The 239840-nt window shown below is 51.8% G+C and overlaps 7 protein-coding genes across 19 annotated transcripts; 4 read left to right on the top strand and 3 right to left on the bottom strand.

Moving 5' to 3' along the window:
• The first annotated feature begins 3455 nt into the window (after positions 1–3455).
• Positions 3456–52954, top strand: ACOT11 (acyl-CoA thioesterase 11). Of its 6 annotated transcripts, none has more exons than XM_087445875.1 (17): positions 3456–3733; positions 31567–31777; positions 32717–32786; positions 36959–37019; positions 37607–37705; positions 38179–38314; positions 40188–40344; positions 41536–41655; positions 43035–43179; positions 44464–44519; positions 45342–45408; positions 45741–45824; positions 46495–46628; positions 47358–47480; positions 48948–49079; positions 49769–49895; positions 50788–52954. In XM_087445875.1, the coding sequence occupies exons 2-17, from the start codon at positions 31639–31641 to the stop codon at positions 50941–50943; spliced, it is 1806 nt and encodes a 601-aa protein (XP_087302001.1). In that variant the 5' UTR covers positions 3456–3733; positions 31567–31638; the 3' UTR covers positions 50944–52954. The 6 variants fall into 6 exon arrangements, with proteins under 6 accessions (XP_087302001.1, XP_087301998.1, XP_087302000.1 ...); XM_087445872.1 differs by lacking the exon at positions 3456–3733 and adding an exon at positions 4149–4224; XM_087445871.1 differs by lacking the exon at positions 3456–3733 and adding an exon at positions 9001–9050.
• Positions 51066–64429, bottom strand: FAM151A (family with sequence similarity 151 member A). Its single transcript, XM_004438598.3, has 8 exons — positions 64276–64429; positions 62992–63138; positions 57073–57225; positions 55866–56025; positions 54190–54414; positions 53161–53300; positions 52215–52358; positions 51066–51767 (listed from the first exon to the last, which is right to left on the bottom strand). The coding sequence occupies exons 1-8, from the start codon at positions 64400–64402 to the stop codon at positions 51094–51096; spliced, it is 1770 nt and encodes a 589-aa protein (XP_004438655.1). The 5' UTR covers positions 64403–64429; the 3' UTR covers positions 51066–51093.
• Positions 64430–83649: 19220 nt separating this feature from the next.
• On the top strand, positions 83650–127596 carry MROH7 (maestro heat like repeat family member 7). Of its 3 annotated transcripts, none has more exons than XM_087445776.1 (22): positions 83650–84874; positions 93812–93885; positions 96542–96619; positions 97588–97667; positions 98011–98140; positions 100041–100136; positions 100615–100719; positions 100930–101065; positions 103598–103710; positions 104125–104301; positions 104681–104835; positions 107318–107456; positions 110471–110661; positions 113294–113431; positions 115704–115818; positions 119460–119600; positions 120239–120454; positions 121041–121196; positions 121475–121597; positions 124524–124626; positions 126743–126805; positions 127352–127596. In XM_087445776.1, the coding sequence occupies exons 1-22, from the start codon at positions 83650–83652 to the stop codon at positions 127594–127596; spliced, it is 3999 nt and encodes a 1332-aa protein (XP_087301902.1). The 3 variants fall into 3 exon arrangements, with proteins under 3 accessions (XP_087301902.1, XP_004438657.1, XP_087301903.1); XM_004438600.3 differs by having other exon boundaries at positions 96536–96619; positions 120275–120454; XM_087445777.1 differs by having other exon boundaries at positions 93794–93885; positions 96536–96619; positions 120275–120454.
• Positions 127597–131897: 4301 nt separating this feature from the next.
• On the top strand, positions 131898–154127 carry TTC4 (tetratricopeptide repeat domain 4). 2 transcript variants are annotated; one of them, XM_004438601.3, is made up of 10 exons: positions 131898–132059; positions 132505–132622; positions 133369–133530; positions 136969–137046; positions 138517–138641; positions 144658–144744; positions 146600–146817; positions 147421–147502; positions 150624–150706; positions 152791–154126. In XM_004438601.3, exons 1-10 carry the CDS (start codon positions 131949–131951, stop codon positions 152891–152893), a joined length of 1167 nt encoding a protein of 388 aa, XP_004438658.2. In that variant the 5' UTR covers positions 131898–131948; the 3' UTR covers positions 152894–154126. The 2 variants fall into 2 exon arrangements, with proteins under 2 accessions (XP_004438658.2, XP_087301996.1); XM_087445870.1 differs by lacking the exon at positions 150624–150706 and having other exon boundaries at positions 152791–154127.
• A 6981-nt stretch (positions 154128–161108) lies between these two features.
• PARS2 (prolyl-tRNA synthetase 2, mitochondrial) lies at positions 161109–167880 on the bottom strand. Of its 5 annotated transcripts, none has more exons than XM_087445869.1 (3): positions 167315–167812; positions 163719–164033; positions 161109–163273 (listed from the first exon to the last, which is right to left on the bottom strand). In XM_087445869.1, the coding sequence occupies exon 3, from the start codon at positions 163242–163244 to the stop codon at positions 161826–161828; it is 1419 nt and encodes a 472-aa protein (XP_087301995.1). In that variant the 5' UTR covers positions 163245–163273; positions 163719–164033; positions 167315–167812; the 3' UTR covers positions 161109–161825. The 5 variants fall into 5 exon arrangements, with proteins under 5 accessions (XP_087301995.1, XP_087301993.1, XP_087301994.1 ...); XM_087445867.1 differs by lacking the exon at positions 167315–167812 and adding an exon at positions 164733–164797; XM_087445868.1 differs by lacking the exons at positions 163719–164033; positions 167315–167812 and adding an exon at positions 167847–167880.
• Positions 167881–179020: 11140 nt separating this feature from the next.
• TTC22 (tetratricopeptide repeat domain 22) lies at positions 179021–200258 on the bottom strand. Its single transcript, XM_004438603.3, has 7 exons — positions 199662–200258; positions 186939–186994; positions 186616–186731; positions 185805–185923; positions 184303–184464; positions 181382–181534; positions 179021–180885 (listed from the first exon to the last, which is right to left on the bottom strand). Exons 1-7 carry the CDS (start codon positions 200226–200228, stop codon positions 180355–180357), a joined length of 1704 nt encoding a protein of 567 aa, XP_004438660.1. The 5' UTR covers positions 200229–200258; the 3' UTR covers positions 179021–180354.
• Positions 200259–204862: 4604 nt separating this feature from the next.
• CIMAP2 (ciliary microtubule associated protein 2) lies at positions 204863–232667 on the top strand. Its single transcript, XM_087447075.1, has 10 exons — positions 204863–205011; positions 206076–206163; positions 206661–206825; positions 206994–207116; positions 212152–212289; positions 212439–212582; positions 213727–213888; positions 214948–215073; positions 217238–217371; positions 230695–232667. Exons 1-10 carry the CDS (start codon positions 204863–204865, stop codon positions 230765–230767), a joined length of 1302 nt encoding a protein of 433 aa, XP_087303201.1. The 3' UTR covers positions 230768–232667.
• Positions 232668–239840: the final 7173 nt, after the last annotated feature.

The following is a 239840-nucleotide window of genomic DNA, read 5'->3' as shown; positions in this document are numbered from 1 at the left end:
TTACCTCACACCAAATATAAAAATTAACTTGAAATAGGATCCTGGCCCTGGTGTAGTGATTACGTTCACGCACTCTGCTTCGGTGGCCCGGAGTTCACAGGTTCGGATCCTGGGCGTGGACCTGTGCACTGTTCATCAAGCCATGCTGTGGTGGCGTCCCACATATAAAGTAAAGGAAGATTGGCACAAATGTTAGCTCAGCAACAATCTTCCTCAAGCGAAAAGAAAAGGATTGGCAACAGATGTTAGCTCAGGGCCAATCTTCCTCACTAAAAAAAAAACAACAACAAACGAGATAGATTGTAGTCTAAATGTAAAAGCTAAAACTATAAACTTTCTAGAAGAAAGCACAAAAGAAAATCTTAGTGACCTTGGATTTGGCAAAGATTTCTTAAATAGGACATAAAAAGCCTATGCTATAAAGTAAAAAATTGATAAATTGGACTTTATCATAATTTTAAAAATTTGTTCTTCAAAAGACACTATTATGAAAATAAAAAGATGAGCTACAGACTTGGAGAAAATATTTGCAAAATATATCTGCAACAGAAGACTTGTATTCAGATATGGAAAGAACTCTTTTATTTTTAAAAATTTTGTGATGAAATAACAAAATTTACCATCTTAACCATTTTTAAGTGTACAGTTCAGTAGTAAGTATATTCACATTGTTGTTCAACCAATATCCAGAAATTTTTCTTCTTGCAAAACTTAAACTCTATATCCATTAAACAACTCCTAATTTACCCCTTCCTCCAGCCCCTGGCAACCCCCGTTCTACTTTCTGTTTCTATGAATTTGACTACTCTAGGTAAACCTCATATTGTAAAATTATACAGTATTTGTCCTTCTGTGACTGACTTATTTCACTTCGCATAATGTCTTCAAGGTTCATCCATGTTGTAGCATGTGTTAGATTTTCCTTCCTTTTTAAAGCTGAATAATATTCCACTGTATGGATATACCACATTTTGTTTATTCATTCATCAGTCGATGGATATTTGGGTTGCTTCCACATTTTGCCTATTGTGACTAATGCTGCTATGAACATGGGTGTACAAATGTCTCTTGGAGAGCCTGCTTTCAATTCTTTTTGCCATATAAAGAACTCTTATGACTCAAATAAGAAGACAAACAATCCAATTTAAAAAAAATTGGATTTTTTAAAAATTTGGGAAACTTGGGAAAGATTTGAAGACGTTTTACCAAAGAAGATACACAGATCATAGCAAATAAGTATACAAAAAGATGCTTAATAACATTAATAAACAGGAAAATATAAATCAAACCCACAATGATATACCACTATGAATCCACTAAAAGGACCAAGATTACACTGACTGAGCAGACCAAGCGCTCAGGAACCAGAATTCACACACACTGCTACTGGGAATGTGAAATGACACCGCCACGTTGTAAACATTTTGAGTTTAAAAAATGTTAAATGTAATCTATCATAGGATCTGCCTGTTCCACTTGTAGGTATTTACCTAAGAGAAATGAAAGTGTGTGTCCACACATAGATTTGAACATGAATGTTCATACCAGTTTCATTTGTATAATAGCCAGTGACTAGAAACAACCTAAAGCCCGTCAATAGGTGAATGAATAACCAAATTGTCGTATATCCATATGATGGCATTCTATATAAGTAAATAAAATAATAATAAATAATATAATAATAAATAAAATAAATCAATCAAAAGCAGCAATTATTGATATGTGCAACAATATATATGAATTATGCTGATGTATGATTCTATTTATATAGAATTCTAGAAAATGTTAACTGACCTGGAGTGACAAAAGGCAGATTATTTTTTGCCTGGGGATGTGAGGGAGGGGGCAGTGTGGGACTCAAGGGAGAGATTACATGGGGCCATTAAGGAAACTTTGGGGGTGATGAATAAATTCATTATGTTGACTGTGTGGTGATGTTTTCACAAAGATACACACACACACAGACACACATGTCAAAACTCATCAAATTGTATACTTTAAATATGTGCAATTTATTGTAAGTAATAATATCTCAAAAAAGCTATAAACAAAAAGAAAGAGATCAGTTAAATAAATTTGAGTGGATCCATAAGGAAAAATACTGTGTAGCAATGAAAATTATGAAAAGATATTTATGATAATTGTTGAGAGAAAAAAAGCAGATTGCAAAATAGTATACGGTCACTTTTTTTAGATAACCTGAATATCTCCAGGGTTCACTGTTTGATTACAAATAGTGTCACATTAAAATTAAACCATGGTTTATGCCAGCCCAGAGCCATCCTGTCAGTGTGGGAATTCCCCTTCCCTGCAAAGTCCACCTGTCCCATATGTTTCTGGGTGTCCCCGCACGTGTGTCACCTGCACTCAGAAAGCAGTCTCTGTGTCATTTGCTGTGGCTGACACCTGGGGCTCTGCTGAGCCGAGGCTCCTGCGCCAATGCTGCTGGCTGAGCCAGAGGCAGTCTCCTGTTACTGTCCAGGCTGTGCCAAAGCCCCGTGCAGGGGGTGCCCATCGTTCCCGCCCTGACCTCCCACCCTTAGGGTGCTCTGACAGCATGGCTGAGGCAAAGGGACAAGGGGAAGTGCCCCAGCTTGTTGGCCAGCCAGAGGTCCCCACAGGAGGCTGCTGGCGCCCCAGGTGTGGCCAGCTCAGCAGGGTGTCTCTCTTTGTTCAGACTGCCCTTTCCTCTCCAGAGGGGCTGGGGCAGGATGAGTTCAAGTACCAGCTTCCATGAGGTGCCTGGGCTGACTGACCCCCCAGCCTCCCCATCCTGGTGTGGAATGCACGCCTACTGCCAAACTCCTCCGGCCGTGATACCCTTTCTTTCAGAGACCACCACCATCCTTTGTCAGGTCCCTTCTGAGTTTGCCAGATGAGCCTGTATCCCAAACATGAGCACTGATGGAGAGTTTTCCAGGCGGCTCCTTCATGCCTATGATCATCTCATCTATCATATATTTCACATGCTATCATATTACATAACTTAACCTGTACATACACACAGTGCGGGAGGGGGCCTCTCTCTCTCCCTGTCAGTCTGTTTACGTCTGTCAGCTCTGGTCTAGCTGGAAACTCATACCCCGAATATTAACAACGATTCTCTCCGAGTGAAGAGATCATGGAGTATTCATTCTTTGTTCTTTTCTGACCTGTTCATTGTTATTTTTTTCTATCAATACCCTAAAGGCAAGGACAGTGTGTCCTGGTCAGAACCTCATCCCAGCGCCCAGTTCAGTGTTTGGCACATAGTAGGTGGTCAATAAAGGTGTGAATGAATAGCAAGTATTACTTATTGAGAGGCTGTGAGCGGCTGGTTCCGCAATAACAGGGAGGCGCCCGCCCAGCTCCACGTGGACCCGGCCGGTCCAGCCAGCTGCGTTTCCGCCTCTGCCCGGCGCTGCCTCGCGGGGCAGGGTGTCTGGCACCGGCCCGGGTGCCCTGGCCCTTGTGATCCGCAGGCTCCGCAGCCCCGGCCGCCCCATCCGTGCTGGAGAGGGGAGGGGAGGGGACAGAATCGTCCAGAAACTGGCCGGCCGCTGCCCCTGTGCCTCTGCCCGGCAGCTTCCCGCGCCTCCCTCCAGCCCCCGCAGGCTCCCCCATCAGGCTCCGCCCTGGGACCTCAGGTGCCCGTTACTGAGCCTCTCCCCGCGGATCCGCTTCTCCGACGTCCCCAGCAGGCTCCCTGGCCAGACCCTGCAAGCTGTTGGGTCTAGACTGTCCCACCACTTCGGTAAGACTCCGCCGCCCGCGGCCCCTCCCCCATCTCTCTGTCTCCGAAGGGCCGCGTTCCCTGGATCCGCCTGCGGCTGGCTCCTCCCCGGCCCCATCACCCTCCCTAGGCAGACCCGCCTCCACCCGGGACTGGGCTCCAGACAAGCCAGGTGGTGCCCGGCGCACTCTTGCTCAGGCAGGCTGGGGCCTAAAGCACCCCGGGATTTGAGCTGGGATGGGCGGGCCTCTCCCTAGGAAGGGTTGGCTGTCCCTGGGGAGGGCCTAAGGGCACAAGACTCACAGTCAGAGGGTGCAGCCAACGCTGACTCACTGGGATGTGTGGGGGGCGGGGGAGGGGGGCGGAGAGCGGGGAAGCACCAGACAGTGTTGTGAGCAACTCCCTGGCATGGGCCCAATCAGGGAAGTCAGGCTGGGCCTAGACCCCCAGCAGTTGGGCCAAGGAGGGTGTTCCGGCCTACACAAGAGGAGATGGTGAGAGACGAGGAGATGGTGAGAGACGAGGAGGGGGGCCATGTTTGATCTGCTAGGCAGGGTGGAGTTCAGGGCTGGCTGGACAGGTCCAGTACTCTGCTCGTGCATCCTGAATCTGGCCTCCATGACTCGTTGGGGTTCCCTCCTCTCCATCCCCACCAAGCTGTGTCTTCTTTCCCCTGGACCATTGAACCATCTTCTCACTGGTCTCCTGGCCCAGTTCTCCACAAAGGGCTGCGGTTCTGAGGGGGGCCCGGCCTTGAAGCAACGTTGAGGTCACCTCTACTTCCTCTCTTGCTGGTATCACTACCCCACTTCCTTCTTTGCTCCCTTCTGTCCCCCCTGCCATTTATCCCACAGCTTCCTTTATTCTGCCATCCTAAGGCCAAGGGGCCCCCAGAAGGAACTGGGAGTGTTTAGCTTGGAGAGCAGGGGAGGATGAGGACGTTCTTGCATTCATTCGTTCATCTGATCCTTCGTTTACACGTGTATTCACTTCCATTCTCTCACACGGTCCCCTGTTCTTTCCCATTCAGTCGCTCATTCCTTCATTCTCTGGACGCTTACTGAGCATCTACTCTGTCCAAGGCCCTGGGTGTTTGGTGGGAGGGGGGCAGGATGCTCTGATGAATTGACTCCATCCCTGCTACCAGCTGGTTCAAGGTCAAGAAGGAGAAATTAGCACAAATCAGCCAAATTTAAGAGAAAAGCAGTGTGAGAGAGAGAGATAAAGGTTGTGAAGTGTGTATGTTTCTGTGTCTGTGTGTGGGGGGGACAGAGGTACAGAGGAGGAGGATGTAATTTCCATTTCAGAGAGCTCAGAAGATGTCCTGGAGGTGGTGCCATTTGAACCCAGCCTTGATGCGGGGTGAGAGGGTGGGGCAGGGTTTGGATGGAGAGTTATTGGAGGGCATCAGGGTGGAGTCAACAGCAAGAACAGAGGAAACCCCAGGTGTGTGAGGGAACAGTGGGAAACTCTGGCCAGCTGTCACAGGCCAGGGGAGCAGCCTTGTTCTGGGTGACCCAAAGCCACGGTCAAGACCCTTTAATTGTATAGGCAGCTTAGATGGAGTGAGCTCCTCAATCTTGGAGGTATGTAAGTGGAGGCTGGGATGGTAGGTGTGTATGTGGGGAGGGGAGAGCCATAGGTTCTGGCCCGTGAAGGGGTTCAGCTGGGACAGCGCTGAAAGTAGGAGTTGGAGGGGATGATGTCCAAGGTCCCCTCCTGCCCAGAGAGTCTGTGGTCCTATCTGGGAAGGCTGAAAGACCCAGCAGAGAGAATTCCTGGGAATTTGGTTATTTATTCACTCATTCCTTCCCTCATTTGCCCCTATACCCATTCACTCATTCCTTCCTTCATTCATTCCTGCATCACTTAGTCACTAAACCCTTGCTCTGGGCCGACCCTGTGCTGAGGACTCAGATGACTCAGACGAGGTCCCAGTCTGACAGAGGAGACAGACCCATGCCTGACAGTGACAACCCAGTATCACTGTGGTGTATACATGGAGATTACTTCATCATGTTTTGTCTCCGAGTGGGGAGATAGAGCTGGGACACAGACCTGCAGAATTAACACAGACATTCGTCCTCCAGCCAGGAAGTCCCCGTCAGTGGGGACAGATGAAAGATGTAATGTGGAAAAGAAATGTTTGCAGGAGAAAATACCCTGGGTTCACAGGGCTTGAGAGGCAGGCTTTCTGCAGACGTGGGACTCCCCAGAGGCCCACTCGAGGACCAGGCCTTCGGGCTGAGGGCATCACAAGCTCATCCCACACCTATTGGATTTGAGAACATCTCGAGAATTCCTTGGTCAACATAACCTGTGAGCAGGTTATGTCCGGTGGAGTTAAACTTGTGGGCTCTGGACTTAGATCAGGGTTCAAATCCTGGTGCTAACTCTTATCAACTGCATGATTTTGGACAAATGACTCTTTGCCTCTGCTTTTTTCTCTGTAGGAGAATAATCATCATAGTTCCTTCCTCTTAGGGCGAGGCCCAAGGTGGTAATGCACATACAGTGCTGGGCACATGAGAAGAGCTGCATTGACAGTGACAGTGATGACGATGATGACAGTAATATCCTGTCAAGAGCTGCCTTTAGAATCTCTGGGCCTCATTCTCCCCGGCTTTAAAATGGGAGGCTGGCCTAGCTCGCTGATTCTCAGAGTGTGGTCCCTGGACCAGCAGCATCAGCATCACTGGGGATTTTGTTAGAAATGCAAATTCTTGGGCTCTGCTGGAGATGGGGTCTAGCAATCTATATTTTAACAAGCCCTCTGGGTGATGCTGATGCAGGCTGAAGTTTGAGAACCACTGACCTAGCTGTCACTTAAGACCTCTTCCTGATCCGCCTTTCCAGGACTGTGATTCATCCGGGTGTGTTTCCTGTTTCCTGCATTAGGGCCCTGGTCTGGGGGCTGGCGGGGAGGGGCACAGAGGTGAGTAAGATGTGGTCTCAGCCCTCAGGGGGCTCCCAGGTGAGTTGGAAAGGGGAGGCAGATATCCATGGAAATCTTCATTGGAGTGACAGACCAAAGAGAACTGCTGAAGAGACACAAGAGTCAGTTCTGTAATAAATAGCAGAGAGGAGAGAGAACTTTGTGGGCTGGAAGGGCCCTTGCAGAAAGATCTAGCCCTCTGTTGCTTGTTCCTGATGGTAATATTGATTTAACCTTGCTGGAAGTCCTCTCATAAGTCTAACTGAAGCCTCTTGTATTTTATGCCTTGTTGTGGGGTGGGGTGGACAGGGCTCTAGACTTGAGGTCAGGAGTGGAGATTCCAAACAACTTCCTCACTGTGTGACTTTGGGTGGCTCACTTTTCATTCCTGGGCCTCAGTGTACCCATCCGTAAAATAGGAGACTAGACTGAGGCCAGTGAGTCTGAGACATTACAGGTGTCTGGAGAGAGGGAGGGTTGGGGACCAGAAACTCTTTGGGTTCCCATTCCTTCATCTGCATTGTGAGGACCCTGAAATTCTCCTGGTCGCCTGCCTGGATCCAGTGAGACTGGGGATCCAGCGAAATGAGCTGGCTATTTTCCTGACCAGTCCAGGGAGGTCTCTTGACACCTGTCCTGTTCGTTTCACATGGCTTTTATTACGTCGAGCATATTCTTCATTCTCGGAGCCTTCTTGATGCCTAAGCCCTGTTGCCTGGCATTCGAGGCCTTCCTCAACAGGTTCCCAGCTTTTTTCTGCAAGATGGGGATCCTCACTGCCTATGACTGCATCCTGTTCTGTTCTTGTTAGGCCTGCCACCTCATCCCTCTTCTCAGCCTATCCAAACCCATTCAGTCTTCAGGCCAGCTCTAGCACTACCTCCTCCAGGAAGCCCCCCAGATTGCTCCAACCTTCAGTGCCATCCTTGGACCATCTTGAGTCTTTAAGGTGTGACTTTAATTTCTCCTTTGTAGACACTGAACTGCTGACAGACCATAAACTCTTTGAGGGGAAGGCCTGAGCTCACAGGGATGGACATTAGAGTTCTTCAGTCCTAGATCAGGGAGGCCCAGAGAGAGGATGGAACTTGCCCAAAGTCACACAGCACATTAGTGAAAGAACCAGGCCCAGAACCCAGGGGTCTTACGCCCAAGAGGAGACATTATTAGGTATGTGGTGAGTGAACTAGAGGCAATGAGGGGCAGAGGAAAGGGCAGAGGCCTCAGAATCAGGCTGACCTCTGTGCCAGCACAGCTCTGCACGCAATAGCTGTGCCACCTGGGGCATGTCACCTGCCCTCCCCAAGGGCCCTTCCAGTGGGGTTGGAATGAGGCCCAGCATGAGGCCTGGCACACAGTAGGTGCTCAGTTATTGCGAGGTGCTCGTTATTATTCCTGATGCGCTTGTCTGTCCCAGCTCCCCTGCCTGGGTCTCCCCCTGCCTTCTTCCCTTAACCACCAAGCACTTTATTTTATTGCCCTGTCTTGAGAAATCCAGTGTGAGTGTCAAGGCCTCCTCGCTAAGCCTCTTGCAGAAGAGAGAGGGAGAAGGGATATCCTGGTGATCTCTCAGTCAGTGGTGGCTACAGAGGGGCTGGGGTGGGTGCCCAGGGGGCTGAACCCTGTGGAGCCGATGGGGTGGGATTTGGCAGGTGCCGCTTGTAGAAAAGTTGTGCCGCCTTTTTTAAGGAAGTGTGGGAGTGTGCCCCGTCCTGGCAGCAGCTGCTGGATGTGGTCCTGGCACGGTGAGGCAGGCGGGCAGCGCTCCCAAGGGTGAAGAGTCCTAGCAGGTGGGTCTGCTATTTCTCTGGGATGCTGCCGGCAGCTCCCTGGCCCCCTGCCACCTTCCGGCCTGACCCCTTGTGGACGGATGGAAACCTGGTGCTCCTTTTGCCAGTCTGGCTGGCTGGGGCGGGGAAACTGGAGCCTCCCAGCCCCTGGGAGTGACCCCAGAGCCAAGAGACCCCATGGGGAGGATGTCAGGGGTTGGAAGTGGGGGTGACTAAGTTTGGTTGTGGCTGGAAGTGAAGTGAGTGTCTGGCGAGGTGCCCAGTGGGCAGGTACTGGGCCCCCTGACGTAGCTGTGGCCCAGCTGGCAGCCTCTCTCCCCCCTCTCCACCAGGCGGGCACAGGAGCCTTCCGTGCAGGGGCTCCGGGAGAAGAGGGGCAGAGGGCAGTTTGAGCAGAGTCGGCCTCGGTGATAACAGCTGGGCTCCGGGGCAGGGGCTCAGGAGGAGGAGTGGAGGTGGGGCGGGCTTCATTTGGAGCCGGATCCTGGCTGTTGCTCAGGTGACCAGCGTCTCTCGGAGGGCATTGCCATCGGTGCGGCCAGCTAGCGAGGCCTCTGCAGCGGCAGCAGCAGTGGCAGCGATGATCCAGAATGTCGGAACTCACCTGCGAAGGGTATGGAGGGTGGGCGGGGGGCGGATGAGACGCAAAGGGGAGGGAGCTGGAGGCTGGGATCCCGAGAGAGGACTGAAGTTTCCTTTTTAAGTGAGAAGTTCTACGTCTTCTCTCTCATTTCCCACGGGCCATCTTCTAGCTCTCTTTGGAAGGAGAATTCGAAGAACCCCTGGGCTGGGTTATTATAAGCAACAATCCCCAAACACGCCCCAGGGACCGTTGGCTCCCCCGAGGGCTGGCTGTGTTGAGTGGAATCATTGTCGGCAAGTTCTTTGCGTCTGGAATTCTATTCTGGGATGTGTGTTTCTCCCCACTGAGTTCTGTGCGTGTTTCTGCTGGACGTCTGAGCTCTGTGGCTCCGTGGTGTTTAACTCTCTGAGTTCAGGGCTGGAAGGCCACGGAGCTGACAGAAGTTACAGGGCTGGGGGTGTGCGAGTGAGTGAGTGAGTGTGATGGGGCGAAGCCGGGGTTGCTCGGGGACAGTAACCTCTTTGGAAGGGCAAGTGCAGGACAGAGCGAGGGCTGTTGGGAAAGTGTCCTGCAAGGTGACCTTGCAGAGAACTTTTCCCTGGAACCTCTTAACAGGGACTCTGGAGCAGAGATTAGATGCCGAGGCAGGGACAGACCCAAGTGCTCAGCGGTGCCTGGCGGGGGCTTTTGATCTGGTGGAGGGAGAAGGGTTCAGGACAGACTGGCAGGGGTTGTGCTGGGTGTAGAGTGGGTGTCCTCTGGGGATGTTTTCGGGAAAAGCCTTTTTAAAAGGGGGCCAAGGCAAGTAAAGAAATCTCTTATCCATCGCCTCCGTCCATCTGCATGGCCTCCACTCGGCTCAGGCCTCAGCCCCTCGCTGGGCCCAGGGCGCCTTCTCCTCCCTGCTGCCCTGCCCCAGGTCCACCTGCCTCCAGGCCCCCTTCGCTGGAGGGATGCTTCTCCAAGGTAAATGCGGCTGTTCCTCACCTGCTCAGAGGGCCGCCTTCAGTGTAACCTTCACATTCCTGAGCTGATACAACAGGACCTTGCTAATCTGCTCCTGCCCGCCTCACCCTCCTCATTTTGCACTGAGCTGCCTGCCACCTGCCGCCTCCGTCCTCTGCTCCGTGCTGTCCTACAGACTCTGCTTTCTGCTAGAGTGACCCCCAGCTGGCCCCGCCCCTGCTAACACCCCCTGGAAAGTTCCCTCCCAGCCCTCAGATCCCAGCTCAGCTGCTGCCTCCTCTGGAAAACCTTCCCCGTTTTTTGGGGCATGGCAAGCCTCTGTGTTAGCCCTTCTCACACTGGCTTGGGTGGTGGACTTGCACGTCTGCCTGTCCCACCAGCCATTGAGTTCCCCAAGGCTGCTCTTGGTGTGCCCAGCGCCCCAGGGGTGCCTAATGAATGACTGGGCTGAGGGTGGGATCTGAGCAGAGGACCTCTTGCCCCCGTCCCCTGAGCGCAGGGCAGAGAGCATCTTCCAAGTGGGGCTGTCTGTGTCTTCTCTTGTGCCCTGTCGTCTTTAACCCTTGGTGACTCTTTTCCCATTCACCCTCATCACTAATTAGGGAGAAGGTGGTGGGGGAGTGACATATCATTATCACCCTTTTACAGAGATAACAATAGTGGCAAATCCTTATGTAGTACTGACTGCGCTAGGCACCGTACCAAACGCTTTGCATATAGTAACTCGTTCATTTCTCCTTGAGGTCGGGACAGTTATCGTCCCCATATCCCAGATGAGGAAACTGAGGCTCAGCAAGTTTGAGGACTTGCCCAGGATCACATGGGAGGAAGTGGCTGAGCTGGGATTTGAACTCGGGCAGTCTGGCTCCTGAGTTTGAGCCTTTAGGGTACCTGAGGCTCAGCCCAATGAAAGCCCAGAGTGGCACATTCCGACCCACACATCCCAACCCAGACCCCAGCCAAGATTCTGCTTCCCCACGCTGCCACTCCCCTACCCTGGGTCTGGGAGTGGAGGTGGGTGTGGGGTGTGTAAATTGGGCCCCCGAGGTGACATGGGTGACACTCTGGCCTTGACTGCCACCTTTGGACCATCACCTGCTTGGCGGATCCCCTTGGCCTCCCATTGTTTCCTCCTGAATTCCCTTAGTTCCCTAGGGATACAGGAGGGTTGGGGACCGTTTTCCTGGCTGTTACCGAAGTTGTTTTTAATGGAAAGTAAGCAAACCAAAAAAACTCACCAAACTCTCTTCACTGGGGACAAAAAAGCCAGGTTAAACTGGGAACAGAAGGAGGCCTCAGATAACCCACAAGCCCCACTTCACAGGGCTTGGGGCCCATGTCGATCTCCTGTGGCACTGCAGACAGTGAGCATTTTGGAGCCAGGTGGTTCTGGTTCTTTCCTAGCACTGGGTACCCAGCATGTGCGGGGGCATGAATGAGTGAGTGAGGAGGTGACTCTGCTGCCAGGCCCGGGAGGGCGGGGGCTGCAGGAGCGCTGAGTGCCTGTCCCATGGCGCTGGAAAGGTCTCTCTGTCCTGCCTCAGTCCTTGCCTCTCTCAATGGAGACCCTTCTCCTTCCCCGTCCAAGGCATCCTCTGTACCGGGCCCTGAGTCCCGCACCCCTGGGCTGGCGGGGACTTGCCGGGACACTAGTGGGGCTGGGGCCTGGGGGCGTCTGCTCAGCCTGAGTTCTAGCCCAGTCCAGGGCAGCTCCTGGGGGGCCTGGGAACCTTATTTACTCTGGAAATGGTGCTGGGCTGTTCGTTCCAGTTCCTCTGAGAAGCCCTGCACCCGGGTGGTGCTGCCCACAGGGTGGTGGACGACCAGAAACAGCTGTGAGCGTCCGTGCACGTGTTCACGCACCACAGCCCTGTGTGCTGCTCCTGATCCCAGTGGTGATCCCACTGCTTCCCCTTGAACCTGAGGACGCTGGAGGGGCTCCTCCTCACTCCAGCCCCCACCTCATTAGGGGTCTCGCCCAGAGTGTGGGGAGGTTTAGGGCACAGCGTTGGCCACCCCTGGATTAGAATCTTGTCTCCACCCCATTGCTCACATGTCACCTCGGGCCAGGTGCTCCCCCTCTCTGGGTGCTCCCTGAGGTCCCCGCCAGCCTTGACATCCTGGTGGACTGCATGTTTGTGAAGGGTTTGTGCCCCGCCTTGAGGTTGGTCCTGACGGTAAAAGGCAGGGGCCCGGCTCCCTTGAGACCCCGCTGTGTGGTGGAAGAGGGGAGACCCATAGACGTAAAATGACGTGCCTGTCATATAGTAGGAGTGCAAAAACTACTGAATGAATGAATGACTATGGGAGCTCGGTGCGGGGGCTGAAGTGGTCCCAGAAGGCTTCCTGGAGGAAGAGGTGAGACTCAGACATCTAGCTTCAGCCTGTTCAGGATCTACATGCGAACCCCAGTCTCAGCCATGGGCACACCCTTAGTGTTCTTAGTCTGTCTGGAGGACTCTTCTTCATCCTTCAAAACCTGGCTCAGCCATCAGTTCCCCTTTGAGTGCCCGTCCTATCTGCCCCCAGAAATAATGGCATTTCCTCAGGATGTGGTACAGACTTCAGTTGTTCCCTCTGCAGGGATTAGCGTGTGTCAGGGGCTGAGTACACGGTGATCAGCCCAGGCTGCTGTGTGGGGCTGACAGCTCATGGGGGAGACAAGTGAAAAGGTGGTCAGATAAATACACGATGACAATCTGTGCTAAGTGCTGTGAACAGTAATAATAATAAGAGGCAGTGCCATCTAAGGACTACCGTCAGTTTCCTCAGTGGTCAGTGACGGGGTCGGATGGTCAGATGAGATGGTGGAAGCTAGCTTTTTGTTGAGTACCTACTAAGTGTCAGGCATATTTAAACTTCCCAACAGCTCTGCAAGGTGCTGGAATTCATCCGGCTTTACAGATAAGAAAACCAGGCTCTGCCATTGAGTCCCTTTGAGCTGGTTAGAGAATCCAGTCTTATCTGAGCTCAGGCTGCAGCCGGCAGGGGCTCTGGGGCTGTGGCTCTTCTCCTTGTCCTGGACCGACCTGGCTGAGCCGAGAACCGACACCTCTGCCTTGTGCGTGCGCTGTCCTGTGGCTCAGGAACAGATGGTGCTGCCGGCTGCTCCTCTGCCAGCTCCCTGGCTGTGGGCCCACGTGCTCCTGTCATTCCCCAGGAGCAGCCTCCTTGCGGGTAGGAGGTGGCGTCAGGGCAGTGATGGAAAGGACCAGAGCCCAACACTTTGGGGACACAGGGCTGAGTCAGACTGGACCCGTCCTCAGGTGCCCCCAGGGTGATGGGGAGACAGAATAGGTACAAACCAATGATAACAACACGGTGTGGCTAGGCTGTGACAGAGGGAAGCCCACAGGAGGCCCCTCACCAGCCTATGAAGAGCAGGGCAGGCTCCCTGGAGGAGGTGATGGGTTAGCTGGGCCTTGGCAGCCTCTCCAGGTTAGGAAGCTGGTCCCGGCGGAGGCACCCGTGTGTGAGATGTGGGAAAGAGCCCGTTCCATGAGGAATGGTGAGAGAATTTGACAGTGGCCTCTTGAGGAGTCCCTCGCGGGCCCCCTCGTCCCTGTAATTGTGCATCCTGCCTGGGGCTTCTTCATAGTAATCATTTGCCCTCAGCAAATCAGACGTTAGTAGATTAATGTCGGTAGACATTCAGTGTTGGCATCTCTGTTGGAGAGGAAGCCCAGTGAGTATGAAGAGCTTTGGTGGTGGGAAAAGGAAAGCCCCAGCTCCCCCACTTGTAGCAGAATGCCTCAGGCGCCTCCTCCCGACAGCCTGGGGCTCCGTCCCCCTCTCTGTGCGGGAGGGATAACCGTCGTCACGGGGCTTTGGGGAAGATTCATGATGTTCTGGATACAAAGCTGTTATATAATGTATATAAAGGCCCGGAACATGGTACGTGCTCAAAAAATTATAGTGGGGGGTGGGGGGACAGGGAAGATGCTGGTCAGAGGATACCAACTTTCTGGACTTATTCTGGAGACCTAGTGTACAGCATGGTGACTACAGTTAGTAGCAATGAATTGCATACTTGAAATTTGCTAAGAGAGTAGATCTCAAGTGTTCTCACCCGATCCCCCCAAAGGGTACCTGTAAGGTGATGATGCGTTAACTAGCTTGATTGTGGTAGTCTTTCCACAATGTATACGTGTACCAAAACATCATGTTGTGCAACCTAAATCTATGCAATTTTTATTTGTCAATCATATTTCAGTAAAGCTGGAACAAAATGATAGTGAGACGCTGGGACTCCAGAGACGTGAGACCTGGTCCCCGTCCTCAAGGTGTTTCTTATCCCCGCACGTGTGCACCCACTTCCAGTCTAGGAAGCGCTTGCACCTGCTTGCCCAGGTCTGGTTGTTCAGAAGCCCAGCGAGTCGGCAGGCTGGCTGCAGTGCCTCCGCTGTGGCCCCAAGAGGCCCGTCACTCCAGATGGGCCTCTCCACTCCGCGGCATCCGTCTTATTTGTGACCTCTAGAACAGGCAGTGATCAACCCTGGGGGCGTGTCCTGGCCAGGTGTGCCCCTGCTCCCAGGCCCGGAAACCGGTCAGAGGTCAGGAAGGGGAGTGGCCCTTAGGCTTTCCTAAAGCAGCTTCAGGTTTCCAGCACATGCCAGGGCTGAGCAACCAGGTGGGTCTCAATTTCCATTTGGTTCCTTAGGGCGTGGGAAGACCTAGCTCCTCTCCTTCTTCTCGGGGCTACTGCCCCCGTGAGCTGTGGGAGGGAAAGATGGGTGGTCTGGAGTCAGAAGACTCCGGCTGGTTCTGGGCTAGTGGCTACCCCTTTCCCAGTCTCGGTTTCCTCATCTGTAACATGGGGATGTGGAGATTGTAATGGTCCCTGTCTCTTGAGCCTGCTTTGTGCCAAGCAGGGTAGCACCACACTGGCATTTACACAGAGAAGACAAGTTTTAAGAGATTGAATGGCGTGCCTACAGGCTTGGAGAGCAGTGGCGTGTGGGTGGGAAAGGCAGCTGGAGAGAGGAGGGGGCCCAAGGATTAAATGCCTCTGGGGCAAGGGGTGAGGCAAGCACAGCATGGCTTCCCGGCAGCCTTCCACCCCCACTCCACCCTGAAGGCCTCCTGCGACTCTGAGCTTATCTGGTTCCCACCCACTCTTGCTTTTGAAGAAAAAAGAACCTCGACAGCCTGGCTCAGAGAAGGTGTGTCTTGCTATGCAGACTGGTTCTCAGCCCGGCTGACAGGAGGCTAGGAGGGCCTTCTGGGCCCTGTGGCCGGGCCGCAGTAGGGTGAAGGGGGTGGCTGGGGCCCAGATCACCGCAGCCCAGGTGGCACGGACTTGTTAGAGGCCACCCCCCTTCCAGCTCTTTCTCCATATCAGCTGGAAAGCAGGAGCGGGAGGCAATTGACAGAGGGTCTCCAAAGTGCCAGGCTCTGTCTCAGAAGTCCCGTGGGCTGGGTGACCTGATGTCCCTCCTGGGCTGGCACCCCCCCTGCAGCACCCCTGCCAGGCTCTGGAGTCAGAAGACCCCACGTCCAAGCTCCCCTCTGCCTTTTTTTTTTTTTTTTTAAATTTTTTTTTTTAATTAATTTATTTTTCCCCTAAAGCCCCAAGCGATAGTTGTAAGTCATAGTTGCACATTCTTCTAGTTGTTGTATGTGGGACGCGGCCTCAGCATGGCCGGAGAAGCAGTGCGTCTGTGCGCGCCCGGGATCCGAACCCGGGCAGCCTGCATCGGAGCGCACGCACTTAACCGCTAAGCCACGGGGCCGGCCCTCCCCTCTGCCTTTTACTGGCCCCGTGTCCTCTGGTGGATCTTTCCCTGTTCCCTGTCGGAGTTTCCTTTTCCTCATCTATAAAATGAGGACTCCTGCTTCAGAGTGGAGTTGAGAATCAAAGGACCCCGAAGGACTAGGCCTGGCACACAGTAGGTGGACCATGCATGGCAGCCAAAGATTTCTTTTTTTTTTTTTACTTTTATTTATTTTTTTATTGAGGTAACATTGGTTTATAACATTATATAAATTTCAGGTGTACATCATTATATTTCGATTTCTGTGTAGACTACATCATGTTCATCACCCAAAGACTAATCAATGTATGTTACCATACACATGCGCCCTTTTACTCCTTTGCCCTCCTCCCGTCCCCCCTCACCTCTGGTAACCGCCAATCTAATCTCTCTATCTATGTGTTTGTTGTTGTTGTTGAGCCACAGATTTCTAAAAAGGATCTTCGAGCGTTTTCTTGGGCAGTTCTTGGGCAGTCCTTGTCCTGTAGGCAGCTCTCCAGCTCAGGGGGACCCCTCTCCTACTGGCTCCGTCCCATTAGCTACAGATGAGCTCTAATATCTCCCTGTCTCTAGGCGAACAAACCCCACCCCCCCCCGCCCCCTTCCAACTCTTCTCTGTTTCTTTGCTTCCCTTTCCCACGAAAATCTCTGGAAGAGTTTTCTGTGGTACCTGCTTCCACTTCTTACTTCTCATCCTTTGCCTGATCCCATGTGACTGGACTCCGGCTCCTTATGGCTTCTCTCCCCATCTGCCTTGACCACTCGGCACCCCGGGACCGGCAGGCGCCCCTCCTCCTGGAGATCCACCCCCTCCTGGTGCTCCTCCCACCTTGCCCAGACCTCCTTCTCAGGCTCCTGTGCAGGCTTCTCCTTCCCACCTTGCCTCTAAATAGCTCTGTCTTCGCTCTCTCCTTAGATGAGGTCTGTTCTAGTTACCGTGGCTGAGTGACAAACTACCCCCAAATTTAGTGGCTTAAAACGAGAATCATTTTATTCTATCATGAGATTTTGTGAGTCTGGAACTTGGGCAGGGCTTGGCTGGGTGACTCTTCTGCTCCACGTGGTGTTGATGGAGGTTACTTGGTACCAGCTGGCGGATGGGCTGGACTAGGAAGTCCAAGATGGCTTCACTGGTATCTGGCCCCTTGGCGGGAATGGCTGGAAGGTTGGGCCCAGCTGGGACTGTCATTCTGAGCCTTTTCCATATGACGGTCTCCAGTAGTCAGACTTCCCACCTGGCAGCCGCCTCCACCACAGCAGGCCTTCCGAGAGGCCTGGGTGCAAGCTGCCAGGCTCCTCGTGATCTGGTCTCAGAAGACACCAGTTGAAATGTCACTCTGGCTGACCCGGATTCAAGGAGAGGGGCTTAGCCGTGACCCGTCACAGGGAGGAGTAGAGAAGAGTTGGCAGCCTCTCTGACTGACTGCAAGGTTGCAGGGTCCTGTGGGTCTTAAAATGTCCCCTGGTGCAGCCTCTTCTCCAGTGAGCTCTAAACTTGGACAGTCACTAAAAATGCTTGAGTCCGCCCCTACTCCTTTCTCCTCGGGTCTCCCCCAGCTCGTAAGCATGTAGTTGGTTACCAGCTTGTAGCCAGCACCGCCATCCACCAGCCATTTGTCCACAGCCTGGGTCCTCCCTGCGCCCTCCTTTTCTCTCTTGCTCAGACGTGTAATCCCTCAGCAAGTCGTGCTGGCCCCACCTCCCGAACGCTCCCTGGGTCCATCATCTCTGTGTCTCCATGTTACTAGCACAGCCCAAGCTCCGTTGTCTCTCCTTGGACTGCAGTGGCTCACTGGGGAGTCGCCCTGCTTCTTCCCACCCTGAAATCCACCCCCACGCAACAGCATGGTGATCTTAAAATGCAGGTCAGATCACCTCCCGTTCCACTTATAGCCTCCAGTTCTTCCCATCACACTGGAGTAAAATCCAAACTCCACTGGGACCTACTAGGGCTTTGGGCGACATGGGCCCTGTCTGTTCCCCTGACTGCATTTCCTCCCGTGCCCTGACACTGCTCTGGCCACCCTGGCTGCCCTGCTGTTCCTGTGGCAGCCAAGCTCGTCCCCGTCCCTCCTTGGGATCTTCATACGCTCTGTTCCCTGCCTGGAACCCTGCACCCCCAGAGTCTTGCACAGTTGCTCCTTCTTGTCGTTCATTCAGATCTTGATCACCCAACCTAGATTAGCTCCTCCCCGTCCACCACCTTCTCTATCACCTCTGCCCCTTCTTCCTTCCTTTAGCTCTTTCACTCTCTGAAATCGTCTTGTTCCGTTGTTTATTGTAAGAGAAGAGTCTGTGTCTTATTCAACGCTGGATTCCCAGCACCTTGAAGGAGTGAATGATGTTGATCCCCAGCCGGAACTGGCCTCATTCTAACCTTATCCACTCCGCCTCGTCTTGGTTTTACACCTTAAAAGGACCCTTCGTGTCCTCTGACCCACCCAGCCCTCGGATTTGCAGCCAGAAGCCTGTCACCCAGGCCACATGTAGACTGGCCCGTCATTGTCCCTCCTATGGCATGCTGCCCATCCTGTACCACTCCTTGTCCCCTCTCACAGGGCTGGGCCTCATGCTGCCTGCCATACCCCAGCTGGAGGCTGTCTCCTCCCTGCCACTGAATTGTCCTTGCCCTGAACATGTCCCCACCCGTCCCTACAGCAGAAGCCTTGAGCAGCCACAGGGTGCCCATTTGGTTATAGAGGGATTGTCACTGTTGAGCTTGCGGACTGATGAAATCATGAGGCCGTTTTTGCATCAACAACCCTTAAGCTAGAGCCACCCAGCACGCATACAACTTAAAGCAAAGTGAGGGCCTCAGAAAAACTTAAATGCAGGTGGATACCATGAATCTTGTTTATTTTCATCCGCTTGGCCTTAGTTACAGTGTTTCAGGTGGCCACCTATGACCGCGTGTGTCTTCATTCAGACCGTTTGATCACATGCTGAACAGAGCAGACAAATGTGGTACTCCCCTGGAGACACCTCCCAGGTTCAATTTAACACGAGTTCACTAAACACTTACAATGTTCTGGGTCTATGCAAATGCAAATTATGCAAATTATGCAAAAGATGTCTATTCCTGCCCCAGTGATGTCTTCCCTTGCACCTGGAATGCCTTGTTCCCAGTGAGCCCGAGCTGGTTTCTAGTGACCGCCACCTTCTATTCCAAGAAGCCATTTCCTTTGTGAGAGGTCTTAAGCCTTTCAGGGCCCGGCAGTTGTCGAGTGTGGTTAGACTGTGTGTGGACATCTGTGGGAGCGCTCCGTGGAGCGCCACAGACTCTGTCCTGTTCAACATCTTGATTCATGGCGGAAGTGAAGCCCTGGTGGTAGACAGATGTTATGTCCCAGGTAGTGACTGTCACAGAACAGGGCTAAAACGGGGCCTGTCTGACCCTGCTGTGGCTGGGAGCTTCTCTGCAGCTTGGCATGGGCTCTGGAAAGGCCGCCTGGCCCATCATGGTGGGCATCTCTTACCCCCAGGGACCTGTGCAGGCCCTTCTGGCAAGGACAATTTCCTGTGTTGTTCAACAATGCCTCGCTTTTAACAACATGAAGAGCTGACACTTTTCGAGCACTTTCGACAGGTCAGATCTTGTTCTAAGCACCTTGCACATAGAATCTCATTGCATCCTCTCTATGACATAATTATTCCCATTTTATAGATGTGGAAAGTGAGGTTCAGAGTGGCTTAAGTAAATGGCTTAAGGTTAACCAGGGAGACAGAGGCGGGGCTGGGATTCCAACACCACCTGTGTCTGCTGGGCCTTACGGCCACCTTCCTGCCGGCCCCCTGTGCCTTCCTGTTTGTTTCCTTCTCTCTCTGCCCTGCTCGTCATTTCTTCAACAAACCTTTCTCAAGGTGGACTCGAATTCCTCCGAGGCGGTGTGGGGCACATGGTGGGGAAGGGATGAGGACAGGGCTCTTGCACAGAGAGCGCAAGGCTGAGGGCAGCACCGGCGCGTGGAGAGTGCCCAGTGGAGAACTGCTGGTGCACCTGCTCAGCCCAGCGGCCCCTGCCAGAGACCAGGCCGGGCCCAGCTCTGGGTCTCACCCTTGGCCCTGGAGACTCGAGGCCTTGGAAGCAGCCCCTCGAGGATTGGTGTCCCCTCGCTAGGCCTCGTTCTGAGGCCTGGTCCACTTCACACACAGTGTAAGGGAATGCGTTTCATGGATGGAGTTCTGCTGGCTTGGGAGTGGTTTCTTCAACACTTGGGGGGAGAAAAAGTCAGTGTGCTGTGCGAGGGGAAGCTGGGTGAGGTGGGAAGGAAGACAGCCTGGGTGGGCAGGAGCACTGGGGGGGTCTGGGGCCTCAGGGCGTGCTGGGGACAAGAAGGGAGGTGCTGCCTGAGAATTTTGGGGAAGGGGCCCCACCTGCTGGGGAGGGCAGGACATCATCCTCAGCAGGAGGGGCCTTGAAGGGGCCACCGGGGGGACCAGCTTCCTGGGGCAGGAAGTCCCTGCTGTGGCCAGGATCCTGCAGGGCTGAGTGCAGCTCAGGCCTGAGGAATGTGTGCCGCAGGCTGGAGGCTGGGAGGGGGCCCTTTCCTGCTGAGAGAGAGAGAGAGGGAGAGGGAGAGAAAGAGAGAGAGAGGGAGAGAGAGAGAGAGTCCTCTCTTCTTGCTCTGTTCTACCAGCCTCCATTCTTTGGCCTCATGGTTTTTCTAGTCTCTCTCTCTCTTTTCCCTCCCTCTCTTTCCCTTCTTTCTCTCTGTACCCTCTCGCTCCTGCCCACTTCCGTCTTCTCCTTCTCTCTCCCTTGCCCTCCTAGAGGGGACTGGTGAAGCCTGTAGCTGGCGTCCCCAGCTCCACGGTAAATGGGGTTGCTGGCAGGATGGCTGGGCCTGGCCCGGTGCCTGGCGCCCGTTGCCGTGGTGACCCCCAGGCAGTGTGAGGCAGCAGCCTTGGCTGTCTGGCAGGGAGGGCATGATGAGGAGAGAGGCTGGGCCTGTTCTTCACAATTCCTGAAGGGCCCCCCCCACTGCCAGGAGCTCCAGCATGGGGGTGCTACCTGTGAATGTGGGTTCTGGGCCAGGTGCTATCAGAGGGGCTCCCCTGAGAGGCAAAATAGCGGGGCCAATTGCACTTGGGGTTAGCCTGCCTGCGTTCAGATCCCTCCTGCCTCTTTATGGGGTCTGCGGGAGGTAGGGGGTGGGGGGTGGCAAACAGCCCCAAGGTAGGAGGCCACAGGGAGGCAGCTGTCAGCAGGCGGAGGGGGGGCTCTAAATGGAAGAACTCTGACGGGCAGCCCTGCTCCCCAGTGCAAGGGTCTATCTGAGACGGGAGCGAGCCCCCTGTCTCTGGCAGCGTGCAGGCTCATGCTGGACAGCCACTGGAGGGGGTGTGGTGGCTGAGATTCCTGCACCTGAGAGGGGCATATCTAGCTGACCTTGAGGCTTCTTCACACTCCTGGGAGCTGAGGGTTTACAAAGCGCAATGTTCAGGCCAGAGAGCCTGCAGTTTCCTCGCTGGGGGTGGCCACCTCACCCCCTCACAGGCTGCTGGGCCTTGAGCATCCAGTGGGGCAAGTGCCTTGACCCTGGACTGTGCTGGGAGGAGGTACGGCTACCATCCCTTTCCGGCAGAGGATGTGAGGGCAGACAGGGAGGGGGGCTTCCCTGTGTGGGTCCCGGCCTAGCATGTGTGGGTGAGGGAGGGCCCATGCCTGGCACAGATGCCTGGGATGCAGCTGTGACCGTCTTGCCTGTCAGACCAGAGGGGCAGTTACAGCAAAGTGGCCGAGCAGCCTCAGCCTTTGAGTTAAACAGGCTTGGTTCAGGCTCCAGGTCTGCCCTTCACTGGCTGTGTGATGGGGGGGGTGTGAATGTGCAAGTTACTTACCCTCTCTGAGCCTCTGTTTCCCATCTGTAAAATGGGAGTGATAACAACATCCAACTGTTAGGGCTGTGTGAAGATTGAAAGAAAGAACGCGTGGAAGGTGCTTTGCACAGTGCCTGGCACATGTTAAATCCTTAAGCGAGGGAGAGCCATTGTTCTCAGTTTCCCTGCACACCTGCCCTCTCAATTTTATAAATGAGGAAGCTGGGGCCAGAGAGATTAAAACACTTGCTCTCGTGGCATCGGTCGTTGGTTCTGGGGCATAGGCCGGGACAGCGCCCAAACAGTACAGAGAGGTGGGGGGGTGGTTGTCTGCTGAGGGTAATTTGAGCCCCCGGCCCACACAGCCAGTCCTTCACCTGCAGGTTCCCACGCACTCCCACAGGCCCTGCCTCCTCTTGGTGTAACAGCATCTCCTAAGTAACCCCTTTCTCACGTCTGTCTTCCCACCTAGACCCTGGCGCTGTGGGGGCGGGGACCCACTCAGGCTTGTCCACACAGGCCCTACTCAGACTCTGGAGAGGTGCTGGAATAAAAGGAGGGCAGAACCACTGCAATTTACAAAGCACTTTCTCCCTCCTTTGCTCCTCAGGACCACTCTGCAAAGTACTTATTAATCTCACTTTACAGAGGAGGAATCTGGTCCCTGGGAGGTGCTCTGTTGTTGATGAACATGTGAATAACTGGGTGGGGGAGAAGCAAGTTGCCCGAGTGCTCTTCTGAGGGTAGGTCTGGGATTCACGTGCAGCCCACCTGACTCCAGAACCTACCGTCCCACGCTGCCTCCCTTCTCCACGTTTCCATTTCCTGATAGTGGGAAACCAAGGCTGCTGGAGTCCGTGGTGGTTTAGGAAAGACAAGTCCCGGTCCAGCCAACTGCTCCCTCCTCTCTGGCCTCCTTGAACCGAGGCTCCCTCGCATGTGCACAGCACTTCGCAGTTAGTGGGCACCTTTAGTTTTGGGATCTCCTTTAATCCTCACACTACTTGTGGATGGAGATGGGGTGGGGGTATTTGTCCTCAACTTCTCCGTAACTTACCTGAGGTCTGCCTGACTCCAGGCCCTTTTACTTAAGACCTTGGACAGAGAGCCCCCTGTGCTTCAGTTTCCCCATCCATACAAGCAGGCACTTGTAATCACTGTCACGGTGGAGGAGAGGGCTGTAGTGTAGATGGAGGCGTAGAGATGCAGTGTAGATGGATGTGTTTCAGTCCGGCTCTGTGGTTCAGGCAGGGGGACCTTGGACAGGCCTTGAGACATCTCTGGCCTCAGGTCCCCTGTGTACCTCGCCAATGATAACATCTCAAATGGGCGTGCCCATGGGTCAGATGGGATACAAATGGGAAAGCATTCAGGAAATGCCTCTCCTCCCCCTCTGGCCTGGGCAGGCTCCACAGTGGGGCAGGGGGAGTTCTCACGATGACCCTGCTGAGGGTAAGTGTCAGATTTCAGACAAGGTTATTTTTACCCTTGGGGGTGGAGGCAGGCAGGTGATATTTAGGCTTTTTGTTCTAGAATGGGGTGAGGGGGCAGGAAGGAAATGGGTCCTTTAGAGGGGACTGTCGCCTGACCTCATGGCCTGTGTTCTCCCTGCCTACAGGGGGTGACACTGGTGGGCATTGGGGACCCACTGAATGAACTCATGCATTTGGTCCACAAAGAGCCAGGCCCTGTGCTGGGCCCATGGAGACCAGGAGTAGAGAGAGAGGGCTCCTGCCTGGTGGATCTTCTGGTCTGGTGTCAACCAAATAATCCCTCGATTAAATGAACGTTGTTGTTCATACAGAGGGAAGGGACATGGCGGCAGGAGCACGAGGATGGGCAAGAGAGGCTGGAGCTGAGGGATGAGTAGGCATTGCAGAGGAGAAGAGGAGACGGAAGAGTGCTCTAGCCAGAAGGGATGGCACGAGAAGAGGCCCGGCAGTGGGAGGAAGCCAGTGTGGCTGGGGCACGTGGTGTGAGCAAGACTGGAGGTTGGCGGGGCGTTCTGCTCAGGCCTCGTGGACCTTGTTGAGGAGTTCCTCCCATCAGCCAAACCCTTTCATGGTTGGAAAGAGCCTTGGAGACTATCCAGTTAAATGCCCCATTTGACAGATGAGGAAACTGAGGCCCGGAGAGCTAATAATAAAACCTACTGTTTTTGCGACACGCCAGGTACCATGCTAAACCCTCTGCTTCCAACATTTTTTTAGTGTGGTTGGCATTTTACATTTAATTTAATTTAAATTAGCAGACTTACCTGATATGTGTCTAAAATGTTCTTTCTCAAGGTTAAAAAAGAGGGGCTGGCCCCATGGTGTAGTGGTTAAGTTTGGCACACTCCGCTTCAGCGGCCCAGCTTTGCAGGTTCGGGTCCCAGGAGCAGACCTACACCACTTGTCAGCCATGCTGTGGCGGCAACCCACATACAAAATAGAGAAAGATTGGCAGAGATGTTAGCTCAAGGACAATCTTCCTCAGAAAAAAAATAAAAAATTAAAGATAAAAAAGAAGATTAAAAAAGGTAATTTATCAAGGTGAAATTCATGTAAGATACAATTCACCATTTTAAAGTAAGCAATTCAGTGGCATTTAGTACATTCACAGTGTTGTGCAACCACCACCTCTGTCTACTTGCCAAACATTTCCATCTTCCAAAGTAAAACTCCTCACCTATTGAGCAGTTTCTCCCCATCCCTCCTCTCCCCGGCCCCTGGCCACCACCACTCTGCTTTCTGTCTCTATGGATTTACCTGTTCTGGACAGTTCATGAGTGGAACCATGCAAAATGTGACCATTTGTGTCTGGCTTATTTCACCTGGCATAATGTTTTTGAAGTTCATCCTTGTTTTAGCATGTGTCAATACTTCATTCCTTTTTATGTCTGACTAATATTCCATTATATGGATACACGACAGTCTGTTGATCCATTTATCTGTTGATGGACATTTGGGTTGTTTCCACCTTTTGGCTTTTGTGAATCGTGCTGCTGTGAACATGTATTATATGTACTTGTTTGGGTACCTATTTTCAATTCTCTTGGGTATATACCTAGAATTGGAATTCTGAGTCATATGGTATTTCTATGCTCAACTTTTTGAGGAACCATCAAACTGTTTTTCACAGTGGCTCAATGTACGAGAATTCCTTTTTGTTTTTTTTGTGAGGAAGATCAGCCCTGAGCTAACATCCATGCCAATCCTCCTCTTTTTTTTTTTTTTTGCTGAGGAAGATTGGCCCTGAGCTAACATCCATGCCCATCTTCCTCCACTTTATGTGGGATGCCGCCACAGCATGGCCTGAGGAGAGGTGCGTGGGGATCCGAACCCAGGCCGCCAGCAGTGGAGTGGGTGCACTTAACACGGGGCTGGCCCCAAGAATTCCTTTTTTTTCAAATTCTTATTTTATTTTATTTTTTATTGAGGTATAATTGACATACAACATTATATTAGTTTTAGACGTACAACATAATGATTTGATATGAGAGCTCCTTTTTCTCTACATCCTCGCCAACACTTGTTATTTTCTGTGATTTTGATTATAGCCATCCTGTGGGGTTCATTGTCTTTTATAATCCTTACTATAACCCCAGGTTCTTTCATTATCCCCATTTGACAGATGAGGAAACTGAGGCATAGAGAGGTAAAATAACTTGTCCAAAGTCTCCTGGGGATGATAACAGTTCCATTTATATTCAGCTTTATAGGAAGGCACGGAACTGAAATGCCCCGTAAAGCTCTTCTTCCAAAGGAGAGATGGGGCCGGACTGAAGAACGCTTGTCCTTAGCTCAGAGTTTCAGTCATGTCCCTACCCCACCTCCCTTCCTCACTAGATTTGGGGCGTAGGGCAGGATTAGAAGGTGGGAGGGCCCCCCATCCCTCTCTCTCCATCCTGGGAGAGCACAAGAGCTGGCCGTCAGGAGGGAATGCCCACTGCCTGATCAGCCTGCACCAGGCTGTGGGCTCTGAACTGGGACTCAGGGCCCTGGCCTCTCTTCTCTCCTTGGTCACTGACTGGCTGTGTGACTTGGGGTAGTTTGCTTCCTCTCTCTGAGTCTCAGATGGGAAGAATTTCTTCCATCTTCCCCATCTCCAAGGCCTATGGAAGTGCTGTAGTGGTGTAAACGTGGACTTTGGCTGGTGGGTCTGGGATTGCCTTAAACTCCACCACTTCCCAGGTGCTCAGAAGCGATGTACCGGTTCTCAGCCTTGGTTTGCTCATCAGTAAAATGGGTAGAATAACAATGCCTCACAGGGTAGATATGAGAATTTCTGAGATGATGCACATGAGAGCTCCTAGCATAGAACTTGATATAGAGTAGGTGTTCAATAAATGTTAACCAAATGAATGGCATATAGGAGATGCTTAATAAAAAAATATTGGTTTAATTCTCTACCTTTCCCACTTCAAAATCTTGGAAAATATTAAGTGCCAATACACCCTGTAGCTAGAAGTAAAATGAGGATGTTTGTATAGGGCACTGGGGACCATTATTTATCTTCTAGGATGAGGATATGATTTGATGTTACGTGACAATCGGAAGCCCGTGGAACAGCTCGCTAGTGTCCTCTGTCTCCCAGCCCTCACGCTGGCTTCATGGACGAGTGCTCCCTCTTTTTGCCTAAGAGTTTGGTACCCACTGCTACCCTTTTTTGCCTTGTCTGCTGCGAATCTCAAGGCCAAATGCAGTTCTCTATGGCAGCATCTTTGTGCAACTGGATTCCTAACATAATCCTCTCCTCCCTTATTTGGTTCCTTAGCTCTGTTTGCATTTTGGCTCCCGGTGCGTGTGTGGTCTGTGTGCCTGTGTGCGTGTGCAGGCAGGCTGCCTCCGAGCCTTTTTGGGAGGAAGGTAGGGAATAGGCCTGAGGGCGAGTTTAGGGTGTTGACAGATGCTCTGCCTGGCTGGTGGGGAAACCACCAGAGGCCGTCCTGGTCTCTCTGAGAGGCTGGAGCCACCTTTGTGAGGACAGATCATCCAGTGTAGGCAGCTCCCTCACATACTCAGAGGGGCCTGGCTCAGACAACCGGGCCTTTCCTGGGGCCTGGCCGGCCCTGGGCCGAGGGCTGCTCTCCCTGCCCCCTCGGGGCCTACCTTCCAGTCCCCACCGCCCTGGGGAGAGGTAGGGAGGGAGTGGGGGATAGCGGGCTTTGCATTCTCACGCTGGGCTGGACTCCCTGCTCCACTCTCGCTGGCTTTTTGAATTCTCACAGACCCTCTCCATGGGCTGAGAGTCTGGTCCCTTCCCCGCCAGGTTCTGGCGGACTCATGGTGAGAAAGGACTATGTAAACAGCCTGGTTTGAACTGTGTTTGGGTTTCTCTCAGCTATATTTCTGTAGGAAGCCACACTCAGCTTCATAATGCCAACGGTAAGTGCTCGATAAATGTTGGCCATAAAGTAGGCATGTGCTGGTAGCTTTAAACACTTGATCATGCTTAATTTCATCCCCATGATGACCCTTGTAGGTAGGTATTATAATCCCCCCTCCTTTCTTTTTGTGAGGAAGATTAGCCCTGAGCTAACATCTGTTGCCAATCCTCCTCTTTTTTTTTTTTTTTTTTTTGCTGAGGAAGATTGGCCCTGGGCTAACATCCGTGCCCATCTTCCTCTACTTTATATGGAATGCCACCACAGCATAGCTTGACAAGTGGTGCGTGGGTGTACACCCGGGATCCGAACCTGCAAACCCTGGGCCGCTGAAGTGGAGTGCACGAACTTAACCGCTACGCCACCGGGCCGGCCCTATAATCTCATTTTTACAGAGGAGGAAACTGAGGCCCACAGAGGTTGAGCAGCTTGCCCTGAGGTCACACAAGTTAATTGTGGAACAGCCTTGAACCCAGGCCAGGCCGACCCCAGGGCCTGCGCGCAGCCTGGTCACGGTGGGCTAGTTGAGAGGTCGCCAAAGCCTGCCCCTCCTGCCAGGGCAGGAGGGCCTCGTCTGCTGCAGGCCTTTGGTTCCCCGGGGAGCCTGAAGGCACCGAGATCTCTCTGGGATCCTTGTCTGGCCCATCACTGTAGGCCACGCCCCTCTCCGTGACACTTCCGTGCTTTCTGTGGCCTCCTTGGCGCCTCTCCCTGTCTCCACCTGCACAGGTGCCTACTGCTTACCCACCTGCTTCTCTGCGCCCCCCTGGCTCCATGTCCCCTCTGCACCTCAGACCTTCCTCGTCTTCAGCTCCAAGGCCACCCCTGTCACTAGCCATTTTCTTTCTTTTCATCTCCCGTAGGCGTTTATTCGGCATCTGCTCCGTGGCAGGCCTGAGTCTGTCCCTGTCCTGTGGGAATGCCTGTCTGCTGGAGGAGGTGGCCGTAAAAACAGTGACCACACAGCTTGGGCAGTGCTGTGATGGAGACAGGCGAGGCTGCGGGGGTGGGGAGGCCCTAACCCTCCCTTGGGAAGAGGCGGGATGGGGGGCTTGAGGAGGGAGGAGAGAGGACTCACCTGGCAGGTGGGGCAGATAAAGGGATCCGAGGCAGAAACAGCACCTTGTGACGGAGGAACAGAGGGGGATGAGTGGTGCTCGGAGGAACTGCGTGTGGTCTAGAGCTGGGCGAGCAGCCGCTGGGGGTGGTGGCAGGAGCTACAGAGTAGGGCCTTGATCCTGCGAGTGGACGGAGCCATCGAGGAGTCTTGAGCAGGGGAGGTGTCTGGTCAGGCTCGCTCTTCAGAAAGGTCTGAGTGGCCCTAAGGGACAGACCAGAGTCCCGTGAAGAGAGGAGTTATAGGGACTGGACCTATTATCCCTGAGAGGCAGGACGCAGTAAGTTGTGGTTGTTGAGTTGGTGGATTTGCTTGTTGGAAAGATGCCCCTGCTGCTGCGTGGAGGCTCGAAGGAGGTGGAGAGACTGGAGGCTTGTGGACAGGCTACGGAACCAGTCCAGTGGACTTGCGGTGTGGGGCCTGAGCGCGCAGGGCGGTGGGGTGGACCTGGGGTTTAAAGAGGTTGGATCGCTGGGACCTGGCTGCTTGGGGGAGGGAGGAAATCCAGGTTAAGTCTGTGAATGGGGCTGTTGTCAAATTGCCTAGAAGGAGCCCTGGCCCTGGAGGGCACATCCCGGCTCCCCAGCTGTGTCCCTGGACCAGCCTGTCCTTCTGTGTGCCTCAGTCTCCCTAGCTGTGAAGGGACTGGGCGAAGTGGCCTCTCCTGCTCTGACCCAGCAGGTCCGTGACATGACTCTGGCCCAGGAGGAGGGACATAGAGCCCACAGTGTAGCCAGCTGAGGCCTAGTCTAGGATTATCAGTTCTGGCAGGTTTGCTATGGCCTGGGGCCAGCGCCTGGCATGGCTGCCATCTGAGAGGGCACGTCTCTGACCCCCAGATGCCCTCACCACCTTCATAGCGGGCTCTGCTTTCCCTGTCAGCTGTCTTGGCTCAGCCTGCCTGGCCGCCCCAGGCCCTGGCTCTGTCCAGGGCCTCTGCTTTCCGCGTGACCAGCCCTGGGAGGAGAGGCCTGGCTCTGGGGACCCATTGGCCAAACCTTGCCCGGGCCGCACATGCCCCTGCCACCCGGGCTGGCTGCCTGCCCACCTTGGGACAGGAGGAGGCATGGCCTGGCCTGTCTGGACGTGGGCAGACTGCCTTGGAGCCAAGGAAGGAGTTGGAGTCTGCGAGGCTGTGCCTGGGGCCACCTGTGCTGCTCTGTCCCCTCTCCCTATGCTCCAGCCCAGGGGCTCTGCACCCCTCTCTTTGAGGGGAGTGGGGGGACAGCCACAGTGGGGCTTATCCCTCAGTTTGCCTGGGGGCTGGGGGTTGGAGCACAGCCTTGCTTGGAGGAGCTCAGTGTTTCCTGTCTGACAGGGTGATAGGGCTCCTTAGCTTCCTCATTAGAAACCTCAGCTGGGTGTGCCAGAGCCCTAGAAGGTTAGACCCAGAATCCTGGAGAATCCTGGAGCCAGGGCTGGGGTATCTTGGGGATTGACAGTCTCCCCCTGCCCCCGCCCTGTGAGTGACAGATGAGGCTCAGAAGTGGAGGGGCCTTGCTCAGGATCATGTCGCACCTGAGGAACAGGGCTAGGATTTGAACTCCCGTCTGTCTCTGCTCATCCCTCCACAAACCTTTGATGAGGTCCTACTGTGTGCCAGTCCTTCCAAGCATGAGCACTAGAGTGTGAGCTTCTCAAAGGGATTGGCCCAATTATCTTTGTGTTCTCAGTGTTTGGCCCAGGACAAAGGAGGTGCTTGGTGAATGAATGTATGAGTGAATGAATGAATGAACGAACAAGGCAAAGATCCTGCCTCCAGGCATGTAGTCTCCATTGGGAAGCTGAGACTCCTTTTCACAGAACAGGAAATTGGAGGCTGGTGGGCGTGGGGATTGACTGGGTAAGAAGCAGAGAGAGGGTTAGAACTTAGTGTACTGACTGCCGACTGAGGGCTTTTTCCCTCCTCACTTTCCTCATCTGTAAAATGGGGTCAACAGCCCTCACCCTCTGTCTTCCTTTTGGGGATCCAGTGAGGCGGTGGATGTGAAAATAGCTTGTAAAGCAGGGACACTGTGTGTGGGGCTTCCCTGCGTGTATATCCAGAACTGCCCAGAAACCCCACACGTCTGCTCCCTTTCTTCTGCCTGCTTACCCTCTGTATCTTGCCTCCCCCATTTCCCTAGCTTTCTTCAGCGCTCCTTTGTGGAATGTTCTGTGCAGAGCCACTGGCTGTGGGAGGGGTTTGGGAAGAGTGTGGGTGAACGGAGTCTGCCTGCCTCCTCCCTCTACTGCCTCCCACACCCAGAAAGCCAGCCACCCACACCCACATCCACGCAGACCCCAATGCACACCAGGCGGGAAACGCCTTGGCAGTGGTTACTATGGTGACGGGTCCTGCTGCTTGGACTGCAGCGGCCTGCGAGCTGCCTGCAAGAGCCTGCAAGCGTGGTAGCCTGGCACCCCGCAGGCTTCCACCCAGGCCGAGAGCCCCTGGGGCCGCTGCCTTCCTCTCTCTGCCCTTGGTGCTCACATTGTGCCTGGTACCCAGGGGCTCTTGGGAGTGAGCTGCCTCCCTGGGAACCCACAAGCTGTTCTGGGTCAGACAGGCCTGGTTCAAATCCCAGTTCTACCACTTAGGGGTCAGTGATCTTGAACAAGTCACCTCAGCATGTTTTGAATTTCTTGAATGAGCTATGGGAGTCTCATGGGAGGAATTATCCAAGGAGTACAGACCCCCAGCACGAGAACTGTCGCTGCCCTGAGCCGTCACTGCCCCCATCCTGCAGCTGTGATGGGGTCAGCACTGGGTCATGGCGCTCTTTGCCGCTGAGTCCAGGCCGGGGCCCTGGCTCCTTCTCATCTCGGCCCCAGGAGGCCCTGCAGGCAGTGTAGTGTGGCGGGTAGGACCTCAGACTCTGCAGCCAGAGTCACAGCTGGGCTTTGCCACTTACTTGGGCCTCGGTTTCCTCATCTATAAAATGAGGATAATAATGAACCTACCTCAGGAGTTTGTTGTGCGGATAAAATTGACTTCATACATGTAATGTGCTTAGAAGAGTATTTGGTACTTAGTAAGTACTGGATAAAAGTTAGCAGTGACTGTCATTCGCATAATTGGCACTGGCCGTGAGAGTTGGAACCCATGTGTCTGTCCTTCCTGTTGTTTGTCCCGCAGGTGTGCCTAGCTCTGTTCACAGTCTGATCAGGCAGAGCAGGCCAGAGAGATGGGAGGGCAGGTTGGCTTCCCCACTTGAAAAAGCTGGCCCAGCAGCTGAAGGGAGGAGGACTGACTTCTCTACGGGATTCCTCTCTCCCCTCCCGCCCCTCGAGTCCCAGGGCGTGTTAACATGAAGTCGTTGGCCAAGAGGAGACTGGGCGCAAGTGGCTTCCAGAGAGCCCCTGGGGCTGAGACCTTGGGCTGGAGGGTGGTGGCCGCTCTTGGAGTGGGAGTGTGATGGGAGGTGGCCCTGGGGTGCGGCCCTCAGGTGTCAGGGACCGGCAGACCTGGGAGGTGTCAGGGACAGGCAGACCTGGGAGACCTGCAGTGAGCTGACCTCTGTGTCCCAACCTGTCCCCCAGGGCCTGGCCTCCGTGTTCTCCAGCCGCACATCCCGGAAGTCGGCCTCCCGCGCAGAGAAGGACGGCGGCGTCATGGCGGAGGGTGAGGGGTACCGGAACCCCACGGAGGTGCAGATGAGCCAGCTGGTGCTGCCCTGCCACACCAACCAGCGTGGCGAGCTGAGCGTCGGGCAGCTGCTCAAGTGGATCGACACCACGGCCTGCCTGTCCGGTGAGCTGCGCCCGCATGGCCGACCTCCCCCACAGCCCCACCCTCTGGAGGACAGGCCTCCGTTTCCAGAGACGTCACCGTCCACCAGGGACGCTCCGTGCTGACCCGGCCTTGGCACATGCTGCTTCCCCTGCCCCAGCTGCCCTCTCCGATTTCTCAGCCCTCAGCTTGGGTCCACCCCCTCTCTCAACCCCGCACAGCTGTGAGTGTTGGTCCTGGACCCTCAGGTCCCCGTCATCACAGCACGGCCTTGAACGTGGCTGCTCCGTGGTGGGCTGGAGAGTGAGCACAGCCCCCGCTGTGTGCCCTGGGGCATTCCCTCCACTGAGCGGGCTGAGTTGAGCTCGTTTCAGTGTGCCTGGTGTCCCAGTGTTTTCCAGCCCACAGGGAGCTCGCAGTCTGCTGGGGGCACAGACAGGCGACTGGCTGCCCCTCAGCACTGTTTGCAGGGGGCTGGGAAACGGAGGCAGAAGTGGGGCTGTGGAGAGAACAGACCAGAGGCCCTGACCCTGCCGTGGGGCCGGGGAAAGGATTCCAGAGGGGCTGAGGCACTGGCCAGAGTCCTGGGGGCAGGAATGACTCAGACGAGGAAACAAAGGAGGGGGAAGCTGACTGCGCAGAGTTACGGGCTCCTGAGAAGGCGGGCACGTAGAGTGCCTGGCGTGATCACTCCTTCCTTCAGCAGCTACCTGCTGAGTGTTTACTGTGTGCCAGACTCCGCTGCGGCCCCGGGCACAGCCATGAGCAAGATGGGCAAAAGTCCTTGCCCTCCAGTAACTCGCAGTCCAGCAGAAGGGAGAGACGCTAGACAGACAAAGCCCAGATGTAAAGTGGGGTTGGGCGTGGTGACTGGTGGAGAGAGGTGAAGAAGGGTGGGGTGCAGAGGGCTGCGTGCCGTGAGGAGGCTGCTAACGCACGGCTTTCTTCTCCCGATGCCAGCGGAGAGGCATGCTGGCTGCCCCTGCGTCACGGCCTCCATGGACGATATCTATTTTGAGCACACCATTAGGTAAGTGGACCCTCCTGCCTCTCCGTCCTTCTGGTCTCCCCACCGCGACCTCAGGGCCCCCTCCCCCGCCTCCTGTCTGGTCAACGTGTGTGCTGCCTGGAACCTGACTTGGCTCACCGAGGGCCTTTACAGATGGAGTGGGAGCAATGACCTGTCTGCAGGGTCTCTGAGACAGTGGTGGGCTAGGGGTGGGTTCCCTCGGCCAGGGTGGGGCCAAGGAAGTTGAGTCATGTTTGAGGCAGACATTACTGAGCAACATCATGGGGTGCTGTGTGATTTGGGGGAAGTCAGTCTCTTGCTGTGGGCCTTGGTTTTCTTATCTGCAAAATGGAAAATAAGATAAGGTTTGCAAAATAGTATTCATCAGTGAATGCCTTTCTGAGCTTGGACATTGTCTGTGGGTCATTGGTCACTGGCCTATAGGGAGGTCACTAGACAAGGTGACTTGCCCAAGCCTGAGCCAAAAGCTTGGGCTATTCAGCCTCTGCTCACATACCTCCAGGGATGAGGAGCTCACCACCTCCCAGGTTTTTTGTTTGGTTTGTTTTGTCTAATGTCTGTGCCTTTTAGAAAGCTCTTCATTACACTGCTCAGCTTTATCTCAGCGTAGCTCTGCTGGGACCCGATGAGTGAGCCAAGCCCTCGGCCCAGGACAGGCGGCAGGGGCTGCAGACAGTGCTCTTGCCTCCGGGCCTGCTCCTAAACTTGCTGTCAGTGCCCAGGACATCAAGTGCCAAGGGCTTGTTCAGGATTCCTGGGTGCCCGGTGTGTTATGGTTAAGGAAGAAGTCTGGCCAGTCCCGATATTCATTGATTCAGTCATTCATCCCTGCTTGCACCTTTTCTGGACTAGGGCCCATGCTGGGTGTGGGGTGCACAGAGTCAACTGCAGCGTAGTGCCCAGGAGCTCCCGGGCTGCGGGGACACAGATGTAGAAACATAATTTCAGTTCAGAGGGCTAAGTTCCATGCTAATAATGATCTCTGACACATGGGTGCTTTGTAATACTTTTTCTACGTATCTTTTATTTTAAAATAGTTTTTGATTTACAAAAAAGTTGTAGATAGTGCAGAGAGTTCCCATATACCCCACACCCAGATCCTCTGTTACTAGTGTCTTACATTCGTATGGTACCTTTGTCACAGTTCATGAACCAATACTGATGCACTATTTGTAATGCCTTTTTAATACATTAACTTATTTAACCCTCAGAACAACACTCTGAGGTCCTGGCTGTTAGTGTCCTCATTTTACAGAGGAGGAGACTGAGGCCCAGAGAAGTGAAGGAACTTGCTTAAGGCCGTACAGCTAGTGGGGGACCCAGGATGTACCAGTGGCCAGGCAGTGTGGCCCCAGAGCCCTCGCTCTCGTAGAGGAGGAAGACATATCCTCTACCCACTCTGGGTCCTTCTGGCTGGGCTATGAATTAAAATGACATGAGACAGAATAACAGGAGAAAATCAAACAAAGCTCTATGACATGTATACATGGGAGAGACCCAGGAAAAACTGGCAGAGGCTCTCATCTTAAATACCATCTTCAGCTAAAGACAAAGGAGGGTGTTGGGGGTAGTGGTTTGGGACTTCAGAGGCAATTCGCATGGAGATGGAAAAGCAAATGTGTGGTAAACAGAACTTTGACAAGAACGGACATAGCAAGGACTCTCCCAGTCTATCGATACCCAGAGTTATCTATGGTGATGGCCCGTCCTGGGGACAGACCTTCTATCTGAAATTTCTTTTAGGCACTTAGTGGGGTGGGAGGTCAAAGTTTGTTGCAGAGTCTTTTGTTCTTAAAAATAATCAAGCCACGGCAAAGAGACACGTTTTGGGGTGGCCAATTTTGATTCCCCACACTCTTAACCGATGGGCTGCATTGCTTATATGTCTACAGGTGGGTGTAGTGGCACAGAGGGTAATCAAGGGGGCTTCCTGGAGGAGGTGTTTGAGCTGGCTCCAGTACTGTCAGCACTGTGTGCAGTGACACTTTGAAGGCCAGTGGAGCCATGTCTGGGCCAGGTCGGGGTCTCTGCTGCCGGCACAAGTTCTGGCACTCGGAGGAACTAGGGATAGAGAGGGCTGGGGTGGGGTGTGTGCGTGACGGACCCGCTGCAGACCCAGCAGAGTGAAGATGAGTCTAGGCAGAGGAGGGTGTGGGTGGAAGGGGACGCCAGAGAGGATCCTGGGAAGGAGGGCAAGCTGGGGAAGAAAGGCCTGGCCACACCTGAGGAAAGCTGGGGAAGGTTTTTTGTTTGTTTTTGCTTTTGTCGTTTAAAAATATTTCAAAATGTATCTCTAAAGGGTAAGAACTCTTTTTAAACCTACCCTCACCACCATTACCACACTTAAACAAAATTAGCAATAATTTCTCCCGAACACCAGATATCCTGTCAGTGTTCAGTGGTCCCCACTGTCTCATGAATTTCTTTTTATTTCCTTTTGCTTTACAGTTATTTTTGTTGTTCAAGTCAGGATGCAAATAAGGTTGCAACTGGTTGCTATGTCTTAAGTCTTGTTTTAAATCTGTAGATGCTACACCGCCCCAACATCCTCTCCTCCCACCATCTCTCTCTCTCTTTTGCCTTGAAATTTATTTGTTGAGGAAACCTGGTCGTTTACCCTCTAGAGTTCTCCCTCGTTTGGGTTTTGCTGTCAGCATCACTGTGGTGTCATTTAACATGCTCCTCTGTCCCCTGAGAGTCAACTGGTCCTGAGGAAGAGGTTAACAGGGGCCAGACTTCTTTATGGGAGCTGCCTCTCTGCGATGAGAAGAACACCTGGAGGGATGCTGGGGAGCTAGGGGCTCGAGGGGGCCCCTGGGGAGGCTGGCAGTGACCCTGGGGAAGGAGCCAGTGTTGGCCTGAGCAGTGGGATGAGGACGATCAGGAAGGAAGAGAAGCTCAGGGGTCCCAGTGGATGTCTGCTTGGCGTTTGGGGAAGTTAGAGAGGAGGAGGAGGAGGGGGAGGAGAGGCAGAGGAGGAGTCACAAATTTCTTTCTTTTTTTAGCACCCCAGCTAAAATAGATTTTTATTTTTATTTGGGGGATCATGGAAGTTTTTTTTTCCCTAATTTTTTATCATGATAACTTTCAAAATTATAGAAAAGTTGAATAGTGCGATGATCGCCCCCACTGGGATTTAATAATTAACATTTTGCTAAATTTGCTTTATCTATATACGGATAAGTAAATGCATATACTTTTCTCTCTCTCTCTCTCTTTTTGTGGAACAATTTGAAAGTAAGTTGCAGTTGTCACGTGTCAGTATGTGTCTCCTAAAATGACAGGCCCCTCCAGGACTGTTAGGACTGCTAAAAACATGAATGGAAATGCACAAGTCGGCCCAGGGCAGGCGAGGTGGCTCCCCGAGGGATTCTGATTGTTCATCTGGACGTGGGAATCATTCCAGAGGGACAGACTGCAGCTGGAAAGAGTGGGGCTGTGCAGTCAACAGAATCAAATCTAGAATCCTGACTCTGTCACTTTTTAGCTGGGTGACCTTGGGCAAATGGTTTACCCTCTCTGATGCTCAATCCCCCTTAAACCTACCTGCCAAGCTTGTTTTGAGGCTCAAATGAGATAGTACACAGTGCCTGGCACATAGTAGGCATGCTTTAAATGTTTTCATTTCTCTTCCCACCCTCTGTTCATAGCCCCCTGCACTTAGCAAGCATTCGATAAGTGTGGAATTCATTAATGCAGTAGGCCACTCTTTATGGAGGACCTTCCCTGTGCCACGTGCTAGGCCTTGAAGAGTCAATGGTGAGCAAAACAGACGTGACCTTGCCCCAGTGGGGCTTAAGGATTGTGGGGAGACGGAGGTCAACCTGTTGGAAGAAGTGTTAGGAGAGTGAAACTTACAGGGCCATGAGAGGGCAGAGAGGGGCTGTTGAGTTGAGAGCAAAGAGAAGCTCGAGCATTCATTGGACAAGGGGGAGCAGGGGAAAGGGGGAGATGAGTGAAATCATGCCACTTTTCTCAGCCTTAGCTTTCCCACCTGTAAAATGGGGCCAACACTGTCTTGCTGGCTGGCTTTGAGGACTCGGTGACATCGCAGATGTGAATGTGCTCTGTGAGCCGTGACATTCTCCTGCCACTTCCCCACAAGTATCTGAGGCCCCTGTTCCCTCCCTCTGTCCTCTCTGGAAGGCTCACCTCCTGCTTTCTCTCCTCAGTGTTGGACAAGTGGTGAATATCAAGGCCAAGGTGAACCGGGCCTTCAACTCCAGCATGGAGGTGTGTGGGGCGGGCACGCCGGGGGTGGTGGGGGTGGGTTTTCCTCCTCTCCATTCTCAGCCCCCAGCCCGGGCACACTCACTCACAGAGTTCTGGTTGAGGCAGCAGAGTTCTGAAACAGCTGGCAGGGTTGGGAGGATCCTAAGGATCTAACTGTCCAACACCCATAACACAAAAGGGAGAACTGAGGCCAGGGAGGGGGAGGGACTTGCCCCAGGTCACCAAGATACCAGGTGTCTGTCCTTTTAATTGAGCCAACGCTTTACTTACTTCAAGCCCTTTCATCAACACAGTCTCATTTTAATCGTCTCAATAACCCTGTGAGGGTAGATATGATCATTCCCATTTTACAGATGAGGAAACTGAGGCCCAGAGAAGGGAAGTGACTTGCCCAGAGTTTCCCAGGGAGCCAGGGGCAGCCTCAGAACCTACCCCAGGTCTCTGTCCTCCCAGATGTGGTAGGTGCTACGGAAATACCAGAGGCCAGGCCTGGGGAGGGACCTCCTTGCTTGTCGAGCAGCGGGCTCTCGGGTTGGTGAGCTCTATTTCTTCCCTCCTCACTCCCCCACCTTACTCTTCCCCTTCAGGTGGGCATCCAGGTGGCCTCTGAGGACCTGTGCTTGGAGAAGCAGTGGAGCGTGTGCAAGGCCTTGGCCACTTTTGTGGCTCACCGCGAGCTCTCCAAGGTAGGTGGCTACACCTGGCCACCCGATGTTGCTGGACCCCCTGGGCGCCTGTCATGGCAGACCTGGACCAGGGCAATGATTCTAGGGGTTGGTGGAGGGGTCGAGGTGGGGGCTATGGGAATCCACAGCTCCCAGAGGAAGGCCCACCTCCCACTGCGATGGAACCCCAGGCGCCTTTCCCCCACCTCTCCCCGTGCATCTCACGGGAGGGTTCTTCAGGTCTCACCATTCATTTTCATGTCCTGCAGTGACACCCAACCCTGGTCCACTGTGCCTTTGCCCAAGGAGGGGGACTGGGGGTGTTTGGAGGGTGAATATGATGTGTCAGTCAGCATGGGGACAGGAAGATGGGGTGAAAGAGGGGAGGACTTATAACCGGCAGCCCTGGGCGTGAGGTGGTGGCTGGGGGACAGGCCCTCATGCTATTTCAGGGAGCTTGTCCTGAGCATCCTGCACCCCACACTGGCCCACAGGTCAAGCTGAGGCAGACCACACCACGGACGGAGGAGGAGAAGACCGAGCACAGCGTGGCGGCTGAGCGCCGGCGCATGCGGCTGGTCTACGCGGACACCATCAAGGACCTCCTGACCAACTGCGTCATTCAGGACGGTGAGCGGCCGTGGATGCAGAGGGCAGCTGGTGTCCTGCTTGCCCCCCTCTGCCCTGGGCCCCCCATGGGCAGAGGGGGGAAGGGAGTCTCCTTGGGACGTCCACCCACTGGTGGCCTCAGGCCTGGCCCTCTTGCCTCAAGATCTCCTTCAGGGAAAGGGGAGTATTTGGGCCTCTCGCCCAGTTCCCAGGAGCCGTGAAGACGGAGTTAGGACATAAGGAAACCCTTTGTTGTCCACCAAATGCATTTGAGTCTCTAGGATTCAAGGTACTTGAGAAGGTAGTATTGAGCTTGGCCTTGAAGACTGCAATTTTTTAAAAAGAATATAGATAGGTAGGTAGGTAGACAGATGATAGATAGATAGACAGATAGATAGACAGATAGATAGAGAGAAGGATAGATAGAGAGAAGGATAGAGATAGAGATAGAGATGATAGAATAAAAAGCAAGACTCTCTCCCACCACAGAACCCAGGTTTCCTCCAGAGGCACCGCTGTTCCTCGTTGGGCATCTTTCCAGAAGTACCCCTGCATGTTTAAGCACACTGTGGATTATGTAGCTCCCTCTTTTTCCCAAAAGGGAGCATACACACTGCTCTGTATCTTGCTTTTTTCCGCTTAAAAGTGTATCTTGGAGATTGTCCTGTACCGGCGCACAGGGACCCGCTGTGGCCTGTTGGGACGTGGACAGTGGAGAGAGGAGGAAAGGTCTCCCTGACGGAGGGCACAGGCTGGGTGAAGGTGGGGAGGGGTGGCTTGCGTTTGCACACCGATCTCCACAACGGTGGAATGCGGAGTCTTCCTTGAAACCTAAAGGAGGCAATTTTAGGACAAATCAGAGGTAGTTGGGCTGCCCAGAATGGGAGAGCAGGTGGAAGGAGCTGACCCTGTGAAAGCAGTGAGCTGTGCTCTCAATTCTGGGTCCTGGAGCCGTGGAAGAGCCCAGCTCTTCCCACTGTCGTCGAGGCCCCCTGGAGCCATCCATCCCTCCACAGCCCTCCTGAGTCCCTCCTGTCCTGACAGCCCTGTCCTCAGGGTCAGTCCAAATGCCCTCGCCTGGCTGGCCGCTCAGCCTCCTCTGGTGCTGTCCCTCTCTTGCCCTCAGCTCCGGCTAAGCCAAAGGCCTCGGTGCTCCTGTGACTGTCGCCCATCCTTTCTCCAGACCTTGGCTCTGGCCACCCTCAACCTCCCCTCCCCCTGCTGTGGCATCTCCCAGCAGCCTGCAAACCAAGTGAAATGCTGCCTCTTTGCTGGGCCTCCCTGACGAGGCCTCTGTCCCTGGTTGACGGGAGATGCGTGGCATCCCCTTGGGTTGGGTGGGGCGTGTCAGCATCTGCTCCTCTGACTTCCAAGGCCCTGCCCACTCTCTGGCCTCTCCAACTGAGGATATCCTAATGCCATCACCCCCGAGGGACAGGGCATGTCAGGGCAGGAGAGTGTCTTCTGAGAGTGTCTACTGAGTTGGGCACCAAACTCTCTAGAACCGTGATCGCATTTCACCTTCACAGTCCTAACGGGTCGGGTTTGACATCTGCCCTTTACAGAGGAGGAAATTGAGGTTCAGAGAGGTTACTTGACTTGCCCAACGTCATACAGACTGCGTGGGGTGGAGCTGAGGTTCAGACCCAGCTGTGTCTTGTCTCAAAGCTGGTGTTCTGTCTACTGCCCTGTGACAGCCCCGTCTCCCTCATCCTGTCTGCTCCCATTCCTCATCCAGATCCAGCCCTCACCTCATGCCCATGTGATGCTGGGTAAATGAAAGAATCTAGGTGGGGCACAGTGGTGGTGGGGGTCCAGGCTGCCCATGGGGAGGGTTTGCCCTTGGGAACCTTCTCACCTTCCCACCTTCCTCCCTCTGCGCCTCCCGGGTCAGATCTGGAGAGCAGAGACTGCAGCCACATGGTGCCAGCCGAGAAGACCCGTGTGGAGAGCGTGGAGCTGGTCCTGCCCCCCCACGCCAACCACCAGGGCAACACCTTCGGGGGCCAGATCATGGCCTGGATGGAGAATGTGGCCACCATCGCAGCCAGGTGAGGGCACAGCCCTACCTGCTCTCCTTTCACCCCTCTTTCTCTTGGACAGCTCCCTCTGGGGGGAAATCCCAGCTTGGTGTTGGCGTTCAAGGCTTCGGAAGTTTGGCTGTTCTGTTAGGGTAACCCAGAGAAACAGAGAAGAATGATTTTCTGTGAGCTGGCCATTCCTTCCTCGACTTAAAGAGCCCTCACGGCTCCCATCGCCTGCACAGGAAACGCCAAGCCCCTGGGCCCGCCCCTGCTTGCTCTCTTCTTGAATCTTATGCTCCCTGAAGATCAAGCCATTTGCCCTCCCTTTCCCATCCTCCACGTTCCCAGCCCTGCCCTTGCTCCTGGTCTGACCTCCCGCCACGCCACGCCCACTATTCTTTGTCTGCTAAGATCCTGCCCACTCCTCCACAAAGCCTCTCTGGCTCTTTCCTTCTCCCCAGAGGTGAAAATAATTCCTTCCTTCTCCTATAACTTCTGTGCCTGTCTGGGGCTGGTTCTACCCTAAATATTGGGGTACTTTCTATAGTTATGATAACTGACATTCACTGACTGACATTCTCATACCTTCGTGACTTTGTGCTTGCTGTTGCCCCTGCCAGGAGCGCCCTCCCTCACCATACCCTCCTCTGCCAGGCAACTTCTTCCTCATCCTCTAGAGCCCAGCTCAAACGGCCCCTCTTCTGTGTTTAACCCGTGGGACACAGTGCATAAGCAATGCCATTTTGGGCAGCTCAGGCTGTGAGTGCAAGAAGACCTCAGAGGAGGGTTGGAGCCCGGATAGTCAGGGAAGGCTTCCTGGAGGAGGAGCACTTCTTGGGCCTTGAATGACAAGTAGCTTTGGGTAAGAGGAGGGCTTCCAGGTAGTAGGAACAGCAGGTGCTAAGGTGTAAAGCTTAGAAGGAAAATGGGGAAGGGGTTTACCCCAAGACTTGCCCTATGCTTTCTTCTGTCACCTCAGTCTCAGCTGCTTTCCAGCCATGCACACAGACCTTAGTATTCTAAGCTGTGCGATGGGACTTTAGTTCTGTTCCTCTGGGCAGAACTGTTGCTGGGCTGGGTTGGGGTGAGGGGGCCAGAGGGCGGTGCATGTGGTTTTGGGCTGGGTCTGGGGATGGAGCAGGGGTGGAGGCTGGCCCAAGCCTGTGGCTGAAGCACTGGGGGCATTTGTCCTGTCCCCCTAACCCCGGCCTCCTCCAGCCGGCTGTGCCGTGCCCACCCTACGCTGAAGGCCATTGAGATGTTCCACTTCCGGGGCCCATCCCATGTTGGGGACCGCCTGGTGTTCAAGGCCATCGTGAACAACGCCTTCAAACATAGGTGAGGGGCCGGGATGGGTGGGACCAGGACCCTCGGGGCCGAGGGCTCTTCCTGACCCTAGAAGGGACCCCCTGCAATCCTGCCAGGAACCCTTCGCCCTGCAGACGAGGTCCTAACCCTGCCTGGCTGTTGGGTCTCTTCACTGTCACCAAAATTCAGCTCTGATGTCCCCTCCTCTGGGCTTCCCCTGCCCTGGGCCTCCTGCTGTCTTGGATGGTAGCACATGCTCAGTGTGTCTCATCTGTCTCCCTGGCTCTGCCTCCACGCCTTCCAGATGTGGGTGCTCAGATCACTGGGCTGCCTCCTGCCAGTGCTCTGTCATTTATCAATCCCTTCCCCACCCTTTTCCTAAGACAGTTAGTCCCTAGAGCCCTGAAGGTTGGAATGAATCCTGATACCCCCATGAAAGCTTACTTTAAATATGTGTCTATTTTGGTGATTTCAAAGATTTGGTGATTTTTTTCAAGATAGTGCAGTCATTAGAGTGAGGGATCAGGAGCCAGGCTGCCTGGGTTCAAGTGTGGCTCACTTCTTGCCAGCTGTGTGACTTTGGGCAAGTTACTCACCTGCTCTGAGCCTCAGTTCTTTTTACCACCTGTAAAATGGGGCTCACCACAGCTGCCTCAGAGTTGTGAGGATTCAGTGAGGCGTCACCAGCGGAATCCCAGAGGAAACGTCCAGTGAGGGTCAGCCATTGCTGCTGCTGTTGTTATGATGATTATGACTATTCACAGTCTGACCAGCGCACAGGCGTGAGGCCTGATTTCTAGTCCAGATACTCTTCCTGACTGTCGTGTGACCTGGAGCAGGTACTGCCCTGTGCTAGGTCTCGGTTTCCCCATCTGTTGATGTCCACGTTCCGGGATCATAGACTTTCCTGCGGGGGATGGTGGTGGCTGCTCTGTTCTAGTTAATAAAGACAATCAGAGATGCAGAAGCAGCAGCCCCTGTGCTGTCAGGAGCGCGGCTGTTAGAGCGCTCGAGAGCATGCGTGTAAGGGACCTTGTTTCTAATGAGGCTCTGCACCTCCACCGCCTTGCTCACGTCCCTCCACAGCCCTCTGCAGTTTACCCTGAGAGATTTTATATACATATGCTTGTGGCCCCACCTCCCAGCTGTAGCCCATGAGGGCGTGGACCAGACCTGTTTATTCATTTCTGTGTGCCCTGTGACTAGCACAGGGCCAGGCACACATAGGTCTCTGTAAACATTGATGAAAGGGACAGTTCTGGGTTTCCTTCCTGCCAGTGGGACTCTGATCCGGGCTGTTGGAAGAACTGCAGGAGTGCGTGTGTGTGTGCACGTGTGCGTGTGTGTTGGGGATGGGACGTGGCCTCTGGAAGGTTTGTCCAGATGAGAGCAGCCCTCCCTCCCCTCAGCATGGAGGTGGGCGTGAGTGTGGAGGCCTACCGCCAGGAGGCCGAGGCCCACCGGCGGCACATCAACAGCGCCTTCATGACCTTCGTGGTCCTAGACGCAGAAGACCAGCCTCAGACGCTGCCCTGGATTCGGCCCCAGCCTGGGGTGAGTTGGGGCAGCACTCTGCCCCACTGCCGGCTCCCCTCCCTCCCTGCCCAGGGGTCGGGGGGCCCACCCTGCCCCTCTGCTGGGGCCCAGCCAGCTCTGAATGCCCTGCTGTGACCCCCAGAGATGCCCCTTGGGCAAGGCAGGCACCTGTTCTGCCTGAAAGAGCTTGGACGGTGCGTGTGGGCTGGGCTCGTAGTTGGTGGAACAGGCGTCCCTGAGCCTGCAGAGTTGGAAGGAGGTGGGCTGGAACCCACCTCTGCCACATTCTAGCAGGTGCCCCCTGCCAGCTTTCGTCCCATCTGTCAAGTGGGCGTGTCTGCAGGCCGTGCCTCCTGGGGCTCTGGGGGTCTCTGGGGTACTGACCCTGAGCCTGGCTAAGCCCTGAGGCACTCAGTAAGTGCTGAGTGTCATGACAAGGGCCACAGGGGAGCAAATAGCACAGGGACGAGAGTCGGGGGCCTGGGTTCAAAGGCTGTCTCAGAAAATGCTCCCTTGTGCCTTCTGGGGGCCAGGGAGTGACCTTGGAGAGGTCACCGTCTCTCTGTGGAGGTCCTCACCCTGCGTGCCCGCCTCACAAGGCAGAGCACGGGCTGTGAAAAACCTCTTGCCCTATAGCTGGGCGTCGGGCGGTCAAGAGTGGGTGGTGGGTGGAGAAGCGGGGAGCTGGCAGACGGGGGTACAGTGCACAGTCCACAAGGTGCCTTCAGGCCTTCGCCATTTAATGCTCACGAGTGGGGCGACATTAGAAGTAGTGTTTAAAGAGGGTGGGCTCCAAGTCAGGCCATCCAGGTTCTGTTCCCGGCTCTATTCCTTACCCCTGTGACCTTGGGCAAGCCACTCAACCTCTCTGTGCCTCAGTTTCCTCCTCTGTGAAATGGGGACAGTAGGAGCACCAGCCCAGGAGGGTTGTTGTACGGCTTCGATGAACCTATGCGTGGAAAGCGCTTTAGTGGAGCGCCTGGGGCAGAGCAAGTGCTCGGTGAATGGGGGTCTTATTAGCATCGTAAGTGCCCTTGGGGATCCCCTTTTGCAGAGGAGGAAACTGAGGTCCAGGTGGTGTTCCCGAGCCAGTCTGGGAGGCTGGGGGAAGCTGGGCTGGAGCTCGGTTCCCTGGCACGTTCCTGTCCAGGTTGCCTTCACCCCGGGCCCCCCAGTGAGACCTGAAGTCCACTTTAGGGCTGCAGGGCCTCGTCGGGCCCTTGGGGGGCTGACAGGAATGGTGGCAGGGGGCAAGCTGGTTGTCCCGCCCGCACCGCAGTCTGTCTCTGCTTCTCACCCCAGGACGGCGAGCGGCGGTACCGAGAGGCCAGTGCCAGGAAGAAGATCCGCCTGGACAGGCAAGTGGGGCTGGGTGGTGGGGGGGGACATGGGCTCAGGGCTGTCGCCTGCTCCCCCGGTCCCAGGGACTCGTGTTTCTGCAGTGCTGCCCCTGTGCTGGGCGTTGGGCTGGGCCCTTTGCATCCACGCAGCCGCACTACACAGCGGTCTTACTGGCCCACTGCATAGGCGAGGACAGAGGGCAGGGGGATCGGGTGGGCACGGGCACACAGATAGGAATGGTTGGCGGACTGAGAGTTTGAACCCAGCCGGGTCTGGCCAATTTTAAACCTTGCGTTCCTTCCATTGACTCGGACACTCGTGTGGTAGATGAGGACAGAAAGGCCCCGAGGGGAGATGTGATTGCTTGAGACACAAACCAGGGTGTGAATGAGGCCGCTGCAAAAGCACTTGATCAACTTGAAAATGCTGTCAGCGCACCAGGGGTCACGTCGTTATTAAAAAAAAAGTGTGCATGTGCCGTGTGCCCAGCCCCGTTCTCCTCATGACAGCCCTCTGAGGCGGTGTGACTACCGTCCCATTTTATAGAGGAGGACACTGAGTCCTAAGGGCGAGGCCACCGTAGCTGGAGTTGACTGCTCAGCAGGGGTGTGGGGTGCTGAGCCTTCAGCTGGCCCCTTCCCTCCGGCCCGTCCCCGCCGCTGACTGAGTGTGTGTGTTCTCGCTGCTGTTTTCCGTGTGCCCATCGATCTCCTGCCCAGATAGGAGTCCCCCCACCCGCTGGGTGCAGCACAGGGCCTGGCACACAGCAGCCTGAGTGACGCCTGTCGACAGAGGTGGGCTCCCAAGGGACGACGGTTGTCATCTTCCCTCCCTCCCAGGAAGTACATTGTGTCCTGTAAGCAGACGGAGATGCCCCTCTCTGTCCCCTGGGACCCAAGCAACCAGGTAAGGCCCTCTGCTCCCAGGGGACAGCCCTCGGGCCTCCCCTCCTGTCCGAGTGGGTTTGGAGGGCAGCCTGAAGGGGACAGGACGCTAATGGCACGCCTCTAGACGGGTCCAGTTAGCAGAGGGCCTTCCTGCGTCCGCACGCGGCAGGAGGGCGCTAGGCCCCGAGAGGAGAAGCGACGTGTCCAGGGTCGCACTGCGAGTCTGGCCAGGCCGGGGCCTCCTTCCGCAGCACCCTCCCCTTCGCGGTCCGTGTTCCTCCCCGCCCCGCCGGCCTGGCCTCGCGCAGGGCCCCGAGGAGGGGAGAGTGAGGTTCTGTGTGCCCCGGGCAGGTGTACCTGAGCTACAACAACGTCTCCTCCCTGAAGATGCTTGTGGCCAAGGACAACTGGGCGCTGTCCTCGGAGACCAGCCAGGTAGCCGACCCAGCCGCCCAGCTTCCCTGTCTCCCCTGAGCAGCCAGAGCTGCCCATGGCAAGCGACTCGCTCAAACCGCTCATGTCCATGGGGGGTTTCTTAAAAGGAACTGGATGAGATCACGAAACCAGCCCAGTTAGAGAAACGTCCCTGCCCCCCCGGGCCTGAGTGGAGGACCCCCAAATCCTTCTCCCCACCTGCCCACCTTCTCACTCCAGTGTCTCATCTGCTGCTCTCTGCCCAGCTGCCTCCTCCCCTCCGCCTCTCCTTCAGTGCAGGGGTGGGGCTGGTGGATAAGCACTGCTGAGGGAAGACTGGAGCTCTGCCCCTCCTGCCTGTGCCCGGGGACCAGTCACTTCCCCGCCTGTGACATCAGGGAGTTGAATGGGCGGCTGGCTCTGAGGACCCGTTCCATTGTTGCCTCAGTCTCTGCTTCTTAAGACACCTTCCTGTCCCCTTGTGCTGAATTCTCTCAACAGCCCATTTTCATGGGGATGCGACTGAGGCTCAGAGAGGTTGAGTCACCTGTTCACAGTCACAAAGCAAGTCAGTGGCAGCCCTGAGATTCCTGCTCCAGCCTCCAGCAACTGAGTCAGCCCAGCCCATCCCACCACCCCGCACAGTCTGGGGCAGGGGTGCAGGAACACGGCTGCCCTGTGTCCCATGCAGATCCGCCTGTACACTCTGGAGGAAGACAAGTTCCTCTCCTTCCACTTGGAGATGCTGGTGCATGTGGACGCCACCCAGGCCTTTCTGCTGCTCTCAGACCTGTGTCGGAGGCCCGAGTGGGACAGGCACTGCCGGTGAGGCTGGGGCGCCGGTGGGGCAGGGGCCCATCTCAGGCATGGTGGGGAGGGCAGCCCTCAGCTCTCTCCTCCTGCTGAGCCTTCCCCATCATGCTCAGCCCCTGCTGGGTGTAGGGGGGCTGTAGTTATGGGTTAGGACCATGTCAGAGTCAAGGGTGTTCTGAGCCCTTGGGGAAGGGAAGGGCCTGGGATTGGAGTTGGAGGCCTGTTTCTGGCCCAATTAGCTGTGTGACCTTGGGCAAGTCACTTCCTTTCTGTGCCTCAGTTTCCCTCCTCTTAAACTGGGTGCTTGAGGTGTGGGTCATGGATTTGCACTCAGGGATAGATCAGTGATTTCCAGACTGTGTTCTGTGGGGTTCAATGTTCCCAAAGGGGAGTCGGGGACTGCTGGGGGGGTTAGAAGGCCGACGGGTGGTGGGTCCCCTCCCAGGTTCAGGTTAGCTAATGGAATGGCCAGTTTGCTGAATTTACCAAGTTTGCCAGTTCTTCTTATGGATCTGTACATGAATCTGTTATTTGTAATGTACTGAGTTACTGAATATAAAAATATGTTATTCCTGGAAATCCATTTGTTCCCCAAATTTACTGGTTCTTCATGTGAATATTTTCTTCTTGAATTTAGTCAAGGAAGATAAATATGTTCTTAGGAAAGTAGCCAAAATTTCATTGTTTAATATGGGAATGTTAAAGTTGAAACTGGTATTTTTTCAAATCCTTTCTTTAAAGTTATTTTCTGTTATGCCAACACACTACCTTGGCGGGTTCTGCCATCATTTGTCCAATGGCTTATGAGGAGGAGCCAATATTCCTGAGTATATCCATAAGGAGCGTCTGTGATTTGGAAACTCAGTGAGTGGGTCGTTTGACAAATTGGCCTTCTCCCCCTACCCTCATCTGTCTTCACCAGAGCAGGCCTACTTGTAGCTGTTTCTACACGGGCTTTCTGCTCAAGTTTCTTTGCAAAAAGGGCTGTGTTACTTTATTTATTATTATTTTTTTTTGTGAGGAGATCAGCCCTGTGCTAACATCTGCCAGTTCTCCTCTTTTTTTGCTGAGGAAGAGGCCCTGAGCTAACATCCGTGCCCATCTTCCTCCACTTTATATGGGACGCCGCCACAGCATGGCTTGCCAAGCAGTGCGTCGGTGTGTGCCCGGAATCCGAACTGGCGAACCCCAGGCCGCTGCAGCGGAGCGCGCGCACTTAACCGCTTGAGCCACTGGGCTGGCCCCAGGGCTGTGTTACTTTAAAAAGCCCTGGTCTAGGTGACCCCAGGCCTGCTGGCAGTGCCATTCTAGAAGCCTGAGAGGTGACTTAGTGGTGGATATTGGGGGGAGGGGTGGGCATATGGTAGGAAGGCTTCTTGGAGGAGGCGGGCTGGTGTGGGCCTTGAAGGCCAGATCAGATCTTGATACTTGATGGGATTTGGGGGAGTGTCCTGAGGGGAAAGTGGGTCCCTAGCTGCTTCCCCCGACCCTGCCCACAGCCACCCTGCTCCTGAGGCAGCCCCCGAGGAGGGGCAGGAGAGCGGGGAGAAGCTGGCAGGCTGGACGTGGTCATGCATGTCTCTGTGTGGATGTGCATGTGTGTGCCTGTGTTTTGGTGTAAGCCTGTGTGTGTGTCCCGCCCGGGCCTAGGGGGCAGAGCTCTGGCACCTGACAGCCGGAGCACCTCCCAGCCCTGCTTCCTTATCAGCTCTGGGGCCGTGGGCAGGTTATTTGCTCTCGTCTCACCCCTCATCTATGACATGGGGATACCAAGAGTAGCTCCCGCAGGGGCCGCTGTGGGATTAGTGAGACAGTACACGTAAACACTTAGAACAGCGCCAGACGCTCAGTGGGCGCTCACTAAGTGTCAAGTACAACTACTAAATCGTTACACATCTGTGTGGAGTGTGTGCACTTGCACAGACATGGACAGACACACGTGGATCTGTGTGTGCACCAGTGGGTGTCATTCTGTGTGTCTGTGCCTATGTGTGTATATGCCCACAGGTGTGCATGTGTCTGTGCATGTCTCTCTGTTTCTGTGTCTGCATGTGTGTGTGCATTTGTTTGTGTACGTGTCTGTGTGTGCCCTGGTGTGTGTGTGTGGTGTGCATTTGCCTGTGTACGTGCCTGGGTGTGCTCCTGCACGTGTGTGTCCATCTTGGCCAGGCCTTCCCGCCCTCCTGGGGTCCCTGCGGAGCAGTGTAGGGGTGAAGTGCCCCCAAGCGTCTGCTCAGGGAGGCTGAAGCGTGGGAGGGCCTGGGCCCAACCGGCTCTCGCACAGGAGCCGGTGTGACTCCCTTGGGCGCTGAGCTCTGGGCCTCCCCGCAGGAGCGTGGAGCTGGTGCAGCAGGTGGACGAGGACGATGCTATCTACCACATCATCAGCCCCGCCCTCGGCGGTGACACCAAGCCCCAGGACTTTGTGGTCTTGGCCTCTCGGCGGAAGCCTTGTGACGACGGGTAGGTGCCTGCCTGCTGGGGTGGGCGGGCAGGGCTCATCTCCCTCCCCAGGGAGGGGACATCAGCCTAGAGTCAGGGGTCTGCTTCCTGTTGGCCATGGGTGGAGGGCAGCAGAGGCCCCCTTGGCCTTTCTGGGCTGCTATGGTCTTACCATGGGTAAAATGGGGGACAAGGGGACATACCTCCCTCTGGTCACTCGTGCTATGACGCAGGGTGGTCTCTGCCCCTGAGGTGGCAAGGCTGCCTCGCCCCAGGCTGTGGACAGGCCATTGCTCACGTGGCCACCTCCTTGGCCTCCATCCTCTGAGGGCCCCATGTCGACTGAAGGGTGGCGAGCCTGCCAGCTGTGCCACATGAGGATGCCAGGACAGACGGCATCATTTCCCTCAGAGACAGGCACAGAAGGATGAAGCATGAACATCCCAAAGCATGCCGCTCCTCCCTGAGCGTCTGCAATGGAGGGGCTTTTCCAGAAAATCCGCATGAAGTCACGCTGGCTCCTGGCTAATTCAGCGCTGCTAACCCACAGGCGCCTCCTCTCTCCAGCCTGGCCGGGAGCCAGGTGTTGGTTCTTTAAGAGTTTATGTGTCTTAGACTCTGGTGAGGGTGTCAGGGCCAGGGGGCTCCGGAGCCTGGGACGGGTAGAACAGGCCCTCACTTTTTCCTTCTGTGCCCCCTCCCTGCTCCAGGGACCCCTATGTCATTGCTCTGAGGTCAGTTACGCTGCCCACGCACCGCGAGACTCCGGAGTACAGACGTGGGGAGACCATCTGCTCAGGCTTCTGCTTCTGGCGAGAGGGGGACCAGTTGACCAAGGTGAGGCCTGGCATCTCCTCCCCCTCCTCCACCTGGATCCCCCCGAAAGCCACACATGTGTCCAGAGCTGTCCAGCTGAGACACTTCCAGACCTGGGCCCCCCACCAGCAGGCTCCCTCTTCCAGCTTGGGGGAGCCTACAAGTGTCAGGGGCTGAAAGTGAGCCTTCCTTAAGATCTAATCTGTGCAAAGATAGGTCCGAGGCCACTGTAGTCTTGGAAGAAGCTCTGGACGCTGAGGGCAGAAGGCCTGGTTCTGATCTAAAATTTGTCTCATTATTTATTTATGTATACGCACTTCTTGTCTAGGAAGGCTTATACGGCTCCCAGGGCCCATAAAACTCAGCAGGGCAGTCAGTGTTCACTGAAAACGTGGGGAAGAGGCTGAGAGCGAGCGATGGTGGGGGGACGGCAGCTCCCCCTCCTTGGCTCACAGCTGTTCTCAGGGCCCTGAGATGCCCCCAGGCAGGGACTCGGAGGCTGTTCACTAACTTAATACGCAAACTGACGAGCTTCTCAGGACGATCCCTGGGCTTATTTCTAACTTGTTTCTATGGCTATAGAACCCCGTCATTTACACGGGATTCCGTGCAGGCCCTGGAGACCCAGTCCCTGTCCTCCAGGGCCTCCCGGCTGGCAGGGGAGACACACGATGACAGTACAGTGTGTGGTGACATAGGGAAGCCAGGGTTGTCGGCACCAGAGGAGAGCTCAGGGAACCTGCTGGAGGAGGTCCCGCCTGCCAGACATGCAGTGCTCTAGGCCCCAGGTGCTGGCTCCCGTTTGCTGCCCTCCCAGCAGGCGGGTGAGGCCTGCTCCCCGCCCGCCTCGCGCCCCCTCAGCTCTTACCCTTGCCCCGGCCCAGCCTCCTGAGTGTGGCCTCCTGTGCTACAGGTGTCCTACTACAACCAGGCCACCCCGGGCTTTCTCAACTACGTGACCACCAACGTGGCCGGCCTCTCCTCGGAGTTCTACACCACCTTCAAGGCTTGTGAGCAGTTCCTCTTGGACAACCGGAACGACCTGGCCCCTAGCCTCCAGACCCTCTAGGCATCCTCAGTGGCCGCCTCACTCCCACTCCCGCTCCGTCCTGCCCCCAAGGACACACGTGCAGTGCACTGAGAAAGGCAGAGGCCTTTATTCCCTCCTGCCTTGGGAAGCCTTGACCTGGGGGGCCGCCAACCCAGCACTACGGGGTGGTCAGTTTCTGCCAACATCCGCCAGCAAGTCTTCGCGGTAGCTCTGGGGCAGCCTGTAGTAGACGCGGGTCCTGTCCACGGCCCTGGCTGCCAGCAGCACTGCCCGCACAGATGCATAGTTGCCCCCTGCAGGGCTGTGCGCTACCGTGATGGTGGCCCGGGGGGAGGCTGCCAGCAGCCTGGCCACAGCTCCAGCCCTGCTCTGGCCCAGCGCCCCAGCCTGCAGCTGGAAGGACACAGGTTGCCAGAGGCCCTGGCACAGCTCCAGCATATCTGTGAGCAGCTGTTCTCCGTAGCCACTGCCCAGCACCTCCTTAGGCCAGCCTGGTGCCACTGTCACGTGGGGGAAGACCTCGGCCACAGCTGTAAGCAACTCCCTGCCGGCCATGTGGCCAGGGACCGCGAAACTCCCATGGGAGATTGTGGCTCCAACCCACACAGGCCGAGGCAGCTGGCCAAGGGTGGAGAGGTGGGCCAGCATGGCCAGGGACGGCCTGAGGGCTGTGGGCTCTGCTACGTGCAAGTGGACACCCCAGCGTCCAGGGCGCGTGGCGAGCTGCAGCAGGCAGGACTCCAGCGGCAGGGCAGGGCCACCTGGGACACGCACGATGGGCACGGGGTCCCCAGTCGCAGGCCCCTGGAGGCCAACGGTCAGTAGGATCGTGCCTTCTCTGTCTGGAAGAGGCAGCGGAGGCAACAGTGTCTGGGGGTCGGGTGATCATGGGGGTGTCAGAGGCCCTTGTTAAAGGGGTGGTGGAATGGTAATGGAGCAGCCACGGAGCAGGAGCTGGTGCGTGGTCTGTCTGGGCTCTGTCCACCGGTCTGGGCTCCAGGTGGAAGGGCTGCTGTAAACACATGCCTGGGCTTCATCAGAGTCACATAAGCTGCGAGCTCAGCCCTTGGCATCTGCCTGTGGCTCAGCCCTGGGGCCTGTGCCCCCCTCTCCTGCAGCGCCATGTGGCTGAGGGCTGAAGGGCAGGAGCCCCATGCTCTTGACACCTCTGTACTCCCCTTCCTCAGAGCCTGCGTGTTGCCATGGTAACGGAGACCTCAGGTACCTGCTCCGAGCAAAGGAAATCCCACAGTTTAGCTCGGAGCGCAGGGGCTGCAGGCAGGCCTTACCTGGGAGTCGAACAGTTGCTGTTCTTCCGTTGCCCTGGATGTCAGGAGCCAGCAACTCCACGCTCAGACCGTCACTCCCGGGGAGCTGGAGAAGAGGGACCAGGCTGCCCCCCGTGTAGGAGATTCGCTTCCGTGTGGCATTCACTGTGGGCCCCAGATTGCTAAGGTGAAGCGGCTGCCGTTCACGGAGCGCCCTCTGTGCGCACTGCTCCTCACTCGTTCTCTCTAAGCCACACAGCAACCTGCCAGGCCGCTGTCATTCCTGTGTCGTAGGTGACAAGAAGTGACTTGCCCCAGGTCCTACAGCCAATAAGCAGGGTAGCTGGGACTGGAACCTGATGGAGCCGGGTCCAGCTGGTGTCCCTCCCCCTTGCCTAGATGGCTCCCTGCAGGAACGTTGAGTCTGATGGCTCCCCTTTGAGGTGGCTTATCTGCAGGCTCTCCTAGGTTTGTTGTCAAGGGAACGAGGGGTTTGGGCGAGGAAACAGGTAGCGTCTGGATCATTGAATAGTGGGTACAGTGGAGGGGCCCCTCTGAAACCTTAGAGAAAGCCGCAGAGGAACTGTGCGGCGAGGGGACGTGTGGGGTTTGGAATTGGCTGGGTTCTAATGTGAGCTGTGCCACGTATGAGCTGAATGACTTTGTATAAATTACTTAACTGTTCTGAACCTCAGTTTCCCTATCTGAATATATTCCCTATATAAATATATTCCCTAGATATATATATTCCCTATATAAAATGGATCCTTGCTTCGTGGATGTATGAAGCTTTGTAGCATACCGTACCAGGGTCTGGCACACAATAGGTGCTTAAAGTGATACCGCCCTCCTGTTGCACCCAGGATTTTCCCCTTCTCATGCCCGTCCCCACCAGCTCTACTCGTGTCCACCAAGTGCTGCCCTGTGCGGAATCCAGCCCCACCGCCCTCCCCAGGCCCCTCCCTACCAGCGAGCTGCTTGAACTGCGACAGGACAGGCTCCAAGAGGTCATAGTAGACTTGGTGGGTGGCGCTGTTGTCCCTGACGTAGAGGAGATCGTCCACTGACACAGGGTCCGAGGCACCCTGCCACAGTGTCAGGCTGTACCTGGGGCCCAAAGAGCCGACTCAGCGCCTGCCTGGGCCCAGCAACGCCCTCAGCCCCACTCCCGTGCTCAGAACTGGACCCTGGATGGGCAGAGCGGAGCGTCTGGCTTCCCACCAGCCCCTTACCCTGAGCACTACCCCCTTCCCGGAGGCGGAGGAAGCCGCAGGGGCTTCAGGAAGGATGACAGAAAGCAGAGGCTGAGAAGGAGGGAGGGGATGGCCTCCCGCCTCCTCACTTGGCTTGTCTAATTCAAGATCCTGTCTTAGGAAAGCGACAAGGACAGAAGGGACGGGCATAGGGGATGGGGGTAGAGGTCAGGTGTGGAGAGGGGAAGGGGGCAGCCTCTGGACTCCTGTGGGGAGAGGCTGAGGGAGGTGGTGCTGGGCAGCTGGGAGCAGACTGCAGGGTGGGGATGGGGGTTTCTCAATCCCTGCAGAGCTATCCTGGGCAGAGGCTGCAGGTGCAATCTCTGCAGCCCCGGGGGCACAGCTGGCTCCCATAGGAGGTAGCCATCGGGAGGCAAATTGTGTCTCAGGATAAACACTTGCCAATGGGCAGAGAGTTATCCACCAATGGACGGGCTGCCTCAGGTGGTAGTGAGCCACCCTCCTGTTGCACCCAGAATTTTCCCCTTCTCATGCCCGTCCCCACCAGCTCTACTCGTGTCCACCAAGTGCTGCCAGAGGTATACCAGCAGAAAGCTGGTCACCAGAGGTATACCAGCAGAAAGCAGGGACATTGTAGACGATGTGAGCACTAGAGGGGGTTGGACCTGGTGATCTTTAAGCCCCTTCCAGCCATGACCATCTGAGATCTTCCCAGGGGCATCAGTGCCGGGGGACAGGTTTGGAGGGAGCGGGATCTGTGGCAGGGGCCTGGGAGTTTTCACCTCTCAGATTGGCCGAGCAGCCAGCTGAAGTGGGGCCAGGCAGCCCGCACCATGACAGCCCGCACGGGGAAGGTCACCCTCTGTGGCAGCGCTCCCACCAGCCCCTGCATCTCCTCCACCATGGCTCGGGTGTATGTCCCGTTCGGGAACAGGGGCACGTAGAGGGTGGTCCAGCCCGGAGACAGGGTGGCCTCAGGATACATCTCCTGGACCAAGGCCAGGAACCTGCAGAGAATCAGAGACGCTGGTCTTTTAGAGCCCTGCTGGCCCTTCCTTGTCTCCTGTGTTCCCATCACAGTGCCAGGACATGCAGGCCTGTTGACTGTGATATAAGGGCAGAAGCAGAGTCCTAAAGAGCGGAAGTGTCTTGTTCAAGGCCCCACAGGTAGCACATGGACTTGGAGTCACGGAGGTCTGGGTTCAGGTCCTGGCTGTGTGACCTGGGTAGCTCACTCAACCTCTTTGATTCTCAAAGACAGCATCCCTTCAGGCAGGACCGGGCTTCTTAAACATCCCCACATAGGCAGAGAAGACACAGCCCTGAGCTCCGGGTGTGGAGACTTGCGCTCTGCCAGCTGTGAGAGTCTCTGAAGCTTCAGGTTTTATTTTTAAATTTCATGCAAATTTTAATAGGCAAATAATGCTACCCTCTCCTCCTACCCAAACTATTGAGTAAAATCAGCAGTCCAAGAAGACAAACCATATTTATCTTGGGCCACTGACTACATTTTTCAAACTGCTGCTTTCCAGATGCACCTCGGTTTGAGAATCATGATAAATATTGCTGGCTGGATTGTTGGCTGGCTGGCTGGCTGGCTGGAGAGATGGATGGTAAAGATTATGGGGCCTAGAATCAGAAAGACCTGTCTTGGAATCTTTGCTCTGCCGATTATTAGACTTAGGCAGGTCATTTAACTTTGATGAGATCGTTTCTGTATTCAAAAAATGAAGATAATAGTACCCACCTCATTCTCATTGTAAGAGTTAAATGGTATCTTACAACTGAAGTACGTACGACAATGCCTGGGACTCACAATAAACATTCAGCAGACTGAGCCCCAGTTATTGTCAGTTTTCTCATCTGCAGAATGGGGGCGGGTGCTTCTACCCTGGTGTTGCTGTGTAAGGGCCTGGGCGGATATGTTCTCTCCTTCACGGGGTCCTTTGTAAACTGCTGAGCACCATGCAGCTGTGTCTGCGAGGGCTCTTAGTGGCAGTGCTGGGATTTCAGGGAGGCTGGGGAAGGGGTCAGTGCTTTAGACTTTTCTAGCAGACCAAGCCCTGCCCTGGTCACTGGGGATACAGAGAGGACTGGGCCTGTCTGCCCTCCAGGAGTCCCCAGTGTAGTAGGGGTGACAGACCTGTAATCCGACAATGACAGCCCAGTGAAATCAGGGCTGTGTTAGAAGGAGGTGTGGGTGCTGAGGGCCCCAGAGGAAGTCCCTCAGCAGCCTGGGATGTCAGGGAAGTTTCTGGAGGAGGTAATGACAAGGCAAAAGTTCATCAGGAAATGGGGGAAAGGTGCTTGAGGCAGAGGGAACAGCATGTGCAAAGGCTCAGAGGTGAGACTACATGGTGTGGCTTGAAGCAAACTCAACAAAGGTCCCCTGAGCACTTCCTGTGCCAGATATTGAAAGAGGGCCGGACACAGCTGGGGCAGAGAGGTGAACGCTCACCGTGTGGCATTGACCTCGACTGAGTTGGGCACGTTGGGGCCCCTCAGGATGTCAGCGTTGATCCACACAGGCCTCCGGACTCGCCCGGCCTCTGTCAGCCGCCGCAGCAGGTTCAGGGAGGGGCCCACGGCCTTGAGGCTCTTGAAGTCCAGTTTGATGCCTGTGGGGAAGGGGCGGGGGGCTTGGGAAGCTGGCCCCTCCTGCTCAAAGGAAGAAGGAACTGGAAGACGTGGCTTCCTGGGGCAGAGAGAGTGGGTATGGTGTGTGTGGGGGGAGGTGAAGACAGGGACCAGGTTCCTGCTGGGTGTGAAGAAGCCCTTTCAAACAGGCAGAGCTAACACCAGAGAAAGGACCTCCCCCTGCAAGTGTCAGCTCCCGGCCCAGCCCCGCCCCGAGGAGAGCAAGCAGAGGCCAGTTAAGACCTTGGGACTTGGGGTGGTGCAGGGGTTGTCAAGCATCTGGTGAAAGGGACTGTGATTCTCAGACACCGCGGGCTCAGATGTCCTAGGCCACCCGAGCCTGTAGGGAGGTCACTGGGCCTTGGGGAAGGGGCGTTTGAGCAGAGGAGGGCCATTTGGGGAGAGGGAGGACACAGCCTGAACAGAGGCCCAGCCTATTGAGGTTTGTGAAGGGCTGGGGTGAAGGGCAGGGCAGGAGACAAGGCTGGCGAGTTAGAGAGGGCTGTTGGAAGCCAGGCCAAGGAGATCACGCTCGGTCCTGAGGACAGTGGGGAGCCATGGAGAGTTAAAGCAGGGAAGTGACACGACAATTGCCATGTTGGAGAGCTCGCTCAGGTTGGGCTGAGTTTGGAGGCAGGAAGCCAGTGAGGAAGGAGGTCCAGGAGAGAGACGATGTGGCTGGAACTGGATCGGGGGGTGGATTAGGGGTGAGAATTGGCAGATGCAGCAACTGAGTGGATGTGGGGGATGAGGGAGAGGGGGGCATCAAGGTGATGCCTAGATTCTGACTAACTGGCAAAGGGATGTGGGAGGGGAAGGGTGGAGTTTGGCTTTGAATGTGCTGTATCCAGTCTGTGGATTCGGGCACTCTGCGGTTTCCCTGCACTTCCGCATCCCCCGTCTCACCTGGGCTTCCCTGAGGGACGGTGGGCTGGAAGGCCAAGGCCCTGAGCAACTCGTGGTGGGGCTGGACTCGCCTGCCAGTGAGGACCAGAGGGCTGGGGAGCTGGGAAGAGGGAGGTCCTCACCCTTCTGGGAAGAGGCCAGCACGGCCTCCAGCCACTGCTGCAGGGTGTTGTCGCTGTGGATGACTGGGGGGTGCGCCATGACGGGGACCCCTGTCTCGTTGGCTGTATTGAGCCCTTCCACGGTGACATCCGCCTCCAGGACCATGGCGTTGCCTATGCAAAGGGCAGAACAAGATCAGTTCCTTTCTCTAAAAAACTGTTTTTCTTACCGGCAAAGTATTACCTTTTTTCTTTGTGTGTGTGAGGAAGATCAGCCCTGAGCTAACATCTGTTGCCAATCCTCCTCTTTTTGCTGAGGAAGACTGGCCCTGGGCTAACATCCGTGCCCATCTTCCTCCACTTTATATGGGACGCCGCCACAGCATGGCTTGACAAGCAGTGCATTGGTGCGCGCCTGGGATCCGAACCTGTGAACCCCGGGCCCAGGAAGCGGAGTGCGCGCCCTTAACCGCTACGCCACTGGGCCGGCCCCTACGTGGTTTTTTTTTTTTACCCCCTACATGTTTTTAATAGAACATTTGGAAAATACAGAAAAGCAGGAAGAAGGGAAATAGTCATCCACATTTCCATCATAGTTCACTTTTTGATGTATTTTCTTCTGTTTTTGTCTGTGTATAGTTTTTACACAGTTGAGACCACACTGCATTTATAATTTGTAATCTTTTTCTTTCGATGTTATGACACATTTTCACAATCTTTTCTACATCTCGTTAAAAAAACAAGCTGCCGAAGCCCCAGCTGAGGTTCCCCGTGATCCGGTTACCCACTCCCTAGTCCTGAGACAGTTCAGTAGTTTCTAATTTTTTGCTACTAATGAATAATGATGCATTTTTTTATTCCGACTTTCTGATTATTTCTGATCCTGACGTGTGGAATTGGAGTCAGAACAATGCAGAGTCATTTTTAAAGCCCATATTATCAAATTACTGTCCAGAAAAATTGTTCTGATTCATGCTCCTGCCAGAAGTGCATAAGCTTGCCCATCTCTCTGCACCCTGACAGCGCTGAGCATTGTTATTTTTATCTTTTAAATTCATGCAGTTAACCCGGTCAGGTGGCCGTCATGTCATCCCTGCCCTTGAGGGTCAGTCTAGAAGGGAGGAAGGCCTTGGGAAGCCAATGCTGGGAGACCCTACCAGAAGCGCTCTGTCTGGGGAGTGTCGTGGTGGGCGGGGGGGTCGCTTTCAGCTCTGAGAAGGGGGCCTTTTCTCCCCGTTTACCCTCACAGCCTCCTGACTGTCCTCTCACCTCCCGCCCCTCTCTCCTCGAAGTCCATTCTCTACACAGCCACTGAGTGAGTGTTCTAAACACCTACCTGATCATGCCACTTCTGTTAAAAAGCAAAAACAAGAGGGGCCAGCCAGGCCGGGCGGGACGTGAGACTCCGCGTTTCTAACAAGCTCCCAGGTGTCGCCTCTGCTTCTGGTCCCTGGACCACACTTGGAGTATCGAGGCTCAAATTTGTCTTGTCTTCCCATCTCTGTTACCCTGGCAACACTCTTCCCTCTCCAGCTTTACTGGACCACCTCCTGCTCATCTATTGGTGTTGGCTTAAAGTATCACTTCCTCAGATAAACAAGCAAACGAAAGATAAGGGGAACAGACTGGTGGTTACCAGAGGGGAAGGGGGCGGGGGAGGGCATAAGGGGTAAAGGGGCACGTGTGTGTGGTGAAGGATGGAAACTAGACTTTTGGAGGTGAACACAGTGTAGTCTATACAGAAGCTGATATATAATAATGTACACCTGAAATTTACACACTGTTATAAACCAATGTGACCTCAATAAAATAATTAAATATATATGTATATCACACCCTCAAGGAGGCCATCCCTGCACCCCACGCCCGGTCTAAGGGAGGTTGCCTGCCTCTGTGCTTCTCCTTTGCAGCTCAGCCCCCGTGTAAGGTGCACTCGGCTTTCCTGAGTGTGGGCGCCAGGGAGCAGGCTCTGGGGCTGCCCTGACGGTTGCTTGATTTCCGGTGCCTAGACAGCACCAGGCCTGAGAGAGGAGCCTCAGGCATGGTTGTTGAATGATGAACGACAGAATCAATGAGTGATAGAAAAGTCCAGATCAACCAGCCCAGGTCCAAAAAGGTCAAAGAACTTGCCCAAAGTCGCAGAGAATTTTCGCAGATTTCTCTAAAATCTAGGTGTCTGGATTCCAGGGAGGGGCAGGACGCTGAGTGCCTGCTGCACTGCCCCCAGCACGGAGCCAGGCACGTGCGTCGTCCCATTTCACACCCGTGTTACGCATCCTGCCCAGAGCGTGGGACTCTGGTCTCCTCAAGGGCAGGATGGGGAGGAGCTTCCCGGGCAGTGTCTGCAGGACATGGACATAAAAGCGCCTGGTAAGCCAGGATGTGGTGGCCTTTATTTTTATGGCTTGAACACAGTCCTTTCTTATCTTAACTTTTGGTTACGTGGGAATGCAGAGAGAGGGGTCCAAAGGGTTTGGGCCCCAGTGAGGCCCGAGAAGCCAGGCCGGTGGGGGCAGCTGGGAAAAGAAGAGGGTAGCTCAAGAGAATGGATGCTGAGGGGTCTCCTTCCCCATCTAACAGGGGCCAGTTCAGTCTGGGCGAGGTAGGGGCGCATCGGGAGGGAGCCAGGGCTGGAACCCAGGTCTCTGAGTCCCTGTGACCCTCTGCTGCTGCTGCCTCACTTGATTCGCACTAGCTGCCTCCCTTGAGACACCATGAGCCCCTTGAGGAGAGGGTCACGTCTTACTCATTTCTAAATTCTCCTCCTGAGCTTGTCCCAGAGCGGGGCCCAGCAAACGCTCGGTGAATTGGACAAAGACTGATGGAAAGTGCATTCTGGACCTAACGTGCCACCTGGATCCAGCTTCTTCCTGGAAAAATCTTCTCCCTTGTCATTAAATCTGTTGCTTGACTTCCAGATGCTGAATCTGGGGTCTGACTTTCTTGGATGGGGGTGTGAAGAATGAACAGGATGAGAGAAGGATCAGGTTCCTGTGGCCACAGCAGGGTCCCTGGTCCTCAGGGGTGCAGTCGGCTGGGAGGGAGTGCTGCTCTCCAGAGGGAGCAGACAGGAAGTTACCAGACCTCCCTCCCCCCACCCCCCACATGCCAGGAACTCCACACATCTTATCCAGGCTAGAGAGCACCGTAGCTGAGTGTGCAGACCCTGAAGCCAGACTGCTAGCATCTAGTCCCAGCCCTAAGACTTGCAAGCTGTGTGACCTTGGGCAGGTTACTTGACCTCTCTGTGCCTCCTTTTCCTCATTTACTAGAATTAAATAATAAAATATCCCAGGCTAGTCATTCACTGTTAATTATTATTTACATGGAGTAGCTCACTTAACTAGGATGACCATATGGCCCCATTTGCTTGGGATAGTTTGGTGTATTTCTGTTGTCTCAACATAATTATTATTATTATTATTTATATATATATATATATATTTTGTGTGTGTGTGTGAGGAAGATCAGCCCTGAGCTAACATCCACTCCAATCCTCCTCTTTTTGCTGAGGATGACTGGCCCTGGGCTAACATCTGTGCCTATCTTCCTCTACTTTATATGGGATACCACCACAGCATGGCCTGACAAGCAGTGCATCGGTGCGCACCGGGGAAGCAAACCTGGGCCGCCAGCAGCGGAGCGCGGACAATTAACCGCTATGCCACGGGGCCAGCCCCCTCAGCATAATTATTAATAGTGATCTCTTTAGTAGTCAAAAGTGCCCTGGTTTGGATGATAAACGATGCGGTCATCCTACCAACCAAGGTTTTACAGAGGGGACACCTGAGCTGCAGACAGGTGGAGTCGCGTGTCCCAATCCCTCCTCTGGTAAATGGCCAAGGTGAAACTTGAGCCCAGTTCTGTCTGCCTCCCAGGGCTTCGCTCTGGCCTGTCCTCTCCATGGACATCCAGGCCTGTCCAAGATGACTTCCCAGCCTAACCCACCACTGGCTCCCCCTCAGGGTCCCCACCCCAGGTGTGGCGCCACCCTCCTCCCAGAGACCTGCCCAGGGACCTGGTGGGGCCCTCAGGGAGGAAGCTGGGCCTGGGGGTCTCTCTGGACCCCTGAAGCTGTGCTAGGGGGGGCCTCTCCAGGCTCCGTCTGCTGGGCACCGCCTGGTTGGGGCTCTTGCCTTGCTTCTCGGCCAAGGTCCTGGCGTGGTGGGGCCGGATCCCTTGTCTGCTGCCCCAGGGCTGACCTGGGACGAGCCTGGGGCAGTGGGTCCTCTTTGCCTTCCCTCAGGTCTCGTCTCCAGATAACAGCCCTCCCTCTCTGGCTTGGTCCCCTCTTCAGGGGGAGGGTTCTCCGTCCTCCTTATCACCAAGATCTGGCCGTTAGCGTCCCGTTCGGAGGACATCCTGGAAGCAGCAGCGAACTGGCTCCACCCAACCTGTGATGGCCTCTCCTCAGCTGACCACCAAGCCTGCCTCTTCCAGGAAGTCCTCCCTAAGAACTCGTTTATTCTGTCTTTCAGTAAACCTTTCCCAGGCACTCATCCCAGGCCCTCTGGTGTAGCGACTCTGCAGGAATAAGAGCCAGAGGCCTGGCGGCTAGGTAGATAGACCCTCTCCCACTTTCCTCATCTAAAATTGAAGGATTTTGGCTGAGCGGTGGTTCTCCAAGTGTGGCCCGAGGACCAGGAGCATCAACATCACCTAGGAACTTATTAGAAATGCAAATTTTCAGGCCCCAGAACCACTGGATCAGAAACTCTGGGGGTGGGGCCAGCAATCTGTGTCTGCTGAAGCATGCTCAAATTTGAGGGCCGTTCTTTTCATCTTGTATTTTTGTCATTAGTGCCGTTGAGTCGATTCCGACTCCTAGCACCCGTGTACAGTAGAGCCGAACCCGGCCTGGTCTTTTTGCGCCATCCTCTCACCTGGTGCTATATCAGACAATGCTCCGCTGCTACTCACAGGGTTTTCGTGGCCAACTTTTTTGGAAGTGGGTGGCCAGGTCCTTCTTCCTGGTCTATCTAGTCTGGAAGCTCTGCTGAGACCTGTCCACCATGGGGACCCTGCTGGCATTTGAAATCCTGCTGGCATAGCTTTCAGCATCACAGCAGCACGCAGTCGTCATAGTGTGACAACCACAGATGGGCGGTGTGGCGCTCTGACTGGGAAGCGAACCAGGGCTGCTGCAGTGAGAGCGCCAGCTCTTCACCACTAGACCACCGGCGCTGGCTTTCACCTTGTACAGTTACTGCCTTAGTGTTTCCCATGGTGTTCATGAACACAATCTACGGAGCTTCCCTGCGGTCCTGAAGGAGAGACTGTTGTCTCTGTTGAACGGGGTCGGGCACAATGCTGTGGTTTAGCACGTGGGGCTGACCACTCTGGGTTCCTGTGTTGGCTTAGCCACTTTCAGATAGTGTGACCTTGGGTACATCACCCAACTTTTCTGACCTCTGTTTTTCTTTTGTCACGTGGTACCCATGAAGCAGGTTGCTTGTAGTCCCAGGAAAACCCACCTGGAATGTGTGCATGCCCCCACGGTGAGCAGTCGCTGACTGTTGCCATAATCATTCTGAACTGGGGACTCAGAGGAGTTACACAATTTGCTCAGGTTTTCACAGCTCATTTTTGGTAGCACTGGGCCTGAAACTCGCATTTTCTGGCCTCCTTACGCTTTGAGGGCCAAGGCCTCCTTAGCAGGGGCAGCTGTCACCTGACCCGTCGTGAGAGGGAGGGCAGTACGTGATGACTTTGGAATCAGACATCTGGTTCCAATCCTAGGCTCAGGGCTCATCAGCTGCACAACCTGAGCCCGTCACTTAACCTCTCTGGGCCCCCTACCTCGTGTGGAATATGACAAGCATGTGTCAATAGCCACTGTGAGGCCACCTCATAGGTAGTGTTGTCTTATCCCCCCTCTGCTCGCCTTCCATCTCCTCCACCCCCGCCCTGGCCTGTGCCAGTCCTCGCAGCTGGACTTACTGCTCAGGGCAGCCCCCATCTCCTCCTGGCTGTTGGCAGCGTGGTACCAGGTGACCAGCAGGCCATCCCGTTGGTTGATCTGGCCCTGGCTCAGCAGGTAGTCTAGCATGTCGGCGTCGGGGTGGCAGGCCGAACCCTGCTCACAGCCTGGAATGAAGGCCGAGGGGGCTGTTAGCCTCAGTTCTCGCCCCAGCCCAGGGCTCCCATCCGTTCATCCCACAACCCTCCTTGGGCTCCCAGGTGTGTCCGGCTCGCCATCTGGCAGAGAGCCAGCGGGACCCCAGAGTCATCAGTACTGCGAGACAGGGAAATACGTGGGCTCCTGGGTGCAAGGAGGCCCCAAACCAGCCTGGGGCCATCAGGAGGTTTACAGAGAAGGGATCATTTAAGAGGGGCCTTGACGGATGGTGAGAATTTGACAGAAAAGGGGGACTGGGTTACTCCAGGCAGAGAAAGCAGTATAAGCAAAGGTTGGCCATAGGGGACAGAGTGGTTGCCTAAAGGAATGGCCATTGGCCTGGTACAGATGGAATGCAGAGACACGGAACAGGGCAAGACTGGAAAAGAGGGCTGTGATCAGGTTGAAAATGGCCTTGAACGCCAGCAAAGGAGTTGGACGTGTGCGGAGGGCAGCGAGTCGTGTTTGTTTAGAAAGATCTCTCTGGCTGCAGAGCGAGCATGGGCTGGTGAGAGCAGGCTGGAGACAGAGACTGTGTGGGAGCGGGAAGTCTGTTGCAGGGGTCCAGGAGGAGACTGGAGGCCTGAGAGGGCAAGGCGGGCGGGGATGGAGGGTAGAGGGTCGGAAGGCAGAACCCTCAGGGTGCAGGGACTGAGGATGCAGGCAGGAGGCAGAAGGAGGAGTGGAGGCTGCTCTCAGACCCCCGTGTGAGTGAGAGGCACAGGGACGAGCAAGGGTAGGGGGAGAGGATGAGTTCAGCTCAGTCTGCTGAGTTTGAGATGCCTACGTGACCCCCAAGAAGGAATGTCTATCTGGGGGGCCAGAAAGAGGTCTGGGCCGAAGACAGACTTGGTGGTCTTTAGGCAGCTAAAGCCTGGTGAAGGAGGAATGGAAAGAAAGTTAATGGGACCTTCTGCTGGGGATGAGTCTTGGTGGGGTTGGTGATGGGAGAGGCAAAGGGAGTGGTGGATGGGGGATGAGTCTGGGTGGGGATGCGGGATGGGAGAGGAAGCCATCAGAGCTGTCGATGGGGACAGAGCCTTGGTGGGCACAAGGAGTGAGCGATGGGGGAAGCCAAGCAGATGGCATGACAGGGAGGTCCCTACCTGGCTGGATGCGCTGCTGCAGTGTGAAGCCCAGGACCATCCCAATGGCGAACACCAGAGCCACACTGGCACTGCCAGCAAGGGCCCATTTGGTCTGACTGTCGGAGCACCCCTTCTTGCAGGCCATGATGACCTTCTCAGAGGAATGCCCCCCAACTCCTCACAGCCGGAGTTCCCTGGGGCTCCTGCGGCTGGGATCGGGTGGGAGGCAGGAGCCTCCAGCCAGCACCCAATTCTCCCCCAGGGCAGGCCCGCTCCAGCAGGCCAGGAATGTCCCAGTGTGGAGACAGCTCCCGAAGCCCCTCCTTCCTCCCTGCCCTCCTCCTCTTCCCTCACCCTCCCAGGATCTTAACAGGTCAAGCAGAAAATCCTGCCACCACCTAAATGACCTATGAGCACATGAAGAGGCAGTAGAGGATGTTGGACTGAGCCCCTACCCCATGCCTGTCTGCCCCCCCCCAGGGGGTTGGGAGACCAAGGATCTAGACCCAGCTTGACCTCGCTTTCCTGGAGACCAGGAGCCAGTGTCTTCCCCTCTCTGGGCCTGGCTCTCCCCCTGTGTAAAAGGAGGTAGCTGGATTGTCCTTTTCTCTTTCTGCCCTGCTCCAGGGAGTCACGATGGTCAGACAAGGATTGGTGACTAGGACAGATTAGATCTGCCTGAGGAACAGGAATTTTCCTTCCATCCCAGACTGTGGTTGATAGATTATCTGCCTGAGATTGAAACTAATAGATCTGGCATGCTGGCCTGGGTTACTGCAGGCCACTCCTGGGTCAGTGAGTCCCCAGGGAAGGGGCTGAGTCACCACCTCACGCAGAGGGTGTCCTGGGAGCCCCAGTGCGGGAAGGAAGTTTGAGACTGCCCCTATTTCAGGGACCCTGGAGTTTAAATGAGTCCAAGAATCACCTGTAACATGCACAGGGACTTCAGTTTACAGAGGTCCATAGAGAAATCCAGCAGGGCCCCTGGTGATTGATTTGAGTGTGTGAGTCTGTGTGTGTGTGTGTGTAAAAGCGTCTAGAAGGATGAATGATGCCCAGGTGGGCAGATGGAGGAAATCTGGAAGGTGGGGTGCAGATGCGGGGGCTTGGTTCAGGACTCGTGGTGTCGTGGCAGCTGTGGGTCATCCCTGAGGTGTAGCCCAGGAGGAAACTGGCAACAGAGGTCTGGGGCTCTGGACCAAAGATGAGGGTGTGAGCATCATTTCCTGCCCAAGGCAAAGAGAGAAGAGAGTGGAGGCAGACCTCTGAGGACCACTGATGTTAGGGATGGCGGAGGAAGCGGAATCAGTAGAGAAGAGTGGGACAGAATGCAGAGGGGGGGGGAGGGAGCCCAGGGGCCAATGGGGGCCAGCCCTGTGGCGTAGTGGTTAAGTTTGCGCACTCCGCTTTGGCAGCCCAGGGTCTGCAGGTTCAGATCCCAGGCTCGGACATACGCACTGCTTATCAGGCCGTGCTGTGGCGGCATCCCACATATAAAGGAGAGGTAGATAGGCACAGATGTTAGCCCAGGGCCAATCTTCCTCAGCAAAAAAGAGGAGGATTGTCAGCAGGTGTTAGCTCAGGGCTAATCTTCCTCACCAAAAAAAAAAAAAGAAGAAGAAAGAAGGGGTAGTCAGCTGTGCCTGGAGATGGAGTCCATGAGGACAGCAAGGTGCTGCCGGATTCGACAATAAGAGGAGTGATGGCAATGTCAGCGAGGACAGCGTCCAGGGACTCCTTTGACAATGTGATGGTCACTTTTTTTGGTTACAATATTTAACACCAATGCTGGACAAATCTCTTTTTGAAAGAACATTCCAGAATTTAGCTCTTACAGTTGACAAGGGCTCTCCATGTACAAACAGTCCTGGGTTTAGAATTGTTTGCTTATTTAGTCTTCGTGACACCCTTATGGGGGAGGCATCATCGCCCCCCTTTTCAGATAAGGGAATGGGAGTCGGTCAGCAGCAGAGATGGGGGCTAAGAGCCTGGGTCTTTCCAGCCAGCAGACTGGGTGTTGCCTGTCCCTCTGGGAAAGATGCCAGCAAGCCCTGAGGCTCTGAGCTCCACTGCCTCTCTTGGCCCTCAGGGTTCTGCAGGCTGCGTCTTGGGGGAAGAGGGACTTTATCCAGCTCTGGCTTTTGGCACAAGAAACAGCCCTGGGGTGGACTCCACTGCCTGTGATACTTCTCGTGAGACAGGTGACTGATTAAGTTACTGAACCCCACTCTGTGCCCAGCACTGTGCTAGGCTGTGGTGATCTACGCGCCTACCTCCCATGACATATTGTAGGAGAGAAGAAACCAGGGGTGTCGGGGGCTCCAGCATCTCAGAGATGGAGCAGCCATTCTAGAGCTGGTGCTGCAGGAGCGGGGCTCGCAGCCTGGAAGGATGTCAGACCTGGAAAGTGCCAATGGCAGGGCCCCCCAGGGGGGCCTTAAGGATCAAGGAGACACAAGGGGATTAGGAGCACAGAGGAGGAGCCCCAACCTCCTGGGTGGGCCAGGTGGCTCTCAGAAGAGGCATGGTCTGAGCTGACTGGAGAACCATGAGGGCTGGGGGCTGGGGAAGGAGGTTCCAGACAAACCGAGTAGTGTGTGGGAATGAGCGAATGTGGGAGAAGGGCTTGCTGGGGACAGGAGCAGTACAGTGTGACTAGATCGCCATGTGGGAAGTGGGGGTGCTGGGGAGATGAGGCTGGGGAGGTGAGCAGGGCCGGACACCCTGATAAAGAGCTTGGCTCTGACCTGGAGGAATGGGAAGTCTTCACCAGCGGGACAAGCAGGAGAGAGACACGCTCAGCTTTGCATTTTGGAGGGTGATTCTGGAAGCTGGTATTGAGAGATGGCTGGAGAAGGACGGACTGTCCCTAGCACCTGGACATCCTGTTATAGTGTGCCCCACCCCCACCCCCCGTGGGAGGCAGCACGGCTAAGTGCGCAGGCTGGGCCTGCCTCTACTCCCTTCCAGCCCTGACCTCCACCAGCTGTGTGATCTCGGGTGGGCATTTCACCTTCCTGTGCCTCAGTGTCCTCATCTATAACCATGTAGGGTTGCTGTGAGGGTTAAATGGATTAATCTGTGTCCGTCACTCAGGTCAGCACCTGGTACAAAGCACGTGCTTGATAAAGACGACCTGTTACTATGCATGGACACACAATTTAAAAAATATATGTCTATCCTGCTTTTTTCATGTATATAAAATGAGCATTCCTGGGCCAGCCTGGTGGCGCAAGCGGTTAAGTGCATGCTCTGCTGCGGCGGCCCGGGGTTTGCCAGTTCAGATCCCGGGAGCGCACCAACGCACCGCATGAAGCCATGCTGTGGTGGCGTCCCATATAAAGTGGAGGAAGATGGGCATGGATGTTAGCCCAGGGCCAGTCTTCCTCAGCAAAAACAGGAGGATTGGCAGATGTTAGCTCAGGGCCGATCTTCCTCACGAAAAAAAAAATAAAGAGCATTCCTTATATGATTGTAATTTTCATCTTTAATGGATGCATAAAAATCTCATTAAATGGATATTTCCTGGTTTATAGAACCATCACCTACTGTGTTGGAGACCTGGACTGTTTACAGTCCTTCACTATTATGTAGGGTTGCTGTGCAAATGCTCCAGGGAGCCTCTCTGGCCACGTTCCTGATTATGTTCCTCAGAAGTGGAATTACTGGGTCAAAGGATAAGCACATTTTTCAGCCTTTTGGAATCTTCTGCTAAATTTCATTCCAAGAGATTTGTCTCAACATGGAGCTGCCTGGCAGGGCTGGGTGGGGTTTATCCTGGAGGAGATGGAAGGAAGCAGCGCCATTCCAGGTAAAGGGCAGGATGACCAAAGGCTTGGAGTGAGAGAGTGCAGGACACCTCAGGGGGCCGGGGAGAAGGCCCCTTTGATTGATCACGAGGTCTGGGTGAGCAAATGGTGGGCGATAAGGCTGGAGGGCGGGGCTGGTCCAAGTCACAGGAGAGTCATGTTGGATTAGCCAGTGCTGGGCAGGTTTTGAAGCGAGTTAATGGCCTGCGTAGTCCTGTGCTCCAGGAGGATGAACTGTTGGGGCAGACAGTGAATCAGGGAAATACCGAATGGAAGAGGGAGCCCCGTGAAGAGGCTCTTGCTAGAAGACAGGCAAGAGAGGAGGAGGCCTGAATTAGTTGGGACGGCAGGAATGGAAAGGGGGAACGCAGGTGGGTATTTTCAGCACAGGATCTTTTGGACCTGAAAACTGACACCATGTGGGGGTGGGAGGAGAGGGAGGGAGGAGTCAAGGAGGACTTGGGGAAGTTTTCAGCCTATTCATCTGGGTAATCAGAAACCATTGATAGAAATAAGGAAGTTGGGAGGAGGAATAGGTTTTGTGGAAAGGAGATTTTGTTGAGACCTGCTGAATTGGAGGGGCCTGAGGGCCACCCAGTAGGTGCCCACAAGTGGTAGGGTATGTAGATGGTGAACAAGCTTGGGGCTGGGAGTACAGGTATGGGGCTGTGTTAGACCCGGGCAGGAGTACCCGCTGACACACTCCTGGCTCTCCCCTTGTGCTGCACTATATCTAACCCTGCAGGCTGTGTTTCCCAGCTTCCAGTCACTGTCTTCCTGCTGCCTTCAGCAATGGGTACCACTGGCAGGAGCAGGGAGGTGAGAGAAGGGGAGAGGCGGAGTATTTCCTCATCTCTCCCTCTGCCTCAGGGAGCGTCTCCGGCAGTGGCTGGGTCTCCCCTACAGCTCCAGCTCCTGCCATGTGACCCAGGAACCTGGGCTTTGGTAACCCTGCCTCCTGCCCATTTGGTTTCTCAGCCCTTTGGTCATTGTGTAACCAATCCCCTGGAATAAATTCTCTCTGTTTTAAATACTTAGCGTGGTTTCCTGCTTTCCTGGTTGGACCCTGATGGGTCCAGGAACCATCTGCATTGACGCCATAATTAAAGCAAGAGGTATGGAAGATGTCCCAAGTAACAGAGAAGATACTTGAGGGCATAATCCTGGGGACACAGATGTAGGATGTGGGAGGAGATTGGGGGGACACCAAAAAGGACACAGGAGAAAAAGAATCCAGAGCAGAAAGAGAACCAGCAGAGTGGAGTGCCCTGGAGGCCAAGGAAGGAGAAAGTCTCAAGTCTGGAGCAGTTCACGGGTGCTCCAGAGAAGGCCAAGAATGAAGATGGAGGACAAGCCTTTCAACTGAGGGATCAGGCAGCGATGTCCTCAGAGGCAGAGCCTCAACAGAGGGGAGGTGGCAGAGACTACATTAAGTGTTTAAGTATGGGACAGCGAGTGAGGCAGGGGAGGCCAGAGTAAGAATAAGACTCATTTCTTCTGCAAATACTTATTGAAGGTGTGGGGGATCAAAATTGGCCACCCCAAAATGTGTCTGTTTGCCTTGATAGAACAAAAGACTGAAAGAAACTTTGACTTTCCCCCTAACTGCCTAAAAGAATTTGAGATCAAAGGCCTGTCCCGGGGACGGGCCATCACCATAGATAACTCTGGGTAGACTGTGAGGGTCCTTGCTAAGCCCATTCTTATCTATCAAACATTTGCTTTTCCATTTCCAGGTGAATTGCCTTCCTCCCCTTTGAAGTCCCAAACCATTACTCCCAACATCCTCCTTTGTCTTTAGCTAAAGATGATATTTAAACTGGCAGCTTCAGCCATTTTGGCGAGTTACTCAGTTTTCCTGGGTCTGTCCCATGTATACGTTATAAAGCTTTGTTTTATTTTCTCCTGTTATTCTCGCATATCAATTTAATTTGCAGTCCAGCCAGAAGGACCTAGAGTGGGTAGAGGAAATCTCTTCCTCCCCTACAAAGGTCTTGGGTAACAGGAATGAACGAGGCTTTGGGTACCAGGCATGCAAAGATGAATAGGCTATCATCTGTGTTCTTAAAACATTCTCAGTCTAACGAGGGAAATAAGCAAGCAAACTGAATTTTACAGCACACTGTCATAAGTGTTTTGATCTATGCTGCAAGAACAGAGGAGAAAGTCCTAACCCAGCTGTGGGGAGGGGATCAGGGAGGACATCGTGGAGAAGATACCATTGGGTTTTGACAGATGAGTAGGAGTTATCCAGGTGAAGTGAGAGGAATGAGAGGGAAAGAGCATTCTGAATGCAGAGAACATCATGAGAAAAGGCACAGAGGCAGGAAACATCGCTGTGAGTTTGGGAAACCACTGAGCCGCTGTCTGTGCTGCTCAAGCGGAAGCTGTGTAGGAAGAAAAGGTGGGAGATGAGACTGGGGATTAAATCCAGTGGTGGAAGGAAGTAGAAACATCGAACAAAGCTCCCAATGGAAACAACTTAAATGCTGGGTAAGATAGGATGAGAATAATGTTTTATTTGTTTTTTGTTTTTTGTGAGGAAGATCAGCCCTGAGCTAACATCCGATGCCAATCCTTATCTTTTTGCCGAGGAAGACTGGCCCTGGGCTAACATCCGTGCCCATCTTCCTCTACTTTATGTGGGACGCCGCCAGAGCACGGCTTGACACGCGGTGCGTCAGTGCACACCAGGGATCCGAGCCTGCGAAGCCCGGGCTGCCGAAGCGGAGCGCGTGCACTTAACTGCTACACCACCCGGCTGGCCCCAAAAATAATTTTTTCAAGTATATCTCTAAGCTGCTATCATAGTAAAGAATCCACAAGACTGAAACGACATGAGAGCAGGAGCTCTGAGAAGGAAGCAACTGTCAAGGCTCACTTGTGTCCAGAGGAATTTTGCCAAACCCTGGAGACCCTGAGCCTCCACTCTAGTGGCTGTACAGGTTAAGGCGACAAGAGATAAAGCCCAGGACCCCCTCCAAAGGGGGATTCTAGTAGGAAACACCTTCATAAAATGGTTCTCCAAAGGCTGTGACCTCAGGATGGGTTAAAGAGAAATAATGCACTTGCCTATTTTGATATTAGCACCTAGTGGGAAAAAATTCCTCTGAAAATTAATAACCTCAGGCTGTCCCTCACATACGTATTTGGTTCCAATTTATACTGTCTGGGTGGTCCAAAAACTCTAAATGGTAGAATTTTGTTTACAATAGTCTCCTGTAGGTCGTGCCCCAAGGCGATGAGCAGAAGCGAAAACAAGTCTCAAGAGGAGCATAGCTTTAAACAGGACCTAAAGAATCCCAGGCAAAGTTTCAAGGAAAAAGAGCAGCTCATAGTCAACAATCCCAAAACTCAGAAAAAAATAAGGCACCATGAGTGGAAACTGACAGAAAGGGTGAACAGCAGAATCAGATCCACAAAGTCTTTAGAATTCAGACATAGAATAATGTGTTTAAAGAAATTTTTTAAAAAAATCTTGAAAATATGAACAAACAACTACATAGGATGATCAGATTTGAGAAGGAGCCAAATAGAACTTCTAGAAATGAAAAATATAATTAAAATTAAAAACTCAAGGGGATGGTTTAACCTTAGCTCAGACACAGCCGATTAGAGAATTCGGTAAAGTCTGAAAATGTCATCAGAAATTAGCACGGAGAAACAAGGAGCTGGAAAGTATGAGAGCAGTCGAGAGAGAGATGGTTAGCATTAGAGAGCAAGCCTGACTTGCCTCTAATCACAGCTGCAGGAGAATGGCGAGAGAAAGGGGAAAAGGCAATTATTTTCCAGTATATCTGGAAAATTTTCAAAATTATTGGTGAACACCATTTCCCAGATTTAGGAATCACAATGAATCCCAAGTAGGAAAAAGTAGAAAGGAATCCATAACTATATGTGTCATAGTAAAATTGCAGAACACCAAAGAAAAAGATCTTAGAAGCAGCCGGAAATGATAGCTTGATCACGAAAAAGGTGGCCGACTGACCCCTCGACGGCATGACTGGGAGCCAGAGGCAGTGGACTATTAACTTCGATGTGCTAACCGACACCTGGAATTCTACATGCAGGGAAATTATTTTCAAGAACGAGGATAAAATAAAGATTTTTTTTGGGAAACAAATACTGAAAGGGCTTACCAGTAACAAACTCTTATTAAGGAAATGACAAAGGCTGTTATTCTTCAGGCAGAAGGAAACTGATTCCAGAAAGAAGGTCTGTGATTCAATTTAAAAAATGGTCAGCCAAGACGTTCCTAAGATATTGGTTAAATCTAGACAAACACTGATCCCATGAAACAACAATGCCTAATTGGTAGGGTTTAAAAAACAGAACGGTCCTGAAATAAAGGACAGCGACAGTATATAAGTCGGGAGGTGGCTGATGGGAGTTCAACTCTTCTAAGGTCCTCGTGTGTTTTGGGGTTTTGGTTTTTTTGAAGGAGGATAACAGCATTAATTTTAGACTTTGCTATGTAAAGCATGCGTGTCAAGATGGCTAGAGTAACCCTGAAGAATAGACATATAATATGTAAGTTCCAAACAAATAGAAAAAGGGGGAAAAAGGAGTTGGGGAAAGCAGGCGAATTCAGCAATCCTAAAGAAAGTGAGAAAGGAGAAAACAAGACGACACGAGAGAGGAGAGATTCCACTCTGGTGACGGCAAAGGAGCCCCTATCAGACCAGCCTCCTCCAGATAACAATTGTGAACTCTGGACAGAATAGCAAAACAAAGGTCTGAAGGCTCTGGAAAGAGATCAAAAGCAGGAAGAGACTGGGGGGAGCCGACATTTAGAAAAAGGAACAGGGCTGGCCCTGTGGCTTAGCAGTTAAGTGCGCGTGCTCCGCTGCTGGCAGCCCGGGTTCGGATCCCGGGCGCGCACTGACGCATCGCTTCTCCAGCCATGCTGAGGCCGCATCCCACATACAGCAACTAGAAGGATGTGCAACTATGACATACAAGTATCTACTGGGGCTTTGGGGGAAAAAAAAACAAAAAGGAGGAGGATTGGCAATAGATGTTAGCTCAGAGCCGGTCTTCCTCAGCAAAAAGAGGAGGATTAGCATGGATGTTAGCTCAGGGCTGATCTTCCTCACAAAAAAAAAAAAAAGAAAAGAAAAAGGAACAGCTACCACGTGCAAAAATATGTAAAATCTCACAAACATAATATTGAACCAAAGAAACCAAAAACCAAAGAGTATTGCTGTATAATTCCATTCCCATAAAGTATAAAAACAGGCAAATCCAAAGGATGGTGTTAGAAGCCAGGAGAGCGGTTACCCTTGGTGGGGGATAGTGGCTGGAAGGTTTCTGGGGTCCTGGTAACGTTCCATTTCTGGATCTGGGTGCCGGTTGCATGGGTGTGCTCACGTGGTGAAAATTCACCGAAATTGACATGATGCCTGCAATTTTCTGTATGTATATGATGCTTCGGTACAAATTTAAAAATTGAAAAGGGAGCAGGAAGAAGGCGGACAGGCAGGCAGGGGCAGACCGTGACGGGGCCTCAGTGCCAGACCAAGGAGTGTGGACGTGACTGTGCAGGCAGAGGGAGGTGAATGAGGGAGGTGGCTAGCAGAGGGGAGAGCCTGCCTTGTGGGACCTTGTTGAGAAGACTGGCCAGAACCTGGACCTCTGCTGATGAGGACCTGAGCCAGGACAAAGGGTGTGGGGTTGGAGGGACAGGACAGATTTGGAGGCAAAATTGCAAGGAATTGGTGGTTAATTGGGTGCATGAGGCCAGGGAAGGAGAGGGAGGAGTCAAAAGGGTTCTTGGGACCGGCTCCTCACTGCAGCTGAGGAGCGAGTGAGGGGCTGCGGGGAGAAGCAGCAAGTCTGAATGAAGGATTGGCTAAGAGAGAAAACTCAGCCATGTTGGTAGGCCATGGGGAAGAAGTGAGAGGAGGAAGAACTCAGTGACTCTGGCCCCAGAAGCAGCAGGAGGGAGAGGGATGTACAGGGCTAGATGCAGGCAGGGCAGGAGAGGGGAAGGCAGATCTGAGGTGGACGGGAGGGAATCCACTGTCAAGTGCTGAGGACCCCAGCAGTGGGGACTGCGTCTGATGAGGCCGCTTCCAGGGCCACACAGCTCAGAACATCACGTGACCTACACGGACTATCCTGAGATTCATGAGCTGGGTAAACGGGAATATAGCTTAGCGGACAGTTCCACTATCATTTTGAAGTTTTTCTATCTAGTCACTGGTAATCTTAATTAGCTTAGTTATTGCTCATCGTTAAAAAGCTTTCCTCTAGGGGCCGGCCTGGTGGTGTAGCGGTTTAGTGGGCACACTCCGCTTCGGTGGCCCAGGGTTCACGGGTTCGGATCCCAGGCGCGGACTGCCGCACCACTTGGCAAGCCATGCTGTGGCAGCGTCCCATATAAAGTAGAGGAAGATGGGCACGGATGTTAGCCCAGGGCCAGTCTTCCTCAGCAAAAACAGGAGGATTGGCAACAGATGTTAGTTGAGGGCTAGTCTTCCTCACACACACACAAAAAATGCTTTTCTCAAGAGAGATAGCAGTGTCTTCCTTTCCTTATCACAGAATCTAGGCTCCACATTCCGCATCTCCTGGCCCAGCCCTTGGCTTTCCCTGCTCCACACTGTTACTTGTCCACACTGTTCCCTGTGCCTCTGGCGAGGAGACAGTGTGGAGTAGGAAGAGATGAGGGACACGGGCAGTGTCCTGGCTCATGACCTTGGGCCCCTCTTTTCCCTCCATGGGTCTGTTTCCTCGTCACAGACCGCCTGATTCCCAAGCCCTTTGCTCATGCCACACTACCCTCAGGACTCCATCTCAGGTCTGCTGCACCCCAAACCTGCAGAGTTCCTCAGAACCAGGCTGTCACCCCAAGGTAAGTGCAGGCATGAGGTCATATGGTGAGGGGCTTGAATGCCTGGAAGGGAATTTGGTCTTCATTTGAGTGAGGTCATTTCCAGGCGGGGGTGGAGGGTCTGAAGATAGACCCTTCGCTGAAAGGGCACCTCCCTGCTTCTCCCTACCGTGTAGGCACGCGCAGGGGCCTCATTGGCTGGGAACGCCTGAGTCATGGTGACCTCACAAAGACCATAACACCAACCTGGGCTGGGGGAGCCTAGGTAAGCTGAGGTGGGTGTGGGACAGTACCAGGGGTGGGGACAGCCTCCACTGTCTCCACAAGGCAGTTACCACCTTGACCCCACCCCCCTGGGTAAAAGTCCCCCCGCGCCTGACTGTAATTCCAGTTAGAACTTCATACTTTTGGCTTAAAGCTGAATTTTCTCTTACCATGTGGATGCCCCAGGTGGAGGTAACACACTGAACTTTACATCAGCAGCTCAAGGCTCATGGAGAAAGAGTTTAGGCTATCGAGTTCTGAGAGTGTGGGGGGAAGGTGAGGGGGAGGAGAGTGAGAAGGAGGGAGAGAGTACCATAGACTGGGGGAAAGAGAAGGTAGACAACCTGGATACCAGACTCGGTCTTTTTCTCAAGTCCCCTGACCCTACCCTCGCCCAGGGGGAGGAAGGGATGGTGAGGATGAACATTTATTGAGAGCCTATTTGGGGCCAGATGCTGTGATTGTCACTACATGCATGAACCCATTTTATTCCCTACACTAATCTTGTGGATTGAGTATTAAGATTGACGCTCAGTGTGGTGAGGCTATTGGCTGTGGTGAGGCTACTCACCCCACTGGTGAGAGAAAAAGCAGGTTTCAAATTCAGGTCTAGCTGACCCCAAAGCCCTGGATTTGTGCATTATAGCTGGGCCTCAGGAGAGGTGTGTTGTTGTCACTGGACTTTTCCGCTAGGATAGAGGCCTAAGAGCGTTGGAGTGACCAGGAAATGTGAAATGGCAAGATGTGGCTTCACAGAGTGGTTCACGCCTCAGGGATCTCTGGGGTATTGTAGGGAAAACTGTGAGTTGAGAGGTCCTGGGTTTGAATCCTGCCTCTGCCACTTCTTGGAGGCTTTGCAAAAATCACTTTAGATCCCTGAACAGTCTGAATTAGCATGCCAGTAAATAAGGATAATGATACCCATCTTGAAGAGTTGTTATTCATTCATTCCTTCATTCGTTCCCTTACTCCATGAATGTTTTCTGAACCTTACCTGTGTGCTAGGACTGTGCTGTGTGCTGGGAAAACAGGGGTAACAAGACAGCCAGATGCCCACCAAGCTCATTTTCTAGAGTGGAGACATACAAGTAAACAAAGTGATCCTCCGATACAGAGTGATCACATGAGGAGGGCACCTCACCCATATTTGAGGGTCCCAGGAAGTCTTCCTGGAGGAAGGGACACCTAAGCTGGGGCCTGAAATGTGACTAGCTGTTAGCCAGGGGAAGTGATGGAGGTTTAGGTGGGTAGACTTGGGGAAGTTTACAGGAAGAGAAAAGAGTATTTGCAAAGGCCCAAAGTCAAGAGGGAAGCCAACACATCTGAGACCCTGGGGGAAGTTGAGAATAGTTTGAGTATGGGGTGCAACTTGGTTGACAGTGGCTCAACTATGGGCCTAGGGAAGGGGACGGATGTAGCTGGAGAGGTGGAGGGGCCAGGCCTGTGGGCTGAGGGTCCTGGTATAAGAAACACAGACATCAGACTGCAGGTCAGGATGTCCCCACCAGTGGCCTGTCCACCAACTATGTGATAATCACTTTGAGGAGAGGAGGTAGGAGATGAACTTGATAAAAAGGCAGATTCCTGGGCCCCCTCAGAGCTACAAAGTGGCGTTTCTGAGGGTGAGACCCAGGAACCTGTCTTTTAAAAAACATAAGCTCTACCCACACCCCAGAGTCTGGAAACCCATGAAGTCATAGAGAGGTTCTAAGAGGGGAATGGCGCGGTTGGGTTTGCATGCGTTTTTCCTTTGTCTGAGAATATCTTTATTTCCCCTTCATCCCTGAAGGATAGTCTTGACAGATACAGAATTCACGGTTGACAGTTCTCTTCTCTCAGCACTTGAAAAATGTGTACCATTTCCTTCTGGCCTCCATGGTTTCAGATGAGAAATCTGCTGTCATTCAAATGGATGCTCCCCTATAGGTAATGCTCTCTGGTTCCTTTCAAGATTTTTTTTCATTGTTTTTAGTTTTCAGAAGCTTAATCATGATGTGTTTTGGCATGGATTTCTTTGAGTTTATCCCATTTGGAGTTTTCTAAGCTTCCTGAATCTGTATGTTTATGTCTTTCACTAAGTTTGGGAAGTTTTCAGCCATTACTTCTTTGAATATTTTTTCAGTACTTTTCTCTTCTCCTTCTGGAAGTCTGATGATAAGAATGTAGATATTTTGTTTTGTTCCACAAATTCCTGAGGCTCTGTTCATTTTTTTCAGCCCAGTTTCTCTCTGTTGTAGAAATTAAGTAAATTTTGTTGATCGGTCCTCAAGTTCACTGATTCTATCTTCTGTCATCTCCACTCTACTATTGAGCTTATCCAGCAAGTTAAAAAAAAATTTCAGTTTTGTGCTTTTAAAATAACTTCTATTTTAGTTTCAGTTATTGTATTTTTGATCACTTCTATTTCTTTGTTGAGATTTTCTATTGTTTCATTTGTTTCAAGAGGATTGGTAATTGCCTGTTGAAGCATTTTTATACTGACTGCTTTAAAATCATTATCACAAATTCTGACATCTAATTCATCTCAGTGTTGGCCTCAGTTACCTTTTCTCAAGATGAGATTTTCCTAGTGTTTGGTATCATGAATGATTTTTGACTGTATCCTTGACATTTTGGACATTATGTTAAGAGACTCTTGATCCTACTTAAATCTTCTATTTTAGCAGGCAGTCCACCTGTTAAGGTTTAGAGGGTAGGTTCTGGTGTCTTTTATGGACTGTAGTTTCAATGATAGTTTTCAGAACGTTCGTCTGCTTTGTTCTTCTGGCACTGCTGAGGCTCCTGTTCATTCCTGCTGGTGCTGCCTGCATGAACGGAAGGTATTTCCCTGGGCCTTCTGTTGTCATTGGGTGCCCAGAGGCTGTGGGACCTGGTAAGCTCTCTGCCACTTAGTGGAGGGTCCAGAGATGTATGGTTCTGCTAACATTGTCACTGCAGGTGGACTGGCCTGCCACTGCCCTGGGTATGGAATGGGGATTGGGGCTCCCCACTGGGGCTCCCTCTCTGTTGGGCTTTCCCTTTTCTGGTCCTTTGGCCAAAGAGAGTAAGCTTTTCTTCTTCTTTTTTGCACATGTGTGTATGCTCTTGGCAGACCTGTGTTGCAGGCCTCTCTGGTGCCCAGTCTGGGGTATATGGGAGATAAAAGGAAAAACCTAAGGAACTCGCCACAGTGTCATCCCTCAAGTGTGGAGGTTCCTAGCTAGTCAACTGCCTTCTTTATAGCTTTCAGAGTCCTTTTATGGTTGTCTGTTGAACTATTTCCAGGATATTTAGTTGTATGTAGAAGAGAGGTGCAGGGAAAAGGTAAGTCTATGCCCTCTTGTCTATTACACATATTTAAAAAATTGTGGTACAGTACACATAGCATAAAATTTACTATTAGTAACATTTAGTACCTTCATAATATTGTGCAACCATCACCACTATGTAGTTATAGAACATTTTTGTCACTCCAAAAGGAAACCCTGTATGCAGTAAGCAGTCACTTCCCATCTTCTCCTTTCCCGTGTCCCTGGGCAACCTCATTCTGTATGCCTTAATCTGCTTTTAGTCTCTCTAGGTTTGATTATTCTATATATTTCATATAAATGAAATCATACAATATGTGGCCTTTTGTGTCTAACTTCTTTTGCTTAGCATAATATTTTCAAAGTTTATCCATGTTTAGCATGTATCAGTACTTAATTCTTTTCTATGGCTCAATAATATTCCATTGTATGGCTATACCACATTTTGTTTATTCATTCGCCAGTTAATGGATGTTTGGGTTGTTTCTACCTTTGGCTCTTGTGAATAATGCTCCTATGAACATTTGTGTACAAGTTTTTGTCGGAACACCAATTTTCAATTCTTTTGGGTATATACCTAGGAGTGGAATTCTTAGATCTTATGGCAATTCTGTTTAACTTCTTGAGGAACCACCAAGTTGGTTTTTACAGACGCTACACTTTTTTACATTCCTACCAGCAGTGTTTAAGGGTTCCAATTTCTCTACATCCTTGCCAACATTTGTTATTTTCCATTTTTAAAAATTATGACTGTCCATGGGTGTGAAGTGATATCTCATTGTGGTTTTGATTTGCATTTCCCTAATGACTAATGACATCAGCATATTTTTGGGTGCTTATTAGCTACTTGTATTTCTTCTTTGGAAAAGTGTCCTATTTAAGTTGTTTGTCCATTTTTAAATTGGATTGTTTATCTTTTTGTTGTTGAGTTGCAAGAGTTCTTTATATATTCTGGATACTCAAGTCTTATCAGATATATGATTTACAAATATTTTCTCCCATTCTGTAGGTTGTCTTTTCACTTCTTGATCCTATCTTTTTGTGTGTGTGTGTGTATGAGGAAGATCAGCCCTGAGCTAACATCCGATGCCAATCCTCCTCTTTTTGCTGAGGAAGATTGGGCCTGGGCTAACATCCGTGCCCATATTCTTCCACTTTATATGGGACACTGCCACAGCATGGCTTGACAAGTGGTGCGTCAGTGCACGCCTGGGATCCGAACCTGTGAACCCCAGGCCCCTGAAGCAGAGCACATGCACTTAACTGCTACGCCACAAGGCCAGCCCCTTGATTGTATCTTTTGATGTACAAGTTTTTAATTTTGATAATGTCCAATTTATCTATCTTTTTCCTCTGTTGCTTGTGCTTTTGGTGTCATATCTAAGAAACCGTTGCCAAATCCAAGGTCATAAAGATTTACCTCTATGTTTTCTTCTAAGAGTTTTATAATTTTAGCTCTCATATTTAGGTCTTTAATCCTTTTTGAGTTAATTTTTACATATAGTGTGGAGTAGGGGTCCAATGTCATTCTTTTACATGTTGACATTCAGTTGTCCCACCACCATTTGTTTAAGAGACTATTCTTTCCCCATTGAATGGAGTTGGCACCCTTTTCAAAAATCAATCGACCATAGATGCATGGACTTATTGCTGGGCTCTCAATTCTATTCCATTGGCCTATGTGTCTATCCTTATGTCAGTAACACGCTGCTGAATGCAATTTTAGAGGAAGATCTTTTTGGCTCAATTTGGAAAATGGTTTGTTGAGAGCTGTCCCAAGATACAGGGACCCTGTTGAGAGGGTCTAAGACCCAGGCCCAAGGCAATGGGAGCTGCACTGCAGTCTGGCAGTGGTGATGGTGATATGGGGAGATATTTGGAAGCTTTTCTAGAGCCAGAATTAGCAGAACTTGGCCAAAATTGAATGCAGCAAGCCAGGAAGAGAATAGTCAAGGAGGATACTATTTCTGGCTTGGGTAGTGGTGCCACTTCCTTGCAACAGAAGAGACTAGGAGGGTCTCATTTGGGGGAAAGATGGCAAGTTCTGTTTTGGATTCTCCAGGTCTGAGGTGCCCCAATGCCAGATGTGTGTGTGCACGTGTGTGTGCGCATGCATGCTCACGTGCGTGCCTGACACGTTCCAGGCCCATACATCTGATAAGTGTGTTTTCAATGAGGAACTGGAAGGTCCACCGATAGTTCTACCTCCTGAGAGCTCCAACAACCCTTATCCAGGGCCTGGAAGGGTTCACTCATGTGGAGGAGAGAGGATGGGATTCAGTCAATGATTCTCTCGGTCTTGGACAGGATTAGCTGTTTTATGGTCATCCTCTGCCCTCCCCACTTGGGGCTCCAGGGCTTGGGGGCAAAGGCCAATGGCAGCTTGTGGCTGTTGAGTCAGTAGTGAGCTCCTTTGGTTCCCCTGGGTCCCATCCAAGCCCCCCAGCAACCACCACTCTTCCCAATGCACAGCAGCCCTTTGGTGGGGGGTAAGATGTGGGCTGCCCCGTCACTGTCAGGCAGCTCTGAAGCCTTGCCTGTCTGTTGCAGGATGATGGAGGAGGACTGAGGGAACAGGAGAAAGTGGGGAAGATCTGCTCTTTTCTCACGGAAGAGGGAGGGTCAGCCAGGGTTGAGATCTGCAACTTTCTGCCCAATGACCTGGCACTGTGCATCTACTGTGTCAGAGGGGTAGAGATTATTCTCTTCCACAGCCCCAACCAGTTAGGCCTTCCAAAATCCTACTTGCTGCTTCATAGGCTGTACCTCATCCATATATTTCCAGGTTGAAAATGACTCCCTTTGTGAACTATGGAGTGTGTGTATGTGTGTGTGTATATGTGTGTGTGTGCACGCACAGGAGCATGCACACAGGTGGGAGGGGTGATCAAGGGCAGATCTAGGGTTTTTTGGAGCCTGAACTTTTTAAATAATTTTGAGACTCCTCTTTAAGTAAAAGAAGACAAAATTTTGAACACAAAATTAAGTACAGTCCCTTTCCAAAGGGACTGTGCAAGCAAGGAGCCCTGAAATGCTAAATTTCATTAGCTTCAGGGTAAAATCACCTCTGGTGCTGATGGTAAGTGAACACTTCCTGCTTCTGAGGCAGGATGCAAACCTGTGCATGAACTGCTCGCTTTGAAGGAAGGCAGTCCCCACTGGGCTCTGAGCGCCTTCCTCCTCTCTGCCCACAGGGCCCGGGAGAGAGCCATAGTACACGTGACTATCATTTAGAGAAGGCCTTTCGTGGGCCATGTGCTCTGTGCCAGACACTGGAAACTACAGCCATCCTGGATGGCAGGCTTTATGCTCCCCATATTAGAGATGAGGAGGATGAGGACCAGAGAGGGAAAGCCTCTTGCCCATGTTCACTAACACTGGTAAGAGGATGAGCTGGGATTTGAACCCAGGACTACATGACTCCAAATCTATGGTCTTTCCAAAGTCGAGCTATAAACATGCACAGCAAAACTTGTGGAGTGAATAAATGATTTAGTGAATGAGTTAGTGCATGAATGAATAATAAATGAATAAGTGATGAAATGAGCTAGTGAAAGAATGGATGAGTGAATGCAGAAGAGATTAAAAAGATGAAATGACAAGCTAATTTATGGAAGACTTACTGTGTGCCAGGTGCTATGCTGGACTCATATGGATCTTATTGTCTAGTGGGGAAACCAGATACTGTGTGCCAAGAAAGGGGAAATGGACAAGGTGCCCTGGGAACTTACAAGTGGACCTCACTGGTCTGGGGGACCTGGAAGGCTCTTAACATTTGAGCTGAAATCTGAAAGGGTGAAGTTGTAGGTGTTAGCCGGGGAAGGAGGCTAGAGAAGAGGATGCCTAACCTGTGGAAGGCCCAGACCTAACCCGGGAGCCTGGCTCTTTGGAAACTCAAAGGAGTTGAGGGATGGTGGAATGGAGGGGAGAAGGGAGTAAGAAGGGTGAAAAGCGAGTTGGGGCCAGACAAAGAAGGGCCTTTTGGGTCCTGTTAAGGGTTAGGGATGCTGTCCCGAAGACAACAGGAGGCCATGGAGGGGTTTAGGCAGACAGGTGGTACAAAGGGATGGTCTTGGCTGCCCTGAGGGCCGGTAGGATGGGTGACCTTCCTCTCCTTGACCTCCACTTTCTTAAGTATATAATGGAGCAATAGTATCTAACTTCCAGGACTCTGTGTGCGTGCGTGTGTGTGGGGGGGGGATTTGATTACGAGATGTGCATGCCTGACCTGTAGACTTTTCTCAGTAAGTATTGAAAAAGCTACTCTTTGCCTGACTTGGTCTCCTTTTGCGTCGCAGGGGCCTGCTCTTGCTTAAGAACACCATGCATGCAGGTGAGCTGTCCCCATAGTTCCCACAGGGAGGGCGGCCCAGGTGTGTGTGTGTGTGGGGGGGAGTTCAGCCAGCAGTCAGGTTGCTGGGTTGAGGCAGGCTCTGTTTTTGATGATGGCCCCAGGTTCTCCTCCATGTAGCCTGCCTCACCTGGAACAGGCAAACTGTTAAGGGCAGTGGGCAGCTCTGCCAAGGCTGCTTTGGGAATCTAGTGCCACAGCCATTCGCAGAGTAGTTCTAGCAACTTGGGGATTGGCTGGAAGTAGGATAACCCATAAGGAGCCTCCTCCTTCCCTTTTTCTACCTAAGGTGGGAGAGGCTCCTCATTTGTCTAGTATTTGTGGACTTTCTACTGTGTCCCTGGCACAGTGCTAGGTGCTGGGGATGCTCCAGGGACTAAGATATGCACAGTTCTTGCCAGTGTAGAGTTCATCTCTAGCAGGGGCTAGACCACTAAATGGTCATTGGAACAAAGTGAGATGAATATTTTGCTAGGAGGAGTGGGATTGGCAAAGGACAGTAGGAGGAGGTTCCAAGCCAAGGGAATTGCATTCGTGAAGGGCTGTGAGCTGAGAGGGGCAGGGTGTGCTCAAAGAGGGGAAACGTGGAGGATACAGCCGGAACTGAGAGAGCAAAGGGGAGAGCTGTGTAGGATGGGGCTGCACAGGTGGGCTGGGCGTCGCGGAGGACCTTGTAAGTCACACAAGGGCCTTCATCCTAAGGATAGTGGGGAGCCATGGAATGGTATTAACCAGTGAGGCGTGGCTGAATTTTCCTTTTCTCTCTCTCAGGAGCACTGCAGGGAGCTCGACCGTCGGCTATTGGAGAGAACGGGGCAGTGGCATTGAGAGACCTCCAGACCAGGCATGGCCCTGAGTCCAGGGGCTAGTCTGGTCCTCTGTGAAGACTCAGAGATGACACCCAGTCTCAACTCCACTGGGGCCCCAGGTTTAGGCTCTGGCACCACGTCTGTGCCCAACCCAGATACAGACCTTGTTCCCATCTTGAATCCACCCCTGAGTCCTGGCTCAGCCTTTGTTCCAGACCTTAATCCAACTCTGAGCCTCGTCCCAGAGGAGGCCCCTGGCCTGGTGTTTGATAACACCCCCAGATCTGATGACAGCAGGGCCGTGGCTCCAGCCTCCCTCCAGATCACCACTTCCCACTCTGATGAAGCCCTGGGCCTGGAGTCGAATCACATCTCAAGGCCTAACCCACAGGGGTCCCTATGTCCAGCCTCAAACCTGGTTCTGAGCCTTGGCTCGACTGAGGCCCAGGGTCTGAGCTCAGGGAACCTCTCTGGGTCGAATTCTGAGGAGGTCTTCAACTCCCCCTCAAGCAAGATTTTTGATTTGGGTCAGAGCAACTCCAATCCTTCCAGGCCAGAATCAAACCCGTTTGTAAGGCCCTATTCAAGAGAAGCCCTTGTTCTGGGCCACTGCATCTCCAGGCTGAACTCAAAAGCACTCCTTATGCCAGCCTCCAACTCTTCTCTGGACCCTGACTCCAATCAGCCGCTCAGCATGGGCTCAGCAAACACCTCCAAGCAGGACCTGAAGGAGGCTCCAGGTTCGTGTGGGACCCTAATGCCAGACACCAACGAGACCATCACTTGGGTTTCACATAACATCTCTGGGTCTGTTTCGAAAGGAGCCTTGGGTGCAACCTGGAACACGAGTTCCAGGGAAATCGTCAACGTGGCTTCAAACGGCAACGCCAGGTCTGATTTGAACATGACCGTCACACAGGCCTCGTGCTTCGCCCTGATTCCTGGCTCCAGTGACAGCGTCAGCCTGCACTCCAGCACCCATGGACCCAGCTCCACCCTCTCTCCATCCTCCTGCGTGACCCTGATCCTGGGCTCCAATGAGACCCTGAGCCTGGGCTCCAGCCTCCTCTTCAGCGACACCTCCACCCTGACACTGAGCAGCCAGCAGGATTATTCCGAGGACAGCAGCATCCACACTGTGCCCCTGGATCTGGGGAGCTGGAGCAAGACGGTCGGCGTCGAGGTGGGCCAGTTCCCGCTGGGGTTCTCTGCCTGTGAACCCGCGGACAGGGACACCACGGCCTTCCAAAGTGTCCCTGAGGGTGAGTAAAGCAAGTGTGACAGCCCAGAGAGGACACTGACCTGGAAGAACTCTGCGTTCAGACCTTTAGTGCGGGGAGGGGAGAGGAAGGGAACAGCACGCAATGGATAATATTGCATGAGATCTAGTGCCCAGCCTCTGCTTGCCGTGTGGCTTGGGACAAGCCACTTAACCTCTCTGGGCTTCAACTTCCTAAACTGTAATATCTCCATATAATAATGCTTTAATTATGTCCAAATTACAAGTCAGCTAACTATACCTTCCTTTCAAAATGTATGCCTCTTTCTTTCTTGATAAATTCCAGACCTGGCTTCTCAGGTCGGAGTTTGGCCAGTGGAGCAGGCAGGCTCTAGGCTCAGCCCGCCTCTACTGAGAGTTTGAGGTCCCCACTTGAGTGATGCCCTGAGGTCCCGTCTGGAGCCTGCACCTCACTTCTGATATGCAGGCGTTCTGTAAATTAATCCCCCATCAGTGTTTGATGTTGTAAAGATCTTCTCCCAATTATTTATATCTCCAAATATTTTTGTTTGTTCATGCACCAATACTATATTGTGATTTTTAAAAGATTACCATGGCTTCATAAATATGTATTCATATCTGGTATGGTGAGAAGCCCTCTTTTAAAGTTCTTCTCAAAATTATTCGGAGGACACAACATCCACAGACATGTCTTGGAGGCTATTAGTAGATCCTCATTCTTTTATATACATTTTAGAATATGTTTGTCTAGGTCCTCAAAAAACCTTTCTGGTACTTTTATTGGAATATTATTAATTTATCCATCTATTCAAGTTTTCCTTTATATAGGATATATTGTTTACTAGAATGTTAAAAATTCTCCTTAAGGTCTAGTGCATTTTTTTTTTTTTTTTTTTTTGCTGAGGAAGGTTCACCCTGAGCTAACATCTGTGCCAATCTTCCTCTGTTTTGTATGTGGGTTGTTGCCACAACATGGCCACCAATGAGTGGTGTAGGTCCACGCCCAGGAACTGGGCCCAGGTTGCCAAAATGGAGCATGCCAAACTTAACCACTAAGCCACGGAGCTGGCCCCAGTCCAGTGCATTATTTTTTTTTTTTCCGGTGAGGGAGATTGGCCATGAGCTAACATCTGTGCCCATCTGCCTCTATTTTGTATATGGGATGCCACCAGAGCATGGCTTGACAAGTGGTGCATTGGTCCGCACCAGGGGTCCGAACCTGTGAACCCCAGGCCGCCAAAGCGGAATGTGCAAACTTAACCACTACGCCACTGGGCCAGCCCCCAGGTCTAGTGCGTTTTTTGATAGGTTAAATCCCAGGTACTTTTTATTGATAGTTTTTATTGCTATTGTGAATTATACCTTATTTACTAATACAATTCCTATTTTGTACTGATGATGCTGATGGCGTAGAGGAACTTTGTTTTTACAAGTTGACCTTTTTTTTAAACAGCTTTATTGAGATATAATTTACATACCATAAAATTCACCCTCTTAAAATGTACAATCTAATGGGTTAAAAAATACACAGAGTTGTGCAACCATCACCACAATCAATTTTAGAACATTTTCATCACCGCAAAAAAGAAACCCCAACCCCCTTAGATATTACCCCCAACCCATGCCCCCACCCCCACCCCCAGGCTTAGGCAACAACTAGTCTACTCTCTGTCTCTATAGATTTGCCTATGTTGGACATTTCGTATAAATGGCATCATACACTACGTGGTCCTTTGTGATAGGCTTCTTTTATTTAGCGTAATGTTTTCAGGGTTCACTCATGTTGTAGCATGAATCATGTACTTCATTCCTTTTTATGGATCAATAATATTACACTATATGGATATGCCACATTTTGTTTATTCATTCATCAGTTGATGGAGATTTGGGTTGTTTCTACCTTTTGGCTATTTTGAATAACGCTACTATGCACATTCATGTACAAATTTTTGTATGGATATGTTTTCATTTCTCTTTGGTATATACCCAGGAATAAATTGCTGGGTCGTGTGGTAACTCCATGTTTAACCATTTGAGGAACTACCAGACTGTTTTCCAAAGTGGCTGAACCATTTGACATTCCCACCAGCAGCATATGAGGGCTCCAATCTCTCCACTTCCTCGCCAGCATTTGTTATTGCCTGTCTTTTTGATTCTAGCCATACTAGTGGGTGTGAAGTAATATTTCATTGTGACTTTGATTTGCATTTCCCTGATGGATAATGATGTTGAACATCTTTTCATGTGCTTATGGACCACTTGTATGTTTTTTTTAGAGAAATATCAATTTGAATCCTTTGCTCATTTTTAAAATTGGATTATATGTCTTTTTATTATTGAGTTATAAGAGTTCTTTATGTATTCTAGATATAAATCCCTTAACAGATACGTGATTTGCTACTATATTTTCCTAACCCATGGGTTGTCTGTTTTTTTTTTTTCTGATGGTGTTCTTTGAAACATAAAAGTTTTTCATTTTGTTGATGTCCAATTTATGTTTTTTCTTTCTTTCTTTGTCCTTTTGGTGCCATATTTAAGAAATCATTACCTAATCCAAGATCATGAAGATTTATGCCTGTTTTCTTCTAAGAGTTTTACAACTTTAGTTCTTACATTTAGGTCGTTGATCCATTTTGAGTTAATTTTTGTGTATGGTATGAAATTGGGGTCCAATTTCCTTCTTTTGCATGTGGAAGTCTAGTTATTAGTGTGGTATAATTCACATACAGACAATTCACCCATATAACGTGTACAATTCAGTGGCTTTTGGTATATTACATTATTAATTTTTAAAAAATTTAGTAGGATATATATAACATAAATTTGCCATTTTAACCATTTTAAATCTACAATTCAGTAGCATTGTCACACTCACAATATTGTGCAACCATTACCACTATTTCCAAAATTTTTTCATTACCCCAAACAGAAACTCTAAGCATAAAGCAATATCTCTTCACTCCTCCCCCTGCCAGTCCCTGGTAAGCAATAATCTACTTTCTGTCTCTGTGAATTTGCCTATTCAAGGTACCGCATGTAAGTGGAATTATACAATATTTGTCCTTTTGTCTGATTTATTTCACTTAGCACAATGTTTTCAAGGTTCATCCATGTTGTAGCATGTATCAGTACTTCATTCTTTTTATGGTTGAGTAATATTCCAGTAATATGTATGTATGTACCACATTTTCTTTATCCATTCATCCATGGATGGACTCTTGGATTGGTTTCACATTTTGGCTTTTGGTTAACAATGCTACTATAAACATTGGCATACAGATATCTGTTTGAATCCTTCCTTTCGATTCCTTTAGATATATACCTAGGAGTGGAATTGTTGGATCATGTGGTAATTCTATGTTTAGCTTTTTGAGGAAACATCAAATTGTTTTCCATAGCAGCTGCACCATTTTACATTCCCACCAGCAATGTACAAAGGTTCCAATTTCTCCATGTCCTTGACAATACTTATTTTCTGTTTTAAAAAAATTTTGTAATAGCCATCCTTAAGGGTATGAAGTGGTATCTTATTGTAGTTTTGATTTGCATTTTCCTAATGACTAATGATGTTGAGCATCTTTTCATGAGCTTATTGGCAATTTGTATATCTCCTTTGGATAAATATCTATTCAAATCCTTTGCCCATTTTGAATTTGTTTGTTTGTTTGTTGTCGAGTTGTAGGAGTTCTTTGTATATTTTGGATATTAATCCCTCATCACATATATGATTTGCAAATATTTTCTCCCATTCCATGTGTTGTCTTTTCATTCTCTTGATAGTCTCCTTTTACGCACAAAAGTTTTTAATTTTGAAGAAGTCCAATTGGTCTACTTTTTCTTTTATTATCTGTTCTTTTGGTGTCATATTCAAGAAATTGTTGCCATATCCAATGTAATGAAGATATCCCCCTATGTTTTCTTCTAAGAGTTTTATAGTTTATCTCTTAAGTTTAAGTCTTTGAGTTAGTTTTTGTTATATAGTGTAAGGTAGGGGGTCCAACTTCATTCCTTTGCATGTGGATATCCAGTTTTCCCACACACCATTCATTGAAAAGAATGTCTTTTCCCCATTGAATGGTCTCGGCCCCCTTGTCAAAAATCAATTGACCATATACGTGAGGGTTTGTTTCCGGGCTCTCTATTCTATCCCATTGGTCTATATGTCTGTCCTTATGCCAGTACCACACTGCTTTGATTACTGTAGCTTTGAAGTAAGTTTCAGGAAAATCCACCAACTTTGTTCTTTTTCAAGATTTCTTTGGCTATTTAGGGTCAATCTTTGTTTTTTAATAGGAACGTTTTGTCTCTTTGCATTAAAAAAAACAATGTATTTTCAAATTGTATTAGCTTTTCAAAAACTTTTTCAAATTACAGCACGTATCAGTAAAATATGTAAAGTGACCTACTAATCTCAAGTGTACAGCTTGATGAATGTTTACACACACATACACGCTCATAACACCAACCAGGTCAAGACATAGAGCTTTTCCAGCAGCCCAGAAGTTTCCCTGTGTCGCTTTCCAGTCAATACCCCTTCTCCTGGGCAGGGTTTCTCAACTTTGGCACTATTGACCTTTTGTGTCGGATAACGCTTTGTAGTGTGGGTGTGGGAGGGCTGTCCTGTGCATTGTAAGATGCATCCCTGGACTTTACTAGTAGATGCTAGTAGCAACCCCCACCCCCACCCCAGTCATGACAACCAAAAACGTCTTCAGACTTTGCCAAGTGTTCCATGGGGGGCAAGATTCCCGCAATTGATAACCACTGCTGTGGAGGTAACAATTCTTCTGACTTGCATCACCATAGACTGGGTTTGCCTGTTTTTGAACTTATTATCAATAGGATAATGCTGTATATACTATTTTGACTCTGGCTTCCTTAGTGCAACATTATGTCTGTCAGATTCATCCTTATTTCTGCATGTATCAGCAGTTGATTCTTTTTTATTGTTCTGTAGTGTTCCACCCTATGAACACAACACAATTTGTTTATCCATTCTTCTGCTGAAGGACATTAGGATTGTTTATACTTTTTAGATATTACAAATAAAGTTACTTTGAACATTTTTGTACATGTCTTTGGTACACAGATACACTAATTTATCTAGAAGTGGAATTTGTGGGTCACAGCATAAGCATGGTTAGCTTTAGTAGATATGGCTGAACCATTTTTCAAAGTGGTTGAATGAAGTTACCCTCCCACATTGAAGAGTTTCAATTGCTCTGTATCCTCACCAACATTTGGTGTTGTCAGTTTAAAAAATTTTAGCCATTCTGGTGGGTGTTTAGTGATATTTCATTGTGGTTTTAATTTGCATTTTTTTTCAGGAGAAGATTCGCCCTAAGCTAACATCTGTTGCCAATCTTCCTTTTTCTTTGTTTTTTTTCCGGCCAAAGCTCCAGTACATAGTTGTATATAATGGCAAGTTCTTCTGGTTCTTCTATGTGAGTCACCGCCACAGCATGGCTACTGACAGATGGGTGACGTGGTTCTACGTCTGGGAACTGAACCCAGGCCGCCGAAGCAGAGCGTGCCAAATTTTAACCACTAGGTATCAGGGCTGGCTCATTAATTTGCATTTCTTGATGACTATTGATGTTAAGCATCTTTTTATATGATTACTGGCAATTTTTATATCCTCTTTTGTGAAATGCCTGTTCAAGTCTTTTGCTCATTTTTTAAAAATTGGGTTGTCTTTTTCTTATTGACTTGTGGGAGTTCTTTATATAATCTAGATATGAGTTCTTTTCCAGATATATGTATTGCAACTATCTTCTCCAAGACTGTGGCTTGCTGAAGTCTTTTGAAAAACAGAAGTTCTTAACTTTAAAGAACCCAATTTACCAATTTTTTTGGCGATTGCCTTTCATCTCCTGTTTAAGAAATCTTTACACACCCAAAGGGTGTGAAAGTAGGCTCATATTTTCTTCCAGAAGCTTTATTGTTTTGTCTTTCACATTAATTTGATAATACATCCTGTATTAATTTTGGAAAACAGTGTGAGAGAGGGACTTACTGTTCATTTTCTACCTCTCGCCCACGGACAGCTCATTGCTCCAGGCCACTTATTGAAAAGATCACACTTTCCCCCCTGGAGTGCGGTGTCACCTTTGAGGTCAATCAAGTGACTGTGTGTGTGCAGGTTTGTTTCTAGCCTCTTCCTCTTGCTGAGGCTATTTGTGTATCCTTAACCATTGCCTTAGTTACTGTGGTTAGAGGAAGCTTCGATGTCTGGTAGTGTAAGTCCTCCAACTTTGTTCTTTCTCAAGATTGTCTATTCCAGGTGTTTTACTTTTCCATATAGATTCTAGAAACAGCTTCTCAATTTCCATAAAATAAAATAAAAATCTGTGGAATTTTCATTGGGATTTCATTGAATCTACAGATCAATTTAGGTAGCATTGTCTTCTTTATAATACTGTGTTTTCACATCACAGTCCACTTATATTTAATGCAATTATGGATAATTTGATTATCTATCATCTTACGTTTGTGTTCTCTGTTCTGCTTGTTCTATTTCTTTTTTTCTCCTCTTTTGGTTTTCTGGTTGTTTTCTTTTCTCATTTTTTTCTCCCCTACTTGTGTGGAAGTTATACACTGTTTTAAGTCTTATAGTGATTCTCTAGAAGCTGCAATGTGCATATTTAACTAATCAAAGTCCACATTAATCAATGCAGTTTATGACTCGGGAACACTTTAACCCCGCTTATATGCTGTCCTGGTAATGTATATTAATTCTGTCTTTTCCTTAACCCTATAAACATTATTGTTATTTCATAGAGTTAATGTTCTTGCATTTACCCAGATATCAACCTCTTTCCTTCACGTCACTGCTTACTGCATTTCAGACCTTCCAGCTGGGACTGATTTCCTTTTGCCTGAAGAACATCCGTTAGAATCTCCCTAGTGGATTCTGCTGATGACAAACTCTTCCCATTTTTGTCTGAAAATGCCTCTATTTCTCCTTCATTCTTTTAAAAATTTTAAAACAATGAAAACTTGCAGAAAAGTTGAAAGTACAGTATAAAAATATTTTTTTCTGAATTATTTGAGCATAAGTTGTCAAGTGATGCCCCCATCACCCCTGAATTTTAGTGTGCCTTTCTTACAAAAAAAGCCAAAAATTAATCATCAAAATCAGGAAATTAATATTGAGACACTGCTACCATGTAATTCTCCGACCCTGTTCAAATGTCACCAATTGTCCCAGTAATGTTCTCTATAGGAAAAGGATCCAGCTCAGAATCACTCATTGCACGTTTTGTCTAGTCTGTTTCGTTTCCTCCAGTCCTCAGCTGTTTCTTGACTTTCATGTCCTTGATACCCTTGAAGGTTACAGGCCAGCTACTTTGTAAGATGTGCTTGGGTTTGGGTTTGTCTGATGTTTCCCCACGATCAGATCCATGTCACGCATCTTTGGCAGGAATAGCACAGAAGTGATGCTGGGTTTTCTCCCTGCATCCTGTCTGGTGGTGTATAACTCTGATTTGTTCCATTACTGATGATGTTTACTTCCATCACTTGCGTGACAGTTGCTTCAAGGTTCTCCACTGTAAAGTCACTGTTTACCCCTTTGTAATAAATATTATGTAGGGAGGTACTTTGCAACTATGTAGATAGTGTTTGAAATTGTGTAACTATCCCATTCCTCAGCAAACTTTCAATTTATTCATTTACTTGTTTATATAAGTACGGACTGGTGCTTTCCTAGTTTATTCAATGGGCTGTAATCAGTTGCTAACATTATTTATTGTGGTACTCAAACTTTCCCCAGTTTGACCAGTGGAATCCCCTTTGAGCAAGCTTTTGTGTCCCTTTGACATGTCCCCATCATTCTGTGAGCTCTCTTCCTTGTGTTCTGGTACAAGATGTCTCAGGCTCATCCCGTAATTTCCTTGCCCAAGTCCTAGAATCAGCCATTTCTCCAAAGAGACTAGTTCCTTTTAGTGGAGAATGGTGCTTAGAAGCCAAGATCTTGGTGCTAGCTGTGTTCACTACTTTTGGGGTGTCTCTGCTTCTCCCTATAGACTCCATCCTCCAGCAGCCTCTGGTGGCCAAGATGCCCCTGAAGTTCCAGGCTCTCATAGGCCCCTCGTAATGTCTACTTTGGAAGGAGAGAGACCTGCTCTCCTTGGGGTTCCCCTCAGCCCCCTTAATACAGGGCTCTATTGGCCCTGCTCAGCCAAGGCCCCATCCCTGGCCTATCACTGTGGCTGGGGGCATGGGACTCTCTTATTGGCCAAGCTTGGCTTCCAGGCCTACCCCTACTTGAAGGAGGGGTAACAGGTGGGGCTTGCAGAGTTCAGCTCCACCTAGCTACATGGAATGGGTAGCCTGCAGGGAAGACAAGGGCTCTTTCACCAAGGAAAGATGAGGAAATCTGGGGCTGACAAAACAGCAGATATCTACTATAACCAATAGGTGTTTAATTATAAATTGTGATAACAGCTTAAAGAAGAGAATAAGATGACACGTGAGAGGATCACAATGGGCCCTCCTTTAGCCTGAAGGTCAGGGGAGGCCTCTCTGAGGAGTGGCAGGCAAGCAGAGACCTGAAGGAGGGGAGCCCTAGTTGGGCAAGGGGGTGTGGCAGCAGAGAGGCCCAGGTAGAGGAAACCACCTGTGCAAAGGCCCTGAGGGGGAAGCTTGCCTGGGGCCTGGAAGGAGGGCATTGTGGTCAGTGTAGTTAGTGAGGGGAGAGCAATGGGAGCTAAGGCTAGGGAGGAGGGCAGGGGAGGGTTGACCCCGCAGGGCCTTGAAGGCACTGACAAGGATGCCAGCTTTATGCTCAGTGAAATGGGGTGTCACTGAAGGTTTTAGGGAGAGGAGCTCAGTCTGGCTGCTGGAGGAGTAAGGATTGGAGGGGCCCAGTGAGGGAGGGGAGACGGGACTATGGCACCCGAGGGACACCATATCTTTACCCTCCCTCTTCTCTCCTCATTGAAACTATGCCTTGCAGGAGCCTTCGATGAAGTGGCCTCGTGCCTGGTGAAGGTGCCAGGGAAGAGAAAGGAAGGCAGCAGAATGGCTCTGGTATGCTTCCTGCCCACCCCGACCTGCCTTTCCGGGGATGCCCCGCACCCCACTGCCCAGCCCCAGCATTCCTGGTTTCTCTGCCCGGCTCTTCTTTTCTCCATGGTACTCATCACCGTCTCTCACACGGGAACGTACCCCCCTGAATCAGGGACTCTCGTCTGTCTCGTTCACTGCCGTATCCCCAGCACGTAGAGCAGCGCCTGGCACGCCATGGGTGCTCAATAACGGTGTTTCAAACAACTGAGTGAATTGTGAGAGGGTCTCTAAAGGGGGAAGAAAAGCTGGAAATGGTCTTTTTCAGGACACAGGCCCAACCTAGGTCTTGGCCATGCCGCAGGCCCCAGGAGGCCTGGGAGAGAAAGCCAGCATCTCAGGACTTGGTGAGGGCCAGTGGGGCAGACTGGACAGGCTGGTGGACACGAGTGTGGCACACGGAGTGTGGGCGAGACTGGTTGGTGGACAGAGTCTGGAGGCAGGGGATCCACCCAGGCCAGGATGTGCAGGAGGGGGGACCTGCAATCTCAGTTCCTTCATCAGTAAAATGGGACAATTATACCCACCCGCAAAGGAGGTTATAAGGGTAAAATGAGATAATTACATGTAGATACAGGATCCAACAGAAAGGTACAGAATATCATAGTTTTTCTTAAATTGGGGCTAAATCACAGGACACACACAAGACAGAGCTCTTTAGAGGGCTGGTTTTCCTTGATGAAAGGGACATAGCGTAGTTACAAAACTGGATTGAATGCATGGAATGCACTTGCGTGAATTTTTAAGAACCTTTCAAAGAAAGCTCACGCTTGGTGCGGCCAGCCTTGGGTGAGTCACAGACCCCACCATTATACTTGTTTTCTAGGCCTGTGGGGGTGGGGGATGGGAAGAGGAGGAAGCAGCCCTCCTCAGCTATGGACACCAGGCCAGCAGAGAAGGCTGGGTGGGCCCCTCTCCCTGCAGGGCAGGAGCCTTGCTGCTTGAGGATTCAGGCTGCAGTTCAGCGCAGTGCAATTCAGTGCACTCAGGCTGCTTCAGAGCAAGCTCCGGCCCCGAGAGCGGAGTGCAGAGTGGGGGTGGGGAGAGGGCGAAGGACTAAGAAGAGGCCTTGCACTTTGGGAACATCTGTCCTCATCCCGGGGCATTCCTCCAGTTGTCTACCTTGCTCTTGCCACACTGGCCATTCTCTGTTTCTCAATGTGCCAAACTCATTCCTGCCTCAGGGCCTTTGCACTCGTTTCTTCCACCAGGAGGGTTCTTCTCATCTATAAAATGGGCACATAAAGTTGAAGTGAGGCCTGTGTTAGATAATGTATGCATAACACTGAGCATGGCGCCTGCAACAGAAAGGGTTTATTAATGCAGTCATTCAACAAATTTCATTGAGCCCCTACTATGTGCTAGGCATTGTTGCAGGCACTAGAGATGCAACAGTGAACTGCCACTCCAGTCTGGGGAGACAGGCAGCCCTTCCCCCTGGTTTTTCACATGCTGCCTCTTTCTGGTGATTCAGGACTCAGCCCAAATATCGTCTCCTCTGAGAGGCCTTCCCTGACCATTTAGTCTAAATTAGCCATCCCTCTATACCACTTTTACAGTTTACCAATTGCTGTTTAACAACCTACTCCCAAACTTGGTGGTGTAGAGGTTCATTCTGGCTGCCGAGGGCAGTAAGGATGGGAGGGGCCCAATTTCTCAGGGTTCTGAAATTTGACTGGGCTCCGCGGGGTGGTTCTTCTGCTCTGCGTGGTGCAGACTGAGATTGCTCAGGGCAGGGGGTAGGGAACTGGAACATCCAAGATGACCCTCATCTTCCAGGGTCTCTCTCCTAGTGTCATCATTCCACGGTCCAACATGGGCTCCCTGACAGGATGGTGGCTGGGTCCAGAGGGAATAGTGGAAGCTGTCAGTTCCCTTAAGGGCTAGGCCAGGACTGGCCCAGCATCACTCCCCAGCATTCTGTGGGTCCAAGCAAGTGCTAAGATGGGCCCGGGTTCAAGGGCATCTGTCTTCTTGGTAGGAGGAGTGGGAAGGAACCTGTGACATCTCTAACTCACCACCCTGCCCATCAGTCACTGGTGTTGTTGTCTTAACTGTATGAAGTTATATTATCTATTTCATGTCTTTTTCTTCTTCTGCCTTAAGAGAATAAGAACTAACAGATTAATTGGACGTTGGTGAATGTATTCTCTCTCTCAGATAGCAAAATGCCTTGATCTGAGTAGGATTGCTCCTAAGAAGTGTAAATTCTAGAAGGCCTTTAAGAGGTGTTACTAATGGTGGGACTTCAGCTCGAGGTGTTGGGACCATTTCTGTCCCATCGGCTCTGGCCTCCTCCCCCTTAGTTGACTGGAGAGGGGGGTGCTTTACAGCCCCTGATACCTGGTTCTCCTCCAAATCTGGCCTTACGGACTATCTGCCACCTCCCCCTGCCGCAGCCACCACAACCTCCTCAAATCTCCACCCACCCCCCCGTTCCCCTTGTGGTTTCTCGTGTCTCTGGAGCCGATGCAGGGGCTGGCAGCTGGGCAGGAGCAGGCTGGCTTGCCTGCAGGTGGAACATCCAATGTGGCTAATGCGGGTGTTGGGGCCTCCCCTGAGGGCTGGTTCAGTGTGGCTCTCACCCTGTGGCTTTGCCCTCTGCTGCCCTGAGGCCGAGAATGTCATCACCGTCCAGAAGAGCCAGGATATGCTGGAAGTGGAAGGAGAGAAGAAGAGCATGATGAAGAAGATGATGGTGCGGGAGCCCCACGCGGGTCTGTGGCCTTGGGCGGGGAGAGGGCGAAGTCCTGAGTCCACCTGTGGGTGAGACAGGGGGCGGAGGTGGGACGAGGACAGAGGGGGAGGCAGGGCACTGGGACTTGAGTCTCAGCACCTCCTCTGCTGCCCTCCATGCACCTGAGGGGTCGGGCAGGTCACCTCCCTTCTCTGAGCCTAACTCTTCTCGTCTCGTGAATGACTGTGCTAACACCCGCGTCATTGCTCGTTGGGAGCACACAACACTGTGGTCAGCTCACTGAAGCACCTGGGAGCAGTTACTGCTATTTAACACCAGAAATTCCTCCTGCTGGGAAACTTCAAGAGTTTCCTTATCATTTTGCTAAATACAATCCCTTCTCAGTTCTCCACCAGAATGGGCTGGGCAGGGGTAACCACTGACGTCTCCAAAATTATATTTAGCTTTGGGACCCTTAACGAGAAAAAATCCTTGCCCTTGATACCTTCATTTAACTAATATTAATTGCGCACCTATTGTTTGTAGGTGCTAGATCAAAACCGAGAAGTAGTGAGAAGGACCTTGTAAAGGAATTCAGCGTGACTGCTTTCAAGGGCCACGCATGCTGGTTTTTGCTTTGGGCAAAACCCATGGGCAAAAGTCCATGGTTTAAACAGACCCCCCCCCCCCCACCACCACCATGAGGCTGCTGACACCGTTCTTGCCAAGCCCTATGTGTGGGGTGCAGCCCGTGAGGACGGGGGGTGTTTTTGGCAGCCGTGAACGGAGGGCTCAGGACGGGGTTTGAGCATTGAGCTGCTCCCGCCAAGGAGGCCGGGCAGGAGGCCGGGCAGAGCGTGGAGCAGTGGGGGAGCTCTGCCCGGGCTAAGGGCTGCCCGGCCTGCTCCCTGTGAGGAGGGGCGGCCTCGGCCCTGGTGGGCTGCAGCGGCCTGCTCCCCTCATCGGCCCCTCTGTGGTCCCCTGTCTAGAGGCAGATCCAGGAGGAGCCGCTGGATTCCCTTTCAAGCTCCGTCCGCCAGCAGGCCATGGAGACCCTGACACAGCTGAGGTGTCCACGGCCCCCTCCCCAATCCTAGCCCCTCTCCTCTTCCCATGGGCCCCTCCTGTCTCTTCTGGGGCCTCTTGCTGGGTCCCCATGCACTCCTGTGCCGTTTCCTTTCCCTTTGCCCAGTCCCTGCCAGGGCTGTCTGCCCTCCACACCCTCTTCCCTCCTCCGTCCACCTCATCTTGCTCTTTTGTGGACCTGAATCTCAGGCTGAGTCCCAAGCCCCCAGGAGACCCCAGGAGCCCCCAGTGAGGCGCCCTCATCCCAGCCCTGCAGCCTTAGGGTCCTGCCTCCAGCCGCAGGGCCCTCGCTCACTCCATGCCTTTGCTTTCTGTCTCTTCGCCAGTCACACGCAGCCCGTCCTGGATGTGCAGGAGAGGTCAGAGCTCGTGAACACGTGCGTGAAGAGTGTGTTCTCCCTGCCCTCCGTGCAGGCCATGCAGGAGAAAGACGAGGGCAAGGCTGAGGCCATACAGGTGAGCAGGGCCCTCCCCAGCGGGTCCCCAGGGCTGTCCAGGGTTTTCAGCGTGAGGCCATTCATGGACTCCCAGCCGGGACAGAAAAGGTGTTCCAGAGGTAGATAAGGATCGTCGCCCGCCTACTCAAGTTGTGTGGCCCTCACCATGGGCATTCATCTCACCTCTCTTGGCCTGAGCAGGCACTCGATACGTATTTGGTGAATGAATGAATCTTCGGAATAAAGGATCCTTCATCTGGAGTGCTCTGCCCACTTCTGGGCCCTGCCCTAGGAGGGGGATTTGGACACACGTTGGTGTGGCCAGAGGAGGTAGCCAGGGTTGGGAGGAGGAGGGCTGAGGACTGGGCGAGTCGGGGCTGAGGCCTGGAGAAGACGAACCTCTAGGGGCTCGTGCGAGCATCTCCAAACCTCTGCAGGGCTGTCCCGGGAGAGGCGGGCAGAGGTGACCCCTAGTGTAGGACGTATGGTCGGTGGGGAAGGTTAAGGGAGCGGGGTTTCAGCTCAGAGGGAGGCACATCCATTCCTCCTTCCATCCAGCACATATTAACTGAGAGCCTGCTCCAGAACTGAGGCGCCAGATACAGCGGGGGCGAGGGCAGGGGACAGAGGGACGTTGCCAAAGAATCACACAATTAGTGCAAAATTACCACAAGAAGTACTTGGTGAGGTGAAGAGCCTGGAATCGGGGTACCTGGCCTAGATGGGGGTCAGGGGTCGTGGTGCTAGAGCCGAGAGGTTAAAGAAGAGCTAATTAGATGAAGGTTGGGGATGGCAGAGGAAGAGCATGACAGGCACAGGGAACAGAGGACAGAGAGAACATGGTGACTGCAAGGATCACAAGGAGGCAGCGTGGCTGGAGCCCAGACGGTGAGGCGAGAGTGCTGGGAAGCAAGGCTAGAGAGCAGTGGGGGCCAGACCACACTGGCAGCAGGAGGATCCTGGGTCCTGGAGGTGGTGCCCTGAGAGAAGACCCAAGGAAAGGTGAGGAATCCTTGCTGGGTGGGAGGAGAGAGAAAAAGCAGCCCTCTTGTAGTACCAGGCCCGGCCAGCAGAGGTCAGTGCCACACAGTGATGGGCTGCAGATGGGGGGAAGGAGGAAGTAGTTGGTGAGGGAGGCTTTCTTGGTGGTTGTGGTGTAACCGTGGTGTGCACAGACTCAGGAAGTCTGGACAATGACAACCTGGGAGACAGACGTGGGGAGCTGGCAGGAGGGGAGGCAGAGAGAGGGGTCTTCCCAGAGTTGCTCAAATCCGCTGCAGCCTTGTGTACGTGTAAAGCCTGCACCTTCCTAAGACAATCCCAGGACTATGGTGTGGGTGAGGGAGGAGGGCTCTGGGCAGGGAGAAACGGCCCCCTGAAGGGGCAACGTGGAAAGTCTGTTTGGGTCTAGGAGTAGCAATCAAAAACAGAATCAGAGCACTTCCCCAGAGATGGTAATAATAGTTTATCTGGCTCTTACTGCTCTAGAACATTTTCCCACCCATTCGCTCATTTGTTCCACATGACTTGAAACTTCCTTGCTGTGTGGCTTTGGACAAGTGTCTCTTCATTTGTTAAATGAGAAGAACACTTTGAGGACAAGTGATGTGGTTGTGCAGATCGCCAGGCACTCACCTGGCCTTGGTGGATTCTCATAAATGCTGGCTCTCTGCTTGCTCCCCTGTAAGGTGAGAAGTGCAGGGGTAACGATTACCAGTGTGTCGATAAGGAAACTGTCACCCACGGAGGGGAAGTGACTTGTCCGATATCACATATCAAGTTAGTCTCAGAGGGGGGACCAGAAGGCAGCTCTTCTGAGTCCAAGTGCCCTCTCCTCCCCGGGCCCACACCAGGGGTTGTCTGGGGCTGGAGTCTCCTCCAGAGGACCCCTAGTGGCTTGGTCCTCCTCCCGTCCACAGACACTTTACCGTCAGACCTTGGACGCCCTGCAGACACTGCTCAACGCCCTCTTTGTTGAGGATCCCACCCCTGCTGGGCTGAAAAGCATTTTGGAGGTGTGGGGGCAGGGACAAGGAGAAGGATGGAGGGGAAAGGAGAATTGGCTCAGGAGCTGTGGGGGGGCTGGACCCAGAAGGAGTGATTTGACTTCAGGATGTCATCTTGTGCCAGTGTTCTGCCTCCCTTATAAGCCCTGTCCCAGACTCCTGCCCCTTCACTCTCTCCCTAACCCTCATACTCCTGCATTATAGCTGCCCCTATATCTTTGCTCTCTCCCTGTCTTTCTCTTCTGTCCTCATGATTCTCCATCTTTCTACTCATTGATCTTCATCTTCCTTCTGGTCTTTCAGTCCTATTCTCAGCTTCTGGACCCCATGTCTCCCTACGCTCCAAGAAGAGGAGGAGGGTTATGGCAAGTTGCCTTTATACCCTCCCCAGAAGCTTCTTGCTGACTGGTGTAGGCTGGCCTGCCCACCCCAGCAGCAGAGGCTGGCATCCAGCCTGTGGCTCTGAGTCTTGCCCTTGTCCTCACAGCCCCTGGGGCCCTGGATGAACTCTGGGAAGGCCCATGAGCGAGCACGGGCTGTCAACAGCAATGTCTCTGTGTTGAACCACACGCTTCTGACCCTGCCTTGCTTCGTGAGTGGCCTCTTGGGGGGTGGGGCACTCCTAGGGAAAATCTTCCCAGATCTCAGGGAGCCTGTGCACCTGTCCAGAGATTCCCAGGTGGCCCTTACCATCTCCAGAGGGCTCTGCTATCAGGGCCAGACCATCCAGCTCTGTTCACTATTTACTGTATAGCATTACTGAACCTATAAGACTCAATTCCTAAGATTACAACACAAACAGATGTCCTCGGGGTTCCCGGCACTGGGGCTTCTGCTGGGGAGGCTCGTCCTTCGCATCGGGGATCCTGAAGAGGAGATTGGCCGGGAGGCCCTGGACGGCATCATCATCCTCTACACCATCCTGGAGCTCCAAAAACGTAAGCCCTTTGGAGTGCACCCAAGTGAGATTTCTTGGCAGGTGCTCAGCCTGGGAATTGACTGGAGCCTTGGCAACAAGGCTCTGGTGGGAGATGGAGGACACCAGCATAGGGTCCAATGGGGACTGGCGTGAAGCCTTAGTGCCCCCAGAACCAAGGGACAAAGGCTACAAACAAACCTACTTTGATTTAAGCAATCCTCCTATATAAGCCCCTCCTCATCCTTCCAAGTTTAACTTATGACTTTCATTTTCACATTTCCATGGCACCACGTACACCCAGGCATGATAGCCCTAACGTCTTGTTTCGTGGTCTGTCTTCCTCACCAGACAATAACCCCATTTGAGGGCAGGGCAAGGCTGGGTCCCATTCATCACTGCATTCCCAAGGTCTAGCCTTGGGCCTGACATGTGGTGGGTACTCAGTGAATATTTACGGAATGAATGAACAAAGAACAGGTCCTATCTGAGTGGCTAAACCCTGTAAGTGGGAGAACATCCCTGGATCCAGCTTCAGGGAGCTAGTGATGTGGCACAGGCTGACGCAGGTACCAGTTGGCACTGTACCTAGAGGTGTGTGGTATCAGCTGTTACTCACCTCCTTCCTTTCTCCATAGTCCCAACTCTGCGCCCACCAGGGGACCTTGGCATGTTGTTTAAACTTCCCTGGCTCTGGAGGCAGAGTAACCTGGGTACAAGACCTGGCTCTGTCACTTCCTAGCCGTGTGACCTCAGACAAGCACTTTTCTTGTACAGGCCTAGATTTCCTCATCTGTAAAAAAGGGTACAATAGCATATAACTCACAAGCTTTTTGAAAGATTAAATGAGATCATATATATAAAGAGGGCAGCTTGGTACCACACATTATAGCACTTATCAAATATGGTTTCCTTTTTTCCATCCATACAAGGATTATCTTATTAGTTTCAGCCTTTTGGGATCTGTCTGGTGTCCCTGCTCTTCTTGATCTCTAGTGCTTGGGGCAAAGATTTGGCCCCTAGGAGATTTCTCCCTCTGTCTAAAGAAGGATTCATACCTCCTGAGTGATGGGTGAAGGTGGTATAAGCCATGCTAATGATCAGCCTTATGGGCAGGAATAGTGTAGACCAAATTAGTATTGCCTGATTCAGCAAATAAAAATATAAGACACTCATTTAAATTCAAATTTCAGATAAACAATGAGTAATTTTTGGTATATTTGAGACATACTTTGACTAAACATTACTTGTTTATCTGAAATTCAAATTTAACTGGGTATCTTGTATTTTATCTGGCAACCCTGGGCCAAACGCACACTGTTAGATTTTCGAGGAGTGAAATGGTGGTTCAGTCCCCTGACTGTAGGAAAAAGCGAGGACTTGAACCTGGGTCCGCCTGATTCCAGCTTTCAGCCTCCTTCCCTGTGCAAACAACCCACATACTTGGTCCATATGGTTGCTCTGCCTTGGTGGCCCTTTCTTATGCCCGTAGGCATAAGATCCAGGTAGGACCCAGGCCAGGCCACAGTAAGGGCTCAGGAATTGTGCCTGAAGTCAGTTTCCTTCAACAGAAAATATGGAGCCGCCATGTGCCAGGTACTGTTCTAGGCACTGGGGACATGGTAGTGAAGAAAAGAGACTTATTATTCAATAATCCTCCCTGTTGAGCTGACCTTCCTTTTATAGGGAGACAAGGAACAAAATAGACAAGTAATCTACAGGTAGTAAGTCAGATGATGATAAGTACTAAGGAAAAAAAGCAGAAAAGGGGAATAGGGAATTGTGATTTAAAATGGGTATTGCTACACACACCCCTCCCTCCCCCAGAATGGCAGAAATGAAACAGACAGACACTGCCACATGCTGGTGAGACGTGGAGCCGCTGGCACCGTCACACACAGCTGGTGGGAGCAGAATTGGTCCCCACTGCGGAAACCTGGCCGCATCCCCTGAAGCTGAAACTATTCCTACCTTAGGATGCAGCGATTCCACTCCTGGCCATATAGCTAAAGATGGGTACACATAATCAGCAAAAGGCATGGACCAAACAGACTAGAATGTTTATAGCAGTGCTATGCATAGTAGCTGGAAACAACCCAAATGTCCATCAGAAGGAGAACAGATAAATAAATTGTAGTATATTCACATCATGGAAAATTACACAGCTCTGAGAAAGAAAGAACTAATGCTCGCTGCAACAGTGTGGTTGAATCTCACTCACGTAATACTATGTGAAAGCCAGACACAAAGGGTAACGTACTGCAGGAGTCTATTTATATCAAGTCCAGCTGCAAGGAAATCTAATCAGAGGGTTTAGAAGTCAGAATAGTGGTTACTCCGGTGGCGGAGGAGGCTAGTGGACCAAAAGGGGGCTTCTGGGCTGCAGATCATGTTCTGCTTCATGACCTGGGCGCTGACCACCTGGGTAGGTTCGCTGTGTGGAAATTTATCCAGCTGGTTACTTATGATTTGTGCACTTCCTACATCTAGGTTTAACAAAAAGTTTTAAAAAAGAGGGTGGTTGGGCCCTGCTGAGAAGGCTCACTTCTTGCAGGAGCCAGAGATAAGGAAGAAACTAACAAGAAGGAGCTGTATGAGACCAACAAGCGTTTCCTGGGGCCCTACAACCCTGTCAGCCCGTGCCAGAACATTCTGCGTGTGATCGCGGTGACCGCCTGCTTCCCACCAGCCCTGGGCACCCCCGGGGACTGTGGGTCGAGGAGCAGCATCGGCCAGCCAATGCCTTCTCCCTCTATCTCTCCAGGCCGGCTCAAGTCCCCTTTACAGGCAGCCCTCCCCAACCACATGGGCTGTCTTGATTGTCCCCTCCTCTCTGACCTGTGACACAGTGTGTGGGCCGTGACTTCCTTCTCCTGGAAGCATGTCACCCAGTTCTGGGGGCAGGGGCCATGTGACCCTTTTTTCATAGCTCCTCCCCAAAGGGTTCGACACTCACAGATTGACCGAGTATGCACGGCCCGCCCTGCCGACCTCCGCGTGTGCCTGATGGTGCTTGTGCGTTGTGTATGGCTCCCTCGAGGTCTGTCCATGTGTGTCAGTATTTCTGTGCCTTTGTTTCAGGAATTTGGAGACTTCCTGGGGCCCCAGCAGGTAAAGGATCTGCTGCTAGCAGCCCTGGAAGGGCTGAAAGGCGGCTCGGAGGCGCGGGGGAAGGACACGGGGGAGATGATGCAGCTGGCCTCGGAGGTCACGCTCAGCTCCGTGCTGGAGTGGTACCGCCACAGGGCACTGGAAGTGGTAAGGCCCCCTGGGGCAGGGCTGGGCTGGGAGACCCCACCCGGTCTGCTCATCACTCGGGACCAGGCAGGGTGGGGGTGCTGGAACCCTAAGCACTGGGCAGGGCAGGGGTGGTGGTGGCTGAGAACTCAATTCTCTGGAGAGGGAGTGGGGAGGGCACCGAAGACAGACCGGCTCCCTCCCAGGAAAGGAGCAGGGCTCTGACGGCCCCTCTCTCCCGGTTTCTCTCCGTGCATGCTCCTCTCCCCTCCCTGCCCCCCCCCCGCCCCTGTACTCTGTCCTGTCACCCCTTCCCTTCTCCTCCCGTCTCCCTCTCCCCACATCCCCGCCCCCCGCCTTCTCCCATTGGCCCTCTGATTGCTCACTCCCGTGTGCCCAGATCCCAGAGATCATGCAGGCCATCTACATGCAGCTGAGCCACATCCAGGAGCCACGGGCCCGCGAGGTGGCCCTGCTGCCCATCTCTCTCCTGGCTAGCTCCTTCATGACCGAGGTCATCGTGGCCCTGCTCATGTGCCCCCTCCCACTGGACAGGTACCAAACGAGGGGAGTCCCAGCCACTGCATCTCAGAGGGTTGAAGCAGCGCCCCCGTCCCAGGCTGGGAGCCCCTCCTACTACCCGTAGAAGCCCCTTGCCCTCTCATATGGCCTCTCTTCTGTGATCTGTGGTGCTTATGACCACCAGTGAGCACTTCCTGAGCACTGCTGGGTGTCAGTGCTGAGCAGTAATACGTTCTCTCGGTAGTACAACAACCCCTTCTGCAGGTGAGGAAACTGAGGCTCGCGGGAAGTTTCTTGCCCTAGGCACCAATGAGCAAGCAACAGAACGAGGACCTAACCCCAGACCTGACCAACTCCAAGCCCAGAGCTCTTTAATGGTGCCATAGAAAGGAGGCCTGGGTGTTGATCCTGACTCTGCCTCTAACTGCTGTGTGGCTTGCATAAACTGCTTGCCCTCTCTGGGCTTCGGTCTTCCCCCATAGGCAAAAGGAGGAGATAATCCCTGCATGCCCACCCCAGATGGGTGGTTGTGACAAGTGATGCAGCCAGGTGTGCTCAGTACCCGCCTGGGCCTGGGAGGATGCTCCGTGCTCTCAGCCTCAGGGAGCTCGTGGTCTGATGGGCAGAGGGACTGTAGCCAGATGGTGAGCTCATGGGCAGGAGAGACCAGTTTGACTGCTCCAGCCTCCCAGCCCAGGAAACACTCCCACACTTTCAAATGAATAAAACCAGGCAGTGAGTGTGTGATCCACATCTTAAGATGGTTGTTTGAGAGCGAATGTAAAAGAATTGTGCAGGGGGCCGGCCCCGTGGCGTAGCGGTTAAGTGCACGCTCTCCGCTGCTGGCGGCCCAGGTTCGGATCCTGGGTGCACACTGACGCCCCGCTTGTCAGGCCATGCTGTGGCAGTGTCCCACATAAAGTGGAGGAAGATTGGCACAGATGTTAGCTCAGGGCCAGTCTTCCTCAGCAAAAACAGGGGGATTGGCATGGATGTTAGCTCAGGGCTGATCTTCCTCACGAAAAAAAAAAAAGAACTGTGCAGAGCTGTGAAAATTGGGTGTGCTTCTGGTAAGGACAGTTGGTGTCGTTCATAGAAACCAAGGGGATCAGTAGAGATGGCGAGGGCTGGAGTGACACATCCTGTCCTCCCACCTGGAAAAATCTAACCCTTCTGGCTGCACTGCCCACCAGGAGGTTTTCTCCTTGGAGCCACTAAACATCCAGCCTCACCAGACTGGGGCCACACTGGACATCGGCAGGGTATAGGACAGGGCAGGGTCGGGGCTTTTCTTTGCAGGAGTCCTCACAGCAGCCCAGGCAGCAGGCCCGACAGAGCTGGGACAGAATGCAAGGGGTGCCCACTCTCAGCACCACACCCGCACTAGGGTGAGCCTGAGCGTGACAGCCTCCTGAAGTTTGTGCCCCGGCTGACTCACTTTCCTCACCCTGGTCTTGGCCCTGAGTCCACGAGTTGGGTTCTCGGGCCTCACAGGCAAAATCTCAGGTGAGGGGCTGAGACCCCAGGGTGGGTGGTGCGGCCGCTGCCCTGGCTTAAAGTCTTACAGGAACTAGTATCTCTTACAATAACGATAGATTTTGCTTCCAGGGTCCCCACAGGGACAAACCCAGCCACAAGTGTCACCGCAGCCTGGGAAGCTCAATGCTGCAGCGTCCCCATCGGTTCTTTTAGTTAATTTATGGTTCTTCCCAGCCCAGATGCAATTTACCAATTGGGTCATTTTTACCATAAGCAATGTTGCTTAGCAACATAGTTGACATACTATCTTTATCAGGTTTCCAGAGGAACAGAGCTGGAAAGTTAATGGAAGGTTCAAACCTTATGCAGCAGGGGAAAGGGTTTGGTTAACCCTTAGTGCACTGGCCTGTCAGTGCTGTCAAGTCCCCGCGGCAGGAGCACTCGCAGGCTGTGCTGGCTCACATGCTTTCCCCTGCCTCCTAAGGGACAGGAGCGGGCGCACCCTGATTTTATGTGACAAATGCAAGATCCAGTCCCCAAAGGGCTCCTCGGGATAGAGGAAGGAGCACAGGCCCTGGAGGCATCAGCTCTGGTCGCTTCTGGACTCTGCAGCCCCCTAGCTGTGTGGTCTTGGTCTGGTGATTTTACCTCTCTGATCCTCAACTCTGCATCTGCAAAATGGGAATAACAACCCCCCTGGAGGGTCATTGTGAGAATTCAGTTACCTTGAAGGTCTTGGATATCTTGTTCACGTCTGTATGCCCGGAGACTTGCCTGGTACCTGGCGGACAGCAGATGCTCAGTATTTGCTGATGTAGTAAATTGTGTACAAAGCACCTGTGTGGCACCTGGAAACAGCGTTTTCAATAATTGTTAGCCCCGTGCCTCTTCCGGAGTGTTTTCTGGACCTTTCCTTGCTGGTGTGCCCACGGATGCCACTTCGATGGCGTCTTCCCTTTTCCTTCCCCAAACCACTGGGAGGCAGGGTGGGCCCACTGCCCTGGTCCCCCTAACCGTGCCCATCCTGCCTTCCCAGCAATGGAGCCGAGATGTGGCGGCAGCTGATCCTGCGCAAGCCCAGCTGTGACGTCCGAGACCTGCTGGACCTGCTCCTGAGCAGCCTGAAGGAAAAGCCCGTCACCAAGAAGGGCCGGGCCTCCATCGTGCCCCTCGCGGTGAGGACCCCCCGCCGTCCCGCCTCCCCGCCCCCGCCCCCTCCGGCTGAGCTCAGCGCACCCCGCTTCTCGTGCCCGCTCTGCCACACACAGCTGTGGCCCTGGGCTAGGCTGTCTCTGGGCTCTTAGTGATCCACTGGGCGATAGCAGCAGCGGCCTGGGATAGCGGGAATGGAATGACCCGGGACTCACAGGCCTTAGTCTAAGAACTGGCTTTGCTCCGTCACTGTTTTGTGACCTGAGCATGTCACTTCACCTCTCTGAGGCTCTGGCTCTGCATCTGTAAGTGGAAATAATAATAACTGCTTCAGTTGGTGGTTGTGAAGATTAAATGAGGTAACTCATTCATTCATTTAGCGACACAAGATATTCAAGTGCTTCTGCTGCCAGTCTCAGAGCTCGGCCCTGGGGACACAGAGGGAAGGGCAGCTTGGACTGCAGGGACGTGGCTGGGGAGTGATGGATTTCTCTCTGCCTCTGTCACTGCCACCCTGGTCCCAGCCAGTTGGATAACACCCCTGCCTGTCTCCCTCCTCCCACTCTAGCCCCTCCAACCTGTACTGCAGCCAAGAAGTCTTTGAGAAACGCACATCTACTCTCCTCAACCCCTCAATGGCTTCCCATGGCCCTTGAGAGTAGCACAGTGCTCCTTCCTGTGCCGCAAGGCCCTGCACCCTCGCCGCCGCACCACTCTCCATGGTCCTCTTGCTTGCTTGAGGCCTCCAGCCTCACTGGCCTTTGTCAGAACTTCATACACCAGGGCCTTTGCACATGCTGTACCCTTTGCCTAGACCGCCCTCCACCAATTTAACCTCTACTTATCCCTTAACTCAAGTATTACCTCCTCAGGGGAGCCCTCCTGACCTCCCTGACCAGATCAAATCGGTGCATATTATACTTTGCTTCACACACTTTATCTTGAGAGCATTTACCGCAGTTGTGATTTGACAATAGTAGAGAGTCATTTGATTAATCTGTGAGATGCAGGAATTCAGTGCCTGAGACTGTTTTGCTCACCACGATATCCCCAATGTCTGACACACACCTGGCACATAGTAGACACTCAAAAAGTTTTTGTCCGACTGATTTATTTATTCAACAAATATTTACTGAGCACCTGCCGTGTGCCTGGCACACTCATAAGTTATGGGGAATCAGCAGAGACCAAGACAGTCTGTGGAGGGAAGAAATAAACCAAGATGTGGTAGATGGAGGAGCGGGCAGTGTTATCTCTTTACAGGGGAAGAACCTGCTGCTCAGTCACATTCTATGTCTTCCCGAAGATCACAGAGCTAGTGAGTGGTGGTGCCATGACTCACACTCAGATCTCCTGCCTCTGAAGCCCAGGCTGGATCTGGATCTCTCTGCCTCTCTCCCCCAGCGCTGAGTTCTGTGAATAAGGCACCAGCACCCATTCCTTCCCTGATTTGGGCATTCATCCACTCCTCCTTCCATCAGTGTGTGTTAGTGTATTTTCGAGTCATTTATCCATGCTTCTTGTTCAACAAGCATAATTTGAGCATAGATACAGCCTGGACTAATTTTTACCTTATGGTATTGATAAACCATTTGAGCAAGATTGAGCCAGGAGTAGAGCCCTATGGCACGTCACTAGAGACTTTTCTCTACATAGCAGACTGTGTTCTTTGGATACAGTCATTAGCTTTCAGCTACTGAAAAACATCAAGGCTTGAGTTCAAGAGGCTTGTCTTAGCTCTGCCAGTGCCTCACTACATAACCTTGGTCAATCACTTTCCCCTCTCTAGCCGTGGTATTTAGATCTGTAAGATGGGTAGTACTAACTCCCACTTGATCTATCTCACCTGTTGAGAAGGGTGAGCCAGTGTGTGAGAAAGGGCTTCCTCAGCTATAAAGTACAGATAACTGTCATTGATTGTTCTCATCCAGCCCACATTACGTGACTTATTTCTGTGGGAACAGGCCAGGGTTCTCTCACTTCACAGCTGAGTGCCCTTCCCTCTTGCCAGCTGCGTGGGTCTTGGTGGCACAGCTCCTGACCGCTCTTTGTAAGTGTTCTCACCTCTCCTCTCATTCAGTCTCCACCGCACCTGCGGGGCCGGCTGGATGAGGGCCAGCAACCACACTTACAGAGGATGAAGCTGAGGCCCAAATGGGGCCAGAGAGCGGTGAGGCCAGAATGAGGCCTCAGGTCTTGTGACCCCAGCCCGTCACCTCTCCCCACATTGTCCTCTGGCCAGTTAGAGGGGACTTGGTGGGCCGAGTGTGAGGGGTGGGCCCAGGCCAGGACCAGAGCTGGGCTGGCAGGTGGAGAAGTTGGGGGGTGAGCACACGTCGGGTCCCTGGGAACACCGTGGGCCAAATGCTAACAAAGCCAGAGTCCTCACGTTCCCGGGAATTTGGAGGGCTGGTGTGGGAGCCACGGTCTGGAAGGGGCAGGGCTGCGAGGCCGGTGGGCATGGAGTGACAGAGTCCAGGACTGGTCCCCCACCCAAGGCTGGGGTTTGTTTCTCTTGGCTGCTGGCCACATGGGCAGGCAGTGGGCGGGGGGCAGCCTAGTTGAATGGCCCAAAGTGAAGAGGCAATTGGTGCCCCTCACAGTCTGTGTGCCTGTGTTATGACTGAGGAAGAGGCAGGGCACGAGACAGCCCATATCTGAGAACCCGGGTTCAAGTCACAGCTCTGCCCCCAAGGGGCTGGGTGACCTCTGGCAAGCCGCTTCATCCCTCTGAGCTTGTCTCCTCACCTGCACAATGGGATCAAAACTCTACCTTGATGTGGGAAGGGGTCCCTCCACCATGATTCTTCCAGGGTTGTGTCAATGTCAGAGAGGGGGCTGCTGTTATCCTGGGGCAGGGCTCACCCAGAGAGCCGGGAATCAGGGCACGGTGGTGGTGGGGGATCTGAGCTTTTCCAGGCTCGGCTGAGAAGAGCAAAGACCTGGGTCCAGCCTCCTAGAGGAGCAGTCCAGGCCGCTGCCAGGAGTGCTGGGCCGATGGGCCAGGAAGTCCGAACGGCCTCCCTTCTGCCCCCAGGCAGCCAGCGGCCTGTGCGAGCTCCTGTCCGTCAACAGCTGCGTGGGCCGCGTGAGGCGCATCTACCCCCAGCTGCTCCTGGCCCTGCTCATCCAGGTCCATTACCACATCGGCCTCAACCTGCCTGGCCGCGTGGCTTCCCACAAGGACGCCAGGAAGGACGCACAGCCCTCCGTCTTTGTCCCCGTGCGGTATGCTCCTGCTGTCCCTGGCAGGGGGGAGCCACCTGGCAAGGGCTCTTCCCAAAGTCTCTAGGGCAATCAATCAATGGAAATTAGCTTTAGGACCAGAAAAGAAAACAGAAGCACACTTTTATGCGAGCCAATAATCTGTTCAACAACCATTTGTGAGCACCTGCCGTGTGTGTCGGGGAGGATCAGCCCTCCCCCAGGGAGCTCTCCCTTCCATCTTGCCTCCTCCCTCCCTGGAGATATTATTGTGTTAGGTTTGTACCCAAGGCCCAGCCCCTTTATTATTTTATTTTTTATAAGGAAAGAAAGGCATTCCAGGCAGAAGACAGAACTTGCGAAATGTTGTTAAGTACATGAAACAAACAGGGCATTTTCAAGAAACTTCAGGTTGATTTTTTGTGTGTGTGTGAGGAAGATCAGCCCTGAGCTAACATCCATGCTAATCCTCTTCTTTTTTGCTGAGGAAGACTGGCTCTGAGCTAACATCTATTGCCAATCCTCCTCCTTTTTTTCTTTTTCCCCAAAGCCCCAGTGGATAGTTCTATGTCATAGTTGCACATCCTTCTAGTTGCTGTATGTGGGACGCGGCCTCAGCATGGCCGGAGAAGCGGTGCGTTGGTGCGCACCCGGGATCCGAACCCGGGCCGCCAGTAACGGAGCGTGTGCACTTAACTGCTAAGCCACGGGGCCGGCTCTGCAGCCCCTTTATTTTTAATTGTTAATCGGTATAGGTAATTTATGCACATGGCAAAAATCTCAAAAGACATTGAAAGCGAGTCTTCTTTCCTCTCTTACCCTGGTTATCTGCCCCAAATAAGCGGGTTCTTTCATGCCCTTCCAGAGGTAGTTTACGCAGAGATAAGCACGTGTGTTTACATTCTAGATTTTTACGCTGATGATAGCGTACCTTACATATTTTTCTTTGATCGTATTCTATATCACATAGGGCTGCCTTGTTATTTTTAACAGCCACATAATATTCTTATGTGTAGAATTCCAAGGTACTGGAATTCATTTACCCAGGATCCTCTTGATTTAGGTACTTTGCAGCCCTTTGCAATTACAACACTGCTGCAGCGAGTTTGCTTGTTCCTACGTCTTCAGGCACACAGGTGATTGTATATGTAGGATGAGTTCCTGAGAGTAGAATGGGTGCATCAAAGGGTTTCTGCATTTACATGTTAGGGCGGATCAGGAATACATGTTGGAAAGAGTTCTTGACCTTTGAGTGATGAAAGGGAAAAAGGAAGACCTCCTAAAGCACCCAAGTTGCCAAATCGCCTCCCACAGAGGCCACTGCCAGCAGTAGTGTATGAGTGTTGATTCCCCCACACCTTTGCCAGCACAATGTGTTATAAAACATTTTTATCTTTGCCAATCTGAAAGTTGAAAAGAATGGCATTTTTCTGTAATTTTAGTTTGCATTTCTCTTATTATGAGTGAGGTTGAGGTTTAAATGCTATTTGTGTTTCCTTTTCTACGAGCAACCTGTTCTTCTTTGCCCAATTTTATGTAGGACTGTTGGGAATTTTTCTTATTAATTTGTAAGAACTCTTTATATGTTGAGGAAATTAACTCTTTGTCATTTGTATTCCAGTTTGTCACTTAACCTGCAACTATTTTATGGTCTTTTGCCATTCATAAATTTTAAACTTTTCATGTAGTTGAGGTTATCGGTCTTTTCCTTCTTGGCTTCTATTGTGTGTTACACTCAGAAAGGTGCGCTTTGAGGGGCAGAGGGCAGGCAGTGGAGCAGCCAGGTTTGAAGTGAGAACACACTGGGTCTGAGTCCTGGCTCCATCACTTAGCGCTTTGTACATTGGGTAAACTAACTGAACCTCTTGGTGGCTTGGATTCCTTGCCTGTGAAAGGGGTGAGTGGTCAGGTGTGTCATAAACTCTTTGAGTGTTTAGGTTCCTGGAAAACTTCGTTTAAATGTACACTTTATTCCACACGTTGTTGGTTTTATTTTCATCAAGGTTTATGTGTGTGTCTATCTCACATCTGTGAACACCCAGGCTGTGCCAGGCCCGCAGTAGGATGTGCATACGCGGCCGTGCGCTCCCCTTGCCCCCTCACAGCAGGCCATCTTGAGCTCACCGGGAGCTTCAAAAGCACAGAGGCCCAAGTCCCAGCTGGTCAGTCCACAGGTGGTCAAAGTCCCAGGGGCTTCTGCTGTGCATCCAAGTCTGGAGTCACTCCTTCAGTGTCCCACGGGGGTGAAGGCCTCGGGCCTGGACAGGAGACTGTATCCCAGTGAGCAGAGAGGACTGTCCCGCGGGGCACCTGCCCAGCCGTGGGGATGCCAAGGGCAAGAGGGGGACAGGACCACGAGCTGGGGAGTTCCCTCCGACCTCTCCCTCCAGGAAAGGAGGCTCAGGAGAAAGGGGGTGACAGCCCCATCCCCGAAGGGAGGGGAATGTTGCTTCCGTTGACTCTCTTGTTCTCAAAACTAATAACTATTTTTAAAAAGCCACGCTTTGTGGATACACCGAACACCATTCTCTAACAACACAGCGGAGAGAAGCTTGTCCGGCCAGATGGGAGCTGATGGTGGAGAGGCCCGTGGGGAGGCAGGCCCGGCCTGCAGGGGGCAGGGCGACGGGAGGTCTCAGCCCCCTTGTCTCGGCAGCTGGGTGATCAAAGTGGTGAAAACGCTGCTGCTGAAGATGGGCTGTTCGTACGAGGCCAGTTTTCTGGAGGACCAGGGCGGCTGGGAGCTCATGGCGCAGGCGGAGAGCCACCACCGCGGGGTGTCCCTGCTAGCAAGGTGAGGCGGGGACCGCTGGGGGCAGGTCAGAAGGTGGGGAGGGACCGCAGCATCTTCAGACAGACTTGGCTGTGCATCTCTCTGGGCAGGAGCCTTCCCTCAGTCCGTCTCCTCCTCTCTGCACCCCGGCGGGTAGACAAGACCAGTGTGAGAGACGGCACACGCTCTGCGGAGGCCGACTGTGGTTACACCAGTACCCGGCAACTGCAGAGCGCCGAGACTGTTCACAAAGCGCTTGTCTCCCCACACTGTGGATTTAGTTCCCACTCAGATACAGAAATGGTGGGAGAGCCCAGTAGTTAAGAGTGTGGCTTTGAGAATCCCAGCTCGCCACTTCCCAGCTGTGTGACCCGGGGCAAGTTACTCCCCCTCTCTGTCTCAGTTTTCCCTTCAGTAGTAAGGAAATAATAATAGGACCCACCTCCGAGGTTTGGGGTGAAGATTAAATACAGTACTTCAAACAGCCCCTGGCGTATGGTAAGAGCTCAACACAGGCTGGTTTTCACCATCATCATGATGACACGGGACAGGGATTATTCTCGCAAGTTTTGCAGAGGAGGATGCCAAGATCCAGAGAGAGACAGCTATGTACCAAAGGCCACACAGCCAGGAAGTGGCACAGCTGGGAAACGACCTGCTGACCCAGACCAGGGCTCTTCCCCCAACCACACCCCTCCCCGGGGTCGGGAGGGGCACCTTGGTTCCAACGATGTGACTCCTGCAGGAACACCTAGCTGCTTAGCCCTGCCCCAGAGTGCCCAGGACGGTGTTCTCCCCAGGGCTCTCAGGATACAACCGCATTTACTGAGCACTTACTATGCTCTAGGCACCATGCAAAGAGCTGTATGTATGCAGATTATTCCATCTAATCCTCACCATGACCTATGAAATAGCACTATTATTATCCCAGTGTTTCGCATGAGGAAACTGAGGCCCAGAGAAGTTAAGTGACTTGCCCAAAGTCACACAGCTAGTGGTGGACCAGAATTTGAACCCAGGCTGTCTTATTCTAGACTCTGCACGACTGCCACTCTGTCCTGGATGCACTGATTAATGGAGCATAGTGCAGTGGCCCTCAGACTTGAGCGAGCATCAGAATCATCCACAGGGCTTCTTCAAACACTGATTGCTGGGCCCACCCCCACAGTTTCTGATTCAGTCCATCTGGGATGGGGCCCAAGAATGTGCATTTTCTTTTTTTTTTTGGAGGAAGATTAGCCCTGAGCTAACATCCGTCGCCGCTTCTCCTCTTTTTGCTGAGAAGATTGTCCCTGAGCTAACATCCGTGTGCATCTTCTTCTACTTCATATGGGATGCCACCACAGCATGGCTTGATAAGTGGTGCATAGGTCAGCGCCTGGAATCCGAAACTGCAAACCCCAGGCCGCCTAAGCAGAGTGGCTCACCTAAGCGAGCTTAAGCACTACACCACCAGGCTGGCCCCAAGAATGTGCTTTTTTGTGTGTGTGAGGAAGACTGGCCCTGGGCTAACATCCGTGCCCATCTTCCTCTACTTTATATGGGACGCTGCCACAGCATGGCGTGACAAGCTGTGCGTCGGTGCACGCCCGGGGTGTGAACCTGCGAACCCCGGGCCGCCCCAGTGGAGTGCATGAACTTAATTGCTATGCCACCGGGCCAGCCCCAAGAATGTGCATTTTGAACAAGTTCCCAGGCGATGGTGATGCTGCTGGTCCAGGGCCCACACTGAGAACCACTGGCTTAGCGGAATGAATGAGGCAGCTGGGGTGGGGAGCCCTGGGTTGCGGGTCCAGCTCTGCTGTTTTGCCAGCTCTGTGACCTCAGGCATTTCACACTCTGAGCCTCTGCTTCCTCATCTATGAAAGGGATAATAACAGTAACCTGCCTCAAAGGGCGCTGGTGGGATCAAATGCAACAACGGCTTGAAAGCACATGGCTGCTGCCTGGCACCTAGCGGGTGGTCCTCACATCCTCTCCCTCCTGTCTCTTCTTCCCAAGTGGTCCTGTGCGGTCGGGGGTCTCAAGCCTGTCTCGCTCACTGATTTGCTCTGTGCTTTCAGGCAAGTCGCTTTCCTACTCTGGGCCTCAGTTTCCCCTTCTGTAAAGTGAACATCTAGTTCTGTAAACTAGATGGCCTCTGAGATCCTGTCCAGGTGGGAAATCCTGGGAACGCAGGAAACCAGGTGACCCTGCTTTGCCCGGAGTTTCGAGTGTCACAGCCAGACCCCACCCAGCAGGTCCCCCTTGGGCTGGAGAGACTGAGGGGCCTGCTCTCCCTCTCCCCGCCCAGGGCCATGGTGCATTACTCCTGCCAGGAGCTGTGCCGCATCCTCTACCTGCTCATCCCGCTCCTGGAGCGAGGCGACGAGAAGCACAAGATCACTGCCACTGCCTTCTTCGTGGAGGTACCGACAGGCCCGGGCGCGGGGCTCCTCCCCAGCCTTCCCCTGGTCATTTCTCCTGTGCAAACAGCACTGAACTGTTGACAGCCTTTCCTGAGCTGTCAGATTTCTCTTGAATATGAAGACCTCGTAGGTCTCTCTCCCTCCTCCTTCCTTCTCTCCTCCTCTCTCTACCCCTGCACCCCTTTCCACTCTTCCCAGACTCACCCAGTGCCCCACAACCACCAACCTTTGCTGGGCACTGCTGTGTGCCAGGCACCAGACTGGAGATACGAGGTTGGAGATACAAATATGAATTTGACTCCGCCCTGCCCTCAAGGAATCTTGGTGTGGCAGGGGAGACAGAGGACGCCCAATTATAACATGAGGGGCCATAGGGTGACTGGTGCTATGATGGGGGCAGTCTAGGCTGTGGTGGGAGAAGAGGATACTTGAGGGGGGGACATCAGGGAAGGCTTCCTGGAGGAAGTGACATCTAAGCTGAGTAAGTGTAGGGGGTGACTGGGGGTGGGGTGCTGGGGAGAGAGGAGCCAGGAGAAAGTTGGTGGGGTCAGACCTAGAAGAGAAGACTCACTGATAGTAACACCCAACATCACTATCCTCCAGGTGTGTTCTGAGAGCCTCACATATTGATTCATTTCACCCTCACAATAATCCCACAACATACACACTCCTCCACCCCCAGTTTAGAGGGGGAAACTGAGGCACATACGTAGGTAACTCTCCCAAGGCCACGCAGCTCACAAGCGGCACATCCAGGATTCAAACCCAGATATCTGGACTCTAAAACCCTCTCTCTCCCTCTTTCTTTTTTTAGTTTTTTAAAAAATTGTGATAAAATATATGTAACATAAAAGTTACCATCTTAACCATTTTTAAGTGTGCAGTTCAGTGCCATTAAGTACTTTCACAGTGTTGTGCAACCACCACCACTATCCACGTCCAGAACTCTTTCATCTTCCTTCTGAAACTGAAACTCTGTTTTCATTAAACAAGAACTCCCTATCCCCTCTCCCCCAGGCCCTGGCAACCACGATCCTACTTTCTGTCTCTATGAATTTGCCTATTCTAGTACCTCGTACAAGTGGAATCATACAGTATTTGTTATTTTGTGTTTGGCTTATTTCACTTAGCATAATGACCTCAAGTTTCAGCCATGTTGTATCGTGGGTCAGAATTTCATTCTTTTAAGGCTGAATCATATTCCGTGGTAGGTATATTCCACATTTTGTTTCTCCATTCACCTGTTGATGGATACTTGTAAAACCCGTTCTCTTCACCACACCCTTCCCTGCCTCCTGTGACCTGCTGGTTGTCATGCAGGGGTCCGGGCTATCACCTGGGTCTGTACAGTGGGGCTCAGAGGCAGGAGGCTCACGGTCTGCTTGGACAGTGGAAGGTTAAGGAAGGCTTCCTGGAGGAGGTGCCATTTGAGCTGAGCAGGTGAGTCTGGTTTGCCAGATGGACAGGAGGCAGCACGGCAATCCAGGCACTTGTTGCATCTTTTCTGTGACACCAGCTGGACTGTGAGTCCGGGAGCAGGAGCCATGTCACGTTTGTGTGGCATCCCCACACCAAGCCCTGAGAGGGCCCCGAGGAGTGGGATTGAGTGGACAAGTGAGTGCCTGGATGAACCCCTGGCCTGGCTCTGCAGGCACTGACAGAATGTGTCCCTTCCAGGAGGACAAGCCTGGGTCAGGGTCAGGAGTCCTGGGTTCCAGCTCTGCTGGCTTCTATTCTAATTTCCCCCATGGCCCTGCAGAGGGAAAGGGAAGGTACCATTTCTCGAGGGTCTACTATATGCCAGACACTGTGTTGCCCTTGTTCATGCTACACCACTAATCTGCACAGCACGGCTGCACAGACAGATTCGCGATGCTCATGTGTAGGTGAGGTAAGGGCATTTTTCAAGGTCGCACAGCTCAGGGAGTCCAGAGAGATGCAGACCAGGTCTGCCTACCTGGCCCCTCTTTCCCCGTCAGCCTTGTGGGAGAGGCACTGCTCTCTTAGTCTATTAGTGGCTGCCACAGGGGTTCCTGGGGGAGGAGGTGGAGGTTGGACCATGCCAGACCTCAGGGGATACTCCCGTGTCCACCACAAGGTCAGGGACTCTAGGCTTAACCTTTCCCAGCATTCCCCTGGAGCCCTGAGCAGTGGTTCAGTCCTCTTCCCACTCCCCAGAAGAGATGGCCTGCTCTGGCCAGAGCCAGGCCCACCACATTCACAGTGATGCCTTGATGTAGCTCAGATGACCCTCCCCAGTGCCCCCCAGCCTCCTCTGCTGTGACTGTCTGTGTGGGTGCTTGCTCCTCCCAATGGGGGTGAACGCCTCAAGGGAGCTGCGTGACCGTGGGAGAGTCACTGAACCTGGCTGTGCCTCAGTTTCCTCGCCTGTAATATGGGGATAATAACTTGCCCATGTCCTAGGGCTTTGATGAGGATTAAATGAGTTCATGTAAAGCACTTAGAACAGTGCCTGGCACATAGGAAGTGCTCTCTGTGAGTCAGCTCTATTGTTACGATTATTATCACTACTCTTTTCTGTGTCTCTGGTGCCCAGCCCAGAACCTGGTGCAGAGCAGGACTGAGTATCAGTTGTATGAATGGATAGAGGGCGCCTTTCCTGCCTTCCCGCACCCCCGTCCTGCCCCCTCTCCCTAGCTCTCTCTTCTCATCATGCAGACACATGGTCTCAATAGTCACAGTAGAGGTAGGGCAAGGGAACGGATGGGAGAAGTGTTTATGAGGACCACTAGGCAGGAATTGAAGACCGGCTGACTGCGGTGGGTGGGGAGGGCAGTGAGGGAGAGGAAGGAGATGAGGGTGACACCGGGTTTGGGGCTGGGACAATGGGGGGCTGGTGGTGCTAACCCTGCAGTGGGGGACACAGGAGGAAGGGCAGTTCTAAAGAGGACAGGAACCAAATTTCATGTCATATGCAATAAGTGTTCCCTAAGAACATACTCTACACCAGAGCTTGTCTTCGGTAACAGGGACCCAGGGAGAAACGGCTCAGTTTGTGTCCTCAAGGAAGCCCCCGGTGGGATACAGGCGGCAGATGCAAAAGCAGATGGGGACACGAAGGTTTCCATGTTCAGGGCTCCCAGGGGCCCAGAGGAGGGGGCAGTCAGCCTAGGTAAGGCCTGGGGGCAATGTCAGTCATGGCTGATGGACATCAGGTGGAGGTGTCCAGCGAACAGTTAGTTTTCCAAGTCGGGAGCTCTGGACAGGGCTGGGACTGGCGATGGAGACTTGGGGGTTATTTGCGTAGGGACAGTAGTTAAGATCCTGTGAGTGGGGAGCTCGCCGAGGAGAGTGGGCAGCGGGGCAGAGAAGACAGGGCTCGGGGTCGCCAGCAATGGGGGCTGGGTGGAGACGGAGAAGCCAGGGGCAATTATTAACTAGACCCACGCTGTCCAGTACAATAGCCACTAGCCATAGGGGGCCTGTTCAGCTCTTGATATGTAGCTGTCTGAATCGAAATGTGTTGTGAATATAAAATTCACACCAGGTTTTAGACTTGGTTCAAAAATTTTTTTAAAAGAGGGTAAAATCAATAATTTTTATATTGGTTACACGTTGATTTAAATTTAAAAATTAAAACTGGACCTCGGCCCAGGGAGTCATTACTGTTCCTCCCTCAGCTCCTCCAGTTGGAGCAGGTGCGGCGGATCCCCGAGGAGTACTCTCTGGGGCGGATGGCGGAAGGCCTGAGCCACCGGGACCCCATCATGAAGGCGCTGGCCATCCGAGGCCTGGTCATCCTGGCCCGCAGGACTGAGAAGGTGAGCAGAGGGTGCAAGAGAGCCCGGCGCAGCCAGGCCCCGGGCTGGAGGAAGGATGGCGCTTGGCTGTCAGTGATTCTCAGATGCTGGTGGCTGGGATCGGAGCCCATTTCTGCCTCTGCCTCAGTTGCCCCATCTGTAAAATGGACAGCCTTTAATAATTCCCTATATACTTTATTCTTTTTGAGATAGTTTCTAATCCAGATTTTTCACAATGAGCCTGAAGGCAGCGTGTGTAGGAGGGAGTGGGGACAGCAGTAATTACTCCTATTCTATGGATTAGGAAACTGAGGCCCAGATTGCCGGTGCCTCATTAGCACTGTAAGAAGTGCTCGTTTCTCTCTGTCAGGCACTGTTGCGGCTTACAATGTAGCCAGGATGCAGGGACAGGACGTAGACTTGGAAAGCTAACTAACAATGCAGGGTTTCATCCACCTAGTGCCAAGGAAGGGAGTAGACAGCAGGCCCTCAGGTATGCGGGCAAGGAAGTGGTCAGCGAGGGCTCTGGGGACAGCAGGGGCTTGAGTAGGGGCATCCCAGGCAGGTGGGATGGCACAAGCAAAGGCCTCGAGGCGGACCTTGCTTCACCACATTCGTCTCGGTGAATCAGAGGCCGGGCCTCCCACCCCTTCGCCCAGGTGGGTGCCCCCACCCCAGATGCTCCTGCCCCCCAGGCTGCCAAGGTGCAGGCCCTCCTGCCGTCCATGGTGAAGGGCCTGAAGAGCATGGAGGGGCTGCTGGTGGTGGAGGCGGTCCACAACCTCAAGACCATCTTCAAGGCGCAGGACCGGAAGCTGATGGACAGCTCGGTCCACGTGGAGATGCTGCAGGTCCTGCTGCCGCACTTCAGTGATGTAAGGACTCCCACGGGGGTGGGGGTGGGATGGTGGGGGGGCGGCACATGCAGGGACGTTCTTTACTCCCCTGGGGGCTGCAGTAGCTCCCATGCCCTGCTGGGACCTGGGCGGGGCCCAGTCAGCCGAGGGGAAGGGGCACCTCATTCCAGCTGATCTTTCTGTCGTTGCTTCCCCTAGAGAAAGTTCCTTTTCTAATTGGTTCTCACAGAGGGGCTTTTCTTCTGTAATCAAGGCTCCCCAGGGAAGGTCGCTTCATTTCCATTGGTCCACCTGGAGGGGGCACATTGTTTGGTCCCAGCAAAGGGGGGACATTTTTCCACTTGGCACTAAGGCACCTTATAGGTTAGTGGGGGCCCTGGCTGGGAGGAATGGGCAGGGTTAGGGTCTAGGTTCCAGTAGGGGGGACACTGGCCCCAGAGCAGCCCCACCAGTGTGCCTGGCTGTTCTCTGTCTCTGTGCCTCTTGTGCCTGGAGGGCCCCTCAGAATGAGTGGAAGGAAGGCTCCAGTGCCTCCAGGTGGGGCACAGAGGCCCTGGTACCTCCTTGAGGAGGAAGCACACCTGAGCCTCTGGGTCTGCCCCAGTCACGAGAGGAGGTGCGCTACTCCTGCATCAGCCTGTACGGCAAGGTGGTCCAGAAGTTGCGGTCTCCCTGCACCCCGGCCATGGAGGTGCAGCTGATTGGCACCTTGGTGCCCCTGCTGCTGACCATGCAAGAGGGCAACGCCAAGGTGGGCCAGGTGAGTGTGCGCAGGCGCCGATCCCTCGGGCGCGCCTCCGTTTATGGAAGCCAAGTCAGAATCACTAACAACCATGGTGGGCAGTTCCTTACGTCCAGCCAAGTCTGTTTTCCAAAGGCACCCATGTCAGGACTCCTCCTCAAAACAGCCAACTTCACTTGAACGTTTCAACTAGGAATTGATTTTCCAAAATCCAGTTTCACACAATTTTTTTCTGGAATTTATCCGGCTGTCTTGGAATTCCACAGCTCTGGTGTTCTCTTCCTGTTGGTCCCCAGAAATGTGTGAAGACCCTGTTCCGCTGTTCTTGCTTCATGGCTTGGGAGTTGCCAAAAAGAGCTTACAGCCGGAAGCCCTGGGACAACCAGCCGCAGACAGCGGCCAAAATTTGCAAGTACCTTGTGAGTGCTTCCAAGACTACAGTGGTTCCTTATGAGTATGTCAGGCGTGGCCAATTCTTTCCTTTCTCTTACTTCTTTTCACACAGCATCCTGACTGGTGATTCCACGACCACCTACAAGTGGTTGATTCCTGAATGTTCATCTCTGAACTTCTCCCTTCCTTCTAGGGTTCCCTCTCCAGTGACTTACTGGACATCTCCCCCAGCTGAACCACAGGCACTTCACGTCTCTTCTGACCCTATGGCCTCCCCGTTTCCATTCTGCCCTGTTCCTCTGGGGCCCCAAAGCTGAAACCTAGACTCATCCTAGACATCTTCATTTCCCTCACCGTCTACATTGGATCAATCTTAAATAACCTAAATATCTCTGAATCTGTTTTTCCCTCCCTATCCCCGCTGTCATCGCCAGCAGGTCATGGAAGTCTCTCAGCTGGGCCATGGGCCCAGCCATCCAGTGGGTCTTCCAGTCTTTAATCTCATCCCCTCCAATCCATTCCCCACCCAGGCCACCAGAGTGGTCTTGTTAAACCCGAGTCTGTCTATTATCTCCCTGCTCGAAGGGCGTCATTGGCTCCCTTTTCTACAACAGTGATTCCCAGTGTATATTCTCGGTGACAGCAGTGCTACGAGATCTGCCCCACAGGGGAGACAAGGAGTTCCAAGGCCAACAAGTCTGGGAAATACGGCATCGTCATCTTCCTCCTGGAGCTTTGCAATGCCGTCAGCACGTCAAAGGCTCTGAGACGTTTTGTGCTGAGGAAATGTTCCATGATGGTTTAATTCATGGTTTCCCAAACTTATTTAGCCAGAGCACCCCCTCTCTAGGTAACCCCTGAGAGCATCCTGAGGAGTGAGCCACAAGCACAGTGAAACGCCGCACTGCAGGACAGCCCAGCTGCAGCATTGGGGATGCTTTGCCCGCTAGTCCCATCTGCCCTCCCTGTTGTCACAGCCGGTTCCCCAGGATGCAGACTCTGAGACAGAGATCAATACTCAGGGGTTTATGAGGGAGCGCCCTTGGGGTCAGCACTGTGGCGGGGAGGGGAGCAGGAGTGGCAGAGGAGAGGGCGAGCTGCAGTGTCACTTCAGGGGAGGTCTTAGCCGGGGGTCAGTTCTTTACGCCCTGAATCCATTCGTCATTGGAGGCCAGTCACCCTGCAAAGGGACGTGACCTTGGGCCAGCAGTTCTCTTCAGCTGAGGCAATCCGTGTGGCTGGGGGAATAAATCCTTTACACCCGAAGGGGCACACCAGCATTCCCCCACATCAATCTAATGAAAATACACAGAGTGACAGATTGTTACTAGGATTGAGAACAGGTCTTGACATCGCCATTATCAGTAATACCAAACCTCTGCGATCCAGTGTCTATGTTATTACCATCATTTAACTGATGGAAAAAGAGGCCTGGAGGAAGTGTTTGGCCAGGGCGCTCATTCAAATACCTACAGTAACCAGTGACCGGGCAGATGACGATCATGAATGACGTGGCAATGGTGGGGCCTGTGGCAACCTGGAGGGCTCAGGCCCCGTCGAAAGCATGAGTGGAGTGCTCCAGGTCACCGTGCAGGCCCCTCTTGCCAGGTCCTTTAGTTTCACAAGAAAAGCTAGAAACCCAGACATTTATAAGACATTAATTAGCAACCAATTTAGCTTGTTTAAAACACTGTGCTGGCCACTGCTCTGCCGGCCACTTGTGGTCGTGGGCTGCCAGCTTGTGACCTCTGCGTTAGAGCCCTCTGGAGTCTTCTTTGCTCTCTGGGCATCAACAGCTTTGCTCATATGAAGGTCAACTTCTAGCCTTAGCCTTAAGATGGGCTCGGTGACCTATTCATTCGTTCATTCATTCATTCATCCAACAATTTCTGGGCACCTGTGCCATGCCAGGCTCTGTCCAGGGTGCTGAGGACTCTGAGCTGAGTGAGAGGGGGAGCTCCAGATCCAGTGGAGGAAACAGGTATAAATAATTAGAGCACTATGTCATAGGTGCCATGATAAAGGCTGTGCAACATGCTGCAGAAACATCAAGGGTGGTGGGATCAGCCTACCTGAGGTTGTGGAGGTCTTCAGGGAGGAGGAGCTGAGCCTCAAAGGATGAGAGGAAATTCATCAGGTGAAGAAGAGAGGGAAGGGCACTCCAATCAGGAGCAATCGCTTGTACCAGGCACACATCTGGCGAGAGCTGGGCCACGTCCTGAGACTGGAGCATAGTATGCATGGCAGGTGGGGACAGTGGTGGAAGTTGAGGCTGAGAAGGAACATGAACACGAAGGCTTTGCATGCCAGGCCCAGGTGTTTACTCCTGGACATGCAGGGGTTGTCAACAGGAAAGTGATCAGATCAGACATCTCTTCTTCTCCTTCAACATCCTTTTAGCAGGACACCTGGCCTCTGGTTTCTACTTGATCAAACCCATCCTGAACACCACTGTCAGACTATTTTGCCCAAAACATTGCTTTTCATTGACCTATGGAGAACAAACGCAGGCTTCCTATTTTCTGATGCATAGTAAGGCCTATTCCCATACGGCTTTTAAGACCCTCCTAACTCTCCAGTTTATTCCCACTGCTCTGTAACTTGAATCCTTCACCCTGGTCAGACCTGTTTCCTTACCTCTCAGGTCCCTTTCATGCCATGTCCATTCTCTCCTCTGGCTGGACTTGCATTTTAGAACTTTCCTTCCAGCTGCAGCAGGAGGGTGGACTAGAAGAGGAGACATTCAAGGCAGGAAGACCATTGAAGCTATTGTTGTAATCAGCTAAGAGAAGATGAGGCCTGGCCTCCAGGGTGGCGGGGTGAGGAGGCTTGGGCGGAGGCCAGGATGGGTAGCAGAGATGTTTAGGGGGCAAAGGGCCAGGGCTTGGGAGGGGTGGATGGGTAATTAGCCCCTTTGAGGACCCAGCCTTCCCAGGGTTTCTCTTGTCCCAGGTGAATACCCACCCAGACAGTGCCTTGATGTTCCTCCGCCAGAGCCTGGAGTACGCCAGGAGTCCCCAGGCCTCCCTCCGGAAGTCCTCAGTCATGCTCATAGGTAACCTGCCCTGGCCCAGCAGGCCCTGCGCAGGGGCTCTGCCTGCTCTCCAGTTTGCTTCCTCCCCTTGGAGGGAGCTGCCAGCCCTTCCAGCACTTGGCTGGATGCCTCCCCTTGCGGGCAAGGCTTAGCCAGCAGACAGCCATGGTGCAAATCAGAAAGTCTTCCCTCCTCTAAGATCCTGGCTTGGGAAGTGGGCCACAGGCTGGACTCAGCCTGGAGTCCTTGTGTAGGGCACAACCTTGGCAACTGTATGCAGCAGATCTACGTACCATGGGTCCAGGTCTACAGCACCCCCAGGTCTACGGTGTGGGCCCAGGCCTAGCAGGAACCTGCCGCGACGGTGGCAGGAGGGGCCCAGCGGCACAGTGGAAAGAGCGAAGTGGATTCTCAGCGACATGACCCCCTTCCTGTGTGACCCCAACTGAGTCATTTACTCCTACTGAGCCTCAGTTTCCTCCTCTGTAATATGGGGATCAACGGCTCCAGAGACTGAATGAGAATATTTTTTAGGAGGTGGAGCCCGGCACATCAACGTGCTCAGTCAGTGTCAGTCACGTTCCTTCTTCCACCCCCATGATCCCAACCTCCGCCTTTCTGGGGAGAAACCAAGTAGCACAGCCCCTCACCCAGGTCCCCCCAGGGCCCTTCTGATGGCATGCTGGGTGTGTTTCCTCCCCAAACAACCGTGCCCTTCGCCAAGGACCAGGGGACCCTGGTCCCTGCACAGAGGCCTGGAGGGGAGGGCGTGCCCGGCCCCCACCTTGTGGAGCGGTGTGTCCATTGGTCCCCTTCCCGAGTCACTTGCAGCTTTTCACTCACTCAGGCCTCCATGCATCCATTCACTGGTTTACATAGCAGCCATTGCTTGGTCCTCCTCTCTGTGTCAGCCTCTATGCTCAGTGCAGAGAAACAAAGAACCTTCAGGAGGTACTGAAGGGAGTGGGGGGCAGCTGCTAACATGATCAGTTCTGGGACAGAGGAGGAATGCCCAGGACTGGGGCACCCCAGAGAATGTGGGGACCTGCTCAGAGGCAGCCTCTCACACCGAGTGACATTATTTCCTAGATGCTGATTTCTCTAAATCCTGCTCCAAATTAATCACCTCTAAAAACATTGGTGTTCATCACCCTGGGAGTCCTCTCTGTGCCGGGCCTGTGCTGGGGAAACAAAGCTGAGCAGTGCCCACACCAGCCCTCAGACACACCAGCACGGTCTAACCTCTTCTGGGTTACCGATCTCTTGTGAGGCCCTGAAGAAAGTTATGAACACTTTCTCCAGAAAAATACACGTATGCATGCAATTGTGCAATGTGACGTAAAGATCCTCAGAGGCTGTCCACCCCTCCCCTGTCCCCCGCGGGTCTAAGCTGAAGAAACACCTGGTCTGGTGGCAGATATGCAGACTCACAAGTAAAGTACAACACAGTATATGCAGATAGAGAGAAACTCACAGACACTCTGGGAACCCAGGGAGGCACCTAACCTAGCTGGGGGCAGGGTCAGGAAGGAGATCCTGGAGAATCGACCATGTTAGACTGAATCCTCGAGGATAAAGAGGTGACAAGCCAGGCAAAGCAGTGCAGGAAGGCCTTCCGAGAGGTCGGGCCCATTCAAGCATCTGCAGGTACTTTGGGAGCCAGGCACTCTGGATGGAGGAGAGGAGGGCTAAGCAATGTGGCTGAGGAGCTGGGTCTCAGCCCCTCCAGGGGCTCCACCAACCGCCTGCCTGGCAGGGACACAAGGCACTCAGTGTCCTTCGCGTTACTGCTGCTCAGACTCCCTGGAGAAGGGGGCAGCCGAGACAGCACCTCCCCGAGTCTTAGATGAGAACACTAAGGGCCAGCCTGGGTAAGGGACCACCTACGGCTGCACTGTCAGAGTCGGCTGCAGCCCAGATCCTGCTCCTGTCCTGGGGCCATCCCTGCACGCTTGACCTGCCTCCTCTCCGGGGCTCCTCTTGGGGGATCTACCCCAGGGTCAAAATGAGGTTCTCCTTTTGTGTCCTCATTTGTGGGGCTGGAGGAGGGTGGGGAGAGCTTCCCTGAGGAGGTCTGGTCAGGGGGTGGGGTTGGAGTCAGGAGGGGGATGCACTCACCTTTTGGATTATGCTCAAGGGTCACTGGTCCCCTGCATGGAGAGCCTAATGACGGAAGAGTGTCTGAATGAAGTTAAGGCCGGTATGTCATGTCCCGCGCTGGTGAGGTTCCAGGGGCAGCGAGACAATGAGTAGACTCACAGTGGGGAACAGGAAAGGGGAGGGATGTGGCCCAGGGCAAGGCACTTCAGTTCAGTGTCCAGCTGTGCTGGGCTTCATCCAAGTGAGTTCATGTCAGGTACCGTGAGGTTACCAAGACAGAACACACAGCCCCACCCTGGGGAGCTTATAATCCAGGAAACAGGCTCAGAAAACAAGACCAAAAACCACTTAGTGTAGGGTGAGTAGTTCAGACTCTTAAGGGGGCAGGTTATTTTAGTAACTGGGGAAGCAGATGGGAGCATGAAGGTAGGCTGGGGCAGTCCCAGAAGGCTTCCTGGAGGAGGTAGGTTTTGATTCAGGCTTTGAAAGGTGTGAACAATTGAAGAGCTGGGAGGAGGATGAGATGAGGGGATGCTGAGCACAGGGTGCCCAAGCCAAGGCACGGGAGTGAGAAGAAAGGATGAGGAGTGGGACCCGTGTGTGGACCTCGTCTTAACAAGTGGCCTTTTCCCTCCCCATAACCCAGCTCTGGAAAACCTGAGACATGACCCAGAAGCATCAGTGTGCATCTCTGCAGCCCAGGCCCAGGACCACATCCTGGCCAGCTGCTGGAGGAACTCCTGGCCACTGCCACACAGGGACTCATGGGTGTGCGACCCGGCTACCACGCACCGCTGGAGCCCTAGCTGTGAGAACCTGCCCACTTCCCACCAGCGGCGCTCCTGGATCATGCAGGCACTGGGCTCCTGGAAGATGTCCTTGAAGCAGTGATGTCCCCAAGCCCCCAGCCCTCCTCAGGGGTAGCCACGGTCCCAGCCATGCTCACTATAAATGCCACGTGGCTTACCTCTCCCCGCTGAGTGTTTCCTCATGGGAGATGCCCCGGGGTCTGGGGCAGCCATCGCTCTGTGCGACAGATCTGTGAGATGAGCACGGCTTTCACTGCTGATTCAGCATTTACAGACTCACATAAATTGTTTTGTCCACGTTTTACAAGTGGGGAAGCTGAGGCTCAGAGAGGTGAAGTGACTTGCTCAAGGTCACACAGTAAGTCTGCTGGATGTCTCAGTTTCCCCTCCCCCAGGGGGAGAGTATAAAAACAAAAGGAGATGATGATTTGGGTGGCCTTTAGGGGAGGAAAAGAAGAGACTCCCCCAGCCCATGATATCATGCATATCCAGAACCCCGATCTGAGTCCCACCCTTGGGTCGTCGCCCAGAGATTGTCCGCCACTCATTTGGGCCACATTTATTGAGCACCTAACCTGGGCCAGGCCTGCTCTGGGTGCTGGAGACACAGACACGAACAAGATGCAGCCCCAGGCCCTGGGCAGTTCATGGTCTGATGCAGTGGTTCTCATCTGGGGGTGCCGTTGACCCCCCAGGGAATATCTGGCAACGTCTGGACACATTTTTGGTTGTTACAACTTGGGGAAGGAGATGCTATTGGCATCTAGTGGGTAGAGATGCTGCTAAACATCCTTCAGTGCGCAGGGCAGTCCCCGCAGTGAAGAATTATCCATCCCGAATTGTCAAAACTGCCAGGCTGAGAAACTCTGGTCTGATGGAAGTATTGGGGACATATAAAGACCCCAGCAGGTCAGTGCTGAGATGAAGGGAAGTGTGGGGGCTGTGAAGTCCAGAGGAGGTACATAGACCAGCTGGGAGGTGGGGTGTCAGGGAAGGCTTCCCAGAGATGAGACCCCCTTCCAGGGTTTGGAGGGAGGACCACATGGTGGGAGTGTATGGAGGAGAGCAGAGCACATGGGACCGAGACACAGCTGCACATCCATAGGAGCAACAGAGCCTAGTGGGAGGGGAAGAGGGGGATGGGCTGGGTCTCTATGGCCTTGGAGGCTGTGTTAAGGAGGGAGACTTCATCCAGAGGGCAGCGGAAGGCAGTGGGGTGTTCAGCAGGGGAGAGACGTGGGCAGATGTCTGCTCTAGAAAGCTCCCTCCTTGTGGGGATACAGGAACCCCCAGGCACTGCTGGTGGGAGGGTAGATGGGTGCAGCCATTCTGGGCAGGATCTGTCTCTATTCAGTCATGTTAAGTTGATGCATACCCGTGACCCAGCATTTCCACTCATGGGCACTCAGCTTGGGGAGATCTTCCCAGAGGTCCGTAAAGAGAGATGCATGAGGAAGTCTATCACAGCGTTATTTGTGGTGCCTGGGAGAGGAGGCAGCCTGGGTATCCATCCTCGGGAGCGAATGGGCGCCCGGGAGCCCCACGCAACAGTTAGAGGCAGTGGGGTACATATAGCACCGTGGATGGGACAAAAACCTAGTGTTGAGTGAAAAAGTATATCAAAAAGAATTCACATTTTGCAAGAACACTTACAAACTGAAAACACATTAGAGTGGTGGGAGGGGTAGGGAGGAGGGCTCTGGGGCATAAAAGGGAGTAAATGAAAAAAGAGAGCTGCAGAGAGCTCACTGTGGTGGAGTGAAAGGGCTGGGGGGGTGGGGTGGGGGACGAGCACAGGCAGGGACACATGGCTGGAAGCCTCGGAGAGGAACAGCGGCCTGGGCTGCAGTGCAGGATGGAGAGGGTGACCAGATCTGTGGGAGACTGAGGCAGGAGAGCTTTCAGAACCTGGCGGCGGACAGGATGGAGGAAGAGGAAGGAGAGCGAGAAGTCAAGGAGGACGCCCCGGTTTCTGACGGATTCTGGGTCAATGGTGTTCCCCCAATGGGTGGTCCCTCAGGACCAGGAGCATGTTCAGGGAGGGAAGAGTACAGTCTGGACGTGGTGAGCTTGAGGGGCTGTGCGCCATGCCAGTGGAGACATCCACCAGGTGGCTGGCTGCACAGGGGTGGAGCTCAGCAGAGGGGTCTGAGGTGGAAACAGATCTGGGATTCATCCGTGTACAGGGGTGAGGTGAGATTCTCGGGGCGAATGTGTAGAGTGGGAAGAGACATAAGCCTGAGCAGCACCTACATTCAAGCTCCTGCTGGGGATGAGGAACCCATGAAGTTGACCACACAATCACCCTCCAATAAATGGTAGGCCAAGGCCATCGGGATTCTGGGCCTGAGAGAAAGTGGGAAATGCGAGAGGTCCTTTTGCATAAGCTTTTCCTTTGCCAAGAACGGTCACAAGCATTGCCTCCTTTGAGTCTCACAGTAGCCATACGGAGTTATGGAGAAGGCAGGCCGGCTTCATTGCCCACATTCTGCAGATGAGAATAGGGCTCAAGGATGGGTGAGCCTTGTCAAAGGTCACACCAGAGTCCCAAAGGAATAGGGCTCAAGGATGGGTGAGCCTTGTCAAAGGTCACACCAGAGTCCCAAAGCCCTCCCAACTCCCATGCCAGAGCCCTTTCCACCCAGAGACACTACTGCTTTCATTGGCCAGAACCCAAGCCTGGGGTGGCCTTGACACATGACAACAGAGTTATTGGTCAAGGCCCCTGAGCAGTCTCGAGTTGGAAGGGTCAAAGGGCACTGGGCAAGTCACTTCCCTTCTCTGAGCCTCCCCTGTCATTACCTGTAAAATAGGTTCTCACCTCACAGGGTTTTATAGGAATCAAATGAAAAAATGGTTTGTAAGCTCTACTCAAGAAGTGAAAAGATAACGAAGAGGAGAATAAGATCGGGAGCCGCTAGGGAGTGGGTCAAGGAGGCAGTGTGGAGAGGAGGTCTGGATTTGGAGGGAAGGGAGTGCTCGGACCAGGTTTTCTGCTGGGTGTGGCAAGTTAGAAGGGAAAAGGCAGTCCTGGCTCTGGAGGGCTCACAGCCCCTCATGTGTCACTTTTCGCCCTGCTGTCTCTCTCATCCCCGTATCAAATGACCAAGCCTGCCAGCTCTACTGCTGGGCTTCAGAGCTCGTCTCTCCCCTGGTCTCTCACAGGCTTGTCAATCTCTTAACCGAGACTCCTGCATCAATCCTTCACCTGGCAACCCCACCCTTCCTAAGACAAATTTGCCCTTAGCTCTATCAGCGGCTCACTAGCCTCCACAAGATAAAGGGCTAAGGGGTAGTCAGGCCCTCTGGCCCCCACCCACCTTGCTGGCCTTCCCTCTTAACTCCTGCAGTCCCCAGCACGTGGGGCTGTTGCCCACCTCCACTCCTCTCTGCACACTGGCTCCCACTACCTAAAATGCTTAATGTCCCTCCAGCCCCCATCCATCTGCCTCATCCTTCTCATCTCTGCTGTCAGCTCTGCATCACCACCTCTGTGGACCCTTCCTGAATCCCCCAGGTAGCACCCACTCCTCGGTGCCTCCACTGTGCAGACCTCTGACCAGCCCGGTTTAGATTGGTCTGCTGCCTGTCTTTTCTTCTAGAACAGACTGTGGGCTCCCTGAGGCTGTAACACCCAACACAGGGCCCAAGAGCCACGTGCTGGGTAACCCAGCGGCTGCAGGAGGGCACACCTGGCCTGGAGACCTTGTTTCCATCTCAGCTGTGGAGGGTAGGGGGTCATCCACATCAGAAATAGACATGTCTGATCACATCACCCCTTTCCTCGAGACTCTCCAAAAGGTCCCACACTGCGGAAAACCCAAGTCCTGGGAATCACGGCCCATTATCGATACCTCCCCTCACTTTCTACTGGCCCTCTCTCCTGCTCCAGCCCACCCCAACCCCAGCCCCCTCCCTAGGCTGCGGCCGCCGACACCCCTGGCCACCCCAGTCCTCCTCCTCCGCGTGAACGCCTGTCCACCGGGTTTAAACTTTCCTCCCACAGCTCCTGCTCCCACCTGACACGCTCTTACGTGTTGTTTGTGTATTGTCTGTCTCCCCAGGACCTTGGCACCTCCCAGAGGGCGAGGATGTTACCTGCTCTGCCCACCACTGTGTACCCATGACTACAACTGGCCTGGGACACACAAAGAGCTTAGGAAATACGTGTTAACTGGCTGAACAAATGAAGTGACCGTGGGGCACGTGGGCGCTGAATGTATTCAACCCCCAAGAAAAAGCAAGGGGGCGGGGCTTCGGCAAGCCCGGGGCGGGGCTCGCAGGGGAGGGGTGGAGCCGCGCCCGCTTGGTGCCCAGGCCCGCGGAACTCGAGGCGCGCGGGACGGCGCCGCCCGGAGGATTGAGCGGGCGCCCGCGCCGCCGGAAGTTGCCGCGCGGTTCTCCGGACCGTGGCGGGAGGGCCGAGGGGCCGCCATGGAGCGGCTGGAGCCGGACGCCGCCGCCGACGAGGCCATGGACTCGTTCCTGGAGAAGTTCCGGAGCCAGCCGTACCGCGGCGGCTTCCGCGAGGACCGGTGGGAGGAGGTGGGCGGTCGGGGCGCCGCACGTGCGAGCCCGCGAGAGGCGTTCCCCGGGAGCGCGGGCAGCGGGCCGCAGGGGCCGAGGGTCGTAGGCGGCCGGGACCTTCGAGAGTCGGGTTGTGGAGTGGACAGGCCCTGGTTGCGCCCCTTCCCGCGCTGACCCCGGGGCGCGTACTTGCGGAGCCGTCCCGCGCTTGTCGAGCGGCCCTGACCAGAGCAGGGGCGGGCGGAGACGGGGCGGGGCGGGTCAGTGCGGGAGCGAGGGCGACGGGGCGGGCGGCCTGAAGGGGTCGTCAGAGGGGCCCGTTCTCCTGCGCTCCTGCCGCGGCCGGGAGCCTGAGGCCTGGCTGGACGGAGAGCCAGTCACGACGAGTAAGAAAACTGCTAGACGGGCCTGGGATTGGGTCTGCTGCGGGGAAAGTCCTGTTCAGTTTTCTCTTAATCTCCAGGAATTTGAAAAGATCCCCCTGTTTATGAAGGAAGCGCCGTCAGAAATTGATCCCAAGGAGAATCCTGACCTGGCTTGCCTCCAGTCGATTATTTTTGATGAAGAGCTGTCTCCGGAAGGTATCTTCCGTGACTCTTGACATTTGTTTCGTGTCTCCGTCCAGTTGAGGTAGTGAGTCAGAAAGATTCTGATTGATGATGAGTAGTTAGGCTGAGCTCAGGTCGCGATGTATTCCACCTGTGCCCCTTTGGATACCTGCTAAATGCCAGGCACTGGGCATACGGGCGTGAAGGAGACTGCCTTCGAAGGTCGCGCTTCGGTGGGCAGCCACATTGTCCAAAAGAATCAGGACAAAGGTGTGTGTGATAAGTGCTGACATGGAGCTATACACTGGGTGCCCACACCGAACGGGGGAGGTGGGAGTGCGCTCACAGTAGATCGGAAATTTGAACTGAATCTTAACAATTTTGTAGGTTCTTACTAGGGTGAGGAGGGGAATTTGCATTCTAGGGAATAAAACAACATAAACAAACGCAGAAGTGTAATTTCCCCCCATTTCTTCAGTAATTTAAAAAAACGTTCTTCAAGAGCGAGGATAAATATACTTTTTTCCTTTGTGCTTCTGTTTTTGTGTGTAAGCACTTAATAATCTACCTTGTAAGGTATTTGGAATTGATTATGGCATTAAGTACGCGTGACTTTGTTTCTCCATGTTGATACTCAGTTTTATAGCATTAATTTTTGAGTTTTCTGCCCCTATTGGTTTCTTCTATTTGATTTATCATATGACATTGCATGATTTAGAGGATTTTTAATGAGCCTTTTAAAAAATAGGAATAGTGATTATTTCTTCTCTTCTTTGCAGAACAGGCCAAGACCTATAAAGATGAGGGCAATGATTACTTTAAAGAAAAAGACTATAAAAAAGCTGTGGTTTCATACACTGAAGGATTAAAGAAGAAATGTGCAGACCATGATTTGAATGCTGTTCTTTATACCAACCGGGCAGCAGCACAATACTATCTGGGTAATTTATTCCCTTACTTAGTGCTTTCTAAAGAATTAATTTGTGATAAAAGCCATTATGATGGCTAGTGGAGGGTTTGAGAGTGTCAGAGGAGGAGCTGCTGATCCCAGAACCTAGGATGGTTTACTCTACTTGAACTCTGATCTTCCAGGTAGACTTGGTGAAAAGGGAAACCAGATAGATGGTGTAATTCTTACTATCCAAACCAAATGCGTGACATCAACTACCTTCATACGTGAGTTGGTGTGATCTGGGATTTTTGAGCCCAAATGCTTCTACTCTCTCAAAAAATTTTTTTCTGGCCTTTTTACCCTCTTCTGAAGGATGCTAGAAAAATTTAAGATCTTTGTGTGAGAGAAACTAAATTAATTAAGGGAGAATTTCTCAAAGAGTATTCTATGGGACCCTTGAAGTAAAAAATATTATTTGGACAAGTAAGTTTGGAAAGTGCTGCTGCTTTGTTGGAGGTTTGCAGCACACATTAGTATGTTCAGAACACTGGGATGACCTACAGCAAAGAACTTTACCCTGTGATTCTCAAGTTTTGTAAGCCTCCTTTTCAAGTAACACTTATTAACATGCAGGACTGTTCTGCAGATGTGACTTTGGGAAACACTGGTTATTTGGGTGACATTACTGGTGACTAGTCTTCGTCATGTTAGACCCTTGTTTCTTATCAGAGAGTTTAGAGAGGACCTGGGAATGACCTCAGGCATTTCTGAGGGGCTGGTAGGGAATGAGCCTTGCAGTCTAGCTGGGGTGAGTCTGTTGGGACTTGTCACTATTTGAGCAGAGTTTTTCCTCAACCATAGTCTGCTCCAACTGTTTTCTCCTTTAGCCTGTTTTGTCATAAAATTCTAAAAAGTAAGAGTGGTAAAGGACTTTAGAAATTATTTGGGCCGACCAAGCCCCTCATTTTACGTAAGTCCAGAGAGGGACCCTTTGGTTAGTGCCAGAACCTGGACTAGAAACCCAGCCTTCTGACTTCTGGAGGAATACATTTTCTTCATTCAGCAGACAGACTGAGTTGTTCTGTGCTAGGCACTGGCATCACAGAGATGAGTAAGACCTGACCTTTCCCCAAAGGAGTTTTATTCATTTACTTATTCGGTCAGTAAATATATATAAAGCACTTACGTGTGCTAGGCACTGTACTGTGAACAAAAGCTCCATAGTTCCTTTCCTTGGGGAACTTAAAGAATGTCATGTATAGGGCTAATAAGACCAAAAGCACCTTCCAAGAAAAGCAGTGAGTGTGCAATACCAGAGGAGCAGATGCATCATAATCAGAGCCTTTCCTTAAATAAGTCACTGGTATGGCTTAAAAAGCACTTTCACATTTGTTATTCTTCTTGACCTCGTAGCAACTGTGTAAGGTAAATGAGGTTGACAGCTTTACCCCTAGTCAGCAGAGTAAGAAACTAGTAAAATGTAATAAATGTAGGAAAATGAATTGTCTCATGGTGCACAGTGCTAGGATTAGGATGCAGAGTCGGGTTTGATTCAAAGTGCACTAAATGGGAGACACCTTTCCCCACATTTCCAGAGGTACTTGGTGCTGTCAGTTCCTTAGTCCTGAGTACTCTGTAGGTTCTGCAGTACAGTTCGGTAGCTTTGGGGCTTTCTCTCTGCTGGCTTAGAGTTCAGTTTTCTCAAGCCTGGTTAGTCATTTAACCTTTGTCCTTTTGTTTTCCAGCTTTAAAGTGTTCTGTGTTCTTCTCATTCTTGTCTCTGGGTTTAGGGCTTTTTTGAGGAGGGGAAAGAGGATGGTGGTGGGGTTGAGTTAAATGCATGTGTTCAGTCTTTCGCCTTTAACCAGAAGTCTTTGGATCTCTTTTATATGCAATTTTTTCCATAGTTAAGATCATACCGTTCATCCAGTTTTGTATTCACTTCTTTTCACTTAATTTTATAACATAAATAAATATATAATATTTTATATTATAAATAATTATAAATAATTTCACTTGTCATTAAAATTGTGAATACTATTTTAATAGCTACATAAAGTTGCATCATATGGACATACCAGTGTTTACACTATTTGCTTTAACATTCTGTACATTGTTGGGTATATAGCTGCTTTTAGGTTTTTGTGTGTGTGTGTGTGTGAGGAAGATCAGCCCTGAGCTAACATCTGCCAATCCTCCTCTTTTTGCTGAGGAAGATTGGCCCTGGGCTGACATCTGTGCCCATCTTCCTCCACTTTATATGGGACGCCGCCACAGCGTGTCTTGACAAGCGGTGCCTTGGTGCGTGCCCGGGATCCGAACCCCAGGCTGCCGCAGTGGAGCGCGCGCACTTAACCACTATGCCACTGGGCCGGCCCCTAGGTTTTTTCAAATAATGCAAAAATAAACAAAGTTAGTGACAAAGTTTTTCCAATAATTCTGATTATTCTTAGGCTAATGCAGGATTTGGCAAACTGTGGCTCACAGGCCACATGTGGATCCCTGGCCTCCTCTGAGCTAAAAATTTTCTTTACATTTTTAAAGGATTGTAAAACTAACAAAGAAGAATGTGTAACAGACCATATGTGGCATGTAAATCCTAAAATATTTACTATATGGCCCTTCATAGAAAAATTTTGCTGACCCCTGGGCTAGAGTGTTAGAAGTGAAATTAATAGGTAAATACCAAACTGTTAAGTAATATTTACAGTATAAACTAGAAGGTGAAAGTCTACCTCATGCCCTACTAGTTTGGATAACCGGTATGTATGAATGCATGCCTTTTTAAAATGCACTTGCAAATATGTGTGTTTGTATATATATGTCGGTATATTTAGATTGGTTTGTTTGTACAAAAATGGACTTCTCTACACATTGAGCCACCACTTCAAATAGTATAGCAAAGACATCCTATCACGCCTTTTACATGCAGATCCGTCTTGCTCTTTTTAATGGCTGCATAGTATTCGATAGTATGAATTTACCATAATTTGTTTAATCGTTACTGAATTGAGGATATTTAGGTTATCTCCAGCTTTTTGCAGTTAAAAGTAATGCTACAATTCACATGCTTTTAAATTTGTGCAAGTATTTTTAAGGATAAATTTTTAGAAGAATATTGTTGGGTCAAAGTGTACGTACAAAGTGCATACTAATTTGCTCTCTAATGTATTCTTAGAGTGCCCTTCTTCCATATCCTCACCAATACTGGATGTTATCTGTCTTTAATTTTTACCAATTTCATGTGATGTTGAGCATCTTTTCATGTGCTTACTAGCCATTTATAGTTGTTCTGTGCATTGCCTGATGTTATAATGTTATATTTCTAAGGCTCTTGATGAGTACAACCAAATTTTTGTCTAAAAACAGTTGCTCTGATTTATATTTCTCCAAGATTGTACAAGAGTGTCTTTGTCTCTATGCACAAAATTTTGGAAATATTCTGATCTCCAAACTTGTTCTCTTTTACTAAATGGTGTTTTGTTAGGCAATTTTCGTTCTGCTCTCAATGATGTGACGGCTGCCAGAAAGCTAAAACCCTGCCACCTCAAAGCAATAGTAAGAGGTAAGTCTTGTAGAACTACAGTATGATTGTCATTATGGAAAAGTTGGCACTCACTGCACCAAAAATTAAGACATTTTAAGTTTTGGTATGAAGGTGCTAAGATACTAATGAAGTCACCTTATTTTTGCAGTCTTGATATTAAGTTCCTGGTCCTTATTGACAGCAACATGCCATTTTTAAAAGAATTCTCTAGAGAATAATCTAACCCTTTGTGTTTTAAGAATTTGTAGAGAAATTTAAACTCCTCATTTTAAATTAATAAAGAATATAGTTAATTAAAAGAAAGCAGTTTCAAAAGCCACATTCTAATTTTTTCCCAAATTAGTTAATTGAAAGGTGAGATCTTCAAATGCCATGTTAATGTTAATTAAAAGATAAGTTATGGGACCTTTGCTGATAACTCGGATGCTGAGATGTTCCCAGGTTATTTTTTCTTTTGTAATCTGATCTTTCTATGTAATAATAGTACTTTTATTACTTTTATACTTCACCTTTTCTTTGAGAAGCTCCAAGGTGCTTTGCAAACTTTAATTTACTTATCACATGTTAATCTTTCCCATATCCCCATGGACCAACTTAAAATGCTTTATCAAAGTTATGCTTATTTAGATACTCATGGTTCGCGGGTGGTAAGTAGATCCATGTCCCTCAGCTGTAGGGAAGGAAGGTACTGAACAAAGATTGGCAAGTAAATTGAGTGCAGTCCTGTGGAATCGGCCACAGGCTGAAGTCTGTAATCCTCAAGTAATGCTTGAGTGAATTGTCAATTTTACCTTATTATGTGACCTTGCCAAGACACCCACTCTGCATGTGAGTTTGCTCATCTCTGGAAGGTGAGGTTGGATTCTATTGACATCTAAGCCCTTGCAGTTCTGATATTTTGAAATTCTGTGGAAAACCTGAAGAGGCTAACTGGAGAAAAAGTGAACATGATTAAAGGAGCAGCAGCTTAAACTGGTAGCCATCGAGAACGATTTTAGGAGAGACCTCAAGTCTTTGGTCTTGCCACTGTTTGGTGAATGACTGAGGCTAATTTTGCTCTTTGTCTTCAGTTAAAAAAATCATCTGAGACGGGCTGTTTTCTTCTCATTTGCAGATGAGGAACCTGAAGCTCAGATATGCTCAGTTCTTTGTCTAAAGTCTAGTTAGTAAATGACAGAGCAGATTTCCAGCCCAGATCTGATTCCAAAGCCCGTACTCTTCTCCATTAAGCTGTAGCCTTCCCTTCTTTAAGAGTCCTTAATACCAGGGATGCTTACAGAAGTTTTGAGCTGAGTGGGCCCTAGAGATCTTTTTGATCTAAGATACAAAATATATTCTTCCTTGTCTGGGGAATGCAATACAAGGGGCTTTATCATCTCTTTTCCCTTCAGGGTGCTGGCTGGTAGCTGGTGGAGGTGGGGGGTTCTGCTCAAGGAGGGTCTTTCCATGCATGTTGTCCATGGATCCTAAGAATTCTGTGTTCTGCAGGTGCCTTATGCCATCTGGAACTGAAGAACTTTGCCGAGGCTGTGAACTGGTGCGATGAGGGGCTGCAGATAGATGCCAAAGAGAAGAAGCTTCTGGAAATGAGGGCTAAAGCAGACAAGCTGAAGGTTGGTGGCAGAATCAGTAGCTAGTTGGCATTTGTTAATTAGCATTCCCCAGATTTTGTCTTTTGGGTCATTGCACATTTTTTCTTTAAAAACAAAACCCGAACCAGTCCCTACCCTTGGAGCTCTGGAGGACACAGACAAGTAAACAAACATGTAAATAAATAGTTATAATGTGATAGAGGCAAGCAAGAATATAGTATATATAGTAGTGGTTATCTAACTTTGCCCTGGCCAAGAGCAGGGCAGAGATGGTGGTAGCAGAGAAGGTTTACTGAAAGAGGTGATGCCTGAGTCTAATCTCTTGAAGATTGAGCAAGAGTTTACTCAGCTAAGGAGGGGAGTGGGTGTGAAGAACATTCCAGACAGGAGAAAGAAGAACTGTATAACCTTGGGCGAGTTCCTGATATTTCTGAAACTCAGTCCCCTCTTTGAAAATAGTGAACATAATACATACCTCAAAGGTTTTTATGAGGATTAAATGAGAATATATGTGTGTGTGTGTATTAGCACATTTCTTATATATCGTAAGGATTTGGTAAATTCATGGCTATTATGATTTGAATAAATAAGAAATAGGATAAGACTGCCATAGTCTAGTCTGCACACTGTGTAAAGCTCTTGATAGTGAGGAGGGGAAAGTACAATTAAATGTTTAAACAAAACCCTAAGCTTCTACAATGTTATGTGACTCCCATCATTAAGACACCTATAACTTGCTGATGAAACACTACATTTCTGGCACATAACAGCAACAGTGATGATAAAAACAATAATAATAACAGAATACCATTACTATCAAAAATAACATCCAGGGGCCGGCCCAGTGGCACAAGCAGTTAAGTGCGCGCACCCCGCTGCAGCGGCCCGGGGTTCGCTGGTTCGGATCCCGGGCACGCACCAACGCACCACTTGTCAAGCCATGCTGTGGCAGCGTCCCATATAAAGTAGAGGAAGATGGGCATGGATGTTAGCTCAGGGCCAGTCTTCCTCAGCAAAAAAAGAGGAGGATTGGCAGATGTTAGCTCAGGGCTGATCTTCCTCACACACACACAAAAAATAATAATAATATCCAACATTAAGATAGCATTTTGTGTATGTTCCAGGTGCTACTTAAAAATTTTTACTTAAATGAGTCAATCTAAACCACACAGTAGCCCCATAGGGAGGAACTATTCTAATTCACCTTTCACTGGTGAGGTAGCTAAAGCACAGAGAGATCAGGAAGTTGCCTAAGTTGCACAACTGTTTTGAAGCTAGGCTTCAAAGTTAAGCATTCTGGCTCCAGAGTCCACACTCGTAGTCTCTGTTCAGTAGTGCCTCACGTGTCTGTTCAATACAAAGCCAGAACTAGATTTCGGGTCTCCTGATTCCTGGTCTAAGTCTCTCTTCATTGCTTATACTATGGAGTGGGAATTTTCAGTGCCATGGGAGCCTTCAGCTGGCCCTAAACAGGTATAGGTTTTAGTCATAGGCCATTCTGGTCATGAAATGGTAGGAAAAGTAGATATCTGTGGACCCACAAGGCTCAATAACAGAATTCTGATCCTAGGTAACTGAATGTTGGTCAGAATTTCTGAAAGTTGTATGTACAGGAGAGAATGTCTAGAGGGCTACTGTGGAAGGCCATAGCCAAGCTTATCCATAGAACAGCCCTTAGTGGACCTAAATGAAAGCTTCTAGGTCCTGCAGCAGAGTCACAATTAAAGGGAGATTTCGGGGCCCAAAAGCCTGACATTAGGTATAGGTGACATCATTTGCTGAGCATCAGGATTATTCCCTATATCTGCGTATAAATTGATTCTGGATTCCTTTGTGCTTGGCATATGTAAGCAACAGACCTCTTATGGCTATATTAATATCAGACAAAATAAACTTCAAGGCAAAGAGTATTATCAGAGATAAAGCAAGGCATTTTTTAAGTGATAAAAAAGGTCAGCTTATCAAGAAGATTTAACAATTCTAAATGTGTGTGTACCTAATAACAGAATTTCAAAATGCATGAAGCAAAAAATGGACAGCTCAAAGAAGGAAGAGACAAATCTACAAATAGGTGGAAATGGTCAACATTCTTCTCTCCTAGTAACTGATAGAGCAAGGAGATAAAGAAATCAGTAACGAGAGTTGATATCAGCAAAAATGGCCTACTAAAGACCTGCAAATATTCTCTCCATAAAGTCAATGGAAAACTGGCAAAAGTGGCCAGAATCAACTTTTTCAGAACTCTGAAATGAACCATAGGCTTGTAGCAGTCTGGGGAGTGTTTATTCAAGAAAAAAGGCTGAACTTCTATAAGAACAGCAAACTTTGTGGCATTTTAACTTGTCCTATTCCCATCTCCCCCCTCCCTAGTTCCACAGTTACCTTGAAAGCAAACAGCCCACAATCATGGTGAAAATGAGCAGGCTGGCAGCCACCAGAGGAGGCAGAACAGGATTAGAGCTCCTTCCAAGCCCCATTCTCAGAGAATTGTCTTTTTTTTTTCTTGGTGAGGAAGATTGGCTCCTGAGCTAACATCTGTTGCCAATCTTCCTCTTTTTGCTGAGGAAGATTAGCTCTGAGCTAACAGCTGTGCCCATCTTCCTCTATTTTGTATGTGGGATGCCTGCCACAGCATGGCTTGACAACTGGTGTGTAGGTCTGCGCCTGGGATCCAAACCTCCAAACCCTAGGCCGCTGAAGCAGAGCACGCAAACTTAACTACTGCACCACTGGGCTGGCCCAGAATTGTCATGTTTTGACCATCTGGTGGTTCCCTAGAAGACCACACTCACAAGGCTGTTTTTATTTGACCTGTCTTGGAGCTATCCCAGTATGAAAAGCTTTTTCATGGCAGGGAGGAAGGGGAGTGTGTTTGTCAAAAACAATGAGAGGCAGTTATTTAAAATTGCAGCTGCCTGAGGCAGTGCATAATGTTGGGGCAAACAATAGGCTTACCAGAAAACTTGAAAGCTGGGGAATGATATTCTGTAGGGGCTTGGAAAGCTCCCACATATTCCTGGGAATCTAGAAAGTCACATGTGTGCCCAGGGCTATGCACGTGCTCAGGAAAGATCTAAGAAGGCCCTAAGCTCCCACCTCTGGCTGATTTGGAGGCTCTGTACAAGCAGGAAGTGAAAGCTAAGACCAAATTGTAGACTTCTTGTGTGAGTGTTGAAGGCATGCCCCAACTCATACACAGAGCCCCTCAGCAAAGACTGGGACACTTTGGCTTCAGCCATTTAGGGAAATCTGTCTAGTCATTAGCTGACCACCAAGCTAAGCAATTAGAGACTTTAGTGGTCACATAAAACAGAGAATACTTTCTGTAAAGTATTTCTGTTTTACAGAAAGTGTTTACTTGCTGTAAAGAAGGCTTTACAGAATTAGTTCAGAGAAGTCACTAAACAACAATAACAGCAGCAACAAACACTGGGGAGGAGAGAGAGAGAATCTTTCTAGAGTTACAACATATTATTTAAAATGTCCGTTTTTCAACAAAAAATTACAAGACATGCAAAAAACCAAGAAAGGATGGCCCATACACAGGAAAAAAAATCAACAGAAACTGTCCCTAAAGGATCATAGACATGGGACTTAAAAGACAAAGACTTTAAACCGGCTACTTTAAATCTGTTCTACAAACAAAGGAAACAATGTCTAAAGAACTAAAAAATATATGTATATGAGAATGATGTCTCACCAAATAGAGAATATCAATAAATAAAAATGATTAAAAGGAACCAAATAGAAATTCTGTAGTTGAAAAGTACAATAACTGAAATGAAAAATTCACTGAGGAGCTCAACAACAGAACTCTTAAGATAGGTCAATTGTGATTACCCAGTCTGAGGAACAGAAAGGAAAAAGAATAAAGAAAGATGGAGAGAGCCTGAGAGACCTGTGGGATGCCATCAAGCATATCATCATAGGCGTAATGGGAGTCTCAGGAGAGGAGAAGGAGAAAGGGACAAAAGAATATTTGAAGAAGTAATAGCTGAAAACTTCTCAGATTTGATGAAAAACAGTAATCTACTCTTCCAAGAAGCTTAACAAACTCCAAGTAGGATATACTTAAAGACATCTACACTTAGACACATCATAATCATAACTGTTGAAAGTCAAAGACGAAGAGAATCGTAAAAGCATCGAGAGAGAAGTGATTCTTCACAGATAAGAGATCCTCAATAAATGAAGAGCTGGTTTCTCATCAGAAACCATGGAAGCCAAAAGGTGGTGGGATGAAAGAAATTCAGTGCTGAAAGAAAAAGACTGTCAACCAAGAATTCTATGTCAAGCAAACCTGTCCTTCAAAAATGAAGTAGAGGAAGAAGTAAAACTCCATTAGCAAATGATCTGATCTTGTATATAGAAAATCCTAAGGAATCCACTAAAAACTATTGGAACTCATAAATCAGTTGAGCAGGCTGGTAGGATACATCAGTATAACAAAATCGATTGTATTCTGTAGACATTTAATGAATCTTTCAAATATGAAATTAAAAAACCAATTCCATTTACAAAAGCATCAAAAGAATAAAATACTTAGGAATAAATTTAACAAAAGTAGCATAAAACTTTACCCTGAAAATACAAAACATTGTTGAAAGAAATTAAACCTAAGTAAATGGGAAGACATCCCATGTTCATGGATCAGATCTTAATATTGTTAAGATGATGGTACTCCCCAAATTGATGTACAGATTCAACATAATCTGCATCAAAATTCCACCTGGCTTCTTTGTAGAATATTGACAAGCTGATTCTAATATTCATATAAAAATTCAAGGGACTCAGAATAGCCAAAATAATCCTAAAAAACAAAGAGTTAGAGAACTCACACTTCCCAATTTCAAATCTTACTACAAAGCTGTAACAATCAAGACATGGTACTGGCATAATAGACACATGGATCATTGTAATAGAATTGAGAGCTCAGAAACAAATTTACAGATGATTGATTTTCAACAAGGGTACCTAGACCATTCAGTGGTGAAGGAATAGTCTTTTCAACAAGTGATTCTGGGACAACTGGATATCCATATGCAAAAGAATGAACTTGGACCCCTATCTCGTATGATATACAAAAATTACCTCAAAATGGATCAAAGACCTAAACGTAAGAGCTAAAACTATAAAACTCTTGGAAGAAAACATCAGCATAAATCTTCATGACCTTGGATTAGGCAGTGGTTTCTTAGCTATGACACAGAAAGCATATAGACACAAAAGAAAAAATAGAAAAACTGGACTTCATCAAAAGTAAAAACTTTTTTGCGTCAAAGGACGCCACTGAGAAAGTGAAGAAAACCCACAGAATAGGAGAAAATATTTGTAAATCATATGTCTGTTAAGGGACTTTTATCTAGGATATATAAAGAACTCTTAACATCTCAATAATTACAAGACAATCCAGGTTTTTAAATGGGCAAAAGATCTGAAGAGACATTGCTCCAAAGATGATATAAAAATGACCAGCAAACACATGAAAGATGGTTAACATCATTAGTCATTAGGGAAATGTAAGTCAAAACCACAGTGAGGTACTGTTTTACACTCACTAGGATGGCTATAATTTTTTTTATTTTTTATTTTTGTGAGGAAGACCAGCCCTGAGCTAACATCCGTGCTAATCCTCCTCTTTTTGCTGAGGAAGACCGGCTCTGAGCTAACATCTATTGCCAATCCTCCTCCTTTTTTGTTTTCCCCTAAGCCCCAGTAGATAGTTGTATGTCGTAGTTGCACATCCTTCTTAGTTGCTGTATGTGGGACGCGGCCTCAGCGTGGCCGGAGAAGCGGTGCGTCGGTGCGCACCCGGGATCCGAACCCGGGCCGCCAATAGCGGAGCGTGCACACTTAACCGCTAAGCCACGGGGCCGGCCCTCTTTAAATGTTTATTGAACTGAATGCGGCCCCTGGTATCCCTTGACACAGGAGCCTGGGTTGGGTAGGGACCAGAAATAGTGATTTAGGAGCAGGCTGGTGTAACGGAAGAGGAAGCAAGTCCTCTAGAACTGATGCATCTGAATTTCATTTTCAGCGAACTGAACAGAGGGATATAAGGAAAGCAAAATTGAAAGAAAAGAAGGAGCAGAATCAGAATGAGGCTTTACTCCAGGCCATCAAGGTGCGTTCTCAAACCTTAGGCCCTTATGGTTCTTGTTAAATCCACTAATCCTGAAACCTGTTGGGAACCTTTCTTGGGATGCTTTTACCTGAATGAATTTGTTCATTTTCTTTCTGCTTTGGTGAAGCAGTATGATGAAGGGGCTCTGGGGTCAGACCCCTGAGTTCAGTCAGCTCTCCCACTTGTGTACGTGTGTTGGTCTCAGGTAACCTACAGTAAATAGTTGCTAGGGGTTAAGCATTATTTAACCTCACAGTTGTCTTCTGAGGTAGGTCTTCTTGCTCCTGTTTTGCTAGATGATGACGAAGTCTCAGAGGTGAAGAAACCTCACACAGCTAATGTGTGTCAGAGCCCGGTCCTTGCTCCTAGCCACTGTTCTACTGCATCTTCAGAAAGTCTGAATTTTTAGGATGTTGCTTCTCTACCTGTGACAACAAGAACACAATTCGACCTCCCCTTCCCTCTCTTCTCTGCATTTTAAATGAATGGAGTCTGATCCAAGTCTTGCTTTTACCTCAGTACCCAGCAAGTCTCCTGTTGAGCCTGGGCTTGCTTGGTCCTCACAAGGGAGATAGCACCTGCCCTGTTGTGGGGTAGGTTTTTGTGTCATTCTTTGTTGCATTCAGTTATGCACCCATTTAAGTTACTTGTTGACTTTGAGAACTTCACGCTACTAAGATGCACTCCACTAGTCCCTCCCCACAACAAGCAATCTGTTAATACATATTAACAGAGTAACAGAGTGAAATACTCCAGATTCTCCATTGACTTCACATTCACAGTAAGGGATTTGGTCATTTCCTAAAATGCAGAATGTTGGAATGCCCAGACATTTGCACACAGACCTCATTTTGGTTCTCTCCTTTAGTCTAACATCTCCAACTTCAGTGTACGTAGGAATCACTCTCCACAGTAGTCCACATGAAGCCACACCTACTGTACTTTACCAGTGGTTTAAAGCAAGGGTCAGCACACTGCAGCCAGTGGATCGCAGCCCTGCCTGTTGGTTTATGTGTTACCTATGGCTGTCTTCACACTGCACTGGCAGAGTTGAGTAGTTAATTTCAACAGAGACTGTTTAGCCCACAAAGCCTAAAATATTTCTTGTCTGACCCTTTGAGGAAAAGTTTGCCAGCCTGTGATTTAGGAGATCCCATTAAAGATAATTCTGATTGCGTGTAATTTTCCCCTCATGTGCTAGCCTTAGGAACCTCCACACACATACAGAAGAGGTGACTACTATTCAGACCTTTGATTTTTCCTTATTTCCATGAGGCAGGCAAGATTAAGTCAATGTGCATTATTTTTAGTATTTCACGTCCTAGCTAAACTGAAACGTTTGCCATTTTTGTACATGCTACACTCTTGATCTTTTCAGTGCCTTTGCACATGCTCTTCCTTGGGGTGGAATGCCCATCCACCCTCCCCCCACTCTCTAGCTTCTCTGCCTTTCAAAGTCATTGTTCAAGGCCTGGCATTCCCCCAGTCACCTGCAGCCCCCAGGCTGAATTAACTGTTCATGGTCTGCAGTTCCACAGCTCCACTTCTGACCTTATATGGTACTTGTTTCCATAGCTGTCTCCCCACTGGACCGTGAGCAGGGTCTTGAGGGCAGGAACCATGTCTAGCTCGTCTCTGTGACACAGAGTCCAGCAGGTGGTAGATCGCTGGTGAAGGTGCGTTAAACCAGAGTGATGCCTACTCTGTGCCAGGCCTCAGGGACGATGCAGTCGAATCATGTGTAGAGCTGGCCCTCAGGGAACTGCAGTGTTATCGTTTCCCTGTTTTGGTGAAATGGATTGGCATCCTTCCACACAGTAAGGGGGGTGTGTGTGTGTTTCTGTCTTGAACCCAGGCTAGGAACGTCCGGCTAGTCTCTGAAGCTGCCGGTGAGGATGAAGATTCAGCCTCAGAAGGTCTCGGTGAGATTTTCCTGGATGGGCTCAGCTCTGAGAACCCCTACGGAGCCAAGCTGAGTGTAGATGACCAGGGCAGATTGAGCTGGCCTGTGCTCTTTCTGTACCCAGAATACGCCCAGTCGGACTTCATCTCTGCTTTTCACGAGGACTCCAGGTACTTACTTGCCCTACAGCCCTCTGCTCTGGCTTGCATGCACTTTTTCTGCTGGAAAAAGGGCAGGAGGGCCAGGTGGACTTTTGGTTGAGGAGGGAAGAGAATGGTTTGGAAGGTTTCACACAGTCTGGTTGGTATAATGTCTCTATCCTGTAGCTGATTCCTCCCTTTACTAACTAGCTCTGCAGTGATGGACACCAGTCTCACCATCACGCTGACTGGGCTCGTCAGTGAACACCACAGTACAGGGTTTGTCAAGTACTGGTGCACAGCTCTGCTGAGATAGGAAATCATCAGCAAAGTACTAAAGTGTGTATTTATTAGAAAAAATATAACTAGCAATTTTAACGTGTGATTTCATAGGGTTAATGCCTAGAATGTGGCTAAATGCAAGGAATGTTAAGCCTGAGTAAGTTTAGAGAAAATTATATGATAATAGGACAAGTATTACATACATTTTGGGCACTGTTGCCAAAATGGCTTAAGCCTGCATTTCATGTATTATACATTCTTGATATCTTTGTGAATTGGTGTCTGGGGACTGGGATGTGGGAAAACAGATCATGAGTTATTGATACCCAGAAAGTGCATGTATGTCCTTAGGTTTATTGATCATCTAATGGTGATGTTTGGTGAAACACCCTGTTGGGACTTAGAGCAAAAATACTGCCCTGATAATTTAGAGGTAAGAGAAGTTTTATTTTGTTCCTCTATGGGATTTTTTTTTTTGGTTGGGAGTGAGGTTTCACTGTCTTTTAAAAAAAAAATTGTGGTAAAATTTACCATTTTAACCAATTTTAAATGCACACAGTTCAGTAGCATTAAGTACATTCACATTGTTGTGCAACCATCACCACCATCCCTCTCCATTCTCATCATTCCAAACTGAAACTCTGTACTCGTTAAACAATAACTCCCTATTTCCCGCTCCCCTAGCCCCTGGCAACCGCCATTCTTTCTGTCTCTATGAATCTGATGACTCTAGGTACCTCATATAAGTGGAATCCTATAATATTTGTCCTTTTCTGTCTGGGTTATTTCACTTAGCATAATGTCTTCAAGGTTCATCTATATTGTAACGTGTCAGAAGATCCTTCCTTTTTAAGGCTGAATAATATTCTGTTGTTGGGATTTTTAAAAAAGTAATCACAACTTACAGTGTGAAGAATTTGTCTTCTAACCATTTGAGAGTAAGATGCCAGCTGATGCCCCATCACCCTTGAATACTTGAGTGTCTGTTTCCTACAAACAAGAATATTTTCCTTCATCTCAATCAACCATCAGAATTAGGAAATTATGGGGCCGGCCCCGTGGTTTAGCGGTTAAGTGCGCGCGCTCCCCTGCTGGCGGCCCAGATTTGGATCCCAGGCACGCACCGACCCACTGCTTGTCAGGCCATGCTGAGGCCACGTCCCACATACAGCAACTAGCAGGTTGTGCAGCTATGACATACAACTATCTACTGGGGCTTTGGGGAGAAAAAGGGGGAAAAAAAAAAAGAATCAGGAAATTAATGTTGATACACTAGTACCATCTAATCCTCAGACTCCCTTCAGTTTCACGGTTGTCCCAGTAATGCTCTTTACAGCAAGAAGACCTGTTGAGAATCCTATATTGTATTGTATTTGTTGGTCATGTCCCTTTAGTCTCCTTCAGGTTATAGAGAAGTTTTGTAGTCTTTCCTCGACTTTCTTGATCTTAACACTTTTGAAGATTTTGTTAGCGCCATCAAGTCCATTCCAACTCCTAGCAACCCTGTGTACAGCAGAGCGGCACCTGGCCTGGTCTTTTTGTGCCATTCTCTCACCTTCCAGCACAGATAGTGCTCTGCTCCTATTCTTAGGGTTTTCATGGCCAATTTTTTGGCAGTGGGTGGCCAGGTCCTTCTTCCTAGTCTGCCTTAGTCTGGAAGCTCTGCTGAAACCTCTTCACCATGGGGACCCTGCTGGTATTTGAAATACTGGTGGCATAGCTTTCAGCGTCACAGCAACACAGTTGCCACAGTGTGACAACTGACAGACTGGTGGTGTGGTTCCCTGACCAGAAACAAACCTGGCCCCTGTGGTGACAGCACCAAATCTTAACCACTAGACCACCAGAGCTGGTGGTCTACAGACCGGTTATTTTGTGGAAAGTCCATAAGTGTGGGTTTGTCTTGTGTTTCCTCATGACTAGATCTGGATTATGCATACTTGAGTGGAATATCACAGAAGTAATTCTGTGTTCTCGTTGCATCCTATCAGGTGCACATGATTTCAGTTTGTCCCATTACTGGTGATGTTTACTTTGATCATCTGATTGAGGTGGGGGTCTACCAGGCTTCTCTACTGTAAAGTTACTCTTTTCCCCTTTGTAATTAGTATTTTATAGGGAGGTACTTTGAAACAATATAAATATCCTATTGTTCATCAAACCTTCAACATAATCGTTTATTTATATCAATGGATTTATGGTTTCCTATTTTATTGAGTTATAATCTATTACTATGATTATGTTATGCTCAGATAATCCCAGACTTTGCCAATGGAAATCCCTTCAAATTTGTTTCTGTGTCCTTTTGACTTATCTCCATTTTTTAAGCACTTCCTTACTTTCTGGCAAATTACGCTTTCTTGCTCCAGCTCTGGAATCAGCCATTTTTCCCAAGGAGTCCTGGTTCTTTTTAGTGGAAAATGGTATTTAGAACCAATGTCTATGCAATAGGTATATTCATAAGTATGGGGGTGGGGGGAGGGGAGCTCACTGCTCCAATGCCGTGTGTGTGTGTTTGTGTGAGAAAACATGAGGTCTCATTGGTATCTCCAGTTCTAATCCAACACCACAGGACCTGTTTTCTCCCTTTCTCTATTTGTAACAGTGGCTTTTATTATTCTTAATATATTTATTGGTTTGATCAATCTCCCTGTATTTAACGCTCCTCCTGTCACCACCACTGTCCCCTCTCCCACAGGGAACCTTCCTCACACTACTTGGACTCTTGACTCCCACATCAGGCTGCTGCCCCAGCGTGGGTGCCCTCCTCATCCTGCACACACTCTCACACCCCACACTGCTCAACCACCCTGCATGAACGTCCCCCTCATCCTGCTCGGGGTTCTCACTCCCCACAGCAGGCTACCCTGCCATGAGTGGTTGCCCTCCTCACCCTGGTTGGGCCCTGACACCCCATAGCGGCTGTCCCCAAGTATGGACACCCTTCTCACCCCAGGTGGGCTCTGATATCCCACCCTGGACAGCTGTCTTACCTGGAAGTCCTTCTCACTCCGCTTATGCTGGCCAGCCCCCTTGGGGATGCCCTCCTCCACTGGCTGGGCTCTGACACCCCTCACCCCCGGCAGCCCTCCTGTGCAGACGTCTTCCTCACCCTGCTTGGGCTTTGACACCTGCACAGGGCCATCCCCTGTGTGGACATCCTTCGCACCGTGGTCGGGGTCTTCCCCTGCTCTGGGCCACCATGGCTTTCTTCCCCCACACCTAATGGCTCTAGCACTGAATTGTTAGGGAAGAGAAGGCTCACAGGCCTGGGCTTGAGTCTTGGCCCCTCTGTTTACTAGCTGGGCTTTGTTGGTGAGTTATTTCCTTTCTCTGAGCCTTGGTTCTGTCTTTGGAAAATGGAGCTGTAATACCTTTCTTGGTGTCTTGGGGAGGACTGAGTGCTTTGTACTCCACAACTCCATAAGGAGGCATTTGACTAGTAACAGTGGCCATCTCTTTAACTCCTCCCTACACTTGGCCTCAACGTGCCTAGTGCTGCTGAAGCCTCGTATTTTTATCTGACTCCTGCTCCTCTATTAACAATCTTGCAGGTCTACTTTGAGGATGAGGACAGGGCAGAGCTATACCGGGTGCCTCCCGAGAGCACCCTGCTGCAGGTGCTGCAGCACCCCAGGTGAGTCGCCTTCATGGGGCGGAGCAGACCAGGGAAGATGCAGATAAAAGCTGGGTTCTCATGCCACCACTGATTGATTGCCCGCGCCGCCCTGGACACAAAGCTGAGTGAGACGGCAGCCACGGAGACTGGCCCGGGCCACTGGCCAAACAGGTTGCAGTGTTTGCACCACAGCCACGACACCCTCAAACTGGGAGAAGTGAATGGGGCTGGGCTGAGAAGGGAAAAGCTGCCTGACTTGTACCTGAAGACAGCTGGGATGGCCCTCCTGTTCCTGATTGTGCCGTGTCCCCTGATATTGTTATGTGGAAAGAGCACTGGCTCTTGAAGTCAGATACCATCCTTGCCTGGCTATGTGACTCCAAGCACATACTCCCTCTCTGGGCTGTTTCCTCATCTCTAGAATGGGAATAATAACTCTTGCCTACACACTTCTCAGCTATTTGAGCACCAATGAGAGAGTAGGAGTCGAAGTGCTCCTGTAAACTGTGAAGGGCGGACTTGCTGTAAGAGGGCATCTTTGTTAGTAGCAGTGGCAGCCAGTGCATTTGGCAGTGGTCTCTTTCTTCAGCTTTGGGGTGTTCTGGACTATAAGGGAATGCCCTCGGTAGTGTTTTAAGTTGACTCTTGGATGACATTTCCCTAAGCTCAGAGCAAAGCTGATGCTCTGCATGTAGGCTAAGAGCCCAGTGTGTTAGGGACCAAGGGTGCTGGGTGTGATGGGGATGAGGCTGGAGAGCTAGGTTAGGGCCAGGCGTGAAAGCCTCAAACACCTTGCTAAGAAGCATGAACTTTATCCTGAGGGTGGTGTGTGGAGCCACAGAGGGTGTTTATTTAGGTAAAATTTACAAGTAAGGTCCAGATTTTAAGTGTACTATTCAATGGTGAGGCCTAAAGTAGGGGATCAATTGGAGAGAGGTTTAGGAGGCAGATTGGAGGGGAACTGGGGATGTGGTGACTGACTCGGTAGGGCTGTCCAGCTGGTCTTGAGGCTTCTGCTTTGGCTTGGCAGGTAGGAGGTGAGGTGAGGATTTCTTCAGATATGATCGATGACTTCTCTTGGCAGTGTTTTTTTCTGGCACCAAATCTCCCTTCTAGTTGATAGACAAATTTTTAGCTGTTCATTTTCTCAGTTGTTAGCAAATTACCCAGAATTCTTTAAAGGCCTGAGGTCCACCCTACCCCATCTCCAAAACATAGTAGAGAAATCTAAACAGAAAGCAGACTGATCTGTGGAGGAAAACCAATTTCATGCTTCTCAGAAAATATAAATGCCATTGGAAGTGATGACTTTTTAAATTTAGAAGATCACAGGCAAGAGGCTCCCCAGGACAGGTTTCTGGCATCTTCAGACCCTGAACTGGGTGGAGCCAAGTTACAGGCCCCTCTGTCCAGGTCCAACTCCCCTGGGTAATGCTGACATCCCCTGACCTGGGAGGCCAAGGTCTTGCCCGCTTCTCCAGGTTGCCCCTCTCGGTTTGCTTTAGCCCCTACAACAGCAAACACCTTGGTGACCTGCACCTCAGGCTTTTGCTCCCCCATGCCCCGTGACCACCCCCTTTCCACATGCAAGTCAAGCTCAGACATGGCATCTTCCAGGAAGCCTTTCCTGATTCCCCTTCCCCTTAGAGAGAATCACACCCCTTGGGCTAAGGCTGTACTGCACAAAGCTTCTACAGTTGTGCCTTGCTGTCATTAATTCATTATTTATCTCCCTCCCCTCAGGACTTGAGAGCAGGGACGATGGTTTTTGTTTGTTTTTTAATCTTTGTTTTCAGCACAGCGCCTGGCTTACCCTGGGCACCCACTGTTGAATAAATGAGTGAAAGCATGTTCTTTTAGTTTTATTTTGTGTTTAGTCTTAGACATATGTGATGCTGGAGGACTGGGCCAAAGGTTCTGGCTGGCTTGTAAGGGGGAGAGGGTCACGCTGACTTGCCGGATTTAGAAACAACCAAACGTGCTAAACTTGCATTTTAATGTTGACTCATATCCCAAGTTCACCTTGAATGTTGTTGGGAAGGTCCATGGGTGATTAAGATTGCAGTTCAGTTAACCCCTTTCCTTGGTTGTCTTCCCTGCAGGTACTCTGTAAAAGCCCTGACACCAGCATTTTTGGTCTGTGTAGGATCCTCTCCTTTTTGTAGGAATTATCTCCGGGGGAGAAAGGTGCACCAGGTAAAGTGACCGAGCCAGGCTGGGAGCCAGGCCCCCTGGATCGCCTATCTCACCCTCCTCCGCCTGGAATCCAGTGTACTTGAATCAACTGGACATACTCCTAGAATCCAAGACTTTATTTCTGTCACCTTGGGGACGGTCCTTCCTTGCATCGTGCTTGGGGAGGAGCTGCTGACCTCCCTGGACTGCAGCCTCTCTGGTCAGAGTGCTGGGCTCCAGCTGGTCTTCACCCTCCTCTGTTGATACAAGACTCCGCACCTTGGTCATGACATCCGTGGACCCACTGTGAGCTGCGATAACCACCAGCCTCCATCTCTGACGGGACCATCTGTTGCAGTTAACCACAGCGACTCACCCGAGGAACTCACTGGCCTGTGGACACTGACTCAGGATCCAGTGACACGGTTCTGAACTTTGTGGAGTTAGAGGCCTTAGAGAAGCTACCCCTCAGACTGCACATATCCACAAACCACGCATGTCATTTTAAGGCACTAAAGAGATTCCGGCCTCCAGTTATTTCATGAGCATAGAGGGGTGCTCTGTGGGGATGCTGTAGATGCCTCGGGGTGAGATGGGGCCAGGAGAGCCGCGTCTTGTTTCTGCAGCTATAAAGACCTACCCACTGGGATCCTCCAGAACCCCTAAAACATTTGCCAGTTTTCCTGACTTCTGCTGTATGGAGAACTGTGACAGACTTGGACAGTGGACTCTGAGTTCCTCTCCAGTTTTCACATTTTAGGATTTTGTGCCTTTTAAACTGGAAAATCTTTTTGCATGTTGAGTCACTGTCCTAGGTTGTATTTTTGCGTGCAGCTGTTTGCTTCCTCCTTCCTAGAGGATTTTATACATACTTACCTGTAGCCATGTGACTTCTTACAGTGCCACCCCATCCCCTAGGGAGGAGTGTACTTCCCTGCTTCCAACGCACAGGGCTGTGAGTGGACACGTCCAGACAGAAGCTCAAGGAGCTGCTGCGTGGCAGGCTGATGCTCTTTCCCCTCTGCCATGAGAATGTATTTTCCAGAGAGGGGCTGTTCCCTCAGCCCGTGCGCCAGAATGGTAAGACCCGTGGAGCAGAGCTGAAGCAGCTGGCCTGCAGCCACTGATGGTAACAAGAGTGAGAAGTGAATGTCTGTTGTAGTAATAAGCACTGAGATTTGGGGGTTTTTACTATAGCAAAGCTAATACATCATTAAACTGAAACCAGCTGCCCTTAAGACGGACTGATTTGGGGTTTTGTGCCGTGTGCTTCATTGTCTTTGAAGGGCAATTTGCTGTGGAATATTTACAAAGAACCACGCAGCTTTCCTTCCAGCCGCAGGTGCCTGCCTGTGGCTTGTTCAGGAAGCTGAAGCCCAGCCTCCATCCTAAGCCTGGCTTAGGCCATACTGAGGCCGTTCTCTCTCCCCCCAGCTGGACTCCCCACTTGGCTCTTTGTAAGCACTCAGCACTTTGTGTAGGAGACCTGACGTTGAGTTAGCAACAACCTGAGCAGGCGCTGCAGGGCTCCGTGGAGCAGCCACCTCACTCGCACGGGGCAGAGCAGGTTCCAGAGGGCCGCCTGACTCTTCTGTGACACATACTGATTCCTCGCCCCTTCCTGGACACTGAGAGCCTGGGAGGAGGTGGCCAGATGAGAGCATGTTGTACATTCAAAGCATGCACACCCAAGAATGGTCGTTAAACTTCCTTCATCCTCATCACCCAGCCCTGTCATAAGGCTCCTGGCAGGCCAGCTTCTGCTCTAGCTTCCCTGCAGTCCCTGCTCCTCCCTCTAGCTCGGGTGGGGCAGAAGTGCAAAGGGGAAAAGAGACTTAGAACGTTAGATCACAGTAGGGTCCTGGCGGCTGCTGACTTGCTGTGCCTGTGAGTAAGGGCCTGCTGCTTGGTGCCTACTTCATCTGGACAGTGATTCACTGCACCCACCTTGTAGGCTTGTCTGGGGCACTTCTGTGCAGACACTGTAGGCAAGTGCTCAGTCTGGTGACTGGCACGTGATTACTCAGTAACTAGCTCCTAACTCCAGGGAACTATACCCAGGGGCACATCCCTGCAGACCGGTGTCACTAAACCAGTGATTCTCAACCAGGGGCAGCTTTGCACCCCCAGGGGACATTTGCCAATGTCTAGAGACATTTTTCATTGTCACAACTTGGGGGGATGCTATTGGCATCTAGTGGGTAGAGGCCACAGATACTGCTAAACATCGTATAGTGCACAGGACAGCCACACCACAAAGAATTACCTGGCCCAAATTGTCAAAAATGCTGAGTTTGAGAAACCTGCACTAAACTTTCCAGAAGGTGAGCTCTCAGCAGGCAGAGGCCAGATGGGGATTTGTCTGAGTGCCCAGGCCTGACACAGTGGGAGCTCAGTGAGTGAGCGTGCTGATGAGTGGATGGATGATGAGCGAACGAATGAGGAACTAATGAGTGAAAAACCAGAGTCCTGTCCTGAGCCTCATTTGCACACACATGAGCATCAGCAACGGCGTCGCGGGCTCAGGCCTAACGTGGCTGTCTCACACCTCCTCCAGGAAGGCTCCTGGCCTCCCCTGCCTCCTCTGACCTCTGCCGTCCTCTTTGGTCACCAGGAGAGTGGAATGGGCACAGACTTAGGAGCAGGCCTGTGGCGGTTAAGACTAGAATTTGGCTGGGGCAGGGAGCAGGGGGCCCCACGGGCCACACAGGCCTGGCCCGAGCCCCCCCCCCACCCCATGATGTCTAGCCCAGCCTGCGCTTCCCAGCCACCTTGGGGCTCCAGGTGGTGTGAGTTCACCTCCCCCCGACCCGCCACTTACCGAGCCCTCATGGCCTGGCCCAGCCTTGGCTCCACTAGGCTGAACAGGGTGGGGAGTGGGGGGCGGGGAAGGGCCCTGGGCACTCCCCTTCAGAGCAGGGTAGGGGACAGGCAGCTTGCAAAGCAGATGTGTCCAGTGGGGCATGGGGCCCTGGCTTTCCCTGGGTGCTTCCCTGGCTACCTTCCCATTCCTGGGACTCCAGCACAGCCGAGTCAGAGCTCCCTCAAGGACTCAACCCTTCCGTGCCCTGTTTTACAGATGAGGAAACAGGCCCAGAGAGAAGGAGGGCCAAGGCCAAGGCCCCAGCTTCCCGAGTTCTGGCTCTGTGCAAACCATGTACCTGAATCCTTTCATCCTAACAGCCAGGCTCTCAGGCTGTGATCCCAATTTTATAAACAAGGAGATGGGGGCACAGTCTTACCAGCAGAGTGTCAGAGGCAGGATCTGAACCCAAACACCTCACTCCAGAGCCCACCTGTGCCTTGCCTGTGTCCCTCGTATTCCATTTGCTTTACAAACATTTAACCGGCACCAACCAAGGGCAGGGCGTTCAGGCGAAGTGCACCGGGCAGCCTCTGCCTTCCAGGTCACGCTGTTGAGTGGATGTCGTAAATCTAACCCTGGGCTGGGAACTGCTCCAATGAGGGGAGAGAGCCACAACACGCAAGTCTGCCCACGTGCCTGCTCTGAGCCCTCAGTGGCTCCCTGTTCCCTCAACACTCTTGGTGCAGCATTCAAGGCCCTTCAGGGGCCCTTACCACTTCTGCAGCTTCCTTTCTCTCTGACCTCCTTAGCCCAGCCATACTGGACATGGTTCAGCTATGGGGCAGGAGGGTGCAGTGGCTGAGAGGAATGGCTCTGGAGCCAGGCTGCCTGCCTTCCAATTCCAGCCCGACTCACTAGCTGTACAGCCTCGGGCACTTTGCTGAGGCACCGTGTCTCTGTTTCCTCATCTGCAACACGAGCAGGGTAATAGCACCAACCTCATGAAGGTGCTGTGAGGATGAAATGAATTAATCTGTGTGAAGCACATGGAACAGAGCTTGCCTCATACTAAATGTTCAATCTGTGACACTCATTTTTTATTCTCCAATCTTGCCATACTCTTAGCTTTGGGCCTTTGCACATTCTGTTCCCTCTGCCTGGAACACTCTTATTCCCACTTGCTCACCACTCTCCACCCCCAACTGTTCCTCCCTTTACTATTTAACACTGAGTCTTCAATCAGGCCTGACTGCCTCCTCCAGGAAGCCCTTCTGGCCTCTTATCCCACGTCCCATGGCACCTGCACCATCACTGCACTTACCACACTGCACTGTAATTGTCTGCTTACTGGATGGGTCCTCTCAATTCTCTGTAAACTGAGTCAGGGGCCCTGAACTGGGTACCTTTTACTGCCAGGACCTAGCACAGCACCTGCTCAGCATGGAGTAGGTGCACGACAAATTACTGACTGATGACACAGAGGAAGGAGTGAGGAATTCCGCACAGATGAGGCGTGGCAGCCACCACGCATGATGGATGTGGGCCATGAAGCTGAGGAAGGAATCGGGGTGGGTGACGTGGAAGGGCCTTTAAGCAAAGGCAAGGAGCCTGGAGAGGGCATGTCCAGGGGAGGGCATATGCTGGCACGGCTCGGTAATGACAGCTGGCATCTACTGAGCACGCACGACATACCAGACTGCTTCCCATGGACTGGCTCACTTAATCCTCCCAGCACCTCTAGGAGGCAAGTAGTTTCTTAGCACCATCTTACTGATAAAAAAAGGCACAGAGGGGAAGTAACTTGCCTAAAGTCAGCTAGCTAGTGAAAAGTAGCCAGAACTTGAATTCAGGACGCCCTTAAGCCCTTCAGGAGATATTAACAGTAACAAGACCGGGCCCCCGCCTTCGAGAAGTTGGCAGGAGACCCAGCTGCCTTTGCCTGCTCACTCCAAGGTTATGGTAAAGTCTGGCATTCACTGTCACGTAATGTCCCCAACCTGTCTGCCTGGGTAGAAGAATTCATGGTCTGCAGAAACCCCTGCCAGGGTCCCCAGCCAAATCCCCACAGCACCCGACACCCTGCCAGTAGGGTGTCAGCCCATGAGCTTTCTGGGTGAGCCTGGGTAACAAGTTCTACCCCTGCAAATGGTAAGGTAGTCACCACTAACCGTTCAGTGCCTCCTTCCCACTCTCCTGGCCCTACAGTTTTCATTAGCCAAGGGCAATGAAGCTTTAACCATGGAGCTCATTAGCAGCTTCTGGAGCTGCTGGCTTATTAGCTGGTGCTTGAGCGAAGGGAGCCTAAAGGTGTCACCCCATTCTGCTCGCCCCACACACCACCCACCCACCTACTGGGTGCAAAGGGCTAACTGGCCTGACGTAAGGGCAGCTCCACTCACCAGGCAACTGCTGTGAGCCAGGCACTGCTGTCCTCCTCGTACTGGCGAGGAAGGGCAGCAATTAGGAGGAAGTGTCTTGCACAAGGTCACACAGCTATTGAGTGGCCCAAGCAGCCTGACTCTGGAGTCCCTAGCCTGGGTCACTATGATGTAAGTCATTATTTTAAATTAAGAATCTTGATTTTTTTCAAATATTCTCTCAGTTTACAATAACATCATAAAAATATTTTCCACATTATAGAAAACTTTCCACCTTATAAAAACTTTTCCTAACTAAAACAAAGCCTTACATGTCCTCGGATGCAGAACAATCCATTCTAGAAAGCATTCTGGCATCCTGGTGTAGACATGGATAGTGGGAACTCTATGAAGAGGCCTGGCACTCAGGCAGTTAAGGAAATGACAATTTCAACAGATTTCTACAAAGCTCCTTTATTGATAGCCCAGCAGGTGCTGCTTCCATTAAAACACAGAATATTAATGGAGCCTCTGATTTACATTCTAAGCTTGATTTACACGATGGTTTTGTTATACACCAGCCTTTGTCCCTGAGTATTAATTCTGCTAAATATTTCCCAGCCAGTTGCTTCTAGATCTCCCCAGGGAATGAGCAAGGATAATACAGTCTGTACCTGTTATTTTGCCAGCATCCCCATTTCATCGATTTATGGCAAGAGGTAACACTGGCAAGTTAGGAAGGAGAGAGTAAGGTACACAGTTCGAATATTTCTGTCTTTCCCTAAGGAGTTGGAGCCATCCCACAGGCATTACTTACTTCTTGCTGATGGCATTCCCCAGGAAGGTAGTAAAGCATCATATTGAGAAAAGATCCAGGTCTCGAGATACAGTTAACAGCAGAAGCTGAGCTCCGATGGGGGAATGTCCTAAGTCGTCTGGTGTGAAGGAAGCGTCTCCTGAGACCACACTAAGGTTAAGCATTTCATATAACTAAGCTCAGCCAACCCTCCGACAACCCTGGAGGTGGGGGCCATTATCATGAGTGCATATTACAGATGAAGAAGCTGAGATGTGCAAGGGGCAACTAATTTGTCTCAGGTCACATCCCTGGTAAGTTGTGGATCTAGGATTACCTCTCTTCAAGTTCTGATCTTTCCACCAAATCATACTGCCCCTGGATACAGGAAGAAACACTGGCTTAGTAATTGGGACACCTTGGTTTCAGTTCAGCTTGACCTTGGGCAAATCACTGTACTCCCTGTATTTGTCTGCCTACTGGAAAAGAGAGGATGGGTACCTGCTTCATCCCTATAAGGCTTTCGTAGCTTAAAGGCAGATCCAGCCAGACCTCTTTTAACGCAACAAGATCGACCGGAGGTGGCGCAATTTAGGGGACAAGGCACCTGGCCTGCAATCAGGCCTTTTGCCAATCAGCTGGTGTGTGGCAGGTTAGTTCCCACTCCAGGCCTGCTTCCCATCTGTGAAATGAGGGTTGGACAGGCCGGCTCCAAGCTCTCCTCCCTTCTAAAGCTCCATGATTCTACATCATCCTCAATCATTCTATAACTCGCACATTTATGAAGTTTAAAATTAATTGGTTCTCTATTTCCTGGAATCTGGTTTTTTAAAGTGCTTACATTAGCTAGGCTTCCATAAATAAGGAAGCTTAGGGAGCACAAATTTAAAATTAAAAAAATATTTAAAGCACCTATTCACACAAATTCTTATTTCTCACCTACTTTTGGCTAACTTGTGGAGACAGACATAAATAATCCAGTTTTATTTACTGCAATCAATTTTGCCCAGGCAGAGGCTGTGCAGGACAGTGGGAACGGCACGGGTCTTGATCAGTACTCGGATTCTGCTCTGACACTTACAGCTGTGCGTCCTTGAGTAAGCTGCTTAAACGGAGCTTCAGGTTTCCTCAGCTGTAAAACGAGAAGGGCGCCTACCTCGCACAGTTTTAAGGTCTGAAAGTGGTATATAAAGGTGCCTCGTGGCACAGGGCAGGTCTCAACAGATAAATGACCAGACCGTTAAAAGCGTAGAGCTCATATCAGTCTGATAACGCACAACCGAAATTACTCAGAGAAACGCTCAGCTACCAAGTGGCTCAGAGAAGGCGCTACCCTCATACTGGGAGCTCTCAGGCCACTCTGCGCATTAGGATCATCAGGGGAGCTGTAACATTCCCGATGCCCAGGCCACACCCCAGACCAGAATCAGAACCCCTGGTGAGACCCAGGGGATTCCAATGTACAGCCAAGTGTCAGACCCCCCGTCTTACAGTGCAGCCTTCCTAGGTTGGCTCTCAGAACCCACATCTCCTAGCCTGGATGCTGGGCCCAGAGCTCCAGTAGTAGGCCTGGGAGCCACTAAGGCTTGGTCACGTACATTAACTGGGAAACCTGATGGTGTGCGCGTCGTTTAGTGAGGTTCCTCTAGCAGTAACAGCAGCAGCAATAACAGGCTGCTGGGAAGCTGTCTGGCAGGTGGAACAAGTGGCCAAGACAAGAACTACAGTGGGCTGGGAACCAGCCAGGACCCTGCCTCAGGGAGCCGCCCACCCACTATGAGAGGCCGGCCCACTAAGAGTGAGCAGTGTGCGCGCCTAGCAAGAAGGATGGCGTCAGTGCCGGATGGGCAGTGCTGGGAGCCAGAGGGAAAACCCTCCCAGGGGCCGTCAGGCACATTTTCAGGAGGCGCGGGCCTTGACAGACTCCTGTTGGATATGGACGTGCCGAGACACCGAGCTGGTGAGCAGGAGCAGCGAGAGCAGGCGGCACTGCTGTGGCAGCTCAGGTCCGCTCCCAGGTTTCCAGAGAATTCAGGCAGAGACCTTAATGTTCACCCCGTTGTGGCTCCAGGATCCAGCTCTGCCCCTAGGACAAGGTCACTGTGGTACGTGAAGACTGTTATCGCTGATGTTCTTAGGAAGAGAGGTTTAAAACATTTTCCCAGGCACTCAATTTTAGTTTTTTGAGTGGAGTGTAGAAATAGAAAAAGACTCTCAAGGTGGGAAGCCACTGCACTGTTGAAATGGCAGGTGCTACCACTGTTTCAAATGAACACGCAAGGCTCATCCCAACAGTCAGACTTTATTCAGTCAATATACCACCATCTCAGTGCTAAGCTGCCTCATACAGCCAGGTCTCTGGAGGTTTTGGGCCATTAGCCAATTATACCAACTTCCTGTGTAGCTTAGACTACAGAGCATCAGAGGACCAGACCTGCCGCTCATGAACCTCTCGTGGAACCAGCCAGTGACAGCTGTAAGGACTTTACAGATCTAGTTCCATTTTCTCATGTCACAGAGGGGAAAACTGAGGCCCCAGCAGGGAAGGGGATGTGTCCAAGTAGAGGACAGCTGGTGGGCCGGCTCTCCAGACCGAATGCACCAAGAGGCACATGCTCAGACTGCGGGAGCGGGAGGGTGTCGGCCATCAGCAACTCCCCTCCGAGACATGGGACATAGCTGGGACAAGGGAAGCGACTCGCCTAAGGGCCACCACGAGGACTCGGCTCTTTCCTGCCTGTCTGCCTCCTGACAGAAGCTTCCAGAATGGAATATAAAGGAATGGTATGTGGCAGCATGGCCGGTCCAGAGGAAAGGGTCAAGATAACAACTTTAAATACAAATAGTCTGAACAAATGACTGGATAAAAATTGGTTTCCCTACCACGGTCTCACCTTCCAGGAGCTGCCCTGTTTCTGGGGAGACCAGCCCAGGAAGGAGTGTAGGACAAGACAGCATTAGAACGACCACCAAGGCCGTGAGATGGGTGGGTGGCGGGGCGGTTTAGACGACGTGCACTTGGCTCAGCAATTCCATGACTCCCTCTTTGGTGAGAAAGACGACCTCTCCAGTGTTCTGGCACCAAACCTCAAAATGTGCAGGGTCCTCCAAGGCCCTCTTGCCAGCGATGATCACAAAGGGGTAGCCAAACTTGTTGGCATCTTTCAGCCTGTTTCCAATGGTCAGATGGGTCCTGTCATCCAGCAGGACCTCCCCGCGAAGCGGCAGCACAGCCTCGGTGATGTTGTCATACAGCTGCCCCATGAGCTCTGCGGCCGCCGCCTCCTTACTGCCCTTCTTAGGGGGGATGAGGCAGACTTGGTAAGGGGCCAGGAGGTTGGGCCAGCGAAGGCCGTCTTCCGTAGAGAGGACTTCAATGGCAGCAGCCAAGATCCGGGTCACGCCCAAGCCATAGCACCCCATTTCAGCCAGGGATGGCTTGCCGTGGACGTTGGTAAACTGGGCATTGAAAACGGAAGAGTACTTGGTGCCCAGGTAGAATGTGTGCCCCACCTCAATGCCTCTGGTTTCCGTCAGTGGTCCCCGGCAAGAAGGGCAGTTCGTTTGTGAGAAGTCCAGTGTCTCCACGTTGGCCGAGAAGCTGCAGCTGGGACAGACTGCAAACCGGTCCTCTCCGACATCCACTGGTAGCTGGAACTCGTGAGACATCGTGCCCCCGATGCTGCCCACAGCTGCCTGGACCTTGACACACGGCAGCCCCAGCCTGGCAAAGAGGCTGCCGTAGGCATCACACACCAGGCTGTAGGTCTGCTGGGCGGCCTCTGGGGAGGAGTCGAAGGTGTACATGTCCTTCATGTAAAACTCTCGGCCGCGGAGAAGACCAAAGCGGGGCCTAGGCTCGTCCCGAAACTTCCTTGTCACCTGGTACAGCAGGAACGGAAGCTGCTTGTAGGACAGTGTCTTCTGGGAGGCGACCAGGGCTGTAATGGCTTCCTCGTGAGTTGGTCCTAAGCAGTATTCCTTGCCGTGTCTGTCCCTCAGTCTCAGCAGCTCCTTGCCCATCAAGTCCCAGCGGTTGGTGGCTCGCCAGAGCTCTGCCGGGCTGAGGCTGGGCATGTTGACCTTCTGCCCCCCGATGGCCTGCATCTCCTGGTCTATCACCCGCACCAGCTTCTCCATGGCGCGGACAGCGTAAGGCAGGAGGTGGTAACAGCCGGGGCTCGCCGGGTGGATCAGGCCGACCTGAAGCATCAGCCGCTGGCTTTTACAAGTCAGGTCGCCAGATCTGCCCTCCAAGGAGGGCACCTGGTCTTCCCGAAGGTTCTGTGGCTGGAACATGCGGGACAGCACCAAGCGCTTCCCTCTCCCCAGGGCACAGTGGTGAAACCCTCTGGGAACGGACCCAGAGAGCTGGTGGCTGCAGGCGGCCAGTGCCCCGCATCTCGTCAGCAGCCCTTCCATGACACCCCGGCAGAGGGACGCACTTGTGCCTGGAGAGAAAGGAGTCATGCAGAAATAAGCGTTAACTGTGTCCCGACACCAGGAAGCAGCCAGCTTGGTCTGGTCTCTAACAAGCTTCTAAGACAGCCACTGATTCTGCAGATGCAAATCCTTTCACTTCTAATATCCTAGCAGATCCAAGTACTACTTCTCTTACCTCTTACTGCTGTTGAAAAAAAATCACTATTTCCCCATTTATACAAATATCACAGCACACTGTGGAGAGGCACCGTGCGTGGTGATTGCATGGGCTCTGGAAGTAGGCAGCCTGGACTCCAGGCAGCGTCCCGCTGACTGCACCCTGTGGGGCTCGGGACACGTGACTGAACCCCTCTGTGCCGTTTCTTCATCTGTACAGTGGTAATACAACAGAACCTCCCTTGTAGGTTTATTGCAGGAATTTAGAAGCGTTATAAAAAGTTATTAGAACAGTACCTGGCCCATTATGTGACTTCAATCAGTGTTGGCTATTATAGAAAACTGGGGGAAAACAAAAACAAAAGGAAATCAACTATAATCCCTCGGCCTAGAGACAACCGCTGCTGTTGTTCCCTGGTCTCTTTTGCCAGCCCTGTCCTCTGCCCAGGCCCCCACCCCAACCCATCTTAAATGTCCTGCGCCTCTTCCCTCCTTGCAGCACACGCTCCCTGGTCAGGCCTCACGCTGGGGACTTGTGGAGTCAACACTGCCACTCCATACGAGTCTCTCGAGCTTCAGACCTGTCTCTGCAACTGCCGCCTGGGGAACACACTGCACCCCAGAAGGAACTCAGCATCTTCCCCCCAACCTGCCCCCTCTCTGGGGCAGCCAATCACTCAATGGTACTGCAAGCCACCCAAACCAGAAACCTGACTTTATCACTGACTAGGTGCCTCGGAAAACTCAAAGGTGGGTTTAGAAGCAATTAACTGTTTTTCCAGGTTGTTTCTTTTCCTTTTGTGTGTTAAGGAGATGTAACCAGCAGCCATCCTGAAACTGACCAAGCCTCACCACAAGAGCTATGCCCATGATCTTTGCCTTATTTTAGTGCAAAGATCTCTCCAGGAGGAGCTCAGGCCTCATTATGTGGACGCACGTTCTCCAACTGAGCCTGTGCAAGCGAATACCCGCCTCTCCCTTTTGAATATTCATTCCCCAACCAAATAAAAGGTCCTGCTTCCCTTTGTTTGGGGACGCCATGACTTTGGAAATGATTCCTCGTGGCCTCCTATTTGCCGCAAATACACTTTACTCTGTGAGACAGCTTCCACCTGTGTAGAGTCTTATTTAACTCACCAGGAGGCGAGCCCACTTGGTTCGGTCTCAGCTTCATCCACTCTGCCCCACCCTGCCCCACATTCACCAACCCTCTGCGCCCTGTCTGTCATTCCCCCTCCTTCACGTGCTGTTGATTCTGCCCCTTCTCTCCACCTCCACAGCTTCCTCGCAGGTCCAGGCCACCATTCTCACCTGGGATATTGCCACAGCCTCCTCGCTCTCCTCCAATCCACTCTCCATGCTGCAGCCACAGGGGACACTTCCAAAACACGGACGCTAACGGTTTTTCTTGCTTAAAACCCTCCAACAGTTTCCTACTGCCCTTAGAACCAGGTCTAAGAGTCTCACCTTCACAGCGCACACGGCCCCACGTGAGCTGGCTGCCGGCCCCCTCTGGCCTTGTCTCACCAATCCCCCTCCCGTGTTCCAGCTGCACTGCACTCACTCTTAACACACTGTCCCCTTTGCACACCAACATCTCTTCATCCTCCAGGCCTCAGGATTACCATGTCCCACTGTCCCACTCCTATACCCCAAAGACCAGCTTCCCCTGCATCAGCCCACTGATCCCCAGTCAAACACCAGTCGCTCTTCGGAGTTACCGCTCATCTGGCGGCCTGTCTTCCCCAGGCACTCAGCTGGGTGCAGGCCAGGACCATGTGTGACTTGCTCTCCACTCAGGACACTGCAGAGGCTTGCTAGGCATTGTCTGGTGAATGAGCACGTGTGTTCCTCTATGATTTTATGAAATATTCACACATTCCTAAGGGCAGTCCAACATTCCACTGATTGACTATATCGGAAACAATTTTCCTACTATCAGCGAGTTGTCAGCTTTCTGTTATACATAATCTACAGTGAAAACAGAAGGCTCTTTTCTTTTTTTTTCCTTTTTGTTGTTATATATTTGGGAGAGATTTTCAGGAATGGAATTACAGAGTCAAAGGGTATAAACTCATTCAAGGACCTTGACTTATATCACCAAAGTGAGCAAGCCCCTCTACCCTTCAGCATATCCCTCGCAGCACGCTGAGAGCGGGTCACTGCCTCCACTCAGCTCCGGGAAGCTGGAATCCCCCAGGTGGTGACCTCCAGCTCTTAGCAGCCTCCAGTCCCCGAGCTGGTCCCCTCCAACCTGAGGCAGCTTCATCCATTACCCCGTGCTCTGTACAAGCATCATCATTTCCTGTGTGGCCTACAACCTGATAAGAGTTGGGAGGTGCTGCCACACAGCCCTAGTGTGACTGCATGGAAAAGAACAGCCCTGGCGGCCAGGCACATGTGGTTCACACCTGGCTCCTTCACTTGAAGGCCCACTGCAGGCCAGTGGGCAAGCCAGAAACTCCTTCATCCTTGACTCCCCCTAAAGCAAATGAGCCTGTCTCCAAGATTTCTCTCAAGTCCACCCCTCCTTTCTGGCCCTTACTGCCTCAACCTTGGCTTAGCCCTCAGTACTACCTGCTACATTACAGTAGCCCACGGGTTCCGAAATTTAAGCTAGCATCCGAATCACTTGGAGAACTTGTCAAAACACTGACTGTGGGGCCTCACACCCCAGAATTTCTGACTCAGGAAGTCTGGGGTGTGGGCAAATAACCTGTATTTCTAACAAGTTCCCAGCTGATGCTGATGCCGCTGGTCCAGGGACCACATTGGGAAAACCACTGCGGGAGCTCACGGTTCACCCACTCTGATTTAGACCATAAACTCCATGTGGGCAGTAACCGTGTCTATTTTTTTCCAAGTTGTATCCACAGCATCCAGCACGGTGCCTGCATGCAGTGGACACTCAATAAGTGCCTACCAATGAATGATCTGAATGACTCTTGATCCCTCTCTGTCCAGTCTCCATATTACAGCTAAAAAGATAGTTGATCCAATCACTCCCCTGCTTATAACCCATTAATGGCTCTCCATCACAATTCTCTCAAAACAGTACTAAAGTCTCTTCATATTTTGATTCCAACACACCTCTTCCAGCTTCTTATCCTAACACTCCCCAAACACGCCCCAAATTGCTCATCATTCCCTGAACAGACCAACTTCCCTGCAGCAACCCCAATTCATCACTCAAGGCTCACTTAATGCAAGAAGCCTTCTCCAACCCCCCAAACAGAGACAGTCACTTCCTCCTCTGTGCTCCCACTGTACACACCTCTCTATGGTTTACTGTACTGGAATAATTTTCAACGTTTTTGAGAAACTGCTGTGTGAACAGTTTCATGTCCTATTCCTCCATTAAACTATGAGTTCATGAGGTTTCCTACATTTTTAGATTTTAGGGCCCAGCACAATGTCTAATATTGAGGCTATTATTAATAATGTTTGTTGATCAAATTTATTAGTAAACGAAGAGTGAAGTGAGGGGTGTAATGGGATAATTATGTGCATAATTAAAATAAGAGCCTTAAGCCCTCTGCCCCAATTCCAAATGTGTGCCTGTCCTCAGACCCCTCAGCTTACACACACAGAGGAATAATGACTATTATCTCAATTTTTCAAGGTTATTCACAGACAATACCTTGAAAGCAATATAGTAACTACTGTGTCCTGCTCCTCAGACTCTGGCAAAGAGCCTCAGAGTCATTCAATCATTCAACAGATTTTTACAGAGCCCCTGCTCCGGCCTTCCCATACAGGCCTTTTTCAAGGTTCTTTGACACAATGGCCGGCAGTCCCATCAGGAAAGCTGTGTCTAAAGCGCTTACAACAGTGCCTGGTATACAGTAAGTGCCATAAAGTGCTTGCTATTATTATTATTATGCCCAACTTACAGAGGAGGGAGGCTCAGAGACGTGAGGTCACTTATGACAAGTGACACCGCAGGGATGAACGCAGGGCCACACATGGAAGGCAAGGTCCCCGCGTCCAATTCCCAGGAAGTTTCCATCACGGACCGCGCTGCATAAAACAGCAAAGGAACCCCAGAGCTGGTTCTGAGAACCGGCTCGGCCTCCACTGGCCGGGGGACCCCGGTGAAATGACTCCTCTTCCCGACCTCAGTTTTCCCATACGTAAACCGGGAAGGTCGGCTCAGCCACCAGGCGATGCCTGAGGGCCTTTCCAGGGCTGGCACTTCTAGGAACACCGTGACACTCACAACGACCCGCGGCAGACGCGGGAGGAAGTCCTCCCTAGTTTTACCACCGAGAAAACTGTTATCCAAGAGTTTCTGTGATTGTGACCCGCCGCAATTCAAGGACGGGACGCACGTGGGAAAGCGGACACCAGGGTCCTAGGGCTCCGCACCCAGCGCCGAGCCGCCCGCCCATCAGTCCCTCCGCCCTCGCCATCACCCACGCTCACCAACTACAGTCCCCGGCAACGCGGGCCCCGCGACCGCCGCGCCGGGCCAGCGCGCCGGCGCCAGGGGCGTGCCCTCCCCGAGCCCCGCCCCCTGTCCTTCTCGCCAATCACAAAGCCGCACTCGCAGGAACTGGCCCCACCCCCCTCCAGCCGCGAGTGAGAGGCTTTCCGGAAGCTTAGCGGAGGACAGGGAATCCGGCTCTCCCCAGGCTCGTAGATTGGCCTGGGCAGCAACGAGTGCATCACCGTCCCGGAAGTGCGCTCTAGGATTTAGGGAGGTGTAACTCTATGGTCAAAGCCTGGGCTCTTGAGTCTCGCGTGCCTTCTCACTGCCGGGGCCCGCCCAACCCTCCGGAGACTGGAACGGCTGGAGATAATGTAAGCGTGATAACAGTGGGCAGTGCAGGTTCGAATCTACCGTATTTTACAGGCTTTCGATTTTAATAACTTTAAAATTTTTAAGAAGTTGGGAAAAGGCACCTTTATTACAAAGGCCAAGACAGTCTTTAAGACGCTGAATCAAACTTTTCATTCACAAAATATTTTTTGAGCAGTTACCACGTACCGGCCACTGTTGTAAAAAACTGGGAACAGTGAACAAAACAAACGAAATTCTCTGCATTCAATGTAGCTCACATTCTAGTGAGAAGAGACAGTCAATAAACCAGTACAGTGGAATTTAAGCGGGGTGGGGGCAAAGAACTGAGTAATCAAGATAGGTAGTATTTTAATGATGCAATTAATTTTTTAAAATAATGCAAAAAAATCCATAATGAACAAAATGTCCAAATTTTAAATAAAAACAGTATCCAGGGGCTGGCCCCGTGGCGTAGTGGTTAAGTTTGCGTGCTGCGCTCTCATGGCCCAGGGTTCGCAAGTTCGGATCCCAGGAGCGGACCTACGCACCACTTATCAAGCCATGCTGTGGCAGGTGTCCCACATATCAAGTAGAGGAAGATGGCCACGGATGTTAGCCCAGGGCCAATCTTCCTCAGCAAAAAGAGGAGGATTGGCAACGGATGTTAGCTCAAGGCTAATCTTCCTCACCAAAAAACAAACAAACAAACAGTATCCAGCAGTTAGATGGTATTAAATACTATGGAGAAAAATTAATTAGGGAAGGGAATGGGTTGGAGACCAAGTGGTTGCAATTTAATATAGGATAATTAGGGAAAGCCTCATCAAGAAGGTGACATTTTAGCAAAGACCTGAAGAAGACTGAGAGAGCCTTGCAGATATCTGGGGGAAGAATGTTCCAGACACAGAGAACAAGTGCGAATGTCCTGAGGTGGGAGCTGTGTATTGTATAACTCTACCTAACTGATAACAACTGTAGTTTATTGAGTGCCTAAAATGTACCAAACCCAATGCAAGACACTGATGCTTCCCATATTGGCTCTAAGAAGCTCTCAGCCCGCCAAGATCTGCCAGGAACAACATTACACCTGCCAGGTGTAAGGGGGGCTGAGAAAGTCCTGTGGGACTAGAGGGAAGGAGGGCTTCACTGAGGAGGTGAGCTTAGAGCTGAGCCTGAAGAATGAGTGGGGTTTACCAGGACAAGGATGGCAGTGGGAGTGTGTCACTGGCGCATTCCCTAAGCAGCTGGAAGGAAGTTTAAAGGTGCTTAACACTCCCTCAAGGTTGTTTATCAGAGCTGTGTCGGGAAGAGATACCAGCATCAACTGGCCTGAACCAGATCGAGCCCCACTGCAAGAGCAGCGCCTGCGCAGAGGACCTGAAGATGACCAGAAGATGCCCTTTTCCTCTCCGCCCTAGGAGGAGCCCAGGGCTGATTAGCATAACATGCGAGGTATGTGAGAGCATGTTTTCAGACTGAGCCGGTGCCAGCTAATACCTGCTTATACCAGCTAATACATGTGATGATAAAACTTCCCTTTTAAACATTCATTCCCCACCCAAAATGAAAGGACCTGCTTCTCTTTGTTCGAGGAGCGCCGCGTCTTTGGAAATGATCCCGTGTGGTCTCCTATTTGCTGCAAATATACTTTGGTTTGTGTGACAACTACTTCTGGTGGAGAGTCTGATTTTAACTCTCCAGAGAGCAAACTCATTTTGGTTCGGTAGCAAGTGGAGTGGAATGTCCAGCCAGAGGGACCAGGACACTCATAGGTATGGGATCAGGAAATGATGAGCGGGTGTGAGGTGTGGGGGAAGCATGGGGTGTGGTAGGATTTACATCTTCATTTCCCACCGTTCCTAACACAGTGCTTGACACACAGGCCAAAGCAGTGCTTCTCAACCTTGACTGCAGTGGAATCACCGTGTGCCCCCCCAGCCTCAGCCCCGAGATGCTGGTTATCCATCTGCGTTGGGCCTGGGCATCACTACTTTCGAGTCCCCCAGATGATCCTAATGTGCAGTCTGGGCTAGATCTGCTGGCCTAGAGGAAAGGCACTGGACAGTTGGGGGAGCGGGGGGCGGGCAGAGACGTGTGTCATCATCCTGGTCTTACAGTTGAGGAAAATACAGCTTGGGTGGACTCCACGACTGGCATGTGCCCGCCAACTAGGAGTCCGGGCAGAGCTGGGCTGGACCTGAGCTCTTTTGCTTTGAGTGTCGCTCAGCCTCTGCAGCCCAGCCCTGTGGTGGGGCTTTCCCCCAGGGTGCAGGCCCAAAGGTTTTACCGGGGCAGTATTCCCCACGCCTCCTCTCTGGGGGCTGGAAGTGAATAATCTTCAGTATATTTCAGGATCAGAAATAGCCTTATATTTCTCCCTGCTCCCCATGCATGTTATTACATCCCTTCCAATCCTAGAAAAGCCAGGCATCCCTCCTCTGCACCCTGAGGTGTTAATTATTTCTCAATTAGCAGTTCCCAGGCTGTAGAGCATAGTGGTGTGGAGAGGCCTAATGACTTGCAGTGTTTATACACCCCGACATCTTCAGAGGACTTTACCGATGGTAACTAATTAACGTTCACGACCCCCTTGGGAGGCAGGCCGGGAACGGCTGCATTTTACTGCCGGTTTGCAGGAGGCCCTGCAGCCTGGAGCCGGCTTGAGCAGGCTCTAGGCCACGGTCAGAGTGGGTTGGCTCCACATTAAGCAAGTCCAGGGTGGTGGAGTCCCAGAATCTAGCCCTATCCTGCTAGCAGCTTCTTGTGTGACATTTCAGTCAATCAATTGATCAGTCATTTATTGGGTGGCTTGATTTACAGAGTTCACTCATGGGTAGAGCCCCACAAGTTCCCTAAAACAGGGAAAAAAAAAATTCATTCCTTCATTCTTTCATTGTCATCAAAAACAAAACAAAAGGACCCCGTGTCTGCCTTGGTGCCCCAGAGCCCTGCGGACACGCCGTGCACTTAGTGGTTTCCACTGGCTGCTGGCCAGACGGGGAGCCCCTGGGGGCAGGCACAGATTTTGCTCTTTTCTGTATCCTCCGTCCTGAGCACAGGGCCTGCCAGTTGGGGATCAGCACAGGGTTTTGCTTTTGTTTGTTTTAATACATCAATCAGTAAACGAATGGACGGTTTGTCTTTCCTCAGGCTGGGGCTCCTGCGAGGACACCCTGAGCCATCCCCGAATCCAGAGCCCCTGGCCTGGCACAGAGAGGGGCTCCGAGCATGTGTTCAATGAACAAGTGAAGGCAGAGTTCATGGTGAACTCCTTGACCTCAAGTTGCTCATAATCTCCTGGAGAGGCTGCCTCTCAAAGGGGTGGTCCCAGCAGCTTATGGTAAGAAGCTGTGAAGAGGGAGAGCAAGATGCTGAGGGAGCAGCATTGCAAGGAGGTGCGAGTGGGATCAGGGAGGGCTTCCTGGAGGAGGGGACATGGACTTGGACCTTAAAGGATTACTAGGAGCTTCTCAAGCTGAAAAGAGGGGCAGTAAGTCACCACTGGATGTAAAGAAGAGGGCTTAAAAATAGTTCTGGCTGGAGCACAGAGCACCCCCAGGCCTCGTGGCAGCACAACGGAAAGGCAGTGGGCACCAGTGTGTCAGGGCCTGCTGGACCAGGCTGTGAGTTTCTCTTCATCTTTGAGGCCAGTGAAACTTTTTCTGTGAAGAATGATACTCCCTCCCCTCCAACACACACAATCTGTTTTGAGGCTTAGCCCAAACAACTCCTCCTCTGACAAAAATCCCTGGATGCTTTGCATTCCACTCTACAGCACGTATTTGTTAGAATTTGAAAAAAAGTATAATTGTCACTCCAGGGAGATGGCGTCCTCCTCTGCTGAGGGCCCCTAGGCAGACGCTGACCAGTGTGAGAAGCAGGCCTGTGGGCAGTGGAAGGGTTTTACGCCAGGGAAGGACATGGTCAACTCCGTTTCTTTGCCTGAGTGAGGTGTGAACTCAGAGTAGAGGAAGAAAATGCGGAGAGAGGCTGGATGGGAGCCTCCCACAATGGCCCAGACTGGGGCAGTGGGTGGGAGAGGCGGGGACAGACTCCAGACAAGCACTGGGACAGTCCACCTCATGGACTCCTGAGCCCATTCCTCCCACCCCTACCCCTGGCCCCTGCCCCATTAGCCCAGCTCGGCCCAGACAGACTGGGCTGGAGGTGGGAGGGCCGCCTTGACTTGGAATCCTGCCCAGCCTCTTCCCAGGTGTGTGACCTTGGGCCAGTTCCCTCATTTCTTCATCGGTAACACGGAAGTCACAATACCACCATGTAGGAGTGTTGGGAAGGTTCAGTGAGAGATGTAATTGAAAGCATCTGGCTCATCCTTCAACCCATCCCGACTCTGGGGACCCCATGGCTCCCTTACCATAAGGCGAGAACCATCATTCTGCTGCCGCCTCTGGTTCTGAAGGACTCCCCACTCCCGCTGCTGTGTGGGACGCCAGTCCCCTTCCATCTTCAGGGACCTCTTCTCTTGGGGCCCAGAGTCCACCACTGGTTCATTTGTTCAGTGTCTAAGTCTAGGATGATTAGAGACAGCAGGGGGCTGGGAAGATGGGCCTCTTTTTTTAATCAAGATTCCTTGGAATTCAAGACTGTGGCCACCAATTGTCATCACCATCATCATCACCCTTGTTCACATTTCTAGAGCCCTCGCTATGTGCCAGGGACAGTGTTAAACACTTCACGCCCGTGTCTGATTAAATCCTTACAATAACCCATGAGGTATGAATATCACTGTCATGTCCATTTTACAGATGAGGCAACCAAGGCTTGGAAAAGTTGGTGAGCTTGTCCGTGGTCAACACAACCAGTAAAAGGGAGAGAGAGGATTCATTTCCAGGTCTGTGTGGGCACAGCCTGATCTCCACACTCACAGCATCCAGTGGCAACCTCTTTGTCTCAAATATGTCCTGACCTATAACCAAAGTTGTAGGGGCAGTCACCCAAACAGACCCTTTCTGTTTGGCTGGGTGCCCTCTGTCTGGAGGTTGGCTCTTGAGGTCCCTCTTTAGGAACCCTTCCTTGAAGCCCCCACTGGCAGGGACTCCACTCCCCCCAAAATCTCGTCTGAGTCTCTCATCTGGCTGTTTGCTCTCTGAGGTATGTTACAGCTGAGTGTGTCCACGTGGGGCAAACAGACCTGGGTGCAAATCCTCACTTTGACACCCACTGACTATGTGCCTGTGGGTGAGATGCTCAGGCTCAGATGCCTCATCCTTAAAATTGTAGTGCCCTCTCCCCGATAGAGTTGGGATGAAGATGCAAGGAGTATGCCTGTCGAAAGGGCTCAGCACAGTGCCTGGTACACGGTCAGGGTTCAGTAATGTTTATTATTATTATCATCATCGATGAAAGTGCCCCGGCTGGCACAGTGCATGGCACACAGTAGGGACAAGACTTTGTCTCTTCACCCCCACAGACTGCGAGCTCCCAGAGGGGAGGGCGCATGTCCTGCTCATCTCTAGCCCCGCCACAGTAAATCTGTTTACCAGGTAAAAAGATTTTGCACACAGTAGATCTCAATACCTATCTGCTGAATTAGTGTCTTTCTAAATAATTCTCTCAGTTCTTAAGAATGCCCTGCTAAAAATGCAACAACGCAAAACCTCAGCAATCGTTAATCTGTCAAACAACAACTCCTTTCTGAGCGCCTGCTCTGGGCTAGTTCTACAGAGCACTGGGCATGGCTGGAAGTCTGGGCACAGTGTAGGTGTCCCAGGAGAGACGGAACAATCAAATGTCTGTGAGTTTTGGCTGTGACTCCAGCTGTTTGTCTGGTCACTCTCATCTGGAAGGTGGATGGGAATTGAGTTCCTTCCAACAGGACTTTGCCTTTTCTCTCTGGTGCAGGGTTGGGGTAGGTGTGAGTGGACCCAGGTGGAGCTCGTGCCCTTCAAAGCTGGTGGCTTAGAGAGAAGAATCCGTGTCTGCAGCCAAACAGACCCGGCTTTGCTTTCCAGCCCCAGCACTTACTGGCCGTGTGACCTGGGGAAGGGACTCAACCATTCTGGCCCTTGGGTCTACTCCAGTGGGGGCAAGAACCGCCTCAAAATGTTGTGAAGAGCAAACAAACAACTTTGTAAACTGCAAGTTCTGTATAAATATTAGTAATAGAAATATATTCAGATCACTCGTTTGTAAGATTAAATGTGTGATGAGATGATGACTTTTAAGTCATTAAATGAGATTATGTATGTAAGGCACTTGAAAGGGCCTGGCACGTAGTGCTCAGTGTGGGATTAACTATTGCTAATACTCCAGTGTGGCCGTCCTCTGCTGCTCCTCTACCCAGTGGCTCTTTCCCGCCACGTCCCTGTGGCTCACTCCCTCACCTCCTTGAGGTCTTTGCCCGGATGCCGTCCTCACAGTCGGGACTCGCTGAGACCCGATTTTTCACTGCAGTCCCCATCCCTCCCCCCAGCACTCCTGATCCTCTCTCCCTGCTTTATTTTCTCCACAGCACTCATCGCCATTTAACACAGCAAATGTCTTACCCAGTATTTGGTTTATCTGTGTTACCTCTCCTGCCCCATCCCCAGGAGAATGTAAGCTCTATCCAGGAGAGCAGGGCTTTTTATTCACTTGGTTCATTCAGCATCCCCGGTGCCTAGACAAACGGGCACCAAACTTCTGTCAAAGGCCAGATAATAAATATTTCTATGCTTCGCAGGCCATACGGTCTCTGTTACGACTACTCAACTCTGCTGTCATAGTGTGAAAGCAGCCATGGAAATATGTCAACAATTGAGCATGGCTGTGTTCCAATAAAACTTTATTTACAAAAACTGGTGGTAAGACAAATTTCACCTGTGGGCCATAGTTCACCAACCCCTGGCCTAGATCATTGCCAGGCACGTTGTAAATGCTCAATAAGTATTTGTTGAATGAATTAATTAGTGAATAAATGAATGAATGAGCACAAGACACCTGGAACAGTGCGTCACTCACAGCTGGTACTCAGTAAATGCATATTCCTTTCTTTTTTATACTTAACAAATACAAGATAGGCCGTGATATGTTCTATGAGAGGTACAAAGGAAGTGCCGTGGGAGTATTGAGGAGGTGGAGTCCTCCTCTTGGGATGAGGGAGGACGTCAAGGGTGTCTAAAACCGGGCTCCCCCAGAAGCTGGCCCTGAGTTGAGGATTCAAGGGCAAGCAGTTTATTTGGGAGGCGATCCCAGGAAGGACTGGTAGTGGAGTGGGGAGGGGAGAGAGGGAAGGGCGGGAAATGATACAGGGTGTGATAACAAAGGAGCTGGTTACTGCTGTGGCAACTGGCCTGAATCCCAATGGGACGTAGGGAGACGGTGTGGGATGTGCCCCAGGTTTATACTATCTCCCTGTCCCCCCTTGTGAGGCTGGGGTATTTGTCCTCCAGTTTCCACTCCCCGTTGGTTGAAGCCTGCTCCTGGGACGTCAGCTACCCAGTGCTCCCAGTCAGGCGGAGGGCGGCAGGGGTTCACAGGGGACCACCTTGGCAGGTACCTGGTGGGTGAGGGGAGAGGGCACATGGAGGGCACTGAGGCGATACTTCAGCTGGCCTTGCAAGATAAATACACACCGTCTCGTTTGAGATACTGTTTTCAGGTCTTTGATGCCCATGGCTAAGCCTCGCCCTGATAGACTCTAATAGCCGTTCCAGCAGACAAGGGCATTTTCTGTCCCTTGCCCCAGTTGGAAAACCCTCTGGGAAGGACTCTGAGTAGCCCAACTTGGGTCATCTGTCTGCATGTGTGGTCCGGGGGTGTTATGATTGGCAGGGTGGGGAAGGGGCAGTCAGCAGTCCAGGAGGAGGAGGTGTGCTGTTCCCAGCAGGGAGGGGTGCTGGGCAGATGGAACAGTAGAGCCCACCACAGTAGGGGCTCTTTTGTTTCCTTTACTTTGTGGATGACAAAACTCACAGAGGTGCTGCAGTTAATGAAACAATTTACATGCCCAAATAGAGCAAGCCCGCCACAGAGCTAGTGACTGGTTTGGAAAAATAAACGTGAAAAATGCATTCTGATTTTTAACCGTTCAGTATATAGAGCAACATTTGTGATAGAAGAGAAAGTATCTAAAACCCAAATAGTTAGAAAGCCATTCATTAGTACTCTTTAGCCTGCCTGCCATTCAAGGCAGCATGGAGGGACCTCAGGAAAGTTATTCAACCTCTGAGCCTCAGTTTCCTTGTGTGTAAAAAGGAGACGGTGCTGATACATAGCTAATGGGCTTGTGAGGGTCCAGTGAGACACGGCGTGTGGACCGCAAGCCACAGTGACAGCCCATGGCAATCTCGCAGTAAATAGTTTTGATGGTGATGATGACAACGATTTTCTTTGCCCTCCCTGCAGGAACTTTCCCTGCTCAGTCAAATTGTTTTTCTGTGGCCACCTAGAGGCCTGCTGGGGCTTTTCCACAGCTCCACAGGGGTTTTTGCTCACCACTGTCTCGCCAAGAACATCCGGATGGAGGGGGCTCCGTCTCTCCTCCTCATCCCAAAACTAGAGAGGGTGTATTCCAACCAGATGTGGGAGGTGGGAAAGGTGCTGCAGGTAGAGGAACAGGGTGAGCAGAGGCAGGAAGCAGGAAGTGGGGGCTGGCGTTCCCACGTGCCGCCTGGAGGGGCGGCCTGTGGGGAGGAGCTGGGGCAGGAGGAGGGAGCTGGCCGTGTCCCCAGCCCCATCAGCAAGCCTCGCCAGTGACTTCGGCCCCACAGAGCCGGAGCTGGAGCTAGGGATGGTTTCTCCCTGGAAGCACGCCCGCAATGCTGGGGATCTGTTTCCATCTGCTCATTTTACTGCTGAGTTGTGAAGTGCTAAATGTCATTATCCTCCCTTTCCTTAAACAAGAAAAAAAGTTAACAGCCTGAGAAAAGGAGATATTTCACTTCATTTGGCATCTGGCCACCATCATCCACGCAGGGTGCTGCTCCCTTGGGGCCTGATTAGGGATGGGGAGAAGCCCTGTACTGTTCAGCTTTCAGCTGCTAGCACCCCGCTCTGTGCAGGCTCTAGGCTGGGCGCCGGCAGCAGGAGGTCAGGTCGAGCTCAGCTTGGCGGCTGGTGGAGTAGCCAGCTGCCCTCTGAACAACTCAAACACTGTAACAGGTGCCACAGCAGAAAGAGAGAATGGGGGCCAGAGGAAAAGGACTTGCTCAAAGTCATGCTGCTTATTAGGGTCTGTTCTGTGTGGCCCCAAAAGGTGAACTTGAATTAGGAGATAGACAGTACAGAAAAGAAGATTTCAAGTCAATAGAAGGACAAATGCAGAAGACTTAGACATGGTGAAAAACGGATTGATTCCTTCAATAGGTAGTGAGCTGCCTGTCTTCCAGAGGCAGGCAAGCGGTTTAGATGCTCCTTTCAGAACACTCACTGTTGAGAGGAGTTCAGATCTAGATGTACAGGCTGGAAGAGGTGATGACCAACCTGAGGTTCTTTCCAACCTGAGAGTCTAAAAATCTATAACTGAAAAATCTCACCCGTTTTCACGAACTTTAACATGCCTTGCTCACACTGACTAAAGAAGAGTTTCTAGCTGTCTGACATTGGCCGCTAGACGCAGTAGAAGGAGCGGACAGGCGGCACAAGGTGGGATTCACCTTCATCACTTGGATTATGGGTCATGGAGGCTTTGACTCTGCGGGCTCCCTAAGGAACTCCTGCTGCCTCAGCTGTGTGACAGGCAGTGGTCCTCCCAGCCGCCCAGTGGGCGGGGGTGTTCTGCAGGGCTCAGAGCTATAACTAAATAAAGATCACCCACCCACTAGCCTCCCCCAACCAGCTAGAACCACAGTCCCAGGGGACTGCCCAGCCTGGCCCTTGCAGTGGTTTGCTGAAGGGGGGCGGCCAAGGGCCAGGTCACGAGCCCCAGGGGCAGCTATCCTCTCCTCCCCACTGCTGGGAGGCCACTAATACGGGATGCGTGTGACTGGTGTGGAGGGGTAGGGGGAGCCAGCCCTGCCAGCTGAAACCTTTGCTAGCTTCCCACTGGTATTCCAGAGTCCCCACTGTGGCCCACAGGGCCCCTATAACCTGCCCTGTGTCATCTAGCCTGTGAGCTCCTGGAAGGCAAAGGTAGGGTCTGTTTTGTTCTCCACGGTAGCCCAGGGCACGGCACTGTGCTTGGCTCTCGGCCAGTGCTCAGTCAGCATCTGCTGAGTGACTGAATGGAAAGCCTGTGGCCCTCCTGCACTTGACAGAAGTAAACTTAGCAGAGGCGGCAGCCCCGAAGGGGCAGAGAACGCAGGCCTGCGAGTCTGGAAGTGGGGTTTGAGTATCCCTCATCAATTCATTGCTTAACCTTGGTCCCGTCCTGCTCTCTCGCCTCAGTTTCCCAATCTGGGCCCCAGTTTCCCAATTGCAGAATCGGGGAATTGGCCTAAGAGGAGATGGAAGATGGAAAGAAAGCCCAGGCTTCCTGGTTGAGCTCTAGGCCTCCAACGTCCTTCGGCTGTAGACCTGGCCCCACTTCAGCCCTCATGGACCTGGTGATGGAGTCACGTGTTTGTTACTGAGGTAGCCACGTCACTGCTGAGTTACTAACAGGCAAATTTGCTTTTTAAGTTGAGACAGTCATGGGTGGAGAAGTGGACAGGGCTGTGTGTGCTGCCTGCTGTTGAGTCACCTCCACTCTGCTGCAATGGAGAAAGGAAGGAGGGAGAGAAGTCATGACCCAAAGTGATGAGCCATGGTGAGCCATGAGGTGGAATTCAGGGGCCTTAGGGTGGCCTCACCGCCCAGATTTCACAGGTACCTGGAATGTCACCATTAATGTTAGAGCATTATCCCAATGGATATCAGAGTGCCCCATGTGACAGGTGATACACAAACCCTTAAAGCAAAAAAAATTAATGCTTCAGTGTTAATCAGTTTATTAGTATTTTTACAAACCTGAAAAGTGCTAGAAGTAAGTCTGAGTACAGGGGTGGAGAGGCTAGGAAGTATGACTTTGGGCAAGCCCCTTCTCTTCTAGGGCTCTCAATCTTGCCATCTGTGCAATGAGAGGATGGCAGTGTGTGACCTCTGAGGACTGCACTTCTCAGTCTGTTCTCCATCTGTCGCTGGAGACATGAGAAGCAGTGCAGGGCTGCTGGCCTGTCCCTGGTACAGTCTGAGGATCAGGGAGATGAGCAAAGCAGTGAGTATAAGTCTTTAAAGAAAGGGGAAAATGCAAAATAAATCACAAACCATCATAGGCGTCTTGCCATTGCAGTTACGTCCAACCAGCATTCCTGGAGTCTGGCAAGAACTTAATCTGGAATTTTAGATTAAGTTAGCTCTTGTAGGTGGGGCCACAAGAATCCAGCTTGGCCAGTCTAAGATTTGGCAGCAGAGTCTAAGCCTTTGACAATAAAATTCCACATCTAAGATTCTGTGACTACGATTCCAACAGTGTAAAATTCCAAGATTTTCTTCACTCTCTTGTAGAAGGTTCAAGATTGGGCACAGGTGGTACTTCTTCATGGGTGGGGCCCGTAGGTTCCCCCAAGAACAGGGAAGTCAAGCAGAGGTTCTCTTGATGGCTTTATTTCAGGGAGTATCCGGGCCTTCCAGACCAAGCTGACCAAGGATGAGGCCTGCTGGAAGACTGCTAGACGGGTGGAAAGAGCCCTGAGCACAGGCGTAGACTCCGCCGGCCCCTTACCCGCTCACTGTGCAGATTTCTTTGCCCTCTGCTCTAGCCCCGGCTTTCCTGGCTGCAGGACCCAAGACCCACTCCGGCCAACTTAAGTCAACAGGGCTTTATTACGAGAACAGAGTGTGGCTCACGGGAATGCAAGGACAGGCGGTCAGGCCTCAGGGGCTGCGCACGGGGACTAGAAAGCCTCCCAAATGGAGGCGATTATCTTCTGTTTCTCTTTGGAGACTCTCGGCCATCTCATTTTTTCTGCATATTTGCACAATTCTGTCCCTCATTTGGCAGCTTCCCCGTGGCCTCTCGAGTCTGGCCCCAGCCTCCCCTGCTCTCCTTAACCAAGCCTTTCTGCCTGGCGGGCACGTCTAACTGCGCTGGCGCCTCCACGCCCCGCTTGCGGTTCCCGACAGAGGATCTAATTGGCCCCGCTCCACCGCCAGCCTATGGCAGGGCGGGTCCATTTCCAGCGCCCCGACCTGGTCCAGTCAGCTGTGGACGGGGCGGGGCCTCGACGTCCCTCAGACGGAGCAGGCGCGCCGTCCCCGCGGCGCGCCCACGCGCTCGCGCTCCATGGTCTCGAAGAGCAGGCGCACCAGCGCCGGGCGCCCCTGGGCCACCAAGGCCCGGGCCAGCCCCAGCACCTCGGCTGTGTGGCCGCGCCACACGCGCTGCAGCTCCTGGCGCAGGCGCGCCGGCGGGTACTTGCCCTGGGCGCGGCGCAGCCACGCGTCCACCTCGCGGCCCAGCTCGCCGTCGCTGAGCTGCGCCTGGCTCCACTGCGCCAGCAGCGCCTCGAGCAGGCAGCCGAAGCCCTCGGTGTGGCTGGAGCCCGCGTCGTCCAGCTCCACGGCGCGCTTGAAGCAGGCCGCCGCGTTGGCCTCCTCGCCCTTGATGCGCAGGCACTTGCCGCGCAGCAACTGCAGCTCGGGCAGCGTGGCGCCCAGCTCCGACTCGCCGGCCTTGGCCAGGAAGACCAGCGCCTGGTTGAGCGCCGCCTCGTCCACCGCCAGCAGCTCCTGCACCGCGTCCACGCCCATGTAGTAGTAGACCTGGGAGGGCGGGGGGCGGCAGGGTGAGCCTCTCTCCCCTGTCCCGCTCGTTCCGTTCCCACACTTGCTTTTTAAAAAATTCCATTCATTCGTTCCCACCCTCCCTCCTTCAACAATTATTCATCGCAAATTTTGGTGCCATGCCCCTGGGAAAGGAGAGACAGGACTCCGAGTCCACTTCCGACCCCACCGTTCTTGGCCACGTAATCTTGAGCGAGGCAATCTCTGGGCCTCAGTTTTCTCATGTAAAATTATGATACTGTCACCTCTTGGTAATCATTTCCTGTGCACAGAAGGCACTCCTGAAAAAGGATGATGGTCCATACTGATGAGTTTAGAGCTAGATCATGCGATCATGGATCATCTCATTTCATCCTCACCATGGCTGTAGGAGGTGGGTACTGTTATCACACAGAGGGCTGCCCTGTATTCCTCATACCCAGGCCTGGCCGGGCAGAGTAAGCCATTGGCTACCCAAGCCAAGAGACTGCCTTACCTGGCCGATGTCCAGGTAGGTCCTGAGGCCTGGGCACACCTTGACTACTTCCTCGAGGTCGGCCTTGGCGCAGGCCAGGTGGTTCCTGTCAGGCATGCCCCCGAGCCCCATCTTGCCTCGCTCCAGGTCGTGCAGGTAGGCTCTGATGTGGATCTGCCCAGAGAGTCAGCTCAGGGAAGAGACTCCAAGCAACGACCCCTGCCCTCCTTTCTGCCCTAAATGAAGCCAGCCTTTTTCTTAGCAGCAACTCAGGGAGGTTCTGTGGTACAGCAGAAAGGCCCTGAGACAGGGACCTGAGAGTCCTAGGTCTGAGTCCTGTGCCAACCTTGGCTCCCCTTTCTGCCTTAGTTTCCCTGTTGTACAATGAGGGAGTTAGATGAAGTAAGAGCCCCTCTTTCATTCACTTATTCATTCAACAAATATGTGTTGAGTGCCCACCATATGCCAGGCCCTGTGCTAGGTACTGGGGGTGCAGGGGTGACAAGACAGATGAGGTCCCTGACCTGGTGGAAATGAACATTCTAGTAGGGAGACGTCATAAACAACAAGTCAACAGCACCATTTCAAGTAGTGTTAAGTGCTATGAAACATAATCAGGGGGACGGGATAGAGGAGCCTGGGGGAGGGGCTGTTCTAGATGGGACGGCAGCACCTGTTTTGAGAGTCTGTGTAAGTAAGCAGTTGGGGAAGAATGGCAGGTGGCCCCAATTTACAAGCATCAAATCACAAATAATTCCAGCCTCTTGCTTTCATCCCCACGTCCTCCTGTTTCCCCACACCTGGATCATTTAGAAAATCCAGAGGTTCAGGAGGGGTGGGGGAGGGGTGAGGAGGAGGAAGTAAGAAAAAGAGGGTCATTGTTGTTGAGAGTATTAATACTTTATAACCATTGGGGGGCTCTGGTTCTAAGATAGCATCATGAAGTGGGGGAGGGGGGTGGGCAGCTCTGGCTTTGGAGCCAGTGGGACTTGGCTGAATCCAGCCCCTCCCCCCTCATTAGCACATGAGCTGGGGGAGGTTTCAACCTCCGTGAGCCTCATTTTCCACATACAAAAAATTAGTACACTAATATCTTCCTTGGAGAGTTACCATGACGATTAGGAGAACATATTCTCACCAGGACCTAGCATATGGTAGGTGCTCAGTTCGTTCATTCGTTCAGCAGATACTCCTCAGGAGCCTGCTGTACCAGGGGCTGTGCCAGGCACTGAGGATGCAGTGGAGAGCAAAGCGACGAGACCCCTGCCCTCGTGGAGCTTGTGTTGTAGTGTCGGGAGAGACAATAAACATGATAAATAGGGAGTGGTAAGGGCTAAGAAGAAAAAGTAACCAAGCAAGGAGGACGTGCGATGTTGGCGAGAGGTTGGCATTTTCAGTGCCATGGTGCTAGAAGCTGCCTGTTCATCTAGACCTTCCAGAGGTGAGGGAGGAAGCCAATCAGATAGCTACCTGGGAGAAGAGCGTCCTGGGCAGATTCCTGAGGCAAGATGTGCCTCAGGAACAGCGGAGACCAGTGTGGCTGGGAGGAAGGGAGCTGAGCCAGGGGTGGGCAGAGGGAGGTGGCTGGAGGGAATGGGCCAGGTGGGGCCTCCTGGGTCACAGCAGGACCGACTGAGGCTTTCACACGGATAACGTGAGTTCCCTTCCCTCTGTTCCGTCCTCCTCCTCTCCCCTCTGCATCCTGGTGCTAGGCTGGTCATCTGAGTCCTAAGTGTGACCTGTGCAGCTACAGGGAGGCAGGAGCATAAGACACAAGACATAAGATGATGGGGTGAGGAGAGGAAGGGTTGGGGTTCCACTGACTGAAGGCAGAACCCTGGGGGAGTTCGCTGCCTCTCGCCTTATTTGTAGAATGACACACGAGCAGCCTCTCTCACAGGATCCTGTGAGCAGTAAATCAGACCACGAACGTGAAAGTGCTGGGTGAAATGCAGAGTGTTACAGGATGTTTTGTTATTCACTATCATGATTAATGTCATTACTATTGATAACAACCACATCAACTACAATGAAAGAATTTCCTGCCTAGAACCTGCTGACAAAATGATCATGTCATCGAGACCAAGACCAGGGGAACAGATTGGCCATCATGTCCTGTGAAAGGTTGTGAAGGAGGGGGGTGGTGGTTAGCCTGTTTAGTCTGGAGCAAGGAAGATGGAGAGCCCAGGTCTCTGTCCCCAAGCAGAGGGCAGATCTGGGACCAGTGGGGGAACCCAGAGGGAGGCAGCCCTCAGCTACATTTGTGACTTGCAGAGCTGAAGGACGCTGTGGACACCTGAAGAGATAGGGAGTCAGTTAAAAGTCACCTAATATAACACACTGTGAGCTCTCACTATGGGCTGAGGGCTGCGTCCTACACATAGACTCTCATTTAACTCTCGTAGCAACTCAGTGAGGTAGGTACCATTGTCTGCAGTCTATAGACGAAGAAACTGAGGCTCAGGGTTTGGGCAAGACCATCTTGTCTGCGGCCCCACAGCACGTAAGTGGTGATGTGGGACTTGAACGGAGGCCAGGGCTCCAACTCTGCCTCAGACCCCTCTCACATACCCTAACTGCCCTTCATGAGCACCTCCCATGCTCCAGGCCTGGTGTCTCAGCTGCTACTTCACTTAGTCTCCTGACACCCTTTTAAGATAGTATTATCATCCAGATCTTCCAGATCTGGGGACGGAGGTTTGGAGGGGTAAGTGGCTTGCCCCAAGTCCCACAGGGATAAGTGGAGAGTCAGATTTCAGCCCTGGTAGGTCTGACTATCGCTAGGTCATTGTAGAAGGGATGCTGCTGCGGGTGGGAGGCTCCTTCCTTCTTTCACTCAACAACCTTACAGAACACAATCTGTGTGCATGAAGGCGCCATGGCCTTTGGCCCCTGGTCCTGTCCTCTGATTCCCGATGGCAGGACGGGTGGAGCTGACTCACCTTGGCCCTTGTGCAGTACGCCTGCCAGTTGAGCTCCGGATCTCGTAGGACATCCAGGGCCATGTTGCAGGTGCCAATGGCCATATCCTGCTTTCCTAGGAAGTGGAAGATTTTGGCCAGGCGATTCAGGATGGAGGCTTGGCCTTTGGCAATCTCGATGGCCTGGGTAAGGGAGGAGGGTAAGAGCAAACCATTGGTCTAGTTGTTTGCCAGAACTGGCTGCATGGTGCCTAACCTACAGGAACCCCGTCTCTGATAGAGCCATGTCCCCACAATGCTCTTATTCCCCACCTCCACCTGCCAGTAAGTTCAGTCATATCATGGAGCCCAACACTCCAGGTACAACTCACTGGCACTCAACTCCCGAGAGCCCAACTTACTGCCATGCTCCCTGCCACGTTCATGGGTCATGTCCAGTGAATCCCTCCAGAACCTGGGCAGACCCCTCCTCCTCAGACACATCCAGTGAGTGTTCCCCCATTCCCCTGGGGCAGGTGGGAGGAGGGGCCAGAACCCGCTTCCACCTCTCTGGTACTTACACAGTGCAGTGTTTCTGTCTGAGCCACAGCACTCACCCCCTATACTGTTACGGATGCTGCCTGTCCTGGGTTTGTTGCTGCCTCTGAGATGGTGACCTCCTGCAGGGCAGGGGCCCCGTGTCTGTTCACCTCTGTGCCCCAGCACAGAGTAGGTGCTTGAGGAGAGGTGAAGGAGGTGCGTTTGTTAAATTGGACCCAACTCTCAGAACGCTCATGAAGCAGTGTTTATGCTCTGCTGTGTCCTGAGAGCTCTCATCAAGACATTGCTCATTAATCTACCCACCAGCAAACATGCAGGGTGAGCCTCGCGCACGGCCCTGTGCGGAATGCACAGGGGAATGAATATCACGGGGCCCCGGCCTCCAGGAATGACTCAGAACTGAGCCAAGTGTGGATACTGCCACATAAGTGAGGTGCCAAGAATAAGGCTTGAAGAATACTTTACAATGAACAGTTTTGTCTGATAACCTCCTTTGAGTCTCTCAATAACCTAGAAGGTAGACAGATCACATAATTAACAGATGAGGAGGCTCAGAGAGGGAAGTGACTTGCCTTATGGTCATACAGCCTGTGGGCAGAGCTGGCATTGAGACCCCAGGTAAACCCACCTTCTTTCTCCTAGGCCGCTGGGGCTGGGAAGGGACAGTGAGAACCAAGGCCTGAAGGGGACAAGCCTGAGCGTATGTCTGGGAAATGGTGACTAGCTTAGAAGACGAGGCTGGAGAAATGTGCTTGGGCCAGACTGGGCATGGGAGGGTCTGGTTCTTAGGCAAAGAGGACGGATGACAAGGAGCACTTTTGTTTTGAATGGAGAGGGGATGGAGAGAAAGATCTGGAAAGGGCACTTCCCCAGTGGACCACAGCGTAGGGGATGGAGGAGGGGGATGAGCAGCTTCCAGGAGAGGAGGCTGGGCCTTCAGGCTCCGGCCCAGTTGGAGAGTGGGTGTGGCTGGGGGCACGTACCTTGCCAAAGCAGTCCAGGGGGTCGGTCCCCGAGTACCCGCAGTCATGGATGCCCATGGGCGTGGTAGAGAAGGTGTCCTTCCTCTCCAGCAGCATCCCAAGGTAGCACCAGCCCAGAGCTGGGGGTGAAGCATGGGAGAGGGGTCTTCAGGAAGCAGGGCAGGGGAGAGAGGGAGGGGAGCCACGAGGAGGGAGGGTGGCAGCTCCACTCATGGTGTCAGCCCCCAGGAAGACGGGGAGGGCCAGTGGCATGAAATCACTGAGGGCCACCCAGGGACCGAGAGAAACAAAGGTGGGGAGAGGGGACATGTGAGTGAATGGGTGGACACATTTCAGCACTTGTTCTGTGTTTACTCTGTCACTCAGAGGACCTCACCGAAGGGGCAGAGCTCTCTGCTGACTCCACTCCCAGCAGCTCTGGAGCTCTAGCCCCTGTCTTGGCCATGTGGCCCTGTGAAAATAGGACTCAACTCCTCTTCAGCAGAGCCTTCATCCGCCAACCATAAGATGGGGATAAGAGGCTGAAAGAGGGGAGAACTGTCTCTTACCCTCTAGGCCATGGGACACACACCTGGATACATGCAATTGTGGTGATTTGCAATTGGCGTATTCACCTGTGCAGGGTGTGTGAGCTCCTCGAGATGAACAAATGAATATATGGGACAGAAGGTGTGGGGGAGAGAGAAACGGGGTCCAAAAAAGGGAGACGGTGCTAGAGCTGGGGACAATGACAAAGAGAGGCAGTGCTAGTGACAGGTGCAGGGGAAACCAGGCAGAGGCTGCTCTCCTGCCCTTCCCCGCGGGCGCCTACCTTGGTGGTGGGGGTCCGAGGACTTGAGGACTTGCCGGAGCAGGGCCAGCGTGCGGTTGAAGGCGGGCAGCCTCTTTTGCTCCTCGCTGCCCAGCTCGAGGAAGATGCCATCTAGCCTGTGGCCAAGAAGGGGATGCAGCTGGTTGGCACCCCCCCATCCCGCGCAGCGTGCTATGAGTCATCCCCTGGCCACTGGCAGGGAGGGGAACTTGGGGAGCCCTTGCCTCGGAGATGGTCTCAGCCACCTCTCGGTCCCAAGGGTTCCAGACCACACCTCTCCCTCTGTCCCTCCCCACCGTCCCGTCCCCACCCCCTAGCCTGACCTGATGAAGAGCGTTGCCATGGTGAAATACCAGCCCCTTTTCTCCTCCATCGGGATCTAGGGAAGCAGAGAAGGGCCGGTGCTGCTGTTATTGAGGTACTCAGGCCATTGTTCATAGACTCCCATGCTTTCTCTGAACCCCAAGAAGTAACAAGTACACCCTTGATCATAGTCCTGGTTCTGCCACAGGCTGGCTGGGTGACCTTGGGCAAGTCACTTCACTTCTCTGACCACAGAGGATTGGACGAGATAACCTGTATGAATGCCCCAAGTCAGGTGCCCATCACGGAGCTGGTGTGGGATGAATTTCTTCCCCTCCAGCTGGCTTCCCAAGCTAAGCTCCCCTCCCCCTGGAGCCCCACCTGGGCTCCGGATCTGCCCCCGCCCCGAGGCCCACACTCCACTGGCCACCGTCTCCCCTTTGGCACCGTCCCTCAGCTGCCACCTTCCTGAGAAAGCCCCTTTGGGCATGTTGAGTGAGTTCGGCTGCAGCCCAGGACCCCCCTGAACTGTTTTCCCATTGTTATTCTTGCCAGCCTTGCTGTGCATTTATACCGACTTGGGCACCAGATAAAATATTTATGCCGTTATTTATGGGAGTAGCTGCTCCTGCCTCGGGAAGGAATTTTAATGAAAACTAATAAAACCCCTAGTGCATATCAGAGCTCTGCTTCAGGCCCCAGCCCCGCCCTCCACGTTCATCTCCTGTGTTGATTTCCAGGCTCGATTTTGCACTCACCGCCCCTGCCCCCCACCGCGGCCTCCTCAGCTCAGGACCTCCATCATCCCCCTACCCCCACCCCAGCCAGGGTGAACCCATTTAGTCCAGCCGGCATTTCTGGGCATCTGTGCTGTGAGGCTCTGTTGTTGGGTGCAATGGGCATGTGGCACTGAATGGGACCTGCACCCTGCCCAGTGGGCTGACAACCTGGCTGGGGAAACAGATTCAGACATAAATAATAGGGCTCGACTGAGTGCCTGCCTGTGCCAGCATCCTGACACCCATCATCTCAATCTCACAGCAACCTATGGGGTAGGTGTCATCCCCATTTTACAGAGGAACACATTGAGGCTCAGAAAGGTAAAGTGACTTGCCTAAGATCACACAGCGTGTGAGTGTCAGAGCTGGGATTCAAACCCCCTTTGTTAGGCTCCAAAGCCCATGCTCCCCTCACCACACCAGGTTGCCAACAACTATAGTACAAGGCCAAGTTTGGTCAAGGCCATGAAAGGGATGCAGACACATGCAGCAGGATGGAGAGGCCACTCTCCGCCAGAAGACCCTGAGAAGGTCTCACCAAGGATGGGCTTTAAGGGGTGTCCTGAATAGCAGTGGTAATCCAGAGGGTGGATGAGGGACAAGGGCATTCCAGATGGAGGGCTCAGCATGGAGATGTGTGGGCAGCCTGGTGAGCGCGGAGCACGGTGTGTGTGAATGGGGCTGCGGCTGCTCTGGGGAGGCCTTGGATGAGCTTAGAGCGAGGAGGAGAGGAAGGGACTGCTGAGTCAGACCCCACTGAGTAGTGTGATGCCTGTCGGGGCAGGGTCTTGAACCTGGGCCTGAGCCAGACCACCGAGAGGAAGCCCCATGGGCTGTGGGAAGAGGCATCCTACACAGTCCAGGAGTATGCCCCAGGCGTCCAGAGGAGGACGAGCCGGAGCAGGGTTCTCAAGGCCAAAGAGGAGCCCCCAGTGGATACCATGAGAGAAGGCATCAGACGGAGGGGATATTGTGAGCAAAAGCGCAGAGATGAGTGAGCACGGTGTGCTGGGGGCTGCATGCAGCCTGAGTGGCTGGACCCCAGTTGTAAGGGATGGAGGACGAGCCAACAGGGGATGAACATCAGGAGGGACCCCTGAGTGCCGGGCTCAGGACCTGGGGCTCATGTGCAGGGCAGTGGGGAGTCATAGCAGAGATTAGAGCTGGGGAGTGCCAAGATGCATTGTGTTTTTACATTCACACCACCTTGGAGAGTAATCCTGTTACTTAGATGGGAATATGTGTATGGGGGCTTCAGCTGGGAACAGCGCTGTCTGGAGGGGAGAGTGGCAGGTCCCAAGGGTAAAAGAACAACTGCAAGAGCTCAGTGGGGACACTGGCCAAAGCAAAAGGCTGGGATGGGCTGCTGGGTAACCTCACCTGCTCTACCTACACAGCACCTGACACGTGGGAGGGGCCTCGGATTCATGGGACAACTTCTGTGGGCCAAGCCGGCCAAAGACTGGACATCAGGTCAGCGTGGAAAGACGGAAGGCACGTGTGCCTCGGGCTCCACGGCTGCTAGTAGGTGTGATCTCCTGATCTCTGGCCCCATGTACACTTTTAGGCCCGGAGTGCATGCTCCGTAGACGTTTGCTCCCTTCTCCTTGTTGGGGTTAGCACTGAGTGGGGTTAGGGGTATCCAGGAGGCTGCTCTGTCCACTGCGACCTATTTCAGTTTCTTGTGGGGCAATGAGGTCTCAGGCCCTGGAGTCCAGAGGCATCCTGCTCACCCCCTCCCTGCCCCACTGTGGTGCTCCTAGGGCCTCAGATCCCCTGTGGGGTCCCCGGTGCTGGAGAGTAAGGTGGTGTCCTCAAGGTTCTCCCTGGGTCATAGCCACTCTCTTGTTGGTATTCAGACTGCAAGAAATTAAATTATGTGCCCAAACCACACAGTTAGTGCATGACAGCTGGGATGTAAGCTCATGCCTTCACAGTCCTGCCCCAAGTCTGTCCCAATACTCAGTTATCTTGATCAATCTCCTTATTATATCTCTGAGGATACTGAAACTACAGAGGTGAAGCAACTTACCCATGTTCACACACTAGTTAGTAGCAGGGCTTAAAACCCAGTGGTTTCCCACCACTCTGATATTCTTTTTTTTTTGTGGGGGAGGAAGATTAGCCCTGAGCTAACATCTGCTGCCAATCCTCCTTTTTGCTGAGGAAGATTGGCCCTGGGCTAACATCCGTGCGTATATTCCTCTACTTTGTATGTGGGACGCCTGCCACAGCATGGCTTGATAAATGGTGTGTATGTCCTTGCCCGGGATCTGAACCTGTGAACCCCGGGCCACTGCAGTGGAATGCTCAAACTTAACAACTAAGCCACCAGCCGGCCCCTCTGATAGTCTTAGGTGATTCAAGAGCCTGGTTATGGTTTGCACCAAGCAAGCGATAGTGCCACTTGGTGGCAGTATGCTTGAATTGCAGGGGCAACTCCTAAGAGGTAACTCTCCTCCTTCCCCTTCCACTTGAACACTAAAATGGATTTTCAGATAAGTAGCTAGCTGTGTGACATCTGTATGACAAATCCCAAACATAGTCCCTCTTCAGATCCCGCTTAAGAGTGACATTTGCAGGAGGGCTTATGGTTGCAGAGATGGAATGGAGTTGATGGTATAGAGACAGCTCTGGTCGGAGGCCTTGCTGTGCCTCAGCGTTAATCCTTCATCCAGTGATGAAGGTGGTGGAGGTCACTCACTTTGCTGTGCAGTTCTGGCCCTAAAGTGGGCTGTTTCTTTAAAAATCCTTCAGGTTGTAACTGAAGCAGCAGCTGAAGCTGTTACCAGGGGCAACCTGGCGAGCCACAGTGCGTTAAATTAAATTAAACAGGCCTCTGATGGCCCCTCCCCTCTGGAGAAGGGAGGGCTCTTTCACTCTCTCCCGGAGAAGAAAGTTGCTGTGAAACCTCTTATGGCTGCAAGGAATTCGCTTCTAGACTTGATGGCTCCCAGAGGCTCGTTTGGAGCAGCCTGGGAGGGGCTGAAAGGACTCCACCAGAGGAGGAATGTTGGCTGAGGGCCTGCCCCACGCGGGCTCCGGGCAGGACGCCCACCCTTTCTCTCGCTTAATCCTCCTCAGGACCCCATGAGCGGGGCTTCCGAGGTCTGCGAGAGGGGGCTGGCCAGCACGTGAGTCAGCCCAGGCTTCAAGCTGGGGGGTCTCAAATTAGGCTGCGGCTCCGTGCAGATCTGCGGGAGGGGACGGGGCGAGACCCAGGCACCAGCGCTGACCCCAGAGTGAAATCCTAAGAGCCCGGGACTTGCTGAAGGGGGGAGTGAAGCACGGGCCTCAGGCAAGGGTCTTCACTATTATTTCCTCATGTTAGAGATGGGGAAACCGAGGCTCGAAGAGGCAGACTTGCCTACTCAGCCTGCTAGTTCAGGACAGGTGTCTCTGACTCCAAGGTCACCTTCTTCCCACAACGCCCTGCTGCAGGTACTCACACCCGCTGTACCCCTTGCTCCACAGCGCTTGCCATTTACAGAGTGCACCCACACAGTCCACGTGGCCCTCAGAGCACCCTGTGTGGAGTGTAAAGGGGGTTATCATTACCCCCTTAGTACAGACAGGAAAACTGAGGGGAGATGATGTCCTCAAAGTCACACGGCTCGTGTGAGAGCCTGGACTGGACCCGGAAGTGGTAGTAAATTTCACGGAGTACTTGCCATGCGCCAGGCACACAGTTTGCCTATGTTAACCCATTTGACCCTCTCCGGGGTTACCTAGGAGGGAGGGACTATGATTGTCCCGATTTTGCAGATGAAGCATCTGTGGCTCAAGCAGGACAGCTGGAAGGGAGCAGAGCTGGGGGCCCAGCAGCTGAGCTCCAAAGACCCTGCCCCTCACTACCCTACACAGTGGTTCTCAAACTGTGGTCCCCAGACCAGTAGCATCAGCATCACCTGGGAATTGGATAGAAATGCAAATTCTTGACTCTGAATCAGAAACTGTGGGGGTGGGGCCCAGCAACCTGTGTTTTAACAGGCCCCCTGCTGATGCTGAAGTTGGAGAAGCCCAGCACTAGGCTCCCGCTGTGCCGCACGCAGAGAGCTGAGGGAACACAGGCTGGCCCGTGGGTGTCTTTTTAAATGAGCAAAAGGATCAGACATTGTGATCCTCAGGGAAGCCTGGAGACCCAAGCTTGTACAGCTGGGTGGGTCAGCGACAAAGGTGGGTGGTCTGGCAGAAGGAGCAGAGAACAGTAAGATGAGGATAAGCCATTACAGGGTAGGTTTGTGTTGGCTCGGCAAGTACGAGGATGGACCCTAGCCATTCCATTTACTTCAAAAGGTGCCCCCAGAAAGAAGGAAATGTTGGGGGGCTTGGCTATTTTAAAGGATGTCAATAGAAGATCTTTGAATATTCCACTGGTTTATGAATCTCTATGCATCTGAATAGGCTACACAGAGACCTTGTTGGTTCTTAAAGAAAATATTTGCTTTGCAGTTTGAACTTTGTCCGTGATGACGCTGTATGCTACATTTCCTGAGAGATGAATCCGTTCCTGAGAGCTGACTAATTCTCTTTCAGGGGAGGAGGAATGAGGAGGAGGAAAGAGAAGGAACATTTCTCGAGCATCGACTCTCCATCAGGCAGTGTAGGGCATCGTGGCACTAAACCCTCACAGCAGCCTGAAAAGGTGTAATGCATCCTCCTCCTTCTACGGAGGAGGAAACAGAGGCTAAGAAAAAAGCCACCAGCCTAGCCCCGCAGCCCAGGGCGGAAGCACCAGGATTCAAGTTCAGATCTGCCTCCCGCCAACGCCCCTGTTCTTTCCACCTCATCATGCCGACCCCGTGCGGGCTGACGCTGCAGAAACAAAAGTCACAAGGCAGCAGGCCTCAGGAATATGCTCTTCCTGCACAACTGGAATGTCCTCTGTGATGACACAGAGCATCATCCCTGCTCTGCACCCCGAGCCCTGCTTCCACCCAGCCTGGCCAGGCCCTGCCACCTGTGGGGCAGGCACAGAGGGGCCAGGGCAGGGGTCTCTCCCTCCCACCCAGATCCTGCCTCTGTGGGGTGGGGAGTAAACAGAGGGATGATATTGGAGGCCCACCCCTGCCTCGACCTCCCTGGGGATCCTGGAAAGGCTGCTGGCCCAGCCTGGGCCTCAGCTTCTGCATCTACAAACGAGGATGAGCCCACGAGGCCTGCCTGTGTCACAGGCGTGTTGGCAGGGATGGTCAATGCCACTGGGTGGAGGGGATTTGGGGGGATGGGTGCAATGTCATGGAAGTAAGTCACCCATGTGTCCCTGTCCTGGGTGCCCTGGACAGTTCTGCATGGATCTTAAGCTTTGAGCAGATTGACTGCAGCTCCCCGCTGCACCCCCTCTCTGGTCCTAGGTCTCATGCAGATGCAGGGTCTGGGGGTCACCTTTGCTTTGCCCCGGTTCCCCAAACTTGAGGCACTGCGTTGAGCCACTTCTCTATTCCACTGTCCCTAGAGAAAAAGGGCCATCTCCTGTCTAGGCCTGGGTCCAAAACCCACCTCCAGCACGGGTCGGGCTGGGTGGGTCTGAGAAGTCTCCTGCCCTCTGTAGGAATAACGGTGCTGTCTCAATCTTCTCAGCTCCTCCCAGGGGTCCATGCTGTGTGCGCCCTTAACATGCTTGATCTTTTCTCCTGTTAAAGAGGCAGTTGGGCCAGATGATGCTAAAGGCGGCTTTGGCTCTGGGGTCCTGTATCAAAGAGGAGGGAAGACCGAGTTCCCAGACTTGCTAGGTAAGCAGGGAGAGAAGCCAGCAGCAAACGCAGGAGGCGCTGATATACAAGTGTGTGTGGTACCAAGGCCATCAGAAAGCCGGGGCCAGGAAAGCTGTCCCTCAGCCTGGGCTTTATGTCTGAGAGACCTGAGTTCAGTTTCTGCCAGCCATTCATGACTGTGTGCCCACAGGCAAGTCACTATACCTCTCTGAGCCTCAGTTTGCTCATCTGTAGAATGGGGTTAATACCAGTTCTGCTTTCCCAGCGTTTCTGTGAGGATCAAGTGAGATAATCTATGAGAAGCACACAAGTGCATGATACTGAGTGCACCATCTAGCATCATCCATCTCCTTTTCTGGCTGAACCAAATCAAACCACTCAGATTTGTGCATGCACCAGGGACCCTGGGGTCGCTGACCAGCGTGCCCTTCGGCCCTTCCTGCCAGGTCCCCACCCTGCTAGGTGTGGCGAATGATTGGAATGTCCACACCTTTGTTTGTGAGGCTGTCTGCCCGGCCTGCCAGCACCTCCTCCCTCCCCGCCTGCCCCAGCTGGCTGGGTGAAATCTAGATGGCCCATGGTACACTGGTCACCCTGGGCAAGCCACTTCCCTCCGAGCCTGTCCTGTCCCTGGTGCCATGGGGAGTCACAGTACCCAACTGGCAGTGTGTCTGTGAGGGTGAATAAAAATCAGATGACTAATGAGCGGAAAGTGCTGAGCTCAGGGCCTGGGCAGGCTGGGACCAGAGGACCCACCGTGGTGGGGGTTCCTGGTACCCCCCAGGGCTTGCCCGGGCTGTGAGCCCGGGCGTAGGACCTGCATGTGTGCACGTGTGCAAGTGGACCTGTGTGTATGCATGTGTGTATTAAGCCACCAATATTCTGGGAAAAGGAAAGAAACTCAAATAACTAGGTTAGCTTGGGACAGGGATTTTTTTTTCAGAGATATATAGGTTCAAGTTATCTTATTTTTTAAAAATAATAGGGATTTTAAGACTTAAAATCTAGGTATTCAACTAAATTAAGTTTAATAACAGTTACAAACTCCTTTTGAGTGTCCAGTGCTGGACACTGGGTGGTGGTGGGGTTAGAAGAGGCCCAGGAGAGAGGGAGGAGGACAGAAATCACCAGGAGATAAGCCAGAGGCTTGTGAAAGGGCAGAGGGCGGGCAGGGAGCAGGGCTGGGCCCTAATGTGACTGGCACCTGCCTGGAGCCTTTCACGCTCTCCCTTCATCCTCACAGCAACCCTGGGGCATAGACGGTAGAACCCCATTTTGCAGATGAGGAAATGGAGGCTCAGAGAAGGGAAGTGTCCTGCCTGCAGCCACGTGTGCGGGAGGCAGAATTTTAACCTGGTCTGTCCAACCCCAAGGCATACGCTCCTAATACCCACTCAGCCTTGAGATTTGTCACATCTGAGAGTGTGTGTGTGTGGGTGTGAGTGTGTGTGTGGGGCGTGACGGGAGGAGGGGGAAGGACAGATATAGGCCATCTGCCGGGTGATATTTTTGTAACTTGAGAAAGGAAGACAGGAGGGAATGAAGAGCCGCGAAAGGGAGTTACCAAGGCTCACCCACTCACACGCACACTCTGCTTATTGTTGGATTAGGGGCTGAATTATTAACTTTTATCATGTTTTCTCTTGTAATTTAGTTGGCAGATGAGCGGCGTTCATTGGTTCTGCAGCTGCTCTTTATCCTTTGAGCCCCAGGGGCTCCTCCCGGCCTGGGACAGCCCCAGCCCCGTCAGCGTGGAAAAGCTCATGGAGCTGCAGCATGGGGAGGGTCAGACCCCCGGCTGTGCGACTGTGGGGGCGACCCGCTCAGTGGGGGCTCACAGCCGCTGCTCCGCTGTCCCACCCCTCCTCCCCCGGCCCCAACTCTGACTCCCTCTCTGCCCTCATCCTTCCCGCCCCCCCCCCCCCCCCGCAGTACACAGCAGCCCTCTCCCCACTCCTCTCTCTCAACAATTCTTCCACCGTAGATGGCCAGGAGGCGGCCCTTGAGGGGTCGCCCCTCCCCACCCCGCCAGCCATCTGCACTACACTCATCACACCCCCACTTCTCTGACCTCTCCTGAAAGAGCAAAGGCTCTGAAGTCAGGCAGACGAGTGGATTCAACTGCTACTTACTAGCTCTGTGACCTTGGGCAAGCGACTTAGCCCTGCTCTGCCTCAGTCCCCACATCTATAAAATGGGATCAGAGGGATCCTGTGAGGACTCTCTAAGACAAAGTCTGGAAGGTACCCAGAGAAGACGTTCGTGAATATTATCGTGGGAAGCTGTGTGTTGTACGAAGGAAGGCTTCAAGGGGGAGGTGACATTTGAGCCGGGTTTTGATGGACGGAGTTTGCTTTCTAGGCAGAGGGAATAGTACCTGCATAGGGAGGTAAGAAACAGCACAGCGTGTTTGGAGAAGTACAAGTGGTTTAGGACTGCTGGGCAGTAAGAGGGAATGTGGCTAAGGAGGAGGGCAGGACCCAAGTGGCAGAGACCACGTCAGTGGTTCTTCAGGGCCGTCCCTGTGAAGCTTCTGTCTGCCCTCCCTCAGGCCTCATCCCCAGCCGTCACTAAAGCCCTCAGGCTCTGCAAGCCCCCACTCCAGGACCTTTGCACTCTCCACACCCCTGCTGGGAGTGCCCTCAGCTCATTCCTGCCAGTCTACTCCTGCCTCTTCCAGAAGCTTCCCTTAGTCACCTGTGCTGAAAGGGAGTGTTCCTTTTCTGAATCTCACTCACTGCCACGCTATCTCCAGGACCTGGACTCGCCAGGTCAGTGCTGATTCCAACACCTGGTCCTGATGTCCCCAAAGTGCACTTCCATTGTCAGCCTCCGGGGGACTGTTTTCAGTTCAGAGTGTATGTTCTCTGGTGTACGGCACTCAGAGGGGACATCACATGGCACAGGCCGTGCAATGACTGCCTGTGACCTCAGCCAGTCGTAGGCACGTCTCTGACTTGCCCCTCTGGCTCCCGCTGCCAGAGGAGGGGCTCAGGCAAGACTAGTTAATGAAGCAACTGGTGTTTGGTCCTCCCTTTGTCCCCGGGCTCCTTAAAGGCAGAACTTCTTACAGACAGGGCTCACAGTAGGTGCTCAATAAATGTTAAGATGCTGAGCAGATGCCTCTCAGACATGCCCACAATGTACCAGTTTATGGGCACTCTCACCCCATGATTTGATTGGATAATCACAAGAAACTGAGGCAGAGATCACTATTGTTCAGTGTTTATGAAGCAGACACCGAGGCCAGAGAAGAAAAGTGACTTGTCCAAAGCCAAACAGCAAAAGAATAAAAGAGCCGAGTGCTGGGACCCAAGCCTTGGCTCTAACTATACGAAATCATCGCTGTCGTCTTGACTGAAGCTATTTCTGGAGCACCTACTCTGTGCTGGGTACTTTAGAAGCATGAGCTCTTCTAATCCTGAGGACAAAACGGGGGGCTCCAAATCCCCAACTTTCTTCTGGGATTTGGAGGATGCTGTGCAAACATGGGGAGCAGCCACCGGGCCAGGCCCAAGGATGCAGCCCAGAGCCTGGCGGCCACCTTCCACCCAGCCATCAGCTCCCCTCCTGGAGCACCGGGCAGGGCTGTGCCTGACACAGTCCTCTGGGCAGTCACTCACGGGGTGGGCGGCCCCCACTGCAGCTGGGCTGACCGGGGCAGGGAGGGAGGAGTGGGCCTCCATTCCCTCCCTACACCCGAACCTCTGACCCCCCTGCTCACTGCCTCCAGGAAGCTGTCCCCAGTAAGCGCCCCCGAGAGCAGGAAGGGACCTTGGAGACCATCCAGCCCCCCTCCCCACCCCCTCTCACAGATGGGGAAACCACAGCCCAGACAGGAGGAGGCCCACAGCAGGGCTCCCGGCTCCTGGCCCAGGGCTCTTTAGGTCCTGCTCTGCTGCCACAACCACACTGGATACACACAGTGCCGGCCATGCCTTCCACTGAGGGCAGTGGGCATTCGGAGCCTCAGCTCAGGCTTGAAAACAGGAGACCTGGGTCCCTGTTGACCCCATGCAACAGCCACAGCTACACCCAGTGTGGTCGCGGAGGCCGCTCTCCCAGGCCGGGAGAGGCAGGGGTCGCCTGTGATCCTGCGTCTCTGTGCAGGCTCCATTCTAGGTGTTGTTCACATATCAGCCCTTAGTTATGACATCAACCAAATGAGGACGTCCCTGTTTTACGGGGAGGAAGGACATTATGGTGCCCATTTTACAGAGAGGGAAATGGAAGCCCAGTGATGCTAAGGATGGACTGGAGGTGACAGAGCATGAGGGAGTTGGGATGTGGACCTGGACTGGCTGACTCAGAGTCAGCCGTCTCAACCTCTACCCTGCACTGCTCCTCTGAAGTCAAGTCCGTGCCCTCCACCCGCACTCCCTGAGGTCTTGACTCCTCATTTCCTCTTACGGAAGCCATAAGCTTTGGTGGAAAAGGCTCCAAGGGGGTGTGCAGAGGCTTTGTGAATGGGCTACCCATGTGCTATCTACCTGTGAAACCTTGTTGTTTAAATGGTTTAAACCATTTATAATCTAAACCGTTATAAAATGTCATCATTATCAGCTCAGCGTGGCCTGTGCTGTGCCTTCATGGCAAAGTCATGGTACCTCTCTGAGCTGTGGTTTCCTCCTCTATAACAGGAGAACAATGCCCTCTACATCATCCATCTGTCAGCCAATGCAGGTAGCCTTTGAGATGGCCAGTTATCTCCTGGAATTCGTGCCCTTGTGTAATCCCCTACCTTTGCACGTGGGCTAGACCTAGTGGCTTGCTTCTAATGAAAGAAAGCAGGAAAAGTGATGGGAGGTCCATGTGGCAAGGACCTGAGGGAGGCCTCTGGCCCACAGCCAGTGAGGAACCGAATCCTGCCAACAGCCATGTGAGTGAGCTCGGAAGCAGATCCTCCCCGAGCTGAGCAAGCCTTCAGATGAGACCACAGCCCAGAGGCACTCAGCCAAGCACGCCTAGATTCTGGACCCACAAAAACTCTGAGATAATAAATGCTTGTTGTTTTTAGCTGCTAAGTTCTGACGGGTGTTTGTTATGTGGCCAGAGGTAACCAATATGCCTAGTATTTGTCTGTTTAGTGCCAGGCCCCGTGCTGCACACACAGCAGCATATGTATCATTCAAGATACATTTATTGAGTGACACTGTGTGCCAGGCACTGTGCCAGGTATTGGGTTTACAGTGGAAAACCAGAGAGATGTTGTCCCCACTCTCAAAGACCTCAAGGTTGAGTTGGGGAGACAGACTTTAAACGGACAGTGTGAGCAGTGCTGTGGGAGCCCAGGGGAGGCACCTGACCAGCCTGGAGAAGTCAGTGGAGCCTTGCTAGGGGAGGGGATGTCTGAGACAAACCTAAGATTGAGCAGAACCTTCCAGGCAAAGGTAGAGCAAAGGGCACCTCAGAAAGAGGCTGAGAGAGTGGCAAGGTGGGCTGTAAGGAGACGTGGCCCCTGGGGGAACAAGGAGAAGGAGACAGTGGCAAAAGCCTGCCTGGAAGGGGGAGCATGGCAGAGGGAGGGCAGAAAGGAAGACCACAGAGGGTCTCAGATGCTCACCGGGAGCCTTGCACTTATCTGCCAGGACTGGGGAGTCACGGAGGGAGGGGGGTGTAGGCAGCTGAGGGACATGGCCAGCAAGATGGAGCAATGTGACCCTGGCAGCAGGGTGGAGGACAAGGCAGAAGGGCCAAACCGGAGGGCAGGAACCAAGGCAGGATGATGGCAACCACACTGGTCCAGGCAGGAAATGAGGCCGTGCTGGCGAAGGAGGCCAGAGAGGAGTGGACAGACCTTAGAGATGCGAGGAGGCAGAAGGGACAGGATTTGGAGTCTGAGTGGATGGGGATGGTGAGGGGAGAGAGGAGGTAAGAACGCTGCCAAGTTTCTGGCCGGATGTCAGGTTGTGCCTTTTACCTAGGTGGGTGCACACAGGGGCCTGGACAGGTACCTGCTGGGAGGAGTAAGGTGGGAGGGATGAGCTGCCGTGCTGAGTTTGCACGTTGCCAGAAAAGAAACCCAGGCAGGTGCCCCGCTAGGAAGCAGGTCCCCCTCCCAGCCCAGCAGAGAAAAGGTGCAAGCCTGGTCTAGGCCCCAAGAGGAGGATGCTGGAGAGCAGAGCGCACTGGAAAGGTATTCTGAAAGCCAAAGGGCCAGGATTTGGGGAGAGTCTGGGGTGCAGGGGCATCCCTGAAGACCTTAGGGGCTACGACCCCTGCCCTCCCATTCTGGGGAGCGGTCACCCACCTGCTGCGCGTAGCCCAGCGCCTTGTCGTAGAGCGCGATGCCGGCGGCCAGCACCCGCGCGCGCTCCTCGGGGCTGGCGCAGCCCACGTCGAAGCCGTGCGCGTAGCCCTGCTCCGCCAGGCAGCGCGCGGCGCGGAGCTGGGGGTCCTCTGCGGTCTCGGGGTCGGCTGGCAGACCCATGAGGCCGGCCAGCCGCCCGGCGCACGCCTCCTCCTCTTCCTCCTGCCCCAGCCGTCCGTACACGTGTGCCAGGTTGGCCCAGGCGTTGAGGTTGCCCGGGTCCTCACGGGCCACCTCGAGGAAGCGCTCGCGGGCCTCGTCCAGCTCCTCCAGGTAGAAGGCGAAGGCGCCCAGGAGGTGGCGCACGGCGGGGCGCTGCGGGGCGGCCGCCAGCTCGAGCTCCTGCCGCAGGCCGTCCCGCTGCAGCTTCAGATCCCGGGCGCGGAGCGAGGCCGGCGAGCGCGGCTCGAAGTTCAGCTGCATCTCCAGGTGGAAGTGGCCCGGGAGGTAGTCCAGGTCGTCGATGAGGGCGTCCAGGTCCTCGGCCGCGGCCTCCGGCTCCGCCATTGCTGCCCCGCTGCTCCCCGGGCCTCGCCGTTGCCCCGGAGGCTGCGGAGGGCAGTGGAGGGGGGCGCCCCAGAGCCAGCCCGGCGCAGGAGGCGAGGGTGAGCGCGCGGAGGCCCAGGGCGCGGCCACCTCCCGGTCCCAGTCCCAGGGCGCCTCCCGCCGGTGGGTGGGTCCGAGCGTCTGCTCGGGGAGCGCCCAGTGGGTGTTTCTGCTTTCGCTGCTCAGCGGCCTTTAGACTCCTGCATTGCACAACCAGGTGTGCCAGAAAAACAGGTGCATTGCCGAATGCGGGGTGCGCAAGCCCCGGTGCCTGGCAAAAGGCGTGTTTTTACTCTCTCTGCTCAGCAGAGGAAGAAACTGAGGCTCAAGGGAGGGAAAGGACTTGCCCAGGTCACAGAACTGGCCTGTGCCCAAGCAGGCCTGGAACCCAGTTTGCTGAACCCCAGTCAGGCCCTTCCTCCATGGGCACTGCTCCGCCCTCTCTGCGTGAGCTCGCTGACTGGGAGAGTCAGGACTGGCCCTTCCAGCTGCATACAGAAGCCACCCTCGCTCCCGCTGCTGTCCCATCCTCTCCACGCCTCCTCAGTGTTCTCCTCTGAACGGAGCCTACCACCTCTCTCCACCTTTCCTTAGCCATTATTTATCAGGCTTCCCCATCTGGGATTTCTCTGCCTCCTCTCTGCCCTGCGGTGGGCCCCCGTGGAAAGACTGTGGGGCTCCATCCCTAATAATGTATGCCCTTGAATGAGTCCCTTCATAATTTCATTCTTCATACTTTTCTCATCTGTGACACGAGGGTGACATTCCCTCCCCCAGGGGCAGGGTAGATATTGTGGATAAGCCTGGTTACTTACATCACTCCGGGTAACTGTCAGCTCCCACTCCTCCCACTTGGTTCCCACACCATCCTGCACTCCACCGGAGGCCTCATTTTCTTGTTCTTGTCAATCTGGGGGTCCCCTACCCTCTAGAAGGATGGGCTGTGCTCTCTGCTGCAGGGCTGCTGGCCCTCCAGGGCCTGGCTTTTGTAGCAGGCCTGCATTTCCCAGTCCCTCCTGCCCCTCGTTCCCCCTAGCCTGGGCTCCTGGGACCCTGCTGCTGTATCTTATCTTCTTGAAAAATAGACCAGCATTTTCCAAATAGAGCCAATTAGTAAACCTGGAAAAAATATTTGACTTGAGCAATAAAAAGGTAAATTAAAACAACATTCTGGTACTCTTTTTCACCTGTAATTTTAAACGTAAATTTTAATAATTTTTAATAAATAATTGTTACTATGAATTGCTAGTGATCATGAGATGAGACTTGGGCTCTGACCTGCTCGGGAGGATCAGGGATGGATTCCCAGAGTGTTTGGCTTTTTTTTTTCTTCTTTTTATTGTGGTAACATATACTTAACATAAAATTTATCATTTTAACCATTTCTAAGTGTACGGTTCAGTAGTGTTAAGTATATTCCCATTGTTGTGCAGCCATCACCACCATCCATCTCCAAAACTTTTTCATCTTCCCAAATGGAAACTCTGTATTCATTAAACAATACCCCCATTCTCTCTACCCTCCAGCCTCTGGTAACCACCATTCTACTTTTTGTCTTTATGAACTTAACTGCTTTAGGTACTTCATATGAGTGAAATAATACAATATTTGTCCTTCTGTGTCTGGCTTATTTCACTTAGCATAATGTTGTCAAGATTCATCCATGTTGTAACTTGTGTCAACATTTCCTTCCTTTTTAAGGCTGAATAATATTCCATTGTATGTAGATACCACATTTTGTTTGTCCATTCATCCATCAATGGACATTTGGGTTGTTTCCACCTTTTGGCTACCGGGAACAATGCTGCTATTAACATGGGTGTACAAATATCTCTTTGAGTCCCTGCTGTCGATTCTTTTAGGTATATATCCAGAAGTGGAATTGCTGGGTCATCTGGTAATTCTGTTTAATTTTTTGAAGAACTGCTATAACTGTTTTCCACAGGAGCTGCACCATTTTACATTCCCACCAACAATGCACAAAGGTGCCAGTTTTTCACATCTTCCCCCAACACCTGTTCTTTTCTGTTTTGTTTTGTTTTTATAATGACCATCCTAATGGGTGGGCTTGGCTTTTGATGTGACTCTGAGAAGATGAGTAGGAGTTGGATGGGGAGGGTAGGTCCTGGGTGCGTTTCAGCAGCAGGAGAGGCATATGAAAAGGCCAGAGGTTGGCAGTGCAGGGTGTGCCTAGAGCAGCCCCATGTGGCTGAAGCTTCCAGAGCATGGGGAAGAGACGGCAGGGGATGAGGATTGAAGGCAGCAGCCACAACCTTATCACAGAGGCCTGAATCCTGGCTGAGAAGCTTAACTTGACTCCATTGACACAACAGATGACTCCAGAGTCTGGATGGGTTAGAAACTCTTGCAGCCAGGGAGCTCCCAAACCTAGTTATGAGTCCCGTATCTGCTGGGTGACCCTACACCTCACTAGATGTGCCCAGGGCAAGTTACTCTCCCTGTCTGAGCCTTAGTTTCCTTTTCTGTACAGTGCGGGTGGGAGGAGTTGCAACAGTATGTACAAGGGAGAATGACTCCGTTGCTGTGATCAGTGAGTTGCTGTGATGGGCAGGCTTCGGGCTGACTAGGGCAGGCTGCCTTGCTGCAGACACCTGACTCATTGGGCCTGCTCTGGCCTGCCTGGCAGCCAAGACTCCCAGCCCAGTGGACCTTGGCCTATATCCCATGGTCACTCCTCCATAAGTCATAGAGCCAATGGGCTCAGGCTGGAGAGAAGAAGCAAGGCAGCCCCAGGCAGGCCTGGGCCAATCCGAGAACACTGGAGCAGACCCAGGGCTGGTTGTGGGGCCTCCCCAGGGCACAGGCCTTGGTATTGTTCACACCCACACTGCACTGGCACCTCAAAACAGCGGTTCCTCCTACATGTCATAAGTCCACGTCACAGACAAGGAAATTGAAGCTTGGCCAGGGTAGCCTGCCCAAGGCCCCAGCTAGGAGCAACAGGGCCAGGATTCAAATGTGAGTCTCTTTGAGGATTTATGCATTACTGGGAACTGAACTAGACTCATTTACCTGTTCCCTCGTCATTCAACAAGTACTGCCTGAGCATTTACTGTGGGCCAGGTACGGCCCCAGGAGAGAATGCGACAGTCTCCGCCTGGACCTTTCTGTAAGGTCCCTTTCTAAGGGCTGGGAACGACCTCTTACTGAGCTTCTGCTATGTGCCAGGAGCACACCTAAAGTAGCTCATTTAGTCCTCACAGCCATCTGGTGAGACAGAGATTATTAGCCTCATGTTACAGGCAAAAGAGTCGAGAATCAGAAAAGGAAGTGAATTGCCTGAGGTTGCACAGCTGGGGAGGGGCGGAGCCTGTCCTGGCGTGACCCAGGGTGTCTGTTCCCTGTGTGCTCCTGACGCCTGATGCCTCTGACCACCAGCTGGGCAGCGCAGGTGGAAGCTCTGCCAGCCCTGGCCATGTGCCTGCCCAGCCTGGGGCCTGAAAGTCCATTCATGGCTGTGCTGAGGGTCTGGACCTCCTATTTGAATGTTATAGTGGGATGTTAAAAGGGCTTTGGGTGGGGCCTGGAAGGAAACCCACTGTACTGTTAGGCCAACTCCACCCTGGGCTGGATGCAGGACCCCAGGAAAGTCCTGTTTCTCTCTGGCTTCAGTCTTGTCATCACCAAATGGAACGTGGCTCTTTGCCCTGCCTTAGTCTAAGGCCCTCGGGAGGATCAAAGGTGATCACGGGAGATGATATTAGACTATCTCGTAGCTGACCACAGGGCGCTGGTGGGGCATAAGGGAAGTGGAGGGAAGAGAGCTGACCATGCCCTGTTGGGGCACATACCCTTAACTCCTTTCTTTACCTAGCTAGCAGGTCATACACACACTTCAATGTTGAGTTTGGAATTTTCCTCTCCAGGAAGCCTTCCCTGACCTACCCCCCCACAAGCTGTGGCAGAGGCCTCCCTCTCTCATAGTCCTGGCCACAGTGTGTGGTCACTGTTTCCCCCACTAAACTCTTGGGGCAGAGACCACATCTGGGTCCCTGGCACCCTGCACAGAATCTGCCCAGAGCGGGTGTCAGGGGTCTGGGCACCATGAGCCCTGACTCCATCCCTGCAACCCTCCCTCCCTCTCTGCAGCCCTCCTCCTGCCCTCCATGCTCTGCCTCCCCTCGCCGGTTTGCCCTTTCTTCTCCTTCCCTCCCCAAAGTGGAGAAGGCACAGAGACGCCCTCTTTGGCCAAGTCGGGCGTCTCTGCGCACCTCAGTGTCCCACGCGCACCTCAGTGTCCCACGCGCACCTCAGTGTCCCACGAGCACATGGCGAACATTAAGAGCATTTCCTGAGCCTCGCTCTACCAGGCTCGGTGCCGGGGCCGGGCGCTGGGATAAAGCAGGAAATCAGAACAAGTTCCTCACAAATGACTCGAAACCCGACCAAATGGCATCCAGATTAACTACTGGGGGGCGGAGAAGGGGGCAATCAATCTGCAGGGCTCAGGGAAGGGTCTCTGACAAGGAGCGGTGAAAACGCGCAGAGCAGAAAGAAGTCCGGGCGCGGGCACCACGTGGCAAAGACGCGCGCGCAGTCCCAGGCTGGAGCACGAATCACAAGGCCCGGTTGCCATGGCAGCGGCGGCGGGGCCCGCGCGCAGAGGAGGCCCGCGACAGGGGTCCCGCAGCAGGGGTCCTGGAGGACCTCACACGGCGGGGCGGGCCAGCGCCATGGCCACCAAGTGGTTCACCGGGGCGCCCTTCGGGGTGCAGAGCCACAGGTGGGGTGGGGTGAGGCTGGGGCGATCTCGGCCTGGGGGGAGAGGGGGTCCTGGGTTCGAGGCTGGAGCCTGGGGGAGGGGGAGCAGAGGAGGGGGACTGGAGTGAGGGGTGGGGGCCCGACTTTCTCTCCCCCCCATACCTGCTGCACTTCCCTGCCCAGAGTCCTTTCACCATCGTTGTTAAGTCATTTAGAACCATTTCAAGAGCACCTACTATGTGCTGGGGTCTGAGAGGCCAAGTGACTTGGCCCATAGTAGGTCACTCAGCTCAAAAGTCGTGGGCAGGAGCCAGCTCTGATGGCCTAGTGGTTCAAGTTCGGCTCCCTCTGCGTCCCCACCAGCAGCAGCCATGCTGTGGCCCAGCTCACATAGAAGAACTAGAAGGACTTACAACTAGAATATACAACTATGTACTGGGGCTTTGGGAGAGGAAAAAAAAAGAGGAAGATTGGCAACAGATGTTAGCTCAGAGCAAATCTTTCCCAGCAGAAAAGAAAAGAAAGTTGTGCTGAGGATAGCCCAGATGTCTTTTTCATTCATACATACGTATGATATAGACATATATATCATATATATATATGTCACCTGTGGTATCTGTCACCTCCTATGGGCCAGGCACAGTTCTAGCATTTGGGGAGACAGCGGTGAACAAATAGCAAAACCCGGCACTCAAGGAGTTTGCATTCTTGTTGGGGAGGGGTGGCTGGAGTGGATAATAAACAAGAAAAATGTGTAAAATGTTGGATAGTGATAAGGGCTGTGGAGAAAAAGGAAGCTTGGAGGAGGAGCTGGCAAGTGCTGAGGAGTGAGGTGGGGCTTGCACTGAGAAGGTGACTTTTGAGTAAAGGTCCCCAGCAGGGGAGAGGGGACCAGGCAAGGGTGGTATCCAGGGAGAGCGGACCAGGAAGGAGGAAGACCCCGAGGTGGGAGCAGCCCTGCTCATCCTTCATAGGCCAGCCCCAAAACAGCCTCCCTGGGAGGCCAACTCCCCCGCCCCCAGAACTGCCCATACCAGGGCTGGGTGCCAGGCACTGGGCTCTCACTGGGCCTCTGTCCTTCCCTAGGTTTGACGTCTCCGCTGTTTATCCCAAACAGAAGAAGTTGAGCACCTTCACGGAGGCCCCATACTCCAGGTTTTATTCCGTGGACATGGTGAGTTTGTGCAGTTTCACTGACTCTCCCGCGTGGTCTGGCGGCTGCCCCTCCGAGTCCTACACCAGAGTGGATGAGCTGAGCTGTGTGAGGCTGTGCCTTACACCTCTCCCTGCCCTCGGTCCTCAGCACAGAGCTTGGCTCAGAGCCGGGGCCTCAGACGTGTTTGATAAACTCAAGCTTGCAGTGGAAACAGCAGGGGTTGGGGTCACAGAGACCTGGGCTCCATTCCCAGCTGTTGCACTGACTGGCTGTGGGCTCTTGAACAAGTTCCTGTACCTCCCAAAGTGAAAGGGGCCAATGTAATGATGGCACCTTGAGTGCCACAGCCCACACCCCACCCCCCGGCCCCATACTGGGCTCCATTCGGGGGGTGGGGGCCGCAGAGGGACATTGCCTGTCCACCCCCAGGTCAGGGTGGTGGCTTGGTGAGGACTTGCTCTGTGGGTGGACTGGGCGAGTGTGGCTGGCCCGGCTCTGACTGCGCTCTGACTCAGTCCCACATAGGACCTGGGACCTACGGCTGCAAGGAGACCTGCTTCAGCAGGAAGAAGCTGAGGAAGGAGGCGGGCACAGGCTGGGCCAAGGCCCAGGAAGCCACCCGGCTGACCCGGCTGCCCCACTTCCAGTACCAGGCCATCATGAGAGAGAAGCAGCTGCAGGTGAGGCCCTGGGACCACGCCCCTCCCCTCTCCAGGGGTGGCCTCGGTGTCCTCCCAGGCCAGGGGAGAGCTCATCCTTTAGAGAACACCGTTATCCCCCTGGGCTCCTTCCTGTGTGGACATTCCCAAGTTTCAAGTTTTCCCTTTGGCTCTCTCCTCTTGGGGCAGAACGAAAAGCTGGGGCCCGGCTCCTACAACTTCAAAGACTTCTTAGAACAGCTGCAGCAGAAACCGTGCAGCACCCGGGGACTGCTCAGCTCTGGGGAGATTCGCTTCCGAGGACTCATCGGGGTAGGTGTCCTCGTGTACGGAGCGGAGCCCTCCTCCCCGCTCGGCTCCCTGTCTGCAGGGCGTGCAGCCTGGGTGCTGCTGGGCGCGCCCTTCCTCCCATGTGTCGCCTCCCCAGGCTGGGCCAGGCTCTCCTTTGGGTCCCCAGAGCCCCTCTGCTTTCCAGTGGCACAGCCTTGAGCCCACTGGCTGTTGTACATTCATTCCTGCATGTGTCTCCCCCACCAGACCGGGATTTCCCTGCTGGCAGGGATGGTCTGGTTCATCTCTGAGTCCCCGGTACAGATCCCAGCCTACGTTAGGTGCTCAGCAAACTCACGCATCTAGATATCCATCCAGCCACCCAGCAAATAATGATTGAGAACCCACTAAGTGCCATGCACTGTTCTAGGCCCTGGGGACCCAGCAGTGATGAAGACAAGGTCCCTGCCCTCATGGCGCTGGGGTCCTAGTGGTAGAAACAACCGTGCAAAGAAGCAAATCGTACATGATCTAGCCTGTGAGGAGAAATGAGACAGGGAAGGGACAGAGTGATGGAGGTGCAATTTACAGGGTGGTCAGGGAAGACCTCTAGGAGGAGGTGACATTTGAACAAAACCTGCAGGACGTGAGCAACGGAGACTCACAGTATCTATGGAAGACCCTTCTGGGCAGCAGGAACAGCAAAGGCTGAGGCTCTGGGGGAGGGACATGCTTGGTGATTTAGGCCAGCAGGCAGGAGGCCAGTGTGGCCGGAGGGAGTGGGCGAAGGCAGGAGGAGGTGAGAGAGCAGAGGAATGGGGGCCGGGCCGTGAGGACCTTGCAGCAAGTGGGGGCTTCAGGTCTGATTTGAAGTGCTATGGGGGGACGATGGGGGGTTTTGATGGGGGAAGGAGGCACACCCTGCTCGTGGGGTGAGGGTTGGAGGTGGGGCATCCAGATGGGTGGTGATGGCGGTGGGAGGTGGGGTGGCAGGAAGGCTGAGTGGCCTCGGTGTGGATGGGGTGACGCCCCTGTCGGGAGGACACTGGGTGGGGTTTGAGCTCAGTAAGGTCGTGAGGGAGAAGGCGGGAGTTGCACCATACTGAGCCAGCGCTGCAGTTCATTGAGTGCCCCGCCTCCCCTGGCCCCTGTGCTGTCTGCGCTGGACGCTCATGTCCTCTGCCAGCTCCTCAAATGAGCCATGCTCTTTCGGCTAGGGCTTTGCTCCTGCTGGTCCTTCTGCCAGCAATGCCCTTCCTCCTCAGCGGCCCCTCACCCCTCAGCTCTCAGCTCCAAGGTCTGACCTGACCCCCACTAGGTGACGTCTCCCTTTCCTAGGAGTCCCTGTTGTGATCGTGTGTTTGGTGTCTCTCCCCCACTGGACATACGCGCCTGAGGGTGGACCACATCTGCCTAGTTCGTTCATTGCAGAATTCCCAGGTCCCAGCAGTGCCTGGCACATAATAGGCGCGCAATAAGTATTTGTGGACTAAATAAGTGCATGTGTGCCTACTAAGTACCAGGAGCTCCAAAACATTCTAATGTTTTACAGTCATTCCTGATGAGGCCCTGGAGGCTCAAAGAGAGTAAGCAACTTGCCCCAGGCTGCACAGCTGCAAGTGAGGAAGCTGGGATCCAAACGCAGGCATGTCCACCCCCGGAGCCAGGGCCGTCCCCCACACCTTACCACTGTGAAGCCTGGAAGTTGCTCTGCCATGATCAGAGGACGGGCACGTGCATCTTCAAGTGTAGAAGCTGTAACTGCAACGTAGGGAGAGGGGACGCCCAGAGGCATTTAAAAATGAGTCCCTACCTTCAAATCTAGAGTAATAACAGCTGACATTGAACGCAGTGCTTACTGTGGGCCAGGCACTGTGCTGAGCCCCTGCGTGTACCAATCAGTTTCATCCTCACAACAGCCTGGGAAGTAGGCACTACTGCTGTGAAGTAGGCTCTGGGAGAGCAGAGCGCCAGGTCCCAGAGCTCCCAAGTGGCAGAGGCAGGTGTCCACGCGTCACCCTGCACTTTCCCTATAGGCTCGGCTCGCTGGGATTTTGTTCCTTGACTGTCTGTGGAGCCCAGGGTCTAATGTCAGAGCCCAGCCAGCTGGAGGCAGAGGAGTAGGGGAGCAAATCCGAGGCTGTCTGTTTCTGTCCTGTGTCCCCAGCCCCCAGCACCGGGGCGTCTGTGCGTGCTGTCTGGCAGGGTAAAGGGGCCATGGCCTGTCCCTCCCTTCCGGCTGCCTCTTCTCCCCCCGATCCCCATATCTGCTCCTGCAGGAACCTCGACTGGTCCCTGCAGGATTTCTCCTGGGCTCAGGGCTGCACAGTAAGTTCAAGGAGGTGGCGCTGCCCTGGTGGGTACAGAAGGCAGTCCCTGGGGGGCTCACGTCCAGGGCCTGCTTTTCTCCATCGTCGTCTCACTGTGAGGCCTGGGCTGGGACCCTGATGGCCTCTGTCAGTCTCTGGTCCCTCCAGTCGTCCCCCACCACTGCAGGTCTACAAATGCCACCTGTGCAGGGTGCTGACCCCTCCGTGGGGGCCTTCTCCAGTGCTGATGCCAGAGCTTCGGTGCCTGCCCATGAATCCTTCCCCAGAGAGTGGGGGCCGTCAGACCACAGCTCCCGCAAAGGCGATGCCTTCTCCTCTGGTTTCCCAACCCCATCCGCCACCGGCAGTGGGTGAGGCCCACCACCCTGTCCCTCCGCGCACCCTCCCCCTTCTTGGTTTTGGGACACTGTGCTCTGCAGCCCTGGAGTTCCTCTGCCAGCCTTCCTCCACGGCTCCTCTTTCCCAGCCCCCGCCCTCTGCACCTCCCTCTTTGGGGTGGTCTCCCTCAGCCAGCCAGGCTCCAGATCCCCACCCTGGGGTCCCCCAGACACCTCAAACTCTGCGCCCCCCGCCCCCAGCATCTCAGCATCTCTTCTAGAGGAATGGTACCACCCAGCTGCCAGAGCTGGAAACCCAGCAGTGGCACCTGGTTCCCCACGGTCACTGGGGTCTGTGCTTTGCCTCCTGTCTTCCTCCTGTCCCCACTGTCTCCGCCTGGCCCAGGCCACCACCCCACTGCACCCATGGGCAGGTGGCCTCTCCACTGATTCCCTGGTCTCCCACCATGGCCACAGTCACCTTCCTAAGCGCCTCATGCCTCAGAATCTGGTCTCAACACCTCGGCACGGCCTTCAGGGCCCTTCCCACCCTCTCCCCAGCAAACCTCTCTCAACTGGCCTCAGGGAGGTTGTTCTAGCCTCCCTGCCTTTGCCTGCTGCTTGGGGGAACTGCCTCCTCCCCCACCATCTCCTGGGATCCTTCTCCTTCTTCAAGGTCCAGCTAAAAAAACTTAAGTGACAATTCCTCCATTCTCACACCCCCTTTCCACCCCAGGACTGATCACTTCTGCCTGGGTCCCAAAAGCTTTGACAACACAACATTCTAGATAAACTCATAAGCTTTCACATCAGCCCTAGTGTGTTGTACACATCTCAACCTGAACGTTTCAGGGAGGAGATGAGGCTCTGCTGATAGAGCACCCAGCCTGGGCTCGGCGTGGTCCTGAGCTCAGGAGCTGCCCACCCTCACTCCTGGTCATGACCCACGCTGCTGAGGCCCGGGGACATCACAGACCTCATTGCCTGCCCACCCTGGTGCCCACCGTAGTGCCCGGCAAACTGCAGAGGCTCAGAAAGATGGTGGATTTCGGTGCTGGAGCACTAGCACAGCCCCTTTCTGGAGGTGGGACCTTGGACGTGAGGTTTGCCTCTCTGAGACTCAGTTTCACCATCTGTTACTTGCGGATGGCACTGATTTGATCTCCTCCAGGACCATGATGTTAAGGCTTGTGAAGCACCTAACTCACCATGCAGGAACCCAACCACTACCTGGGGGCTTTCCTCCTGAACACACCTGGAACCCCAGGGCCCTGGAAGGAGGCAATGTGTAGCCCTGTTGCTCTGAGAGCAAACACGTTGATGCCCGCGGTGGCCTGACTCCCTCAGCAGAGCTCCCTGCCTCCTCCGCCCTGCCCACCGGTTCTGGGCTGCCTCCCCAGGGCCAGTTCCAGGGGCCAGAGAGGGGCAGGGCAGAGCCATCCACGGAGCAGCAGTGACCCCACGTGGCTGAAAGATGCAGAGCAGCAGCAAGCATCCTGCCAGGTCTCCACCCAAGGACCCCCAGCCACCCACCTACCCACCTTCACTGCAGCGTGGCTCTCCTCACTCCACCGACAAAGACCATGCCTTCAACCCTGGCAGTCGAGGCCCCAGATGCTCATTCCAGCCATGATTCTCAGCCTCTGCTACCTCCTCCTGCCCCTGCAAGACAGCCACCCCACCCTGACTTGTCACGTGTGGGTGCCTACCGCAGGCAGCTTTATAGACATTATTTAGTTTCATCCTCGTTACCCTGGAAAAACGTCTTCCTATCCCCATGTTACAAATGTGAACCATGTGGCTCCGAAGGATTAGTGATGTGCCCAAGGTCACTCATCTAGGGAGCAGCAGAGCCAGGATTTGAACCCAGGACTCCAGATCCTTCCAAGTCACAGCACAGTGAGAAATCCACTCGTGCAAATACAGGGCTATGACACAGGGGTGTAGTGGGCGGGGTTTTCTAAACCGCCAAAGCAAGCAGCTGTGTGGGGTGCTGGGGGGAGGAAGGCTTCATTCTTGAGAGAGAAGATCTGTGAGCTGGCTTTGCAGGGCTGGTAGAATTTTCCAAGGCAAAGAAGGCAGGTGGGGCATCTCGGGGGGCGATAATAGCACAAGCAAAGGCAAGGAGGGTGGCAGAATGGCGTGTGTTTGGGGACCAGCAAGGAGCCCACGTTGGCTGAAGAGTGGGATGTAGGAAGGGAGTGGTAAGGCATGAGTTGGACGGGTCAGCGGGGTCTGGTGAAGAGTCTGAATTTGGAACAGAAGGTTCGAGCAGCGGTGGAGGCTCCCAGGCCGACGGTGTTGTGCGCTGGGGGGCCGTTAACACGCAGGGGCCCTGAAAATCCGTTGCTTCCTGGGAGTGTGTCTTCCTCAGACGCACTCAGCACAAGGAGGGGGACTGATAGGCTTTTTGTCCCCCCTCCCCCACAGAACTACTATCCAGGCCCTGGAAATTACGGGGAGAAGGGCAACCCGTACACGAAGCTGGAGCAGAGCTCCTGGAACCGGTCGCATTCTGAGGGCCTCATGTGCAGGATGACCAACAAGCCGCCCCCCTTGGCCCATCAGGTATTCCTCTCACCTGGGGGGCCTTGCCCACCTTCCTGCTCAGTCCCAGGGGAGACTCCCAGAGCAGATGGGGAAACCGAGACACTGAGGGGGCCGTGGGCGTGCTTCAGCAGCTCTCCTGCGGGATTGTGACCTGTGCTCTGTTCTAGGGGAGTGGTCTGGCACCAGGCACCTACTCCATCAAAAGTGGCATCGAAGCATGCCTGGCAAAATCCATGGGCACTCGTGGCTTCTATGACACTTTCTCTGGTGACCGGAGCAAGCCCCAGCCTTATGGACATTACTCTGTGCAGGTGTGTAGCCGGGTGGGGTGTGGGAGTGCATTCCCCACTTGCTTACCGACACCAGGACACCACCCTGTGTGCCAGGCACTGCACAGGGCCCTTCCTGCACCCCGCTCACCTCACCCTCACAGCGAGGGCGGGATAGGGCTCCCCGTGTCAAATGAGGAGACTGAGGCTGGCCACACAGCTGGTAAGGGGTGGAGCTGGGGCGTGAACCCCAGACGTCTGTCTGATTTCACCGCCAGGTGTCTCTCCTCTGCACCGGCGTGAGCTGCAGGAGAGGTGCGGAGGGCCACAATGCCACAGGCCTGCGGGGGCCTCGACAGCGAAGGGCTGGGGGTCCTGCTGTTTTGGAAACACTTCCCAGGCGTCACAGACTCGCCTAAGCTGGCTGGGTTAGTGGCGGCGCTGTTAACGAAGCAGAGAACTGCATGGACGGGAGGAGACACTGAAGCAGAATTTTAGCTTGCCCCCTCCCTTTCCTGCACCCGTCAAGCTCCTGTTGTGTGATCCACAGCGTGCTGCACTTTGCTTTCTTCATGCCTATAGCAATTGGACTTACATATTTGTCTAATTACCTGTTTATTTGGTCTGCATAATAATGAGTAAAGAACCACATAGAGTGCAGAGGGTGGTGAGCGCACAGTCAAGGGAATTAAGCGCGCTAGGAAGGGGGGTGGTGGTGAAATGTTGAGATACTTTTGCACCAGTTGGTAAGTAGCCACTGAATGTGCCCTCCAACCTGGCTCCTCCTCGGGACCCCCAGACCTCCCCATGACCAGCGACTAAGGTGGTCCTGCCCAGCACAGCCGGGCCTCGGGACCCTCCCCAGAGCCTGCAGCCAACGCCCATCCAGATCCACCCATGCCCAGGCCACATAATAGTAGTAGTTTTATTACCTAAAAAATAGTTGACTTTTGGGGGTGCTAGAGTCAGACCAACCCCCGGCCTGTCTGGGGAGCTGTGTCTCCGCCTGCCCCGGTCAGGGCGGGCCTTGGGGCTGACCTGGCCTCGGGACGTGGGCAGGCGGGGTGGAGTGTGATGCCACGTTGTGTGGCCACCTGCTTTTCTCTGATTCTGGTGAGGGTCCAGAAAGATGGCTCTTGAGTTTCCTGGCGTAACGCATATCTTTTTTTTCTTCTCTATTTCTCAGGAAAAACCCCCCAGGGAACTGATGACTTTCAAGAGTTTTGTGGAAGAACTTAACTCACGTCACAATAAGAAGCGTGGGGTTTTTTCAAAAGTTTCCCGCAACCCAGAAACTCCTCCTGAGAGGATTTACTGGTCCACCCTCAGCCAGTGCCCCCGAAAACTAGTCAGTGTCCCCCCGTGGCCTGCCGTCCTTTCTTCCTTTCTCGGAAGGTGGCTCTCCTGCGGGGGCTGGGGTAGGGTGGGTGGCTGTTTTAGGGGGAAAGCTCAGCCTTGGTATCAGGCTCGCCTGGTTCCGACCCTGGTCTTGCACTTACCAGTCACGTGGGGTAAGTCTCCTCACTCTCTGGGCCTCACATGCCTGTCCTATGAGCATAACCAGGCGGCTGTGAGAATTGCAGGAGGCTACAGACTAGAGCCCACAGTGTGGAGCTGTGATCTCCACCCTGCCCCTCCCCAACCTGGAGAGGGAACAGGGGAGACAACTGGGCAGGGCAGAGTGTGAATAAGGGGTCTGCCCCCACAGAGGGACTGCATACCTGCTCTGTCCGAGGGAGAGGTGGGCCTCTCCCTGGGGGTGTGGCAGCCAGTGGTCTGAGTAGGCCCAGACTTTAGCCGGGGTCCCGTAAGCAGGGTCTGCCCCCTAACGGGGAGAGAATTGCTAGGGGCTTGGGAAGGACTGGGGTCCAGAGGAAGGGAAAAGGGTGCTAACATTTCCCGAATGCCTGCTCTGGGCCAGGCACTTGCCAACCTCCCACCACCCCCGGGGAAGGATTGTCATTTGCATTTCACAAAAGGAAACTGAGGCCCAGAAATAGGAAGGGATTTGCCTAGGCTCCCCCAGCGAGGGCGAGAAGGAGCTGGGATTGGAACCCAGCTCATCTAGCTCCAAAGTCTGTGTGGCTTCGCTGCCCAGGCTGGGGTTCGGAGTGTCTCTGTGGACCCTGCCAGGCCACGAGGGCCCTTGGGAACCTGGAGAGAGGTGTCAGGCTGATGGGAGAGGTTAGCGTGGGTGGCATGGGTCATGAGGCACCACAGGGTCCCTTCACCCCCGGGGATGGGCTCCTGGTGAGCTGGGAGGTGGCTGGGTACCTCCCACCATCCTTGGCTCAGGGCCCAGGGCTGCCAGGTGAGTGAGGTCAGCTCCAAGAGCCCCACTTGCCCTGGCCCCAGGCCGACCACCACCAGACCTCTCCAGCTTTCAGCCTTCATTTCTTACCCCTAGGCCACATCTGGTCCCGGGATGTGGCTTCCTCCAGAGAAGAAATGCAAACGTGTCAACCAGCCACCGTTCCTGCTGTCCTCCAAGAGGATAGGCATGAAGGCCTACCAGACGCTTTTGGGAAGCTGGGTGAGTGGGTCTAGGTGGGGGGTATGTGGTGATGGGGAGGGCACCCTCTTCTGTCGTTACAGGCCTGGGAATTTGCATTTCTAACACGTTCCCAGGTGATGCAGATGCTGCTGTTCCAGGGACCACACTTTGAGAACCACTGCGTGAAGTGGCGTCACCCCAGAGCCATCCTACTCTCTTATTTTCCTCAGGGAATGTTCCCGCCATTCTCTCTGCATGTGTCTTGGGGCCTCAGGGGCAGCCGGTGCCGTTGGCCCATTTCTCATCCCTGGTTGAACAAGGACTCCTCTGTCACTGTCCCCCTCCTGAGAGGCTGCCACCCCCACGTGTGTGTGTGTGTGTGATGGAAACTTTAGTTTGTTTGTGTTCTTGGGTTTTGTGTGCATGCCTTCTTAATTTATACAAATGGCACTGGGCATCAATCTCCTTCTATTTCTTACTCCTACCCTTCAGTTTTTCAGTGCACTTTTTTTTTTTTGGTGAGGAAGATTGGCCCTGAGCTAACATCTGTTGCCCATCTTCCTCTTTTTGCTGAGGAAGATTGGCTCTGAGCTAACGTCTGTGCCCATCTTCCTCTATTTTGTATGTGGGATGCCGTCACAGCATGGCTTGATGAGCGGTGCATCAGTCTGCGCCCGGGACTCGAACCTGCGAACCCCGGGCCGCTGAAGCGGAGCGCGAGAACTTAACCACTATGCCACCGGGCCAGCCCCTTAAGTGCAGTTTTTATTGGGGTCTAATAATCCTACAGAAAGGTGCATGAATCCTAAGTGAACAGCTCCATGAATTGTCACAAAATGGACTCACCCACGTAACCACCCCGCAGAGTGTGGAAGAGGACGTTTCCCGCAGCCCAGGACCGCCCCCCCCAACCCCCGTCAGGTAGCTCTTGTCCTGGCGTCCAGTAGCACAGGTTACTTCTTCCTGGTTATGAACAGCTGCACGTTTTTATGCAGTTTTCTCCTGGTTTCCTTGGGAACGTCTTGCTTGTAACTTATCTGCCTTCCCATTATGCTCCTACTGCCCTATCCTGCAGCCCACACCCACGCTCTCCCTCCTGCACCCCTCTCCTCACCTTCCCCGGTGATGGCTTGGTCCCAGTGTGCTCACACCCCTAGCCCTGCCCGATCCTCGTGAGGACCAGCTGCTCAGTCTCCCGCATCCTTCTTTTTCTCACCTGCAGACTGCACTGCCTGCAGGGAAGAGGGTCTTCACTCGGGGACCTCAAATAAGATGTTTAGACAAGAGCTAAATGGCCATGCTGTTTCCACAGGGCCGGCCACCCCACGGTGGGAAGGGCCGGTGTGAGGTCGGGGTTCCAGGGGCTGAGCTCGCCCTGCCGCGGGACGGGAAGCCCCTCTGCCTGTACCCCCTGCCCGGGAGCCTGCCCCCCCCCCCCCGAGGCGGGCCTTTCCCTGGTCTGAGGCAAGTCTAGCTTCACCTTGGACTGGTGTCTGGTTCCTAACATTGCCCAGCCCACCCTTGCACCGCTTCTCGGCAGAAGGCGGGTGTCTGTCCTATGTGCTCCTGCCCTCACCAGTCACCCTGTGCAGGCGGCGTCTCTGTGCTGAACCTGTCTGCTGGCGCCTCTTGTATCTACGACCCAGGTTGCTGGGTGGGATGGTGTATTGATTTCCTAAAGCTGCCGTAACTAAGTACCACAAACTAGGTGGTTTGAAACAACAGAAATTTATCGTCTCACAGTTCTGGAGGCCGGAAGTCTGGAATCTGGGTGTTGGCAGGGCCGTGTGCCCTCTGAAACCTGGTAGGGGAGGATCCTTCCCGTCTTCTCTGTAGCTTCTGTGTTGGCCGGCAATCCTTGGAATTCCTTGGCTTGTAAACACATCACTCCAATCTCTGCCTCCATCATATGGCTGTCTTCCCCCGTGTGTCTCTTCTTCTAAGGACACCAGTCACATTGGATTAAGGGCCCGTCCTACTCCAGTATGACCTCATCTTAACTAATTATAGTTGCAATTATTTCCAAATAAGATCGTACTCTGAGGTACTGGCAGTTAGGACTTCCATGTATCTTTTGGGGGACACAATTCAACCCATAACAGATGGATTAGGGAGGAGTCTAGGGAGGGGAGGGGACCTGAGATCACATCTCTAGGCCAGGCCTCTGGCTTGCTAATGTCCTGCCGTCCTCTCCCTGGTGCAGAACCCTGTAGGTGTGGGCCGCTACCTCAACCCCTGGCTGATGGAGACAAAGGACCGGCGGCAGCGATATCGGTCCCTGTTCCTGGGCGGATCCAAGCGCTATCCCTCCGACCCGGCCTGGGACAGGCTCATGCAGTGAGTGCTGCTGGAGCTCCAGCAGAAGGGCAAGGGCACGGCAGGGCTTACTCTGGGGTGGGCTGGGGGCTCCCCCCCTTGTGCTTGGTTCCCGTGGGAACACAAGTGTTGCTCCTAGTGCCAGCCAAACAGCCATGGTGGTGGAGAGAGTTCAGATCCTGGCTGTGCTGCTTTCCGGCTGTGTGAGGTGGGGTGCATCACTTAACCTCTCTGAGCCTCATTTTCTTCAGTGGTCACATGAGCAGAGGACTGTGGAGACCCGAATGAGACGCTCTATCTAGAGCTCCCCGTGAGGTCAAAGGAACTCGGTCAACGCTAACTCCTCCTCACGACCCGCACAGTCGAGGTGTGGCCTTGGGGGACTTCTCCACACCAAGAACACCAGTTTCTTAGTGTTCATAATGGGGTTGGTAAAGCTCGTTTCAGGACATCGTTGTGAAGCCGAAGGAAAAAGGTGCATGAAATACCGTGGCTAACGGTAAAACAGCTCACAGATGTTAGCCACTGCCGTATTTTATTGACCTAGGAGGCCATCAGTTGCAATGTAATCTAACTTCAGAAACGTTAAAATGTGAAGAAACATCAACTTTAGAGTTGATCATATTGTTATTGGAAAGTCTGGTGAGGGCGTGAGGACCAGGTTCTGGGGACCAGATTGCTCAGGGAAAACCAACTTTTAAATGCCTCTTGTTATCCAAGTAGTCCAAATAGCCAAGTAGTCTTCCTCCTTCTTGACTTACTCCCTGTTTTGATGGCTTCCTTGCAAAAGGTAATGGGAGGTAACATTTTTGATAGACTGCATGCCTGAAAAAAAATTTTATTTTTCCTACTGCACAACTGATCGACAGTTTGGTTGGAAATAAAATTTCAGCTTGGAAATAATTTTCCCTCAGAATTTTGAAGGCTTTGCTCCACTGCCTTTGAGCTTCAAGCATGGTTGTGGAGAATTCCAATGCCATTCCGGTGTTCTGTCCTCTGTATGCAACCTGTGCCTTCCCCTCTGGAAGCTTTCAGGAGCTTCTCTCTGTCCCTTGTGTTCTGAAACTTCATGACGATGCATCTTAGAGTGAGTCAGTTGTCACCCATGGTTTTGGGTACTTAGTGGGTTCCTTCCATCTGCAGACTCAGGACCTTCTATTCTGGGAAAATTTTTACATCTTTGTCTTTGGTGATTTCCTCTGTTTTCTCTCTCCTCTCTTTCAGATGCATGTTAGATGTCCTGATTTGATGCTCTAGTTTTATCTTTTTTTCTTATTTCCCATCTCTGCCTTTTCTGTCCTCCTCTCTGGTAAATTCTCCTTGTCCTCACCTTCGAAGGCTACTATTCCCTTTTGAACTGTTGGCTCTCGTCTTTTCTGCTTTCCGAGAGCCCTCCGTGTTGTAGGTGCTTTTTCATTAGCACCCAGATCTGCGTCGTGTGCGCGGTATGTTCTTTTGTCTAAAGATAGCAATGACGGTTTTCCTTCGGTTTCCTGGCACTCCCTGCGTGGCCCCACCTCTTCCAAGGTCCTTTTCTTCTCTCACTTGTCTGGTTCATATTTATAAAAGGAAAGTGCTGAAAATGCTGTGAGTCTTGCGGGGGGACTTGCCGACTGCCTGTGCTGGGAGTGATTGGATGGGGGTCTGGTCGTTCCACCCTCAGTGTCAGTGTGTCGGGGTTTTTCTCTGGGACCATTCAGCTTCTCCAGAAAAGGATCGTGCATCCTGGGGGGGCAAGTCTGGTTGCTGGCCTTTACGGAAGGAGGCTGGGGGTCTCAATCAGTACGTGGACCCACCTACTCCCTCTGTTCCCACACTGGTGCCTGTGTCTACCTTCCACTGTGCCGGCCTCCCCTCTCCGGAGCCTCTCCACATAGTCAACCTCCAGGCTCCTTCTGGGGGGTGAGGAGTTAGGGGAGAGCGTGTCTAACTTTCCCCTTGTTTTCAGCTATTGGTCTTGCGCCTGCTTTTTGAGATACTGGTGCCTCCAATTCCTGAGCCTCCCTGGGGTTTGTGGCAGGAGTTGGCAAGCTGATTGGCTCCCCCTCTGCAGGCGGCTGGCTCTTGGGCCCTCTCAGCTCTGCTAATGCCTCCCTGCACTTTCTGTTTCCAAAAAATGTGTTAACACCCCTTGTCCCCTGATACCCCTTCTCGCTTTCTTGTCTATTTTAAAAAAATTCCTGTATAGTTCTTTTAGTGGATTGCAGGAGGGGATAGAAGGAGTGGAGATAACTACGTGTGTTCATCTGCCTTGTTTAAGTGAAAGTCATATGGAACACGTTTAGTGTGCATTTTCTTCCCCTCTCTAGTCAAGGTGGTTAGCCTTATTTTACAGGTGTTCAACCAAGACCAGAATGGGGAGAAACTTGCCCAAAGTCACGCAGCTCGTGAGTGATGGAGCTGGGACTAGAATGCAGTCCTTCCCTTCCCAGGGCAAGGCCCTTTCCACAGCCAATGCCCATGTGAGGATTTGGGGGTGCTAGGAAGAGTGCCATGCCTGACTCCTGCAGGGCCAGCCCTCCCCAACCTCCCTATCAGCAAAGCCCCGTCCTACGTGCTGTGTGCTCAGCAAAGGGCTCTCGGGGAGGAAACGATGCCCCGTCCCCACTGGACCCTCAGCTTTCTCCCAGTGAGCATCTGCCTCCCCCTCGGGTCCAGACTTCTCTTTCACTGCTGTTATCACACCCAGCACTCAGCCCTGCGAGAGTTATAGGATTTCCCTGTAACCTGGCTTAGAATTCTGTGTCACCACTTAGCTGTGTGACCTGGGACAAGTTACTTGGAGACAGACTTTCATCTGAAAAATGAGAGTAAACAAAATAACCACCTTGTAGAGTCTGCTTTGAGGACTAAAGGAGATTACGCGTGTAAATGTGCTCTGCCCTGTGGATGCTGTTTTGTGGGTACATCCTTGTCCCTTAGCAGCTGCTATGCCTTGGCAGATTTCTGTGTCTTATTAATATAAGGGGTAAGTTCTTTACAGAGGCTTAAAATGCACATCATCCAGGGACAGAAACTACAGTGGCTTAACTGACCGTCTGTTGTCAAAGACCCAAGGAAAAGCCTCTATTAAGATGGAGATTTGACAGAGGCAGGGGGAGAAATAGAGGGGTGTTTGAGTCCTGGGGGGGAGGGAGCAGAGGGAGGGGACTGAAAGAGGAGCCCAAAAACATGAACTATGGCAGTAAAACACTAAAGGCTTCTCATGAAGTCAAGAACAGGATTGGAATGCTTGTATCACTCAGCATTGTTCTGGAGGTTCTAGCAAATGCAGTAAGACAAGAAAAATAAGTAAGAGATATAAATATTGGTAAGGAAGAGCAAAATCATCACAATTTCTAATGGTATGTGTTTACCTAAAAAAACCAAGAGAGTTAATTTTAAAACTGTAAAGCTAAGGAGGCAAGTGCAGTAAAGTGTATAAATGAAGAATTTCACTTGATACCGCAGCCACGACTGATAGAAAACCAAGAAAAAGAAAAGAATCCCATTCTTATTAGTAACACAAGCAATAGAATGCATTGGGATAAACTTAATAAGGTATATTTAAGGCATAAATGAAGAAAAATATAAGCCTTTACTAAGAGATGTTGAAGGCCTGAGCAATTGGAGAGAATACCACGTTCATGGATGAAAAGACTGGATATTGGAAAAATAGTAATTCTCCCCATTGATGTACACATTTAATGCCGTTTTTATCAAATTCTAAGGGGGTTGGTAGGGGGAACTGAATAAATTTATTATAAACTTCATCTTATAAATTTGTTATAAACTTCATATATTCACATGAATATTTAAAAATAGAAGAATGATCCCATTAAAAAATGCGTTGCTGTATGCATAGACAACACACTATGGAGGACTAGGCCCCAATCTGTTGACTATGGTTGCCTCTGCAGGGTTACCAGGGTCTTTTGCATTCTACCTTATTTGTTTTGTTTCTGAAATATTTGATTTTTTCCAAATAAACATACATTATTTTTATAATCAGAAAAAAACACAAATAGTAAAACGGAAAGAGCTCTTGGGAAAGATTACACAAATTATGATTCTCCTTTTAGACCTGTCTCCAGCCAAGAGTCACCTTTTGTCTTCCAGACCTCAGTTTTCCCATCTGTAAAAGGAGAATAATTTACACCCTGGAGGGACATGGTCAGGCTTAATTAAAGTTTATGAAAGCTACTGAATGGAAGCCAACCAGCAGGTCCCTGTGGGTGTCTGATTGTCAGGCTGGTGGGTGATTCTCCCTGGGGCTCAGGTTCCGTATTGCTTGTGAAGCCCTGACCCACTTGGGGTCTTAGATAGGACTGTGCCACAAGGCACAGAAAGTGAGTCACATGGTGGGAAGAAGGATTCCCTTAGATGCTCTTTCATTGATACATTTGAAAAACCTGCTCTCTGCTTGGTTCTGTCCTGGGCACTTCTGAGCTCTGTCCGATTTCAGGTGACCAGAAATGTTCTCTGGTTCACTCACTGAGTTTTTCATTTCTGATTTCATATTTTAATTTCTGAGAGTTATTTTTTGGTTTCTGAATGTTCCTTTTAGTAACAACGTGTTCTTATTTCATGGACACGATGCTTTCTCATCCTTTGAAGGTCTTTTTAAGACAAGTTTGCCTGACATTGTCTCTTTTGCTCAAGTCCCTTTTTTTCTGTAGGTTTGTTTTGGCCTCAATCTTCCATGTCAGAGATTTTTCTCAGATGTCGGGTGATCCTTGGCTGTGCACTCACGTCCAACTCAGCATCCTGCTGCAGGCCCTGGGGCACTTGTTGATCCTGCACTTCAGCAGAGAGCGATCAAGCTGGGGCTTTTCACTGGGGGGCTTCAATGTCAGTGTTGTTAGATCTTTCCTCTTGGCCTTAGCCAGGGAAAGCTCTTCTGGGAGATGTAAGCCTGGCTGCCAGAGCTCTGAGTGGAGGAGAAGAGCCTAGAGGTCTCAATATTTTGTGACTGAACTTCCATTGATTTCCCTGTTTTAGATATGGTACTCATGATGTCAACTGTGCCTGGTGTCATCCTGCACAGAGAACCTCTCTGTCTCCAGAGAAGAAATTCTTCAATCCTCATTCGTGAAAGGCGCTCATCTGGCTGCAGAGATTGGGGAGGGAAACATACTACACAGACTTTCAATCAATATCCCTGTTTTCGGTTCTGCCTTCCCTCCCATTTCCAGAAGTATCCGGTGCTGCCAATTCCTCAGCCTTTTGGAGTGAGGGAGTTCTTAGCTTTATCTTCTATTGGCTTAAGGGCTAGCTTTCTTGGGTCTGCCAGGTTAGTTACCATTCTTCCTTCTGCTTTTCAACTTCCAAAATATTTTTTCTTGCTGCCGCTGCTTCTGTTCTTTTGGTCCTTGTGGGCACGTGCTTTTAAATTTTAATTCCTTTCCTCGTGTTTCAGTAGGATTTCCAGAGGGAGAGAGGTTAATGTATGCATTCAGTCCACTAAAAGTGTGGTGAAATTGCTGAGCTTCAAAGCTAAAACAAAAATCTTGCAAGTATCACATCTAAAAAGACAAATAACCTGTAATCTACATACAAGACAATCAGACATGTTTTGGGCTTCTCTTCTGAAACATAAGTGATAGAAAACATTGTTCGTAGAATTCTCAAGTGAGGCCTTGAGACTGTAGAATTCTCTGTGTAGCTTAACTATCATTCACGTGTAAGGCAAATAGAGATGCACAAGGATTCAGGATGTATACCAACTGTACCTTTTCTGAAAATATTACTGGGGGACATATTCCAATCAAATGAAAAATGAATTAGCATGGAGAGCTCAAGAAAGGGGGAAGACATAATATGTAAGAATATATCTGGCTATGAGATACCAGATAAATGTAACCAACAACAAAAAGAAAAAGTGGTTTACAGATGCCAAGCAAAGGAGAATTCAAGGCAAAAATATTCAACAGGACAAAGATGAGTATTTAATCATGATAAACATTAAAATCCTCGAAGAAGTTATATATAACCGTGAACCTTTAAACACCGAAAATAGTGGTGACAAACTCCCAGAATCATAATAGGAATTCTTAATAGACCCATCTGAGAATTTGACAGATAAGGATATATAGACAATTATCTGGAGGATTTGAATAGGTATATTTTACTCCACATCATTTTCAGATGCTCCTGAAGCATTTCTAAAAGTTGATCCTCTAAGAAAATCTCATTAAAAATGTCTCAATTAAAAAATCCCTACATAGAAAATTTTAGGTCACTTTTTCTAAACATGGTACAATGAAACAAGATGTTAACGATAAAAGGATAACCCCCCAAACCAGGTACTTGGAAGTTGGAAAGCACCCTTCTAAATAGCTCTTGGGTCTAGGAGAAAATCAGATTTGAAATTACAGACTGTTTAGAAATTAATTACGGTAAAAACACTCTATCAAAACGTATGTAATATTGTCAAAGCCTGTTGGAGCATAATTCATAGCTTTAATTACTTTTAATATTGAACAAGAAAGATTGAAACCAAAAGAAGCAATCACTCGACTTTAGAAGTTTAAAAAAATCAAAACACATAAAAATAAAAGGAGGAGTAAAGAATTCATAGAAATGAATGGAGGCTGGAAAGATGGAGGTGTGCTCAGTGGATGGTCACAGCTCCTCAGTGTGGACGTGCTATTGTCACTCCCGGCCGTCAGCTCCAGGGTGGTGGTGACAATCCAGTGTGCCTGGGGACGTGAGTGTGCCGGAAGCCCAGACTGCGGAGCTGCTGTAGGAAGCTATCCTCCCCCTCTTGCGCGTGAGCAAGTGAGGCTTGGAGAAGTTGGGGTGATGCGAATGGCCCAGAGTCCTACAGCCGAACAGAGGCAGGGCAGGGACCAGGAGTCATAGCTCTGACTCGGCGCTCCAGGCTCTCCTCCTTGGCCAGGCTTGGAGGAGGCCACGGGTGGCGGAACACAGCATGTCCTGGAACAGGTTGCTGTCTTGGGTCCAGGAGAGGGAGGGCGTGTGTGGGAGAGTTGCGAAGTCGCCTCCGGGAATTACAGCTAATCTTTCTCACACTTCACCCCCAAGCCTCACTTGCTTCTTCCTGCCAAACCGCAGGGTTCTGGGCCTCCAGCCAGGCAGCCTGGGACTTACCTCCTGTGTAGGAAAGGTAGCCTTTTTTTCATTCTTTGGAGCTGTGTATACAGTAGGTGCTTCATAAGTATGGTTGACTGACCAATGGACGAGGTTTTCCATCTGGCTGCCTTTCTCGCTCTTACAGCCAGGTCTTTTTACTCCATCTGGCCCACCTTGTGGCCGTGTGGACATGAGCACTCTGTGCTCCAGCCAGGCGACACTTTGCACCAATCTCGTGCTCTTCAGGCCATTGTGCCTTTGGCCACATGTGATCTGTTCTTGGAACGTCCTTCTCCTAGTTTGTGTCTGGGAAACTCCTATTCAGCCTCCACAACTCTGCTTAAACATGAAGCCTTCCCTGATTTTTCCAGACAGTGTCTCTTTATTCTCAGTCTCTTGTGCATTCCCAGGTTGAAGCCCTTTTCCCATTATATTGTGATTATTTATTCATATGCCTTTGGTCCCTACTAAACAGAACTCCTCTATTCTCTCGCTCCAGTGTGTGGCTGGCATGCATAGACAGAGCTCAGTAAATATTTGCTAAAGGACTAGTCAGAGCATTAATTGAGGGTCTGGATAATTCCATGGAAGGAACACCTGGGGAACTTCCAGTCTGATTTTGCAGAAGTGTATTTTTCCTTTTAAGGTTTTTCGCCTGACATTTTATTATGAAAATTTTCAAACATACAGAAAAATTGAAAGTGTACACCTGTATACCCACCACTTAGATATCATTAATGTTCTACTCTTCTTACTTTGTGACATATCTTTCTTTCTACCTATCCATCCTTCTATCCATCTATTACTCATCTTATAATTTGATACATTTCAAAGTAAATGGCAGACATCGATATACTTCTCCTAAATACTTCATGCACACTACCTTTTTAGCATTTTAATCTAAAGCTAAAGGAATTTAATCTAAATTCCTTGTCCAGAAATCTGAAATTGAAATCATAAATATTCATTCTTTGTAATAATAATTAATTCTTATATTCTTGGAGTATATTTATAATGTACAAAGTGATTTTGTATATATTTACTGTATACAGTAAGTTTAAAAGGTAAATATTACTCTCAGTGTTTTTCAGTTGAGACAGTTGAAATTCAGAGAGAGAAAGTGATTTCCTAAAGTCGCCGCGGGTCGGTGGCGTCTGTGTATGCAGGCTTCAAACACTGAGCGAGCACTTACGACGTGCCCAGCACATCCTGGCTACTGGGACATTGTCACAGAGAACCAGACAGCAGTTCTGTCCCAGAGGGCTCCCGGCTTCATGGGGAAAGCACTCACCCCCTTTCTATAGTTAGAGGACAGCGTGAGAAGAAGGATGAGGGCAGGTGGGACCCAATACTTCTCTCTCTACATCCAGAATGCTTTCTGCACTCTTCCTGCACAGCTTTCTGGAGAATGAGACCAGGAGGGACGCTCTCTGAACCCAGAAAGGCTCAGGCAGGGACAGCTTCGCCAGGGCCGGCTCCCTGGCCTCACCCCACCTGCCCCCACCTGTCCACTTTCCTCTTGCCTCCTGGCCTTTGTGCATGCTGCTGTGGTGGGAGATTTGGAAGTTTGGACAAGAAAGGGGAACTTTTAGGAAGTCCTGCCCCCCTCCCCCTCTAACCCCCCCCCCCCCGGTCCCATTTACTATGCAACATAGAAGCCTGGTGATTGCCTAGAGACAACATGGCGCCAGGGAAAGATGGGGCCTTAGCTCCAAGGGAAGCAGAGTGGAGAGAAGGCCGTATTTTTGCTTTCCCTTCCTTCTTTCCTTCCCTCTTCCCTTCCTTCTTTTCTTCTGTCTTCTTTCCTTTATTTCTGGTGGGAGTGGGTGGGGATAGAGACTTGAGCATATTTCCGGGCTGATGGGCAAGGAAGAAGCAAGTGATTCAGTTATGAGCTGGTGGAGCCAGCTCCTTCCATGGGCTGGAGGGATGGTCAATCCAGCACAGAAAAAGATTGACCTTGGATGAGGGCAGGGGGTGGGGGACACAAAAAGGTTGATGATTCAATTAAACTGAGCTAACGTTTGCTAGGGGCCAGGGGTCCTCGCTCAAAATGTCACGGGCAAGTGGGGCAGAGGGAGGCATTGATTTAGAATCAGGTATCTGACAGAGGGCTCAGCAAAATGCTGTGGAGCATGGAGTGCAGAGGGAAGTGCCCAGGTGTACCTGGGACGGTGGCACAGAGAGGTGGAGGGTATCCGAGCTACCAGCATGGGCACTGAGGGGTGAACGAGCCTGGCTGTTTGGGGGTGGCTGAGTGGCTGGGGGGACGGGGCACAGGAAAGGACGTGGCAAGTGTTGCAGCAAGACCGTCAGGCGGGGCGGGATCGTAGAGTCTTGATCTAGGAGTTCGGCCTTTTTGCATACAAATACCTGCAAATCTAGTAGCCAACAAGCTTTCCTCAAAGTGCAGCTGATCTTTGGAAAGGGCCGCGCGGAAGACGTAACATCGGGGTGGGACTCGGCTTTGCCTCCTCGTGTCTGAATTACCAGTTGTTCAGGCAGGAAACCCTTAGCGGGTTATAAGACTTTACAGGAGACCCTAAAAAGTGAGCCCTGGATCGGGGGAGGTGACTGGGGTTCTGTACCTATGAGCTGTGTGCCTTGACAAGTCACAGTGCGTTCCCCCGTTGACCTCAGCCTTGACAGCCCCGTCCCAGCGCGTGGCCTAGACTCTGCTCTGTACAGTGTGGTCTGCACAGTGGCCTCATTCAGGGAAGCCTGGCTTCCCAACCTGATGTGACCTGTTTGAGCCTCTGACAAGTCTGTGGGCTTCGGGATAAGATGCAGGTTAAACTGCTCTGCCATCTCCTACCTGGTGACCCTGGGCTACGAAGCAAGCCTCTTTCTTTTCTCAGCTGTAGAATGGGGATAATGAGTCTGTCTCAAAGGACGGGGTCTGCTTAGAAGAAGGACTTTTCACCTTCTCCTTTTCCGTAGCCCAGCATTTCTCAGCAGGGTGCCGTCGGCATTTGGGAGGGCACTTCTTCAGAGAGCCAGACTCTCCTGCCCATGGTGAGATATGTCACATCCATCCCTTGTACCTGCCCACTGGTTGCCAGTAGTTGCCCTGCAGTCTTTGTGACAGCCCCCAAACTCTCCTGCACATTTTCATTGTTGCTAGTTCAATGTAGGATACATTTATTGAGTGCCAACTACGTGTGAGGAAGGATGCTGGGATTACCCTAGAAGGAGGTTGTGTGTACTGGTGGCCTGGGAGACAGGAAAACAGATTTCTTGTCCCAGGTCTATACAGATCATTTCATCTTTTTCTGACTCTGAGTCTACATCAGTACTGGATGGACAGCTATGTTCAAGGTCATGGCTGTGTTTCTAGAGCATTACAGTTAAGGATAGAGTGCATTGGAGGAGGATAGAGAGAGTCTTGTGGAAGTTCGGAGGAGGCAAAGATTATATCTAATTTGGAGAGTAAGGGAGGGCTGCTTGGAAGTAGTGACATTTGGGCTGGCTCTCAAAAGTTGGATAAGAGTTGGGCTTGAAAAGGCAATAACAACCATAATCAAAGGTTGACGTGTACCAGGCTCTGTCCTCAACTCTATATAAGCGTCATCTGCTATGGGCCTCACGAAGCCCTGTGAGGTCTCTACTATTACCTTTATTATATAGATGAGGGCACTGAGTAACTTGCTCAGGACCACAGTGACTGTGTCAGTTAGCTATTGCAGTGTAACAAACCACCCCCAAACTCAGTGGCTTGAAACAGTATCTATTTCTTATTCTTCATGAGTTTGTGTGTTGTCTGGGCACTGGCTGGTCTGGGATGGTCTTGGGTGGGACAACCAGGCTCTCCTCCACATGGCCTCTCACCCTGCTGCAGTCCAGCACAGGCTTGTTCTCGTGGAAGAGGGAGGGGTTTGAGAGAGGAAGTGTGCAAGGCTTTCTGCAGCTGAGGCTCAGCATGGTGCATCAGTATTTCTACCACGTTCTGTGGGCCAGAGCAAGTTACAAGTCCAGCCCAGATTCAAGGGGAGGGGACGTAGCCTCTGCCTGTTGGTGGGAGAAGCTGCAGAGTCACATTGCAAAGGGTGGAGACACCAGGAGAAGTGGAGACTCGGGCCATTTCTGCCCTTTGTCTACTGCAGCAGCAGAGCAGGACTGCATATCTGGTCCAGCGGCTCCAAGCTGTGTTCTGTCCACAAGGGTTCACTTCGTCCAGGGAGGAGAAAAAAATTCAGGACAGAGGGAAGAGCATGAGCAAAGGAAAGGGAGAAAAAAGCTCAGGACATGTCTGGACAACACTAGACGGTTCATTTTGGATGATGTGGGTGTATAAATAGCAGAGAGTAAGGCAGGCAGGGTTGGCTGGGTCAGTCCCTGCAGACTTTGAATGACAGCTGAGCTGCTTGGACTTTATCCTGCCTGTGAGATGCCACAGAGGGATGTTTTTCAAACTCAGATTTGTAAGAGTGTAACTACGTACAGTAAAATTCACCCTTTTTAGGAATACAATTCTGTGAGTTTTGACAAATGCATATGGTCGTGTAATCACCAAAATAAGCAAGATACAGAATACTGCCATCACCCCCAGAAGTTCCCTCCTGCCATTGAAGTCAGTCTCCTCTCCTCCCCCAGCCCCTGGCAACTGCTGACATGATTACTGTCCCTATAGCTTTGCCTTTTCCAGAATGTCATGTAAATGAAATCATACCGTATATAGAATTTTGTCTTTTCTTTCATTTTACATAACACTCTCAAGATTCATGTTATTATGTGTATCAGTAGTTTGTTGCTTTTTAGTGCTGAATTGTGTTCCATTGAATGGATGTACCACTGTTTGTTTATCCATTTCCAAGGTGAGGGACATTTGAGTTGTTTCTAGTTTGGGCAATTTTGAATAAAGCTGCTATAAACAGTCACGTATGAGTCTTTGTATAGACAAAAGTTTTCATTTCTCTTTGGTAAATATCTAGAGTAGAATTTCTGGGTCACTTGGTAAGTGTAAGTATAACTTTATAGGAAACTGCCAAACTATTTTCTGAAATGGCTGTGGTATTTTGTATTCCCACCAGCAATATATGTGGGGTCTAATTGCTACATATCCTTGTCAGTATTTGGTATTGTCGGGTTTTTTCCTCTAATTTTAGCCATCCCAATAGGTGTATTTCCTTGTGGCTTGAATTTGCATTTCTCCAGTGACAAGATGTTGAGCATCTTTTCGTGTGCTTCCTCCATATACCTTCTTTTTTTGCACTTTTAAAAAAAATGGTAGCTTATTTTATTCTATTCAGTTTTGAGAGTTTTTTAATATGTTCTAGGCATACATCCTTTATCAGATACGTGTTTTGCAAATATTTTCTCCCAGACATTCAGCAGGGTTTAATGAGAAGGAACTCTTGAGTTTTAGAGACGTGCTCTGTGGCATGGTGGAGTGGGGAGTGGGCTGGGGAGGGAGACAAGGAGGCCGTCTCAATGGTCGGGTGAGAGCTGAGGCTCTGAGCCAGGCCAGGGGCGGTGGATGACGAGGGGTGAAGAGCCAGAGGCATGGAGACCCGCCGGCTGGCAGTAAGGCCTCTTTCACCCTGGCGAGCCCTCCCTCCGTCCCACCTCCCTTCCTTGGACAGATGTTCATGGAGCACCTACCGAGCACCAGGTGATGGTCGAGGCAGAAGGGAAATAGCGGTAATGAAATCAAAGTCCTGCCTTCATGGAGTTTCCATCTCGGTGGGGCAGACAGACAATCAACAGACACATAAGTGTGTGTAACATAAGGGCTGGTAGATGCTGTTTGACACACAAAGCAAAGGCTTCTTAGTGAAATGCCATCTTCCAATGGCTCCCGGATGGCAACCAGAGTCTTCAGGGGGTCCACTCTGAGGAAAGAATCAGAACAATGGCGGGACACTAGACTGAGGTCAGGGGCTCTGGGCTGGAATTCTGGCCCTGACTCTGGCCACCAGGGTGCCCTCTGACGAGTTCCCTCCTCCCTCTGGCCCTCATTCTCCCTCTCAGCATTGGGCTACACGATCTTTCAGGTGCTGGGATTTTGTACGTAAAGTTCTTACAAACCAACTTGGGGGCTCTGATGAGCCAAACTGGGTGCAAAGTAGAGGAATCTCCTCCTTAGAACCAGTCTGTTTTGTTGTAAAAGCTCTGGAGGTCATCAATTTTGGCCTCACCCAGTGGAGGATCCCCTGGGAATCACAACCAACAGGGACCTGTTCGTCCCTTGTGGGTGCCCCTCCAGGGAGGGGGGCTCACTCCCTTCCAAGGGACCAGTTCCATTTTCTCTTTCTCTCTGTCTTTTTAAAGGGAAAGGATCACACCGTTTACTAAGGGGAAGTGCCCGCCCGTCGTGGATCACAATTCAGATCCTACTCCTTAAAGCCGCATATGAAGGACAGCATGCAGTGACCCGGGAGCCCAAAGGCCTGAAGACAAATCTGGGGATGGGAGGGTAGGACTGGGAATGGGGGGTCTTGGAGAAAGGACACATGGGAACGCCTGGGAGAGGGGATAGATGTGTGGAGTCACTTTTGCTGGAGCCATCTCCCTGGAGGTCATCATGTCGGCTGGGACAGGTGAGAGATCAGTTATCTTGTGAATTCAAATCTGCCAGTGATGTGAACACGGGGGCCAGACAGCACATGCACTAAACGGGTGGACTGTGGTTGACACTCTTGGAACCCTTCTATTCTAAGGCCAAAGTGCTTGACTCCCTGTTCATTAAAATCCACAGAGGGGCAGGAGAGTGTAGCGTATGTCGTAAGGCAGCTGCAGGCCCCCTTCAGGAATACTCTGTCTCCATCTCAGATGCTTCTGGAAGCTCAGCAGGGCCTCATGCTGTGAGGAGGCTGCTCCACCTGAGAAAATCAGCTCCACCCCTGAGTCAGCCTCATGGGCACGCGGTCTAGCCCAAAGGGAGGGTCTGTGGGGGCGGTCACAATGTCCTGAGTTTCTTCTCTCACTCTTTTTTGTCAGTGAGAGATTGGGTGGGATGGCAGGAGTGTGTTGTCCCTGGAGAAAAGGAGACTGGGACACCACAGCCTCGGTCACAAAACTCATATAATGATAAAAACACTTCAGACGCTCTTCAGAGCATGAGTGCCTTACGGAAGGCAGTTGCTTTCTCACTCAAGTTGAAGTGACTGTTTCAGAATAAGTAAAACTGTCTTTATTCACAGACGTTGTCTACGTAAAAAAAGAAATCTTACTGAATCCTCAGAAAAGCTGATGACTCAAAGTAGGTGCAAACTAGATTTAAGCAAGGTTTTAGGAAATAAGATCAATGTACCAAAATCAATTCTTTCTATAAACTAGCCATAAACAATCAAAAATTGAAAATTTTAAATGCCTTTTATAGTACATCAAAACTATGAAACACTTAGGTATAAATTTGACAAAAGATGTACGAGATCTATACACTGAAAACTATAAAATACTGCTGAAAGAAATTAAAGAAGACCTAAATAAAGGGAAAGATATACCATGTTCATGGATCAAAAGACACAATGTTGTTAAGATGTCACTTTCCCCCATATTGACTTATGGATTCAAAGCAATACCAATCAGAATCCCAGTAATTTTTTTTTTATTTTTGTGAGGAAGATCAGCCCTGAGCTAACATCCATGCTAATCCTCCTCTTTTTTTGCTGAGGAAGACCAGCTCTGAGCTAACATCTATTGCCAGTCCTCCTCATTTTTTTCCCCAAAGCCCCAGTAGACAGTTGTATGTCATAGTTGCACATCCTTCTAGTTGCTGTATGTGGGACACGGCCTCAGCGTGGCCAGAGAAGCAGTGCGTTGGTGCACAGCCGGGATCCGAACCCGGGCTGCCAGTAGCAGAGCGCGTGCACTTAACCACTAAGCCACGGGTCCGGCCCAGTAATTTTTTTTTAAGTTGACAAGCTGGTCCTAAAACTTAGGTGGAAATACAAAAGATATAAAATAGCCCAAAGAACTTTGAAAAAGAGGAACAAAGCTGGAGTATTAACAGTACATTATTCCACCGTGTGGAAATGATGTCAAGATAGATTAAAGGAACAGAATAGAGAATCTAGAAACACACCCACACGTATATGGAAAACTGGTTTTCAATAAAGGTGCAAGCACAATTCAGTGGAAAACCAACAGATGGTGCTGGAACTATTGAATATCAATTTGCAGAAAAAATGAACTGTGGTCAATGACTCATATCATATACAAAAATTAACTCAAAATGAATCATAGACTTAAATATAAAACCTAAACTATAAACTTCTAGAAGAAAACAGAAAATCTTTGGTCTTTGGGTTAGGCAAAAATTTCTTAGATATAAATTTAACTATTTGTTCTTTAATAGATCATACTTTGGTATGGTATGAACAAATATTAAATTGGACTTAATTAAAATTAGAAATTTTTATTCTTTCAAAGACACTGTTAAGAGAATGGAAAGACAAGCCACAGCCTGGGAGAAAATATTTGCAAATCATTTATCTGATAAAGGACTTATATCCAGAATATATATATTAGTTATTAAGGAAATTCCAACTGAAACTACAATGAGATACCACTACCCACCTATTAGGATGGCTAAAATTAGAAAGACTGACCATACCCGATGTTGGTGACCATGTGAAGCAACTGGAACTTTCTTACACTGCTGGTGGAAATGTAAAGTGGTGCAACCACTTTGGAAAACAGTTGGGCAAATTAAAAAGTTAACTGTACATCTACCATATGATCTGGCCATTCCACTCCCAGCTGTCTACCCAAGAGAAAGAAAAGGATATGTCCATACAAAGACTGCACACAAATGTTCCCACCCCTTTATCTGTGACAGCCCCAAACTGGGAACAACCCAAATGTCCAGCACCAAGTGAATACATCAACAACTGTGATGTATGCATATAAATGTCGAGACTAACCAAACTGTACACTTTAAATATGTGTAGTTTATTATATGTTAATTGCACCTCAGTAAACTCTTACAGTTTGGAAGACACTAAGAATAACAACGAAATGCAATGTAGGGTCCTAGATAGGATTCTGGAAAGAAAAGGTACGTTAGTGTTAAAATTGGTGAAATTCAAGTAGAGCCTGTAGTTTAGTTAATAATATTATGTCAATGTTAATTTCTTGGTTTTGATCATTTTACTGTGGTTATGTAGAAGATGTTAATGGTAGAGGAGGCTGGGTGGGGGGATAAGGGAACCCTCTGTACTATTATTGTAACTTTTCTGTAAGTCTAAAATTAATTCAAAATAAAAAGTTAAAAAATACATGCAATAAAACTTTTTTAAAAAGATTACTTTACCTTGTAGAATAAGTACGTTTTTTCCAGTGTATCTGTTAGCTGTGGTATTTCTGACAGTCACTGTCACCATAGAGAAGGTCAGCAAATTTGGAATGCTGGCGTTTTTGTAAGACAAACCCATGTAACAACTTTAAATGAGGCAATTCTTTTAAGTACTTTGCCGTGAGATACCAATGAACTTCTGTGTGTTACAAAAGTCATTTGTGCTGAGAAGGGACATCCAGCTACCATGGAGTGACGGGTTCTCTGGCCGCCATGGAAGGCTTCCTTCATGGAAGGTTGGAAGGGCCACGGAATTAACGCCCCTCAGGAGCTGCCCTCAAGCTTTGACTGAGGGAAGTCGGAGTATAAACACCCGGCTCCCTCTCCCCTTGCGGGATATAACTTTGAGGTATGTTTTCTACACCCGCTTTCAGAGTTTCCTGGTGCACTTAGATCCAGTTGCCCAGACTGGTAACCTGTTGATAACACACCCTTTATTGGCTGTCACCCCTCCTCCATCCCCCAGTGGTGTTTTCTTCACCTCCCAAATAAACTACTTGCCCTCAAATCCTGGTCTCGGGGGTCTGCTTCTGGGGAAACCCAAATCAAAACAAGCGCTGATAGATTTTCCAGCATCCCTGTGGATCCCCTTGCCGTACCCCTGGTTTGGGCATCTCACTTTGAAGACCGCTGTCCTACTCCACGACAATAACTCCATCTGTCTGTCCAGCCTCTCCTTGCACACCCCCAAGACGGCCCCTTCCAGCACAGGGCAGCCAGAAATGTAAAAGGGTGCTTTGGATGTTGAGCTGAAATCCGGCTCGTTGTGACCTTTGCTTTTTTGCCTGGGCAGGGCCATGAGAGGACGTGGAGATGGAGGTTTGTTAACTTGCCTCTGCTGAGGCCTCTGGCAACCCTTGCGGAAGGAGGTCAGGAGGTCTGGCCGTGAGGGCTGGGCTCCTGGTCCCACCCAGCTAGAACCACAATAACTCCATGTTTGTTATATGTTGGGCTTTTCCCTAGAAGCTTTTGTTTGGAAAAAAAGAGTTCCGGGGGTCGGGGGGCAGTTCACCACCACCAATTCTAGTTCAGTCTCTTGCAGGAGTCAGCAGAAGACTGGGTTGAGCACTCCAGCACATAAATCTTGTAAAAGTAACCTCAGGTTCTAGCATTTCTGTGCTTGCTTAAGAGGGTAGCAGTTTCTTCTCGTCCAATGTGAGGTCCTGCCAGGTGGTGGGAAGCCCTGAGGAGGGCAAAAACTGCTTTTCGCAAGCCATGCCGCCAGAACTATGCCTCCAGCGCCACCTTGCAACGTGGAGCACAGGCGACCTAACAGCGAGTGGGTGCCACATGTAGGCAGGCCTATGGCAACCGGGTTCGATGACCAGCTGGCAGGCATGGGTAGTTGGTCACCTGTAACGCCTTGGCAGGATCGAGCACTGCTGCAGAGCTGCTCATCTTATAAGAGGAAACTGAGGCCCAGAGAAGGAACAAATTTACCTAGGTTGCACAGGATTTTTGCTTTAGTTAACATAGTTAATAGAATGAGACTTTTCTCGGCTGTGTTAGGTTCTTATAAATACCTGAGGGTGATGGTTTTGACCATCATGAATCCTATAGGGCGCCTTCTATCTTGAGTCCACAATGACCCCAGGCACAGCAGCCAGGAGGGGTGAGTGAGAGCTCTAGGAGACCCCTCTTGTTCGGAGCTCACGTCCTGGGTCCTGGTCATCGTGGGCTCCTCGCTGCCTGCCCTGGGCCTGAGCAAGCCTGGCTCTAGTCCCTTAGCCCTGGAGGCAGTTTCACCTTCTCTCGCACCCTCTCTTCACCCTCCTGCTGCATGACCACATTGGTGTGGCAACCCAGGGCCCCATGGGTGGCCCCCCTGTGCTTTCTCTTGCTTCCTCTCTGAGGTCTCCATGCCACGCCCATGGCTTCGGGCTCAGGAGCCAGCTACTTCTAAGATTCAGATTTGGAATTGGAGGAGGGAGCAGCAGTGTAGATTGCGCAGTTCTAGAACCCAAGCCCCAACTTAGTGAGAGCTCACAGGCACCAGCCCAGACAGTAAGTGTCCAGTTTGGAAAAATCCAATCTTCCCTCCTGTGTGTCTCCTTTACTATCACACTGAACACTCAGAACACGTCTGATACCAGCTGCGTGTGGCGGGCTTTCCCCCACCAAGCAATTCTCTGTGACACCGCTGGATGTCCTGGAGATTCTGTCAGACCCACAGGTTAAGGGCTCGACCTCACAAGGCTGCGCCCCCCCCACTGCAGTTGCCAATTGGAAGTAGTAGGTCGCCAGGTTCCCCACAGCTCCTGTCTTGGCTACAAATTGGAGGTTCCCATGACCTCCCCTCCTTGGATTCGATTGTGAGCTGGAGCAGCTCACGGAACTCAGGGAAACACTTACTTCTGTTTCCCAGTTTATTAGAGGATATGACGAAGGAGACAGATGAACAGCCAGATGAAGAGATAAATAAGATGAGATTTGGGAGGGTCCCGAGCGCAGGAGCTTCTGTCGCCGTGGAGTTGGGGTGCGTCACCCTCCTGGTATGTGGACATGTTCACCTACCTGGAAGGTCTCCAAATCCCATACTATTGGATTTTTATGGAGGCTCCTCACTTGAGCACAATCATTCATTAACTCCATTTCCAGCTCCTCTGCCCTCTCTAGAGGAGGTAGGGGGAGGGCTGAAAATTCCAAGCTTATGATCATGGTGAGCAGCCCCATCCAGGAGCCATCCAGGAGCCCACCCAGAGTCACCTCATTAGAACAAAAGACACTCCTATCACTCAGGAAATTCCAAGGAATTTAGGAGCTCAGTCAGGAATTTCAGGAACCAGGGTCAAAGACCAAATAATGGAACAAAAGGTGCTCCTAGTGTTCTTATCTTTTAGGAATTACGAAGGTGTTAGGAGCTCTGTGTCAGGAAGAGACAGCAGACAGAATCCCCTGGGGACAGTCCTCTGGGGACAGAGACCAATGTATATATTTTCTATCATCTCACAGCACCCCTTTTTTAAAAATCATTCCTTGGATTTGCTCCCTGGAGAACCCCATGGGGAACAAGGGTGATGGGCAGAACAGGATTCAGCTATTTCTGGGTCCCTTGGCTCAACAATCTTTGCACCATCTGTCTTCAGAGTTCAGGCTGCTATAATAAATTACCATCGACTGGGTGGCTTAAACAACAATTTACTTCTCACAGTTCTGGAGGCTCAGAAGTCCCAGATCAGGGTGCCTGCAGAGACGGTGTCTAATGAGAGCCCTCTTCCTGGTTTGCAGATGGCAGTCTTCTCATATCCTCACATGGTGGAGAGAGAGGGCCAGCTCTCTTGCGTCTCCTCTTATAGGGACACTAATCCCATCATGGGGCCTCCACCCTCAAGACCTAATTATCTCCCAAAGGCCCCACCTCCCAATGCCGTCACATTAGGGATTAGGTTTCAACATATGAATTTTGAGGGGACACAGATATTCAATTCAGTCCGTAGCATCATCAAAACACCGCCTCCTAGATTGGAGTGGTCCTGCAGGATGAAACCTGTAGGTCATCTTAACACCAGGACTAGAAAGCATATATTTTTTTTTATATATTTTTTTAAAATTTTATTCATTTTTTCCACCCAAAGCCCCAGTAGATAGTTGCATGTCATAGCTGCACATCCTTCTAGTTGCTGCACGTGGGACGCGGCCTCAGCGTGGCCGGAGAAGCGGTGCGTCGGTGCGCGCCCGGGATCCGAACCCGGGCCGCCAGCAGCAGGGCGCGCGCACCTAACCGCCAAGTCACGGGGCCGGCCCAGAAAGCGTATTTTTGAAATACATCTACATTTAATTTGTGTACTGTGTGTATGTGTGTCTGATTTTTCTTACATAAGCCAAGTTTGGAAAACCAATTGTTGCAACTCTGGCATGAATGTTAGTGTCTGGACACTGCTGGTGTGGGCTGGGGGTCTGGCTGGGCAACAGGCGCTCCTAGAGAAAAGAGCTGCTCTGGGTCAAAGCAGAAACTTCCTGCTGACCACGAGTGCCTCCCTTCTCAGCAGCGATCATGCAGGGAACCCACGACGTGGGACTCAGCCACCAGGGCTCGTTTCACTCTTTCTGGATCTGGAGCTACGTCTCCGCTGGCTCTGGCCGGGTTCTTTAAGCACGTTAGTGCTGTAGACTAGGTGATGAGTCTGCATCCTGCTTAACACAGGAATCGCCTCACTGTGCCTTCAGGAAAGTCACTTAACCTTTCTTGAGCTTCACTTTCCTCCTCTGTAAAATGAGGATAAAAACTAATCTGCTTTTGTTACAGGACTGTGAGGATTAAATAAGATATTGTACACGTCGTGTGCTATTCAAACATAAGGTGATTTTTAATGCTTAAACTACAAAATCTGTTTTGAGGAACATTAAGGATTTCTCCTCCTTTAAGAATTCATGAAATTGGGCCGGCTCCGTGGCTTAGCGGTTAAGTGCGCGCGCTCTGATGCTGGCGGCCCGGGTTCGGATCCCGGGAGCGCCCCGAGGCACCACTTCTCCGTCCAACGTGAGGCCGAGTCCCACGTACAGCAACTAGAAGGATGTGAACCTGTGACATACAACTATCTGCTGGGGCTTTGGGGGGAAAAAACTGAATAAATAAAATCTTTAAAAAAAAAAAAAGAATTCATGAAATCAAGATCTGTGAAACTGAGCAATAGGAAAAGGAATTTCCTAAAAGGTTTCTCTCAGACAACTTTAAGATGGGACTCCCACATCACACACAATAGGAAAATGTCCACCATGTATATCTACGCATGTACATAAAACCTGATTGCACTAAACGCCTCTTACATCTCTGCCCATTTAAGCCTGGCAACCCTGTAACAACCAGGATGAGCTAAACTGCTCTAACGAATAGTCTCAAATATGTAGTGACTTGACTTCAGTAAAAGTTTTATTTCCTGCTCCCTTACAGCCAGGCCGGGGTTCAGGTTGGGCAGCCCCACTCCAGCGAGTCAGGGATCCAGGCTCCTTCCGACTTGTGACTCTGCCACAGCCTATGACCTGGTTGTCATTCGCATCCAGCTAATAGAAGGGGAGAGCCAGGAGAACCTCACATGGGAGGGTTTTATCACTTCTGTTCACATCCTGCAGGAGAACTCCCACCTGACTGCAAGGGAGGCTGGGAAACGTAGTCCAGCAGTGTGCTGGGGTCGGCAGTGGGGAGGAATGGGTTTTAGTGGGCAGCTAGTGGTCTCCACGAGTTTGTAGATGAAGAAATAGTCTCAACAGGATTAATTAACTTGCCAGTATTAGTTAGGTCACAACCAAGTGAGGAAGCCGGGACTGCAGCCCACAGCCCCTGACAACCAGGTCTGGTGCCATAAAAAGGGCGGCCCCCACCCTGATCTGAGCCACCATCGCCTCTGGCCTGGACTCTTCTCCCTGGTATCCTGGCTTCCACCTTCCCCTGCAGTCTGTTCTCCACCTTGTAGATAGGGGGGTCCTGTTAACACCTGCACCACATCGCCTTGTGACAATGACAAATCCAAAAACGGGGAAGAGGATCACCCACAACCCCACTGCCCTAATAAACACGTCACTTCCCGCATGTTGTCTCAGCCTGTCCCCTGGGCAGGTTCACAGAGGGAAACTGAGCCTGTGAGCGGCACAGCCTGCACTAGAGCCAGGTCTGACCCCACATCGTGGTCCCCAGAGGAAGAACTGACAAAGGCTAGTTTCCAGGTCACACTTTTATTTTCAGAAGCAGCGGCCACACAGCCGCAGGGACACAAAGTGCTCTGGACGGTAGGCATGCCTGCAGCTGGAAGACCCTGCTAGGGGACACTCATGCCTTTCTCCTTGGTCCCCATGATCAAGAAAAAATATAAAAATCACACATCATACATGGCCACACCCATCCCCACCCCCTCCGCTCCCCCTTTCAGTAAGATCCCATTAAATTATACATCCTTCCAGCCAAAGAAACTGGCTACAATCCTGAGTTTAGAGAAAACCTTCACACGGCCAAGAAATGGGGCTCTGGAGGGGAGAGGCCTATTCTTTGACTTTCCACACACACAGCCCCCGCACCCCTCTAGTGTCAAGTATAACTCCACCCAGACCACCACATAGATGGACAGTGATGGGACTGGCAACAAGAAAAGGCTGGTAACTCGGCCCACCATGCTCGGAAGACTGC

This window comes from Ceratotherium simum, chromosome 22, assembly GCF_057802395.1.
Source record: "Ceratotherium simum simum isolate JZ-2026a chromosome 22, ASM5780239v1, whole genome shotgun sequence".
NCBI classification, from domain to species: domain Eukaryota; kingdom Metazoa; phylum Chordata; class Mammalia; order Perissodactyla; family Rhinocerotidae; genus Ceratotherium; species Ceratotherium simum.
Note: the sequence above shows the minus strand (reverse complement) of the source record. Positions and strands in the feature narration are given on the sequence as shown.

Coding starts and splice junctions, on each gene's coding strand:
- ACOT11 (XM_087445871.1), top strand. CDS start 9,018: ATGATCCAGAATGTCGGAACTCACCTGCGAAGG. Junction 32,787..36,958: donor TATTTTGAGCACACCATTAG/GTAAGTGGACCC, acceptor TTCTCTCCTCAG/TGTTGGACAAGTGGTGAATA. Junction 37,020..37,606: donor CCTTCAACTCCAGCATGGAG/GTGTGTGGGGCG, acceptor CTTCCCCTTCAG/GTGGGCATCCAGGTGGCCTC.
- FAM151A (XM_004438598.3), bottom strand. CDS start 64,402: ATGGCCTGCAAGAAGGGGTGCTCCGACAGTCAGACCAAATGGGCCCTT. Junction 54,415..55,865: donor GTCGAGGTCAATGCCACACG/GTGAGCGTTCAC, acceptor GATTCTCTGCAG/GTTCCTGGCCTTGGTCCAGG. Junction 51,768..52,214: donor AGCAACTGTTCGACTCCCAG/GTAAGGCCTGCC, acceptor TGCCTCTTCCAG/ACAGAGAAGGCACGATCCTA.
- MROH7 (XM_087445776.1), top strand. CDS start 83,650: ATGGCCCTGAGTCCAGGGGCTAGTCTGGTCCTCTGTGAAGACTCAGAG. Junction 93,886..96,541: donor AAGGCAGCAGAATGGCTCTG/GTATGCTTCCTG, acceptor CCTGAGGCCGAG/AATGTCATCACCGTCCAGAA. Junction 103,711..104,124: donor ACATTCTGCGTGTGATCGCG/GTGACCGCCTGC, acceptor CCTTTGTTTCAG/GAATTTGGAGACTTCCTGGG.
- TTC4 (XM_004438601.3), top strand. CDS start 131,949: ATGGAGCGGCTGGAGCCGGACGCCGCCGCCGACGAGGCCATGGACTCG. Junction 137,047..138,516: donor CCTCAAAGCAATAGTAAGAG/GTAAGTCTTGTA, acceptor TGTGTTCTGCAG/GTGCCTTATGCCATCTGGAA. Junction 138,642..144,657: donor CTAAAGCAGACAAGCTGAAG/GTTGGTGGCAGA, acceptor TTTCATTTTCAG/CGAACTGAACAGAGGGATAT.
- PARS2 (XM_004438602.3), bottom strand. CDS start 165,018: ATGTTGGTGTGCAAAGGGGACAGTGTGTTAAGAGTGAGTGCAGTGCAG. Junction 163,274..164,732: donor AGGCTGTGGCAATATCCCAG/GTGAGAATGGTG, acceptor CTTTCTCTCCAG/GCACAAGTGCGTCCCTCTGC.
- TTC22 (XM_004438603.3), bottom strand. CDS start 200,228: ATGGCGGAGCCGGAGGCCGCGGCCGAGGACCTGGACGCCCTCATCGAC. Junction 186,995..199,661: donor CGCTGGGCTACGCGCAGCAG/GTGGGTGACCGC, acceptor CTGCTTCCCTAG/ATCCCGATGGAGGAGAAAAG. Junction 185,924..186,615: donor CTCGGACCCCCACCACCAAG/GTAGGCGCCCGC, acceptor CTTCACCCCCAG/CTCTGGGCTGGTGCTACCTT.
- CIMAP2 (XM_087447075.1), top strand. CDS start 204,863: ATGGCAGCGGCGGCGGGGCCCGCGCGCAGAGGAGGCCCGCGACAGGGG. Junction 205,012..206,075: donor TTCGGGGTGCAGAGCCACAG/GTGGGGTGGGGT, acceptor GTCCTTCCCTAG/GTTTGACGTCTCCGCTGTTT. Junction 206,164..206,660: donor GGTTTTATTCCGTGGACATG/GTGAGTTTGTGC, acceptor GCTCTGACTCAG/TCCCACATAGGACCTGGGAC.